Below are 236,272 nucleotides of genomic sequence, written 5' to 3'. Positions count from 1 at the left end.
GATTCAGATTAAGGTCTCTCTCAATTTAAATATTTTCCTCAGTCTGTGAAAAAGGCATCCCTTCAGGTGAAATTCAGAGTGAATTAGTGAAGGCATAGCAAATTACCTATATTAACCACCCCACCAAGATTTTCAAGTGATCATTGTTTCTGGACTTACCTTGATTAGTGGACTTAAAAAATAGGTATGTTCAGAGGACTTGACTGGAGAATCAAGAGCTATTAACATCTCATCTATTTTAATACACACTGGCTTGTGCTGTCTTTTTAAAGTATGTCAAATGACAAAGTAGGAGAGGGAAATCTGAATCCTGTTGAAAAGCCTCACTTTCAGTGAAAGTAGTACAGAAGATTAAGTTCAAATTGTATGAACTTTACTTGGAGATAACATATATATCGGTTGGTGTCTGGATCATGGTTTGTTTGTAATTTACCAAGGGTGGGGGGAGACCCTTCCTGCTGGCTGTGAGCAGCCTTGGGCAATCTGCTAATCATCCAGGCAGCATCTGAATCTCTCCTGGGCCACTGGACAAGCATACAACTTACAGGAAACACTGCAATACAGTTGTTGAATGGGAAGGGCTGAGGGTTAATTTTGACTATATCATTCACTATATGATCTGATAACTCTTTTCCACACAGTATGTTAGAGACATGCGCCCTGAATTTTTACTTTTACTTACTCACAGTTGGTAAAACAAAGCACAACTTCAACACTGCAGTAGTTGGTAAAATAAGCCTTTCACCTATTGCACTGCATGGGGTATGTGTATTGAGAACTAACTTTTTTTAAATTTAGATTTGACTTAGTGGAATCACCACAAGAGGGTGCCATTTACCTGAATTTAGTGTTGACATCAACCAGGGTCTAGATTGGAACAATACCTTCAACTTTGTGTGTGTGTTGGGTTGCATTTTGGCCCCCATTTAAATGTGATGCACTGAACCATAATCTTACAACTGAGGTCCACTTCTAATTTGTTTCTCTTATAAGAAACAAGGAGGATGTCCAAAATAATCTGAAAATCTTTTTTAGTTCAGTATTTTCAAACCATTTGTATACAGGTTTTGGATTAAATAGGTTTGTGTGCATTTTATACAAGAGTAATACAGAAATGGATCAGTCTTTTGCACTCTGACTTATCATTCATTTTTCATGGAAAATACTCACCAGATAGCTATCAGTTTTTTATTTGTCTGGTATAGTGGAGTTTCACTGCTGTCCCCAGTTCTCATTCATAGCACTGTATCAAGGAGGCACAGTGGTGGGATTTCTTGGTGTACCACCAGGGCAAGTCTTAATTTCTATTGGAAGAAGCTATAAACACTTTTAAAACTGGTAACCCAGCTAATGGTTTGATTAATTTTTCTTAAGATGCCTTTGAACACAACCATCCTTTCTTCAAAAGAAGTGACTGAGTTGCATTAATCAAGATGGTAAGTTTGGGATAAGAGTACTCATGGGGGTAATATATACATTGCAATATCTCAGAAAGGTTCTTCACAATATTACTTCTCTTGTAGAGCATCTCATAAAAAGTATATCCTGTGATCACTCACAAAGTTAAAACTCAGCAAGATAACAGGTTTCAAGTAATATGTGAAGTCCATATTTTGATACCTATATTGTAGCCCCAAAAATCAAACACTTCCATATTCTTTAAATTCTGTGAATTGTGACTTTATGCAAATATTTCCAATTATGGAATTAATGTGAGACATATTTAAAATATATCTTGTAATGAGGGGGTTTCTTCTGTTTAATAGACTGGCCCCAAATACATTCAATTGAGAGTAATGACTATGTAGCTCTCCTGTGCCCTTTCTCCCACAAGCACATTCATGAGAATAGTTTTGTCCACATCCATGAGTAGTCCTTTGTCTTTGCTAAGAATACTTAAGGCTGTAGTTTTAACTTTAATAAACACTTTAACATCTATAAAGCATTACAAATTAAAGTAAACATGTTTTTAAGAAGTTACATCTGAATTTTAAATACTCTTAATTGGAAATGCAGCCTTTACTGTGTACATTTTTAAATGACTAGAACAACCTTAATTCATGGGCTCAGTTTGGGAGGGACGCTGAAGATAATATGCTGATTTGCTTGTGTGTATCTGAAATCCAAAGACTGTGTCTGTAGAGAGCAAGGTGCAAGCCACTTACCTGATGGAGGCTTCTCCCCTATTAGAGGACTTTTTCCCCTCACACCTGCTCTGAGTTCTTAAGGCAAAAAGTTATGATTTGGAATTCAGTTTGGTAGGGATGTAATCAACTAATTGACTATCCAATAAGCTTATCCGACAGTCAACACACTAGTTTACTAGTCACTTCCCCCTTGCTGCCTCTATCAGAAAGAGGCAACAAGAGGCAGGAGAAGATGAAGGGGTGCTGGGGGGGGGGGGAACTGGTTTAAAAGCCAGTTCCCTCCCACCTCCAGCTCTGGGAGAGGACAGGGACGCAGTGGCCACCTTCCACTTTTGAAATGTACAAGAGTTCCTGCTGGGGCTCTTGTACATTTCTGAGCGGAAGCGCTGCATTAAGTGTGGCTCTAGGGCCCATGCTGCCTTTCAATCTTTGAAATGCACAAGAACCCCTAATGGGGCTTTTGTACATTTCAAAGGCAGAAATGTCCCAACAGCCCAGTGGGCTCTTCCTACATTTCAAAGCGGAAGCACCCTTATCAACTAATCAAATAGTCTACGGAAATTCCATCAACGATTTGATTAGTTGATTAATTTTAACATCCCTAGCCAGAAAAGTCATATTAAACAGCTATCTGCCAGTCAACCTGAAGGGAAAGATCACCCATAAGTTCTAAACTGATGAACCCAGTGGTACATAAAACTTACTTTACTGGCTGAAGCAGTCTCACTCCGATTTCATCAGTGTGTAGATTTTGCATATGAAAGACTAAATCACAGTCAACACAATGCTACTTAGTTTATTTTTCAAGATTTTGATAGAATAACATTTTGCAGTTACATAGCCCTCTCTTTTCCATGGGAGCTCACAGTGTTTGTCAGAATCAATGACGTCTCTCAACTCCCATGTGAGGCAGGCAAGTATTTTCCTAGATGAGGACACAGAAGTTATAACTTATCCCAGGTCAGGCCTGGAGTTCATAGTGGCGTTAGGTCCTGAACTCCACAGACTAAGATCCTGTCCCTCTGAACTGTTAGAGAATTTTGACTCCTCTTAAAAGGATGTCCAGTTTCAAGTGTCCATTCAACATTTAAATGTCAGGTAGTTACAACTGGAGCAACTCCTGTGTTTAGACAGGAAAAAAAGTGAATGCTAAATTTGTTGAGATTTTCATGTTCTGTCTAACCCCCCACTGTGGGATTGTCAGAAGCACATGGTGTTGACCTATCCCGGTTTCTATTAAAGTCAATGGGAGTTTCATCTGTGAGTTAAATAGAAGAAGAGTTAGGCAAACGCCATGCACTTTTGAAAATTGTTTCTTCAAGTTTTAACAGGTCTTAATAAAAGTATCAGTAATAATTGTTCTGGCCCCTTTAAAGTGTGTCAAGACTGTGAAGTTAATGCTGCAAATAGTGCTGATTAACTTGAAAAAACAAAAATGCTGTTCCACAAAGATGACATGGTGAAAAGAATTAATGTGTATCTAATTCAGAAATTGCTCAAGAAAAGCATTACTCTAACTGAAGAGAGTTCTCAATTTCAGACACTATTTCAGAAACAGATTTTTCCAGACTCACAGTGATAAAGTTTTCTGGTGCTGACGGAGGCTCCAATGTCTCAAACTGAGACTGAAGTAGTTCACGTGCCATAAAATGTCCTCTCCGCTTCTCTAGGCGGCTGGCGATGAGTTCCATAGGTCCATCCAAATAGATGAAAAGGACTTTCCCAGTGGCAGAGTCTCCTTGTTCCTCTAGATGATCACTCTGAGAATTCACAGCATCCCTTCCACTTACTAATATGCGTCTATACATTTTCTTCAGAGCTGAACACGCTAGAATCACACTTTGTCCAGCTAATTCTTCTCTATCAAGAGGAGAAATTTTCAATAGCAATAATTTAATATCATGCCTATATTTGGTGTATTCATCTTACATTGTCTGTTCTCAATAGATGGTAAGTTGAGCAATCAAACAGCTTCACAAAGAAGAGGTGCAAAGATTTTTTTCCTCATTTTAATGGGACTCTGAAGTCAAATCACTAACACAGGCAAGGGTGTTTGCTTTTTAAAAATGTGGTTTCATACAATGTCCCTTTACCAGCTCCATCTTTTGGAACCTTCATAACGGCCAATATCTTCCCAAATGTGGAAGCATAATTGGATTTCAATGAGAGAGCCATCAGCTGAGAAGGGTGGTTGTTGGACAGCATGAATGAAGCACTCTCCTACCCCCCTTACAAACTGACTCAAGGGCTTGTTTCAATTATGCTGGGGATCGGTGCTGCAGGGATCGATCCACCAGCTGTTGATTTATCACATCTGCTTAGATGCAATTAATCTCTGAGCACTCTTCCATTGACACAGGTACTCTACTATGATGAGAAAAGTAGTCAGCAGAGAGCAGCCTGCACTGACCTTCCGGTGCACAAGACGCCGCGGTAAGTATATCGAGTTCAGCTTTGCAAATTGCATAGCTGAAGTGACTTAGATTAGATTGATGGCATAGTACAGACATGGCCAAAGGGTCTGTCTAGAGCAGTGGTTCTCCCAACTTTTTGGCCCGTAGCCCACCTGGCTCAATACAAACCTTTCTGCGGATCACCAGTTGCTAATGGTAACTCAGTTAATTACATAATTACACCTGAGCCATTTTGCAAGTGCTGCTAAGAAGAATGGTTTAATTTAAACTATTAAACAGATGAAGCGTTTTAACTTTCTCATGTTAGTTTATCAAACTTCATTTTAAATAAAGTATATTAATTTATGTCCAACACAAAATGTTTCAATGTTTTATTAATTGCAGGGATGGGGAAACTTTTTTGGGTCTGGGGCCACTGACCCGCAGAAAAACCAGTTGGGGACCACACAAGTGAGAAGAAAAAACTCCAAAATCCACCAACCTTCACTGATGTGGCCCCCAACTGATACATCTCACCCCTCTGGTGCTCCAGCCCCACAGAACAAGGGGAAGAGACAAGGAGGACCGAGATTCAGGGCTTCCCATAGGCCAGATTTACTCTTCTGGGGTTCCAGGGTTAGTGGATTTTGTGGAACCCCCCAGGCTTTGGAGTTGGAACAAAAATGGAGGGTTCAACGTGTAGAACAGGGCTGCCAGTGAGAAGAATGGGTATGTAGGATCTGGGTGGGAGGTAGGGTGCAGGAGGAGGTAAGGGTGCGAGGTCTGGATGGGAGGTAAGGGGCAGGAGCAGGCTAGAAGTAGGGTGTCTGGCCAGGGAGAAGGGGCAAGAGCAAAGGAAGGGGCAGTGTATGGCCAGGAGGGAGGGTGCTGGAGCGGTCTGGAGAGAGGGTATCTGGGGGGAGGGTACAGGAGTGGGCTGTCCAAACGGGGAGGGTGCAGGAGCGGAGGAAGGTGTAGGAGCAGGCTAGGGGAAGGGTGTCTGGCCGGGGGAAGGGTGCAGAAGCAGGCTGGAGGTTCGGGCTCTCAGCTGGGAGTGGGGGTGGCTGGGCACGAGGGGGTGGGGTAGCACTTACTTGCCTTGGCTCCCCGTGCCGCTCCTAGGCAAGGCCTCCCGTTGCTTCCATCGGCCAGATTCTAGCCAATGTGAGCAATAGAGAGAGCCTCCAGGCAGCTCGCCCATGCGCTGCTGTTCCCCAGCCGGGGAAGGGGGAGTGCACAGTGAGGCTCAAGGCTTTCTCTCCCCACCCCCAGTGGGAAGCTGACGCTGGTGCTCTAAGCTCGTGGTGGTGGAGGGAGAGTGAGGCTGGAGAGCCAGTACAGACTAGGGATGTTAAATATCGATTGACTAGTCGAATAACCTCATGAATTATTATTGATTAGTCAACTATTTTATAGTCCCCGGGGGTGGGCCAGCAGCCAGTGTGCCTGGACTCCACTCTAGAGTAGCCCCCTGCCACTCCATGCTGCTGCCTGTGTATCAGGCAGGAGCTGGTCCTCAAGGGGAGCCAGTTTAAAAACCAGCTCCCCTCATGGATCAGCTGCCTGTAGCCCCATGCTGCTGCCTCTGATAAAGAGGCAGCAACGCAGAATGGCAGCAGCCCCTATCTAGGAGGGGTCTGAGTTCCCCGACTCGGAATAAGCCAGAACTGAGCCAGGCTGCCCACCCACTCAGCTCCTAGTACACTTTGAATGCAGAGCTGCAATGGGGATAGCTCCCAGATACAGCATGAGCCAGGACTAAGACAGGCTACCTGCCTGCCCGGCTTTAAATACAGAGCCACAGGTGAGGAGGTCCTGGACACATCGCAAGACAGGACTGTGCTGTGCTGCTAGCCAGCCCACTAAAAAATGTACTGCTGGGGAAGGGGAGGGAAATGCGTGTATCAGTTAATCGACTGATGGTTGGTTAATCGACTATACAATTACATCCCTAGTGCAGACTCCCTGCTGTGGGGGAGAAGGCGGCTGAGCTCAAGCCATGGACCACCTGGAGGGCAGCCGTGGACCACTAGCAGTGGTTCACGGATCACACGTTGAGAAACACTGGTCTAGAGTTGTGAACAATACATTCCAGTTTCAATTTTTGAAAACCATAATTATTACTATTAACATTAATGGAAACTCTGCATTTGTGTCCTTATTCTTTTAATAGTTGTTCTGGATGGTTAGGTTTAGTGAGATTAACATAATTACATTTGTGTAACTCTCAAAGATTTAAAACTTCAGGAAACCAGGCAACAATGGTACCTGTTACACTGGAAATCCCATACCCTGCCTTCCAGTTAGTTTTGGCATTAAATACTGCAAGTGAACATATAAGTTTGACTGAGATGTGCAAAAGTTTAGGGGAAAAAAGCTCATATTCTGCAGTCAAACACATTATACAAAGTAATAAGCTAATTAGGGATGTAAAGGACTAGTTGACTAGTCAAATGCTTATCAAATAATTGAATAGTCGCTCCCCCCCTCCACCTCTATCAGTTAGAGGCAGCAAGGGGGGGAAGGAAGGGGTACTTAAAAGCAGCAGTGCTGCACAGAGCCCAGAGTTAGCTGCTCTGTGCAGCGCTGCTGCTTTGAATGCTGTGGGGAACCTGGCACCAGGCCCCTTGTGGCATTTCAAAGCAGCAGCGCCGCTTGGAGCATGGGATCAGCTCGTGCTGCGCTGCCCCTTTGAAATGCAGGTGGAGCCTGGGATCAGCTGGGGCTCTTGTGCATTTCAAAGCGGAAGTGCCCGCGTGGAGCCCGAAGTCAGTGAGACTTCCCACTGGCCCTGGGCTCCACGTGGCATTCCAACTTTGAATGCACAATGGGGCTCTTGTACATTTCTAAGATGGAACGCGCAAGTGCTTATCGACTAGTTGAGTAGTTGATGGAAATTCCATCGACTACTCGACTAGCAAATTAATCACTACTTAACATCCCTAAAACTAATGTCACTGCCCTCTATTAAGTCATTTTCTATTACTTAAATTCCACAGGTAAACAGACAATTTGGACTATGCTAGTTGCAAGGTGCTTTAAGAGTCATTGAATCTTCATTTAGGTAGGGCTAACCCTTTCAAAGTTCATTGTTTTTGAATTCCATAATACTCCCTGACCTTTCTTGCTTAGTCTAGGGAACTCAACAGCCTCCTGATATTCTGAGAAGCCTCACATAGGTGGAATGTCAAAGCTTCTCTTTCCCATATCCGTTACATCCAGGTACTTAAATGAATCACCAGGATGGAGAATATATTGAATTCAGAATTGACGAACAAAGAAGAGTAAATTACTGCAAAACCCAAATCCAGATTTTGAACACAGCAGAGCTCTTGAGAGTTTGTTTCTGACAATTTTTACTGATAAAGATCATCCACTTGTTGCTGTAATATATGTAAGTGAGGCCTGTCATTGACCGGGCAGTCATTTTGCACACATTACACCTATAGGAAAGTTCAAGAAATTAAATACATGTAATAGAATTTTTAATTAAGGGAACTAAAAAAAGTTTTACATTTGTAGGATTTCAATTTCAAAGATTATGCATTTCCCTGAATAATTACCATACATAGTAAATTTGAATCAAAAACTCATAAAATCAAAAGCTTCCATTACTCTTTCCATAACTAATCTGAATTATTTTGTGATTTGTAACAGTAAAAATTTTCTCTGCACTAAAATGATAGGTGAATAAATGATAGGTGAATAGGCGACTTGTCTTTAATTTTGTTAGCAAATATTTTTTTATGAACTCTAATCAATAATAATAATGACATTTTCCCAATGAAAAACAAAAATAATTATTTAAACCAGTGTTGCTCAAATGGTCTGCGGACCCACTCAGAGACCTACTACTGGGCCACTCTGGTTTGTTTACTTACCAGCTCTGCAGGCATGGACCCTCACGGCTCCCATTAGCTGCAATTTGCTCATTGTGAAACACTGATTTAAACCTTGCACTCAGCATATTCCGGTGTAAAAAGTAATGCATTCAGCTAATTTAAGTGGCAGGATTATTTATGCAAAATCTGGTATCTGTAGGTAATAGCTAAGTATGACTTTATTTTGCACGAACAACCTTTTCAAAATATATAGTAGACTGTCTGTGGGGGATGATTGCCATTGTGAATAAACACATGCAAATTTAAAATGCAGAAATTTAAAGTTCCAGGTTTGACTTTTCTTTCCTCCGTGTCCCATGAAATTATTTTTGCATTATTTTCCCTTTATAAAAAAAACTAACAGATCTAAATATTTGAGATAGGAAGTCCACATCCAGCAGTGTTCAATGGCAATTGGTCAATTAGGGTAAGTGACTAAGGATAAAACTTTCTTAAACATGTGACTTAGGAGACTACATCATATGTTCAAAAGTGACGTAGATACTTAAGAGCCTAAATCTCATCAAAAGTCAAAGGAACACAGGCTCCGACGTCACTTGGAGCAAAATTTTCTAATATGCCTTGAATTCATGCAGCATACCCTCTAGAGCTGTTGTCAAACTTATTACTGAGCTGGATTCTTGAAATGTAAATATGTTCACATAGACAATGGAGAAAGTACTCTGAACTCCAAACAATTCTATCAAGTAGAAGTATTTAGGTCAGGGCTACTCAACTTTGGAAGCCACAATGATACTCATAGCACATGCAGAGGGCCACAACTTAAGCGTGGCTCTATATACATGCAAATATATATGCAAATAGCTTCTTTCACACTGACAGGCATGAATACAAAGCACTTCCCACAATGCCTTGGCACTCCCAGCACCTCCTTTCTGGGGGCTAGAAACGCTGACACCCTGTACCCATTTGTTCTAGCCAGCACGTCCACTTGCGTCTTTCAATGCTCACACTGTCAATGCCTACCGATGTGGAGCTTGTTCCCAGTGGAGGCCATGTTCACAGCATCCTACCTGCGAGTTGCATGTTGTGTCCCACGTAAACCCAAACTGCCCCACAGGCCGCAAACAAACGGGCCACGTGCTGCGTGTTGAGTAGCCCTGATTTAGGTGTTTCCTTACTGTTATTATAAGTACTAAAGCATTTCACAGACTAATAAATGCAAAATGGTTTTACTGACTGCAGAATATTTTTACAATATGACATTACTTACTCCCACTAATGCAACTGAACAAACCTTTTGCTTTAGTATTTAGCCAATAAACATTATAGATGCAATCACTCTGAACATCAGAGGTTCTCTTACCTCATTAATATATTATGTAATTTCCAAAGCCATGGAATCCTGTCCTAGAAACAAAACAAGTTAGCTGAAGGGACATATTACGGAGTTTCACTTTAAATTGCCTTACATCTATGTAGCAGTTAACTTGCAATATAAAAATAGGTGAATCTCTTTCAATCTTTCTTTGGCGTGGTAAGGAGGCAAATAGACCAGTCCCCCCAGCACACACACAGTCACATTAGCAAACTGATCAATAGTTGTTTCTACATTCAAGGCTGACATAAAACTTTGCATTTAAATTTACAAAAACAAAAGCATATCTAAATTGCACAAACCCATTACTTGAAAAAAATGAAGGACCAGAGCACAACAGAATAAAACACTAACACAATAAATTAATATGAATTCTTAACATTTTTTTCCATTAACTGAAAACTGAATAAATTAAAAATTCATTCTACGCTATTCTGCTATAGATCCATGCCTTTATACTTGTCAATATGTACATATACTATATTTTACATACAAAAAACCTATGTGCATAGGTTGAAAAGTCGAGCAACTGAAAGTTAAGAAACACCAGAGAGATAGTTTGTGTAAACTGAATGCTTATACTTGTGCCTATGCATTATGATCCCTTCTCTAATGATACGATCAATGATCACATATAGGGATGTGAACAACTAGTTGACTATCCGATAAGCAAATGCTTATCAGACAGTCAACAGGCTAGTTGACTAGTTGCTTCCTCCCGCCTTGCTGCCTTTATCAGAAAGAGGCAGAAAGCGGGGAGGAAGGGGGAGAGGAAGGAGTGCTTCAAAGCTGCAGCACCGTGTGTAGCCTGGGGCCATACCCCAGGCTCCATATGGTACTGCCACTTTTAAACACTGTGTGCTGGAGTCCCCAGCTGACCCTGGGCTCCACGCAGTGTCGCCACTTTGAAGCACCCTGTTCTCTTCCCCCCCTTGCTGCCTCTTTCTGATGGAGGCAGCAAGGGTGGGGAGCGACTAGTTGTTCACTTCCCTATATGTGATCATATTATTAGAGAAGGGATTATAATGGATAGACGCATGAGTAAGAATTAAGTTTGCACAAAGACCACTCTGGTGTTTCTTAACTGAGACTCCCCAGCTGACCCTAGGCTCCATGTGGCTCTGCCACTTTGAAATGCCGTGGGAAGCAAGTTTAGGGCAAGTTTAGAACTGCTTGTGTCCCGCACTGGCCCTGTGCTACCTGCAACACTTTCGCTTTTGAAGTGTCGCAATAGCCCTGGGGCTGTTGCTACACTTCAAAGGCAGAGGCGCCCTTATCAGCTAATTGCATCGACTATTCGATTAGCCAAATAATCAACATTTTACATCCCTAAGCACATATCTTCTAGAAGACCCCTCCTTTCTTTAGTACATAGTTTATAAATAATGTAATGCTGCACCAAGCAAACAGATTTTCAACTTCTGCCTTCTTCCTTTCTAAACCAGAACTTCTACCACTGCATGGAGGATGGGGAAGGGAAGGATTTTATCTACACTGAAAACTGGAAGTGCTTTGAATCTTTTAATACATGATGGAAAAGGAGAATCAATGGAAATTGTAAATAGTAGTAATGTATGGTTTAGGTTTGATATAGCATATTATGAACCTTCTGAAAAACCAAAACTAGCTCTTGTTTTATTTGACAAGGTAAACATCAAATCTATTCTCTCAATGCTTTTCATATCTAAAATAGATGGAATTGTGATCCCCCCTCCTTTTCCTCTCCTAACAGCATAATATATGTGTAATGTTTTGAATCAGATACATGTACACATAAGGCTCTCAGGAACTATCCCAAAGAGTCTAAAACAAACCTGAATTAAGTTATCACAGATAAGTTAATTATATCCTATTTATGTCTATGACAATCACAAGCAAACTCTCTCATAACTACATTTTCGCAACTCCTTTGCTCACTTAAGGAATGCCCTCTGACTACACTTGGCTCAAAGGAACTTGGCAAATACAATAAAAATGACTGATCTGCTTTCTTAATGTAATCCAGTTTAAGATTTTAGATTCCTGCAGCTTCTACCATGACTGCTCAGTATTAAATGAATGCTCAGGTGTCACCTTTCCATCCAATACATGTTGGACAAGTTTAATAAATGAGAGCGTGGGAACAAAGAAGGAGCTAGTTCGTCCATTGCAAAACACTTTTCTGCCAGTGTGCTTTCAATAGGCCTCTCCACAATTTCTTGGTATACTGCAGGACAATTACAAACCACCTGCATGGCACTGTAAATCAGTGCAGTATGTTGTAGTAATCTGTCTAGTGAATTTATAGACCTGTATATAGGCCTTTCAGCTGGAAAACTCCAAAAGAAAACTCAATTTTTTTAAAAAGGTGTCTAGAAACAATTTTTAGTCCCCATGCTTCCTTTCAAGAACATCACAATTCTGCCTTGTGCAAAAATAATGGCAACAGTTTTTGGCTGTTCCTTGGAAATAGCCATGAAGAGATCTGCCTGCAGCAGTTTCAAAAGAGGTATAAATTTCCTTGAAGAGCTGAGCCGAGTTGTAATTTCCTAAACTCCCACTCTTATCTGTTTCATACGTACTAATCCTCATACCAAAGATCTTATATTTGATTTTTCTGCTGCTGAAATGTTTTGTGTCTTGGCTTGTCTTTGTTCAACCGTGTAATAAGACACACCAGAACACAAATAAGCACACCTTTAGTTATGGAGTGAGGTGAAACCATTAAGATAAGAGTACGTGATGTATATAAATGTACATTCTAGAAAGCTGTTCAGTGCACTGTCAAAAGGAGAGAGTTTGTAGTGCCAATAATGGACTATTATGAAGTAGTTTCATTGTTTTATTATCCAAGTAGCTTATTTCCAAGATTCTATCATCATGAAAACAACAGTATTGTTATTTGCTTATCCCTTGACCCCTATGTAATACAAAATAAATTGGAAAAGAAATACATTCAGAGTTATTGGTATATTTAAATAATATATATACAAAGTGAATTATTATCATGTAATACTTGTGATGACACAGTTAAGTTCATTATATGATCACAGTACTATACTAGGGATTTCTGTGTATTACTTAGTGGATTTGAGTTTTAAAATATGGTAAGGTGTGTGTAAAGTAAGGTACATGGTAGAATGCCAATAATATTAGATGTTGAAACTGCAGTCAAATTAAGCTAATTAAGTATTATCAAATTAAGCTTGATGATCTATTTGTGGTATATGGACAGATTAGAGCAAGGAAACACAGTTTTAAGGAGGAAGATGTGTAATAAGAGTTTATAAAGCAGTTGTTTTAGCAGATGGTGGATAATGGACTTCCAACTCACAAGAGAGCCAATGTGGGTGAGGTAATATTTTTTTATTGAACCAACTTCTGTCCCTGAGAGAAACAAGCTCTTGAGCCACACAGAGCTCTTTTTCCCACAGAGGAAGCTTGAAAGCTTGTATCTTTGTCAGCAACACACGTTGGTCCAATAAAAGTTATTCCCTTATAGGCTCATTGGTTAACCTTCACAGGTACACACAGGCACTCCTCCCTCGCCTCCGCACTGCTGCCTCTATACCAGAGACAACAGCATGGGGGGGGGGGCTGGTACACGGGGGGATATGGCTTGCCTCCCCCTACTGCTGCCTCTGTATCAGAGGCAGCAGCATGGGAGGAAGGGGAGGCAGGAATTAGTGCTCACAGGGGGGCTGGCTTGTAAGCTGGCTCCCCATGAACACCAGCTCCCGGGGAGCTGCTTCACTCCCATGCCCCATGCTGTTGTCTCTCATATAGAGGTGGCAGCACAGCCTCCCGCGACATGTAAACGTGTAACTGCTGAATTTTTCAACGATTACGCATTTACCTAAATAAACATATTTTAACATCCCTACTCCCTCACCCCCTTGTCTCTCCAATATCCTGGGACTGACCCAGCTATACCTACACAACTTCCAATTGAGAAGTCTATTAGTATTAGGGAAGGAATGTAGGAAAAACCATTTGACTTCATAGGCTATACACTATGGCCTGGATCCACAAAGTGAAATAAGCATTGCACTGCTGACTATTGTGGTGACTAGAAAATCACAGGAATAAACTGCAATCCACAAAGCCTGAATCAGGCACCTAGATTCCCAGTGGGGAGAGAGAAGTGCTTTTACAATGTGATCCACAAAAGCCAGCATACTAGATGGGGAGCTACCTCAGTGAACCAATCAGACCAGTGTATGCTAAGCCTCACCCCACCTGAGACTGATAAGGATGGCCCTGAATGTCCCCTCCCACCTTGAATGCAACAAGTTACAGTGCTGTGAAGCACCAGAGTAAACCAGGCTACAGAGCTGGGAACCAGCACTCCCAGCACAGTTAGTTACTCCCCTTGTGGAGGTGGTTTACCCAGGACACTGGGAGAGTGCACTGTAGACAAAGCCTTATGTCATCTAAATCTGGAGTTTACTACTCTTTCATGGCCTACAAGCTGATCCATATCGACAGATTTTTAATGAACTCTGTAGAAATCTTCACAGATGCTGGTATCCATACACATGGCTCAACTTGCAGAATGGAGCTCAAAAGTCTGTGTATGCATAGTTTATGAGTGTGAGTAAGTAACTAATACTTTGTTTGCGTGTGTAGGCAGGGTGAATTTTTGCTGATACTGCTTTTCCCTCAGATACCTCCCACTGGGTTGTGTGTCTTGTTTGCATGTATGAGTATTTATCTTTCCCTGTGACAAACGCTATAAAATTCCAAAGGGCAAAAAAGCAGGGGGGGAGGGGGAATGACCCAAACCAATTAAACTACCACCAACACTGAGCTTTTTAAACTGGAGTTAACTCAGGTTGTAAATGTTTATCATGTAGGACAGGAATGGGGGAAATATTTAGGAACACTACCTTTCCCAGAAAATACAAATGTCTTTACATAGCAAAATCAGCCAGGTAATCTTAATTCTGCATTAACTACTGCCAGCCTTCCAGCTGGTACACCTTACACCCTCATGGGAAAGATGTGGCTATATTGATAAAGGAGGCTTTGATACGGAATCTAGGAGTTCAACAAACTGGCTATATTCATCTTAAACTCCCTTTAACTAGCTCAACTATGGAGCAACCACCAGCCCTTTGCTTTGCTTATGATGAATTATTGACCTTCTTGTCTCCTCTCACATGTTTCCAGGCCTCCTTTCACATTGCTTTTTTGCCTGGAGTGCCTGCCTCCAAATTATTATCCAAGCCATGTCTTCTGTCCTGTTCAAGTCTCTCCTACAAGCTCCTGCCATCTCATCTGAGAGGGAAAGGATAATGTAAAGGTAGACTGAATTAAATACTGTGATGGGAGAAACATTTCTCTCACCCTGAACCAACAACAGCCATTAAGAAATGTGCCTCCCCTTATTCAGTAATTGAGCTTATTGTCACTCTTGTTTTTCCTCTTCCTTGCTCCTTTTTTGTCTGATTATGACCCTCATTTGTCATGTCAAATACCACTGTTCTCATATTCCAGTCATCTGAAGAAGTGAGTTGTGCCCACAAAAGCTCATGATACCATCTACATGTTTTGTTAATCTTTAAAGTGCTACTAGGCTATTGGTTGTTTTTTAAATACCATTTATGTACACTTTTATGATCAAACACCAATTATGCACACACTTATGATTTTGTGGCCTTTAAATGAAGCAGGTCCCAGTCCCAGTGCTCCCCATCTACTGGAGCAGCAACAGAGCTATAAAGAGTTGGGCTTTCAATAAGGAAGGGGGATCAGCACAGTAGGAGGAAGAGAGAGGAATTTGTCTTCCCTTCTTCCCTAGTGAAGCAGTGCAAATGGGATGAGGCAAGCCTTCAAGGAGAAAGCCCAGGAGGGTGTGGTGGTCAGCATAAAAGGTAAGGACGAAATCAGCAGTAGGCCCTGAAGCAGGAGGGACTGACACATCTTGTGTTTTTCCCCCCTACATTTTGGAAATAAAACTGCCTAAAAAAAGGTAAACAACTTTTTTACCATTAGGATTACATACAGTATAGCTACCTGGTCATTTAGTGGTATTCCTTGTGCCATTTTCTGTATGTTCTCTGTAGGATGATAGTCATCAGCATCATAGAATTTCCATCCCAGCTAAGAAAAAAATTATGTATAATTTAGCATAAACAAATTAGCTCAAAGTAACTCACTAGTTTATCAAGAACACTTTGGCAAGTACAGTTGTGGAAGACCTGTAAGACTTCTGCAACGCAGTATGAATCTCACTCTCTATATAATGATAATTCCCAGAAATACAAGGTATAATCAAAAGGAAGAAAATAGCAAGTCAATATACCATGTATGCTTGTAAGTCAAATTCACACATGCATTATATGACTATATTCATCCATGCCAGACTCTGCCAAGACAGATTAAACTATTCACAAATGAGTAATATTTACATACTACGGGGCTGTGCCCCATGCTTGCTACACTCACCAACCCCCCCTTTCTCTGGCCACTTTTACGGCCAGAGAACCTGATGATGCCATTCTGTCGCGTGGCAGGAAAAACTTTTTTATATATATAGAGAGAGATGATAAATTTATAATTTAACTAACAATGACTTGCTAAAAGTGAAGAAAATTCTATGTAAATTTACAATAAACCGAAATAGTTAGAAAGTACCTTAGTTGCCAGATGTGACCCAACAGTGGATCTGTAAGAGAACACAGTGAAAGCCTTATGTCATCACTGTAACTTCCTCTTTTATATAAAGTGTTGTTTTGTCTTTCTGCTTTGGGATGGAACTGGTCATAGGAATGTAGTAACTGCCATAATACCTCAAACAAATGGTTTGTCTAGTCCCTCATCCTGTCTTTAGCTCTATCAAGAATCAAATGTTTCAGATCAAAGTATATGTCTCCTCTTTCCCCAGTAATCCTGATGTTTTCAAATCATAAGTGATCACATATAATAATCTCAGAAAAGACTGGATGTTCACATGCACTCCGTTACCACTTCAACATATAAAAATAAGTATAATCTGCAAAAGGGATAAATCCTTAAATATATGTAGTGAACCCAGAAATCCTTTCAGGACTGTAAATTGAAGAGGCGAAATTTTTTTCTTCCTCTTCCCCAAAATGTATGGTTGGCAGCTGCACCCATGGGGGAAAAAAACTTTGAACTAAAAAATTCCCCTCCTCCCCCCCAAAAAAAAAACAATAAAACCATGGTCACTGTGTGAGGAACAGAAAGGAAATGGGAGGAGAAATTCAAATGTAATTAGTATTAATTGATAAGATTCTGGCCTGGAAACATTTAAAAGGATAAAGCTATGCAAACATGGCATCTAACATTGTCTGGGTTCTGGATTTTCAAATACTTTATCAAACTGAAAATAATCTTTAGTGAATAAATTAGCCTGGCCTTAGTTACATCTGAATTTTAATGAAGGTATAGTAAATAAGCAAGCAATAACAACATATAGTTAAGCATTCTGGGGATGGCAACCAAACTGATGAGTGCAACTCATCACGCAAACACAGCTAGTTTTAAAATTGATTTTTTTCAAGAATTGTATGTGTAGTGAATATATACCTCTAAGATGGGGGGACAATATTAAAAGAACAGGAGGCAAAAATAAGTACACGGGGGAGCTGTAGGGGCAGAAAGAGTTTTCTTTTGGAGTTATTTTACAAATTGTGAGGAATGAAATTAGGTTGGGGGGCGGGGGGATAAACTAGCAGGGCCAGCAAAGTTTCCTGAATCATTCTGTCATTGTAAGATCAATAGATAAGGTGCACAGTGGCAACATATTCAGCAGCTTTTCTGTTTATTATTTTTATTGCCACAGCATGTAGAAGCCCCAATCATGAACCAGACCCCATTGTACTAGAGTACTGCAGAAACCGAACAAATGACATCATCCAGAAACAAGAAAATACCCTCTATTTAGTACAATACTTGATTTTGGTCATTGCAGTGGGTGCAAACATGCCTGCCAGTGTCCCCTTGGGGCTGAAAAGTGCTATTGATGGCATCAGTCATGTACCAGACCTAGCACAAAATAGAACACTTATCTATTTTGTGGAGTACCAATTCTTTGTCTTTCTTAACTAAGAAAAATAATGAAGTTTAGGTAGGGCTTACACAAAATAAGCTAGGTAGGTCTGAAATAAACTTGACTTTTCCTAGTATAGATCCAACATAACATCTTTTAGCTCAATTTTAGCTGGTCATGTTGTAGCCTAAGCTAATAATATTTTTTCTTTACATTCAGAAAATAATAATATGACATGTTTTGCTCTTTAGGGCACAAGCTTTAGTTTGTACAGCATCTAGCACATTGTGGGCACTACTGGAAATGTTATCTGAAACATTTAAATTTAAAACAACACAGCTATAATCATTCAAGTTATTACAAAATTTGAAAATAATTTGACTCATTATTGCAAGTTCTTAAAAGTTATTCTAAATTAAGATTTTAGAAACTACAGGGCTCCTGGTAAAACTTTGAAAGTTGTAGTCACACTTATTTTATATGAAAAGCCGATAATTGTTGGTTTTGGTTACATCATTTTGATGGTGACTTCCAGCCGTGTTTCACCCACGAGTAGACTTTTATCAACAAAAGCTGCAGCATGTAAAGACGTGATTATTTTTTTATTGAGATCATGCACTAAGGGCCTCATTCTAAATGACTGGGTGATTGTATCCATGACAGAATTGGATTATGGATGAGCTAAATGCTAACCATGTTGTGAAATACATGCATCCATATTAAATATGAGAAATAAATCAAGAATATATAATTAGAAGTAGTAGGATGAAACCCAGTATTAAGAAATTTATCATGGGAACTGGGAAACACTGATGTGTAGCGAAACAGCTGGAAACAGAGACAACTTTAGCCTTAACTCCTCACTTGTTATTCCTGAGTTAGGTTTCTTTTGTTTACATTGCTATAAAACAAAAAAAACTGGATAGTGTTCAAAGTACAGAAATAAAAATAAAGCCACTCTTCCATCAGTGACAACTCTTCCCTAAATTCAACAAAATCTACTAATAGTGTATGCATAGTGTCCCACAACCTAAAACAGGACCAATGTGAAAATGACCCAATGCTAGTCTGGTTTGAAGGTTCAATGGAGTAATACTAGGAAGTGTTATCTTTTGACAGTAGCTGGGTACCGAAGGCTCTTCAGTGTGCCAGGAGGGGGGGTTCCTCCTCTGAAGATTAATTAAAACCCACCAACCACTGAAAAGTCTCCTTGCAGGAGATGCGCCACATCCCAGGCAGTTACTGTGAAACACGGAGCAGCCTTTGGCTTAAGTTTTCCGCTGCTGTCCCAAAGCCCCTGCACCAGGAGAGGTTTCAGAAGTTTCCTTTCCAGACGGGCGGAAATGTCCTTCTCCCTTTGAGAGACGTGGTGCAAAGGAGCCCGTCTCCCGGCCCCCGACACACTTCAGCCTGGAGAGGCGGCATGGGCCGAGGCCCAGTAGAGCTGTTTCCCCCGCAGCCCTCGCTCCTGGTCCCGCAGACCCTGCACCTGGAGCCGCGCCCTCCGCGTGAGGGAGAGCCGAGCCGAGCCCGCCCCCCGTCCGGCAGGGAGGGACACGGAAGGAGCCGGGCGAGTGGCTGCCACGACAAAGGGCTTGTCCGCGCGCCCGCCCGCCCCGGGGAAAGCACCTACTTCCCCGAGCCGCTCACGCCCATCACCGCCAGCAGCACCATGGCGAGCCCCGCCGCGCGCCTGCTCCTCCGCTGCGCCCGGCCGCAGCCCTCCCGCCTCCTCCCCGTTCCCGGCCCCTCCTCCCGGCGCCGCCTCCGAAAAGGCACCGCGGCCCCTTTCATGCCCAGGGAGGCGGGTGCTGCTGCTCCGCGCGAGCCCAGGCCAGGCTGTTTGCAGACTTCACACGCCTCCCTGGCTCCCGCAGCGAGCTCTGTTCATTCTCCACCCAGAGGGATTTCTGTTTGGGCGCCTGCCAAGCACCATTCCGCTCACCCTGTGCTAATAGCCCCAGCCTGCTGGTGTTTGACTCCGCTAGCCCCGTCGATCCGACCTCTGCTGCTACTCCCAAGGGATGTAGATGTGATGACCAAGGACCATGGGCACCTCCTTCGTCCCAGCCTTCAGGACCTCTACCTGATAGCATGGATGCTCCCTAGTGACATCCTGGGATGTTTGTTTTAAGGTAGTGCAGGAAGTGCTGCAGGAGGCCTTCAAGTAGATCGAATTACCTTTACTAAATGGAAGAGATGCTCCATTTGATCCATTTTGCGGTATCTTTTGTTTTTGAAACAATAAGCGTTAGCTCTTAATTCCACTAGAGTCTATTTGGCAGCTGTCCACCCTCCTATATGTAACCCGCTGACCCCAGGCTCCATATCCTCCTCCTGTAAAACCAGCTGGATCTTGACTTGGGGTTTGTCCAGCCTCCTGTATATAACCAATTAACTTTTTTCCAGCCCTATGCCTATCACATTTGTAAGGAGCTTGCTCAGATTTATACCCATAGTTTCAGGGCCTGTTGCCACAGTGGTGTTTCAACTTTATTCTAGCAAAGTTGATGGGTAGCTCCTTTGAGCTACTAGTGTCTTGTTCTCTGTAACACCTGTCAATGACCGTGTCTTTCATGGTTTCCAGTTACCTTAGCCAGAAAAATAGGTGAGCTGTGAGCTTTAATATCAGCCTCCCTGTAATTTTTTTTTAAGGACAGTTTTCCTTTGACCTCACACAAGAAGTCTAAAGTGGCTGAATTTCACATTAATCAAATAAAATTTATTTACCAATGTTCTTTTCAAAGCCTCTGTGATGGATAGGAGTGCTGGCCAGCACCTGGTCACTAAAGGGTTGAACTCAGGTAGTTAGCAAGGGTGTTGGCAGGGGGCCAGCAGAACCAATGGGGATACAGTGCTGAAATTTGATTTGGATATAGATACCTGGTCTGCTCTCCCTTTGTGTGAATTCTAAGTTAAGGGCTGGAGGGAGCAGATGCAGTACTCAGAATTACCATGCCTATAAGAAATATAGGACATGGGAGTGAACTGGGCCTCAAAGTACCGATCAGCACGGATTGGGAGTAGAAGGCAAAGGTGTATTTAGTCACAATCAGGGTATATTTCTTTGTTTTGGTTGTTTGGTTAAACATCTCTGTGTGAATTTATGCCTTCCCTCCCCCATTCACTATCTAAGAGCGTGCCCAGAGATGTTTTTAATTTGTTTTATTCAGTTGCTCTTTAACACCTAGCAACCAAGTAAGCTTTATCAAGTACAGCAAACTTCCGATAATCTGGCACCTTTAGGACCCAGAGGGTGCCAGATTATCAAATATGCCGGACTATCAGAAGGGGGGACTATGAGGGGTCTGGGGTGGGGTGGGGGGATACCACCCCAGACCCATCATAGCTCCCCCTTCCGATAGTCCGGCTCTGCCCCAGGTGTCCCCGATTCAGCCGCTGCTGGTAGAGCCACCCCTCGGTGCTGCAAGACCAACCCGGCAGCACCCCAGCTGCTCTTGGGGACGCCTGGGGCAGAGCAGCTGGAGTGCTGCCGGGTTGGTCCCGCAGCCCCGAGGGGCAGCGCTACGGGACCAACCCGGCAGTACCCCAACTGCTCTGCCCCCAGCTTCCCCGATTCAGCTGCTGGTCAGTTTCAGCAGCAGCTGAATCGGGGAAGCTGGGCGCAGAGCAGCTCCAATTGTCTGGCTGCCCGGAGCACTTCCGGGTTCCCGATGGTGCCGGACCATCAGGAGTGTCGGAGCATTGGATGCCGGACCAATGGAGTTTTACTGTATATCTTTTTGTTTTGTTAATAAAATCTCCTTTTTTAAGGCAATGATTTGATTCTTATGTCCTCGAAAGAAACAGGAGGTCTGTCAGGGTGTATGTATGCATGCCTAAGAATAAGAGGTCAGCTGCCAGAGACTGCAGTTTGTTTTCTCTTTGTTTTCAAGCTCTCTTGTGGTAAAGGAGCTTGGGGGTACCCCTCTGGAAGAAGTCCAACTGCTTTCTTCCTGGGTTCAAGAACAAAGGGATTTTCTTTTGTTTCACTTTGTGGTGGCAGCTACCCCCCCCCCCCCAAAAGGGTCCATGAATCTGTGACTCTGGGGCTTTTTTGTAAGCAGAGGCTATGGAGGCAAGGTATTTATGGTCTCTTGTGGGCGCCCATCATCTGCACTCAGACTACCAGAGTGAGGAATAGCCCTGACAGCCTCATTTGAATAAAAAGGGAAGAAAAGCTCCATATTCTAGATATTAGTAGAGATTTGGCTTTTTACCTGGAATAGGCTAGTCTTCAAGTTTTCATTTAATCTCTTTATTGTAGTTTCAGACAGAATAAAGGCCAACTCAGCATCCACTCTGAGGACTCTTCCTGAATTTCTGCCTGTTTTCATTTATGCTGATTGTCTTATATTGCAACTCACAGGCAATTTCTGCATGTACTCAGTCTGCAAAGTGGTAAGGCAGCCACTTGGTCATTACTACATATATTCGTATCTCAGCGAATCTAGAGACAATGCTAGATTTGGATGGATTATTCTACAATCCCTATTCAAGTAGTAGACCCTGAGTCCATCTACATTCCACTAGCTTGTGAGGCACCTATGTGAAATGAACATATGCAATCGCTCATACCTACCTTTTGGTAACTTGTTCTTTAAGATTTTGCATATATGTCTAGTCTGTGACCAACCCCCCTTCCAGAAAGACCCCAATAGGAAGAAATGGGGGTGGAAATCAGAAGTAGAATGGCCCTTGATTCCTGCATGCAGAGATCAGGGATGTTAAATTTACATTAATTGGCTAATCGAATAGTCGATGCAATTTGAATCGACTATTCAATTAGTCGATAAGGGTGCCTCAGTCTTTGAAGTGGGCTGTTGTTACATTTCAAAGATGAAAGCGCTGCAGGAAGCATGAAAGCTCCTGCTGGCCCCGTGCTCCCCACAGTGTTTAGTCCCCAACTGACCCTGGGCTCCACGCAGCACTGCCGCTTTGAAGCATCCTCTTCTCTTCCCCTGCCTTGCTGCCTCTTTCTGATAGAGGCAGCAAGGGTGGGAGGGGAGAGCTACTAATCGACTAGTGTGTCGACTATCTGATAAAGCATTTGCTTAGCAGATAGTCAACTGGTTGTTCACACAATCATGTGCCGAAAGTGTCCATCTACTATGTACATTGGACAAACGTCTCAGACACTTCGCCAAAGGATCAATGCCCACAAAACAAATATCAGACAGGATCACAAAGAAAAACCAGTTTCTTGCCATTTCAACCAGAAAGGACATTGTCTCAATGACTTGATTACCTGCATCCTGCTTCAAAGACCTTTTAAGACTTCACTTCAAAGAGAATCCTCTGAACTGTCATTCATGCTTAAATTTGACACTTTACACTCAAATTTGAATAAAGGTGCTAATTATCTTACCCTTTACAAAGATAGCTTCCCCAATTATCACCTCTAATATCATTAGCTCACAGACATTTACCTCCCCCCTCCTCCATCCCCCTTCTGTTCTGAAATTTGATTTGTCCTTTTTATATGTGTTCTTTTTTTTTAATTGTATCCTTTGGTATATATGGTTGTGACAATTTTCTTCCACTATTTGATCTGAGGAAGTGGGTCTGGCCCATGAAAGCTCATCACCTATTAAACCATCTTGTTAATCTTTAAAGTGCTACATAGTCCTGTTTTTTGTTTCAGCTGCATCAGACTAACAGGGCTACATTTCTACCACTATCCCTAGCAGTCACTTGAGTCACTAGAGGGTGCTCATGCTACTCCAATGGGGGGCAGCTGAGGGAAAAATCTGAGAACTCTGTGCCAGGAGTGCACATATGTATAGTGGAAGGGACGTTTACAATGTAAGTAACCATTTTATCTGAAATACCTTAGTAAGTAAATGCATAAAGGAAGAGCAGACGGTTTTCAACAAGGATCTCTACTCATTAATCAGGCTTATTTTCCCAGGATCTTACCCTGCAGCTGTTCCATGTGTAAAACTCCTGTTAGTGGGTGTAATTCTACAGTCCTTACAAAGATAAACTCTGTGAATTTTTGGAGACAAAGGGCCTGATTCTCAGATCAGCCCCCAGAGCATTTGGTGAACCAGGGATGGGAGCTCCAATGGTTTCTTTTATACCCTCTCTGACTCTGGGACTGGTTCTGACTCTGGGAATGGCATAGTAATCAGCATCATTAAAGTAGCCCCAGGGTTTTCCTTGGTCATGCCAACAATGGGGGGGCCCAGCAAGCAGTGTAGGAGCCTTTGTGGCATCTCTAACCACTGGAAGATTTCCCTATGCACAGGGGAAACCCTACCCCACAGCCCTGCTGGGCCTGCTAAGCTGAGGGCAGCCTTGTACCAGTAGACCAAATGTAAAGTTGCTTGAATAGATGTGAGATTCAGATTTTATTTTACCGTATCCAATTCTTCTTAGTGTAGTATATTCCTCCAGGGCACATTGTATGCATAAATCCAAACAAAAACTGAAACATGAGCTATGAGCCACCTGTCTTAGGTTTTTCTTTTCCTGCCCATTAGTCACAAAACAGGAATGGTAATATTACATAAAGCATCATCTCAGTCTGACTTTGAAGTTTGAGAACTGAAAATAAGTTATATAACTGAATCTCACTAATGGTAAAAAGAGCACAAATCAGAGGATACTCCAAAGCGATCTATAGCTAACTTGACTAGCATATATGCGTGTGTATAAGGTTATATTATTCTATTTATACAGATGAATAAAATCAATTCTAAATATAAAAGTCACTTCATTTTAAATATATCCATAACAGTAAAGGAAGATACTGTACTGTGCAAACACACAACTATTTGATGAGGTATTGAGAGAGTGAAGATACATCCAGAATATTAGCTTTTCCGGACACTAAAAACATGTTCTAAGCTTTATGGACCAAATTCTGCTATATTGCATCAATGTAAATCCAGAGTAACTGTAAGGATGCTAACATAGTTATCCAGATTTACGTCAATGTAACTAATAACAGAATCTGTCCAAAGTGGTTAACACAAATCAAAATTAGGGCGTCCCCACTATAGGTCATCCAAGTATACATCCGTTCTGCACTAAAGTCATTGACGCTTGTAGGAACTGATGCATTATAAGTCCTCCCATTCTTGCAAAAAAAAAAAAAAAACCCCCAAAAACCCTAAAACAATATTTTGTGCAAATGGAAGTCAGCTATGGGAAAAAATTCCCTGCTTTAAGTTGTTCCGCTATAAGTGGAAGTTTTTTGGAACATATTTAGGACTTACAGTGAGGACCACCTATATCAGCCAAGGAAAATTCCTCCATGTGTCTGACCAAAGTAAATGCATTTGTATAAGAATAATCGTAAGTGATTTGCACCAGTACTTGTGCAACATAAAAATCATTATCAGAGCTCCTGATAATGTAACATAATTTCCTAGAACTCACTGTGCTGGGATAAAAAGACAATACTGCTTTTAACAGAGCAAATGAAATATGAGAACAATATCTGAATAGTGACAAAGGGCATGATTTTGATCTTTGCTGAATCAGCAAATTATAAGTGACTCTGAAGTCAGTGGTTTCAGACTCAAGCCTTTCTCTGATCTCTTTTGTGCTCTTGTATCGGGCAAAGAGGCTAGTGAGCATCTAGCTCAGTCTACTTTGGGATTTCCCCTGGTATGGCCAGTGTCATCTGCAGCTGCCAGTATAAGGGCTCCATGGGAATGGGGAGACATGTCTAATACGTGCTGCATTCTGACAACTTGGGGTGGCCCTTTCTGGGTGCCACAGCCAGCTGGGCAATTTAAAGCAACATCTCGGAGGCTCTAAAAATACATCAGGGACTAAAGCAAATCCTAAGCTCAGGAAGCTGCAAACTAATGTGATGCTTCAGCTGCATTCAGCAAATAAAGGGTGCAGCTGAGGGTGAGGCCAATGGGCTTATACTGGTGTAAAACCAATATATGTGAGACCAGCCTCAAAGATTTTAGTTTTTAATTTTAAAAGTCTTTTGCCTCCAACGATAATACAGGTTCTGCAACAGTTATTTAATCTTCTCATCTTTTGTTTTCCTCCTAACAGCCATGCCCTAGAACTTATGCAATGGGGTGTTTCAGCATTACTTAGTATAATAGTTTGTATGTTAATATAGCACCACTAATTTTGAATAAATAAAAAAACCCTCTGCATCTCATGGATTGCAAACAAATCCTGTATCTACTATAATTATCTCCAATTATCATAATAAAGCAATTGGAAAACAGAGAGTATTCATATTTCACTTTACTCTGTATAAGCATGGTGCCTAGAATTGGACACAATACTCCAGCTGAGGCCTCACCAGGCTGAGTAGAGCAGAACAGTTACCTTCCATGTCTGACATACAAATGTATTGTACACTTCTGAATGTTAGCCTTTTTCACAACTACATCATGTGATTTACTTATATTCAATTTGAGATCTACTGTAACACTTAGATCCTTTTAGCAGTACAACCAACTAATGATGAATTCCTCGTGGTGTAGATGTGCGTTTAACTTTTCCTTCCCAAGCGAAGTACTTTGCATGTTGTCTCTACTGAATTTTATTTTTTTAAATTTCAGATCAATTCTCTCATTTAAGTTATTTTTTATTTTAATCCTGTCATCAAAGATCCTTGCAACCCCTCCCAGCTTTGTCATCCACGAATTTTAGAAACATACTCTCCACTCCATTATCCAATCATTAATGAAAATATTGGTTAGAACCTAAGAACTGACCCCTGTAGGGCCCCCACTAGATACACCCTGCCAATTTGGCAATGAAATATTGATAACTACTCTTTTGAGTATGGCCTTCAAACAATATACCTTATAATAATTTAATCTAGATCACACTTCCTTAGTTGATTTATGAGAATGTGTTGTGGGACTGTGTTAAAAGCCTTATTAAGACCTCTATACCAGAGTTTCTCAATATTTTTTTTATAAAGAACCCCCTTTTAAAAAAATTATAAGTACCCCCAGTACCTACAGTTTTCAGACAGAAATATTTTTTTTCTACCATTGCAACACATTTGTTTAAACAACTTAATCATAGCCAGGTAGGTGATGACATTTTTGGGTGTAAAAACTACAAAAATAATAAAACACTGTAAAACTTAAAACAAAAATTTAGTTTTCTCCAAATTTAAGTTGTCTTGCCCAGATTTCAAATTTCAGTTGTACCCCCCGTAATTCTCTCAAGTACCCCTAAGGGTACTAGTACCCCTGGTTGAGAAACACTGCTCTATACCAGTAGTTCTCAACAATGGATATGTACCCGTCGGGGTATGCCACGGCTTTCCAGGGATGCCTCAACTCCTCTTCGTGTTTGATGGTCTTACAACAGGGTATGTAAAAAGCGCTAAAATTCATACAGACTTGCTTATACTGCTCTGTATACTGAAATGGAAGTACAACATAAATATCCCAATTGATTTTATACGGTTAAAATTATAAAGTAATAGTGTAATGATTTTATATTTTTATCTGATTTTGTAAGCAGGTACCTTTAAATAAGGTGAAATTTGGGACATACAAGACTAATCAGACTCCTGGATGGGGTACAAAACCTGGAAAGATAGAGCACTGCTTCTGTCTACCATGCCTGTTTTAGTGCTCATACTACATGTCATGCAGGCTGTGTAGCTCTCTTGCACACTGAGTTGTACCTTACTGTGGAAGTAGCATCCAAGACAACAGCTTCAAATGATCTGATTTTTTATTTTTTTCCTCTCATAGAATCATAGAAAGGTAGGAACCAGCTAATGGGATCAGAACATATTGCGAACAATGGATTAGTTATTTCTGGAGTAACATAGTTCCAAGGTGCACATTCTTAAATAGGATAGTGATATCAAGTTGTAATTATAGCATTGTATATCTTTTCGTCTTCTTACGCCATCTGTATCCACAACCAATGGCTGTTTTTGTTTTTAGCTGGGCCCAACTCCAGTAAACACAAAATTGAGTTATTCAGGTGCAGGAAAGATTCAAGCGAGGCATTAAACTATAAACTCTTTGGGCCAAATAACTTGTTTATTTGTCCTATGCCATACCAAAATAAACAGACCATTTGCACCCTTAAAAAGCACATTCATAATTGTCCTGGCAAAGGTGAAAAAATGCTGCCTTCTCCAAATTTGCAGCAAGTCCCCTCCCCCCTTCTCCTGGGGGTTCTGGGACACCAGGCCTCAACCTGCCCGCCTTCATTTAATCCCACCTGTGCCCCAGCAGAAACTGAGTGCAGCGGAGTGAGAAAAATCAATGGAGAAAATGAGGCAGGCAAGAGAGCAAGAGAGGAAATAGAAGAGAAAATGCGGAAGCGGGGGCGAGAACAGGAGAGGGGCAAGGAGAGGGGCAGAGTGGGAGACGAGAGAAGAGGTGAGCCCGCGAAAGAGGCGGGGAGGAGCGGTGGGGAGGAGCCAGGCCGGGCTGAGAGGCAGCAGGGAGGGGTGGAGGATGCTGAGGCTGGGCTGGAGAGAGGCGAGCAGAGCCTGACGCAGCAGCAGCGGTCCCAGCCCCTGGCGCAGACCGCGGGCTCTTCACACGCCACTTCGGCTTGTGGGGCTGGCCGCGGGGAAGGGCGCGGGTAGCGGCAGCAGCATGGTGTCCGCCCCGCGGCAGGAGCCGCCGCCGCCGCCTCGGGGCTGAGCGGCCACCGAGCTCCGCTCCAGCTGCACTGCGTGGCCCGGGGTGGGCGGCTCCAGGTGCCCGGGCGGCTGGGCTCGCTCCCCACGGGGGCTGTGGTGCATGTTCGCCCCCTGCGAGTGCATGAGGAGAGGCGGCAGGAGGACCATGAAAATGATCCGGTTCCGGAGCTCGAGCATCAGGTCCCTGAGCCAGGAGATGAAATGCACCATCCGGCTGCTGGACGACTCCGAGATCTCCTGCCATATCCAGGTGCCTGCCAGGGTGGGGAAGGGGAGCGGGACTGGGGCGGGGAGCCTGGCTTGGGCCGAAGGTGGGTGAGTCGTGGGAGGGCTTTCCCTGTTCTACAGCACAGGCAGCCCCAAACACACTACTCCAATCCTCTGGCTTCTCCACCATGCTAGGGGACATGTACAGGTCTGCCCCCCTTATATCCTCCCTCTCCTGGTCACCTGTCCCCTCTTTCCTTTTAGTCCGTGTGCACTGAAGCACATAACTGTGCCTTGGCATTTACACCGTGCCTGTGTTGCTCTGTCCAGTTGTATTTAGGGTGACCAGACAGCAAGCGTGAAAAATGGGGGCAGGGAAGGTAATAAGGCACTTGCGTAAGACAAAGCCCCAAACAGCAGGACTGTCCATATAAAATCAAGATATCTGGCCACCTTAGTTCTTTTCCTTTCTCTGTCACACTGTGGTGCGGTCATTACGGGTGTATTGAGAAGTTGTGTGCGGGGAGTGAGTGCATCTAGAGAAACAGGCAGGGGAAAGCAAAGGCCAAATAAAAACTGGCCGGGAGAGAGAGAGAGAGTGATTGGGGAAAAGTGCCAGAAAGAAAATTGTTAGAGAAGTTCTGTGCAAATGAATGAACTTCACTGGAATATCAGAGGGACTGGAACAATTTGCATAGTGGGGGTGCTGAGAGACATTGAACCAAATTGTACACCTCATGTATGATGGAAACGGCTTCAAGCCAGAGGACATGGGAGCACCCACAGCACTCTTAGTTCCAGGATCTAGGAACTGACTGCAACTGAGATGCTGGCAGTAGTAGTAGTTGTGTTGTAACTCCATTGACTTAGCAGGAATGGATGCCAGGGACAAATCTAGTTCATTATGTCCAAATCTCTTTCTCTCTGTGCATAATGTTTGTGTCTCCATGACACACTGGAAGATATTTCTTTCCCTGTAAAACATTGTAATGGAAAAAAGAAACCAAGTATAACAAGGTTTACAGTTGTAACTGCAGTGCTATATCTGTCTAAGAGCAATTAGCTATTGATTATGATGGTAAATTGCATTTCTGTTTTCTGGTAGTAGTGGATTCTGGAATTTTTCCTTTTGTTCCGTCTCCTTTCTCACATTGAAAGATTTTTAGTTTTTTTTTTTTTTTTTTTGTGACAAAATCCATTGTGCTGGATCTGTGCATGCTGGCTGTTGTGTTGTGTGTTGCAGGCTTTTGCAGCAGCAAACCTCACCCTGCTGTTGGACTGAGCTGCTGCCCTGTTGCATAGGAAAGAAGTGCTTTCTGGTGCTCTGATTTGTGTAGATAGTTCAGGCACAGCCAGCCCCTTTCAGCTACAAAGAGGCTACTTACTGTTAGGTTCTACACCATTTATTAATGTCAAAGAGTTAGGCAGTGTCTGTGGGGTGCCCTTTCTACCTATCTTTTTATTTTTCCTCTCTAGACTAGAGGAAAAGCACTGTCTACGTGAATTAGCAAATACAGCGCCCTCTAGCAGTCCTGCTGCTTCTCCTGCTGTATACTATGAATGAAATATGTTCAGATTGTGTTTAACAATCTGCAAGAGCAGTTAGGCTTTGGACTGACACTCTACTGTTTTTTTTAAAATTCCACTCAGGCCTGGCAAAGTGACCAGTAACCATGTGAGAATTTGTAAATGCTCACCCATTTATTTTGAAGTGCCTGGAATCTGGGTCTCTTCAATATTCTCATAAAGTAATCTCGATTTCCTATTATATGAGTGTTTATAAGAGAAGCTTCATGTGTTGTTGCATCTATCGGATAAAAAATATTATTTATATATTGCAAAGGTGGAAAACATTCCTAGTACCTGAAGTTTCCTGTTATAAATGAAGCTCCAGTTCATCAGCAGGCATTAATGAAGTGTTTGACCTTTTCCACCTTGTGATGGATGGACCTCATTACCAATGTTAGTAAAATGTTATTTTGAAAGCAGTATCCAAAAGTGTTTGTGCTTCATCAATACTGAGCACTGAGAGAGTTCATAGCATTCAAAGTGAACTGTGTCTGAAGAAATGAGTTGAACTTCTTGATATTTGCCCACGAATAGGGATAGAAAATAGTTCTTCATGTGAGAATTTTTAATTTGACTTAACACAGTTGAATAGTTACAATCATGATGATTTTATTGTACTCGCCTTTCCTTACTTTTATCAGACTTGGGGGGGAAAAAAAAAAGACCCGCTTGACGCAACCACACAATGTAAAGAAGCCTGTGAAACTTCTAATGGAACAGAGATAGAAATGTAGCCGTGTTAGTCTGGGGTAGCTGAAGCAAAATGCAGGACAATGTAGCACTTTAAAGACTAACAAGATGGTTTATTAGATGATGAGATTTCGTGGGCCAGACCCACTTCCTCAGATCAAAACCACTTCCTCAGGTTTTGATCTGAGGAAGTGGGTCTGGCCCATGAAAGCTCATCATCTAATAAAACATCTTGTTAGTCTTTAAAGTGCTACATTGTCCTGCATTTTGCTAATGGAACAGAGTTTGTGTTGTTGAAGCATGATTATATTTTTGATACAGGTTTGGCAGTAAGGGAAAAATTCCTAATTAACATAACCAGAACTCAGATGTGTTGTGGATGTGAGGAATGCAGATAATTCTGTGAGCATTTGAGGCCAAATGCTTCCCTGTGTAATCTTACTGACTTCCCTAAAGTTATAGTAGGGACTAATTTGGCCCTTCCTTTCCTCTGCAAAGCCATTGATCACCACAGGCCTGATTTCCAGACATACTGAGCACCACAACTTGAATTGTAGTCATTGGGATTTGTGAGCGCACAACACTTCTGAAAATATGGATCCATGAATTTTGCAACTTTTTTTGCTTGAGCCAAATTCTATTCCGATTTACTTCCTGGGCAGCTAAATTCACGGGATCATAATGGAATTGTTCAGGATATAAATCAGTGTAGACCTTTTTGTCTTGGTCTTGTACAATGCCTAGAAGTAGCAGGGAATTACTGCGATCATGTACATGCACTGAATACCGTATATAATTTTTTGGCAACTTTCACTGCTGAGCAGTTTGGCTTAGGGATGTTAGATATTGTGTAAAATTGAGTGGTCATGTAACCGCATGAAATCCTAGTGGTTACACAACTATTCGATAGTCCTCGGGGGCTGGGCTAGCAGCCAGTGTGCTCTAGCCCCACGTTCGGGGAGCGCCCTGCTGCCTCTATCAGAGGCAGCCGCACACAGTGAAAGGCGGGAGCTGGTCTCCAAGGGGAGCCAGTTTAAAAACCAGCTCCCTGGGCAGACTGTCTGCCTGTTGCCCTGTGCTGCTGCCTTGATACAGAGGGAGCAGCATGAGGTGGAAGCAACTCCTGTCTGCCCGGGTCTGAGCTCCCCATGGACAGAGGCTGGTCTGCAGCAGCAGCCTCTATCTCCGGGGTATCCAAGCTCGGACCCCCTCCCCGGGTAGGTGCTGCTGCTGCGGACTAGCCTCTGTCTGCAGCAGGCCCAGGTTTGCCATGGATAGAGACTGTTCTGTAGGTTGTGGAGCAGCCCCTGTCTGCAGGGGAGCTCGGACCTCCCACAGAAGGAGCTGCTTCCACGGACCAGCCTCTGTCCTTGGTGAGCCCAGGCTGACATGGACAGAGTCTGCTTTGTGGAAGCCTCCCTCACTTCCCTTCTCCCTTGCTGCTGCTGATAGAAGCAGCAGTGCTTGGGGGTGAGAGGGGCAGGCAGTACCGTGGAGCTGGTGCTGCAGGAACCGGCATTTAAGCCAGCTTCCCCCAGCCCTGGCTCCTGCCTGCCCCCTCCCTTTGCCACCTCTGTAGGAGGCAGTGGAGGGTGGGGCAGGTGGGTCCACTCCTGGGGAGCCTGCTTGAAAACTGGCTTCTTACCCCGGTCACCTTCTGTGCTGCTGTCTCTCTATCAGAGGCAGCAGCACAGGGGGAGGGGAGGAGGTATGGGCGCAGGCGGATCTGGAGCTCATGGGTAGCCTGCTTAAAGCCAGCTCTCACAGCCACCAGCTCCTGCTGTCCCTCCACCCTCCGCTTTGCTGCCTCTGTAACAGAGGCAGCAAGGTTTGGGGAGTGCATGTAGTCAAGAAGATTAACTGATAAGACCAGGCTCATCGGTTAATCGTGTAGTCAACTACATGTTGACATCCCTACTTTGCCTGGACTTTTCTGCTAATGTACATGTTTCACAATCCGAAACAATCTTCCATTCTTTCCCATCTGCCAAAAGCTCAAACTCCTCCTGCTTAGCTGGTGAAGCTTCCACCTTCCTCCCAATAACATATATAGTGCAGTTACACTTTGTCAATGCAAAAATGTTTAGGTTATCAAAAACTGAATATGCAGGTACAATGTAAAATTTGGATTATAGTTACTGTACTGATTGTATTTTAATATTTAAATTTTAAATTATCTCTTGTTAATATTTTAAATTAATCTGCCTCACAATTTCCAATTTGTCAAAAATTCAGGGACTTGACCATGGATCGTACAGGGCCTTGCTTGAAACACATTTCCTTTGGTAGGCCTTTCTGGTGGTGTTATTGAACATATTGAAATGAAAATCACATTCTTTCATTCAAATGAACCAAATCCAAGCCTCACCACAAGCGGTGTCTGCCTTCAGCCTCTATATCATCTGTGTAGACTTAATTGACTGGATAAAATTCTTCAGGGACCTACGTGATATTCTAAGTTCATCTTTGCATGCAAAATGAACAGAAAATAGGTATAGAAAGCAAAGAAAGCTGACTTGTTTGGACAGGGCATTCAGCAGATATGCAGAGTGAGTGCAATGTGACTTGCTTGCAGTGGGCCAAAAGATGTTTGTAACAAGAGAATGGTGTGTAATTTGCCAAAAACAGGGCTTGTGAAAAGGAAAATCCAATTCAACCTACAAGTCAGTGGTGCTCATGCACATAAGCAGGAGCATTCACACACACACGCTTTAAACTTTCCTTGCACCCTACTAGACATCCTCACAATTTCATACACCTTCCCAGAATCATAAAAGAAATGTTTGTTTGGACAAAAAAGGTTGAATGTTAGTTATGTTATCCAAATGCTGCATACTGATAAGGGAGATGGCTGCCCATGTTATGTGCTGTGAGGATAATCACAGTACTGCCAGAGTTGTGACAGATGGAAAACCCTGGATAGTGATGTTTTGATCATTTAACAGTAGACCCTAACTCAAAAGTCTGACACTGCCAAATCATATTTGAATATATACGCTAGACCACAGCTATGTTACAGATGTGGAGTTTTTAGAGCTCACAATAGGCATTTCAACATAAAACTAATTTGCATATCTGAAGCTTCATTGCAGAATTTGTCCCAACAAAAGATGCAGCTAGAGTTGTGCATTCTTCAGCTAAACCACATATAAAAAGAACACCCAGGATTAACCAGTTGAAAAAGTATGGTTTGATTTTCTTTGTGTAAATGTAATGAGATTCAAGGAAAAATAAGACCAACATTTCATTTTAGCATTAATGTTCTTTTAAGTGGCTTATTGGTCACTTCAGGCTGATTAGTGCCTAGTGCTGGAAATGATTTTTTCTTCGTGAAATATCAAATTATGGGGTGGGTTGGGGAGATCATATAAATCCTGCATTTGCAGATTCTGGCCAACTGGTTACTGAGTTATAGAACTGTTGTGTAGGTCATCAAGTAGCTCAGGGCTAGGTTTGTAACTCAAAGGTCAAAACGCTGCCTTTAGCTGTGAAACTTCATGACTGCAAATTAAAGTGATAAGTGACATAGGAAATGGTTAGGGATTGAGGCTTAACTAATTCTTACAATGAAATTTGTTTCCCACTTTTTTTATTTATAGGTTAAGCCTTTCTGGGAACTAAAATTTGGCAGTATTAGAGTGGCACTAGGATAAAACTGTAGTTGCATAGCTAAAAGGTAGACCTCATGGAAAATAACCTAAAGGTACCGTGGTCACTGTCTGTTTCCATTTGCAAGACAGTTGACCTGCCTGACTGAGCACGATACTAAAGTGATTTCGGTAAAGGTTTAAAGGAGGCTAATGGCAGAAATAGGGTTTAAAAACCAGAGAAGAGTTGTGAAAAGCAAACAGGAATTCTGTTCTTGGTTTTGCCAATATTATGTTAAAATATCAAAGTATCCTGGTTAAACTTTGCCAACATAACTTTAATACCTTAATCATGAGTAGTTGATAGGATGCTTTTCAATATATATTGTTATGGTTGTTTATATTGTAGTAGTGCCCAAAAGTCTCACTGTGCTAGATGTTGTACAAACTAACAGGCAGAAGTCATTGACTTCAATGGGACTAACTAACTCACATGCTTAAAATTAGGTGTAGATTTATGTATACCTTGTTGAATTGGAGCCTTAATTATTCCAGTATACCTTTAATCTTGGTACACCTGCTAACTCTAGTATCTGATCTTTCTTGAGTAGAGGGCATTGTTTATGATGGACTATCAAATTGTATAGGGTGGCAGGTTTTTTGTGTGAGCAAATGTCTATCATGAACCATTATGAAACCATTAAATCAATTTCAATGGAATGACCTAGGGCAGAATTTTAACCCTTAACATCAGAAAGGCTGGTAAATGTAACATGTTTTTTAATTTAAATTACACTGCAATCTGAAAGCCGTAAACAGTTTATGGTACTTCAGCCTCCAGCTACACTGACTCTGAGGGTGTGTCTAGGCTACAGGGTTTTCTGAAAAAAAGTAGCCTTTTTTTTTTTTTAAAACTTCACCTGCATCTAGACTGCAGCCGTGTTCTTTCAAAAGTAAATCGAAAGAATGTGGAAGCTTTTTCGATTGCGGTAAACCTAATTTTACAAGGAATAATGCCTTTTTTCAAAAGTACTCTTTTGAAAAAAGGCACTATTGAATGCAAACTGCATTTTCGAAAGAGCATCTGGACTCTCTCTTGAAAAAGGGGCTAGCTTTTTCGAAAAATCTTCTTGTAGTCTAGATGCTCTCTTTCGATAGAGGCTTATAGTCTAGACCAGGCATGTCCAAAGTCCGGCCCGCGGGCCAAATGCGGCCCGTGGTCGGATTTAATACGGCCCCCCGCTTCTCCCGGCTCCCCGGTGCTTTTTTTAACCGGCGCGCTCAGCGCGCCGCTTCGGGTCGCCGCCGCCGCTGCGGTCCCAAACCCTGCCCCTGCACTCCGCTTTGGGGCTGAGAGTGCAGGGACAGCCCCCGCTTCCTCCCCCTCTCCTGGCTCCCCGGCGCTCCTCTGACTGGCGCCGCTTCCGGCCGTGCCGCCGCCGTCCATGGTGGCCGCTGCGGTCCTAAAGTCCACCATGTAGGGCACGTCCGCAGCCCCGCTCCCCCGCTTGGCTACGGGTTCGCCCTGCCCCCGGGCAGCCGTCAGGCCAGCGTGCCCTGCGCTCTCCGCCCGCCTCTGACCCTGCAAGCCCTCTACCTTGGGGCTGAGAGTGCAGGGACGGACTCCGCAGCTGCTGAGATCAGGGACGGACTCCGCAGCTGCTGAGATCAGGGACTGCCTTTGAACCAGACCTAGCCTATGTGCTGCAGTCCAGATCTCAGTTTCACCCTTCACATTAGTGTAGGCAAGTTTTTTTTTTCAATTGAGATGAATACATTGTAAAATCTCAGTTAATGTCAGTTGGTCTAAATCAGTTATAAATATATTTGGACACAACGGCTACGTCTACACTGGCCCCTTTTCCGGAAGGGGCATGTAAATTTCACCTTTCGTAGTAGGGAAATCCGCGGGGGATATTTAAAGTAGGAATAAGAGCCTCCGGAAAAGGGCGCTTTTTCCGGAGGATCGGGGCCAGTGTAGACGCTCTTTTCCGGCTTTTTTAAAAGCCGGAAAAAAGCAGCGGACATTTTTATTTAAATGCCGCGGGGGATATTTAAATCCCCCGCGGATTTCCCTACTACGATAGGTGAAATTTACATGCCCCTTCCGGAAAAGGGGCCAGTGTAGACGAGCCCAACATGTATAGTTGGTGTTATGTCGTTTGCCGTTTGCAATAAACTTTGCATAAAATAGTTAATTTGCATTTAATTTTAATGGTTCAAAGAATGTCAGGCAAAATGGTCGGCCCTCACGCATGTTCACTTCATCAAATCTGGCCCTCTTTGAAAAAAGTTTGGACACCCCTGGTCTAGACGTACCCTGAGAGAGCCTGTAAAGTTGGTGTGAAAGAGCTCCCCACCTCTAAATGGTAGTTTATTATTGAGACATTGAAGTTCACTGGCAGTTTCATTCTTTCTTTGTGACTAGTAAAAACATTTAATGACCTGGGTCAAATTACTTGATCTTATGCTTCAGTCAGCAGACCTGTAAAAGTCCAATAACGGGAATCTCTCTCAACAAAAGAGAGCAGCTGAATTGAGATTTCCTGGGCAGAATTATTTTTATATAAAAAAACTTTTATTTCTCTCTCTCTCTCTCTCTCTCTCTCTCTCTCTCTGCTTATAGTTTCATTACATTACCATAGCTTAATTTCTTGGTGAGTCCAGCTGTCAAATTAAGGGAGGAGGGAAAAGATTATGGGGGGGGGGGAACCTCTCTTGAGTTGAAAAAGGAAAATAAACTTTCTTCTGCTTTTGGTTATGATCTGCTGATATGTATTACAACTCTTAGTTCATGACTAAAGAAAGAATGAGGAAGACCAAGTCTCTGAGTGTTTGTTCCAATCTGTTGTGAATCCTCTATCAATTTTACATGGATCTTTATATAAAAACTTCCTATAGCCCTTTGAAGAAAATATTTCTGACCTATTTTAGATTGTGATACTGATAATTTATTTATAAATAGCGTTTCTTTTATCTTTTCTCTTGAGCTCACATTTCACTGCTGTCATTTAAGGAATTGATTCACATGTTGGTGTTTTATTCTTTGCTTTAATGTGACACGAACAGTCTCCTATATTTTTTTTCCACTGATAATTGTGGACCTGCCTTTTTGAATAAACTTAATATATTCTGTCCTTGCATCTCACAGAAATATACCAATTTACCAAAAAATTTTTGTAATCAAAAGGCTCTCTTTAAAATTCCCATCCCTCAGTGAAGCGTGAAGAACAATAGAGTATGTTGAAGCAAGCTTTTGCAATGAAGGACCAATGTCTATTGGGAGATGAACCCCACTGTGAAGACATGTGAGATGTTGACAACTTGAAAAATAAATGGGAAGGCGAGGCCAACAATGGAAATGAGAGAGCAAAGAAGCCAGGGATGAAGATGATGAAATGAACCTTAGCTGTGGAAAGGGAAAGGTTAAGGGATTATGTAGACAGCAGGCAAGAGATTTAGTGAATTTATATTTATCCTGTAAGTGATGTCAGAGTTATAACCAGCAAATGCCTTGAGCTGCTTGAATGTGCTATAACAATTCAGCTATTAGGAAATGGAGCTAGAAGATGTAGGTAGGGGATGCAAATTAGGTTGAGTTTAATGTTACATTTAAAAATGTGATACTATGGCCTGTATTTTCAACTACATGTGTGGGTTGGTTGCTGTGTAATTAGTAGTAGCGCACCTGACAAGAGTGGCATGTCAAAAGCCCCATTGATCAGTTTGAGACTCTGCCTGTATTAGGGATGTAAAATGCCATTTACGCAGTTAACCAGTTAAACATTATGTTTAACCAGTTAACTGCTTAAATGCCCCCGCCCATGGTGCCAGGTGATGCTTGCCAGTTAACTGATGACATCCCTAGCCTGTAGGTATTGAACTAGGTTTCTGTTGTCCTTTCAAACAGTTGCACAGGCCTATAATGGTGTATTCTTGTATATGAAACTCTTGTACATGTATGGTTTGCTCTTTTAAGAACTGAATCCCATTATAAAAAAACAAAGACAGCATCTGTGATTAGCAGGGATGTGAATGGTGAACTGATAAGCCTCACCCTCATCCCCACCCACCCCCATTTAATTGGTTAAACAAAGTTTAACTGTTTAATTAAATGGGATTTTATATCTCTAGATATTAGCTAGGAGTACATAAACTAAAAACCTATATTAGCAGTTTCTCATTGTTAAAAATCTTGAATCTATCTTCATGAGTTTTGAAGATCTTTATTAATATCACTAAATTGTATTGCTTATTCAATACCAGTCTCTCTGAGGTGAAATTTAGAAGTAAAAGTACCTGCATGACTCAAGTGATTTTTTTTTCTCATGATGTTATGCTCATATAATAACCTCTTAGATCTTTTTCCCCTGATTTGCTGGTCACATTGAAATCAACTTATGTACTAATTTTTAAAAATTATCTTTGTTATGAATAATGTGAAGCCGAAAAGAGATAAAAATGCACTTCTCAATACACAAAATTAGCCAGCTAATAATTACTAGTTTGAGAGGAAGTTGGGAGAAGCTGATACTAATTTAAAATAATTATACATATGATATACTAATGTTTTTATTTCTACCCAACCTACATTTGTTGCTTATCTTACAAGAACATAAACTTTTCGAGATGCAGACTTGGTCATCCTATATATTTGGACAAAGCCTAGGAAGATACTATTATAATATGAATATTATTTAAAAAAAAAACCTCAAAGCCTGTGGAGAACCCCCCCCCCCAAAATATATAAGATACAGTCCAGTATAAATGAAATTTCCACAGATAATGGGTGTGATCCTGTAGGATGCTTAGTGCTTCCTGTGAGGTGTAGAAGCAGCTTCCATTCCTAATGACTTAATGGAGTCTGTTGTCTTGCAAGAGAACTAAATGTACTTTGTACCTCACAAGATTGGTGTTTTTTGACATTTTGAGATGCTCGTTTGTTTAGAGATGATTAGCCACTTGATGTAACGGCGGCTACGTCTATACTTCAGGCTTCTTGCGCAAGAAGCTTTTTGCGGAAGAGATCTTCCGCAAAAACGTCTTGCGCAAGAACGAGTCCACGCTACAAAAGCACATCACAAAAGCGGTGCGCTTTTGCACAAGGGAGGTTCAGACTGCATGGACATGCTCTCGAAAGAAAGCTCTGATTGCTATTCATAGAATAGCCACCAGAGCACCAGTGCTTTTTTGATTTGCTCTTTTTGCGCATAAAACCCCGTTGCCCATCCATACACACCTTTTTGCGCAAGAACTCTTGCATAAATAGGAGTTACTCCTCGTAGAAAGAGGAATACCTACACCGCAAAAAACCCTCTGTTCTTTTGATTTACTGTAAATTTACTTGTGTAAAAATGCGCTTGAGGTGTGGCTGCTCTGCGGGTTTTGTGCAAAAGCAGCCATTTTTGTGCAAAAACCCTGTAGTGTAGATGTAGCCTGAGAAATCATTTAACAGAAATGATGTGCTCACGGTTAGGGCCAAAACAAATCAGCATTGTGAGAACATTCTATTTAGGATTTTTTGTTTCATTTATCTGAAGCTAAACTTGATATTGCTCTGAAACAACGTTTCCATAATTGAGTTGGCCTCAAGAAAATTACCTTTCAAAAAAACAAACAAAAAAGATGTGTCCTTCCTGAGAAGAGGAAATAAGATCTCTGAATTTTCTCCCTATAGATTTGGATTGTCACCATATGACAGTCTGTGCATAGCTGACAGTCTGTGCATAGCCATTCAGGCCAGATAATAAGCAAAGTTGATATCTGATATAAGATGATCCCTGCTGATATAGAAATATACTTACATGTTGGTAGCACTGCTATCTCTTGAGTGCTCAGGTTTATCAAATTAAACATAATGTAGATACGTTTTATTGCCTTATCTTTCCTTCTAAGCCCTTTCGTCTCTTGGTGTAGATGATTATTGCCATCCTTGGTTCCTATGTTCATAACCTCAAGGTCTTCTGGGATGCCTTTCTCACTTTTTTCCTGTCACATTGAAGCTGTCATCAAATGAACCCTGCTGCCCGTTTCTCTACCACATAGTGAAAATAAATCACTTCCTACGAGTACCCTAAGCTAACACTGTATATCTGTTCTTGAGTTAGATTTTAGTATTTATGACATCAGCTATTTCTTTCTGGCTTCCTCATTTTCCCTTGCTTCTCCAGTTCATCCAGAATGGAGCCAATAAAGTCATTTTCATTGCCCACATCTCAGGCCACATTCTGCTCTATTCTAACCCCATGCCTATTAAATCAAGTTTAATAATCTGTCCTTTCTTTCAAGTCTTTACATTAGCTATCTCTCCTACATTCCTACCTTTTTTTGTACCCAGTCTTGTTCCATTTAGTTTGCCCATGCAAGTCTTTCTGTTCCCTTAGTTTCCTTTTTTTGGTGGGGGTTTATACTTTATTTTCATTTTCTGTAAACATCAACTGATAACAATCTTAGTGGTTGTATGTATTGTTAAACAGCTGTTGCAGTCAAACTCCAGAGGTAGCTGTATTTCAGTAGTGGATGAAATGGTCCTTGCAAATATGTATAGTCATTACTGACCCTATAGGATATCGTGCATTTTACTTAAGCAACATTGAGAAATGAAAGGCACTAAAAGTAAGAAGTATTATTTTATTGTTATAAGGGAATCCATATTTTGGTAAAATTTACTTTAGAGGACAAGGAAAGTAACTGAAAATTTGAAGCAGCACACTTTTTAAACTCTGTCTTGGAAACTGTGCAATATGACCATAAGACAAAAAATGAGTAATTTCTATAAAAGAGATAATGATCATTTCCTTTAAAAATATATATCTTCTTTTCTCCTTGTGCTTGTCTGTGCATAGATTTCAGTGCTGAAAATCTGTTGGTGTTCCTCTACAAGAGACTTAAACTCTTGCAGAAAGGGTAGTAAAATAAATTAATTCTAGCACTGTGCAGTTTATTCAAAATAATCTTCTTAACCAGTAAGAAATTAATCCTTTTACATAATACAGCTGTCAACATAATAGAAATACTGTGTGTGTATGTTATATTGGAGTCTCTTAACCTATCAAAATGTAAGATTAGGAGCAGCATGGTCTCATGTTTAAAGCCCTGCACGAGCAATCTGTGTTTTGACTCCTGTTGTCCACTGTGCACTGACTTGCTATGTGGCTTGGGGCAAATTGCTTAATCTCACTTCATCTTAGTTTCTCTTTCTGTAAATAGGGGCAAATAAATTTCCACAATTGATGAAAATTCTTTGAGAGCTTAGAATTGAAAGTGTTACATGCACACCAAGTATTAATTATCTTTTTACGTCTTCAGATTTCCTACACTATGCAAGAGTAGGGCTTGAGGCACTGGGGCTTGAACATCGTTCGCTGAACTATTACATTCTGACCTCAGTCTTTAATGACTAGTGAAGTTGAATTACTGGGGTGCTTAGTAGTCTGCACTATTGGTAATAAGAAATTCTGTCTTTTTTGCTTGTAAACAAAGTATATTTGATGTGGAAGTTGCATTGCAGGGATAAATCTGGAACCCCTAATATCTTTTAGTGTTGTGTATGTGATGATGGAACTGGCAGAAGGGAATGTTTTCACTTTTGCTTTTTGAAGCACACCTTTAAGTACAGGAACATGTGTCAAGTGACTGCTGTTTTGAGCTTCACTGAAGATGAAGAATGCTAAAATGACTCAATGTATCTTTTTGTTTCAGAGACTTATAATTATTGTGTATTAATTTCCTTAATTAAAACTAGAAGCAACCTAGTTGGAGAAGTTCATGTTTGGCTCTCTGTACATTTCAAAGCATAGCACCCAACAATGCCATTTTCCCACAGCTAGACTACGTCTACGCTACAGGCTTCTTTCGGAAGAAGCTTTTTTTGGAAGAGATCTTCTGAAAAAATTTCTTCTGAAAGAGAGCATCCATACTGCAAAAGTGCATCGAAAAAGCGATCTGCTTTTTGGAAGAGAGCATCCAGACCGAATGGATACTCTCTCGCATGTAAGTTGTGATTGCTATGGAGGGAATGGCCACCAGGGCACCTGTGCTTTTTCCTCCTCTTCTGAAAGAACTCCCTCTTCCCCGTCCCCACACACCTTTTTGTGAAAGCTCTTTCGCAAAAAGGCTTCTTCCTCATAGAATGAGGATTACCAGCTCCTTTTCTTTGACAAATTTGGTACCTAGTTTTACTATCTGTATGCATGTTTGTTTGCGTGGGACTTCCATACACCTGTCTGTGTGGGGGGAGGGGAGGGGAGAGAAATACAAAAACAACAAAAAGCAGCCAACCAACTTAACACCTCCTCTCACATCTCCACTAAGGATGTAAAGAGGCAGGTAATTGGGTAATCGGGTAGTCGATACAATTTTTATCGACTACATGATTAGTCGATAAGGGAACGTGTTCAGAAGGAGTGATTTCCCACTGCGGCTTTGCAGTTTAAACTACAGAGTCTCAGCATCAGTAGTGCCTGGAGCTGGGACCCGTTGTAGACAGGGGATGCTGTGAATCAGCCTCTATTCGCAGTCAGCCTGGGCCGCTATGGACAGGGGCTGCTGGACCCAGCTGCTCTGGACAGGGGCTGCTGCCAGAGTGGCCTCCCCTATCTGCTCTTAACAGATGGGTGGTGGGGAGGGCAAGTGACACTGTGGAGATGGTGCTGGGGGAAACTGGCTTTTTTAAGCCTGCTCTCCCTAGCACTGGCTCTTGCTCTCCCCCTCCCCCATTGCTGCATCTGATATAGAGGCAGCAAGGGGGAGGGAAATGCGAGTAGTTGAATAATCAACTACTATTTTACATCCCTAATCTCTACAACAACACAGTAAGATTGTAAAACAAAAATGAGCAGGAGAAACTAAAGGTGAAATGTGGTAATGTTTGAAATGTAGTAACGTTGGAACCACTCTAGTCCGGCAACATCTGTGATCTGGCATGATTTTAGTTAGCTGGAGGTCCACTTTTCACCTGTGTGGCCAAGTTTCCTGCACTCTCATAAAGTTTGTTTACAGTCACCAGTCCTCACTTTCAATGTTCTGTTTTGGTTATTTAGCTCTAATTTACTCCTAAATGTCTTCTAAGAGTCCAATAAGCAGTGGAAATGTTGGTAATGCTACTATATTCTATTGACCTCTTGTAGTCTGGCAAATTCCCTGGTGTGGCACTGAGTAGGTCCTGATGGTGCTGGACTAGAGAGGTTCAACCTGTACTTCCAATTTAGTCAGGGTGTGTGTGTGTGTGTGTGTGTGTGTGTGTGTGTGTTTAAATAATTGAAAGTTTCAAACTGATGGCAACTCGTTATGAAAACTAGTACATATGATATAAACTGGGTTTAGAGAATGTTTATATGTATAAAGAGGCAATCCTAATAGAGACTCATGTCATACATGTGAGGTATTCCAAAATTAAAGAAGTGTAAAATGATGAAAGCTGTATGTGCATAACAATACTGTTATCCTTATCAATGGAAAATTTAAGAATGTGGGTAATAGTGTAAACCATTGCTGCTGGTTTGAACTAGTGGAATTACAGACTTCTTCGTTGGAAATCCTTATATCCATAGGGTGTTTATAAAATACAGGCCTACATTTACACATAGACCTGGTTATTCAAATGGAAAAGGATGTACAGACCCCAGTGATATTATGGAGCCATGCTTACTTGAGTGGGATCAGTTTATAGTAGGAGTGGGGAACCTGACTAAGTCCTGGGGGTCGGATGTGGCCCCCTGCTTGCCCAGATATGTCCTCCAAAGCTCAGGGATCCTCCCCTTTGAGTGCATGCTGGTGGAGTCCATGCTGGTGTTCCAGCCACCTCACTGCCCCACCACAGAGCTGGAGTATGCAAAATTTACTAGCTTGGGTCCCCCTGGCCTCTGGTGTGCAAGGGGGATGTGGGGAGTTTCTTTCTCCTCAGTCAGGGGCCATGTCAGTGAGGGTTTGTTTCCCCCCCCCCCCCATGGATCAGTGGCTCCCATCCCAAAATAGGTTCCCCACCCCTGGTTTACAGGAACACAACTGTAGAGTTTTTCTTTGACACCATGTGTCTTGCTTTAGCAAAACACGTGTTATCTATCCTTCACTTGTTACTAGGGATGTTAATTTCAGTTAATTGAATAGTTGAGTAACCTCATGAATTCTTATCGGTTAATCGGCTATTCTGTTGTCCTCAGGGACGGGCCCAACAGCCAGTCGTTCCAGCCTTACTCCTGAGGAGCTTCTGCCACTTTGTGCTGCTGCCTCTGTATCAGAGGCAGTAGCATGGGGTGGCAGGTGGGACCTGGTCCACTAGGGGAGCTAGTTTAAAAACCAGCTCCCCTCAGGGACTGGCTGCCTGTTTCCCTGTGCTCCTACCTCTGATAAAGAGACAGCAACCCCTTTCTAATGTGGGTGGGTGGGGGGCAGGGAGTCTCAGTTCTCTGACCCAGTGTGAGCTGGAACTGGGCTGAGCTGCCTGCCCGCCCAGGTCCTAATACACTTTAAATGCAGGGCTGCAGCGAGAGTAGGTCCTGGACCCAACGTGAGCCAAGACTGAGCAGGGCTGCTGGCCAGCCTACTAAAAAAGTTACTTGTGGGGGGCGATGGAATGCACATAGGCTATAGCATTAACCCATAAGCTTTTGCTTGTTGATTAATCGACTACACTATTACATCCCTACTTGTTACCTTAGTTTGCTGAAAATCCAAATCACAAGCAGGGCACTTGCAGTGTTTCTCATGAGATCAGTTCTATACCCTGTCCACCTGTAACTGAAGATGCTTAGTTTACCTCACAGTAGAACTGAAATACCTTGTACCCATATGTTTTTAGAGAGACCATGAGATAACTAATGTTCATTAGATATTTCACCATAAAAACCCCCACATCTGTCAGTGAAGACATAGCCTTAGATTAAACACACATCTCATCTGGAATCTTGTCAACATTTTCTTTCACAGAGCTAAATACACATTTAGCAAATAATTCTAATTGGTGCAGCACATCCATGGAAATGTGAGACTCTAGTGGTGTCAACTTAAGCTTCTCTGTGTAAATTAATTTAATTGACAATTGTGCCTCCTTGTTTAATGAAGTAAATGGCAGCTTTAAAAGTTGCTTTTGTACATAGAGAAATGAGTAGCACTTTTGCTTTTTGGCATGCTCCAAACTCAAACCCTTGTCTGACTCAGATTCTCATCTTGTATGGCAGAGAGAGACACATAATACATTGGCTGCTTTTCATGTGTAGCTTTCAAAGCAATTTATAAGGAGCAATCATCAGTTGTAATTTGCTGAAGTTTGCCATAATATCTTGGATTCAGGGTGGCCTGTGCATATAGGCCGACTCAGCCGTTGCCTAGGGCGCCGCCTTCAACGGGGCACCCAATGATGCCAAAAGTGTAGGTGAAGTGAAGCATGTTTTAGCCAGTGTGAAGCAGCTTGTAGCAGTGGAGGCTCAACAGATGTTTGCATCAAAGAATCTTACCCTCCCCCTGGTTCTTTAGAACCTGGAATGAGTTAGTGAATCAGAGCCGTGGATGAGATCTTAAATTCGATAGTAACATTCTGAACATGGCACACCTCAGGGATTTAAGACGGAAAATGTAGTGAGCCAGTATGTGGTATGATATCAGATATACTGAGGCAGTTTCTTGTGCACACTTTGTGTGACTTTTCTTTAGTGCCATCCTAGAAAATGAATAGAAATAAGAGAGGCTATTACAGATAGTGCTTCATGTGAGTGATTGTGAAGGTTCGTTGTTAACATAAAGCTAATGAAATAACCAATTTCAGTCAGTCACTAGAGAAATCCTGTTTTGTTTTGACTGGAAAATTGACTCACATTGCTAGGATCCTGGAATTCATTTTCCTACATTGTCTGGCAGTTTGTACCTCAAACATCTGTGGGAAGTTTAAAGGATACATGGGTTTAAAGCAGTGTTTCCCAAACTATGGGTTGCGGCCCGGTACCGGTCCATGAGGAAAAAATACCGGGCCTCACCGTGGCTGCCGGGTGTTCCAGGCTCCCGCAGTGCCCGTGTGGCGCCGGGTCCCCCAAGCCCTGGGCCGGGCTGGGCGGAGGATGCAGCTGGATGTTCTAGACTCCTGGCAGAGTGAGGGGAGGAGCCAGGCTGGGCTGTGGGGGTGCGGGGCGCTGGGCTCACCTGGGCTGCAGGAGGAGGGAAGTGCCGGGAACCCAGGGCTAGACTCAAGGGGAGGGAGAGGCAGGGAATCAGCGCTGGGCTCAGCATGTCTGCCCGGTTTGGGGGAAGGTGCAGGGAAACGGAGCTCAGCTGGGCTGCGAGTGTGAAGAGGTGCGGGGTGCTGGATTGGGCTGGGTTGCGGGGGGTGGGAGGGAAGGTGCACGCTCAGTTTGGCTGCAGAAGGAGGTAGGTGCTAGGAACCCAGGGCTAGGCTCAAGGTGAGGGAGGGAGAGGCAGGAAATCAGAGCTGGGCTCAGCAGTTCTGTGGGGTTTGGGGGGAGGTGCAGGGAAATGGGGTTCAGCTGTGCTGTGGGAGAGGCCTGCAGGGAACCCGTGTGGGGCTCAACTGGGCTGAGGTGGATGGGGGAAGGCATAGGGAACAGATGGGCAGCTCAGCTGGGCTGTGAGGGGCTGCAGGGAACTGGTGCTGTACTCCCTTGGATTGTGGGGGATGGTTTTGGGGGAAGGGCAGGGAACAGCTCAGTTGAGTTGAAGGGGAGGGAGGTACAAAGAAGCTTAGTGTGGAGGAGGGAACCAGGAGCCCTGAAATGACCTCCCCGGTCCAAAAAATCCCTCATCTGGGACCAGTCAGGTCCAGAGGGTGCCAGACCAGGAGGTCCAACTCCTACCCAAGTCCCCTTCTTGCACCCTCCCTCCTAGCCAGATACCCTACCCCAATCTGCTCCTGCTCCCACCTCCCGCAGTGCCTGTGCAACGCCAGGTCCCCCAAGCCCTGGCCCGGGCTGGGCGGAGGATGCAGCCGGGTGAAACAGTGAAAATTTATTCATTTTTCATTCTTTTTTTTTTTTTAAATATGCATTTCTATTTTTGGGCTGCAAAAAACAGTACTAGAAAAAAACCAGGTTCCAACTAAAGTAAAAAGTTTGGGAAACCCTGGTCTAGCCAGCTTTCTATCCATCTTACAGTCCATTTATCCAATCCATATTCCCTTAACTTGCTGGCAAGAATATTGTGCGTGACTGTATCAAAAGCTTTGCTAAAGCTGGCACTGGGAGCTTTGGGAGGACCAGAAACAACTTATTTGCATATTCATAATTTGCTTAATGAATATACAAATATGTAAATGAATGTTACTAGTCCTCCAAAAGCTCATGAATGGATTTACTGGTCCCTGTGTGAAAACGTTTGGGAACCCCTGGTTTAAGGGGTAGACGCAGGTAGACAGAGTCCCTGCCCAGAAGAGTTTATGGTCTAATTTGAAACAAGACACAAGGAAATGTGGTAGGAAGGAGGACTAGGAAATTAAGATTCTATGATTTTTACAGGTTAACTGCACGCACAATTCTGTGACACAACGTAATCTAATTAACCATAGCTAGGCTGAGCAACAGATATTTTAAATGTTCCCTGTAGGTGTTGCAGTAAAATGGTCTTTTTTTGCATGTTTGTTTCATTTACAGTTTAAGCCCATGTAAATAGGATAACTCCAAGTGTCAGGCTTTGGTATAAATAGCTGGTTTACATCTTGCGTATAAAGGGGAATATGGACAAAGCAGGCTTGAGGTGGTAGAACCTGGAGGGAAATAGCCTTCTGGGTTAGTTTGGGATAGATTTTCTGTGTGTAAGGGCAATGTAACAATAACATGAAGATGATTATGGGAGAAACAGACAAAGGAAAGGGTTAAAACTGGCAGAGCAGGGTAGAGATGTGAATGACTAGTAGACACGCTAGTCAGCTATCAGAAAGAGGCAGCAGGGGTGGGGAAGAAAAGAGAGGGTGCTTCAAAATGGCAGCACCACATGGAGCCCAGGGTCTGCTGCTTTGAAATACTGCTGGTCCTGGGCTGCACGTGGCATTTCAAAGCCCGGGGTCAGTCCTCAGCTGTCCCTGGGCTTCATGTGGTGCTGACACTTTGAAATGCCATGGGGAGCACGGGAGCCAGCACCTGCTGACCCTGTGCTCCCTGCAGTGCTTTTGCCTCTGAAGTGTAGCATAAGCCCTGGGGCTGTTGCTACACTTCAAAGGTAGAAGTGAGCTTATTGACTAGTTGAAATTTTACATCCTTAGAGCAGGGCCATGATGTGATAGAGAAGTAGTTGAGTAAGGAGGGGCACAGTTGTGAAAAGTCCCTGAAGGTGAGGACAGGAATGTTAAACTTGATGCAGTGGAAGTGGGAAGAATAAGTGGATTCCAAGGTGAGAGAGACTGGGATTGGCAGTGGGGGTTGGAGGGGACATACAGTGAGCGATGGACAAGAAAGATCTTAGCAGCTGCATTTTGTAAAGACCAAAGAGGATCCATATGGGTATGAAAAGGCAAGAGTGGAGGGGGTTACTGTAACAGACAAACTAAGGCTTTGGAAAAGAGTATTCCAGCTGAGTGGGAAGAGAAAAAAATAAAGATTGTTGAGAAAGAAGAGGTAAGAGTTGGTGGCAGGCTGTGTGACAATGGGAGAGAGAAGGAGGTGTCAGTGAAGTTTCCAAGCTTGCAGGCCATCTCTTCATTATACCTACTGTGGCCATGTTTTCTGAACCAAAATTAGGGACACATTAGCCACACACCCCAGCCACAAAAAGTCTCACCCCTGGAGGTAGTATTCCCAGGGTCAAGATGGACACATGACCACAAGTAAAGGGTGTCATGTGACCCCTCTAAGAACTCCTCCCACTGTCCTCCTACCAATAGGCATGGGTTTGGTTCCAACAACCCCCCCTCCCCCATGCAACTATCCTGCAATTGTATTAACCAAATTTGTATTGCAATAATTCAGGGAGAGAGGCTGGTGGCAATGTTCCCTCTAAGATTTTCCTCCCATAAGTGGAGTGAATTTTGTCTTGTGCACCAGTATTGACTTCATGGGACTTGTTCGGATGTGCCACTGTGGCACCCAAGTTATTAATAAATATATTATAAACCTCTCCCTTTTCCCTCGGCTGCCATGTCTCCCACCCTCCCCTCGCCCCATCTGCTCCCCTAGTGCCTACTGCTGCCCCCCCACTCCTCAGTATCCTCTGCTGTCCTGGCTCCTACCCTTCTCACTCCCCTCAGCCCTTTGGGGATCTGCCCCCTCCGTTGCACAGCCCTTCTTTTCCCCCTGTGTCCACTCCTCCTCTAGCCCCACTCTGATCATCTGTAGTTACCCTTCTCCATCCCCTCTCCTAACACCTCTTTCTACCCACCTGCCCTGCCTCTCTCCTCTGTCTTCTGGTGCCTTCTCCTCCCCTCCATGTGTCTGCCCTTCTGCTTCAACCCCATAATCCCCTGCGTCTTTACTTTCCTAGTGCCTTCCGCTTCCCTCACTGCCCCTGCCCTCCTTGCCCTTTTTCTCCCTGGTGCCCATCCCCTCACCACCCTTTGCCCCAGTTCTCCTCATGCCCCTCTGTGCCCTCACACATGATTTGCTCCATCTGCTGCCTTTCTTATGCCAGCTTCTCCTTTCCAACCCCTTTTCTCTCGGCACCCACTCCTCTCCTCTCTTCCTCTCTTTTGCTCCCATCACCCCTCCCTTCTCCTCTCCCAGCATCACCCTGTCCCACCCCCACTGACACCTTCCCTCCCCTCCCTCCTCCTGCCCTTTTCTTCATGGTCTTCTCTTGGCCCCCTGGCATTTATCTCTCATCTACCCTGCCCCTTGGCGCTTTCCCCTTTCTTCTCCTGCCCTCGCCCCCCTCCCCTCAACACAAGCCCTTTCCTCTTCTCACCTCCATCTCCCCTTTAGTTCTCCCCCTGCCCTTTCCCTCACATTCTGCCTTCCAGGAGGAAAGTAGTTTGTGGGGCTGGAGCTGGGCTGTGATGCTATTTTTATTACCACGGTCCCAGCCCCAGCTGCTCCTGGTGCAGAACCATGTGCCAGGACTGCAGCAGAGGCTGCCTTCAGTGCTATTTTTAGTATCGTGTTCACAGTCCCCTCTGCTGCCTGGCTCCAGCTGTAGTCAAGCGGCAGCCACTTGAGACTTGTTCCTGCGAGGCTGCCTTGGCTGGAATGTGCCTCGTGCAGCTGTCGCTTGACTTCAGCTGGAGCCAGGGCCACCTGTGGGGACTGGGATCTCAGTACTAAAAATAGCATCATGGGCAGCCTCTGCTGCACTCCTGGCACCTCCTGAGCCTGAGCGCGCCCCAGATGGGCTGTCCACAGCTCCTACCAGGGTTCCAAGGTGGCCTGGAGGAGGAGGAGATAGTGCCAGGGGACCAGGACCCTGCACGGCAGAGGTAGTCCCACAGGGGGAGGGGGAGAGGGAGGGGCTGCATGTCACTAGAAGCTGGCCTAGCTGCCCTAAGCACCCTGCTATGGAGGAGGGAGAGGGGGCTGCTGCGCTGTGCTGGTTCCCCATCAAGTAGCAAAATGTCCAGCGGTGCTTTCTGGGACACTTCATTACTTGATGGGGCACAAGGACAGAGTATTTAAATTAGGGACAGTCCCAGAAAAATCGGGACCTATGGTCAGCATAATTATACCCTTCAAATATCTGTAGATGGTTATCTTGTCCTTCATGTTTGCTACTGTTTCAAATTATAGTTCTAAAATTTCCTTGTCACATCAGCTACATAGCAAGATATACTACTGTAACCTGCATTCCTTCCACTTTGCTGTTCTCTTTTTGGTTTTGAGTTATCAAAAAATTTAACTCAGGGTTTTAGGTAGTATCTTGTCTGTGCTGCATATAGAGGGTCTCTTATTTTCCTAGACCATGGCATGATGATCCTGAATTGCAGATACACTTGCTTTGCTTTTTACTATTGCTTTTACGTCTCCAGTAGCATTGCTTGTTTCCATATAGTAGATGATGATGTTAATACCAGGCCTCACACAGATGCGTACAACATCCCATGAGACTGTTTTCAGATTCAATGCATTGCTGTTTCTTATTATCCTTTGTCTTCTGACCTTCAGCCAGTTTTCAGTCCTTGGGACAATATTTGTGCACAAACCCGTTCTGAAATGTTCAAGAATTATGTTGGCAAGAGACTGTTATGCTTTTATAAAAATCTACAAATATTACATGTGTTTTATTCCCTTGGTTCACTAGTATTGTACTTAAATAAAAAACCAGTGATGGATGTCTCTCTCTTTTAATAAACCTATGCTAATCATGATGTTTTTGCTATTTTCTATATGATGGTAGTTTAAAAAAACTTCTAAGGCTAAGTTACAATAAAACTTTTAGCATGCTTCATCATGTATTAGTTACTCAGGCTATGGATAATACTCAAAGCACCTTGCTAAAGACTCAATATGGCTGGCTGGCTGGCTGAACATTCCAGGAAGGGTGAAAAAATTTCTACAGACTTAATGTATTTTTGGTGCTTCTCTTGTGGTTGTGAAAGCTTTTTCATTACAATGATCAACTGTATATTTGAGAGAGTTTGTCTGTTCAAGAACTCCTCAATGGTAAGAGCTAGGACCACCAAATTCAGTACATAGCTTCCTCTTCTCATAACTTAAAGCTGTGGTCCCCAACACGGTGCCCGAGGGCACCATGGCGCCTGCAGGGGCATTTATGTGCACCCGCCAAACAATTTGGGCCGGCCCCGCCCCGGGTGCGTGGCACACACACGGTGCTGGCCCTGGGCGCATGGCGCAAGGGTGGCCCCTGCACCGGGCGTGCGGCACATGCGCGGTGCCGGCCCCGGGTGCAAGCTGGGGTATCAGGCCCTGTACGAACCAGAAAGCTCTCTAAACCGACATTTACAAACTTCATAGAAAGTGCAGTTTATAGTTGGGTTTACATGGGGCTGGCAAGCTCCCTATCTGGCTCTGCATGACTCCCTGGAAACAGTGACGCATCCATGCTCCTCTTAGGTGGAGGAACAGCCACAAGGGGCTTCGAGTGCAGGAAGAGGTATATGGCTGGGGTTTGGGCTAAGAGGAGGGGATGCATGGCCCTGGGTCTGTGAGGGACTTTGGGTGCATGAGGGGGTTGGGATATGGGAGGGGCTCCAGGGTGCTGGGTCCCAATTTGGGCAGCTTCCTGCAAGTAGCAACCTCCTCCTGCTGCTCCTACGTGGAGGGTAGGCAGCTTTGTGCACTGCTTCCACCTGCAGGCACTGCCTCTACAGCTCCCACTGGCCGTAGTTCCTGACAAATGTGAGTTGCAGAGCCCACACATGGGTGAGGGGCAGTGCACAGAGCCACCTAGCCATGCTTTTACCTGGGAACAACAGAGACCGGTTGATACATGCAGGGAGCTGGCCAAGGTGAGCTCCCTGCAGACCTCGCACCTTGAAACCTTTCCCATGCCCCAGTCCCCAGCTCCATACTTTCTCCCTCTTAGTTAATTGGAATTTTTCATTTACCAGCATTCCCCATTTCTCCCGTATTTTTTACTGTAGAAACCCTCTCTCTTAAAATGTTTGTTCTGTTCCCTCATGAAATATTGAACACGCACATAGTGTATATTAACCTTTTTTGGAAGTGTTGTACCACATTTTGGGACACCCGTTTCTCCCCTCCTCCTCCCCACCACCTTCCCCCTAGTCCTCTGGTGGTTCCCTGGGTTTTGCAAGTTATCTGTGGATCTCTTAATTTATATGTGTTCCTTTGGTGGCATATTATCTGGATATGCTAATATGTATATATTTAGTTTTCCAAATATTCTTTCCTGCATTCTAGGAATAGGTAAATTATAAAACTTTCATTATTTCCTACTTGTCTTTACCTCTCTCCACCCCTTATTTTATGTTTAACTGCTTTTTAAAATCATGATTGTTTTCTTGTCTCTCTTAGAATAATATTTTATTTAATTACCCTGTTAATAACAGTTCTCTCTCTCTCGTATATCTTTTCATCAGTGCATATGGAAAAACTCTTATTTTCCTGGCCTACTTAGATATTATCCCTTATTAACTCATTGTGCATTTCTTTAGCATCTTTTTCCCCCAAAACCCTAAACAGAGTTTAAATATTTTTAATTGGTGCCCTCAACATTCCACGGTTTCTGGTTCAGAGTTTTATTATTTAAATTTGCATTATTACATTAAAATTGAATGATATGTTAAATGCTGGGGAAGGGATCAAAGATATTGGAGAAGTTTGTGACCTCCAAAAACTTTAGAATTTTTTGAAGTGACCTCGATGGGTTTTTTCATTTAACAATTATATTTTAAAAAATATTTGTTTTCAGTGAAATTTACTCTTGAATTTGTTCCAGCTTTTTCCCCCTTGTTTTAGACTTATGTTCTTTGTGCATGTTAGATTTTCCATTCTTTGCTTATATTCTGAGATTTGTTCATACATGTTAGCTTGTTCATAGGAAGTTTATGTATTTCATTTATGCCTTCACTTATGAACTCCCAGTCATTAAAAGTTGATTTCTAACCAGTGTTCATTTGACAAATTGTGGTATGCCAAAAAAAAAAAGCTATTAAAAGTTTTTATGCCTTTATTCTTTGATTAGATTTTTCTTTTTCAAATGGACACCCAAAAGAATAGTCAGGAAACTGGATTTCCTTTCTTCCCCCCCCTCCCCGACCTCCCTCCCAATTAACTAGCATGTTGAGGATTGTAGGGTTATGCTGCATGTGACGTCTTTTCAGCTGACCGCTCTTGAAAGCATTTGAGATGTAGAATAATATTGTTGGAGGACATCCTCCTTCTGTATAACTATAGAAATAACTGTCATCTGTTGTAGGATTATTTTCTCCCCCTCTGCTCCAATCAAATCTAATATTGGCAATTAAGTTGACTCCCTTGCTAGAGGTAAATAAAATATCTTGCTTCCGTTCACTGGATCTGAAGTTTATTTTCTCTTCCCTAGTCTGTTTTCTTAGTGTGATCATCAGGCACGGCAGCGAGTAAACAATAATTTAAGCTACTAATTTGATGACTTGACACTGCCTATGGACGGCAAAAAGAACCTAGATCATCACAAACCTGCAGAGCTGGTTTGTGCCTTTACTGATGTTTTTGGCATCTTTCCGTGTGAGGTACAGAAGGAATTGCATTTGCTAACTCCTTCTGCTTGTTCTCTTTTTTGAGGGATCATTACTCATGCAGAACATAAAATATTTGTGAGGAGAAGATTCTCAGAGTGCTTTATCCCTTCAGGTTATATGATGGTGTGAGATTTTTGAATCAAGGAAAGAGGAGAATCTCACGAGTTCTCTTTTCATGTTTTCAAACAGATTGTATGTTGCTTTGTAATGAAAATTCAATCGGCCTTACAAAATACCCTTTCCCTTAATTTGGAACAGTAGAGCCCCATCACCTCCCCCTCTCCCTTTCGTGATCCCAAAGTAAAATAGCTAAAAAATTATTAAAAAAGAACTTAGATTTAAAGATCTTGTGCATCCAGATACCTGTGTTGATACCCGAGGATTTCTGTGCAAAAATATCTCAGAAAAAAATGTGACCTGCCCAAAGTGAAAGATTTCTATCTTACAAACCAATGAATTGTTAAATTGCTGTAACAGACACCTGCAAAATATTTTAGGCAGTTGCTAGAATATATAACACATGAGGGTTGCCTCCGAAGCCTAGTCAATGGAAATTTCACACATCTTTCAGTTAATCAGAAACCAAAACCAAATGTTAGCACTGAAGGCATCTTGGATTTGTTACACTCTGGAGGAAAGTGAGTCCATGAAGCATTAATGATTTCTCTTCAATGGATCTGCTGTAATATTGATAATGATCTTAATTTAATCACCCAACATAATTCAGCACATTAACATACGTTAGTTATACCCTTTATGTAGGAAGAGCTCATGGATAGAAATTGATTATAAAAACGTGATGGTGTAGATTTTAACTTATAACATCTTTCTCAGTTAACAGAAATATATGTTACAATCAAGTTTGCCCATTAGAGTGTTCTACAACTAAGTCTGGAATGTGGCAAGCCAGATTCTGAAATGCCTTTCCCACAAAGAGGCAAGTCACACAGTGTTACAACATCTACTGATAAGATGCATTATTTTGCTGAGCAGTCTGCAGTTTGTGATGGTAGCTGTTCCAAAGAAATTATGAGAAATGTGGGTGGCAAACATCAGACATTCTGAGAATTGGCTAAACAGATTGGATCTGAAGTTTCACCCAAAGATTTTATTTGTCACAATGTCCAGTATTATTGTGGCCAGTTCTTTATATATGGTAAAGAGTGACTTAGAATCATATCCCATTTTGTCTAAATAGAATTAAACGGAAGATCAAAACATTGCTATAGTGATTCAGTGTTGGACTTAAGTATACAGTGACCACCAGATTTGAAAGAAGTAGGGTATAGAAAACCCAGTCAGTCAGAATCACGTACAAAAGAGTGGAGCTGGCTGATGTGACTTGGACGTCAGAATCTTTCCAGGGAATAGTTCATGTAAACAGAACACTACCTCTGCCCTCATATGTTTCATGGACATTTTTCCTGTGCTTAACTGTTGATATTTACAACTCTATTTCCATTGCTTCCTACAGGCTTTCCTGTCTCTGGCAGAGAGGGGGTTAAAAGATACATTGTGACAGGGCAGGCATTGAAGAAAGATGCTGCATGGTTCAAAACTTTGAAGCTCTGTTAGCCAGTAAAAAATTGGCAATAGCATCTGTAAATTCCACCATTTGGAACTACAGTGAAACCTTTGTTATTCTGCACTCTGTTAATCAGAAAACTTTAACCAACATTACCTCCAGCCACAATACTGTCACATCTTCAGGTGCACGGGCCTGGCTTGGTTTACCATGATTGGCTTAACAATTTTTTATTTAAGTTGTACTAATCATCTTTAACTCAAAATAGAAATGTGAGACCAACTTCCTCACACTACAAAACTACCAATATTAAAAACTTGAGTTTTACTATTATTGTCCATTGATTTTTTTCCTAGGTTGATGGGACCCTTAGATAACTGGAATGCCATACTCCCCCAGCGTGGTTTTACTGGTATTTGGTCTGATAAAGCAATGTTAAGTTCCATTCACCTGTGGATGTCCATAAAAGAACTTCTTCTCTGAGAACCTTAGGAAATGTGCATCTGTGTGGTCATCCTTGTTCATAGTATAGAGAAGTCAGTCATGGCTTTGCTATGATCCATGTATATCGGATAGTGCATGGCTGTGCCCAGGAAACAGACTGTGACTCTGAGTTGCAATCTGCTTCTGATATGGATAGGAGTGCACGGGTGCCAGCCAGATACGTGGCATGCTGTAAGTCCAGGGTAACTGTGCTGCCCACTGCAAAGGGGGGATGCACTGTCAAGGACCCACCTAGCTAGGCAGGAGAGTGGCAGGTCTGCAGGTTTTCTTTTGCCCTGCATGTGGGTTGCTGGCAAAGAGGAGAAAGTATCCTTACCACTCAGCACAGACTAAGCCCTAATCTGTTCCTAAATATGTAAGAACCCTCAGTACTTTCATATGTTTCAAGGTCGTCAGGAGCTGAGGCAAGAGCTTATGACAGACAGCCTTTCTTCCCTTAGCCTAGGGCAGCGGTTCTCAAACTTATTGGGTTCTGGAGCCCTTTACATGCGTAAAAATTTATGCGGAGCCCCAGCAGTCCACTGATTGTATGTGTTGTACTTATCAATGTTTCCAGTTTGTCAGCCTCGCAGAGCCCCTGGAGATATCTCATGGAGCCCTGGGGCTCGGCAGAGCACAGTTTGAGAAACACTGGCCTAGGGTATTCCTACCAGTGCATAGCAATGTTTTTGACTGTGCTTGCAATTTAAGCATGTGCATGTGCATTGAATCCCTTCTGAACGGTGCACTTTGGTTTTGGTTTGCTCAACAGAATCTGCTTCAGATATTTAGTACATGACTTTTAAAAGGTCATAATTGAGTCAAATCTACATCTGTTTTCTCTGGGTCACTCAAAGCCATTGCTCCTCAATGGCCTAAGCTATACTAACATTTCTCTTCACGTTGACTTCCCAAGTTGTCTAGATCTGCTTAGAGAGAATTTGCTATTAAACATTATGCAGTGCTACTAGTTTCCTTTGTCTTACTATTTTTTATTTTAATTGATAGACTATATTTCTGAGGTTTGAAGACTTTTTTTTCTATTGTACATAATTTAATTTCTATGTTAAATATCTCAGTTGCTCCAATCATTTAGACATATTAAATTAACATAACCAGCTTAGGGCAAAATGTAAATTGAAGCTACATAGAGAACTGAACATACAGATTTACTTATTTCCATAGATATATTAATGTCTTGGTACTTTCTAACACTTTTTTTGTTTACATGATGAAGAGGCAGTGTAAAAGCTGTTGGTTTTTAAAACCATATCCTTTTTTCACGTGGTACAATATATCACATTATTCAATCATTGCTGGCTCAGCTTTCTTGAGTTCCACCTAAAGTGTGGAGAAGTGGAAAGGAGCTTTATTGCCATAGATGTCCTAAAATATTCACAATGGTAGGAAACTCTGCTACTATATGCCCATTGCCTAGGGACCATAACAAGGGAATCTATCTATCATGGAAAACCTAAAGTCATCAGGAGAGAAACTCCCATCTTGTACACTTTGGGAGATGGATTGATGGGAAAGCTACCCACTTTGTACAGCCTCTAAGCACAATGGATAGTCACCTTTTGTTTCTCTCAAAAGTGCTGGCATCTCAAAAATTTTATATTCTGTAGTTTGGGGGAGTATAATATTACATGTAGGACATGTCTACACTGCAGTAGTAGGTGTGGTTACAGCACAGGCTGACATAAGTGCTAGTTTTAATCTAGCTATTATAGCAAAATCCAGTAGTGAAGACATAGTGACAGGCTTCAGTGAGGGCTAAAATTGTGACTAGGTACATAGGTGTGTCGTGTTTGTACGTAACACACTGCATTGAAGCTCCTGCTGTCACGGTTCTCAATGCTAATTTTCAGCAACTCTAACTAAATTAAATCTAGGACCACCAGCCCATGCTGCAGTCATACCTTCAATTGCAGTGTAGACAAACTCTTTGACGTGTGATAATTTTTTTATATCAGTCATTTTATGAGGGTTAAAAGTAATGAAAACAGCTTTTTAAAACAAAAATATCCAGTCTATTTACATTTTTCTTCTTTAGATCCAAATGTGCCTGAAGTTAGAAATGTTTAAAATTATTTTTAGCTTAGAGGAATCTGATCAAGTTGGATCCTATCTATAAAACTTAATCAAGGACCCATTTTTAGTTCTTTTGAACTCCTAAAGGGATTTACTTGTAACTTTCCAGAAAATAGTTTGTAGCCTGTGAGTGTGTGATATAACTTTTCATGCTTAACAAAGGGATTTTGAAGCTTGCTTTAATTGAAAAATATAACTCTAACTATACTGTACTCCGTAAATAATTTTAACTATAGAAACCCAGCTTATGCCTTCATTACAAATTTGATTGAAGAAAGAGGGAAGGCTCAAATATCTCATGTAAAGGTCATCACGTGATTCTTAAAGTAAGGTTGGACAATATACATGTTTTTATGGATGCCTTCAGCAAGAATATTGTTGTGCATGGTTGCTTCTGGGGGAATAATGCACTTGTTTGGCTTAGTGGTTTGGTTTTAACTAGGCTGTAGGGAACACTGCAGCAGGATGTCAGTGCTAATAAGTGTTGCTGTTGAACAGAGTGTACAGATGAAAAGAGCAGTGTGTGTGCGTGTGTGTATATGCACTCACATATGCAGGCAGGGGGAAATAAGAAAAATCAAATTGTAGGCGGACTTTTATTTTACGACCCCCTCCGCCCCACAAAAAACAAAAACCAAAACCTGCTATTTTGCACCAGGGACTTCAAAAATTAGACCAGGTAACAAGTTATTGTAGCGAGGAAACCAATGACAGTTTGTGATCTACAAGAGAAACGAATACTTCTGATATAATTTGGAACATGTCTGTTGTTAGGAACTTAACGAGCTTGAAGAGCTTAAATACTTTTTAATGAATTTTGCACAGTTGGTTTTAAAGGTTTTTTATTAGTGTGATTAAGGAATATGGGAAGGAGGAGAATGCTACTAGACTGAAAGGATTCTGAATTAGTGGAAACCAAAAATGTAAAAGAATTGGTTGTAAGCTTGTTCTGTTATTCATAAATTATTTTGTGATAGTCAGAAATGAATGTAAAGTGTACATATGTATTCTTTTTAGTGCTATCCCTGAGAACCAGGGGTGGAAAATGTAAAAAGAACATTTATTACATTTTATTTTTAAAACTGTCATAGTTTCATGTGTGTCTGTAGGTCATATGAGATATGGTGCATAAAATAAAATAATTCCCCACTGAAATACAGTGATCTTGATTCTCAGAGCTACTGTTTTAAAATTAGTGAAAACAATTCCCTAAAGAATAATCCCTGATTGGTGTAGAACTGGAGAAATGGCTCCATACTGGTTCTGCTCCGCAAAGGGCACTATTCTAAAGCTCAAGTCTGCTTCCTAGAGGTAAGAAGGTGAGGTAACGTTTTATGGGACCCAATTCTGTTTTCTCCCCTCACTTGCTTTGTCACTCTATCTTATTAGCAATGGCATTTGGGATTCCTTAACACTAATCTGTAATACAAAACACATTTTGATCATAAGTAATCTTTCTTTAATTCTTAAATTTTACTTAAATTCATATCATTCAGATGCTGCAACAAACCCCACTCCTCAAAAAAATAAAATAAAATAAAATCCAGATGTGTGCTTATTTTGTTTTCCATTGCAATACGTCAATGTGAAACTAAAACAATGATCTGTTCCTGTAAGAACTACTGTAATTTTCTTTTTAAAATACTCTACAGATATCTTCAAAGCATTTGCGGCTTAGTTAACAAACACAAGTAAATTTTGGAAGCATGGAATAATCTGTCTAGTCCTGTTACTGTAGAAATCCTTGTCCTGATAGTGTTTTAGAACTTAGGCAAGAGTTGGTATTCCAATTTAAAACAACTGCTGTCGCTGCCCACATAGTTTTCTTAAGAGACTGAGGATGCCTTGCTTCATGATGCAGAAATCCCTTGAGCAGACCTTATCTTTGTAACATGAGGTAAGGAAGTAGGGAATTTTTTATGAATTGTATGTGTGCCTCAGTTTCCCCATACTTAGGATTGCCAGCTAGTGGGGGGAAGTTTGCTTTCCAAGCAGACAGTGTGCATGCGTGTGTGTGCACTGCCTGTCTGAGTGGACTGAATGGATCACTTAAGCCTGGCGGAGGCTGACATGTATCAGTAGTTCCAGGGGGTAGCCTGTTAGTATGTACAGATAAACTTAAACAAAAACTGGTCTGGTAGCACTTTATAGACTAACAAAACATGTAGATGGCATCATGAACTTTCGTGGGCACAGCCCACTTCTTCAGATGACCAGAGTTTTGAGCAAATCAAGAAGCTAATGGGGTGTCCTGATCATCAGGATATTAGCACCTAGCAAATAGTGACCTGGAAGGAAGAGGATTTCTCTACCTCTCAGTAGGGAACATGAACAGAGAATGCCATCTCAAGGACAAAAGCCAGGTGTGGGAGGTTAAATGTGGGCTCTGAAAGAAGCTTGCAGCTCTCACTTTGGACTAACTCAAGGGCATGTCTACACTACAAAATTAAGACAACATATAGCCACCACAGTAATTATTGCATTTTTTCATGTCCACATCATTCTCTTGTCAGCAGAGCATGTTTGAACAATTTAAGAGGGGCAGCGGGGGGGAGACCTGAAAGCACAGATTGTCAGCACCATTCTCCCAGCTGGGAGGCTGCCCAGGATCCCTCCTGCTGCCTGGGCTCTCAGCTCCTGACTTGGGCAGCCACCCAGCTGGGAACATGAAGCCAGGAGCCTAGGCAGCTGCCTGTTTGAAGCAGGGAGCCCCTCACCTTCTCCAGGGTGACTGTCTGAGTTGTGAGCTGGGCACAGAGTTTGCAGCAGGAAGCTTACCAACCTTTCACAGAGAGCTGTGAGATTGACAAGAATGTCCGCAACAGCCTATGTAGGTAAGGTAGTGTCTATATGGATGTTGTCACCTTAACTACAGAGATGTAGACCCTATACTTTTTGTGGAGCTGGAGCAAGGTTGGTGCAGTAGGGTACTTACATCAACAGGAGCAAGGCTGTAGTGTAGATACTGACATAATTAGGGAAATGTAAGTTGTCTTATGTCATTCTAACTCCATATTGTAGACCAGGTTTCAGGCTTTGTGTACACTAGGACTTAAACACTGGTGTAACTACATTGCTTGGGGGTGGGGTGGAAATTCCACACTCCTGAGCTACACACTTATATCAGCCTAAACCTCAATAGAGATAGTACTATGCTAGTAGGAGGACTTTCCTGCTGAAACAGATTACCTACACCTGTGGGAGAAGCTCTCTTGCTGGCATACGTAGTGTCTTCACAGAAGCATTACATTGGTGCAGCTGCTCCAATAAGTATAGACCTGCCCTAAGGAGGTCAGAGAGAGATGGAGGCTGAAAATGGAGTTCACTACAGCTTGGAGGATGATTGGCTCTGGCTTGACTGGAACAGAGTATGCTTTTAACCTTTATTTCTCTATTATGTTAACCTAAGGACTTCCAATGCTGTGCTCCTGTTGACTAATGAATCCTACCTATGTCATTGCAAATATTTGTTGAAGTGTATAAGTTTCTGAATGGTGTACAATTTTCTACCAGGAGTGTATTTCAACTGAACTTCCTGGGCATATCTCAGTGTGTGAACCAGGAGTGCTAAAACTCAGATTCTCCAGTCTTAGCGGTGGTGAGGCTCCAGGGCCTTTCCTGAAGGAAGAATGGCACTTCTTTGGGGTCTGCAATACTGAAGGAATTCTTCCAAAAGACTGCTTAAAAGCTGAGGCATAGTACAGATTCTGTGGTGCTGACACACTGCATATTTATCCAAAGGTAGTATTTTCTTCAAGCGCTCTGTCAGGAAACTGCAACTCTCTTCTTTGTGGGCTACAGATTGAACTATCTTTATACCTGTTCCACACAAATAATGATCACAAGAAATTGTAGCTGATGCCTTTCCGTTTTGGCTCTGACTTCTGAGATTTTGTAAAGCAAAAGGGGAGACTAATATGCAGGGTTGCCAGGTGGGCTGGTTGCCAGGTATTCTACCGGACAGTCCAGTTTTTGGGCTCTCTGTCTGGTTTAAAAAAAAATCCAGAAAATACCAGACATGTGCAGTGTCCTGTATTTCCTGGATTTCTAGCTAGGCGCCAGACAGAAGCCTGATGGGGGCGAGGGGAGTGGCTGGGAGGCGGGGCGCAATCGCGCTGGGAGCCTCTGGCTGCGTCTGATGCCTTGGGGAGGAGGAGAAGCCCTTCTCCTGAGGGAGTGGTGGAGCTGCAGCCGAACTCACTCGCGCTTCTCCGGACCATGTGCGGGACTGACAGCGCCTTAGGATCTGCACATGCCAGGGTCAGTCCTGCCCCCCCCCCCCCTTCTCCCACCCTTCCCGACCAGCTCCGCTGCCCCCGATCCCCTCCCAGCCACCCCTGCTTCCTGCCGGCCATTTCTCTTCCTCCCGATCTCCCCAGGCAAGCCGCACTACCCCTGACCCTCCTCCCATCTCCCCGGGCCAGCTGCACTCCCCCCCCCCTCCCCTCCCCCCGGCCAGCCCTGCCCTGCTCCCGTCCGGTGTGTGTCTCCCCCCCCCCCCCCCCCCCCCCCCCCCCCCCCCCCCCCCCCCATATCAAGTGTGTCCGGTATTTTTTCTAAACCTACCTGGTAACCCTAGACGCATCACAAGCTGAGAGGCCATATTTTGCATTGTTTTCTGGGCCCAGTATTTGCTTATTTATTCATTCACTTACGTTGTCTGGGACAGGCACTCTTGTATATTTGTTGGTGAATAAGTAGGTGTGCCAAAAACAAACTTCTCTTAGGATACGTCTACACTAGCCCCCTAGTTCAAACTAGGGAGGTTAATGAGGGTGACCGAAATTACTCCTTGTGGCATGAGGTTTAACAGCTAATTCGAGTTAGGGGTTTACTTCAAACTCCCATTTCACTGCTGCGTGTAGACGTGGGCAGTTATTCTGGGCTAGTCAGTTTCCAAAAATGGCGACCGCCCGGGAACATGCTAATCAAGCATGGGATATTTAAATCCTGGGCTTCATTTGCAATTTCGGTCGCCCTCCTTAGCCTCCCCAGTTCGAACTAGGGGGCTAGTGTAGATGTACCCTTACACTCTTTCACCATTTAAGTTATTTTTGTGCAAATTTGTGAAAATGTCTGTCATTGAAATATTGTAATTCAGGCCTTACTTTGGCACAGCAGTATTAGTGCTATAGTGAGTTGAAAAATGCCAGTTTGTTTTATGTAAAACTGTTTTAAATAAAATGTTTAATTTCCTCTAAAAAAAATCTTTAAAAACAGCCCCCTCCAAACTGACAACTGCTCGGTTTTAAAAAATGGTGAAAATGTTTGGGTTTCAGTTACAGTTTTTGGCTTAAAGAAAAACCAAGCTTTGACAGCTTTTTCTGAAAATCAAACCCAAAACAAGTTGTTTTTTACTGTTTTTTTTATTTGCCAGTTTTTCACTGAAAAATTAGAATATTTTGACCCAAATTAAAATGTTTATTACTGTTGGAAAAAATGCTGTTTTCCTTCACAAACTTCAGAAAAATTTGATAGATTTATTTTTTATTAATTTTCTTGCGTGTACATACACACATAGGCAATAATGAACTTTGAAAGTGTTCTGAAGGGCAAAACTGGTATTACGCAGTTTTTCCTTGGGCACTATTCTATGAAAGCAGATCAAAAAACCAGAATTGTAGCAGGTTAGAGTCTTGCCCATGTTGATGGCCAGGACTCGCCAAGTGGCGGCGAGCCCTGCTCACCAGCTGCGCGGTTTGGCACGCTGCGCATGCGCAAACTGCGCTGCATATGTGCCTACCGCGCTGCGCGGCTGGCTAGTAGATTGCACTAATTGTCGAGCCCTGTTGATGGCTAGAAGAAAAGTATCAAACTTGCTATTGAAATCTGTTGTAGTTACTCTAAGGGTATGTCTAGACTACATGGCTCCGTCAACGGAACCATGTAAATTAGTTTACCCGGCATAGGCAAAGAAGCGGGGATTTAAATAATCCCCGCTTCATTAAAATAAACATGGCCGCTGTGCTATGCCGACGATCAGCTGATCCGGCACAGAGCAGCAGTCTAGACACAGATCTGTCGGTTGGGGAAGCCTTTGCAAACAAATCCCTTACGCATCGTGAAGGAAATGTCAGCTTGTTCTTCCCTCCCTGTCCTTGTCAGGGAGTGAGAACAAAGTGCACAGCAGTCTGCCCCTTGTGTTTTCCTGCCTCTTTCTCTGGAGGGCTGAGCAAAATATTTCCATAAACTAGGGATGTAAAATCCCATTTAATTGGTTAACCAGTTTTTGTGTAGGCCTGCTCAGGTGGTAGAGTAACACTCCAGTTGTGTAAGGCTTGTGTAGTTGGCCTTACACTGCAGAGAATGTGCATGATGGAGTTAGGAAGACGCACTGCATTGTTGAGATCCTTGGCCAGCAGAATAGTTTCCAGGGGACCATTTTGGCTATGGCTGTTAGAGCAGCCATAGCCAAAATAGTCCCCTGGAAACTATTCTGCTGGCCAAGGATCTCAGCAATACAGTGCATCCTCCCAACTCCATCAGAGTCAGCTTGGTGTTATGGAAAAATAGAAATGTATGTTAGGGCCAATTTTGCTTTCTCACCCTGAATGTCTGTGTTTATTTCTCTGCCCAACAACACCAGAATAAGCAGTTTATTGAAAGTTGTTTCTGCAGGCGAGGTGGAGACACAATCTTAAGCAGTTGCCTTGAATGTAAAATATTTGGACCTTTCATTTCTTTCCTCCTGAACTACTCCCACAGAAATCAGTGGGTCTTACTTCTGGAAGAGGAGAATCTGAATCACTTCCTTCAAGACTGTTCTGCTGGTATCTTGGAATTCAATATAGTTCATGAAGATCTTTAGGGATTATAGATAACCCAAGTGTTGATGGAGATAGGTGTGTGTAAATGTCTAGATTGGAGGGGGGTCATTCAGCTTCCAGTATTTTTCACTGATTCTGCCTGTGCTTTCACAAGCTGGTGATACTGCAGTTGGTCTTTTATTTCCTACTAATATGCATATGATAAGACATTAACCTTCTGTATGATACAAAGACCTCATGCTGACTTTCACAGAATACAATTTCCCGGAGATGGAGAGAACAGACTGTAGCAATAAATGCACACCCCAGGATAAGCTTGATTTCTTTTTAATTAGGATATTTTGATTTCTAAGTGCAAAAGATTATGTTGCAAAGCTTCAAATAATAACTTCTTCTAATACTACTGACCTATTTAGAAAGGTCCAGATGAAATGGTTTACATATTTCCTTTGTTTTTATCATATGTTGAAGACAAATGAAATTGCAGGCAAGAAGATTATTGGGCTATTCAGGGATGGTGAGATAAATATGTGCCAAGCTGAATTTACATGTTGGCTGTTTATAAGTAAGGTATCCTGGGAGAGTCTCCACCAGGTATGTCAACTCCATACTCCGTATTTCACTCAAATATGTGTGGGTTTGTTTTTTGAAAAGGTTAGCAGACTATAAATCCTCAAAATAATTTTATAAAAGTGAAAGGTGAAAGAATTATCACTTGTCTAGTAGTTTAAACTAAAAACTTTCAGTTCTCTTGCCTTCTATTCCTGAGGAAGTCTGTTTTTGGTGGAACAGCTTCAGAAACTGTTCTGGGGTTTGCAGGGTATTGCATTCATCCTTTTATAAGGTGTTAGGATATTTAGGGTTGGTGAAAGAAATATCTGTCAAAACTAATTTAGGCATCTGTTTATAAGTACCTTACACAACTAATTTTTTTGCTTTTATAATCAATGGCATTGATACAATACCTAGTAAGAAAAATGAGTGGAGTTTTCATAAACATCTTTCATGAACAGAAGAAGTGCTCACCAGCACCCGGTGACTAAGGGGTTAACTCGGGTACCTAGCAAAGATGTCGGCCACGGGTCTGGGAGAGTCCATTGAGATAGAAGGTTGAAATTTGAATTGGGTATAGGTTCCCCACCTGCTTTCTCTGTGTGGGAGAGTTAAACAAGGAGTTGAGAGACACAGAATGATTTAAACGCAGGCAGGACTACCTTCCCTCCCTCCCTCCCTCCCTGGAATTCAGGACATGGGAGCGGACTGAACAAAGAGAAAATTAGAAGTGAGTAACAGGGAAATGTGAGTCCAGTTGAGTTCAGGGTAATTTTTCTTTGTTTTGTGGTTTGGTTTGAACTGCTCTGTGTGAATCTATGCCTTCCCTCCCCGTTTACTACCATCTAAGCATTGTGCTGAGACTTTTCCCTGTTTCTTCAATTTGTTTTCCTTAGTTGTTCTGTAACATCTAGCAACCAAGTATGCTTTATCAAGTTTATCTTTTGTTTTGTAATAAAAATCACTTATTTTAAGGTGGTGATTTGATTCTTGTATTCTGGAAGGTCTGTCTGTGTGTATCTGCATGCCTCTGACTGAGGGGTCAGCAACCAGAGACTCCAGCTTGTTTTTCTCTTATCTTTTTCAAGCTCTTTTGGAGCAAAGGAAGCTGGGGTACCCCTGGGAGGGATTTCAAGTGTTCACCCCTATTCTTTTGAGCGTGGGGTTAGGGATCAAAGCACTTGATGGTGGCAAAAAATTCCCAAAATCTGTGCATTAGGATTCTGGGGGGAAGTTTTTGTAACCAGAGCCTGTAGAGCAGGACTACTCAACTTTGGAAGCCCCGGGGGCCACAGTGATTCAGCACATGCTGAGGGCCGCAACTTAAGTGTGGTTGCATATATATGCAAATAGTTTCTTTCACACTGATGGGCATGAATACTAAGATTAAGGCAAGACTACACAACTCAGGTCCCATTTAAGTTATGCTGATATTCAAGGCTCGACAAATCACTGAATCTACTTGCCCTTGGCGAGAAGATTTCAGCCAGGCACCCATTCAGCAGCAGCGCGGGTCTTGCGCATGCGCAGTGTTTCGCCGCTGTTTGTCAAGCCCTGCTGATATTAATAAAATGCAGTATTTACCTGATTTCCACCCATAGACAGCACTTTTAATGAGCAATGATAGTCCAGGAATTTAACTACTAAAACATATATATCAACAGAAGACCATTATATTGACTACTTTTTTATTTTGGCTCCCACCCACGGGCCACGTGTTGAGCCCTGCATAAACCCAAACTGTACCATAGGCCATAAACAGATGGGCCCTATGTAGGGTTGCCAGGTGTCCAGTATTGACCTGGATAGTCTGGTATTTTCGCCTCCTGTTTGGTTAAAAAAAAAAATTCAGAAAATACCAGACACCTAAAATGTCCAGTATTTTCTGATATTTTTTTTTCCCGGCCAAGGACGCGAAAATACCAGACACCTGGCAACCCTATGACACTCGGCAACTGGGCCCAGCCCCAGGCCTTCCCCCTCCTTCCCCCCACCCCCCAGGGTTCCAACATCCCCAGCCCCCCACCCCGGACCCCCTCCTTACCTGGTTCCTCAAGGAAGCTGAATTCTGGCTTGACCAAGAAAACAAAATGGCCGCTAGCAAAAAAGCATAAAGACCAAGGGGAAGCAATGCCTTTCCTGGGTCTTAGTGCTCAACTACTCCCCTTTACCTATCCCTATTCTGACTCTGCATGCACTCTGAAAGGGGCCATGCTGTTTTATTTATTTATTTATTTATTTATTTTTGCCTCAATAACTTTGGTCTCTCCCCCTTCCCTCCCTTTTTTCCCCCTCAACAGAATTTTTTCCCCGGTAGTTTTTTTTTTGGGGGGGGCGGGGTTCGGTATATTTGGTTAAACCATTTGGCATCTCTAGCTGTATGTGGCCTGCAAGCCACATGTTGAGTAGTCCTACAATACAGGCAAGGTTTTGAAGCTCTCTTGATGGCCCCCACCTTGTGCATTTGGAGTGCCAGAGTGGGGAACAGCCTGGGCAACATCATTGTCATAGATGAAGGGATTGACTCTTGAAGTCTTCACCAGTGATTGAATTGTCTTCTATTGATATTGGAATCTTTAGTGCACATTATTCTCAGGGTAAATAACTATCAAGTCACTTCTTAACAAGGAGATGGAGATGGATCTTAATGTGTTTATGGAGATGGATCTAAACTCGAGGAATGTTTAAGACCTGAATCCAGACCTTAGCTGGACTCTATACACATAAGATGCCTTTGCAGGATCAGGATGTAATGTAGGCAAATGAACGAGTTGTTGTACTGTTGGTAATACAGTAATGTATCTGAATTCCTTCTCTCATGTTTGAGTTTAAAAGCATGTTTGGTTACTTTAGCTATGGTATATAATATTAGGGCTCTTTTTAAGATTTTTTTTTTTAGTTAATGATTACTTTATTTTGGAGCTGTGCTATTTCTGACTATAATGAATAACAGTTTGTAATGAGGTGTTTTTTTTTTTAACGCTTTTAAATATTTCATTACATTTTATAATTCAGTGGTAGTTCAAAACAATGTTTTAAATGTTATCGTGTTCCCTCTCTCCTGCACTGATTTGGAGAGAAACATGCAGGACTTTTACTCCTAATAATAATTTTATTCATAATGTAACTCCATGTGAACACATGGGCAAACTGGTAGTTAATCTTTGCCTGGGTCTGATTTAATTCAGATGATGGTTGTTTATTCCCAGACAGATTTTCCACTAGCAGGTATAATTCCTCAACCACATTACAATATTTTCCTGTGGCATTTGTTACTAAAAATGTGCTCATAGAAATTTCTCAGGAACACTGTGCAGTGTGAGCAAATATATTCCATGTGTGTGCAAGTATACCCAATACAAGTCACAACATATGTTATAACCTTGTCATTTTCATGCTAACATTGTTTTTCACAGTGGTACAGTGGTACACTGGTCCTTCCAGATTTTTTTTTCTCCTCATGATATGTTTTCAAGGAAAATGCGTATATTCCAGACTGACCAAAAGTGTGGATCTGTTAAAACAGGAGCAATTTTTTGTAAAACGGGGCTAGATCACACAGTCACTGATCCCAGTGAAGCTCTGTTTTGTTCCCTTGGTTTACATTTTATGTATGCTAGGCTTAGATTGCCCTGTACTGCTGGATCTAGCTGAAATGTAAACATATTTAGTTAATAATAGTATGTAGACTTGCCTACCAGGAATTGCTTACATTCAGCTGTGTCACTGTTCCCAGCAAAGCCTCTCATTTTCACTGTCAATAAATCCTTCAATATCCTGCACTGCTTTGTTCCTCCCCACACATGGTGTGAAATGGTTCCTGTGGTGACAATGTCTTGCCTTACTCTGATAGAAATGTCACCGTGTTAGTCTGGGGTAGCTGAAGCAAAATGCAGGACAATTTAGCACTTTAAAGACTAACAAGATGGTTTATTAGATGATGAGCTTTCGTGGGCCAGACCCACTTCCTCAGATCAAATAGTGGAAGAAAACAGTCACAACCATATATACCAAAGGATACAATTAAAAAAAATGAACACATCTGAAAAGGACAAATCACATTTCAGAACAGGAGGGGGATGCGGGGCGGGCGGGGAAGGAAGGAAGGTAAGTGTCTGTGAATTGATGATATTAGAGGTGGGGAGAGTGGGACGTCTGTAAGCTAATGGTATTAGCTTCCCCAATTATCACCTCTAATACCATTAGCTCACAGATGTCCCACTCTCCCCACCTCTAATATCATCAATTCACAGACACTTACCTTCCTTCCCCCCCCCCCCCCCCTTTTGCATCCCTCTCCTGTTCTGAAATGTGATTTGTCCTTTTCATATTTTTTTTTAATTGTATCCTTTGGTATATATGGTTGTGACTGTTTTCTTCCACTATTTGATCTGAGGAAGTGGGTCTGGCCCACGAAAGCTCATCATCTAATAAACCATCTCGTTAGTCTTTAAAGTGCTACATTGTCCTGCATTTTGCCTTACTCTGTCTCTTAGCACACTTCACTCCACACTACCTACTTTTAAATGAAATTGCATGAGGGGTTGCTGTGTCTGGCTCAATTTCAGAATCCATCAAGAGACCTGGCTCAATTTCAGAACTTGTTCTGAACCTAGCCAGACAATTCTGATTTTTTTTTTTTTTTTGCAAATGCAAATACGTCTTTCAGATTTTTTTGTAAATTATGAATACTTGCTTATTTAGTCTGCTGTGTCAGTTCTCTTTTAATGGAGCTACTCACTGTAAAATCAATCACAAGACAGTTTTCATTTGTCATTAAGTAATTTCTGCTGCTGTGTAGTTTTCTATGTACATAAAGCTAAGTTGTACTCTTATAATAATAGTCATCTGATAACTTTTTGTCTTCTGTAGTTAGTCATCATTTGATATCACCTACTAGTATCCATACTCAGTTTTTGGAGAGTATGTAAAAGTCCCTTTCACATTGATCAGATGCAGCATCTGCTTTTTTGACTGTGAATATTAAACACATGATGCTCAAACATGAGATTTTTATTAAGAGTACAGTCATTCCCAGACCCTTTAATCAAAATGGTTCAGTATGTCCTCTTTTTGAACTGGAGCTGCTCTGTAAATTATGAATACTGTATGTTAAACTGGGTGGATGTTTACTGTACATATTTATTGGTTTAACTTAACAGAGGGACTGTAAGGAAAAGCAAGCCAGAAGGAAAACAGAATGGCTCAAGATAAGCCACTTCTAAGCAAATGCTTGCCAGTTGTTGAGAAACACTGTCGTTATAGGACAAGATCTATGTACATTATAGATTAAAAGGCCTAAGCTGTTTAAAAAGGATCTCCAGCTCAAGAAAAGAATGAGTTCTCAAGGAGGTTGCTTGAGGCAACCAAGGTGAAATGCAGGCACTTACAGGGGATGTCTGAAAAAATTAGACCTGTGTAGGTTAACAGCAGAGGATGGTAAGAGCTAGGAAAGGTAGACATGTATAGACTCTGTTGTTTTAAGATTTTTTTTTTTCTTTAAATGCTTTGTTCATGTTAAAATAAATAATACTTTGGCTCAAGAAGACTGAAGAGCCACTGAGTACCACTGGTCACAGGCTCCTGAAGGGGAAAACTGCAGATATCCAAACTCAGTGAGACCTGAAGGTTAAGCATGGTTGCTGTACAAGATCCTATAGTCCACGGCCTGCTCTGAAAGAGGGAAAATTGTGGAATGCCACTCCAGAAGAGATAAGTCATGCAGTGTGACACCAGAAGGGGTGTATTCAGAGACCAGAAAGGAGGCAGAGGTACAACTAGACCCGTGGCTGTGGTAATGTTGTCTGTTTTTATGCAGCAATGTCTTTTAAATCTCCTAGGCCTGTCCCTATAATACTTCAGCTTGGCAGAGTTATGTAGGGTTTATATAAGAAGACTGGCAGCACAAAATCCCTGGATTCTCTTTCAAGCTTCTTCATTGGCTTACCTTGTAACCTTGGAAATCAGTTATAAAGCCATGTTTTTGTTTTCCAGGCCAAAAATAAACAAACCAAAACAAATAATAAAACAAAACCTCCAAACAAGCCCCAATTTAACTGGAACAACAAAAAAAGATACACTTTATTTGATCTAATAAAACACTAAACCAAAAAAAAAAAAAAAAAAAAACCCAGAATCCCCAAATACTAAAATAATGTTATGACTCTATTTAGTCCTGTAGTGTGTACAAATACTGGAACTTGGCTTTCATAGTGAATGTCCTAATGTCCTTGTTGTTGTTTGTGGTGTGTGTTTGCTTTTGTTTTGTTTTTTGTTTTGTTTTGAATTAGCTTCAGTCACAGCCTTTAGATTGGAGGTCTTTTTCTTAGTTCACAATGCATATGCAATTTTGTGCTGCTAATGGACTTCTTGAGAGAGGAGCTCATTAGTGAAAACTCTTGCATTTATTTTGACAAAGTTTAGGTACTTTGCAAGGGAATTATGTAGTAAAGATGTTAAGTATCGGGTAATTGACTAATCAAATAGTAGATGCATTTTTGAGTGACACCTCCACCTTTGAAGTATAGCAACAGCCCTAGTGCTATTGCTACATTTCAAAGACGAAAGTGCCAAAGCCTGGGGTCAGCTGTGGATTCCCCAGCTGATCTTGGGCTCTGCATAGCGCTGCCGCTTTGAAATGCTGCAGGGAGCCGGGTGCCGGGCTCCCTGTGGCCTTCAATGTGGCAGCGCTGCATGGAGCAGCTGACCCTGGGATCCATACAGTGCTGCTGCTTTGAATTACCCTCCTTTCCTCCCTCTCCTTGCTACCTCTATCTGACAGAAGCAGCGGGAGGGGGGGAGGGATGGAGTGGGGGGAAGCGACTAGTCGACTAACCTGTTGACTATCCAATAAGCATTTACTTATCGGATAATTGACTAGTCCTTCACAACCCTAGTATGTAGCTCTTCTTGTGTGTTCTTTCACATCCCTTTTTCCTGCAGGACTGCCCCTCACCCCTCTGCTCAGCGATAACTGCTGCAGTCTGGGGGGTGGGGAGCCTGCTCCCCTCCCGGAAACTCTGTGGCGGCGCAGGGCTGAGCGCAGCCGAAATGGGACAAGTTCGGGGACTTAGCTCTCGCCCCGTCTCCTCCACTGCCGTTTGCAGGCCGGTGGCTGGGTTTCCCCTGCTGGCCTGTCGCAGGCGGCTGTGCTGGGCTTCCCCTGCCTTCTTGCAAAATGGTGGAGGGTTCACCCCTCGCTGTGCCGTTCCCTGCGCACCCCCCACCGGCAGACCCATCACAGTCCCCCGCCAGAGCACCTCCCAATACTCCGGCATATCTGATAATCCAGCACCACCTAGGTCCCAAAGGTGCCGGATTATCAGAAGTCTACTGTATTATTATATATTCCCTGCTGATGTAATATTTTCAAAGGGGAATGTGGTCACTGAGTTTTGATGCAAAGGAACTGAACACTTTGTTCTCTTGTCCCTGTCCGAGGGATCTTACTGAACACACATAGTCATTGCTGGTCAGGAATTTTGAAATGTATTACTCAGACTATAATAAAATGCAACATATGGAGAACCAGAAATGGGACTAGCTTAATTCTGTCCAAGTAACATGTTAGCCAATGACAGCATCTGTTGTATAATTATTTCCTAAAGAAGGTACTAATCTCACTGAACCTTTATTCCTCTTGAGGCCTTTTTGAGTCTTCTCCTTACAGGCAGTCTCCGGGTTACGCAGATCCAATTTATGTCGGATTTGCACTTACAAATGGGGCTTTTCTCGCCCTGGAGGACGCGGGCGGCAGAACCGCCCAGACGTGCCCCGGTCCCGCCACCCGCGTCCTCCGGGGCGAGAAAAGCTGCTCCGCGTCTCCTGGTCTGCTGGGGGGGAGGGTTTTCCCAGCAGACCAGGGAGACGCGGAGCAAAGCCGCGGAGGACCTGGGCGGCGGGACCGCGGCGCGTCTCGGTCCCGCCGCCCACGTCTCCCTGGTCTGCTGGGGGGGGGGGGGTGCAGCTAGTGTGCGCCCCCCCCCCAGGAAACCAGGCGTTTCTCGGGACGCCTGTGGTAGAGCAGCTGGGGCGCTGCCGGTTGGTCCCGCAGCGCCGCTCTCGGCACTACTGGACCAACCCGACAGCACCCCAGCTGCTCTGCCCCAGGCGTCCCAAGTCAGCCGCTGCTGAAACTGACAGCGGCTGACTACAGGAAGCCCGAGGCAGAGTTGCTCTGCCCTGGGCTACCTGGAATCGCTGATCAGTTTCAGCAGCAGCTGACTTGGGGATGCCTGGGGTTCTTAAGTTGAATCTGTATGTAAGTCGGAACTGGCGTCCAGATTCAGCCGCTGTTGAAACTGACCAGCAGCTGATTCCAGGAAGCCCGGGGCAGAGCAACTCTGCCTCGGGCTTCCTGTAGTCAGCGCTGGTCAGTTTCAGCAGTGGCTGAATCTGGACGCCAGTTCCGACTTACATACAGATTCAACTTAAGAACAAACCTACAGCCCCTATCTTGTACGTAACCCGGGGACTGCCTGTATTTGCGTATAGGCAGTTAATAGTGGCTGCTAGACAGTATGTATGTTGTTGTGGTTGAACTTCAGACCATTGGGTGAGGACTGTTTGTATACATGGGGGTGATGGCACAGCGGAGATAATTATTACACTCTTCTGAATCTGTGTACTTAAGAGGTTGGAACACTGCAGTGACAAACAGTAGGGAAGCACTCGAGCTGTCTGACTGCATGATGAATAAATAATATGCATTTCGTGAGAGAAGTCAGAAAAAAGCCATATGTTGGCCATACAAATAAATGTACGTGTAAACGTACATTGTATATATGAATGAAAATGACTAGATGAGGGACACAGGGCTATGATAAGGAGTCAAAGGCTAATATTAATCTATAAATGGTACCTATATACCACAGTTATAGATGCATTAGAAATTTATAGATGCATAAATCAAAAATATATTTGTACTACATTAATAAATGCATTTGCTTGAATCTTCTTTGGTAGATGGACAGCATTTTTCAAATTGAGTGAAGCAGCAATGAAAACATGAATCTGATCAGAACAGCCCTCCTGTTTGTTGCCTCTGTGTAACTGTGTCTCTCAACCAGCTCTAAAAGACTGTTTCAGTCCCATGTTCTGCTAACCTCATAAGCACTTCTCGTTCCCAAGGAGCTACAACTGCCTAGAAAATGTCAGTGGAGAGAATATCCAGCTTTATTTTTTCCCCTACCCCTCATCCTAGTTCCAGTATTTTCTCCATTTAATTCCCCTGGGCAGTTGTGTTTTAAGGCACTCAAGCATAAGTTAGTTTAATTTGGCATTTTGAAGCCACGCAGCTCATCCTTTTAAAGCACATTATGTGTCTGCCCCACGAGTCAAATGGAATAAAGGGGCCTGTCTTTTAAGAAATTGCCCTTATAAAAAGGCACTGCCTCAAATTCTGAGAGCAGTTGCTATCACGGCACATTGAAATGAACAATTGACTTGCAAAATACAGACATTTTTGCATGAGGAATTATGTACAGAGAACTCTGTAAAATCAGATCTAAGTTTATAATGACATGACTAAGTGTCTAGGAGTGGAGTTCATCCTTTGCAGATATCCTTCCCATTGGAGCTTGAAACTGAAAATCTTCTTTTGTTTATATCTAACCTGGCAGAAAATGCTTTAAGGGACCAAATTAACATTTTTTTATTCTAAGACTATTCTGACCTTCTTTGGGAACTGGAAAACATACATTATCTCCATGTTCCTGATGATGATGATGATGATGTAATATGGTGCTGAAGAGCCAAATGGAGATTCTTTTTTCTGATTTATCATGCAAGTTCAGAGGTAAAATCTGGGTGGAAAGGATCATATTAGGGAGTCTCTACCTATGACATAGTAGCTAGATGGGTCTACAGATTGGACCTCCCTGGTCCGGCACCCTCAGGACCTGACTGTTCCCGGATGAGGGATTTTTCCAGATTAGGGGAGCTCATTTCAGGCCCCCTGCTGCCATCTCTCCTGTGCCCTCCGGGTTTCCTGGTTTCCCTCAGCTGAGCGGTGTGCCAGCTCCCAGCCCCTCCCCAGCCCAGCAGAGCCACATGCCAGCTCCCCTTCCACCCTGTCCCCCAGCCCCATCTGAGCTGCATGCTGGCTCCTGGACCCCCAGTCTCCTGCAGCATGCCAGTACTCTCTAGTCCTGGAAAATGTATGGTCATGCCAGATAACGGGTGTTACCGGACCAGAGAATCCCAGATTTTAGAGGTGCAACCTGTACTTTATGATCAGATGCAAAATAGTTAATGTTGATATTCGTAACATTTTGAAAATGTGATGGTTCGTGACTTTGTGCTAACGTGTGACTTCATTTACAAGTCTAACTGCCATACATACACCATTAGTGCACTTGCACACGCCAATGCCTTGTTAGACATCGAGGCCCTTTAATATCATTGCTAGATGTGTTAGTACTGTTGTTACAAAGACACATGCAAATGAAGGGGCATATCTGCACAGACATATTGTGAATGGACCTCAGTCCTCCCTTCTAGAATAATTGCGTGTTTGTTTGCGTTTAATCTTCAGTGGTGAGATAGCTGACATGAGTGAACCCATGAGGCCTGTCAGAGTTTGTTTGCAGTCTTAGGAAGTGCCAATACCAGATCCTGTTCTGAAAGAAAACTTGACAAGGATAAAGGCTAGAAACTTTTTAGATTAAAGCTCAAATGCTGCAGTATTTAATGGGGTACCCAGAGAAGTGCTATGAGAGTGAACTGGACAGCGCAAACTCAGTCTAATTCGTGATGTATATAATTGATCTATCCATCATCATCTCCACTGCAGCAGAATTTCAAGCTTATGTGAAGAGCAAACTCCTCATAGGGATTGATTTTGAAAGTAATTTATAGTTTTAAATGAGCCAGTGGGTTCTGATTTGCTTGCAGGGTTCTCATTAGTGAAATCAAATTGTGGTTCATCTGTGTTCTAGGAAGAGCAGTAACTTATTTAACTAAATAGAAGTGTCATTAGTTTGTTCTCTGATATTGCCACTAGTCTTTTAGGCATGTTCTCTTGTGTGATCTGTAGCTTTTCTGGTCTCAAGTAGTTCTGTGGTTATGATGATATTCACAATGACCCATTTCCCCAAGTCTAGTTTGTAGTAGTGACTTAGTCTACTCTACATTAGAGTTTTGGCCAGCATAGCTATGGTGCACATCCACTAATGTGATCTATGCCAGCAATGCCCCAGTGCCATGTATGTTGGCCAAACTGGATAGTCTGTATGGGAAAGAATTAATGGACACAAATCAGATATCCATAAACTGTAAAGGCAACACATAGAAACCTGTTGGAGAAAACTTTGACCTGTCTGGGCACTCATTAGTGGATCTCCAAGTCACAGTGGTGTTTCAGGCCAATTCCACAAACCAAATACACAAGGAAGGCTTGGAACTTATTTTCAAGTTTGATTCCTATCAGGGAGGAATGAATAAAGATATCAGCTGGCTCGCACACTACCTTCCATATTCTAATGACTTAACCAACCAACCAAACAATGGGTACTTATAAAGGTGCAAATTGTTCTTATTAGCCTCTTGTACTCTTGAACAATCCAATTCACTATTTTTTTCTCCTTCCTCCTCCTCCCCCTTTTTCTCCCCCGCCTTCCCTTATTTATTCTTGGATCTGGACTTTCAATACTCAAGAAGTGGGTTGTACCCATGAAAAATTATGATACCATCTACATGTTTTGTTAGTCTTTAAGGTGCAACTAGACTATTGGTTGTTTTTAAAGTTTTTCCATAGCTATGATGGTTAGGTGTGGGGATAAAGTCACTCTTTCCACCTCCCAGGCTTTTACATTTGTTTTTTGAGGATATGATTCTTTCCTCCAGAAGAATCCTTTTGTTGGTATAATCTGCTTCTCCATTAGAGAGCTTTACTAGTATATAGGTATGCCAGCAAAGCATTTGAAGGGTAGACAAGCCCTTTTTATCAGAAACAATGCAAGAGCAAGAAGCAGAATGATAATTCTGTTTCATGGTCAATTTCTTTATTGAGAATCCCCAATGATAAAGGGTGATTTCTCTCCAACTTAAGATACTGTACGCCTAAGTTTTTCATGGAGAGCAATGTCGTTGTTGCTTCTTCCTAGGTAAACCTTATCCAGTCTTCTGGAAGTTGTTGTATTTTTCATGTTACAGAATGTGTGTTAAAGTCATTCATACTCCTGCTTCTCTATGAGTCTGTTAAATGTGCACATCAGAGGAAGTCTGAAATTATACGTCTCAGAGGTTTTGTTTATGCCTTAGGGCTTATATACATATAGGCTTCATGTTCATGTTCACAAGAAATAAATATTCATTACCTTCATTCTTACACAGGGCTCTTTACATTATACTCATTTTGAACACTCTCTGAGCATATGAATGAAAACAAGAAGCTGCCCCTTTGATCTAATTACATTTTGAGCTTCTGTTTTGATGTATTTTTAATCTCATTGGTTGATCTGGAATTCTAGTTTTGACACTCACCTTATATTTCTTCAAAGATATTTCCACAGATCAACCCAGCGAAGTTTGATAGCTTGTTTACAGTGGATTTCTCCCTGACCAAGGATAGATTCAAACGCATATTACACAACGGTGATATAATGAAGCCATAGAGATCAGACAGGCACATTCAAACAATTGTAAAACATATTTTTTCCTTCAAAAAACCAGTAACAGGATTTAATTATTTTTGTTTAATAGAGTTGTTTGGAAAACCTGGTAAAGAAACCTGCTCTTGTGGATTCTGCTACTGTTTTCTGGTCAAAGATCTGCTGGAAAAACAAATACTGTAAATCAAACATTAAATTGAGGGCAATAGCTTCTTAGCGCATTAGTGGTAGTTGGCTTCAGATTGGTTAACACAGTTGTGCTTAGTGCAGAGGATTTCCTGGCAGTGAGGCTGCAGTCTGTGTAGGATGGAAACCTTTTTAATTTTAATGTAATAATTTTAATGTACCTGTATTAAAAATAGTCTCTCATTTATGTTTATGTTCCCTTGTATCTTTAAAGACTTGTTACATTGTTTTTCTCAATCAGCTGGTGTTTTGAATGTCACAAGTTTTATTTACTCATTTGAAACTTATGACAGTGTTGAGATGTTGATCATAAATTTTTGTGTCCCATTCATTCTATTTTAAGGGTTTGTGAATTTTGCATGGCCAGAAGAGCGATTTGGACTGGGCTTATGTAACATGGCAGCAGATTTGCAGCTGCATTCACCCTCCATTCAGAAGTGTATTTCAGGACAGCAGTGGTCCCAGTAAGCAATACTCCATTGTAATCGGAGCAGATAGAACTAGTGTGTCTCTAAATATGAGACAACAATAAATTCATTCTATTGATGTTCTGTGTACAGAGAGCAAGCTGGATAAAATTGACATAAATATGAACTTTAAACTTTAATTTAATAGATTGAGCCATTTGAAGTTAATTGCCTTTAACCTAATTGTAAACCCAGTTGAGACTTGTGATGTTGCTAGTAGATGACAAATTTAGTCTTATAACTGGAGGCACGTAACAATAACTTCTGTGTGTGTGTGTATTTTTCTTTTTCAATTGATAGTCTTGTTGAGGGACAGTGTTTTAATCCTTTAAGCTTTAAACTCATTATACTGTGTATAATGTTAATATGGCATGCTTAATTATACATGGGCGTTTTATTGGTTGAGGGTGGCTCCAGTCATATTTTTTGCTACTGTTTTATATTATCTGTACTGAAGTCAAATGCATTTCTGTTTTAGGCATGAATCTAAGGATCGGACCTGCTAGAGATACTGCAGGAATGGCCATTGTCATTTGGCACAATTTTGTGATGAACAATTTCTTCTACTTCTGTTGGAGAAGAAGAAATGTTGTCCCATGAGTCTTATAGATAGAATAGATGTAAGGATCGAGCTTATAAATGATTTATTAAGGAATACTTCTGTATGAATTTAGAAAAAGAATAATGTGCATTAGTTTTTATGGAAGCTACATTGAAATTAGACATCCTATCAATTTATTTCTCAGAGTCTGTAATCCTTCCTTCAAAAAGATGGAACAATAAGAAAATGCAGGTTAACCTTCTTTAATCAATATTTATTAAAGTGTTTGAATGTAATGGACCTTGTGACGGGGTGTACTCATCCTGCATTGGCCAAGGGGAAGCTATTCAGACCTGCTGGGCTGAGAAGGCCCCGCCCCCGCAGCCCTGCTGGGCACGCACCGCCTGCAGGCCTAGTATAAAGGCCGAAGGAGTAGCTCAGTTGGGGCTGACCTTTGGAGGGGAAGGAGCTCCTGCCGGAGCATGGGAGCAGCTGCCCTTGCTGCCGGAGCACGGGAGCAGCTGCCCTTGCTGCCGGAGCTCCAGCCACCGCACCAGCTGGAATGACAGCCGCCAACAGCAGATGCTACGCCAACTGCGGCCTGCTGCACCAGCGGCCACCGCCGCTGCACCAGACCGCATGCCTTAGCGGTATTCATCCACACAGGTGGGGACTATGCCAGCCAGGGGAGTGGGGTAGGAAGCAGCCTAGGATGGGGAACGGTGCATTTCGGGGGGAACTCCGTGCTGAGCCAGTGGTGAAAACCACCAACCACTGATGGGGCCCTGGGCTGGGGCCTGATGGACAGAGAGGGCCTAGACCCCCCCCCCCTCACCCCTCCACACCCTTAGAGGCTTCTGGGCCATATTGACCCCCAGACCGGGGGGAGCTAGAGACTTAGCCACGGGGCCTGCAACCCAGTGGGCACCATATTGACTCCCCCCAGAGGGCATGGGACAGGTGACCCCAGGACAGACCTCATAAAGGAACTCTTTACCAAATCCTGTTTTATCAAGGATGAATTAAAAATGCGTGTTGTTAAAAAGATGATGGGCCAACATTCTTGAGTTATTACTGATCTATTCTCCCAGCATTAGTGAACAAAGGCCACATACCAGTTATGTTAGCTTGAATATTAGGCAGGAAATGAATCTTTTTCTATCAGCAAATATTCCTTGGTGTATTTTGCAGTACGGACTGACTGTCTGCCTTGGAGTAAAACTGCCACTGATCCCCAATTAGTGAATGCATTTCATGGATTCCTACACTGTAGGGGCAGAAGGGACCAATACGATCATCAGGCCTGATCTCCCACAACACTGGCCAAAAAAACCTCACTCACCAATATCTGTACCGAACCCTAACATCTAGTTCAGCTAGAGCATACTTTTGAAAAAAGTATTGGTTCTTGATTGAAGAATTTCAGTTGATAAAAGAAGCGCAGTGTCTTTAAGAATATTGTCCCAATAGTTGATCACTTTCACTATTAAAATATGCACCTTTGTTTTCAGTTTGCATCAGTCTAACTTTAGCTTGTAACCATTCGATCTGATTCAGCTCTTTTTTGCTAGATTAAAGAGGTGTCTGAGAGAGAGCTTTCCTATTTAGGTATGTGTAGACTGTTCCAGTTCTCAACCTTTTCTTGTATTCACCTTAAAATAAGATCTTGTTCCCAACTAACCACCTTTTTAGCTATTGATGTGGTTTAAATGCATTTCCATCCTCGCCATGCCGTTGAATTGCTCAGAGAGGCAAGATGTAGCAATCAGAATGCAGGCCTGGGAATTAGAAGTCAGATGTGTAATTAATTCTAGCTTTGCAACTGATTTCTAGATATATTGCCAGGTGTCTCATTTGCTCTCCCATCTTTCATTCGGTAAGTAGGGAGAGCAAATGACTTTGTGGCCACCTAAGGCTTGAAGTTTTCAAAGAAGTCTAGAAATAGGTATCCAATGAGGTTTGGCAGCTAACTCCTTTCAGTTCCTTTGAGAGTGAACATGCAAGTAGTATGTATTATAAGAGAATCATGCTAATCTACAGACACACAAACAGCTACCTTGCTCTTCTCTGTAATGATTTTACAGCATAGGCAGCAGTTGGACAAGATTTCTCAGTACCAATACCGCATGCACCTCTTAAACCAAACATGTTATATAGAACGTTCACTAGGACATTACAGTTTTGCTGAAGAAGCTCTTCAGGAGAGGGAATGTTTTAATTCACTGATTTATGGAGCAATCCGCACGGAACAGGCAACTATTTCTGGCTTAGTGAACAGGGCACTGAATTGAGAGTCTGGATACCAGAATACCCACCTGTGCCATAATTATATGATGCTGCGCAAGCAGGGCTGGCTCGAGCCATTCCTGCGTCCCGGGCAGCAGGCGCGCTTCGCATGCGCGGCTCTGCCCCCAGGCGCACGGCGCATGCGCGACCCCAGCACGTGGCACCCCTTACAGCTGCCCCCCATAGGTTGGCGCCCCCCCTTAATCTGGCCCTATGTGCAAGTCACTTTCCCTTTGTCACACAGTCTCCCTCTAGATTGAAAGCTCCACAGGGCAATGACTATCTCTCAGCATGTGTATGCACAAAGTAGAAACGAAATGTCCTGCTTGAGTGTGTGATGCTCTTCAGTAATGCAGTTTCCCACTTGATGAACAAACTCATACATTTCCTGGTCAGTTACAGTTCTTTAAAGGCAGAATATGTACATAATGTTGCTCGTCAGGGCTGTTGTCCCAAATTCTTGCACTCTGTATTTCTCTGCTGGGGTCCAACTCAACAAAGGCTTTTTTATTCTCTCAAGTTTGCTTTCTTCATTAATGCTGCTCAGCTGGAAGCAGTTAGGTTTCATGTTTAATCTTTTCTTTGACAGGGTTGCATTCAGATTTGAAAAATAACGAACATGCACATTTAATTGTTTAATTAAAATTGGTTGCTCATGTCCCTTTATCTTTCTGAGAGAGAAAAATACAGTTCTGAGGAGTTTGTACAAGATCACCCAAAAGATTTCAGTCTTGAGAGAGCCGTCTGCTTTGTGTAGCTATTAAGAATTCCTAGGCACCTTTTAGCAAGAACAAGAGCTTACTCTGGAGTAGGGATGTAAGAGAGAGGCAGCAAAGTGGCGGAGGGAGGGGAACAGAAGCCGGGGGGAGAGGGGGCCAAGGGAGGTAGATGCACAGCCAGAAGCAGCATGAGTGGGGACTGAAGCAGTCTCCGCTTGCACCGCTGCTTCTGTGATTCTGTACATTTCGAAAGCAGAAGCCTGTGACAGGGCATATCTGCTGTCATGGCTCCTTCCCCACTCTGGCATGATAAATGCAGAAGTGGGGGCCAGCAAGTGCACCCCAAAGCCTTATCTACCAGGCTTTGGTCTAAAACTTCCCCCAAGATCTTAAAAACCTAGATCTTGGGAATAAAACTTCCGCTGCCACCACCCAAATGTTGATAAAGAAATCAGGGGAAAGATCATTTGGGAAATCTTACCCCTAAAATAAAAATCAAGGCACACAATTAACCACTGCCAGGTTAATAAAAAGAAAAGAAAGAACTTTTATTATTACAACAATATTCCTGTTGCAAACATAATGACTAGATAGGGAGGTAACAAAATATACTCATGGAGAAACTCCATGGGCCTAGAACTTAGTTACAAAGAAAAGCCAAAACATCTTTTAAGCACTGCCAGATCTCAGATCCCATACCCAATCCATAAAACAATAAAACCTAACGAAACTACCTAAACTTTACCCTACTTACAGAAAATGAAGAATGGTGTCTTGGAGAGAGAGAGAGACATGCTTGTCCCTCTCTGTAGCTGCAGAGAACTCTGAGAGACAAAAGGGAGGAAAAAAAAAACCAAATTCCTTTGTTCCAGTTTGAAAAGTCCCACCTACATTCCTATTGGTCACTCCACCTGGCTAGGTGTAGTTAGCCCCTTAATCCCCAGGCTGCTGGCTAACCCTCATAATCATGACATCTGCCCCATACTGAAGGGCAGAGAGTAGCCCGGGCCCAGCTGGCTGAAAAGGTCCCGCTCATTCAGCCCTGCTGGACGTGCTCCCAGTGGAGCCAGGGTATAAGAGCTCAGGGAACCCTGCAGTTGGGGCAGACCGCCAGAGGCAAAGGAGCTCAGGCCCCAGCTCCAGAAGCGTTCCAGCAGCTGTAGCCGCAGCTGCCCCAGGAGTAGCACCCACAGCTACAGTTGCCCCAGGAGCAGCAGCCGCAGACACAGACGCCCCAGGAGGAGGAGGAGCAGCAGCAGCAGCATCCGCAGCCGCCCCAGGAGCAACGCCAGCAGCTGCAGACACTCAGGGAGCAGCAGCTGCAGCCACAGCGAGAACCTCCACCAAAGACTGTACCCAGTAGGCAAGCAGACTACGTGGAGGCCAGAGATTGGTAGGATGCAGCCCAGGGCAGGGGATTAGCTTCCAGGGCGCGGTGCGTATTGGCAGGAATCCCCACCGAGCAGGCAGTAGCTATTGTCTCTGCCTACATGGCCCTGGGCTGGGACCCGGTGGAGTGGGGGGGGGGCCCAGGTCCCCCTACCATCCCTTTCTGCACCCTGGTCAAACCGCTCCCTAGCCAGGAGAGGCTTCCCTTTGACTAGGCTGCAAGTCCCCTGGTAGAGGGGCATACTCTTTTGAATGTGGCCAGAAGGCCGTAATTACCTTCATAGAGGGGCCTGGGTTGCTGACTAGGCCTCAGGGCTGTAACTCCCCTCGTAGAGGGGCAGATACTTTTGGATGTGGCTGGAGGGCCGTAATCACCCCCAAGAAAGGGGCTTGGTTTAGGGGACTAGGACTCACGGTTGTAATTCCCTGATAGAGGGACCAGTACTTATGAACGTAGCCAGAAGGCCGTAAATACCCTACAAAAGGGGCAGATACGCGGGGCCATTAGCTTCAGAGTCGTTTATATCGCTGAGGGGTACGCGCCCCTTGACAAAGCCCCCACAGGGCTCATGTACATTTCAAAGGCTGAGGCACTGTGCGGAGCGTTGAGCCAATGGAGGAGTGCGGTGCTTCCTTTGGAAAGGTACAAGAGTCCCACTGGGGCTCTTGTACATTTCAAAGACTCAGATGCCGCAAGGAACATGGGGCTAGTCCTGCACTGACCCTGAACTCCCTGCGGGGCTTCTGCTTTTGAACTGTAGGAAGAGCCTGTCAGGGCTCTTGCTACAATTCAAAGTCAGAGGTGCCCTTATAGACTAATCCAATAGTCAATGGAAATCCCATCGACTGTTCAATTAGTTAATTTATCTAAATGTAGCATCTCTACTCTGGAAACCTAGTGAAAATTTGCCTTGTTGCCTTCCCTTCCTGTAATGTGGCTTGCTATGTGCCTGCTCCTCCATGATACTCTATAAAGAAAGTAGCTTTCAAAGAATGTGGAGTATTTGAGATTCAAAGGGAGGATACATATTATTTTTAATACATGATTTACAGGACAGGAGGCCTTAATCCTGTCCCTTATTCAGAGTAAAATGTATTAATCCAGTGAAGTTTTTTTATAAATAATGGGCCAGATCCTCAGATTTGATCAACTCTATTGACTTCAGTGGGGCTGTGCTGTGGGTGTTTTTTAAACCAGTTAAGCGTCTGGTCCGGTGTAAGTTTTGTCCAAGTAAATTTTGTCCCAATTTTTGTATTTTCCACATGATTAGAAAATCCCCCTCTGATTATTCATGGAGTTGAGAATAGGGAGGAAGGACATATCTTACCAGAAGTATTTTCAGTAAACAATTATAGGGTTTCTATTCAGCTTTGTACCTTGTTCATTATTTCAACAATTGCATAGTCCCTTTACAATATTTTATTCCCTCTTGTTCTTGCAAATACTCCTTAATGAGTAAAAATACTGTATTGTGTTTTCTTCCTTCTTTCTCCAGGAAAATACTTCCTCTAGTCAGTCCTCTACTTCAGTGTGCTTAGTAGTAATAATTTAGCAGACATTTTTAGAGTGTACTACTGTCACATTAAGCCTCCTACAAAAGTCTGCATATAGCTGCTGAACAGCCAATGTGTGGGAGGTCTGACTTGGCTTTGGGAATAAACAAAAATGACACATCTTTTCAGCAGAGATTTCCTGAGACGCTACGTTACAAAGCTGTGGGGATGAGGGAGATTGAGCTGATTCTGTAGAATGTCCTGTGTTTTTTACCTTCACCAAACACACACCTTTATCTCTCTTGGTTCCTATGTATAAAAGGCCTTTCTAGGAAAAGGGTAATTCTGTTTCCACTTCTGTTGAGCCCTGGGCTTCTGAGTTGAAGCTGCCAGTAAGGATGCCAATGGTGTTGCTGATTCTAGAGGTTTTCCGCATGTTCAAAGGGAATTGGACTGAAATGGCCAAAGGCAATTAAACAGCTTCACCATGGGATTGGACCTGAGTTGCTGTTAGCTTGAGCTGGATTTAAATTTAGTGAGTCTCTGCTTAACTAAAAATGGGATATAATTTTTTTTTCTCTGAAGTCATTCAGCTTTAAAAAGCTTTTAAAGATAAACATCAGTTGAATTTTTCACTCGGGTGCACCTGTCTGTGCTGGATCTTTTCTTAAATGCTATTGCATGTATGTGAAGACCTTGTCCAAAAGCCAGTGTTTTTCAGCTGATGACAGTGGGGTTTCCACCAGGTCCTGATAGAAAGTAGAATGTGGATGTCAAACTGCTTTTTCTGATTTAAAAAAAAAAAGCCTATCTGGTGCTTTGCCATATGTTTGGTAACACGGAGAACTACATTTTTCAGTGTGTATTTTTTGTAGCATCATTCTGATGGGTTCAGTTAAAGTGACACTAACCAATCAAATAAAATCTTACAACACCTACTATTTATAAAAGCTTTTGCAAAAAATTGTTAGATGGTGGCAACACCTGCTTGTTGGCAATGTAATAGTGAAGCTCTATTACAGGCAATTTTTGTTTTCGCAGTTCTGGAGAGCTGCTTTGTTGTGTTTGTACTTGAGAACATAAAAATTCCTCAAGGAACAGGAGTATTTGGATTTTTACAAAAATTGTTGATGGAATTTGTTCTCTGTTAAAACTCATCTGGCTTCAGCGAGACATAACATGGATTGCTTTTGTGTGCGCTTTCCCAACATACCTCTGTGCATCTTAATCTCAGTAGGTACCTTCACACAGTTCCTGTGCTGGTGATCTCCTTTTACAAGTGTGTTTTCATGGGCTAATGCTGATGCTCTGCCTTTCAAGAATTCCTAATGCATATTCTTTATAAAATCTTGAAAATCATGGGTGTAAGGCGAGAAAGATTATCTATACTTTTTTGGCACAGGTTTTTTCCTCGTTTCCCTTTTGACTATGCTTCTATGTAGATACTACTAAAGTTACCAGATTTGGGATGCATTGTGCCACCTGTACTCATGTAAACTAGTACCTTCCTTTCTGAATGGGCTTATTGAAGTCACCAGGACTATTTACTGAGTCAGATGATATTCAACATGAATAACATTGGTAGAACTGACCTTAGTGATGTGGACATGTGATCCAGTAGACACATTTTTTTGGCTATAGGAGGGCAGAAGGGTTGGATACAGGAGGGCATTGTGACCTGGAGTCGTGGGTTCTGGTGCAGGAAGCATACCAGGTGCAGGCTGTAACTGGGAGACTCTTATCATAGGTGGTTCTGGTTCAGGGATGGGGGCCACTCCAAGAATTTAAGTAGTGAAAATAATGGCAGGGTTGCGGGGTTTGGGATGGCATTGAGTTACAGGAGGGAGTTTTGGGAAGGGGACTGGGGTGCAGGAGATAGTGCAGGGTTTGGGTTCAGAAAGGGGTTCTGAGCTGGGGCTGGTTGGGGTTGGGAAAAGAGTTTGGGTGCTAGAGGAGCAAAGGTGCAGGAGGATGTTGTGAACTGGAACAAGGGGTTGGGTTATGGGATGGGGTGCCAAGTACAGGATCTGGCTGGGAGATGCTTACCATAGGTGGCTCCCAACCAGCGGCCCAGTGGAATCCTCAGGCAGGCTTCCTGGTTGCGGCCATCACGCACGCAGCTCTAAGTGGTTGGTTGCTTGGGCCAGCAGGTATGTCTATGTGGCACATACTGCTTAAGAAGTGTGGGGGTGTCTCTGCACCCTGTTCCTGCCCCAGCACCATTCTTAGAGCCTTCCATTGGCCAAAAGCCTCCCATTTCCCTCTAGAGCATTAAGTGAGTCAGACTTTCTGTACTTTCAGATTATTTAATGAAAAATGTAGGCTGCAGTTATTTTCTAATTATTTTACTATCTAATTGTATTTAAAGCAAATTCTCTTTGTACTGTGGTGCTTAGTGCATTAAGTATAACATTAAAATATAGTCATGAAATAACTCATGATTACAAAGACAAATTAAAAAGCTGAACAGAAAATGACCTTTAAAGATGCTTTGGGAAGGATTTGTTTTGGTTTTTTTGCACTGGATGGCTTCATTGCACAGCAAAGGCTGCAGGGTTAACTTGTGATCCACACACATTTGGTATGTAAGTGGGATGTTGAGTAGACTGTGAGGCCCCACAGATGTTTGGCAGAACTTGTAGGAGGGTGTGGGGACACATTCCGTTCTTGTCACTGTACAAGGCCATTATGCTCATGTTGCATATCCATACGTCTTAACCTCTGCCATATTTTTACCAGGCAGTGTGCTCTTTGTTCATGCAAGCTCATGAGGAAAAATGACACACAGCTGAATCAATTACAGCTGACCCTGCATCAGCCCTGTAGGCAGTTAAATAGTTGCCAGACAAACCAGCTGTGAATCCAGAGAATTTATCAACTGGGGAAAAAAGCTGTCATCCACTGCCTTTTCTGGGGAATGTTACTTCTGTGCTAGCCAGATATGGGCCTTACAAGGTCCTAAATTTTGCAGAAGGCTGATGAAAAGTATTGCAGTGTCCAGACAGTAAATATAATGTTATAGTACCAAGTGTGAAAAGTCTGCACGTGCATGTACTAGCTCCCTTGCAAGTTGCTTGTGTAATTCTGTTGGTCTTCATCTGTGGTGGTAGTCGTGAAGGGCAGGACATAATGATTCAGAGTAAAGAGAGAAACCTGACTAATGAAGCAAATCTAAACTGAACACAGGAAAAGTACACTCAAACACATTTTAGCCCTGGTTCTTAAAACTGCAGGCCCAGAGGTCAAGATTAAAATAAATGAATTTGAGAATCTGGATCTTCTTCATATGATTGCCACAGTTTTATGTGACCTGGGATCAATCACTTAATGTTTCTCTATCTCAATTGCGCATTTGTAAAATGGGTGTAACAGTGCTAATTTACATCAAGGATGCTGCAAGGATACATTCATAGACCTTATGCATTACAGACTAGACCACGAGTGGGCAATAATTCTCTAGGGGGCCGCTGCATGAATGTTGGTATGTGGTCAAGGGCTGGGGGGGGGGGGGGGGGGTGTGTGTGTGTGTGTGTGTGTGTGTGTGTGTGTGTGTGTGTGTGTGTGTGTGTGTGTGTGTGTGTGTGTGTGTGTGTGTGTGTGTGTGTGTGAATGTGAGAGCGTGAGAGCACTGAAATCTTAGAAACAGTGCACTCCCTCTTAACACAGACATGCCTCTGAGTCACTTACCATCCATGCTTCAGATTGGAGCAACTTTGGAGTACAGGGCCAGGGGGACACCCTGCCTTCTGCACTGCCCTCTCTCCTCCCGTCTCCCCACTCTTTGCTCTGCACAGCTAGCTGGAGAATCCTGGGAGCTGAAGGAGGAACAAGATGGGAGGAAAGGCAGCTGAACACACACTAGCAGAGCATCTTTACATCTGTTAATCAGCTGAGTGGACCAGAGAGGAATGCTTTTCAGGCTGGATTCTGCCCACCCTTGGACTAAATGATCATGATGGTCCTTTCTGACCTTAAAATCTAACTCCTTGAAGTGCTGTGTTGGGGTCCTGTATTAGTGTCTGTACAGACAGACACAAGATTGCAACCCTATTTTTCTGCAAACATTTTGCAATGACAGTGTAGATGGTGCATGCAGACACCTAACTAGGCACCTAAATTACCAGTTTGTGTATGCAAACATGTTGACTGTACTTACTAAAATTTAGGCATTCAGTGACACATTGTGTGGCTCTTTGAACATCTCTAAGGAAGGAGGCAAAGAAATACAAAAAGGGTTATTAAACCTCTTCTACTTCCCTTGACTCTCAGTAGCATTGAGTGCAGGAAGTGAGGTGATATAAAGCACATTAGCTTCGAACAAATGCAGTAGTGAGGGACATAAAAACTTCTGAAAACTTCTATTTTGTCTCAATTTAACGTTCTGTTTCTGTTTACTTTTAACTTCCTCTTTTTTTTTTATTCCAGAGCTAAGATCTTTGAAGACTTGGGAATTCCCTTTATTTTCCAGAGCCACTTTCCTCTGCAGCTCATTAGTATAAGATAACTAGAGCTGTCACTGCACAGCTACACAAGGGATGCTGTACTTTGTAAGACTAAAGCACTCCTTCTGGAGTCTTTCAGCCCCTCAGCAAAATACTCCCTCTATGGCAGACCACTCCTTGGGTCTGATCCTGAGAAGCACTTAGCATATTGTGCATTAGCTCCCAGATTTAGTGTGCTTAGGGTACTGAGCACTTCCCAGGTGGGGCTCTGCATTTCAGTGTCATGTCCTTCACAAGCAAATTTCTCCTCCTGTTGTCTTTGTTTTGCATCTGAGACTTTTTTTAACCTCATTACTGTTCTTCCTTTGAGATCCTAAACATGTCTGCATACAATGTTTAAGATACTAATCTTCCCCATCTGCAACCTCTGAGACATTTCCTTTATAATTGCATCAGGGTTTGCATGGTCCGTATCTCTGCATGTTCCTATAGCATCCATATTGGACTGGAATACTGTCCTTACTATTTACCATCTTTTTAGTTGTTGCCGTTCACACACTAGCTAACGTAACTAGTAGTTACAGTAGTTCACAATAGCTATATTTCAAATAAGTGTATAGAAGTGGTGCTGCTCCATCACCACTGGCTTGCTGGGACTCTACTTCTCAGCCTTCTTTTAGGGTGCTTCCCAGAGAGAATACCTGTCTACCTTCCCTCCTCTCATCAGTTCTTCAGGGAAAAAATCCTGCTCTCTCCAAGGCTTTGATCTCTAGATCACTATTAACCCTTTCCCATTGTGGGTGGGGTGAACACCCCATCACACAGTGACTTAATAAAACTTGTCAGTTTGCATTCAAAAAACAAACTTACAAGCATCTGCACAAAAGAAGATCTACTTGGAAACAACATTTCTGCTTTTTAAAATTTGCTCTTTAGCTATTGTAGAAGTGGTCTTAAAATAGTTGAACACCTCACTTTTTACGACCAATTTTGAGAGCTATTTTTAATTCATGAGTATATTCCTGGATTTATAACTGCCATGCCATACTTTAGAGCATAATAAAAGGGCTTTTAAAAGGGATTAAAAGCTTTAATAATTGGAAGTGCTCCATTTAGGGCCAGATCCTGCTGCTGTTATTCAGGAAAACCCTTCAGTGGGAGTTGGCCTCAATAAAGGCTGTACATTGGAGCCTTATCAAGTTTTCTTCAGATGTTCTCATGATCATCAACTTATACTGAAAACATATCCACTCCATTATTCGTTGCTGGTGAAGCAATCTCTTCTTTCCATACTCAGACCTAGTACAATAGTTATTTTTAATGTTCGTAACTCTAAATCACTACGCATTCATAATTATCTAGCTTTCCTATTTAAGAGTTTATTTCTATAAATTCCATTCCCCTTTGTTTTTCCTTTGGATCTAGCCATTGGCTGAGTGAACCATCATTACTGCCAATATTATCTGTTTTCATTCACTTGTACCCCCTCCAGCTGTACAGCAGAGCTTTGGTGACCTTATTTACAGTAGTGTCTAGCTAGGCAATCAATGGTTGATTTGCAGGAAATAATGTGCATTCTCATTGTTGGCGATAAAACATTTAATTAATTGAATCTTGAGACGTAAAAAGGTGGGGGCTGGCATTTTCTAGTACAAAACCTTTAAAATGCCATGTGCCTACCTTTAGCAAGCCAGCTTGGAACATTGTCCCCGCCTCTCCCATCTCCATTCATCTTGTTCCATTAAGAGAGTAGTCACAGAAGGTTTTTCCCTTTCAGTTGTATAGCTTCAAGTTTTTGTTCTATTCCCATGACCACTGTAACTTTATTGAGCATTTGCCCAGAGTGTGGGGAACCAGGCCAGTATTTCCTTCATATTCAGTACCACAGTATTCCCATTGATTCATCCCTATTATGAGGCTGAAAAGTCTGATGTAGAGACTAATTGAGTGAAGAAGAATTATGTCTGTTCCCAAGAGGCAGTTTTTTAATGAGTAGACTAAAAACACAAACACAACATGCAGTCCTATTTTCCCCTATTGTTGGGTCTGATGTAAAAAGTAGTTTCAAAATATAACTGTGTAACTGCTAAAAATAATTTATATATATATATATAAAATAAAGCGCTTTACACTGCAGCATCTGCAGTGAAGCGAATAATGAAATTATTATACTGAGATTAATGAAAAATGGCTTACAGGAGTATTAGCAGCCTAGGTCACAACTTTTTATCTATGTATAATTAATTTATATTAAGAACCTGGTTTGCCTTGAAGATGTGGTATTCCTCTTGTTCTGCTGGTCCAGATCATCAGTTTAGTAACACTGTGATGTAATTTCTCACGAGTGAACTGACTCATCATGGGAGGACAAGTCCATTTCTAGTATTCTCAAGGGACTCTGTATACTCAAGTGTTACTGTTCTGATGGAATACTAGAAATGGACTTGTCCTCCCATGATGAGTCAGTTCACTCGTGAGAAGTAAGATTGCCTAGATCCTGCCCCCAGCTTGCATGGATCCAGCCCCTGAGGCTTGGACCTCATCCAGCATTGGGAGGGGACCATGCTGGTGCTCCAGCCTCCTATCCAGCCATCTCCCTGCAGGGCTGGAGCACACAAAATCTACTAGCCTGGCCCCCAAGGCTCTGGTGTGCGAGGGGAATGTGGGAAGTGTCTTTATCCTCCTCAGTCAGGGGCCATGTCAGTGAGGGATTTTTGTTTGAGGTGTGTGTGGGGGGAGTGAGGGGATTTGGTTTCTCACTTGTGTGCACCCCCTGACTGATTTTTTTTTCCCCTGTGGCTCAACGGCCCCTGACTCAAAAGGTTCCCCACCCCTGAGCTTAAGGAATTATTCCCTTGGCTAACTGCAGTAGTAGGCTGTTATCCTTCTTGTGGGCTAGCTACTGATGGGGGTAGAACACACTGAGCCTGGGGTACTACACCTCCCCCTCAGGAAGTAATGGAACATCTCCATGATTTCTAGCCTCTTAAAATACTTTGGCTGGTTACTGAGTGGGAAAACTGTTTCTATGAGAGTAGCAAGAGCTCCAACAAGAAGAAACTGGCAGTCTAAAAATTTGGGCCGCCAGAATATCTTGAAGTTGTGAATAGTTCTAAAACTAATTCTTTAAATTACTATGTTGATGATCAACATGAGAAATTTAGTATGTATGTTGATACAGAGAGATTGTTTGGCTTGAGGGAAAATGATTATTTCATGAAGTATAGTGCTGAACTGCTCCTAGCTCTCTTGGGACCTCTATACAATAAAGATGAAGCTATTTTTTCAGAATTATTATATGAATACTTATACTCAAGGCCTTTCATTTGCCATGAACCAAAATAGCTCCCCAAATGGGTGTTATTAAATGTGGCAGCATGTATTAAAAACACTAACAACTTTTGAATGTTGTCAGATAAATTATTGTCCTTCATCAAACCCATTTGATAGCAGGAGTTAGTTCTGGATGGTTCACTCTTTTGAGGACAAAAATCTCAGAAGTTTGTATCTTCTTATGATGCTCAGTGAATGCTGTGCTGCCAGTTAACATCATAGATTTTCCAGGCTCTTATTTTTATTTAAAAAATGTACTAACCTAATGTAGGAGAGCAGTTTACCAAGGGAAGAGATGGATTCTTCATTTCTTGAAGTTTTCACACCAAGAATTAATGCCTTTTTGGACTATGCTTGAATCAAATACAAGTTACTGTGGTCAATACAGAAGTAACTAAATGCAATTTTAAGCTTGTGTTATAAAGGAGGTCAGACTAGATGATCTAATGGTCCCTTCTGGTCTTTAAATGAATGACTGTGTTAATTCTTTCTTTCCATAACATGCAACCACATGTGTAATGAATAGATACATAAAAACAAGCAAAAATGCATAAAGAAGTGATGCAAAAATCCATCCTAATAAGCCAGGCATGCAAATGTATTTCATCAGTTGTAAGAGGAACCTTTAAAAATAGATGTATTGATTAGCCTTACACATAATTTTTGGTATATTATACTAGCAGACCTAGAGATCAAATTTTCAAAAATAAATATCTGCCCAACCTCCCAATTCATATGTAGGGATGCACTTCCCCACTGATCCCAGGCTCCATGTGGCGCTGCCGCTTTGAAACACCATGGGGGAGCCTGGTGTTTGGCTCCTGGCAGCATTCCAAAGTGTCAGCACTGCGTGGAGCCTGGGATCAGCAGGGGACTCCCCCACTGACCCCGGGCTCTGTGCGGTGCTGCCACTTTGAAATGCCACATGCAGCCTGGGGACATCCCAGCTGGCTCCGGGCTGCATGCAGCATTTCAAAGCGGCAGCGGCAGCGCCACATGGAGCCTGGGGCCCAGGCTCCATGCAGCACTGCCGCTTTGAAGTATCCTCTTCTCTCCTCCCGTCTTACTGCCTCCATCAGAAAGAGGCAGCAAGGGTGGGGGAGCGACTATTTGCTTATCAGATAGTCGACTAGTCAACTAGTCCTTCACATCCTTACTGTGTACATGTCAGAATCAACTAGATGTTCTAGCAATCCCGCACCTCTTAAACTTTCCTAATCCGTGCAATAAAATAGCCACTCTGATTTTGTCTGCAAAGTATTCGCAACCATTGGTACTACCTTCATTTGAGGAGAATGAATTTCAGTTGCTGAGCAACAGCAGAGAGTTCTGGCCCATGTCTGAATAGCATGCTGCTGTCCCAGAGCTGCTGCCATTTCCTTACATGTCAGCACTGTAGCATAGATGGCGGCCATGGCATCTGCAATAGGTGCTGTGCAGTTGCTGTGCGCGTGTGTGTGTGTTATTGCAAGCTACTGATTGAGGTCAGCCCAAAATGGAGCGTGTGCAATCTTGCTGTCATTGTAGGACATCAATAGTTTGTAAGCTTATGACATCAGCAGAATCTTAGATGTTTGTAAATGACAAAAGTTTATTTTCTCAAGTACTTTTTGATAGTCTATTCCATGCTCTAGGTTTATCAAATGCTGCACACTGTGTAAGAGATTGTTTACCCAGGGAGAATAAATGACTTTTCGTTTCCATAGATCAGTGATATTTCCTACGATGCTGGATTATCTGCAGACTTAGTCCCATGTATATGCCCAGCAACTCTCTGTTAGCAGTGAAAACTTCAGAGTTTGTCCCATTACTGAGTCCTGGTATAAGTAGATACAACTCCAGCTGATATGTATCTTGAGACATAATATGTGATTTTTTTGATAGTATGTACCCAAGAAGCATTTAATCAGGGGTGGCGACTGGTGGCTCTTCTCCCCGAAAAGTGCAGCTCACGAAGCCGCTCCTGCGCCTCCCCCCCCCCCCCCCCAACGGCTCCTGTCTCTCCTGTGCTCACCCGGGCAGTGATTCAAAATGGTGCACAAGATGGTGGCTGTCCATGGGAGTGTGATATGGCCAAAAAGCCTAAGCTTATTTCTTAAAAGGGCAGCTGTTGTTTTTGTTTTTGTTTTTTTGCTTGACAATTCTGGTGTGCAGCTCTTCACGCTTTTTCCGCCGCTGTTTCAGCTCTTTGTTAAATGGATTGGCCACCCCTGCACTTAATGATTTACCAGTCCCAAAGTACGGATAACCTTTCCCTCTGATTATAGGCTTGATATCTCAGCATTGCCAGATTTTGCAATTAAATTGTAAGTCAGGTAATACATCTTATTTTTCATAAGACTCGGCTTCTGGAGTCACCTAATTACATATTAATGACAACTTCCTTTTTTTTTTTTATACATTTAAGTTTCTAAACCAGTGGTCGGCAACTTGAAGAGTCCAGCAAGGAAATCTGATTTCATGTCATGAAATAATTACCGTCAGCAAAATATCCTCCGGCATCACCCCTCCCCCCCAAGCTCCCAGTGGCCTCAGTTCTCTGTTTGCTGCCAATGGGAGCTGTGGGAAGTAGTGAACAGCATGTCCCTGCAGTCTCTTTGCCTGTAGGAGCTGCCCCTACAGCTCCCGTGAACAGAGATTGTCATCAGTGCTGAAGAGGATTATAGGTAGAGGAGCTACCTTTGCCATCTTCCATGCTATGTAGCAACTTACAGATTTCAGTCATTCTGAGTACACAGTAGGGAAGGCATTCTCGATCACGTACATGAGGGTATGTCTACACTACCACCCTAGTTCGAACTAGGGTGGTAATGTAGGCAACCGAAGTTGCAAATGAAGCCCGGGATTTGAATTTCCCGGGCTTCATTTGCATAAAGCCGGGCGCGCCATTTTTAAATGTCTGCTAGTGCGGACTCCGTGCAACGCGGCTACACGCAGCACGGACTAGGTAGTTTCACTAGGTAGTTTCACGAGGAGTAACGGTAGTTTGGACTAGGAAGCCTAGTCTGAACTACCTAGTCCGTGCCGCGTGTAGCCGCGCGGCACAGAGTCCGCACTAGCAGACATTTAAAAATGGTGGCGCCCAGCTTTATGCAAATGAAGCCCGGGAAATTCAAATCCTGGGCTTCATTTGCAACTCCGGTTGCCTACATTACCACCCTAGTTCGAACTAACAAACATCTGTTGGTGAGACGAGCTTTGGAGCTATACAGTCACTTGCCACCTTGCTAAGAGTTTATCTGGCTCCTTCACTTGGTCAGTATATTTTGTTATACTCTTAGCCAAGTTACTGGGGGCGTTGACCTCACTGCCACAGCTGAATCTTTCTCCAGTTTACAGCACACAGAGATATTCTGTTTCAAACTTGCTATTACCAACATGTTGATTACAAGGTTGAGTTCCTGCTTCTGAATCAAGCCCACACAACCCTCAGTGATGAATCTCACTGTGTGTCATTTGAAAATGATAGTGTATTATTTACTGCTGATGGTTGTCTACTCTGCTACATATGCTAAATTTCTTAGACATAATTGCATTTTACTCCAGTGGAGATGTAAGGAAAACAAAAAGCACATCTGAGTTTCTGCTTTTGGAGTTATTTGTGGAATGCATGGGTTGAGGAGGTAGATTGTTAAATATTTTATTAGCTGATGGGTTTTGCATGTTCTGCAGCTAATTAATTAATGATGTATTCAGACACAAGATTGGCTGTTCATCCATTCTTTTCTCTAGCACTTGCAAGAATCCTGTTCCAAAGAGCAAAGAGTATAGCCTAACATATGGTGTGCTGAGTGCTGCATATATGTCTGTTCTTCCACTGGTTTTGGAACTTTCCAATTAAAAAAAAATGTAGAGTTTATTAACACTATTCTTGGGAAAAGAAGGGGGATGAGGCGCACAATATGAAAATATCAGAATCAGGGATGGATATTGTTTTCATTTCAAGATAAGAGAATACAAATATTAGTTTCCCATAAGCCTCCCTTCTTTCAAAAAACTATTTGAAATATTGGACCCCGGAAAGCTTTGTAAGCAAGACTGCTTTCCCCTTAAAGGAGGATCTATTGTGTGAACAGTCTCTTAAGTCATCACTCTGTCCAGTTTTTGGTACCCTTAGAGTACTCTGTTTACCAAGAGGTCTATTCAAGGACAGCAAAAATAACAGGCTGAAAATTGACGTTTCTATATGCAAAAACATTATCATTGGTTCCAGGCTGACTCTTAGTCATCTTGGGCCTTGGGAAGTGTTAATTTGCAAAGGAAATTCCACGCAAGCTGGGAGAAGGAAGAAACATTTCTGGTATGCCAAATTGAAAAATAAAATGTTGGCTCTTGGAAGTTGCTCTTGGAGTTGGAATGTTCGAATAAGTCCTTGTGGATAGATTTTCTCTATCTGTATGAGTCTCATCCCAACTTAAGAAGAGTGTAGGCAGGTTGTTCAACTGTTCATGATAAATGTATTCTATAAATACAATTTCTCTGTGTGTAATGTATATAGACATACATTTGATTTTTGGACATGTTAACTATATATAATTTGCTAGCAATATACTTATAGGTAGCATGATAATGAGTATACTTAGTTCTAGACTTCTTGTTTTCATCCCTGTTAAAATAGAAATCCTGGTGCAACCTCACCTATGTTGTATTATAATCACTATTCCTTTTAGTTATATAGTTTTATTATACGCGGTCTCTCAAATGCAAACTAACTTTTAAAGATTCAACTGAAGTATCATTTTCTTAATTTCTCATAATTTAACTTCATAATTAGAGTACAAATATGGCAGAATGCCCTCTATCTTGCATGTAAAATTTGCTTCACTGAACAATTATGCTAAAATACAAATGTACAGTTTGGTATCTCAGTTTGTGGGTATGTCTGAGTCTATACCCTTGCCCTCACATCCATGTGTCATTTTCAATTAATGTCGTCTTCACCTCTTATGTCTGTTTTGGTGTGTTGGTCTGTATTGTGGTGCTATGCACTTGCAGTTTTCTGCAAATTAGATTGAACTCAGAATATGCAATGGAGGAGCAGGGAGGGATTATTTATTTTGGATATATTTGCAGAGTGAAGTTGAAAATTGAAGAAAATGGCCTGAAGTTTTGCTGGCGGAAGCACTCTGTTCCTTTTTAAGAAAATCAATTGTGCTTTCAGATAACATCATGAATACTGCACTAATGGAAGCAACTGGCAGAACCAAGCAATTAGAGCTGGAGGGCATTCTGTAAGGCTAGCACTTCAGGGCCATTGAAACCTATATATGGTCAAGTATTGCCCATACTGAGAGAAGCATGATTTGATGGTAATGGTAATGAACCTCCAGCTGAGCATTCAGTGTGCAGTTGATTTGGCTGTTCTGTGCCTTGATGAGGACTTTGAATGCCTCAGTATGTAAAAGAAATATTTGTAATTTACTCTCAGGTCATGCTGATTTACTGCCTGGATAGAAGTTAGGTCAATAGCTAATCAATAGAAAGCAAATTATCTGGGCGAGTCTCTTAACCCATTACTTAATCTACTTACCCTATCCTTTTTTGTTGCACAGTCAATAATGTACAACCCCCACTTCCTGTCTATTTGTGGATTGATAATGGTTTTGCAAAGATAGTGTGGGTTGGTAATATGGCATATTGTTTGTTTTATTTTTACTGAGTAATTGTATCCTTTAGTTTCTCTTTCATAATCTGTTATTTGACCAATATTGCCCTATAATTATCCTTCTTTGTCAGAGGATGAAAATAGCTCATTAAATTTTGTTATTTGGACAGTGTTATCAGCTGTTTGCAAACTCAGAATCGGGAAGTAAGGAAAAATAGGTAACTCCAATTTACCGTTCTCATATCACACAGATGAAATTGAACTTCAAAAATATTTATTTCTAAGCTCACTTGAGTATATACTTTCTACAGACTAACTTTTCAGTTCACTGGCATTTAGGTACTCAATTCCATCTAAACATACATATACAACTCTGAAATTTTATTCCTTTTAAGATACATGTTTTAAAGTTTTTCTTTTGCATCCATTTTGTCTTTGTTTTATGATGTCTTCTGTTTTTTAGTCATTTGTTTCTGTACAGTCCAAGGGGAATAGAGAGAGAGGATTTTATTCCACTTCAGTAATTATTAATTAACACTAGGGGCTTGAGTAATAATTAAGGGCTCAGAAACCTGGCCTTGGAGATAGCAATGTCGTTCTAAAAGTGTTTTCAGATCCCATTTCAAATCCATCAATCAGGTTTCCAAACAACAGTATAGTACCTCTGTCCGTGTGTGAGGGGTATTTGTCCAATTCTGGCCCTTCTGCAGAAATAAGTCCATCAGCTAATAAATCTTGTTGTGTAAGAAAACTGCTCTCTGACATATCTTTATAGTCTTTCATACAGCTTTTGAATTAGTCTCTTGAGTTATAGCTTGTTGGAGACTGCAGTGTGTTTGCTTCTTTTAAGATAATTTCCATTGCCTGTTGAGGGAAATAAGACTTTATCACACAAGCCCAGGTAAGAGGTAGGCATTGACAGAGGCAGTTCAGATGCTTTTGAAGTTTGATATTTACTGTTGTTTTTTTCAGGAGAGGAAAATTAAAGGGGGTTTGGAAATACAGGCAGTCCCCGGGTTACGTACAAGATAGGGACTGTAGGTTTGTTTTTTAGTTGAATCTGTATGTAAGTCGGAACTGGCGTCAGCCGCTGCTGAAACTGATCAGTTTCAACTGCGGCTGAATCTGGATGCCAGTTCTGACTTACATACAGATTCAACTTAAGAAACCCAGGTGTCCCCAAACTGATCAGCGGCTGATTCCAGGAAGCCTGGGGCAGAGCAACTCTGCCTCGGGCTTCCTGTAGTCAGCCGCTGGTCAGTTTCAGAAGCGGCTGACTTGGGGATGCCTGGGGCAGACAAGCTGGGGTGCTGCTGGGTTGCTCCAGTAGCGCGGCTCCTTGGCGCTACTGGAGCAACCTAGCAGCACCCCAGCTGCTCTGCCCCAGGCGTCCTGATTCAGCCGCTGCTGAAACTTACCAGCAGCAGCTGAATCAGGACGCCTGGGGCGGAGCAGCTGGGGTGCTGCCGGGTTGGTCCGGAGCGGCGCTGCGGGACCAACCCGGCAGCCCCCAGCTGCTCTACCCCAGGGGTAGGTAAGAAAAGCCTGGTCTGCTGGGGGAGGGGCACTAGCTGCACCTCCCCCTCCCCCAGCAGACCAGGAAGACTGGGCTGGCGGGACCGCCCAAGTCCTCCACGGCTTTGCTCCGTCTCCCTGGTCTGCTGACCTGGGAGACGCGGAGCAAAGCCGCAGAGCACGCGAGCAGCGGGACAGTCCAAGTGCGCCGCGTCTGTCCCACTGCTGGCGTGCTCCCAGGCTTTGCTCCCCATCTCCCTGGTTTGCTGGTCTGCAGGGAGATGGGGAGCAAAACCTTGGAGCACGCCCGCAGCGGGACAGCCCAGGCGCTCCCGGGCTGTCCCGCTGCGGACGTGCTCCAAGGCTTTGCTCCTGTCCCCCTGGTCTGCTGGGGGGGGGGGTCCAGCAAAACCGCTGGACCCCCCCCAGCAGACCAGGGACACCCGAGCAAACTAATGGGCAATAAGCAAGAAGTCATGACCTGTGACCCGTGTCCATGATTTGTATTAAAAATACCCCTAAGTAAATCTTAGCTGCTGCTGAGATTCAGGAGCACCCCCTCACAGAATAAGCGCCTGTAAAGCTGTACGCTTTTGGGGCTGCTCAGGAGAGATTTGAATCTTGCCCAGCAGATGAGCAGCGTGCCCACAGCTAGGTTTTTTCATTTCTACTGGTGGTGCACATTTGCACACACCTCAATGTATATAACAAAAATGATTCTGCACAAGGATGGAAAAGATTGCTCCTGAGGACGCTTCTGCTATTGAAGGGAAGTTCTCCAGGGCCATGCCAATGATGCTGGGGGCATGCTGAGGTCCTTCTGATACTGCTGTTCTGGGATGGGGGGAGGGGAAGAGAAGGGTTGAGGCAACCTCTTCCTCCCCAAAACCCCACCAATACTGGTGCTCCAGGAGACGGGCGGTGCCCTAGAGTCCCACCCCTGGAAAGCCTGGGACAAGGTGCCGGTGATCAACCTGAGCAGCAGTTGGTGTGGCTAGCCCTGGGGCAGCCCAAGCAGTGGCTGTTATCCAGTTACTTGAGCAGACCTGGGGTTAGCCACTTGAGAAGCCACAAAAGTCACAGATTTCCATGATCTCATAAAAGACTCTCAGTCTTATTCATTATACTTCTACATAAAAACATTGTACAGGCAATCCCCGACTTACGCAGATCCGACTTACGTCGGATCCGCACTTACGAACGGGGCTTTTCTCGCCCCGGAGCTCATAGTTCCATATACTCTTTGTAAGCCAAAAGTGCTTGTTTTATATAGTTCAAAGACACATACTGGTACAAAATGTGATTGTATTTTTGTATTCACAAGCACCACTAGAGTCTGCCACACTCCTTGTTAAGCTGGTTTATGTCCTTGTAGCTCAGCTGTGCTTTGTTTTGTCCACATATCCGTTCTCCAAAAGCTTCTCCCACTTTAAATTAGTTTAAATCTAAGATAATATATCAATAAGGAAATAAAGCTTTACTTTTGATGATTAAATGCTTAAGTTTTGGGTCTCTCATTGAGAGTACCCTATGACTTACTCACTCTTCACCCCTTCACTGAAACATTGAGGGAAGCCCTTCATTGAAGTTTGTGTAGTGTGAGGAGGGAATTAAGCATATAATTGAATTGCATGTTCTTAGGAACCTTATTGTAAATAAGACACTGTCTTCTAAGAGTTTTATTTGCTGTGTGTGTGTAGTTTACAAGTAGGTACTTTTTCTAAATAATTTATATTGTTCTGGGTTAGATTGTCACTTCCCATCCTTTGACAGTACTTTTCTATATTCATGAGACTTTGTTTCCCCTCACTTAACTAAAAAAAAAAACCCAAACCCTCTAGCTCCCCCCCCACCCTTACTGATGTGTCCCCTGACTGAGAAGGACACTCCTCCCTCATACACCATAGCCTAAAGGCGCCCAACCCCATGGTAGGATGGTGAGGGGTGGGGGTGGAGTGCCAGCATGGGCTCCCCAGTGTTGGGGGGGGGGGGGAAGAGCCCTGAGCCTCAGGGGATGAATCCAGGCAAGCCAGGGGCCACATCCCCCCCCCCCTCCCCCCCCGAGGCCTGAGATCCCTGCCCCTTCTCAAGACCGATCAGTTAGTTGACTTTCTGATGCTATATAACTTTACTTTTTGGTTTGCAGGTGTGTGGTGATGCTGTCTGAGGTTGTTTCCAACCTTGTAGAGGGCTGTTTTAAAAATCAAATTTTATTTTTTTTCTTAAATAGACAGACATATATTTATTATTTTGTTAGGTGTGGCTACATACAGTGAAGGAATTGCTATGAAAACACAGACAAATGGGGTTTGGAAAATACACAGTTTCTACAAAATCTAAATTTAGAGCTGTATAATGAGTAAGCTTTATTTGTTACAAAATGCTTTAATAACCATTGGTATGAAAAAAACCCCTTCAATCTACATGTTTTAATGTTGGAAATGGTTATGTAAAACATACTTAGATGTTTGAATATACAGAGTAAAGCACAATATGTTCAAGACCTGATTCATGCAAAGGGGAGAGGCTTTTTCTAATTGACCAGCTGGTAAATGTGCTTGTTGCAAATTTGCTTTTGAACTGTTCTAGAAAGGTTGGCATTGATGTTTTTTCTGACTTGTGATAGTCAAGTCACTGTGTGAATTTGTCCATCACAAAGAAAAAATTGTCATAAATATTTTGTTCCTGGCATAAAATGTTCCAGTTCCAAGCTGCGTTTTAATCAGCTCCAAATGAGTCTTTTAGGTTGTTTTTTGTTTGTTATACTTGAAAATAACATTTGGGTCTTTATGGTATTTCAAAGATTTTGCAACTTAGAAGTGAATAATAGCAACTTGTTAGTCACAGCATATTGAAGGGAGCTAGTTGTGTGAGGGGAAAGGCAAATGTCTTCGGCGGGTCACGATTCTTATACTGGACTTTGTGTTTTCAGCTCTCTGTTAATCAAAACATTTAATTCTCACAAAACTCCTATGATGTAGGTGGTTATTACTATCTTCATTTTATACAGTATTGGAGCTAGGCTTAAGCATTGCTGGAGTCCCAAGCAGCTTATGGGGCCCTAATTTAGTGTTACTCCCAAAATACTATTCATTTGATCTCACATTAACTTTTTAACAAATGTGTTGGGGTGTGTGTGGTGTTGGTATATTTTTTTGATGTGTGGATATAGTGTAGTTAGTATTTTTAAAGGTTCAGAGCTTTCCCCTGACCCCAAGAATTCCCTGCGTAGGATACTCAACAAGCTAGTACTATGCTTCCACTCTCCTTTTCTTTTATACATGGGAGAAATGGAACTGCAAAGGTGAGGGCCACTTTAGTCACATTTATTACCAGTTACTCTCATGAGTAATCCCACTGACCTCATTGAATCATAAAACACTTGGCCAGAGCCTCACACCGGGTGGAATTCCGCTACGACATGAGCTCAGTCTGGTACCTCTTGATGCACCCAGTTACTGGCATCCTATCACTGCTGCATCTTGCTTGCTAGTGTAGGAATTGAACTTTGAGAACTCAGTTTTTAAAAGCTTTTTCTTACTGGAAAATTCAGGGACACTACTGCTAAAGCAGCACAAGAAGTCTTTACATGTTGTTTTAAAATGTGTCCAATTCTGACAGGGCATGGCCCTATCTGGCAGTGCTGCTCTGTGAGCCTTATTGCTACACTAGTGTGAATGAAAACAAACATGATGTTGACTGTTCCAAAACACAAATGAAGAGAGGATTATTCTCCAATGTCCTTTTAAAGCTACATTTCTGAGTAGAAGTACAAATCCTCCGTATTTTGCTGCAGAGTAAGTATCAACAGCGTGAACTTTCTATTCCTGCTCAAATGAAATCACAAGATATTAATTATACAAAGACATAGCAGAAACCATTTCTTTCTACTTGAAGGATATAGGATTGGGGAATGAAAGAGGTAATGGTCAGAGAGTATACCCAGGAGAGCTTTGTAAATAACTTTTTTTTTTTTTTATTTTGCTAGCTTAACCAAAAAGGTTAAAAAATATACTGTCAGTTTAAACTAAATGTTTTGTTTGACCCAAAATAAAATATTTTATTTTCTAACTTACCATTAATTAAAAAAAAATTGAGGAAAAATATGATTTTTTTTAATATAAAAATGTTTTTGACTTAATATGTTGGATTATTTAACAGAGTTTGGTGACGTTTACATGAATTCATGAGATGTTTTGATTGACCCAAATCTTCATTTAAAAAACAAAACAACTGTGCAAAATGGTGTCCTCTAATCCTAGGCATCTGGACAATTTTGAATTAACTTTTTTTCTTAGTCTGATAGATTATTCTGCAAGTTATTTGCGAACACACATGAATAACTTTACATTCACAGTTACAGCTATTGAGAATTCTCACATATGTAAAAATGTTTGCAGGATTGTGGCAAATGCATCTGCTTGTGCTGATGCCTTATATCTGTGACAGCATTCAAATAAACAGGCTTGGATCACTTAGTTGATCCTCACATGTAACTATTAAATGAATGCACATAGGCTGGACATTTTATTTAGTATAAAATTAGGGACTCAATCAAGTGCATGTTGTAGGCTTGATTCCCCTCTCACATAAGTCTAAAGGAGGTCCAACTCTCGTCAGTGTAAAACTGCTCTATGTGGACAGAAAATCAGACTCACTGTCTCTGAATGTGGGAGAGAGACAGTTTTTTCTCTCTCGTAAACAGAGAAACTAGGCAAATCAAATGCCAAGAAGGGGGCGTGGGGTGGGGAAACTATATTACTGCACCTTTTATGTTATGAGATTTTAAATGCACAATAGCCAACATGTCCTAAGGTACAACCGGATTCACTCCAATCCCACAAACACCTACAGGGTCTCTATCAAGCATTCTTAAAACTTAAATACCCACTCAGGAAAGTGAAAAACAGATTGACAGAGCCAGGCTAGTACCCAGGCATCAGCTCTTCAAGACCGGCCCAACAAACAAAATAACAGAACACCACTAGTCATCGCCTATAGCCCCCACCTTAAACCTCTCCAGCGCATCATTAACAATCTATAATCCCTCACAGGCCTTAGGAGACAACCTATTCCTCTCTACAGCAACCCCCTAACCTGAAACACATTCTCTCAAGCAACCGCACATCACGCCTCAATCATACTCCCAAAGGAACATATCCCTGCAATAAACTCTGATGCCAACTCTGTCCATAAATCTACACAAGCAACATCATCACAGGACCTAACCACATAAGTCACCACATCAGAGGCTCATACAGCTGCACATCCACTAATGTGAAATATGCCATCAAGTGCCAGCAGTGCCCCTCTGCCATGTATATTGGCCACACTGGATCGTCTCTACAACAAAGGATTAATGGACGCAAGTCAGATATTCAAAATGGTAACACACAGAAACCTGTTGGGGAACATTTTAACATGCCTGGACACTTGCTAATGGATCTAAAAGTGGCTATCCTCTTACAAAGTAATTTCAGGAACCATTAGAGCAGTGGTTTCCACCCTGGTCCGCGGACCAGTGCTGGGCCATGAACTGCTGGCTGCTAGGCTGTGGCAGGTGTCATGCTAGGACCCAGCAGCAGCATGGGGCTGGGTAGGGGCTGCAGCAGGGCGGGTGTTGTGCTAGGACCCAACAATAGGAGATGGGGGAAGTGATCGCTGACACAGACCCAGCAGCAGGAAGCGACTTGCAGCCACTGCTCACGGGGACTCTGTGACCAAGCTCTGAGCTGGATCCTTGAGCCCCAGCAGCCGGGAAGGGGAAATCGCCAGCAGGTCCAGTCCTGCTGCTCCCCAGGAGCCTCTCCCAGGGTAGCATTCCTAGCCTGGCCGGGGTCCTGCCCAAGAGGGTCCCCCCGTGCTCCAGAGCTGCAGAGGGAGGGTTTGACCTCAGGCAGCTCTCAGCAGAGCTGGCTGTGATCCCTGCCTGGGCCCAGGGAAGCTGCCACCAGCTCCCAGTGTGTGTGGGGAGAGTTGGGAGGAGGTTAAAGGAGTGAGAGGGTACAGAGATGTGAGGGGCAAGTGGACATGCAGGAGGTGCTGAAGGGAGGTTGGGGGATTCATGGGAAACGGATGGGTGCAAAGGAGGGAAACTCTAAGGTGGATCACAGGGAGGGAAATGGGGATGTGAGGAGGGAAGGCTGGGGGGAGACTTTGGGAGCAAGAGCAGCCTGGCTGGGGAAGGGAGAGACAAGGCAGGGGTTGTACAGAAGGAGATGGGGGAGATACAATGGCAGCTCCCCCACCCAATGGGGCCGGAGGAAGTGGTGGCAGTTGGGGGCACCAGCTCCTATACCCCTGACAAAATTTCAGTTGCTAAATAGGGTGCCCCACGTGCCCCCTGCCCCTGTGGGTACCCTTTCCTGTGCCCCTCCCTCTGTGGGCACCAGTCACACCTGGGGTAGAGACATTTTCTGTGAATTTTTTTTAGTGTTGTAGATATCTGCAAACTCTGATGCATTATGACATGTATTGTGTGCATGCAGATGCGATGTAAAATAACATGTGACCTCTTAAAATTAATTGCTGTAATGGTTATGCAAATATGCAACTAAAATGTTACCGGTCCTTCAGAAGTATGTGAATGGGTTTGCCGGTCCACAGTATAAAAAGGTTGGGAACCAATGAGCTAGAGAGAGAGTCTGTGGAACTTGCCTTCATATGCAAATTTGACACTTCATCCAAGGATTGAACAAAGACATATCTTGGATGGGTTGTTATATTCAACACTCAAATGACATCAAAAGCTAAGTATTGGGCACTTAGAGTCCAGTCTTAGCCTCATTTAGCACGGATACCTTAATTCACAGGGTTTTTTCCCCCTCCCCTCTTTTTCTGCTATATATTTGCACCACTGCACCCCTTGCTCCATATTTGGCATCTGAAGAAGTGAATTGTGCCCATGAAAGCTCATGATACTATCTGTATTTTTGGTTTAGTCTCTAAGGTGCCCACAGGACCATTCATTGTTTAAGTTTTAGTAGTCAACATGATCTTTTTATTGTGTAAGTGCCTGCCTTGAAGGATATGGCCCAATAAGTGTAGCAGTGCAGCTGTAAATATGACACGTTGCAGGTACGTGAAACCTCCCTATAATGGCATTCAGTGGCTTGTACTAAAAGTGTTGTGTTACAGCTAATTGTGAAAACCACCACCACCACCAAGGGGGGAAAAAAGGGCCTGATCCTGAAAGTTGCTGAGTGCTTTTTGCAAGGGATTGGAATATTTTACCAAATCGGGCCCTGGTTTTGTGAGGTGTCCATTGTTTTTGCTTTTACTTTCTTTTATTTGTTGCTGTTCTTACCTACTTGATGCATACTTTGAAGCTTCAACAGTGAATAGAAAACACATTTTTGGTTCTATTTAGTGTTCTCTGTAAACTGAGTGCTTGGGCAGCTTCCCAGGAGGAATTTGGATTCCTTCCAGCTGATCAGCAGACTGCCCACAGCTGATCAGCATGTGATTCTACTAGTGGTGCCCATCCGCACATGTCTCGGTGCACGTAACAAAATGTATTCTGAACAATGGCAGGAAAAAAATTAGAGGAAGCATCAGTCCTTTGGGTAAAGTGGATTTTAGCAAAAAAGGCAGACCTTCTTTATAGTAGGAATCCTGTCAGTTTGCAAGATTTAACATTTATCTGTTTTTTTTTAAAAGCATGAAAGCGTTTAAATCTGGAGTCGTAATAGGGCCAAATACTTAAACACAGTCTTCTGTACATACCTTTTGTATATTAATTGATTTACTCAGACAAGTCATACAGCATTGCCAATTACTATTCAACTTATAAAGCGCAAATGCTTGTCTTTATGCAGAGGTGACTGTTTAGTCTGCAGAAGAGACGAGTGAGGGGGGATTTGATTAGCAGCCTTCAACTTCCTGTAGAGAGGTTCCAAAGAGGATGAAGAGACACTGTTAATAGTAGTGACGGATGGCAGAACAAGGAGCAATGGTCTCAAGTTAAAGTGGGGGAAGTCTAGGTTGGATATTAGGAAAAACTATTTCACTAGCAGAGTGTGTCTAGACTACAGGGCTTTTGCGAAAAAAAGTGGCCTTCTTCGAAAAAACTTCCCCTGCATCTAGACTGCTGCTGCATTCTTTCGAAAGTAAATCGAAAGAATGCAGCAGTTTTTTTGACCACAGAAAATCTTGTTTAATGAGGAATGATGTCTTTTTTTGAAAGTGCTCTTTCCAAAAAAGGCACTATGTATTGCAAACTGTCCTTTTTCGAAAGAGAGCATCCAGACTGCCTGGGTGCTCTCTTTCGAAAAAGCGGCTGGCTTTTTCAAAAGTACTGGTTGTAGTCTAGACGCTCTTTTTCAAAAGAGGCTTTTTCGAAAGCATCTTTGCAATGGGTTACCTAGGGAGGTGGTGGAATCTCCATCCCTAGAGGTTTTTAAGTCTCGGCTTGACAAAGCCCTGGCTGGGTTGATTTAGTTGGGATTGGCCCTGCCTTGGGCAAGGGGCTGGACTTGATGACCTCCTGAGGTCTCTTCCATTTCTGTGATTCTATGATTGCTTGTGCTGTTTTTGGATTGAAGGCCATTTTGAAAATGTGTTACTCAGTATATGGATGAAATTTCTTTTGAGATACTCCAATTATATTTAATGGAGTTCATATGTTGGATTTGGATTACTTAGTACTGCTTTTTCTAAAAAAATAAATAAATAAAAAGCTTAAGTGGTTTGTTTGCCGTTCCAAACTTTAAGAACACTTTGTTGACTTACAAAATGGAAGAGCTGAAATATATGTATGCTTTTGTGACTTCTGCTCTGTTACTTTCCAGCTGTCTTGCATCATCTTCTTGAAAATATTTGACATCGCTCTTTGAGATTTCTCACTGGAAGGTTTTAGAAATCTGGTGTGAGTGTTGCCCTCATGCCCCTGCAGTTCTAGTTTCTGTACTGACAAACCCAGCCTGGCTTTGATTCCTCCTCCTCCTCCTCCTGAATTTCAAGTAATGTACTTTAGTAATGTCTTTTAGTCATCATCTTTCAAGATGGTTGCATTTCAACATGTACGTTATTTTGAGGCCTTGCCATTCTTTTTCGTATGAGCCTGCCTGAACGTCATTGTCCTGGGCAGGGGATCCAAAGTTGAAATCCAAAGGTCAGATCTAGACAAGGGGTCCTGTAACCTGAGCCCTGCCACCCAGAGCTGGAGGTGGGCCTGGATGCTAAGTGGGAGGGCTGCAGCCTGGTTAGGCCCATATGTGGCTATGCCCGTTTCAAACTCACTTTGTTAACTTAGGCTAGATTTCAAACTAATGGTGTCCCATTAGTATTATAAACTTTCTTTGCTACAATATTATACTGAATACACCTTGTTTGTTTTCATTCGGCTGGTCTTTCCTCTACACAAGCAATTTCAATTGAAATATGTTTTAAAATAGGATTAAAAGTTTGCAGCTATAGGGCCTAATCTCTCAAATATTTAAGCAATGCATGTAACTGTGTATATGTAATTAGCCCCACAGAAGTCAAAGGGACTCCTCATACAAGTAGAACTATGCCACTTACATCCATAAGTTACAGAGCACATACTTTAGTGATTTTAAGAACCACCCACCTGCTTGTAACACTGAAACAGTCTGTCATGAAAGATTAAGGACTGCTCATCCCCTAATGCCTTATCAATTATGGACAGACCAGTATGTCTTTGCAGAATCAGACTAGAGGCTGCTTTTAAAATAGCAAATCAGCCTAATTACCTTCTCTAAATCTAGGGTTGCCAACTTTTTAATTGCACCTGCCCTTTTCCCGAGGCCCCACCATTCTCTCCATCCCAATTCCCTCTATCACTCGCTCTTCCACCCCCCCCACTCACTTTACTCCCTTACTCACTTTCACTGGGCTGGGGCAGGCTTCAACTGGGGTTGCAGGCTACAGGATGAGGAAGGGGTGAGGGCTCTGGCTGAGGGTGCAGACTCTGGTGTGAGGCTGGGGGTGAGGGGTTTGGGATACACGACGGGGCTCTGGGGTGGAGCTGACAGTTTCCGAGTATGGGTATGGGCTCAGGCTGTGGGAGAATGTATTAAATCTTTGCCAGGATCAAGTCCTAGGGTTGTGTATGAGCTATGGTTGAGTGTATAAGAACTGTTGTATTCACCTACATGGTTCATCTTTTCATTTTCCCCTGTAAAGAGTTTAAAGATACCTGGTATATGAAAATCACTATATAAAACAAAAGTCCATTCTGTTCAATTCAGTTTTTAGCTTGGTTTTGGAACCACCATTTCACAATGCAATAGGGTTAGTACGGCAATTGATTTTTAGAAAGAGAGCTTTGTTTCTTGAAAAAACTGGGTGATTGTTCCAGCCTTTGATCACAGGCTAATGAGCTCAAATTCTGTTGTGGTGTGCTTTGAGTGATGCAAGGGACTCATTAAAATGAATGGTTTAGAAAGTAAATCTGTAAAAGTTAGTGCATTCAGTGACTGTTGTTCCTGCCTCTGTATAACTTTGTCAGATGAAAATATCATTTTACGTCTGTTTTTCTTTTTAAACTGTTGGTTTAAAAATGGCATTCCTTTATGTATTTTTATTAGTAATATCCATGTCTTGTTGCATCCTTTTGAATTGAATTTATTCACCAAAACGGCATTTATTCCTAAAATCTAGACAGTTGTATTTGATTACTGTGTGTTTATTTTATAAATAAGTACATCTTGGATTTCAATTATTGTGTTGAGACTTTTTTTGAGTGCCTGTGTGCTAAGGCATCCCTGACAAATCTCAAAGGGGTAGCTATGTGTGTTTGTATCTGCAAAAGGTGTCCTGTTAGTCTTTATAAGAGATTTATTTGGGCATAAGCTTTCATGGGTAAAAACCACTTTGTGAATGTATCTAAGTGGTTTTTAACCACAAAAGCTTAGTCTTTAAGGTGCCACAGGACCCCTCATTAAGGCACCACTGCTCATTCTTGCTTTAATCTCTTTGCTTATCTTTCTGTAGAATATTTACAAACGCAAAATGCATATGTAGCAGTGACCTCTAAAATTTGCAGCAGAGATGTTTCTTTTAGATTATACTGTCACAAATGTAGATCTGATGAGTACACCTTCTCAAAGAGTTGTCCCACAGAGATCTTCCACTTTCACATTTGTGATTTTTTTTTTCAGTGTAGATCCCTTCCTTTGGCTTCATTAGTGTGTCCCAGTTAAACAAGCCACAGTGGAAACCATTCCAATAACAAGTAAATAATTCTGTAAATGCCTTGAGGCTGTACAGAGACAATTATAGAAGCAGACATTTTGAAGCACTCTTAGTGGGAGACGTGTGGAGAGACAGAGTCAGGGAATGAACATACAGAAAGAGACAAAAGACAAACGGGGTTAACATCATTTGGAAAGTTATTAATGACAGGAAACACAGGGCAGATCAATGGAGGCAATAGTATCCCCCAGGCATGCGGAAGCAGGGTTTTGATTGGCAGAATAGAGGGCGTACAATTAAGAGTAAATACATAGGAAATGGGAGGTAGGGAAGAATAAGAATGGAGAACACAATAGAAGTAGCCTGCGGGCAGAAATGCCAGATGATCCCACATTGAGAAAAAACAAATTAGAGATGAATTAACAACAGAAAGGTCTGAATAACTAGTGTATGGGCTGAGAGGATGAGAGAAAATTCAGTGTATCATTGCAATGCAGACTGGAGGGTAGGGTTGCCAGATGGTTTTTATCAAAAATACTGAATCCCCCTCCCGCCCCCCCAAAAAAACCACTGGGGGAAAAATTCTGTTGGGGGGGGGAGGGGAAGACAAAAGTTGTTGAGCAAAAAAAAAAGATAAAACTGCATGGCCTCTTTAAGTGGGGAGAGGTTGAACACTAAGACCCAGGGAAGGCATTACTTCCCCTTGCTTCAGGTCTTTTTGCTGGTGGCCATCTTGTTTTCTCGATGAGCTCCCCCCTCAGGTAAGCAGAGGGGCCAGGGTCTGGGCCCAGTTGCTGAGTGTGTCTTAGGGTTGCAGGGTATCTGGTATTTTTGTCTCCTGTCGGGGAAAAAAACAGAAAATACCAGACATTTTAAGTGTCCGGTATTTTCTGAATTTTTTTTACCAGACAGGAGGCGAAAATACCAGACTGTCTGGGTCAATACCGGATACCTGGCAACCCTACTGGAGAGAGAAAGCAGTCCTGGAAAGTGCTGGATAATCACACTGCCATGTAAAAACTGTTCAGCACTACCCTGGTTTGGGTCTGAAGAGAGAATCTGGAAAGTTTAAAAAAAGAAAACCCCAAAAAACCAAGGACGAGAATGTGGGGGAAAAGTAACTGTATTCACACCAAAACTGTATGCACATACTAAAACTTGCCTTAAAAATTGTAATTATACAAATAACTAAACCATTCAATACTATTGCTTACATAGTTATACATATTGTGTAATACTTGGCATAATCGGGATGGACAAAATTTTTACCTATGGAAAGCGGTCAGGTGCAGTGGACTATTGCTGGCCTCTGCAGTGACCTACTGTATAACTTTGGGCAAGTCACTCTATCTTCATTTGCCTTAGCTACCTCTTGTGTAAAATGATGATGGTAATACTCACCCCAGTTTGTAAAGCACTATGAGGCCTATATACAGCAAGCCTGGTGGGAGAGTGAGTGATTAGTTTTTGCCTGCCCAAAGAGCTTGTAATATAACCATCCTTTTAAACATTGAAATATAAAATGTTTGTCAGTTCTGAGGGAATGAACTAGGAGGAAAAGTTGAGTGATTTAAATACGTGTGTGGTGGAGAAACAGAAGATGCAAAGGGATGCGAGGACTACTAGTGTGTGTGTGTGAGGGGTTTAAAGTCAGAGATTGTGAGAGAGAGAGATGCTCAAAAAGAGGGAAAATGATAAAGGATGGTGGAAAGGAGAGAGGGGGAGAGATGTTAGTCTAGGAAGAGTGGGTGGTGATACAATATTGAAGGCTGCACTGAGGTGAAGAGCAGCAGGAAGAAGGAAGTAAGTTCATAGATTTGTAAGATCCAAGGCTAGAAGGGAACATTGTGGTCATCTAGGCCAATGGTGATCAACATTTTTGTACTGCGACTCCTTTCATATAGGAATCCTCTACACGGGTTTGGGCTGTTGGCTGGAGCCCCCACCAGACAAGGGGCTGACAACCTATGACCTCCACGTAATAACCTCGTGTTCCTCTGGGTCACAATCCTCAGATTGAGAATCTATGTTCCAATGGTTAAATCACTCTGGCCATGTCTATGCAGCAGCATTATTTCGTAGTGTGAGTCTACACAGCAAGCCCATTATTTTTAAATAAATTCTTACTCCGACTCCTGTAACCTTCATTATCTGAGGAGTAAGGGAAGTCGGGGGAAGAGTGCTTTATTTTGAAATCACTGCTATGTAGACAGCTTCAGAAGTTGAAATGAGCTACATAATTAGCATAGCTCAAGTTGTATAGCTTACTTTGAGTTCAGCCCTGCTGTGTAGGCGTGTCCTCTGTGCCCACCTTAATTCCCCTCTGAATTTGTGTAACTTTAACTCCCAGTTATTGGATCTTGTTGGTAACTACAGCACATATAACGCAGTTTAATTAAAGTCTCTTGAGGGGGGTGTCATCTGAGGGGTGAAAGGGAGTTATTCTCATCTACTTTAATGTCTGTCTAACCCCAATCTATATGATTTATTATTTGTTTATACTTGGGTTGCAGTAGTGCCTAGGTGTACTGGTCAAGAATTAGAGCCCTATTGTGGTGAGGACTGTGCAGGCATACAGGAAAAAGTCCCTGTCCCAGTGAGCGCTCTCACTAGGTACTGACAAGATGCAGAGGATAAGACATATCTGGTGGCACAGTATCTGGATATGCAGTATTGAGAATACAAAACTTGGAATAAGTAATTTTAAATCTCAGTATATTTTCATATGTGACTAGGCGGATATCCACGGATTTGTGGATCAGTAACCAACTCCAGTTATGCATTTCAAAGATGGCCCGCCACGTGCAGCCTGGGGCCAGCAGGAAGTCATTTTTGAACTGTGCAGGTGTGCATTTCAAAGCGGAAGTACCCACACAGAGCCTGGGATCAGCTGGGGACTCCCCAGCTAACTCCAGGTTCTGTGGAAATGCTCCATGCAGCGCTGCTGTTTTGAAACGCTGCAGTGGTGTTTCAAAGGGGCAACGCCATACAGCTGATCCTGAACTGTGTGTGGCCTTGCCCCTTTAAACTTCTGCCATGGCGTTTCAAAGTGGCAGTGCCGCACGGAGCCCATACCCAGGCTCTGTGCGATGCTGCTGCTTTGAAGTACCGTCTTTCCCCCCCTTTGCTGCCTCTATCTAATAGGGGAAGCAACTCGTCGACTTTAATAATTTTTGTTGCTCTTCTGTGAACCCTCTCCAATTTCTCCAGATCTTTCTTGAAATATGGTGCCCAGAACTGGACACAATACTCCAATTGAGGCCTAATCAGCGCAGAGTGGAGCGGAAGAATTGCGTCTCATGTCTTGTTCGTTACAACACTCGTGTTAATGCAGCCCAGAATCATGATTGCTTTTTTTTGCAACAGTGTCGCGCTGTTGACTCCTATTTAGCTTGTGGTCCGCTATGGCCCCCTAGATCCCTTTCTGCAGTACTCCTTCTTAGACATTAGCTTCCCATTCTGTATGTGTGAAATGAATTGTTCCTTCATAAGTAGAGTACTTTGCATTTGTTATTAAACTTCATCCTGTTTACCTCAAAACGTTTCTCCAGTTCATATCATTTTTAATTATGACCCTATCCTCCAAAGCACCTAAAACCCTTTCCAGCTTAGTATCATCTCTAAACTTAATAAATGATAAAGATATTGATCAGAGCCAGTCCCAAAACTGACCCCCTGTGGAACCCCACTTGTTATGCCCTTCCAGCATGACTGTGAACCGTTAATAGATACTTTTTTAGAATGAATTTTAAAACCAACAAATAGTCTGTTAGCACTTTAAAGACTAACAAAACATATGGATGATATCATGAGCTTTTGTGAGCACAGCCCACTTCTTCAGATGACCGGAGTGTTGACACTCTGTTTTAGCAGTGATTGCCATATAAGCTCTTATTCCTGCCCTCTTTATTTCTAAGAGTTAATAAATAATGGGTTTAGAATATGTGCAGAATGTATTTAGAGTAATACAATACAAGGTGACTATTTTTTTCTTTTCCAGAAGGAGACCAAGGGGCAGTTTCTCATAGATCATATCTGCAACTATTACAGCTTACTGGAAAAAGACTATTTTGGAATTCGATATGTCGACCCTGAGAAGCAACGGGTATGTAGATGAACACTGGCACTATTATAAATGTTAAAATCGAAACTTCCCACATAATTTGACAAACACTATTCAACTCCATCTTTAAGATATTTCATCACCTTACTGGTGCTGCCCATGATTATAGACTTGACCTCTACTGCCTGGTCGAGGGCTGCAGAGGTAGGTGTTTGGCATGGTCCACGGTGTTTCCCTATCTGTGTGTACTTCAGACGGCCAGCCCCGATATATTTTTGGGCATTGGCCATCAACTCCTCGATCTTTGCCTGCAGGGCCAGTAAACCCTCCTCTAGGTACTTACTTCCGCCATGCCGCTCAGGATCTCATGTTAGGTTACTTATCACTGCCAAAGTGCGATAGAGCCACACTCCATCAACTCATCTAGTTCCCTTTATTTCCATTTATGTGATTCAGCTTCTCGAGGTTAGTTATTTGTGCTTATAAAAAGTGGGCTCCCAGCATATGAGTTGTATTGTGAGATACGGAGATGCAAAGAGGTTGTGGAAAGCATGCAGTCACAGTTGGCCCACAGCACAGTGGGTAGCACCAGTGGTATCAGGAGAAGCATTGCTCAGAAACAGCCATCTGCAAGCATCCGTAACGTGTAAAAGAGGCTACCCAAGGGTCACTCTGTTTTCACAGCCTCTGCAAGAAAGAAGAAAGCCCTTACTTTTCATAATAACCTGCTGACCGATTCATTTGATGTGTCCTATAAAAAACAAAGAAGAATTAATTAAAACAAAGTCTATAAACAGGGTTCATCCAGGTCCATTTTGTAAATTTAAGATTGTGTTCTTGTATTATTAGAATAAGATTTTCTTTTTTCTACAGCTGTGTAGTATAGTAGTTTGTCTAAACTCTTTTCAGAATGTTATTTATGAGAAACCACTGCAGTTTATAAATTATTTAGCACCATATGCTTGACAAGATGCTTCAGCACCTCAGGAAAGTGAGGAAATTTTAGACAATAAATGAAGACTAACTTGCACAATTAATAGCAAACCCTTACCATTTGCATTTGTTTACCCTTAACATTGCATTTTACTTGTTTTAGCTTTGCTACTAAAGCACAGATCCCATATGAAAATAGTGTTCTTGAGATGAGTAGCAAATAACGTGCAAAACATTTGTGAATATTTAGTAGTCAAATCTGATACCTAAAAAATAAAGTTCTTGCTGCTTCAAAATTGTTTTTCTGGAGTTGTGAATTCTGCTGCTAGAATTTCACATATACCCAACTGCAAGGTTATTCTCTGTAAATGTGACAGTTGTTTCAATCTGGATCTGATACAGAATATCCAAGAAAAAATTATTGATTTAATATATAGTCTTCCTCAAATCTGGGGCTATGCATATTTAAGATTACAGGTAGGTTCTTTTTTATAGTTGTCAGCTTCTGACCGAGTTGAACCCAGTTACAGGTCTAGTATGTATATTAATACATACAGGCAGTCCCCGACTTACGCGAATCCGACTTATGTCGGATCCGCACTTACGAACAGGGCTTTTCTCACTTTTTTTTAGGCGGCGGCTTTGCTCGGGTGTCCCTGGTCTGCTGGGGGTGTCCAGCAGCTTTTCTGGACCCCCCCCAGCAGACCAGAGGGACAGGAGCAAAGCCGCCCAGGCGGCGGGGGACCCGCTGCCTGGGCGGCTTTGCTCCCGGGCAAACGAGCAAAGCCACCCAGGCGGCGGCTTTGCTCGGGTGTCCCTGGTCTGCTGGGGGGGTCCAGCGGCTTTGCTGGACCCCCCCCAGCAGACCAGGGAGACAGGAGCAAAGCCGCACAGGCGGCATCCTGCCACCTGTGCAGCTTTGCTCGGGGGCAAAGGAGCAAAGCCACGTGGGCGGCGGGGTCCCTCCGCATGTGCGGCTTTGCTCGGGTCTCCCTGGTCTGCTGGGGGGGACTCCCCCCAGCACCCCAGGGAGACAGGAGCAAAGCCGCAGGGGCAGCGGGGTCCCTCCGCCTGTGCGGCTTTGCTCGGGTCTCCCTGGTCTGCTGGGGGGGGACTCCCCCCAGCACCCTAGGGAGATAGGAGCAAAGCTGCACGGGCAGCAGGGTCCCTCCGCTTGTGCGGCTTTGCTCGGGTCTCCCTGGTCTGCTGGAGGGGGCGCAGCTAGTGCGCCTCCTCCCCCCCCCCAGCAGACCAAGCTTTTGTTGCGGGACGCCTCGGGTAGAGCAGCTGGGGTGCTGCCGGGTTGGTCCTGTGGAACCTACTGGGCAGCACCCCAGCTGTTCTGTCCCAGGCTCCAGATTCAGCAGCTGTTGAAACTGATCAGGCTGATTCCAGGAAGCTGGGGGCAGAGCAACTCTGCCTCCGACTTCCTGTAGTCAGCCCCTGGTCAGTTTCAGTGGCAGCAAATGAATCTGGAGCCAGTTCCGACTTACTTACACATTCAACTTAAGAACAAACCTATAGTTCCTATCTTGTACGTAACCCGGGGACTGCCTGTATTGGTATTTTAAGAGATGTGTAGGGTTCCCCTAAAAATCCTTTCAAAACCCTTTAATGATGAGCATCTGAGCCGGTCCCTAGCCTGCCGGTGCTACTTGCTTCTCATTCAGTTTTGCATAGTTTGTCCCACAGGGGATCTTGGGTTGCTGCAAAATCCTGACTTACAGCCATAAAATTGTTTTTTCAATTGAATATGGGTACAAATGAGTAAGGGACAGTGGATTTCTGCAGGTTCCGCCAAGGTTTCAATCCAGTTAACTGTTAGGGACATTTGTAAGAAGATGGAAACCAATGTCCTATCACAGTGTAGGCAAGGGAAAAGGAGTGAAAGGAGAGTCTGCAGACTCTCAAGTTAGTAGTGATGCAGTGTCTAACGTCCCTTCTAAACAGGGTTTGGATATGTTCCTCAAACTCTCGATAAGAAGTGTGAAAACCAGCAGTCATCCCAAACAGAATTCAAAAGAGAAGTGCCCAGGGTCGCTGACATTCAGAAGGCATCCACCACTTCCATAGGAGAACACTTCTGCTTAGGTTTTTACATTGCAGTCATTATTGTAGTATCTGATTAGTATTTATTGTGAGGAATATCTTGTGTTGGTAGGGTTTTTTTTAATATAAATGTTGCTATGTGTATATATACATTAGAGATGGCACAGACTAAGACATGCACCTTGCTGTTAGAGTGGAATGTGGTGAAGTTTGCTATGGTTCTTAATTTTGGGGGCAGTTCATGGCACAGATACAGACTGGCCCCTTGCAAAGTTTAGAGGACAGATGTGTTTTCATCATAGTTTATGTGGCTAAAGAGATTTGTGGTAGCACTGGCATTTCCTGGGCTTCATGCCCAGGTATATTACATTGCTGTAAAATGATGCAAGTGTGAATAACTGAAGCCAGGTCATTATTCTTCAAGATAGGGTGGATTCTCCTGGCCAGCTGGAGATGATGGAAGGCATTACTTGTGGATGTTGCTTTTGATAATTTAGCGCAGTGATGGGCAACCTAGACTAGTGAGAGAGCCACGTGAGTGACCCTCTTTCATCTCAGTGGGCCACAAGACTCTGTTTAACAATTAACTGCAGATTAAGCATAGCACACTATCCTTTGCTGAAGACAGACTGTTTGCCAACTTAGTTGGCATTTCCTTAGCATCGACTTCAAGGTACGGTTAAAACGCTCCACCAGCCCATCTGTTTGGGGGTGATAGACCGAGGTCTGGAGCTTTTTCACCCCCAACAATTTGCACAGCTCAGCCATTACCCGTCTGGACACGTTTGTCCCTTGGTCCGTCAGGATCTCTTGAGGCATCCCCACCCTTGCAAAGACCTTCACCGTCTCTGTTGCCAGGATGGGCACCTTAGTATTATGGGGGGGTACCACCTATGGATAGTGTGTGGCATAGTCTATAAGGACTAAAATGTATTGGTTGCCCCTTTTTGACCTCTCCAGGGGTTCAACCAGGTCCAGGGCTACCCTCTCGAAGGGCATATCCACCACCGGAAGGAGGACCAGGGGTGCTTTGGGCACTCTCCCTGCTCCCGCCCGCTGACAGTCTGGGCAGGACTCACAAAAGTCTTTGACCTCCTTGTACACCCTGGGCCAATATAAGCGCTGTAAGACTCTTTGCAGGGTCTTTTCCATCCGTAGATGGCCTGCCCAGGGGCTGGTGTGGGCCAGGTCCAGTACTTGCCACCGGAATCGCGCCAGCACCAACAACTGGTGCGTCTCTCCCATTTTCCCCGTGTGGTGAGGACCCAATACAACCGGTTGGTTCTTACATCGAACCGTGGGCCCTCTGGTCACATTGACTCTGCGCCGAGGTCCTCGCCAGCTTGCTTTCACGCGTGCTTGAGTGAGGCGTCCTCTCTCTGCTCTCTGAGGAAGTCCGCCACTTCTCTCCTGTGCTCCGGTCTGGGCTTGGTTTCCACGGCCTGGGCCTCCGTGGCCCTTGCTCAGTCTCCTGCTGTCGGGGCGTTTCGGTAGCCGCTACCCCTTGATTTTGTCCCCATCATGTCACCAGCCACCGAAACCCCGGCCAGTCCCGCCCTAGTATCACCGGGTATACCAATTTTGGGGCCACTGCCACCCGGCACCGGGCTCATAGGTGCCTCTTGCATATGTGCACCCATTGCGTGGGATAGTGTCTCACTTCCCCGTGGATACACTATTGCTACTGGCTGGCCTCTGGCACCCCCCTGCGGCACCAGCTCATCTCTAACTAGGGTTTGGTTGCAGCCAGAGTCCACCAGCGCCCAGGCCGGCTGCCTGTCCAAGCTTACCTGGACTGTGATCCGGAGAGGGTCTCGTCTCTGCGGCATTCGTGGTGTTGTCTGTGCCCATCCATATTAGCAGTCCATAAAGGGACAGTCTCAGCTGAAATGGCCCTCCTGTCCGCATTCGAAGCAGGTTCCTCACTTCATGGGTTCGGGTGGTCGGGAGGCCTCCTCCCCTGCCGGTCCGGTGTTGGTGTCGTCAGAGCTTGTCAGGTTCAGTGGGCAGGTACTGGGTGGTGCTGGTGGCCTGTCATACACAGGAGGTGACACTAAATGGTCTAGCGATCTATTCTGGCCTTAAACTCTATAATAGTGATAGAAGTGCAGCCGTGTTAGTCTGGTCTAGCTGAAACAAAAGACAGGACTATGCAGGCAACTCTATAACTGAATTGCCTTGGACCTCACTAACCCAGACATCAGCATTGGTTGAATGAGGCTGGATGGCCTCCTCAGTGTAAATCTGAAATCAGTGTTCAGCAGAGCGCGCATCTCAGTCCTTGCCCATTATACCCGAATCCGAGAAACACTGGACCTCTGTCCATTCATCGATGGTGCCGCTACTGGCACTGCCAGGCTGTCATTTCTACTGAGGGACACGAATATAGCCAAGGTCACAGCTGCTCCTCTCTTGCTGTGGTCTTATGTAAGGTAATACCAACAACACCTCTAATTGTAGCACCCGGGAGGAGGGGGGGGGGGTCAGGATTCGTTATTATAGATGTTGATCATACTCATTGGAAGAGAGACAGTCCATTGCCCAATGAGCTTAGCTTAATTTAACACATGGCAGCCAGGGCGGATTTGCCAAATTACAGGAGGGCCTGCAGGAGGAAGGGAGGGAAGTAGGAATAAGAGTGCATGATTCCATAGGTTAAATATTGCTCTGCATGATGCCTGTGGATCATTCAACTTTTTTCCTCCAGAAGAAAAATACCAGTAGGCTGCAATCTGAGGGATAGGAGTGCCAGCAGTGTTCAAACTGGATAACATGGAGGTGTGGGAGAGGGGAAGAGGGATTGTGTCTCAGTGTTGCTTTCCTTAGGAAGTAAGTTAGCATATGTGCTGGCACAGGGAAATAGACAGCAGGGAACTAGGCTGGGGCTGCACAAGTGGCTGGTTTTGCTGCACTGGGGGGTGGTTGGCATGAAATACCGAGGAGTATGTGGTCTGGGAGATTATTCAGCTGCAGAGACTGTGGGTTTTTCCCATGTTACGTTAATGTATGTACATACAGCTTGTGTGAGCTTCACTGCATGAAGAAAAATGTCAGGCCGCACTACTGGTTTTCAGTCCGCGACAATACAGCTTTGAAGGCCACGAGCATGACCGGATGGTCTGGTTCTTGTAGCTATATCTGGAACAGATTCATCTCTGTGCTGATGAAGAACCCAGTGCAGGGGCTGAAAAGATATTGGCTTGTGCCTCTGCTATTCTGGGGCTGCTGGTGATGCCCTAATGAGTGTTCCTGGTGGATGTCCCCATGGGCTGTGTTAGGGCACTCCCCTCTGCCTACAGCATGTTCCTGGCCTGCTGTGAAAAGCCCATGAGATGCTTCCTATAAGGGAAGCTCCTGCTGGGGATGCAGAGCTAGTGGCCAGGCTGGATAGCCTTATGGCTATTGCCTGAGGGACACTTTGGACTGGTGTTGATGACTCTGTATCAGCTATGCCAGCCTAAAGTGGGCACCCATGAATTCCCACTGTCTGTGCCTGGGTGTCCAGTAGTAGCTTTAGCTGCTGTTATTGTTGTTTGTCCCTCACTGTGTCTGTTCTTGGTAAAGATCTGACGAAAGGAACTGCATTATGGCTAAGCTGGGTGTGTCTGTTTTGAAAAAACAAAGAAATGGTACCGCATGGTATGTATCTGAAAGTTTAGGATTGGATTGAGTTTGCATAAAAAACTCTAATTTTGTTCACTCTTCAGGAATGTTTCATAAATTTTGCAGTTGTATCTTTTTATGTTCCCTTCTGCTCTTTACATCTGCTTGTCCTTTTTTAAATGGATAAACTTGGTTTGTTGGGCACAAAACAAGATGATACAAATGTACAGTGTATAGTATCCTCTGTTTAGGGATGTTAATGGGATAACGGTTAACTGATACCAGGGAGCAGCCTGCCACCCGCAGCCCACCACAAGCAGAGGGATGCTTCAGCCACACTGGAACTCTGTGCAGGGCTGGGAACCAGCAGACCCCCACAAGGCCAGAAGCAGCTGGGTTGGAGCCTAGCCCCACCGCAGAGGGTGGTGGATGGGCTCCCTTTACCCTTTTAATCAGTTAACTTGAAAAGTCCAGGAAACTGCTTCCATATAGTGTACAAAATTATAGTAAAATGACTGTTGCCTGAGTGGACATCTTTAGCGCTAAAGTCAGATTGATTGGAATACACTTATGAAATCTGATGTTCTCCTTGTAATCATATTCAGCCAGATACACTCCTGAGTATGTGATTGAACATTACCTGAGTCTGACCAATATTCATGCTATTTAGCAAATTCCTTCACCCATGAAATCCGTGCAAAACAGGGGCCTGATCAAAGTACACTGAAGCCAATTGAAGGCTTCCCATTGGTATCAGCTGGTTTTGGGTCAGGCCGCAGGTTTCCATTGTTGGTACAGGTTGGACCTCTCTGGTCTAGCACCCTCAGGACCAGACTGGTCCCAAACGAGGGGATTTGCTGGACGAGGTGAGGTCCCCTGCTACTGGCTCCCCAGTCTGCCTCCCCTCCCCAGTGCCAGTCCTAGCCGCCTTCCCCCCCCCACACTGGGCTGCTGCGGCCCCGGCAGCCTGGACTGCTGCTTCCTCGGCCCCATCTCCGCTACCCAAGCTGCCGCATCCCCGACTCCATCTCTGCTGCGGCTGCCATGTCCCTGGCTCTGCCTCTGCCTCTGCTACCAGGGCTGTCATGTCCTGCTGCCACAGCCCCAGTGATGCTCTCACCCAGCGCTAGGGCTCCTCGCCACTAGCCCTCTTGCCACTGGCGCTCCCAGCTAGGATTCCCTGGTCCAGGAACATTGCCAAACGAAGGAGTCCCAGTTTTTGGAGATCCAACCTGTACATGGTTTATTCATCAGTAACTCTTAAGGGTTTATTTTAGCTTTTTAAGATACATCCTTGTTTTGGACAGAGCGGGACATTTCTGGGGGTTGCTGGGAATAACAAGTTACCAGGACCAGATGGCATTCACCCAAGAGTTCTAAAAGAATTCAAATGGGAAATTGCTGAACTATTAACTGTGGTTTGTAACCTATCCTTTAAATCAGCTTTCGTACCGAATGACTGGAAGATAGCTAATGTGACGCCAGTATTTAAAAGAGGCTCTAGAGGTGATTCCGGCAATTACAGTCCGGTAAGTCTAACGTCAGTACTGGGAAATTAGTTGAAACCATAGTAAAGAAGGATGAGTAGGAATGGTGTTCCTAGACTCTGTTTGTCAGAGGCTGGAAATGGATGACAGGAGAGGGATCACGTGAGGATTACCTATTGTGTCCCCTCCCTCTGTGGCATCTGGTATTGGCCACCATTGGCAGACAGGATTCTGGGCTTGATAGACCATTGGTCTGACCCAGTATGGCTGTTCTTATGGGGACAGTAGCAGTATTGGAGTCTGTTTTTTTCCCTAGTATGTGGGCTGCTGTGGAGTGTTATGGGTCCCTGGCATGGGAAAAGTGTGAGGTTGTGGTGGGAGCTACAGGCATTGTAAGTACATCTGCACTTTCCTTACCCATTGTCCTGTCTCCCAGATGCATAAAAAGTGCTTTGCACAATCTGGTCCCATACGTCATTTAATTACTTTAAATGAAATAATCTTCTTGTTTAATATACGAATGTGGAAAAGATCTAGTGCTTTCTGGCTTAAATAATGTGCATTTTAAAATGATTCTTTTAGCCCTGTGGTGTCCTTTCTAACTGGAAGATTTTTGCTATGGAAGCATGCATAATGTTAGTATTGTGGATAAACAAGAGGACACCCGGCCTTGTAAAGAGCTACTCACTGAGATTTATCTGCTGATCAGAAGGGATACTTATAGGCTTCATCTATACTAGCAATTTTTGTTGGTATAACTGCATTACTCAGATGTTCCACACCCCTGAATGACGCACTTCTACTGACCTTACTCCTGGTGTAGTTAGATTTCCTGTCAAAAAAGCTACTGTCTCTCTAGAAGGTGAATTACCTATGCCAAGAGGAGAAGCTGTCCCGCTGGTGCACGTCATATCTTCATAGAAGCGCTCTAGTAGTACAGCTGCACTGGTGCTTCTTGTAACCTTTGAAGTATCGATAAGTCTGCCTACAGGCTTTGAGGGGGCAGCTTGGGGGACTAGGCCTCAGGGGAAACGACAGGGTTGAGCGATAGCCTCCCCCAGCCCGCCTTTCAGAATCCCGTGGGGCTTACCACCTGGTGATTTGGGGGCAGTATAAAAGGGCCCAGGGCTCTGATCACTGCTATGCTGCTATCATGGCATCAGCAGCAGGGAGTCCTTTCAAATCAATGAGCCTGGGACATATGTCCCTTTTGCTGCTCCTGCCTCCCTCCTCCCCTTTACTCCGCCCACCCACTGTCTGCAGGCCTGAGTGTAGCATCTAATGAGGAGTTCAGTTACAGGTGCATCTTATGGGGAGGGAAATTTCTTTAATGTTCAGAGATTTTATGCTTATTAAATTGTTCAGTTCTTATACTTGCCTGACTAGAGTGAATGAAAGGAGTTGATCAGAATAAGATTAGGAATCTGAGGGGTAGCAATGTTAATCTGTAACTTTAAAAACAAGTAGCCCCATAACACTAACAAAAAAAAATAAAATATATATATATATATATATATATATATATATATATATATATATATATATAGTATCATGAGCTTTCATGGGCAAAACCCACTTAAGCAGAGATGTGAATAAGGTTAGATGTTTCACATCGTGCCAGAGGACAATGTAAAATAGTGTCCTTGTTTGGTCAGTTTTGTGGAACAGATCTGGAGTCTCTGGAGTCTAATTGATAGAGTCACATTAACATAAATGGCCGTTGGATCAGGTACCTCAATGATAACTTAATGTGGCATGTAGGGCAAATGTAGAAAAGTGTTACGTTCTTATATCTCTGAAGATTCTGCTTCTGTGTGTGTTTGACTCCTGTCATAGACTCGTTACTTCGCTTTTTATTTGGTTTTAGAGAGGCATTTAGTTTTCTCAGTCTCCTTTTATTGTTTGCCTGTCATTTTTAATTGTATTGGTAGAAATTAATGCAGCTATGTAATGGAGGACATAAGTGGAAATCTGAAAAGCCAAAATATATTAAGTTAGGCTCCTAAACACATATACAGGCATCTCAGTAGCCAGATTTTCAGTAGTGCTGAATGCTCGGGACGTGAGCCACTAACTGGTTAACCAGCTAACAAGTAAGCATCACCTTAAATGTTGTAATGCTTATAGGTTCTAGTTAATCATAGGTGCTGAAGGAGCTCCCAGCCCACAGGGCCCACCACAGGCAGGGGATGCTCTGGCTGATTAACAGATGTAACTCCTGTCAATGGCAGGCTGGGCCTCCATGCTTCAGGTTACATGCTGGCTCCCCAGGAAAAGGACTGGCTGGATGTGCCAGCCCAGCTCCCAGGAGCTGGCTGCAGAGTCCACCACAAAGTCTCCCTGGGAGCGGGGCAGGCAATCCCTGCCAGCTCTGCTCCCGGGAAGACACCTTTGTTGTGGCAGTGAAGCCTCCTCTGCAGAGGCCAGCGACTCTTGCCAGCTCCACTCCCGGGAAAGCCTCCTTCTCAAGAGTGGAGCTGGCAGCTCCCGCCGGCTTCTCTGTGGCAGGCAAGCTTCCTCCCTGGGAGTGGAGCTGGTAGCCCTTGCTGGCTTCTCTGCTGCAGGGAAGCCACCTTCCCAGGAGATGGGCGAGCAGGGGCCAGCAGCCCTGTTCCTGGAGAGACTTTGCTGCAAGCTATGCTATGTAAAGCTTTATTCTGCAGAGCCTGCACCATGTATAACCATGTAACTTCTAAGATTTTCAGCGGTTACACGGTTACTTTTTAAATCAACTTTTTACATCCCTACTGAGCACCCACTAATCTCAATGAAGCCAGTGGGAATAATGGGTTCTTAGCACTTCTGAAAATCAGGCTAAACTTACACTATATATTAATTTGATGGATTTGAAAGCCAGAAAGGACCATTGTGATTATCTCATCTGACTTCCTGTGTAAAACAAGCCATAGAATACCCTAAAAATAAGGTTTTAAATATTTAAAAAATTGACAGTGACAGAGAATCCACCTTGGCAAATTGTTCCAATGGCTAATTACCCCTCACTGTTAAAAATAGTCACCTTATTTCCAGTCACCTTATATGTCAAATTGTAGCTGAAATTGTCTAGCTTCAACTTCCAGCCATTGGTTCTTGTTATAACTTTAATTGAAGAGTCTTTTATTGAATATTTGTTTCCTATGTAGATACTAACACTGTGATCAGACCTTACTTTTTTTTTAGTTAAGCTAACTAAATTGAGCTAATTGAGTCTATCAATATAAGGCATGTTTTCTTGTTCTTTAATTATTTTAATGGTCCTCCTTTAGACTCTCTCCAATTTAGCAATATCTTTTTTTGAACTGTGGATACCAGAACTAGATATAGTATTCTGGAAGGTGTTGTACCAGTGCTGTTCCAGATGGTCTAGATGGCGTTTGGCTTTGCCATCGGTACAGGGGACTTCACCTGATGACCTCTTGACGTTCCTTCCAGTTCTATGATTCTGTGTAAAGTGTTTTTCAGTCCTGGAACAGTGTATGGTTAGAAATAGAAGTTATACTTACTTCGGCTTGGTCTTTTGAAAAGAAAACGTAAAACAAACTAACTTGCTTCAGTCTGGGAAAAGAAACCTTTCTTAAAATATCCTGCCAAATTAGCAGGGTAGTCACAGTCCAAGTGTCTCCGTCTTGCCTGAATCTGAGCCTTGGAGCTTCGTCACTCTGGCAGAGTGGAGATGGGAGAGATACAAGTGCCTTCCTTATACCTCTGTTCTAATGATCTCGTTAATCCCTTCCTCATTATCTTAGCATGGGTCAGGTACTAGAAACTCTCAAGGAATACATCCTGCTACAAACTCTTTAGAATAATATATATCTTTAATTACCCCATTAATCATCCACTTCTAACCAAGAATTTCTCTAACATGCATTATTCCAGTGGAAGATGAACAACATTTTATTCTGTGTAATCCAAGCTGTTTTGCAAAGGGGGGTATGGGATAAATGCTAGCACATTTTCAGTTAGGGATGGGTACGCTTTTTACACACTATAGTTAAAAACTGCATTTCTGATCTTTTTTTAAAATTTTATTCCGGACTTAATTTTTTCCCTGCCCTAGGTTGAAATGTGGCATGAGGGAGATGTCAAGGTGGAAGAATGAGTTTCTTTTTGAGTCAATTGGGGATGAACTTCAAAATCAGTCTAACATGGCTATGGAACAGTGCCTGCCACTCATAATACTGCCATTGGCAGTGATGCTTAACAGCCCTAAATTCTGAGTTGCACACATTGAGACATGGGTTTTTAGCGGCATTTGTGTTTCATTAGCAGTTGTACATGCCACCAATAATTACAGCTGAATTTAGCTGCTTCTTCAGGAAATTTCCAGCTTTTCTTTTTAAATTAAATTACTACACCACTCCATTAGTAAATGCTGCAAATTACCATAAGCTTGTTCTGCATGTGGGTACCATTACAATGGCTATGATAGTCAATACTACAGATATTGTAGGCATTAGAAAACACTCTTTTGGTATTTTGTTTGCTTTGCTTAGTGTCCCCATCCAATCCATAAAGGCTAATTTTTTGCTAGCATGGAATAAGTTAAAAATTAACCCTGTGGTGTAAGGCCTCCTCATGCTGATTATGCTTAATAAGGCTGCCTAGCACACTTGCTGGCCAGTGACTGCAGCAGCACAAATCTCAGTTTAATGTGGAGATTTTTCATGTGCAGGAAAAATCTCCATGGAAAGGCTGATGACCTTTGTCAAAAGTGACAATTGAATATCAACCCATCTGTACATCAGCTGTCTCAGTGGCTCAGCTCTATGCTATTGCAATTGCTAGTAAAGTGCCCTAGTTCTTCTGCTGAGGTTTGAGTGCAAGATATTTGTATAGGTAGGAGTCCATCTTGCAAAACTGAAAATCTCTTCCCATCTTCCCAACCTCATACTGTACATTGTTCCAAAACAGAGAAACATGTACTAATTTTAGCCATTATCATTCCTTCCCCCACAGGCTGCGAAGAGACCAAAACATGTCCATAATTATTCATTGTGTGCTGTACGATCTTCTTAGCTATACCATTTAATTTAAAACACATTTTATCCTTTAACATTTTTGCTTTTGATCAAGTTTCCAGTTCTTGCTCGGAAAGGGTTATAATAACTTTTATGCTGATATGGGCTAAGAGTGTATGATTTAGTACATGCAGCAGCTGTACTAAATATCCAGTTCATGACTCCAGCAAATATCGGGTTTAGATTCTGAATGTTCTCTGTCCTTATTTCGCAAGCATGAACATCTCCTTTGAAATAGAGAAGAATAAGGTGTAAGTCACTGCTGGGGACTCTGATCAGGGGAGCTACTCTGCTTTGAATGGATCTCTTTGGAATCTTGTTTTATAAATAGCAATTCTTAACTCTATTATTACATCATTTATGTATAGAGTTGTGACATACACTATAGCTAGAGTATATATAGAAAGAATAACACACAGGGTTGTTTTTGGTACCTTTGAGATGCCTCCTATACACTGGCTTATATTGGGAAATGAAAATATTATGTGTCAGTTTATCACAGCCTCTTAATTTTAAGTATGTGCTGTACTGTACAACATGTTAACTGCTGATCTCTGCCCTTTCTTTTCAGCACTGGCTTGAGCCCAACAAGTCTATCTCCAAGCAAATGAAATGTGAGTGTTAACAGTCCACTTCATAACTTGAGACACTGTTTTGAAATGCCCATGAGTTGTGTTGTTTCTCTGCAGTCATTTATAGTGTGTTTTGTTTGTTTCCCGGTGCAAGAGTGTTCTTTGTATCCTTGCTGAAGCCTGGAGAATTCTATACCATCCTCATTACTTTTGATACTGTGCTTGTCAAAAAGGCCCTTCATTATGACTACATTCTTTCTGGGCTAAGACTAAAACCAGAGACATGCCGACATCTCTGGAGTGATTCAGTGCATCTTTCCTTTGTGGAAAATAACTGAGTACTCTGGCTCTGTTGGGCATCCTGTTCTTTTCGGACAGTAGAAACAAGACAGAGAAAGTGGCAGTGAAACTGGAGTCTTCTGCCTGTGGCAATGCAGAGTACGAAGGCTGGTCCACACTGAAAAGTTACTTAAGCACAACTATGAAAAATCCCCTCCCCTCCACTACCTAACATAGTTAAAATCAAATTGACCCCTTGTGTATATATCGTACTAGGTCAGCATAAGGAATCTTCCATTGACCTAGATACCATCTCTCAGAGAGGTGTATTATTTACAGTGTTGGGAGCTCTCCCTCTCATTGCTGTAGTAAGCATCTACACTGAAACATTACAGCGGTTTAGCTGATTGCTCCATCTATACCTTGTTAATATTCTATGGGAAGACACAGCCTTATACCATCCGTTTAGTCTAGTAATCTCATATGCTGTGACATAGACGTGTAGGATTGGACAGGACCTTAAGAGATTGTCTAGTCCAGTGCCCTGCGCTCATGGCAGGACTAGGTATTATCTAGCACAGGGTTTTTCAAACTTCATTGCATTACGACCCCCTTCTGACAAAAAACATTGTTACTTGATTCCAAGAGGGAGACCTCCACACCCAGGGCGGGGGAAAGAGATGAGGGGGAGAAGCTGGAGCCGAAGGGCTTCAGTACCAGGCAAAGTAGAGCAGAATCACTCTTGTGTCCAGCTTACGACAATCCTGAAACACAGCTCAGAATGATATTGGGGGTAAGGATGTTAAAGAGCAGTTATCTGGCTAATCGTGTAGTCGATACAATTTGTATTGACTACGCGATTAGTCAATAAGGGGGCTGCTGTGCAGAGCTGCAGTGCAGGTGGCTTCCAGAGCCGGTGCGAGCTGGACCTGCAGTCCTGGCTCGTGCCAGCTCCAGGAACACTGTGCCTCTACATTCTAAATTTAGTGAGAGCCGGGCTGCTGCAAACAGGGGCTGCTTGGTGGCAGCAGCCCATGTCCGTGTGGGAGGTGGTGGGGGGAGACCCTTCTGGGAGCCCCGCTGACAGTCTGCTGCTGGAACAGCCTCCCCTATCCCCACCTTGCTGCCTCTGATCGAGGCAGCAGGAAGGAGGGGTGGGGGGTAGGGCAAGTGGCACCATGGAGACAGTGCTGGTGGGGGGGGGGACTGCCTTTTAAGTTGCTCCTCCTGGCAAAAGCTCCTGTTTCCCTCCCCCCTTGCTGCCTTGCGGGGAGGGAAACAAGTAGTTGAGTACTTGACTGTACAATAAGCTTATGCTTATTGGGTAGTCGACTACTTGCTTACAAACTTAATGGGGGGGGAAGGTTCAACAGTGATGTGATGTTCACTCATATTTGGCTTGATGTTTTGGTTTTCATTCACTAAGAATTAAAGATTTCTAAAAAGTTAAACTAAATTTTTTCATCTTTGTCTGAGGTTCCTATTTTCCAAAACGTTTGCCCGCTCTGTAGTTGTCAGGTCAGCCACGTTGCTTTGGAAATGTTATGGCCTGTAGTATTTTTTCTTAAATAAACAGATGACAAAGTCTTGAATAAGCAAAACTGCTTCAGTTGTCAGTGATTTGCCAGTCCTTGGAGGCTTGAATTCAGTCATTGGGATCTACTGCTTGTTTTACTAAAGAGTGGTGTCAGTTTTATTTATAACAGAAGGGTGGAGTGACTAAAGAGGTGAGATTTAATATTTTCCTTTATCGGGTCATTTGTAAGCAACTATATTGATAGGAAAAGAGAGCGTCCTTCAAGAACATTGAGCTGCCTGAAGTTGGGGTTGGATGACAGGGAATGTATCAAAATGATTCTGTTCTCACAGCAGGGGCCTGCAATTTTATTTGGATAAAGCAGAGGTTGGCAACCTTTCCAAAGTGGTGTGCCAAGGTTTAACCCTCCTGCCCTCGGCTGCGCCACTCTGCCAGGATGAGGGAGGGGCTCTCTCCACTGTGTGCCCCGCTTGGTCTCCTGCCCTGGGTTCCACTCTGGGGAGAGGAGGAGCAGCGTGTGCATGCTTCCCTGCACTTGGGTGGCTGTCTGGGCAGGGAGGAAGGGGCAATAGCAGGGAGGGGGTGCAGGGTCTCGGCATGGAGGAGGAGTGGGGGGTGCAGGGTCTGGGTGGCACTTACAATAAATAAACCCTGTTACAGGCATTGGGGGAAAAAATAACAGTCACTCCCACGTGGCAGCCAGATACCTCTCCACGCACGGAATGAGTTAGAGGCCTATGGGCCGAGTGTGGAATGGAGGCAGTGCCTTGTCAGGAGCACAGGGAATCTGGCTGTCGGGTCCAGGCGAGCTGGGCAGGATCCAGCCTACGGGTGCCTGGATGATAGACTCCAGCAGCCCCATGGTGCTCTCTGGCAGGTGTGAGTGCACGGCATATGGGAGGTGAGAGGTGGGAGCAGAGCAGCACGTGGAGCAGTGGGGACACGGCCATGGCAGAAGTGGGTCCTTCATGGGCAAGATGGCGGCCAGGTCTGCTTTTGCCCCCTGCGCTGCTCTCGGCTTTCTATCCCAGCTGTAACCCTTCTGCCAGATAGGGCCGGCAGCAACCAGGGCCGGGTTCAATATCTAGGGGTCCATCTCACACAGAACTGGCTCAAGCCCCACCCAGTAGCCTGGGAAATTCACACACCCCTGGGCGCCTCTCAGAGGTAACGCTTCCCCACTCGCAAGCACAGAGTCTGAGTGTAGAAAAGAAACTTTTAATGAAAGAGAGAGGAGTGACATGGCATTAACTTGGGAAAATACCATGAACAGAGTTCATAACTCCCCGCGAGTACCTGTCCCAGCTCAAATGGATTGAGCAATATCCTTTGCCTCTCAGGTTCATTCGTCCAACAAAGTAAGGGTTCCATTCACTTACCCCAACTTTCCCTGTACCCCACTTCAAATGCCCCACTTACAGCTCAGTCCAGTCAGTGCAGACCAAGACACATCACCCTGACGACTTCCTTCATAGAGCTTGATGTGACGCCACCTGTGTGCTGCCACTGCTACCTGCCGGTTGTTCCCACCAACTGCTCCGCTGGTCACCCACTGCCGCTCCTACCGGCCACCCATTCCCGCCAGCTGCTCCACTGGCCGCTTGCTACCTCTCCTACTAGCCGCCCGCCTGTCGATCCCGCCAGCTGCTCCACTGGCCACTTGCCGCCTCTCCTTCCAGCCGCCTGCCAGTCAATCCCACCAGCCGCTCCACTGGCAGCAATGGGTCTGGCTCCAGGCCAAACCAGTGACTTCAGCTCTTAGTGATTTAAACTCTTTAGCCACCACCTAGGCTGGCAAAAGATTCCAGCTTCCACTGGACTAGCAAAAAAAACTCCTCATGGAATCTGCTTTAGGTCTGTCCTTAAAACAAGGGGGAAAAGGGGAGGTTGATCCAGTCTTACAGCTCAGACCTGGCAGGCATGAAGCAGGCTGACTCAAGCCCTTTCCCCCTCCAACTCAGTTCACTCAACTCTGGAAGGAGGGAAACTTGTTCCTCGGAGACCTCTTACAATGATGGTGTCTCTCCTGCAAGCGCTGGTGTCCTATTTTACAGTTCCCATATTTAGGGGTTGCATGATTTATGACCCCCACAACAGCCCCAAATTAATTACAATACATCACATTCCATTCCAACACTGATCCTCCATCAGCCCTGGCTGAATTGGATTTACATAGTCACACCTTGGGATTCCTTTCCCCTCCTGGCATGAGCTGTATTTACATATCAACAGTTAACAGTTAATTGTCTTGCAGGGCTAAACAATTGGAGCCAGCACACCAACCCCCAGGGCAGCTCTCTCCTTTTAGCTGGCTGATAGCAAGCAGTAATTCAGCCCCTGCTTACACAGCCATGGCTTCCTGCTGCTCCATTGGCTGGATTCTAGCCAATGGCGCAGCAGGAAAAATCTGCTTCGTTCCTCCAGCTAAGGGGGTGGGAGGGCAGGTGTGTGTGCATGTGCAGAGCCATTCATGGCTCTGGCTTTTTCCCCAATCGCACAGTGAGGCTTGCAGCTTTCTTCACTCCCTCACCCCGAGTGCCACTGAAAATCATCTTGCATGACACTTACGGCATGCATGCTGGATGTTGCTGACCCCTGGTCTAAAGCTGTACACACCCTAAGTCATTGTATGGCTGATAAGTAATAAGCACTTAAAAATATCCCGAAATAATGTGCGTTTTAGCCAGCAAAAAGCATTTTTGTTCTTGTGTAAATCAACACAATCTTATGCATCTTAGGGTATGTCTACACTATAGCGCTAATTCGAACTAACTTAGTTCGAATTAGTTAATTAGAACTAAGCTAATTCGAACTAACGCATCCAGACTAAAAAACTAGTTTGAATTAGCGTTTTGCTAATTCGAACTAGCTTGTCCATACAGAGTGGACCCTGAACCAGGGTTAAGGATGGCCGGAAGCAGTGCCGGCAGGGCATCAGATGAGGACTTAGAGCGTGGAGCTGCTGCCTCAGGCTAGCCGAGGGCTGTGCTTAAAGGGACCCGACCCCCACCCCGGACAGACAATTCTCAGATGTGCCCTGCTTGCAAAGCAGTCCTGGCGTGGAGTGCCCTGAGTGCCCACACTGGGCACATCACAGCACTCGGCCATCAGACCGGCTGCACTTGCCGCAGGCTGCCATCTGGGGAGAGAGGGCAATTGGGGGGCTGCAGGAGAGCTTCCACCCCCAGAAGCCCGCAGAGCCAGCCCAGTCCTCCCCATAGGGGGCTTGTACCCCATTCCTCCCTCACCTCCTTCCACTTACCCTTCCCTAGCCCCCCTTCCTGATGTACAAAATAAAGAAAATGTGTGGTCAAAAATAGAATCTCTCTTTATTGAACAAAACTCGGGGAGACTGGGAAAAGGAGGTGGGAGAGGGGAAGAGAGAGGGTGGGAGACGGGAGGGCAACTAAAATGATCAGAGGTTTGGAACAGGTCCCATATGAAGAGAGGCTTAAGAGACTGGGATTTTTCAGTTTAGAAAAGAGGAAACTGAGGGGGGATAGGATAGAGGTCTATAAAAGCATGAGTGGGATGGAGAGGGTGCATAAAGAAAAGTTCTTCGTTCCCATAATAGAAGGACTAGAGGACACCAAAGGAAAGGAATGGGTAGCAGGCTTCAAACTAGTAACAGAAAGTTGTTCTTCACAAAGCAAAGAGTCAACCTGTGGAACTCCTTGCTGCAGGAGGCTGTGAAGGCTACAACTAGAACAGAGTTTAAAGAGAAGTGAGATAAAGTCATGGAGGTTGGGTCCATGGAGTGGTATTAGCCAGGGGGTAGGAGTGGTGTCCCTGCCCAAAGTTTGTGGAAGGCTGGAGAGGGGTGGCACGAGACAAATGGCTTGGTCACTGTCTTCGGTCCATCCCCTCCAGGGTCCCTAGGGTTGGCCGCTGTCGGCAGACAGGCTACTGGGCTAGATGGACCTTTGGTCTGACCTAGTACGGCCACTGTAAGCTCAGGGCTCAGGGTCGGGGGTCTCAGTGGACCACCTTGATTTTCATGCACACCTGCTCCTGGGTGGCCAGGCTGGCAGCTCTCCTGCCCTAGACGGCCACTTTCCTGTGCCTAGTGTGGAGATCGTGGACGAGGTCCACGATGTCCGCACTAGACCAGGCGGATGCCCGCCTCTTGCAGTCCCGGGCAAGCTCCCGGGAGCCGCCAGCCTGGTCCCGGGAAGAGGGGGAGGCCTGGGGGGCATCGGGTGGCTGGCTAGCTGGGTGCTGGCAGGCTTGCACCTGGTACGGGCACCGTAGCCAGCCCGTGCCCCTTTAAGGGGTCCGGGGCCGGGAGGGGGGCAATAGAGTTTCCCTGGTGTTGGCCAGAGTGGCCACCAGGGAAAGCTGGGGAGGGCTAGCCTCCCACTAGTTCGAATTAAGGGGCTACACACCCCTTAATTAGAACTAGTAAGTTCGAACTAGGCTTAGTCCTCGTAAAATGAGGTTTACCTAGTTCGAACTAAGCGCTCCGCTAGTCCGAATTAAGTTCGAACTAGCGGAGCGCTAGTGTAGCGCCTATCAAAGTTAATTCGAACTAACGTCCGTTAGTTCGAATTAACTTTGTAGTGTAGACATACCCTTAGAGAAGTTCAGATTCAAAATCTGGTTTTATAAATTAAGGATATTTTTTAAAAACTAAAAACTAAATGAAATCCTGATTGCATATGGCCCAAAAGCAAAACTGAGATCAGTAGAAGATGAGGAGTGTGAAAACACAAGCAAGGAAGTGATTGGTAAACAGATCATATAATATGGCTTTCAATTAAAAACTTCTGTGGAAAGAAGGGGAATGGCAGGGAGAGAAGTACCGTATATTCCGGCGTATAAGACGACTTTTTATGCTAAAAAACATCCCCCAAAAATCGGGGGTCGTCTTATACGCCGGGTATGCAGGCAGTCCCCGACTTGCAGGTACGAATGGTGCTTTTCTCGCCCCGGAGGACACAGACTGTGGAACCTCGCGGTCCCGCCGCCCCTGTACTCCGGGGCGAGGAAAGCAGACCAGGAAGATGCGGAGCAAAGCCTCGGGGGACGCCGGCAGCCTCAGAGGCTTTGCTCCCGGTGTCCCTGGTCTGCTGGAGACGGTCCCCAGCAGACCAGAGGCACCGGGAGCAAAGCCGAAGCGGCGGCGGGGTGCCGCGCTTCTGAGGCTTTGCTCTGGCACTACAAAGCTGGGGAGGCGGAGGGGCGCTGGGGCGCTGTCGGTTGGCCTCTTAAGGGGGGGTAGTCTTATACGGCAAGTATAAGACGAAAACCTATCTTTTAACTAATAAATTAGGGGGTCGTCTTATACGCCCAGTCACCTTATACGCCGGAAATACGGTATTTTACATGGAATATATTAGGTAGGGACTTTATATAGAAATAATAGTAAGCATAATAAAGAGAAGTTGAAAAGCTGTGATACTGTGATGATGGACATCTGTTCCCTTATGATGCAAAACTAGGTTGTACTTTCTAGTAATAATTTAAAATGTTCTAAATTTAATTAACCACTGAGATTTAGATAAGATTATGAAGATCTTGATTAGCTAGAGCAAAAAATAGAGAAGAGCAAGGTAAAAAGCCATTTTTATCTGTACCCTGACCGTCTACTTGATCTCAGATGACATATGTAGGGACTTAATTTTCCTTCAGCACAGTACCTGGCTTTCTCTCTATTGTATTCACTGAGAGTACAGCATTACTGAGCAGACAGGAATGGATGGGAGTAGTTTTCTTATGCATATTTTATCAAGGACTAGATTTCTTGGTGTTGAATAATACATAAAAATGATGCAAATATTATCCCTATATTCAGTCATGTTACATAGCTATCATATTTCAGCAGCCAGACATCCAATGATTACAATAATTTTTGTAAGAAAGTCATAAGGTACACTGCGTAAGTTGTATTGATGTACATGATGCTCTTCAATTTCCTTTTCTTTAACTATGGTAAAAATTTACTTTGTATCTAGTAATATCTGGAAGTGGGGAGGAATCTCTGCAGCTACTCCATTTTGACATGTAAGAATACATTAGCCTGCTTTGGGACAACACACTATGAGTGCTGCCACAGCATCCAGTCTTTTTCCTAGCTCTTTACTTTTAATTTTTCACCTTCATTAGTAAGCTGAGTGCATCAGAACATATGGTGCACAAGTTCTAAGTATACCCCTTGCCATTTTTACTGACCTTAATTCCGCCTGTGAAAGGAAACCTGCTGTATTAGTCTCTCAAGGGTCTCCAATTTCTTGAACTACTGCCAGTTTCATTTTGTACTAGTCAGAAGTCTGTCCGGGGCTAATCAGCAGATTTGTGCTGCATACTTCAGACTTCTTCCTAGTGGGATCAACTTACGTTAACTTGGGTAACTGAGAATTTTCCCATTTAGTAAGACATGTCTTGGTAGAATTAGAAATGATTTTTTTCCTTCTGTACACACCTGTCCTGCTGTTCAGGAGTCATAAAGACAAAGCAGCAGTCCCTTCACTCTGCTCTCAAAATGTTGATCTATAAAGTTTTCTTCTCCCTCCACCATCCTGCCAAGATGCACGAGATAAATTCTGCCTGGCTTATGCCAGGCTTCTACTGCCTAAATAGCAGTAATGAGAATATTCAAGGGGGCCATTTGCCCACCATTTTTTGTTTTTTAAAGTAAATTGTGGATGTAATATGTACTGTAGCCGTTCTGTAAGATTGGCTCATTTGGGAGAAACATCCACTCCCATGGGGTCTTGTTCCCAAATGGCCTTAATAGATAACATATTGCATGAAATCAGAGTTCAGGGTAGGCTTCAGCAGCCTTGATCCCAGGATGAGCTGGGATGATATTCTTGCAGGGGACAGCCATTGCAATGTGTTAACTGCTCACCACCTTCACTCCTAATTATATTGCAGTCTGGGAGTAATTAGCTATGCCAGCCTTAAAGGGTTCAAACTGAAGTTCTGACAGATCATTTGTGCTTGATGGTCCCAAGAAGAGATATTAGGTAATCGAGGATCAGCGGCAGATATAGGGCAGGGCGAGCAGAGGGGCTACCCTGGGCCGCGTGCTTAAGTAGGCCCCACACACGCGCTACTACCTGTTGGCTGTGGCTGTGGCGCATGCGTGAAATTGTGCTGCCCTAGGCCCCGCAAAACTCTCATCCATCCCTGGAGAGGATATTAGGTAATCCAGAGAACGCAGAAATTGGAGCTGTTTAGAACTTCATAACAAAATCTTAAGCAAAGCTCGCCTGATCCATTGTTTCAGTGAAACCTCTAAACCATAGCCAGGTTTGTCTAAGGGATTACACTGCAGTTAAAAACCTACAGCAGGCCTGTACTAGCTGATTTGCGCTTGGGCTGTAAGGGGCTTTTTAATTGTGGTGTAGACATTTGGGCACAGGCTATAGGACCCTGTAGAGGTGTGCGTGTGTGAAGGGGAGGGGTTCATGAGCTCGAGTTGCATCCTGAGCTCAGACATATATATCACAATTAAACAACCCCTTACCCTGAGGTCTTTGAACCCAAGTCAGCTGGCATGGGCCAGTTATAGGTGTCTGATTGCAATATGGACAGAGACCCTAAATGCTCTGTTTTAAACCTGTCTGAAACTTTACTTTGGTTGAGTCTTGCTCTGTCTTTTCTGCATCCTGTTAGAAGCAGACACTGAAAGAACAATTTAGTGGATGTGATTTCATGAAAAGTGAAAGGGTTTGTCTGAATCCCTGTTTAAAAAAAAAATAAAACTACTTAAAATCTGTATTCCTTTCAAACAAAGACTTGTTAAAATACTTGTAATCATTAGCACAGCCTGCTGAGAAGCTTATATTCCTACCTGTGTTGTACAGTAATTGAGGAAGAACCTATGATTTGGAATTCATGGTGCACAGGGTATTCCCTCTCCTCTGACTTCCCTGGAATGAAAACCAAAAAAACACACCATATACAGACTAGCATCCTCTCAGGCTAATGTGTTCAGCAAGTGAATCACATAAACAATTGATTTACTTGCCAAGAGGGGAAGCAGAACAATGACTTATGTTCAGTATTTTCCAGAAATTCTTCTGCAGAGTTGATGAACACTAAATAATATTTGGACACTATTTTTTTTTAAACTCTTAGCTTCTGAGAGGGTAGCACTTCCCAGACAACATGGAACATCACTGAGATATGCATCACTGAGGTATGCATGCCATACTAGCATTCTCAGGAAGACAGAAATAATTTAAACATCTGCTTTTGGACTTCAGTGACTGTCTCTCTTCCGTGTTATCGATTGAAAGCAATGGTGTTTTTATGGTCTATGTGTCCATGCAAAGACATATTGTTTAAGAAATCCTTCCAGCTGGCATGCTTCCTTGCTTGCCCTCAATCCACATTAACTTTCTGGATTATTTTTTAAACTTGCTGTTCACTAGTTTTTGTTTTAAGAGGATTTTTCTTGTATAAATAACAGTTCTCCAGAACAGACTTGCTTTTGATGATGATCACTCTGAACAAAATGACAGGAGTGAGTGTATAGTTTTTCACAGGCATATCATTCTCCCGAAACTGTCTAGTCAATTCTCTGCCTTGTATTTGAAGATCAGAGCTGTTCAGATGGGTTTACTTTGAAATGTGTATGAGATAGATACACTCGGGCCAGTGTGGCTGTCTACACAGCAGTGTAGTGCGCATCTGCACAGCAAGCGCGTTATTTTGAAATAAATTTGAAATAATGGGCTTCTTACTCCAACTCCTGTAACTCTTGTTGTATGAAGAGTACAGGAAGTTGGGGGAAGAATGCTTTCTTTTGAAATAACTGCTGTGTAGATAGCACCAAAAGTCAAAATAAACTATTTCGACTTAAACTACGCAATTAGTGTAGTTCACTTTGCTTAGCTTATTTCAAGTTTAGCCCTACTGTGCCCTGTGTCTGCTGAAATGACACAAGGCACTCATTAATCTTGAAAACAAGGTTGATGCTTAGATTCAAAAGAACATCTTACAGTTAAGTGTTGCTTTAAATAGCACACGGGATAGTCTGCAATTGGGTATAAATATAAACATTACAATGAATGTCCTGGAAACATGCCATGTGATGTGTAAAGTTCCTTCACGTGGGATTTATATCTTGATTTACTGCGAATGACTGTCTGAGTGTGTGGTAGTGTTTTGAGTGGGTTTTATTCCATTTAGTGTTTGAGTTCTGGAAGTATATAAACTGGTGATTTCATACACTCTTTGTGAAGAAGTTTCACTCTATGCTAAAATCCTTGAAATTATTGTAATTATGAATATATTTAAGCAATATTGTAAAGCCTCAGGAGGAAATCATGACCTTGCGATAATTTTCTATACACCAGCTGGTCCTTATCTGACTGATAAAGGACTGCTATGAAAGAAAAGCCTTCTAGCTATTATAAACACAATTCTATTATTAGTGTTTTGATGGAGATATTTTCTTCTGAAAATGAAGTTGTTTTATTTGTTGTCGCTATTTCTATTTAAAAAACATATATTCCAGTGATTGGTTGAATGTTATTCTGTTTTAGGAAGGTAACTGGCAAGCTTGTTAATCATGTTTCCTCTGAACTAGGAATGTTTTTGTTACTCTTGTAGGTCCTGCCCTTTGTCATGAAATGTATAGGAATGTGTGAGTGATGAGATTACTTTTTGCTGTCAACTTGAATGTTGTAATAAGCACAAAATGAGGACTCTATTAGCTGGTTGTTTACAGTAAAGTGGTTGTTTCTTAGGATTCCATTCGGTTTATTATTATTTTGAAAGAAAAAGGGGACAACAGAATTTTTAGGCGTCCCCACTTCTAAAAATGTGTATTGATTCTGCTTCAAGGAGCTGGAGGGGGGAGGTACCTAGTATCCTTTATTTCTTTGAGTTGAAGGTTATCTTGTTGTCCCTTTCCTGGGATTGGATAGATAGGGCCACCACATTTGTTCTGAACAGTAGTGTAACTAGGACTACAGGAGAGAACTTGTTAGTCGTGCCATCATCTTTCTCTTCAAAATGTCCATGAACTGTCAGATGCTAAGGGGGGAGAGAAATATTGAAGATTTTGGGCTAGTTCCATGTCTGACTATGAGCTACTCTGTAGCCCCAAATAGCCACAACACAAAGCACTAAAACTGATTTCCATCCAAGACCCGTTGCCAGCCTATGCTATTCTTATTCCTGGGAAATTCTTTGTGGGGTTGTAATGGCTCCTTTATGTTAGGGATATAAAATCTTGGTTAACAGATTAAGCGGGATTCTTCTCCCCCACCTCTCCCTGTGCTGAGCTGCTGGACCCTGTGGATGGGGGGCTGTGCTTGGGTACCAGTTAGGGTGATGCTTACCAGTTAATCGGTTACCCATTCACATCCCTACACGTCCACCACACATTGTTGGAACTGGGGCCAGAATTTGACCTTTTAAAAAAATTCTCTATACTGTATGTGGTTTTCCCTGAATCAAAGTTCTCCCTGAAGTGGTCTTTGGTTCAGATCCTCTACGCACTGGGCCCTGCATTAGTCTACAGCATGTGCTACTAGCTCTTGTGATTTCATACGTGGCAAGCTCTGTATCTGACAACAACTCTTTTAACTTCTTGTTAATAAAAAGTTGGCTTTTCAATCAGAGAGAGCTTGTGAGCAGTAGCAACTTTTCTGAAACTGTGGGGCTTCCACTTTGCTGTAGCATATTCAAAAGGCTGCAAGCAGAGCTAGAGTCGATCCTGTTTAAATGACACTATCATTTTTGTTATTTCTGCTTTTCTTTCACAGTATGCATTCTAGTCAGTACATTTTGGGGGCTTTATTTTACTTCTTGGGAGGTCGAAGTCACTTGACCTCCTACTTTGTCCCTCACAGTGCACCTGTATTAATAAACCTGCAGAATTTCACTCCCTTCTCTTTTTTACTGTTGGATTGCAGTTGTGTTAGGGAAATGTTGGCCCTAGTATTTGGCAATAAGGAGCTAGGTCCACAGAAGGCAAAGCCAATGTGAGTCTAAAGACAGACTTCAGCTGGCTTTGGATCAGGCCTTCAAGGAATTAGCTTTAGTATTCAAACACTCACCATGACACTGTCACTGTATTGTATATCTCAGAGCAATAGAAACATAGAGAGAAAAAATAGAAAACTGGACCTTTGTTGTTACCTGTCTGTCGAACAGAATCAGGAAGGTCAAAGATGTCTAAAGACACTTCCCAGAGAGTTATTAGATAACCCGACTCATCCGCTTAGGGATGGTGTTTCAGGTTGGGACCCCTATTCCGTATCTGATCACCTGCAGAGTGTCAGCGCTTAGACTGAGATGGTGCGTGAAATAAAAACTTAAGACTTGGGTTTTCAGTGATAACCACAAGACTATATTAAGTGAATTAAATTTAACAAACAGTAAAAATTTGTAAAAGATGGTATACCTCTAATTAACAAATAAGGGGGCAGTCCCCTGTTAGATTACATGGACAAGAAGGTTGTGAGTAGAACCAAGCTCATTGTTTTGTCCCCATATATTTATTTTTTCTTTTTCTCCACCCTTCTACTTGTCTCCTTTTCCTTTCTTCATCTTTTATTTCCTGTTCTTCATATTTGGGAGGCACGGTTTATTCTCCTCGCAATGTTAATTTTGACTATTAAAATGTACAATATACAGTTTTGTACTGAAGTTAGACATATTATAAAAGCATACAATATTGAATCATATAATATACACTCTTCCTTAAAACAAGCACCACCATCACCAACAACAAAATCCCCCAAAACCTAAAAATCCAAATATAACAAAGAAGGAAACAAATGTTTGTTTTCTGTCATTTCTATATTCTATATGAAAGTGACTTCACAATTATGGGATAAATTCTCACAGTCATTATGACTAGCACGTAAGTTGTTAAATCTGAGAAGCTTCTATGAAGTGTATCCAGATATTTAATAAGTCATTTATGCGATCATAGTCACTCAAATATCTCTACATCCACCTTTCTTTTTTTTTTCCCCCTCTTCAGTAATTTTTTCTTTGCCTCTGTGTCTGTCTGGTTTTTTGTTTTATTTTAAACTCATTTCTTCTCCAGGCTGATTATGCATTCAGGAAAGCTATGACCCCAGCTTTAGAGAAGTTAGGGTTGATATGTGCCAGCATGAATATTCATTAAAATTAAAGGCTTGTTTAATTTAATATTGTATATATGCATTTTATTATGCTGAAATTTCCTTGAGCTCTTCTAATACTACCCTTTTTAGAGTAATTATTGAAAATCTGAATTCAGGATAAAACAATAAGGTGTTGTAGATATTAGTCTAAAAATCTGTACAGATGAGTAGTAAGATGTATATCCTTAATATAAAATTCCATGGGCTCAGTAATTTGGGGTAGAGTTGCCAGATGGTTTCAACAAAAATACCAGACACACTTGACATTACATCACAATCTACATTACATCTTATTTAGAAAATACCGGACATTTATATTTTCTCATTTCTATTTTCTCAATTTGTTTCCTGAACAGAAAGCTCAAATACTGGACTGTCCGGTTCAAAACTGGACACCTGGCAACCCCTACTTCGGGGGAGGAAGTTATCATTCTCTCTTAAATTCCACAGGATTTTTCCATAAGGAATTTCAGCTATCAAGCTGCTTATTTCATGCTTACTCATGGTTTCCTCTAATCTCCTTTTTGTGTTGTACCTGCTTACTGGCAGCAATGAAAAAAATGAAAGGTGTTTGTATTGGTAAGTGTACAAAGAATTGAGTTGTTGGAAGGACAGTGCAGTCTCTGTGCTCATTCCATCACTGGTGTCTTCTGGCAAGGCTGCCAATTGCAGTCATGTTTTATATAATATCAACATTGTCCGCAACTGTTTGTTTGCTTTCCTAATAAACAGTATTTTCTTAGAAAATAAGGTTAATGTTTATTTTAATCTAAAAAACTGAAAACAATATATCTGTGGAGATTCCTCCTGACTGACTAGATCATAGTTTTTATTTTTTTAATTATTTTTAAATTAAAACGGCTCTGCTTTGCTCCTGTGGTTTTCTCATCCTAGCATGGTGATAAGAAGATACTTATTAGGTAACAAGTGCAACTACAGCCCAGGGAGACTTAAGTAGTCAGTGGAAACTACATTATTGGAATAGCATATCCCTGCTGCCGTGTTAAGGCATGAAACAATGAAGTTAAAGCTGTGTTCATTAATATAGTACTGGCAAACACTAGAATGACAGCTGAAATATATCAATGAAATAGATATGGATTATGTTACTGTAATTTTACTGGAGTAATTAGGCACTGCACATCTAATCTTTGGAGAGGATAAAATGTTGAACTTAATCAAGCCCCACTGCTGCTAACACTTCTTCAGTTTGAGATCTGATTATCTCCTAGTGATGATGCATTCTAATTACAAAACAGTTGGTGCAGATACAGGTAAGTTGTTTGCAGACACTGTTAAAATTTGCAAATGAAATTCAGTGAATGGTGTGTTCCATTTTGTAATCTAGGCATTTACAGGAAAAGCAGTTATACATGACATCTTTGCACTTCATGGCAACAAGATAGGAGTTTATTATTTCTGATTTACTGTATTAGTTAACATGAAAAACAATTACATTTTATTCAACTGCATAGATTGAGCAACAAATACTGTGAGGTGCAAAACCCTTTATAAACTGATTGGCATAATTTGGCTAGATTCTGCATATGCTTAAGGCTTTCCTGTCATAGCTTTTGTTGATTTTATTTATTTATTTATTGATTGGTTGGTTGGTTTTGTTTGGTGCACTTCCTGATGTTGCAGAGCTAATCATCTCATAGGCTATTCTGTAAGAGTCTTGAAAGCCTCTCCTGGAGTGTGACTGAGGTGATGTTCTTAGCTGCTGTTCTCATGCTTTTTTTTTTTTTTTTTTTTTTATATATAATGTTTCAGCTCATCCACCATATACCATGTGCTTTAGAGTGAAATTCTACCCACACGAACCCTTGAAGATTAAAGAAGAGCTCACCAGGTATTTTTTCTGTCTCTGCACTTAATTTAAATCTTTACCAAGTCAAGAAATCATGCATTTACTCACAGGATAAGTCTCCTTTGGTTCACTGCAAACTAATATCACATATGCTGTGCTAAACATGTATGCTGTTGCTAACATTTATTTAACATATATATATATATTTTTCTTCCACTTTCCCAATACTCTTTGAGAGATTAACTGATGCACATAAATGAGTGGAAACAGAGTGTGGGTTTCAACATAATGCACCATAGACTGAGGCAGTGGTTAGAAGAGAGGACCTGGAATTAAGATTTATTTTTGGCTCTGCCTCTGTCTAGCAGTGTGGCCTTGGGTAAGTTTGCTCTATGCCTCAGATTCCTCATCTTAAAATAAGGAAGAGAATATTACCGTGTTAGTGAAGCCTAATTCTGTTATGACCCTCAGGCTTCAAATATGAACATGAGTAGTCTCACTGAATTGACTTGTGAACCTTTGCAAGATGTAAAGAACTTGGGGTATGTCTACAATTGCACCCTCGTTTGAACTAGGGATGCAAATGTAGTCATTCGAAATTGCTAATGAAGTGAAAAAATGAGGAGTAACGTTAGTTCTAACCAAGGGATTTGGTTCGAACTAACGCGTCCCGGCATGCACTTCCTGGTTCGAATCAGCTGTGATTCGAACTATCGCGCCGGTGAGATCATGCTAATGAAGCGCGGGATATTTAAATCCCGCGCTTTGTTAGCTATTTTGATTGTCTGCATTCGTTTGAACGAGGGTGCAAGTGTAGACATACCCTTGGAGACCTTCTTCAGGAAGGTGCTATAGAATTGCTACATACTTCTATTATTACTCATTTGATTGCCCTTTGAGTTGTGAAGCATGCACTCTTGCAGACCACAGCTGGTGCAGAGGTTGAGGGCTGTTATGGGTCTGAATGGCAGCTGAACAGTCATGTTCGATGGATGGGAGTAGGGGTGGGGATGCTACCTATTGTTTTTTAGTAGTCCTCACTCATTTAACATGTACGTTCTGTTGCTATGGATATTTTCCAAGAATGTATAGGGAAAATATGAGGCTGGTAATGGCCCTCTGGACCACTGCACCAGTCTTCTTTTCAGGAATGCATGTATGCCTCATAACTGGGAGTGCAACAAAATAAGTCATATGTTGTGGAAAATATTAAAGCACTTGAATAAAAATTGTCCCCAATCCTGCAGATTGCTAAATGCTATGTTTTGTAGATATGTATATGTTTAGAGACCTGACCAACAATGGTGTTCAGATTACAGTTGTTTTCCTTGGGTAAAATATTAGAACAAAGTAGTTTACTGGATAGGGGACAGGCGTGTGTTGGATTATTTAGAATAATCATTAGTATCTATTCTTGGACAAATCTCTTTGTATAAATTTGGTGTAACTCTGGGCCATCCAACAAATTGGCTTCGTTAACTAATCTTTGTAAGATATTCTAAGGCTTTAGGATGAAAGTTTTTGTACAAATACAATGTCCATATACATTATATATTGCATTTCCTTAACATGTATTTGTAGTTATAAATCCATGGTGTCCAACAAGTTCTGAAGCAACTAGTTCTATAGCGAACTAACCACACTCAACTGGCCAAATAGTCACATGTGGCTGGTGGCTAGCGTGTTGGACACTGTGGGTATAAAGCATCTATGGTATGTAGGTAATGCTACTTGATTTATTTTACTACTTATAAAATATTTGAATTGACCCAAGCATACCTCTTGTCTTGATGTTGCTTTCTTTTAAGAACTATGCACTGTACAGGGCCTAGAGAGGCAATCAAAATATCATGCTTGTGGGCTTTTTGGGTGGGATTTTGGATTAATTTAAACATAAATCATTTAAAAATCCTTTTACTGTTTGTTATGTTTAGCTACTCTTTTTATAAGTATCAATTAGTATAATTATAAATTTAAAGATACTAAAGGCAAAACGCTCTTGATTTTAGCCAAAATGAAACAATAATCAAGGAAACGAAGAAACAATAATCAAGGAAAAATAATCACTTTTCATTTTGTTTAACTTTTTTTCATTTGATAGCATTTTATGAATAGTCAGTTTTACTTGTTTCCCCCATATCGTGAGTTAGGCAGTTGTTCTTTTGTTTGTGTGTCTTTCACATAAAACTAGGGAATAGGAAACATTTCCAAAAACAGGAAAATGTAACAGTATAACCACATTTACTCCTTGGGGGATTCTGTGTCTAAAAATTAAAAATGTTATGCTCAATATTTTAAATTTTCGCTAATTTTATTTGACAAAATACCACTACATAATCATGCCAGTTTGTTATTTTGGTAATTTATTTCAAAATAACTGTCAGCAAGTATGTCTGTAATAATTTGCCTGGGAGTAGAGCATTAAAGAAACTCCAGTACAACCCCATCTCTGTTTCTCTGCCTCCTGTCTTCCCCCAGAGCCTAACGGGGGGGGAGGCAGACACCAACAGGCCCTCCCCACTAGAACCCACCTGTAGGGTCCCCCCTCAGCCCAGATACTCTCACCCCCAGAGCACAGCTACAAGTCCTCCTTGCCCAGACACTCTTCCTCCTTCCTTCTCGTCCTCTCCCAGAGCCCTGTGATCCAGAGGGAAAAACAGTCTGGTGTTCAGAGCTAGGCTTGTACAGAATTTCCCACATTCTGCCCTCTTCTTTCCTAAAGGCCTGCTGGGAACTGAAGCTGCCAGGAACCCTCTGGCTCCCTCTCCCTTCCCCCAGCAGTGTCTTCTATGTGCAAGCTGGGCTTTGCCAAGTTCAGTGGCTGCTAGTGGCAGAAAGCAGTACTGTAGCCCATGTTTGTGGCAGGAAAGGAAATTCTGTGTGCACAACATAAATTTCTGCACTGTGCAGTGGCGCAGAATTCCCCCACAAGTAACATTTGCTATAGCAGCTAAAACAGTAGGCAGTGTGTAAAATTAAAAAGAAGAGCTAACAACCCCCTGTATAGCTAAGCTAAATGAAGTGAATTTATTTTCTTATATCAAAATGACCATGTATTAAAAAGATATAAAATGTGCCAGTGTTTAGCCTAGTGCAAGCAGTTGTTTCTTTTTGAGCCTGGCTCTCATTTTAAGTAGGAACCCTCCACCCCCTTCATTCCTTTCCTTGTGGATGAGTTACTTTTCTTGCTGTGGATGTTTTCAGATACTTTACTGGACAATAAATTAAGGACACTCTGTCACTTTGACCTCTGCGCCAGCTGTGCTCCACAGGAGTGTGCCACTCTCCTGAAAAGTGGTGGAGTCAGCTGAATTATAATGATAGAAGGCTGCATTCCTGATAGCACCTGGTGCCTTGGTAGAGATCAAAGCGCTTTACCAAAGTTATTCTCACACCTATCCAGGCAAGGTAAATTTATCTTGTTTTTATTTCTCACACACACACAAGCTTGACCTCACAGTTTAAAGATGGAAATGGAGACAAAGCAAGGTGAAGTGGCTTACTCAGGAATAAAATCTGGTCTCCCAATTACCTGTTCTAGTTGCTAGGCCTGAAAGCAAGGCTGCTCATATGCACAGACATAGCTATGTGACAAGGAAAAATGGGAAATGTCCTGTTATGCAGAGGCAGTTGAGGAGGTTGTTGGGCCCTGGGCCAGAGGGGACATATTCCCACTGTTTTGATCAGCAGTCCCTCCTCCCCAAGGGCTCTTGACTTTCTTTCCCAGGCAGGAGTGTTAGGTGGTTGGAGCAACCCCTTGTGCCCATGGCCCCATGCCCAGACAGAAGATCTGGAAAACAGAGTGGATTGGGGCATGGGGCCACCCATTTTTCTGGGGGCCTCCAATTGGCTAGGGTCCCTAGGCCTAGGTCCCAGTGGTTAATCTGCCGCTGCTGTAGTGCACAAGTAATGAATCCTAGCTGCACTACTCTTTGAACATTGGTCTTTGAGTTAGCTTTGTACTGCCTATGCTGTATATACAATGGTATTTACTGTACCACATCTCTTGCACTGTTGCACTGTTTGATATACAAGGCTAAATCTGACACATGCAGCATCTCTCTAAATCTACAGTATGAACTTCTGTACGTGGTAGTCTCTTCAGAGCTTTATAGACATAATTGTTAATAGTATACAGTCATCAAAGAGAGGTGGATAGACAGATGGAGAGGGGAAGATCTTTCTCAAGAGAGGTGGTCTGATTTCCCTTGCTTTTCAGTGACAAGATTTAAAAAAACTCTCATCATAGTGCTGACTTTTTTTGCTTATTAAAAAGAATGGGAGAAGTGATAACGGGTGTAGAATTTAAATAGGAGTTAAAAGGCCTGATGAGTGCCACCAACAGCGAAGGTAATGGGCCTCTTATTAGATGTCTGAGTAAATGGTGGCCAGACATGTTGAAATGAGAGAGGGTCTGTGTGTAAATTTAACTGTAAAGCTGCAGGTAGTTTTAAATGTGCAAAGTGTTTCAAACGGCTAAGGCAGTGGCCCTCAACCTTTCAGTATTATCCCCCTTTCAGTTTGATTTGTCATGCGTACCCCAAGTTTCACCTCACTTCAAAAAGTACTTGCTTATAAAATCAGATGTACAGATATAAAAGTGTCACAGCACGGCATTCCTGAAAAATTGCTTACTTTCTCATCTTTACCAAATAATTATGAAATAAATCAACTGGAACATAAATACTGTACTTACATTTCAGTGTATAGGATGTAGAGCAATATAAACAAATCATTAATTTTAGTTTGTACAGACTTTGCTAATGCTTTTTATGTAGCCTGTTGTATAACTATGCAAATATCTAGGTGAGTTGATGTGCCCCATAAAAGACCTCTGAGGCCCTAGTTGAGAAACACTGTGTTAAAGGACCAGTAAATTAGCATAGCAATGGGAAGGGGAAACTGGGTTGTCAGACCCTATATCAGGGGTCAGCAACATCTGGCATGCATAACATATATGTCAAGCAAGATGATTTTCAATTTCATGCACAATGAACAGGCTCCTCTTAGCTCCCCCCACGCACACCGGGGAGCCCTCCAATATAGTAACACGGACGTTGATAACAGCTCTGGGAGGGTCAGTTACAGGGATTTGTCAGCATTCCAGTAGCACAGTCGCAATGGGATCAAGCCCCCAAATAAATCAGTCTTACTCGGTATAAAAGTTTTACACTGAGAGAGCTCATGAAGTTTGTCCCCTTTATAAATGAACGAGAGAGATGCACGGTTGTTGTCCCCCCTTCCTGCAGCCAGATTTCTGAATAGAGACTCTAACAGACTGTGTTAGAGAGTCTGAACATGCACATGTTTTCAGGGTTGTTCCAAGTTTCCTTCTGAAACCACATGGCCTTATTTTGGCACATTTCAGCTGATGAATTCTCCACAAACCTGTGTCACATAAGCATTGCAGACTTGATGGGGTTGGGGCGGGGGGGGGAGGGGGTTGGTGTGTGTGTGAGAGAAACAAATGAAGCTTCCAGATTGATCTCTAGTAATGCCTGTTTTACAGATTTAGTACAACATGCATTGCTTTTAGAGTGTAACAACCCCGTCAGCATGGATAGAATTCAGTATCCTCTGCTCTTAAGCGTAGCTTTTTAACACTGGAACTAAAGGTGCAACTGTTTTGTTATTAATACAAGTAGGCTCTTCTCCTCCTCATAGGCCATACACTAGAAAGGGAAATGATGCATTTAGCCAGAATGTTACAGAAACATGTAACCTAATCCACTTTGGGGACAGTAATATCCACTTTAATGAGCTATGCTGGGGGTGGTTCATTTTATTTAGTTAGTTTGAAATTTAGGGATCCTGGGGAGGGGGGAAGAAGGGTTGGCAAGATGTGTATGATGGAGGTGAAACAAAGGGCCCCAGAGCAGCCTGTAGAGAAGCTCCAAATGGGCTGTTTGCCATGGAGATGAGGTGGGCATCGGTGTGCTCCATGGAAGTATAGAGGGTTGTGCATTGGAAGGATGGGTCTGTGACGGGAGCAAGACAAATGGGTCCATAGGTTGCTCAGATCTATTTTGGCATAAACTTTTATTTTTGTAAATGTCAGTTCTTTTCATTAATTCTTGGTTAGGTTTTTAAAAAAAGCAGCATTATTCACTTTTGTGTAAAAGTCTCAGAATGGTAGCCATGTTAGTCTGCAACTTGAAAAATGAGTGGTCCTGTAGTACCTTAGGGTATGTCTACACTAGCTTGTTAGTTCGAGCTAGGTGGGCAACCTGAGTTGCAAATGAAGCCTGGGATTTAAATATCCCGGGCTTCATTTGCATGTTCCTGGGTGCCACCGTTTCTAAATCCCCCTTAGTCCGAACTAACTGCCCGTGGCTAGACGCGGCAGTTAAATGGTAATTCGAACTAACTCCTTAGTTCGAATGAACTGTTACTCCTCATTCCACGAGTAGTAATAGTTCATTCGAACTAAGAAGTTAGTTCGAATTAATGTTTAACTGCCGCGTCTAGCCGCGGGCAGTTAGTTCGGACTAAGGGGGATTTAAAAATGGCGGCGCCTGGGAACATGCAAATGAAGCCCGGGATATTTAAAATGTTGAAGCTTAACAGATAATGTCGAATCAATCATAATCCATAATTATATGCAGTTGAAACCAATTTTAAGGGTGGATTATTTCAGCAAACTTTCATCCTGTTATTTTCTAAATCATGTTCTAGGAATAGATCTCGAATCATTTGGCTGCCATAAAACAATGCAGTAGAAAATATTTCTATGCAAAGTACATAAAATAAAATCATTAACATTTTGTTTTATGAATATATATGTGCCAAGATTTAGTCGTCTGATTTTTCAAACATGTTGAGTAGTCAGCTGGTCAGTATTAGCTGGTAAATCACTTGGTTTGGTACATAAATCTGGACTTAAGAGCCTATCTTTGGACTCTCAGGTTTGAAAAATCATGGCCAACATAAATAGTAGTTGCTAGATATTCAGTCATTTTTCCTCCTTTGCCTTCCAATTTGCAATACAAAACTGAGACAAATCATGCCTTTGGAAGGAAAAGTTTGGATAAGGAAAACTTTGGGGGTTTCTGTGAGGTCATTCAGTGATGGATAGAGGGTGTATGAGAAATAATTGCTGCATATGCATTAAAGAGCACCTCCCTGATCACATAGGTGAGTTTTGCCCTTAGGTGAAATGTTCCTATGGTGGTGATATTATTATCTAACACCTAAAATAAGTTAATTCCTAACTGGGCCCTATTGTGCTAGGTAGTTAAGCAACTAAATGATGTGGTTATATCATATGATAACACTTTCCATTCTACTGGTACCTCAGGATGCAAAACAGCAGATATTAAAGTTGTTCATCGATTTTTGAGTCAGTAGCTCTGAATAACTTGCATACAAGAGTTTTGAAAGAGCTGGCTGAGGAGCCTAGTGGACCATTAATGTTGATTTTTCAATAAGTCTTGGAAAACTGGAGAAGTTCAAGAGACAGGAAGAAAGCTAATGTCGTGTCAACATGTAAACATTTAAAAAGGGTAAACAGGATGACCTGGGTATAGGCTGGCCAGTCTGACATTGATCCCAGGCAAGAAAATGAAGTGGCTGATATGGGGCATGATTAATAAAGAATTATGGGAGGATAGTATAGTTAATGGTAATCAACACAGGTTTATGGAAAAATAGATCATGTCAAAGAAACCTGACATCTTTTTTCATGAGACTAGATATTTGGTCGATAAAGGTAATAGTATTGATGTAACATGGGGCTGCATAGCTTTTTTTGATTTAAAAACTAGAAAAGTAAAATTAACATGTTAAATATTAAATGGATTGAAAATGGGAAGAGCTAAAATACAATTGTGAACAGAGAATCATCATCAAACAGGTGTGTTTTTGGTCCTATGCTCTTTAACATATATATTAATGAGCTGGAAGAAAACATGAAATCATTCCTGTTAAAGTTTGAACATGACACAAAAACTTTCAAGCTATGTCTATACTGCGCTCGTTTTGTGCAAGAAATATGCAAATGAGGCTAAGCGTGGAATATTGCCGAGCCTCATTTGCATAATTAATGAGCGCCCGCTTTTTGCGCATGAGGCTTTTGCACAAAAAGGAGCCATCTACATGAATTGGTTTTGTTGCTAAAAAGTGAACACACTTTTCCATGTTTGTTTCCAGAGTTGTCATTCCAAAAGCCGTGCAAACTGATTTACATACTGGAGAAGATGATTAAAAGATACAGGTTTTGAAACAGCTAATTTGCTCCAATGTAGTTTCTACAACAATCTCTTTTAGCAGGTTGTCATTGCAGATTAAGGATTTTTTGTGTCACCAAAGCCTTTAGTTCACTAAGATGGAACACATTTTTTCTCATGGGAACCACCTGTGCTCCAGTATTGTCAAGTTTAAAACGGATTAGTGAGCTGTGACTGGATGAAGATTATCTCAGAGAGAAAGACAAAAATAAATAGAAGAGAGCAGTGCCAGAGTAACTGAAGCCTCTCAGGGACAAGACTCCTGTGGAAACTTCCAGCATTGTAACACACTGAAGGGACTTGAAGCAAGTAAAAAAGTCACTTTTTAGGAAGAGGGTTATAATATTTTGTTTAATATTTAGCAATAGTTTGTGTTCTGGGGAAAGGAGGCGACAAGACTGGTGGAAGACTTAATATTTTTGTGTTACACTTGACTTCAGAGTTCATTACACATTTACAGGCCAGAGTGCCTTGTACAAAGATGTACAGGGTAAATATATAGCCAGATAATATAGAGCTGTAAACAGAGACTCCTGCCAGCATGTTGTTGACAATGTTGTTTTGGGGCTCAGGAAGTCTATTTCCATAGGTTGCCCAGGCAGGCGAAGGTGGGAGTGGATTGAGTGTGGGTCAGTGCAAGTCCTGAAGGATTGAAGTATGTCAGATTCCTTTTGAAATTTGCCTCAGGAGGGTTAGGAAGCCAAACTTTGAGTCAATTGAGGTAGTGGTTGTAGAGCTATAAGCCCTGGAAAAAAAGCCATTTTTCAAAAAGTTTCTAGATGGGGATTTTTTGTGTAGAGCTAGAGATCAAATTATTGCTGGTATATGGGTCAAAATGTTTTCAATCTGTCAAGCTTTACCCAAGGTGTAGTGCTTGGAATTCACTAAATCTTTGGGGGAACCAAAACTGAGATGCGTATTTAAGAATATGTTCACTTCTTCACTTGCATTGATGTATAGTGTGGAAGGGTTGCAACTACGTTTGCACCAATAAAAAAACAATAAAAAAACAAAAACAAACGAGAAGCTTTTTAGACAGTTGCTTTTTGGTTACATGGATGGTTTTGAGGACTTGTGCCAAAGCCATTTTCCTTTTGTGAACACCCTGTCACTGATGTTTCTAGTTGGAACCTTTGTAACTGTGCAATAAAGATCTTGCTACAAGTTGTCTGTTATAATGGTAGAATTTACGTTATGAGAAGGTTTATTGTGAACACAATAGAATACTCAGCAGGTGGTTTAACCAGAATTTTTGTTACCTTGAATGGAGAGGAGCTGGAGACAGACCTTGTGTGAGGTGGGAGGACAGAGTGGGGAGAGGAGCAGGGAAAGGAGTTCTGGAAGGGGTGGGAAATGAGGATGGGCAGTATACAAACATTGAATTGGTTGTTTGAGGAAATCTGTATTTAGTAGTACAGTACACTTCCAATAATCTGGCATCTTTATGACTCAGGGAGTGCTGGATTATCAGATATGCCGGACTATCAGACGGGGGGGCTATGAGGGGTCTAGGGTGGGGTGGGAGGAATGGGCGGGCGTCTCTGCAGGACCAACCTGGCACCACCCCAGCTGCTCTGCCCCAGGCGTCCCCAAGACAGCCACTGCTGAAAATGACCAGCGGCTGACTCCGGGAACCCCGGGGCAGAGCAGCTGGGCTTCTCTGCCCTGAGCTTCCCGGAGTCAGCTGCTGGTCAGTTTCAGCAGCGGCTGACTTGGGAAAGTCTGGGGCAGAGCAGCGGGGGTGCTGCCGGGTTGGTCCCGCAGCACCGAGGGGTGGCACTATGGGACCAATCCGGCACCCCAGCTGCTCTGCCCCGGGCACCCCAAGTCAGCCGCTGCTGAAATTGACCAGCGGCTCACTCGGGGAAGCCCGGGGCAAAGCAGCTCCAACTGTCTGGCTTCCTGGAGCACTTCCAGGTTCCAGGCGGTGCCGGACTAGCAGGAGTGCTGGACCACTGGATGCCGAACAACTGGAGTTTTACTGTAGTATCTTAGGGGAGTAGACTCAAATGTCTGCTCCCTGATCTCAGTGCAGATTAATGTGCTGTTTCCAAAGATGCACAGTGTGAAGATTTGAAATGTTCAGTGCAGTACCTTAAGCACTGATAGAAAATGAATGTGTGCAACCAGGGCAAGGCTGTAACAAGGGTGGGGCAAGTGAGGTGCTCGCCCCAGGGGCATCATAACCAGGGCCCAAAGGCGCAATAAGTAAAAGCAATAAACTGAAAAAGTAAAGAGCATGACTTGTGCTAACCTAAGGAGGGGTATGTGTGCATAATTAATATTTTGCCCCAGGCACAAAATTAGGGATGTTAAATATCGGTTAATTGGATAGTCGAGTAACCTCATGAATTCTTATTGGTTAGTCGACTATTCTATAGTTCCAAGGATGGGGCCGGCACCCACTGTATCAGAGGCAGCAGAGCAGGGTGTCAGGTGGGAGCTGGTCCGTGAGGGGAGCCAGTTTAAAAAACAGCTACCCTTGTAGACCAGCTGCCTGTTGCCCAGTGCTGCTGCTTCTGATAAAGAAGCAGCAACTTGGGGTGGCAGCAACCCCTGACTGGGGGGGGGGGGGCGACTGAGCTCCTGGACCCAACACGAGCCAGAATTGAGGTGGCCTGCCTGCCCACCTGTCTCCTAATACACTTTAAATGCAGAGCCGCAGCAGGGTTAGGTTCTGGACCCAGCGCGAGCCAGAACTGAGCGAGGTTTCTGGCCAGCCTAATAAAAAATTACTGGTGGGGGGAGGAGGGGCGAGGGGTAGTCTATAGCATTAACCTACTAGCTTTTGCTTATCTGATAATCGGCTATGCTATTACATCCCTAACAAAAAATAGCTAGTTACAGCCCTGAACCAGGGTTACTAGTGTGTGGAGATTACAATAGTTTGCGGGAGAGCAATGAGTAAACCAGGACATGGGGATTGCTGACTGCAGTCTGATTTGGCTAGAAAGAGCTGGCTTGAATTGGCATACTATTTTGCCCACTTGTCACTTAAAAGTGGGCAAACCACTGCATTCTAGTGAAGGTGGCATGGGTAATGTCTCTCCCCTTCTGTCTGCATGGTCCTTTAAATGGTGTTAGCTAGGATTTGGTAGGTGAAAGTGAATGGCTTGTAAAAGGAGGTAAAGTGCTTGCACATTTCAGTAAGTGTGTGTTTGCCAGAATAAAGATATTTTTATGAATTGGGCATATTGGGGCATTGCTTGAAGAGGGCAGCATTATGGTTATATGGGCAATCTTTATACTGCATTTCTTGGATTTCAGTTTAAGTTTTGCTCAGATGAAAATTCTGAAAGGGGCTGACATACCAGCAAGTACCCTTATTTCTGAGCTAACATAGCTTTTTTTACATCAGATTTACTATAGGGTTCACCTTATGTTGTGCTCTTCATCATTCTCTCTGTAAAGTACTGTCACTCTTGTCTTCCCAGTTATGTTTTTCCAGAGAGAAATCAACAGCTCTCCTCTTGTTAGTAGTCTAATTCTTTAGAGGTCTAACTTCCCTTCCTATTCCTCTTCACTGCTTTTCATGCAGTAAGCGAAAGACCCAGAATAGTTGACCAATATGATAATATGGCCTTAGTGATAAAATAAATACAACACGAAAAGTTCTCACAACGCAGTCACCTCCCTCTTACTCTAAAGTGCCTTTTTAAATATATTGCAGATATCTTTTGTATCTACAAATAAAAAGAGACATTTTCCATGGCCGTTTGCTGTGCTCTTTTTCTGATGCTGCATACCTGGGTGCCTGTATTGTCCAAGGTAAGTGCAATCCAAAGCACATTGTGAATTATTTCAGCACCTTGAGAGTGATATTCAATATAAACAGCAAAGGGTTTTGAAATATATTTCTGAATTCAGTTTTAAAAATAATGAGCCACTTGTCCTTATGCCATTCTCTCTAAACTTTAACCTAAAAAATAGAGAGGGTTCAAGTAGTTCAGAAGTGTAAGAAACCTGCAACAAATTAGGGTGTTATTTTAAAAAACAAAAACAAATAAATGCTGTTAATTTAAAAATGAGAATACACAGAATTTTGTGAGTGGCACTCAGCTCTTAATTATAAAAGAAATCAAGATTCTATTCCTTTACATTTCTAAATATAAATGTATTCAATTCCATATGAACTTAACAAAAGTTAATTTAATTTAATTGGTTCAGTGGCAGTGCTTCAGATTGCATGTTTTCTAGCTTGAAACAGAGAAGAAATGAATGATAGTGGGACCCCAAGGCAGAGAGAGACCAGTACATTACCATGGTGATTGTCTCAGTCTCTAGGTGATAGGAATACCATTCTCATTTCCTTTTTTCCCTGGTAGCCAATCAAAGGCTGGTAGGTCAGTTATAGAAAAGCTAACAAGCACTATAAGATGTATGTAGTCCATTAACTGAGGAATGGGCATGAGGGAATCAGAGTATGACAATGAGATGCCAGAAACATTTCTGACACCAACTTACAAATGCTGAAATAGGCTCTCCCTGCTGTTGTGTACTGACCTGACTTTTAGGGCCAAATTTTGAGAAAAGAGATGCATATGCTAAACTTCAATAAGTAACTGGATCCTTGTATTTGGATCTTACCAAATTCATGGCCATGAAGAATGTGTCATGGACCATGAAATCCGGTCTTGCCCTGTGAAATCTGGTCTTTTGTGTGTCTTTTACTCTATACTATATAGATTTTTACAGGGGATACCAGTATTTCTCAAATTGGGGGTCCTGAGCCAAACAAGAGTTGAAGTGGGAGTCGTAAGGTTATTTTAGAAGGGTTGTGGTATTGCCAGTCTTACTTCTGTGCTGCTGCCTTCAGGACTGTGTAGATGGACATTGGCGGCTGCAGACTGAGAGCAGAGCTCTGCAGAAAGCAACACAGACATGAGGATGGCAGTATTATACTATGCCATCCTTACTGCTGCTGGCTGTGGCTCTGCCTTCAGATTTGGGCTCTCAACCAGCAGCCACCGTTCTCCTGTTGCCCGGCTCTGAAGGAAGTCCCACCAGCTACGCAGAAGTAAAGGTAGCAGTACTGCAGCTCCCCCTACAATAACATTGTGACCCTCCAAATCTTTTTTAGGTCAGGATCCTTACAGTTACAACAACTGTGAAATAACAGAAATAATGAAATTTATAGTTTTTAAAATCCTATGTCTGTGAAATTGACCAAAACAGACCATGAATTTGGCAGGGCCCTAATTATATCGGTGCAGGCGATTATAAGATTGCACACAGAAATTGCTAGTTAGATGTCTATCTGGAAATTTGTCTGCCCAGAAACCCAGTGTGTAGGCATACATTGTGCTATAGTAATTTGGAAGCAATGATGTATTGGAAGCACACTTTGAATTTTTACCATCAGATTGGGGGATTCTGTTAATTACATTTGCTCTAGTTACAGTTGCTCTAGTGCCTGTTGCATTTGCTAAGAAGTGGCCAAAGACCAGAAAAGGGATTAGCTTGTATGGGAAAAGGGTAGTACTCTGATGAAAATGCCAATTTGTACCTACATGAATGAGTATCAAAAGAAAAAAATGGCTCAATTGATTTATTTTTTGAAATATTCTTTTTTAAACCTCTGTAATGTTTTTAGAAGGGACACTGCTTTCTCTGATCACTTGTGATATTCTCAATAAATACCTCAATTTGTTTGCTGTTTTGTTTATTACTTGCCTTAGGATTTTTAATTATGTCCTTGACAATGATTTCTGAGTGATTACCATGATCAGTAGGAATGTATAAAGGTTTGGAAACCAGAGTGTATTTTGCCTGCAGATTTGTGCATGAAGATTTTGCTGCATTAGAAAGCAGTATCCCTCATGTACAAAGCCAGAATAAGCCCCAGAGCTTGATAGCAAAGGCCAGCAATTTTAAAAATATGTGCCTAATGCCAGGGCCGTCCTAAGAATTTAGGGGGCCCAATGCAGTATTGTTAAACTGTTGTTCATATCCTCCACTGACGTTGGTCCCGTCAGTACCATTGACCCCTGTGTGTCAAGGGGGCACAGCTGCCACCTCTGTCAACAGACTCCCGCTGCACTCCTTATCGCTGACACACACAACTCTGTCTTTGTGTCTGGACTCCCCTGCTGCCCTCCTCTTTCCCGCCTGCCCCCTGAACTCCCTGCAGGGTTTCCTTTTGAAATGTACATGAGTAACTCATTCTGTTGCTTTGTTTTGTGTTTTAACCTGTCCAGCTGAGCTTGGTGATTATGATCCTGATGAACACCCAGAGAATTACATCAGCAACTTCAAGATTTTTCCGAAGCAATCACAGAAGCTGGAAAGGAAAATTGCGGAAGTACATCAAAATGAATTCAGGTAATTTGGAGTTCTGCTTGTGAAAGAGGCAGTTGTAAATTATTGTGTGTCTGTCTGTCTAGGTTTGAGGGACCTACATGTCACTTACGGTTTGGGGCCTGTTCTAATCTTCTATTGCTAACCAAGCCCAACTTGAAGCCAACTTTCTCCTGCTTTTAATAGGAATTGACATGATTTGGGGGTAGCTCCTAACCAAAGAAAATTGTTTCTGGTTATTTCTTTTTAAATTCTGAAGGATTTATCAATATTGAAAACTTTAATATAGGTGTAAAGTACAGGGAATTAATTTCACAGTTGTCTAAATGAGTATTCTGTTTAATATTGGGGATAGGAGGACAGAACATTAATAACAAATAGAGAACAGTAAAAGTTTAGTGTGTGTGTGTGTGTGTGTGTGTGTGTGTGTGTGTGTGTGTGTGTGTGTGTGTGTGCGCGCGCATGACTAGTCCCCACTGCAAAAATAAAACTTTAAAATTAAAACATTTTACTGTTGATGACTTGTGCCATCTTCAGTGTGTGAATTCTAAAAGTCTGAGGACACAGGCTTGCAGCAGTTTTTTTCAGTGTGTCTCGAAGCTCTTCAACTCCACCCTAATTCACTCTTCCCATCTTTGGAACAGGAGGGGGTTCTGGGGTTCCTCTCCAGATGGTGACAAATCTGTGGACCTAGCTGCTGTTCACAGTGACTTTTGCGGGGCTGGAGGATACACACGAGAGGCATGCCTGGTACTCATGGTGGCAGCAGGTTTTGGTGGAGGCTGCACCTGGTTCTCATGGGGGGGCACCCAGCGGGAGGCATGGTGTGTTCACTGTGGTGTGACTGAGGTGTGGTGGGTGAGTAAAAGGGTGCTGGTCGGGGTAAGGCCTGGGGCCAGGATGTGGCTAGTACTTACAGGGAACAGCCTTCCTCTCCTGCAGCCTGTCACTGCAGTGTTTGGGGGCCTCAGCAGTCTCCCTTCCTGGTTTGCTCCTCCACTGGACAGCTGTAGCAGCAGCCACCAACCAGCATTTACCCTCCCCGGCACAGGTCTGGTGAGGAGACCAGCAGGGAATCTAAGAATGGCCACAGCACCAGGTCCGGGAAGTTCAAGCAGGTACAAAATCTGGGTAGAAATTAGGAAAATCTGAATATTGGGTTTTTTAAAACCTGGTTGTTTTTCAGAGGTTTTCTGTAAAAATGACGGGCTCTAAATATGTATTAGGGTATATGTTCTCTCCCATATTTACCACATGCATTCTGTTTATGCATGCTGTGTCAGCTTAAAAATATTAACAGGAATGCAAAAGCCACTATAAATCACAACTGATTGCTGCATGTGTGCTGCCAACTGGCACCATGGTATGTGGCTTGCATGTAATGCATAGCTCTGATAAGTGGACATGGCTTACACTCTGATGGTTGCTGCTGCTGATTTACAGAGTCATATTTCACACAAATTTGATTTTTGAATGGAAACTTGGTAGCCATGCAGAACTTTTTACATTGAGGCTTATGAAACTTACTCACTTTTATTGTGCGTTAAATCACACACAGTGTCCTCTTTTTTATATATATGTGTCTGGAACTGTTAACTTGTTGCAGTGCTACAATTGTTTTGCATGTGTGTGCACACAGAGCAATAACCAGGATGGTGATTTTGGTATAAATGTATTGAAATAACCTTTTTGGGAAGCTGAGGGGAATTAGATTCAGAGCCCTTCACTCACTTCTTTTCTGATCTTTAAATATGGGACCACAGTAGAAAAAAATTAAAATACTTCTCTTAAACTAATAAAATCTAAATATGATCTTGAGATGAAGCATCTTGTTTCCTTGGAGAACAAGCACTGCTTTTGCAAGTATTACCCTCTCAGTACTTCCTCAGAATGAAGAGAGACAGGGTGGATGAGGTAATATATTTTATTGGGTCAACTTCTGTTGGTGAGAGAGACAAGCTTTTGAGCTGACATCAATTAGCTCTACTCATTTTCGTAGTGTATTTTTAATATTAAATAATTACTGTATTTACCTAGGTAGATAGATGGTCTCTTTCTATGCAAAAATATCACTTTTACTATAAAGTGGTTAGGGAATGGAAAACACACAAAAATATGAACAACTTTGAAACGGAAAGTTTCCAGATTTTATCATGAAAGCTTTAAATATTGTCTGTGTGATAAATGGTGTAAGCATATCAAGTGTTTTGTTGCACCTTGAATATCACATCTGTGAAAAATCACAGCAATAGCTGGCATGTTCAGAGCATCTAGTAAAAATGTTTTATACAATAAAAGCTGTGTTATCCAGCACTTTATCACCTGGAAAGCTCAGTTAACTGGCATTTCTGATATCTCCCAACCCAAATCTTTAATCTAGTAACCAGGACTAGTCTACTGCTCAGGAGGTGATGCTGTTACAGATTCTGCACTCTACTTCTAGGCAAAAGAGGCAGAAGACAAGTAAGCCAGCTGATGTCTGAGATTAATTCAGAAAAGCAACTTCCAGTGTGTGCTATAGGGTGATTACAGATTCAGCCCAGTATTCTACACTCTCTACATCTACAATGATCATTAATGTTGATAATGATGACTCTGAGGTACTTCAAGGTTCTGAAATACCTTCTGGATCTTAAAACAAAGATTAAATTATGTTCAGTATAAGTTTTGTGTGAGAAATGTGGGTGAATGCCATCCTCTGCCCATAGTGATATGTAGTGTCAGAAGGAAACCTACTGTATAGAACATTTTACCTGCATATACTTAAGAGCTTCACTGGATTGGTGAGTACCTGTATGCTATTTTGTACTTTATTCATTGTATTGTATTTTGTATTTTATTCATTTTATTCTAATTTTTTGAAAATTGGTATAACATTGGTAAGTATAATTCTTAGTTAACTGGCATTTTTGACTAATTGGCATGCTAAAACGCAGTACAGGCAGTCCCCGGGTTACGTACAAGATAGAGACTGTAGGTTTGTTCTTAAGTTGAATTTGTGTGTAAGTCGGAGCTGGTACATATTGTAGGGGAAACTCTAGCCAAACATTTCTCCAGAGCTCAGTTTTATTCTCCCACACCTCACTTCCCTCAGTCCTTCATTCTCAAGCTGAGGTGTCTGCTGAGAAAAGCCGCTCCACGTCTCCCTGGTCTGCTGGGTGGGGGGGGGGGGGAGCGCTAGCTTCGCGTCTCCCTGGTCTGCTGGGGTGAAGCAGCTAGTGCGGGGTTGCCTCACCCCGTTTGTAAGTAGGGATCTGATGTAAGTCGGATCCATGTAACCCGGGGTCTGCCTGTATAACAAAGCTATTACTGTACCTATGTGCACACAACCCTATCAGCGTTATCATGTTTCTCTGCTTTTTCCCCCTTCCCAAGACCTATATATTTTAGTTTTGTATCTCCTTTTTTTGAGACCATACCTTAAATGGCATAGAGATAATCGCTCTTGAGTGAAGCATTCTCCAGCCACTTTGAACTAAAACAATTTCCAAAAACAAGTATCACGTTATTGGTTCCCTCCCAGACAGAGAACATTTACAATACAAGAACAGAGCCCATATTCATAATTTCACATTCAAACATCACAGAAGCACGAGTATCATGCATATAATCAATAGAGCATACGCTTTTGTTTGACACCTCACATGGCCCACTTTGTACAGAATTTGGGGCATTCCCCTACCATGGGCGCAGCAGTGTTCTGTCTGCTGTCTTTAAAATCCAATAATGTGACAACAAGCAAAAAAACACTCTCTATTTTCAATAAATATCTATGTGATTTTAAAACTGCTATTCCAAAGGAAGCCTTTTGGATTCCCAAAGGCTCGGGACTTTCATTGATTTCAGTGACAAAATGTGTGTGTTGTAGAGAGAAGAATTTGGTCAAAACTCTTCTGCAAGACTAAACTACTCCCCTTAAACAGATTGCAGAAAAATAACAAGGGAAGGAGGATTGATTTATTCAGTGCATCTTGTACTCAAGCGTTCTTTTATGAACTTGTTTCCCAGAAATTTTTGCATTTGTTTTAGGCCCCTGACTTCACTGGGACCTCAGCTTGGCCTCCATTTATACATGGACAATCATGTGTAGGTGTACACATTGCATGCATTTTCTCAGCACTAAAGCCTATGTAACCACCAACAGGTGAAACAGAACCTGGAACCTCGGGAGCTTAGTGTAGGAACCTATACAGTTTGAACTACAAACCCAGCTGGCTCTCAGTTTAGTCTGTAGAGCTCACTCATTCTAATCTCTCACTGGAAGTGGTCTAAGTGCTACTACATGGGATAGTGAACCACACCCACTAGGTGAGTGGTTCACACCTGCACACAAAGGTGATAGATTCCATTGGTGTGCACACAAATAGAATGTGTGTGCTCAAAACACACCATTTGCGTGTTTGTCTGTCTGATCTAATCTATCCATTCATGTTCCATGCTGGAAAAATACATGCAAAGGAGAGTGTGTGTGCACAAGTGGAGACTAGGGTCAAGATAACAAGTCCTTACTTGTGTTGCATGTAGTGGACATAGTTTTATAATAGACTATGTTGAAACTTCAAAGTAAATTGGGAAAGAGCAACATTCTTTTTGTGTGATGTCATCTCATTCTTGATAATGGCAGAATGAAAACTTATATTCTGTGAACAACAGAAAAGCCATTAAACTTGCAGGTTGCATCTCCCTAAACCAGTACTCTCTCATCTGGCAACATCCGTGGTCCTGCAGGATCGCAGATGTTGCTGAATAGGAGAGCTCCGGGACAGGACTCCCAGCAGCTGAGAGCCCCGCCAAAGATGAGGCTGGTGGTAGTGGGGCTAGGCGCTCAGCAAAACCACCACGGTAGCGGGACCATGGTAGCGAGCTCCTTCAGCCCCGCTGCTGGCCGGGTAACAAGGCTGACCTGGCCATGCTGCCAGAGCTGCTACCCCAGCCACCTTGCCAGCACAGCATCCTGTAGCCCTGGCTCTACTGCCATGGCACCAGCCCTGCTGCTGGGAGGCATGTGGCTCTGATTGGGCTGCCAGCCTACCATGGCCGCAGCTCCTGATGGATTTTCCCTGTTGGGCTGCCACGGCCTGGCCTTTTTGCCAGACAGGATGCCGTAGCTCTACCCCCACTGCTGGACCAGGACGCAGCCCCAATCGGGCTGCCGTGGCACAGCCCTACTGCCGGACCTACAAATGGGCTGCCTCTGTCCCACTACTTATGGCCCTGCTACCACCAGCCTCACCATACAGCGGGGTTCCCTTCTGCCCCAGGGCTGTCTCATTCAGGGACATCCATGGTCCTACTGGAGCATGGATGTTGCTGGATGAGAGACTCTCAGTTTTGGGAGATGCATCCTGAATAAGATTTGTTTTCACTGATTTTTAACCCACGTTGTTCTGTTGACTTCAGAGGAGCATGTTTGATTTCCACTGGTGAATCAGCCTCTGTATCAGGGGTGGGAAACCCATAGAAAAATGAGTCGAAGGCAGCACACAAGTGAGACGCATAGTAATAATAATACAAAACAAACCCTCACTAATGTGGCCCCTAACTGAGAAGGAGAGAGGCACTCCTCATATTGCCCTTGCACACCAGAGCCTAGGGGGAACCCAGGCTAGTAGATTTTATGTGCTCAATCCCTATGATACGGTGGCAGGTAGGAGGGGCAGGAGAATCAGCGAGGGCTCCCTAATGCTGGAGGAGGGGAGCCCTGAGCTTTGGGGGCTGGATCCGGCCTCTGGGCCTGAGGTTCCCCAGCCCTATTCTATATTTTTCAATGCAAGTCTTAATGAATTAATACACATCAGGGCTTCCCACTTTTGCAGAATGTTGTTGCGTCATCTTAGTCCCCCCCATAGCTGGGAATAATCTGCTTCCTCACTGAATCCCATCTCGTTATTCTTGGCCTGTTAACAGGGCACATCTTTTCTTCTATCCTGGTGCTTGACAGAAGTATTTGTCTCCTGATGGAATGGTGAAAACAGCGAAGGAAATGCCTGGAAAGTAGCTGATAGTGCACAGAGACAGCTACAAATGACTTGGTGGCTCATTGAGACGGCTTGTTCTAATTAATCAGAACAGATGTATGATGTGCTGATTCTGTCTGTCTGTCTGTCTGTCTCTCTTTATGTGGTAGTGAAAACACTGTCAGGTTTTTATCAAAATACAACCTTTTATGTGACCAGTTTTTGAACCTGACTGCACAAATTGAATCAGATACAGAGCAGAGGTTGTGACAGGCAGAGACACGTGACAGCTTTATAGAGTTGTGACTAATTGTCTTGTGAATTTTGATTAATAGCTGTGCACCTCAGTGAAGTAGGGGAGGGGTACTGTAACAATGTAATCAAACTTTACCAGGGGCTAAATAAAGGCCTCATAACATGAAAACCAGAATATCTGTTATCACAAATAATTATTAAAAAAAACCCCAGAAAACCTATGAGAAGGAGCACGTTTTGTAACTGAATACCAGAAACAGTGTAGATATTGGAAGATTTAAGATGCATTAGCAGGACTTAGTGAATGGTTCTTAAAATAAATCAAAGCTGTTTGATCTCTAGTTGTCTGACCTGATTATGGAGCCCTCTCATATTTCTGAGTATACACCTTACATGGCAGAAGAGAAGCAAACAGGGGTGACCCTTATGAGCCTTGTTATGTAAAGGACTTAATACCTTGCATGGGTGCTCAGAATCCCTCTTAGTTTTTCATCCTGTAGGATTCTGAGCACCCATGCAAGGTATTAAGTATCCTCAACTCCTTTTAAAGTATATGGGAATTGAGGGCTCTCAGCTTCTTGGAGGACTGAGCCCTAACATGAAATTTCCCCCTGACTGGCAGAGGGATGGGGAGCAGAAATACCAGTATATGTGACCTCTGGTTCTCCTGAACTTGTACTCATCAGGCTTTTGTGAGCACGGAGACATGCTCCAGAGCATACTTTATTGCTTGAAAAAGACTCTGAAGAGAGTGAACGTTTTGCATAGAAAAAAACCCACATCTTTCTGTCCCTCTTAACATTGGAGCTCCTTCTATTAATGTCAGGCTAACAGTTGCACTTAGCTTTAAAAAGATGGACCTCCTACTTCCTTTTTTTTTTTTTTTTTTTTGTTCCAAAGCCCTGTGGATTTCTGGCTTCTCCATTCCCAGAGTTTGTTCTTGCCTGTACGCTGCACTTTGCTATGATGACTGATAAATGACAACATGAATATTTTATACCAGTAACAATTAAAAAATAACCTCATTCCTGTGCATGAGTAAAATTTTGTAAGATGGTACATGACATATTCCAGTAGAGTCTTTTTATTATATATTCACAAAGGCTGTGTCTACATTGGCCCCTATTCCATAATAGGGGGAAATCCGCGGGGGATTTGTTTCAAGTAGGAATAAGAGATCCTCCGGAAAAGAGCTTATTTTCCGGAGGATCGCGTCCAGACTGGCGCTTTTCTCCGGCTTATCTACAAGCCGGAAAAAAGCGGCAGCCATGTTAATGCAAATGCCGCGGGGGATATTTAAATCCCCCGCGGATTTGCCTATTCCAAAGTGCTACATTTGCATCCCTATTACGGAATAGGGGTCAGTGTAGACACAGCCAACAGGTGTAGATTTAAGGTTGGAGAGAGAAGCAGCCAAGAAATTATTGCCTATTCTTGTGCAACTAAAATCTGAACCTGAAGTTTATATCAACATAGTTTTTTTTGTACTTAATGTTGCCATGCCATTAGGGTTTGGAATCGCTGCAATCAAATTTGACCAGAGATCAGCCCCAGCTATTTATTATTTATATAGCACTGTAGAGATACACACCCTTTCCAGTAACAGAAATACACAAATCATCAATTGAAAGATAAGGCATCTGCCTTTAGAAGCATTTTACGGCCGATAAATCAATAAAGCAAAATGATAACTTGTGGGGCTGGCTGCACTGCAGAGAGAGGATATCTAGAGTAGAAGGAACATTGCCAATAAATGCATATAGACATTTCTGATTGAGGAAAATACTTACGTTTGCATAAGTCCACCCCCTGTCCAGTATAGCATGCAAGGAAATGCTTAACTTTGAGCATGTTTAAGAGCTGACCTGAATCATGGCCTGAAAAAAGAAATTTTATCATGTTTTATAAATCAAACAATATTTCAGTGAAACATAATTGCAGTAATCTGTTTTCAACCTGTGATCTCTTTATTTTTAACATAGTTGAGTAATTTACTGTATCTTTGTAAAGTCCAATTGTATATGCAGTTGAAATGGAATAAAAATAGCCATGGACATTTTTTTTAATTAATTTCTGTACTTGTACAATGGGATAAAATTATCTCCAAGATTTGATTCTTCAAATCCTTTCTCAAGCAAGCAAGCAAACATTGCTTATACTTGAAGTAAGGGCTACTCATGAGCAACATATCCATGTGTATCTTTTTCCATCCATGTGTGGAATAAATTTTCTATGTGCACTGAGCTTAAAAGCTGGCTCCCCATGAGCACCAGCTACTACCAACCTCCCTCCGCCGTACATGTAAACATGTAACCGCTGTAAAAATCCTGCAGTTATGCTTTTTACATGAATACACGTAATTAACGTCCCTATTTCTTTCAGCTCAGAGATAGTATGTAGAGAACAGTTAAACTTCACAAATTACATATTATGACTCATACCAGAGTGTCTTTAATAATTATTTTAATTACTTTCATTATTTTTATGTACAAATAATAAAATAGTTTATAATTCCAATACTGCCTTTAACAAGCAGCCCGAAGATCAAACAGTACACTATGCCAGATGCATTTCCTTTCTGAAACCTAAGGCATCCATGACTTAGTTAATATATATATCTTATAGGCAGGCCTTATAGCACTGTTGCTAGACAATTCCTATTATAAAATCCTGTTTTCACTTGCTCCGTATTTGCCAAAGTTTAAGCATTTGGGCTCAAATTTTGCATGCTGAGTGTCTGCCTAAGACTGAATTTATTTTGGAGAACCTGAGCCAAACTGGCCCAGCCATTTGAAAGAATAAGGCGAGGGGAAAAACTCTGTCCATGTTAAAACATGTTGGTAAACTTTTAATTGAAAAGTTCTGTCATCCCTATAGTTTGGAGCAGGGACTTGACATTTGGCAGCAGATCGACCTTTGTATTAAGTATTTGCCTTTTGCTGACAGTGTAAAAATCTGCCTAAATTTAGTTATGTACAAACCCTTGAAAAGCCACAGTTTGCATTTGCCCAGTACTTTCTTCTTAGATTTTAGCAATTAGGTTCCCCAAAGATTCTGTCCACATTGAGTTTGTTCCAACTCAGGGCTGCAGGGTAGCTGAGCAACTTTCACTAATGAGGAGCCACAGTGTGAGATGGAAACTGGGAACGACTGGGAGTTACAGGGAGAACCTGGGATGTGTAGTCAGATGTGGGAGACTACGACTGTCTGGTCAAGGAGACTGAGACTGGGAACCAGTGGGACAGAGAAAGAGAAGAGACAGAGCCAATGAGCAGCTGGACTGGGATAGACCCTTAGGAGTGGAGACTGGGACAGTTTAGGTGAGGGGAAAGGGATTGAGAGACAGAGAAGAGACAGAACAAGAACTGGATCATGATAAAGAGGACAGATGGAAGGGGTCATGCTTTGGAGAAACAGGCAGAGAAGTTTTTGCCCACTAGAACTTGCTTGTCTCGAGCCTGCAATGGAGCGCAAGATTTTGGGGTCTCGGCATTCCTCTGCTATCAGCAAATATCTGTGCAACCCATTGGCAAAGGATCTGAACGGTCTGTTGCACCAAGAAGATTACAGCTGCTACTGCTATCTTTTATCTCCACAATGCAGATCTCTGCCACTTGAGCTAAAAGTGCTGATGACAGTGGATGTCAGTGTAATGCTACATGATGGAATTTCTTTTTTTTCTTTTTTTAAAAAAAAAAGCCTACAAAATTACATTCAGAATAACTTATATGAAAACAACATTATTAAGGTTGAAAAGTCTAGCACCGAAAAGATAGGAAATGCTAGAAGTAATGTTGCTTTGTGTATATTATGATACAATCTCTAATTACATGATCACATTCTTCTCCCCCCCCCCCCCCCCCCCCCCCCCCCCCCCAGTTCCCTGCCTCATTCACTGCACAGGCTGGACCTCCTCTGGGGATGAATCTGGGATATGTTCCGAAGGAGACAATTGCCTATAGAACCCCTGCCCTCATTTGTTGCGTAAGTTAGAAGGGATATAGCGAGGGACATCAGTGATTGCAGGAAGAGAAGGGATGTTCTCATGTTTAAGGCAGTTAAATGCTGCCTTGGGGAACTGGATTCTGTTTCTGCCTCTGCTGCAGTTTCTCTGTGATATTAGACAAGTCGTGCAGCAGACTTTTCACAGGTGATCACTAATTGTGTGCAGAGCCGTCCCATCCATAGGACAATTGAGGGCAACGGCCCCAGGCCCCACTCTTTAGAGGGTGACACAGTGTCCAGGTGGATGCAGGGTCCAAGGTGATTTGGGGAGTTAGCAGGGGGCAAGCAACCTGGCCCCAGTTGGCCCGCTCCTGGTATTGCTTGGGGGGATGGGCAGAAGCTGGAAAGAGCAGGAAACTGGAGGAAGTGGGTTGAATGGGTTGGGGTGGGTTGGAGTATGTGTGGGGGGGGGGGGAAGAGGCAGAACAGGGTGGGGAAAGATGGGGGCATTAGCAGGGGTGGGACAAGGTGGGATAGGAGGGAGGCCTGGGGTGGAGGAGGAGGGGTTGTCCAGAGTTTAGTCCCCCACACCCTCCTAGAGATGACCCTGATTGTATGTTCCTCATTTTCTGACTGCTCAAAGTGAAACACTAGGCAACCAAAGTGATTGGGAGCTTAGTTTTGAACATACTCATTGCTGTATAATTCTATATGCTCTGAAAAATCAGTCCTTGATGCCTTGGATTGCACAGACAGAAGCCCCACCGGATGGAACTCCCTCACCTTGAGCCTCCTCACTCTCACACTCTCCACACCTTAGCCCTCTGCTCTGCCCCCAACCCTGAGGGCCGTGCAGCACCAAGGGAGCCGGCACCGACACCAGTGGCACCCACTACGCACACTGCTGGCATTGAGCCACACACTTTGTCACCGAATACTCCTCCGTGCCGAAGTCGTTCCTGATCTCTGGTATTCTCACCGGCACTGTCGCCTTCCCCGTCGGGACTGCGCTCCCCAGGACCTTATCACAGTCAATGCCACCGATCACCATACTCGCCTCATGATCAGTTAGCATCTCCCTTCCTAGCATCATACAGGGACCACCGGCATCACCACTACCATCATTCTTCTGCATCTCCAGCTTCCTCTAGAGCCTCCTACACCCGCTCCCGTTCTCCCCACTCACCTCACATTCATCATTGGGAACATGTACGACCTACCTACTCGCATAGGCCTTCACCACTGGATAGACTTTACCACTGTGATGATCATTACCACCATGATTCACATAATAGGTACTCATACCAATATAGGTCTAGATCGCATATTGTGACTGCGCATCTTCTAGACACTCAACGACTCCAGCTCCTCCTACTCCAACGGGGCAACTGACATCTCCATCTCAACTTCCATCAGAGCCTGATGACATCCACCTTTCCACTGAGGAACACCCACCAAAGGTGTCCCCTACCGACTACTCTTCTTCCCCAGATGAAGCTGTCATTTCTGGGGAGGTTTCCCCGCTGGACGACCTACGGAAGTTCCAAGAACTCTTTAAACGAGTGGCTGTTAGCCAAGAGATACCGCTGGATGAAATAAAAGACAAACAGCATCGCCTTCTTAAAAATCTCCAGCCACAGCATAGATCAAGGCTTGCTATCCCCCTAGACCCATCGTCACCAACCAGTCAATCGCGATCAAATGGTTGATTGAGGCCTCGACCAGTCGATCACAAGGCATTCTGGGCCCCCCCAGTCCCAAGAATACCTACCTCGAGCAACAATGGAGGTAGTGGCAACTTCCCACTGGGTAGACGGAAGTCCTACAGCTGCGCTTCGCTTCCGGGGGTTCTGGAAATGCGCTAGCTCCTTCCTTGCCCCAGCTTCCTGGCGTTCTGGGAACTTACCGGGTAAGTCCCCAGAGGCGTGCGCTGGGACTTCCCTTCTCTGCGGGAGAGGGGAGTCAGACTCGGAGCGCACAATGGAAGCTTTCCTGCTCAATGGGTCACATGGTTGCCACTACTTACGTGGTACGCTACGCCAGACTACATTTCCGCAGCCTCCAGTATTGGCTAGCACTAGTATACAATCACATGAAATGCAACCTTTACAGGCCAGTGATCCTTCCGCAGTCTGGAACTACGAATGTTGTGGTGGATTTTCTCAGCAGATTCACTCCGCTGGTGGACAAATCCCACAAACCTTCTTACTGGTGTACCCTTTCACCAACAGCAACGCTCGCACCACATCACCACCGACGCCTCCCTCCTAGGATGGGGCGCACATATGGGCACCATGTCCGTACAGGGCCGTTGGTCACTGTTAGAGACACGACTCCACGTAAACCTTCTGGAGCTCCAGGCGATTTTCAACGCCTGCAGATACTTTCACGAACACATCCTCACAGACAATGTTGCGGCAATGTATTATGTAAACTGTCAGGGCGGAGCTTGATCCTGCTCCCTTTGTGTGGAGGCAATCTGGTTTTGGAACTTGTGCATTCACCATGGAATAACACCTGTGGCATCCTACTTACCTGGAACTACGAACGTCGTGGTGGATTTTCTCAGCAGGCACTTCGCCCCAGATCATGAGTGGGAACTACACGATGGGGTCCTCCATATTCTCTTCCAACGATGGGGCACTCCCCTAATAGACCTCTTTGCCACTCGTCGCAACAAAAAAGTCAGAAGTACTGCTCCAGAGTAGGACTCAGTCTGGGCTCCCCAAAGTTCTGCAGAAGGTGAGAACGGACAGGGCCATGGTCATACTGATAGCCCCAGCATGGGCACGTCAGCACTGGTTCCCCTTCGTCTTCTGCATGTCACCACGCAGACCGTTTCTACTTCCAGCCCTCCCAAACCTCTTCACATAGAACCAAGGCTCATTAGGACACCCACAGATTCACATGCTGAATCTCACCGCATGGTTCCTAACTGCCTGAATCCTTCTGAATCCCTTTGTTCCATACAAGTCAAACACATTCTTATCCACAGTAAATGACAAAAAACCAGAACCAGAACTTTCAAAATGGTGCAGGTTTGTCTCCTGGTGTGCCACACAGCAAGAGCTTCCTGAGTCGACTCCACTTCACTTATCCTCAATTACTTGCTTCACCTAAATACACAGGATTGTCGTTAGCCTCTCTCAGGGTCCATCTAGCAGCCATTTCAGCATGCAGACAACCTATTGCGGGCACCTCCCTCTTTGCCCACCCAACCACGAAAAGATTTATGAAGGGCCTTACAAACTTAAGCCCTCCCCGTAAGCCCGTTCCTCCAGTGTGGAATTTAGATGTTATACTTGAAGCTTTAACTACTCCACCATTTGAACCGCCCACTATCACACTGCTTCAGACATTAACCATGAAGGTAGTTTTTCTTCTTGCCATTACATCAGCATGTAGAGTTGGCGAGTTATCAGCTCTGATGGCAACACCCCCGTACGCCATCTTCAATAAGGATAGCATAGTCCTGAGACTTCACCCAACATTTATCCCGAAGGTATCGTCAAGCTTTCATGTGAATGAACCAATTGTCCTCCCATCTCTTCACCTGAAACCCCACACTTCCCCACGTGAAGCGGCCCTCCATACACTTGACATTCAAAGAGCTCTCACCTTTTAAATAGAACGCACGAGACCTTTCAGAAGAACTGACCGACTGATTGCGTCTCTGGCCGAGAGATTGAAAGGACACCCAATATCATCCCAGCGCATCTCAAAACTCATAACTACCTGTTTAACTGAGGCCTATGCCTCCAAACATATTCCGCTTCTGACACATCCTTGAGCCCATTCCACTAGAGCAATGGCAGCTTAACGGCCTGCCTCAAGTGCGTTCCGCTTAAGGACATATGCAGAGCGGCCACGTGCTCCTCACATGACACCTTTATAAAACATTACACTATACATCAGAGGAGGCATTCAGATAGTGTGGAGGCATCAGCAGTGCTCTCTTCAGCAGATAAATAGGGACTCCGTTTTCCCCTCCTTCCTCCTCAGCAGAGTACTGCTGCTCAGTCACCTACAGTGGAGCACCTGTGAGGACATCACTCGAAGAAGAAAGCGAAGTTACTCACCTCAGTGCAGTAACTGTCATTCTTCGAGATGTGTGTCCCCGTCGGTGCTCCACTACCTGCCCTCCTCCCCGCTTCGGAGTCCTTCTCCTTTATGTCTTCCAGATTCCGAGGCAGCCTCAAGGAACTGGTGGGGGCCGGCCCATGCACTCACACAAAAGAGCGTGAATGCCGCAAGACGCCACTGTGCATGCGCGGTCCAGCCGGGTACTGCTATAAGAAAAGTTTCCGTTTCTGCGGTGCCGGGGCAAGCCCAGCACCTACAGTGGAGCATCCACAGGGACACACATCTTGAAGAACCACGGTTACTGCACCGAGGTGAGTAACTTCGCTTTATCAGGCACTCTGTTAACCAGAAAACTTTAACCGGCATTGCCCCCAGCCACAGTACTGTCACATCTTCAGGTGCACAGGCCTGGTTTGGTTTACCATGATTGGCTTAACAGTTTTTTATTTAAGAAGTACTAATTATGTTTAACTCAAAATAGAAATGTGAGGCTAGCTGATTCTCACTACAAAACTACCAGTATTAAAAACTTGAGTTTTACTGTTATTGTCCATTGGTTTTTCCTAGGTTGATGGGACCCTTAGATAACCAGAATGCCCTAATCCCTGAGTGTGCCAGATAACACAGGTTTTACTATAGAAGACTTTTTGCTTTTCCATGAATGAAATAGCTGGGTGAAATTCTGATATCCCTCAATTTTATGGACTTTGTGTTTCTTTGTGTTACCAATGTATTGAACCTGTGTTCTGATCCTTTTTTAAGCTTTTAAAATTTATTTTCATATTTTCTTGTTTTCCAGTGGTTAACTGCCCTCTGTTCTTGCCCTCTGAGTGTGCCTTTTTTAGTTCCAAGTATCCAGTACCCTGAAGCTGTGAAAAGTTGGTTCTGACCCAACATCCCCTTTATCAGATAACTCAATAGTTAATTCCCTTTTTTTCTCCATTACTCTAGTTCCTTCTGTAGTCCTTTAACCAGATTGTATGTTTTATATTACATAACTGACTCTGCTTCCTTGGGCTGAAGCCATAGTAGTTACTGGTCCAGCTAGAGATGTAGCTCACTGATTTGATGCAACTCCTTTTACAGAGGAAAGAAAATATGCCTTTTCCAAATGGGTTTTCTATTGCTGATATAATACCAAAGGACAGAACAACAATACTGAACATCACATATGTTTTTACTGAAATCAAAATGATTGCTCTCTGGTCAATGACACACATTCCTTGTAAACCATACAGTACATCATATGACTTTATAATGGTGGATTTGCCATTTTGATAAGAGTCCAATAGCTGAGCAAAGTCAGGATTCCTTCCAATGAGACCTGAGAAGACAGCTAGGGTTTTGATAATCAAACTTCCTTTTCAAGACCATAGAGATCAGGCATGTTTTTGTGAGGTTGATTGGATAGTACATTAGCATGACTGGCAACTGCAAATGAAATCTCTCTTACGTGAGGTGGTGATTAATAATCCAGTTTTTTATATTACCATAGCATCCACGTGAAAATCTGTTATATTACCATAGCATCCACTCACCGACCATTGTGCTATGTGCTACGTAAACCCAGAACAAAATGAGCGCTCATACCCCCAGACGCTTACAGTATTAAGTGTAAGACAAGAAACAATAGATGGATACAGATGTGAATCTAACTCCGTTCCAGTCTACTGTACTAGCTTTTACACCAGGGCTGGGCAATAACATAGCAGCAGTTCACCAGGGTTAGGCCCTGGCAGGTCTCTGCTGCTATATTTACCTGCATGACTGCAGATACTGGTGGTCACACCTCCTGTTGGCCATGGGTCGCCATTCCCGGCCAATGGGAAGTGCAGGAAGTGGTGTCCTACCCTGCACCACTTCCCACACCTCCTATTGGCCGGGAACAGTGATCCATAGTCAACAGGATCTGTGATTGTCAACACCTGCAGCTGTGCAGGTAACTAAAGCAGTGGGGGCCTGCCAATAGCTAACCCTGGTGGACCGGATCCAGCTCATGGGCCAGTATTTGCCTGCCCTTGTTCTACACCTTACCTTTTAGTTTTTCAGGTTGTAGATTGAATAGGCCATTTCATTTTATGGTTAAAGCAAATAATTAATGGACCCATTTGTTCTGGTTTTACTTTTTTTGTTATTGTTTAGGGGAGCTAGGTAATAAGATGATTTATTCTAGTTCCAAAAGATCTTTTTCAATCTGGTTGATAAAAATAATAAATTAGTCATGGTTGTAGGTTATCTTCGTTTTGAGAAGAATGACTTCAAGGCAGTAAATGAATATGGAAAATGTTTAAATATATTCATATGTATTTTGATTATTTTCATAATATATCTTAGGGTATGTCTACACTATCCTCCTAATTCGAACTAGGAGGGTAATGTAGGCATACCGCACTTGCAAATGAAGCCCGGGATTTGAATTTCCCGGGCTTCATTTGCATGAAGCCGGCCGGCGCCATTTTTAAATGCCGGCAGTTCTAACCCCGTGCCGCGCGGCTACACGCGGCATGGAGTAGGAAGTTCGGATTAGGCTTACTAATCCGAACTAGCTGTACTCATGAGGGGTTCGAACTGCCGGCATTTAAAAATGGCGCCGGCCGGCTTCATGCAAATGAAGCCCGGGAAATTCAAATCCCGGGCTTCATTTGCAAGTGCGGTATGCCTACATTACCCTCCTAGTTCGAATTAGGAGGGTAGCGTAGACATACCCTCAGAAAAATATATTACAGATTGAACCTCTCATAACCCGGACTCTCTGGTCTGGCAACATCAGTAGTCTGGCACAGATGTTCTTTGAGAGCCCTGGTGGCCGGCAGTAGCCCTTCTAAGCCGGCAGCAGTGGGGCCAGTAACTTGGAACCCTGTCCAGGGCCAAGAGCTGGGCTAGTAGCATGGGGACCAGCAGCGATCTCTCCTGGTCCAGTTTACTCCTTCATTTGGGACCAGTCAGATACCACGGTTGCTGGACCAGGGAGGTTCAACCTGTAATTACCAAAATTGTATTTTGCCGGACTTACTCCTGCAGTTTCAACTGGCTGTCACTTCAGTAATAAATATTACTGTGTACTTTCAACCTGATCTAGCAGGGCAGATATCCCTAACTCCCATAGTGTCAGACATTTCTGTGCTTAATGTTGGTATGTCTTATAAAAACAGCTGTTTGTATAGTAGTTTGTTTTTGTTTTGTTTTTTGTGTTACTTGGATGCACTAAATTAAATCTGGAAGCTGTTGAAACAAGTGGTTCATGCTTAGAGATGGCTGAATTTCCGTGGTGAACAAAGTGACCTTCACATTTAATTTATAATTTTTTATAAAGCATGCTTGTCTAATTGGGAATGAAAAGTACTATATCAATGTAAATATCTTTCCCTTTAACATTGGAAATTCTTTCTACTGTTAGTATTCGAGGTAGCCAAGCTGTATAGCTACTGCCCAGCCTACGTTGCCATAGCAATACCAGACAGTTATCAGAAATGCCTGATAGAGAATGAATTTACATTCTTATTATCATTGTACTCAGCATGCCCATTCTGATATAAACTATGTATGGGGGGAACAAGCATTAAACACAACTCACTTCACGCTTTTCAGAGGTCAGTAAAACCCTTATATCTTTGGCATGTATTTAAATGATTACTGTAAATCTATGGAATGTTTTCAAAAAATGTAACAACCAGTCTGGATTAATAGGCTCCCATTTCAGTCTTGACTGACACAGACAGATTGTTTGCAGTGATGTGGTAGCTGTGTTGGTCTCAATACATAGGCAGATGAGTCTACTTGAAATGAGGGATTTTTCTATCAAGAGGTTGTGTCCACATTCTTTCAGCAGATGAACCTCATTCTAAGAGCTTTGTCTTGTCCAATTTAAAAGGAGGCTGTCATTTATCCAGTAACACTGCCTTTTTTCTCTGCCTTCTTTGAATGCATTCTCTAGTCTACAGCTAAGGAGCCAATGTAGGTTAACATCAGAGGAGAGACACTGTGGGGTGGGTCTAGAGACTAGACATAATAAGGACCTAGTTCAGCACAAGATATCTGTGCCCTTTCAAGCTTTGTAAACCCTGTGATTAGAGTTGATCATAAAATGTAAAATATGTTGACAAAAAGGAACAAATATATAAATTGTTATATTTTCTGCAACATTTTTATTGAAAACCAGAAAATGAATAATTTTCAGCAACAAAAGTTGAAAACATTCACCCATTTTGGTTTTACTGAAAAAAAATCCCAAAACGTTGAAATTTGGCAGTATTTTGATTGCCAAAAAATGAAAGAAGAACTTTGGTTTTCGTTTTTAAACTCCCCTCCCACCTCCCACCCCCCAAAAAATCGAAAATGGAAACTTCCATGGGGGGAAAAAGCTAGTTTTTCATAGGAAGAAACATTTCAAAGACACTTATAAAAATCAGTTCAATTTATAATTGTGTGTTGATAATGGAGGGTGGAGAGAGTGAATCAGACCAGAACCAACATTTACACAGCTAGCATGGAGAGAATTTCTGGAAGCACTGAATTAAGGCGCAGTCTGCATATGAAGATGTTATGTTTTAGAAACTAGAGCAGCAGTGAAACTTCTGGAGAAATCCTCTGTTTAAAAATAATGAATTTCTTATTGTGAATAACAAGGAACAAAATTTTGATTGGTTTGCATGATTTTACTAGGAATTCTTCTGAGTCAGGAGCACATGCTGTTCTGTAGTAGGAATAGCTTGCTAAAGTGGAAAAATATGGTCACCTTATTTGACATTGGTTAGAGCTTCCAGAGAATGCTGCTTTCCTTCCCAGCAAAAAATTTTTTCTAGAAAAGGTACAGTAAAACTCCAGTGGTCCAGCATCCAATGGTCCAGCACTCCTGATGGTCCGGCACCATCTGGAACCCAGAAGTGCTCCGGGCAGCCGGACAATTGGAGCTGCTCTGCACCTGGCTTCCCCGATTCAGCCGCTGCTGAAACTGACCAGCAACTGACTCGGTGAAGCCGGGGGCAGAGCATCTGGGGTGCTGCCGGGTTAGTCCCAAGGGGGGGCTATGAGGGATCTGGGGTGGAGTGGGGACGGATGCGCCCCTCGGCGCTGCGGGACCAACCCGGCAGCACCCCAGCTGCTCTGCCCCAGACTTCCCCGAGTCAGCTGCTGCTGAAACTGACCAGCGGCTGACTCCAGGAAGCCTGGGGCAGAGCAGCTGGGGTGCTGCTGGGTTGGTCCCGCAGCGCCGAGGGGCGCATCTGCCCCCACTCCACCCCAGATCCCTCATAGCCCCCCCTTCCGATGGTCCGGCATATTTGATAATCTGGCACCCCCTGGGTCCTAAAGGTGCCGGATTATCGGAAGTTTACTGTAGTTGGAATCATGCATATAGACTACGTTTTTTTGTTGTCCCCATGTTGTTGCCTCCTCCTTTAGAGGATAGAGACTTTTGGGATTGAGTTCTGCTTTTCACCACAAAGCTGAATAAATACAGACGCCTCTCTGCATTCTTCCTAAGGGTTTCTCAATTGCAGGTTTTTGAGGTGGCCAGATTTTCCTTCTTTTTCACATTAGGAACTATATCCTAGGAAGTAGGTTTACTATGGCTAGCTATTTTGTTAGTCCAGTTTTACTGCTGTCTGTCTAGGATAAGCACCTAGAGCCCAAAGTTGTATTATTCATTGCAGTAAGTTATGATGGAGTGTCATTATGTCTAAAAGGTGGTTTGCTAACCACTGATGTTTGAGATATTGTGTGACTTTAGGAATCTTTTTGATTAAGTGCTTTGAAACCATTGGATATAAGGAAGTAAAGTTTAAAGTATTATTACTGTTGTGGCATTAAATCACACTGTTAGTATTTGTTTTAAATCACTGATATTTGAAATTTTATGATGAATGGGAAATTCACATAAAGAACAAAAAGGATTCTTTTATCTGAATATGTATTTGTTTTTCCCGACTTTAAAATTTTCCAGTAGGATTTCAGCAATTAGGCTGTCAACTAGTTAGTAATGTTTCTTCCGTTTACATACAGAATAATTTAAAGCTTTTGCTCTGTTGTGATACTGGTTGCCATGGGAATTCCAAGAGCAGCAGTGCCATTGCTTAGATAAATTGCAAAGTTTTCCCTTGCTATTTTTAATGTAAAAGACTCAATGACAAACTATGCAACAGGGCTGGAAAGTAGTTTAGAGGGTTTTTCATTCTGCACTTCTCTATAAAGTTACCTACATGGTAATTTCATCATAACTACTACAAAGCATTCAAAATCTGTATACCGAATTTAGCCCAGAAGAAAAAAAGGAACTGTTGGTAACATTAATATATTTGTATTTAAACGGTGCCTCATTTTCATAGTTTTTTAGGTGCTTAATCCTCATTAGTGTCAAAAACTAAAACCTAATGCTAGGTCTTGAAGTCTTTACTCGTGTTTTTATGTAGTCTGCAGTCACTTAAAACTGTTTTTCAACACATAGGCAGTTTTTTCTGAATAGGGGCAAACTAAAAAGACTATATAAGGACTTCTGCATGCAGGACACATGGCTTCATAGATTCTAGTTTTTTTAACTAGAATTCATAAAAAAGATTGAAATACCAACAACCCCACGCAATCTGGCAGCTGCCCCGATATAAGAAATAAATCACCCACATACACATTAAAGAAAATTAAAATGTCTTTGGTTTGCTAAAAGATACCACACATGATCTAGCATATAATGAGCTCAAGAACATTTCAGAGATGGAGGGCCTTCATATAAAGTCCCTGTGTGTGATCTTGTTGAGATTACAGGATGATCAACATCAACAACTCTGAGTAAAAGGGAATCTCAAAAGGGATTCATCCTATGTGGTTTAAAGCTGTGTGGCCGTAGAGCAGTGGAAGGCTTGCGGCTTCCATTGGCTTCAGTGGACACTGAGGATGCTAGTACTTATTACTTGCATGCTTTGTATGTCTTTTGAATCACGTTTAACCTATCCACAGTTTAGCTCTTAAATGTTGAGCAGTGACTACTGCAAGTAGCACACTATGTAAGTGTTCAGCAGCAGGTGTCTCCAAGTGACAGAAATTATTACAGAACCTGAATAATAACTCTTAAATAATGCTTTGCACTGGTAGATCTCAAAGCATTTTTGAAATGAGATAAGTGTCATTATCCCCTTTTCACAGATGAGGAAACTGAAGTACAGAGAGCAGAAGTGACTTGCCCAACATCATTCAGCAGGTCAGTGGCAGGAAATAAATCAGACCTAAGTTTTTTTTTTTTTTTTTTTTTTTTTTGACTCACTGTTTCATGGTTCCCCAAAAACAAAAACATCATAAAACTATTTCAAGAAATAGGAGACCAAAATTCTGTGAAGTGCCCCTTCATTTCTGACTGGGGCAAAGGATGAACTCTATTTCTTAACAGGCCCCAAATGATAGGGGGATAAAGGAGAAAATAATTTTAGAAGGGAATTGGTGTTTGTGTGCGTGTGTGTGTGTGTGTGTGTGTGGGAAGGAAGTAGTGTCAGTACCATTGCCTTTAATTTTCTACTGTATGCTTCTCGTTAGCTTAAAAGAAAATAGCAGAAAACGTTGTGAGCTGCTCAGTTCTTCAGTTGGAGTATTTTTCTTCAAAGTTTTAGCTGGAGCTTTGAAATGGATAGATTCCTATGGGATAGTCGCAGAGTACACACAGGATGAGTCATTCACTCATAGCTTATTCCACGGTAGAATTCTGAATTCAAATCAGAAATGCATTTTCTCATACTGTACTGCATGTTATCAAGCTTTTCTACACAGAATAATATCTGTCTTTTTCCTGAGTGCACAGTTCTGGGTTTTCTTATCTGGAAATTGATTGAGGTAAAATGATTTAAATTTCTGCAGGTGTAATATATTTAGGATTCTCTTTAATGCTGAATAAATTATGTATGTGTGCACATGTGAGACCTACTGGAAATTAAATAATTGCATACCTAGCTTTCCTGATTGAAGTGAAATGTAAACTACAGAGATACTTGTTTATGTTCCCTATTTTACAGGTTAAGGGCATTCATCTGGGGTAAATCCTCCAATTAAAGGTCTTTCTCTCTTTGGCTACGTCTAGACTACATGCCTCTGGCGACAGAGGCATGTAGATGAGGCTACCAGGCATAGGAAAATGAAGCGGCGATTTAAATAATCGCCGCTTCATTTATATTTACATGGCTGCCGCGCTGAGCCGATCAGCTGTTTGTCGGCTCAGAGCGGTAGTCTGGACGCACGGGTGTCGACATCAAAGGCATTTGTCGACCACCCAGGTATGCCTCATCCCAGGAGGCATACCTGGGTGGTTGACAAATGCCTTTGATGTCAACACGCGCGCATCCAGACTACCGCGCTGAGCCGACAAACAGCTGATCGGCTCAGCGCAGCAGCCATGTAAATATAAATGAAGCGGCGATTATTTAAATCGCCGCTTCATTTTCCTATGCCTGGTAGCCTCATCTACATGCCTCTGTCGACAGAGGCATGTAGTCTAGACGTAGCCTTTGTGAAACAGTCGTAAGCAAAAACTTTAAAGGCTCCTGACACTGATGAAAGAAAATTGGGGGGCGGGTGTTTTGTAGCTGACAGAAACATTCACTCCAGCTTTCCATGCACTCCTCTTCTGTATTGGCTAGCTCACCAGAACTGGAGTAGACGATATTTAAGTGAATAACCTCTTTCAGTGAGGATATGCAAGTGTTTGTTTAAAGAGGCAACATGGTTTCTGGCAGAGGTTTCCTTGACTGCAATGGCTTTGGCTTCCATATAAGCTTTGTGGTCAGTATGTATTCCTTTATTGTGAGTGAAATTTATTTATGATATGTGACTATATTACTTTCAAATTAGCCTTACAATGCTGTTCAGTGGTGGTGAAGATATTAATGGATATCCAGGTGTTCTTGGGTCTCTCTTTGTGACCAATGAGGGTCATTGAATCATTATTCATTTGAGATCTGAAGTTTATCTAGAAGGATTGTGCATCAGTAGACTCAATCCTGTTCAGGATTTCAGCTGCATTTTGGTCTCCAGTGCTATGATTAGTAGGTTAGATCATTTGAATTTTGGTGACCCAGTCATCCCTTTGCTTGGGCTTTATGGCGGAAACTAATTCATGATTGCGTTACAAAGGTTGTCAGACCAGTGTATTCTGCAATTATTGATAGATAAATTCCAACTTTGACAGATTTATAATGTAATTGGTTGTATTCAGTGTCTGACCATTAATACTTAACCAGATAAACCGGTGACTACGCTTCCTCAGAAATCACGTGATCATAATGACAAGCTCATGAGAAAAACACGGCTGTAAAAGGTATCCATCATTGTCATTTAAGGGACACAGAATAACAGGTCCAATAGCATTCTTCCATGCTCCACTTGAATCCCTGGAAGCAGTGGCCTGTCTTTGCTGCTCCTAATCAGAGACACAGTGATAGGGACTCTGTGTGCTACTTTCCTGCCACACCCCAGTTGCTGGCTCTGCAGCTTCCGTTGGCCAGGAACTGCAGACAGTGGCAGCTGTGGAGCAGCAAGAACATGTCTGCACTTGAAGGGAGCTGCCTAAGGTGAGACTGCCCAGATCCTGCATCCCCCCCCCAAATGCTTCCTCTGTCCATGTGCAGATTTTTTTCATCCCTGTGTAGAATATTTTTTTGTGTGCAACAAGGCATGTTTGAATGTGCACCACCATTAGAAACAAACACACAAAAAAGCTGTGGGCGCTCTGCTAATCTGCTAGGAGTATTTGTCTTTCTCCTGAGTGGTCACCCAGGCACTCAGCTTACAGGGAATACTACCCCACGCTCTTCCCACACCCGCACCCCGGAGCCTTCTCCTGCAGCCAAACCCCCCACCTCACACACCTAGGCAGATCCCTCTCTCTCCCACATTCATTCCAGTTAACTGTTAGTTAACTGGAATATTTGACTAACAGCACCCCCCCCCCCCATTTGATCCAATGCTTGTCAAACAGGCCACCAACATAGATAATTGACAACTGGAATATCAGAGGGAGGAGGAAAAGTATTCTTACCCTGCTAATAGGATACTGCATAGAGCTTTATATCTTGCATCACCACCCAATACATCTATTTGAAAATAGCGGCATTCCTCTGCATCTTTCACAAATCATCTTGCAATGGTTTATAATGAAAGCTGGCAATGAGGGAGTTGAAAAAAAAACCAACTAGAAGAGCTTGCTTCAGGGTTGAGACTTTCCAGTCCCTGTTTTGGGCTTTAGTTAATACTGGTGACTGATTTTGAACTTCCTCCTACAAATAAAGGCATATAATGAAAATGCTGGCAGATACTACACTATGGTGGTGGTAGGTTCTCCTATAATTAGGAATGTCTTGGTAGTTTGTTGATTTATGATTGCTTTGTCGATATCCTGAGTGGGAAAGAATACCTTAATCTGGACAATCCTCTTAAATGAGTTAGGGAAGGTGCGTGTGAAAAGAACAGATGCTGAGGTTTATTTCATGGTAAGACTGAACTTGAGCATACATCAGAACATAACAAATATTTGATGGATACTTGATAACCCTGATTAACTGCACAGATCACTTGAGACCTGGCGGTATGCAGAAAGCATCAAAACTTAATGAGAAATGATTAGGCATTAAGACAGCACCAGCAGAAATCACATGAAAGATCTCCTTGTTCCTTCTTTCTAAATACTATATGGTTGAAATGGTGCATGAGTTAGTAGGTCTTTTCTTTCTTTCTTTGATTTTGATGACTGTACTCTTATACCTTTTATTTGTGTTTTTGTTAAACTGCTACATTTGTCTTGTGTAATTTCAGAGGGCAGAGCCCAGCTGTTGCTGAATTTAATTTACTACTGAAAGCACATTCTTTGGAAACCTATGGTGTTGATCCCCATCCTTGCAAGGTAATCGTTCAGGGTTTTCAAATAAATTACTATTTTACAAGTTAATAAGACCATCAGATTCAGTGAAGTAGTCCCATATTTATCCAGCCATGTGTAGGAAAACATTTCTGAAAGAGCCTCCCAAGAAAATGCAAGAGAGATGTTGTGCAGCTTTGTAAAATGTTGATTGACAAACACCCATGTGCCTTGCATAGGCAGTATTTCACAGTATGACACTCTAGCATGCTGTGTCAGTGTGAGGACTTTTTCTTTGGGGTCCTGGCAGGTCATACGTATTGTAATTCTATCCCAACACTGTGAACAACTTGTAGTGCCGTGCTGTCCTCTTACAACACAGTTATTGCTCACAACTGTTTCTAGTCAACAAAAAATAACAGCTTACATAAACATACTAGGTAGAATATATTTTGTTAAAGGTACTAAGGCAAAATTTTGATAACTGATCATTTCATGGCTGTTCAAAACTCTCCCATAATGCAATATCATGAGGGATTTACTGGGTTTCCACATGTAATTCCTGACAAACTATAGTTAAACAAATAATCTGAAGTATTCCTCATCTAGAGTTTCTAAGAATTTCAGTAACAATATGTTACTGTTAGCCAGAAGCCACAACCAGTTGTTAGGATTTCTAGGCTGACATTTAAAAAACAAGTGTTTCAGTTGCAGCAGCAAAATATACAAATCATAGTCTTCATACTTTGCTTTTAAGGTTACCCATTTTGATGCTACTCTAATTGATAATTTGCATTCTTATATTTCAACAATACTGTATTCTAGCATTTTTAGGAAGTGAATTAAGTGACCTGTTGATCCCATTTAAACAGTCATCTCTTATCCAAGATTGTATCTCCATAATTACAGTTATTTCTATAAAATTAGATATGGGACCTAATCCAGAGCACACTGATGTTCATAAAAAGACTTCCCTTTATTTCAGTGAGCTTTGGATGAGAACCATACTGCATTATTTCAGGTGTCATTGTATGATAATTATAGACTTTTTAATAGTAACTACAGTAGGGTACTTACATTTGAAACTATTCCCCTTTGTTTTTGCTTTTATCTTCCACAGGAACCTTAAAAAATTCTTATATTTATCCTTTTATTTATTTATATAATGTTTTGAAATAAAGCTTATAGAATAGCAAGGCAGATTATTCCAGACAAGTGAAAGTTTTGAAATAGGCATAGGAAAGCTGGTTACTGTAAAACATGAATGGACATAAACTTTTGCTCAAAAAACTTGAATCCAACTTTTTTTCTTTGTGGAATTCAAAAAAGTTTGGTTTACTGATTTAAAAAAAACACCCTTTATCTTTGCACTTCTGATTTCCACCAAAATTGGAAATACCTAAATACAGCAAGAAAGGCTGTTTTGTGGGAATATTTCCAGCACAGATGATATTGTGAAGTATTGGAAACGACATGAGAGAATTGATTCCTATGTATTTTGAGGCTGAAAGACATTAGATGGGAATACCACATATAGTCAAAATGAAGAATCCCATGCTTATATTGGTGAGCATTTTGATATGAAACGGGACTATTTCTGTATGTATTCATAAAAATGAATAAACCTTTAAGTGCTACCATGTGCCAAAATCTATATATGGAGAAAAAAAAAGCATAAGACAGTTTTATCTTGTGAAATAGTAAGAAACAAGACTTCTTATTGCTAAAGATTGAACTTAGATGTTGAGAACAGTTTAGTTGACACACAAGATGTAGCCCTAAGAAAAACAGATACCAAATTTTTACTATTATGGGCTAAGAATTTATATTACATCAATAATGAATGTTATGTATAATGTGGTGGTGGTGGGAGGGGGGTAATCTAAACAAATAGCTTTAATCTGTGTTTTTCTCTCTTATTTTAAGGATTCAACTGGTACCACTACTTTTTTAGGATTCACAGCAACAGGCTTTGTAGTTTTCCAGGGTAATAAAAGAATTCATTTGTTAAAATGGTAAGCATATCAACTGTCATTAGATTATTATATACAATTATTGATTGATTTGGGATTGGTCCTGCTTTGGGCAGGGGGCTGGACTCGATGACCTCCTGAAGTCTCTTCCAGCCCTATGATTCTATGATTATTTTAATTGTGTTTTCCCTTCTAATTCTTTTAAGGAACCGATAGGTGGAATATTGAAGATTCACTTCTTTTGCCCTTTATTATTTATTTTTCAAGAATTTTTAGATGACACATGAAAAAGAAACTGGTGGTTTCATTCTTCTTCTTACTGGAAATTAGTCCACATGACAAACTTGGTCAAGTCAAACTAATTGACAGAGATGTTCAAAAATTGAATAGCTGTGACGTTGGAGGTCACCCATGTGGTTTCATGGGAAGCTTTCACAGTTCCTACCACATTGTGTTTGAGTCTTGAATGTGCCATCACTTCCTCATTCAAATACGAAAAGGAAAAATTGGATGTTTTTTAAAAGTACTTAAAGCGGGAGAGGAGGTGGGATTTTATGTTTATAAATTATCATTCCTTTGCAGATCTACTATAAACAAGTTGGACCTCCCTGGTCCGGCGCTGTCAGGACCCGACCAGTCCAGGATGAGGGATTTGTCAGACCACGGGAGGTCATATCTGCCTCCCCTGCTACCAGCTCCCCTAGCCCTGGACCAGCCGCTGTCCTCCTGGCTGACTCTCCCTTGCCACCAGCCTAACTGCCCTGCTGGTCTCCCCACCTCCCTCTCTGCTATGCTGGGAAGCCCAGCTCCAGCCAAGCTCCTTCCATGCTGGGCTCCTGGCCCCATCAGGCATCCCCGCTGCAATGCGCTAAGCTCCTGGCTCTGCCGGGCAGACTGCTGGATTGTGCCTGGCTGCCCAGATGCAACATGCCGGGGAGTGCAGCCGCCAGCCCTCCACTGGGACACTCTGGTCCTGGAACATCCATGGTCCTGCTGGACAACAGATGTTGCTGGACCAAGGAGTCCCGGATTACAGAGGTTCATCCTGTGTCTGTCTGTCTGAGTCTGTTTGTTCAAGAACTCCTAAATAGTAAGAGCTAGAACCATCACACTTGATATATAGCTTCCTCTTATCATAACTTAAAGCGAGGTAAGGGTCAGGTTGTACCAGGACAATGGGATGTGCCTGAGATGCAATTGTTTCTCATAAAACGGAAAGGGAGGGCCCTGCTAGCAGGGACAGTTGTATTGTATAATGACAACAGGGGGGCAGCAAGGGACCAGAGAGAACTCCATTGGGGCAATATGGAACAGTGGTAGAGAAAGGGATAGGTATATACTATGTATTTGAGAGAGTTTGTCTGTGTGTCTGTCTATGCCTGGAATGGGATTGCTTCTCTTAAAACTACACAGAAAAGAGAATCACCAGAAAGGTGAAAGGGGCTGGTTGGGAGTACCCCTGCTCTAGCCCTCGGTGTCCCATCCTCAGGCACCCTTTTGGGAGGCCAGCTAGGGCTGAAGCTTCTTCCCCCAGAGTCACACAGGAAGGCTGTGTCTGCATTGGCACCCTTTTCCGGAAAAGGGATGCTAATGAGACACTTCAGAATTGCAAATGCTGCGGGGGATTTAAATATCCCCCGCAGCATCTGCATGAACATGGCTGCCGCTTTTTTCCGGCTCGGGGTTTTGCCGGAGAGAAGCGCCAGTCTAGACGGGATCTTGCGGAAAATAAAGCCTTTCCCGCAAGATCCCTTATTCCTACTTGAAAGGTGTCTCATTAGCATCCCTTTTCCGGAAAAGGGTGCCAGTGTAGACACAGCCGAATATTACAAGCTGTTCCGCTTCGTCAGGGAGCAAGGGGAAACTGCACTGTTGGCTGCATTCCTCACTCTGACTAGGGAGTTTAGGCAGCGGGCAGATGAACCTGGACCTGCCCCAGCCGGGGGACATGAACCCCTCCCCCAGCTGCGTGTGCTGGAGCTGCGGCGGCCATGGAGAGGGGCTTCTCACCTGGCTCCAAGTTGCTGCACTGAGAGAGGGCTGGAATAATCCTCCCTCCTCGGAGGAAGCCTGCATACTGAATCCTCAGCCCCACCCCAGAGCAAGGATTTATATGAATCATGTACATTTTCAACTTTTTAAAAACAAAGAAAAAGTAATTAAAGACTCAAGCAACGCTGGGTAAATGTTCTAGTATCTACGTTAGGGATGTAAGCGACTAGTTGACTACCCGATAAGCCTAGGCTTATTGGGTAGTCGAGTCACTACTCGAATAGTCGCTTCTCCTCTGCCTTGCTGCCTCCTATATCAGAGGCAGCAAGGAGGGGTGGAGCAGGAGCCAGTCCTGGGGGAGCCAGTTTAAGAGCCAGTTCCCCCCCAGCACTGTCTCTGCAGGGGGGCAGGGGAGACAGAGTCACAGCAGGGGAAATGGCACGAGTGGGGACTGAAGCAGTCCCGCTCCTGCTGGGTCCTGACTCCTGCGCCTCTGCCTTTAAAAGGGACCCAGGGTGAGTAGGGATTCGAGCAGTCCCCACTCACGCCAGATCCCGACTGCTGCACCTCTGCCTTTTAAATGTAGTAAGAGCTGTGGGCAACTCTTACTACATTTAAAAGGCAGAGATGCAGCTGGGATAGAGAGTGCTCCACCACCCCCTCCTTGCCTTATCGAGTCGTTGATAGAAATTTTGTGGACTACTTGATTTGCTGATTCATTGAAATTCAATTAAATTTGGACCTTGTGCTTTTTTATTCTTAAGGCAACTTGCTCCATATCTCAAGTATTTCACTGTTGTAGGATACATCTGAAGCTATAACATTAGTGAAGGGACACTGGACTTCCTTTACCAGCATTTCCAGTCTTCTTTTTAATGAAATCTCCCATTTTTTAGTAGCTGATGTTATAACGTAGAAATTACACTGTGCTCCACTTATTTGCATTTTAAATAGCTCTGATGTGAAAAATGGATTATACAGAAGGTCTGCAGTCAAATTTCACTGTAGGCCATTGCTTCTATTAGAATTATTGGTGGTTATCATAATTGTATTTGGTGTGGTACAGAGCTAGGTCTCTGGCTCAGGCTTATTTCCTTTTACATCATGCATTGGTGCAAAGGAATTAATGCTGCCCCAAAGGAGCACATGGGGGATTCTCTTGTCGTAGCCAGACCTACCAATGTTCTTGGACCAAACCCTAGTCATTTCAAGTGTTCATAAATTTGAATAGCTACATACCCAGGACTAAGAGAAAGGAGGATAGAAAAAGGGAGAGATGAAAAAGTTTTTAACATTTCATATTCTTCACCATTTGTCTCCTGGAAAAATGCTTTATTCATTTGTCTCATCTTATTATCAACATTTAACTCCAGCTCCCTAATCATCTACATTACAAAATAGAAATGTTCCTAAATCAGTTTAATTGCTTAATAAAAGCAAATCCACTCAAAATAACTGGCTTCATTCCAAGATAAAAACAAACCAAATGCCACCCCAAAACCCAATACACCATACCAATTCAATTGTAAAACATTCCTACCCCACATATACTGAAAATATTGGGGGAGGGGAGAACATGGGGGGAGTTTTCATTTACACCTCAGCCATCCCCTGCTCTTGAACTCCAGGGCTGCATCTAGACTGGCAAGCTTTTCCGCAAAAGCAGCTGCTTTTGTGGAAAAACTTGCCAGCTGTCTACACTGGCTGCTTGAATTTCCGCAAGAACTCTGACGATCTCATGTAAGATTGTCAGTGTTCTTGCGGAAATACTACGCTGCTCCCGTTCGGGCAAAAGCCCTCTTGCGCAAATGCTTTTGCGCCAGAGGGCCAGTGTAGACATCGCGGTATTGTTTTGCACTCACACGGGTAGGGCCAGATGAGATGGTGTGATGAGAGAACCACTGGGGTGGAGGGCTGGGACATGCTGCAGCCGCGTGGTGCAGAGGCGGGGAGAAGGCCTGCTCTGGTGGCTATGGCTGCCATAAGGTAAAGGGCACTAGGGCCTGTTCTGGCGGCTGGGACCGGGAACATGATCTGCCGCATGGAGTGTGTGTATTCTCTGGTGGCTATGAATGGGACCTGCAGCATGGGGAGCGGGGCCAGGGTCTGCTCCAGCGGTTGGGAATGGGACACACTGCATAGCAGGTGGAAGGTGCTGCTCCACTTGCTGGCAGTGTGTGTGTGTGTGTTAGTAAATTGGGTGCCACAGTGGCACACATACAAACTAGCGCACATGACCTCAATATTGGTTCACGAGTCAAAACTCACTCCGCTCCTGGCTGGAAAATCTTAAGAGGGAATACTGGAACAGAACCATCTAAAAAGCCTAAGAAGTTGGCCAGTCTGGAATCCCTTGCTTGCCAAAAATCAGAGTGGCCACCTCTGTTTCTCCCTAAACTGAAGTCAAATGAAAACATTCTTGGATGTGTAGCTAGCGCACACGTTGCTTGAGTGATCTTGAACCTTCAGGCATCTTCCTTTATGTCCAAACCTTTCATTGTGAAGTAGCAAAACATGCTCATCTCAGATAAACTGAACAGCCAAAAAAAAAAAAAGGCAAAATATTAGTCCTTTCACTGATATGATATATTTATGATTAAAATGCAATACCTGTCAAAGGATTGTGTTTGTTTATTTTTTCTTGTAGCACATTCCTCTTTGGATCTAAATCTCTTCAGTGCTAATCATTTGCTTGCTAAAGTCCTTGGTCCAACTCTTTAAAGGCTTGCAAAAATGTGGAAAGCAGAACACTCCAAGTCTGTATTCTTTACTCTGAAGAAAATTAGTGCATTATTTGCTTTTGCAGTATGGATTTTACACTATTTACCAACAGTACACAATTGATGAAATAATAGCATTTTGTTCCATGACAGCCTGCTCTACATTTGTGAATCAATTAAATTTGCATGAAAATGCACATCACTTGTGTTCACTGCAATTTTTTTCCTGTACTTAAAGATTTTTTTTCTTCTTAGGGCTGATGTCTGCAAATTGAAATATGAAGGGAAGACGTTTTATGTGCTTGGAGCTCAGAAAGAGGTTGGATATTATTCTTCATACTAAATTAGTATGGATGATTTAGATTTAATTTTTAAAAGTTAAAGTATTTTTAATTTTAAAACAGGTCTTTTTCACTAGCTGGTTTGACAAATTGCATTTAATATAGTGTAGATACGTGTAAAATAAAAATGTGTCTTTTTACTGATTTAGATAAAAAGGTATCTGTGAGACAGGGCGCTTGCCCTGCACTGGCCCTTTAAGGGCAAAACCCCAGCCCGGAGCAGCGGCTAGGAGCAAAGCCCCAGCTGAGGCAGGTCTAACTGATGAGGGCCCAGCTGGGAGCTATATAAGGGGGAAGAGCTTATATAGCTGACAGCTGCTCCAGGGAAGAGAGCAGTGAGGGCCTGACTGCAGGAAGCTGGAGGCTCCCCGGAGCCAGAGCAGTGCTGGGGAGGCAGGGCAGGGCAGGGCTAGGGGAGCTCTGGCCAGGTAAGGGCTCCGTCTTTAGTGCCTAAGGAGGAGCTCAGGGTGCTCTGAGAAATAGAGGACGTTGGGATGTGAGCAGAGGGAACCATCACCACCCCCGGAAGGGGGGCTCAGACACAGGTGTGGGCACTGCCAGAGGGCGGTGTCTGGAAGAGGATGCCGTGACACGAGGACAAACATGGGGCAACACCACCTAGAGAGGCATCCAATGAGAGGCATCCATGAAGAGCTAATTCCCAGGACAGCCAGCTGGTGGCACCGTGGCAGGGAGTCAGCCCCTCACAATCTGTAATAAACTTTGTCAAGTGGTCTGTTATGGGGTAGACTGGGATTTTTAACAGAGTACTGGTTCATGCCACTTGTGCCTCATTAAGAGCCTCACTATGGGGCCTGACAGAAGGCAGCTGGTCTCTAGAAAGAGTGGGGAACAGGAAATATGGAGAGGATGTTGTGGTAGTGCCTGCAGAAGATCTGCATTGGCCAGAAGGTTCTTGGAGTGACTGAGAAACCTGGGGAGCAGCAGAGGGGTTTGCCTGCTGATGTCTACACTCGAATAAAAGACCCATGACCTGGCCATGGCTGGCCCGGAGTCCGCTGACTCAGGCTCACCAGGGGTCCGACTGTGGGGCTGGAGCTCAGGCTCAGGGATCTTACCCCCTCATCAGGTCCCAGAACTTAGGCTCCCACTTGAACCCAAATATCTGCTCAGAAAATTTACAGCCTCACAACCTAAGCCCTGTGAGCCTGAGTCAGCTGACTGGGCCAGATGTGGGTATTTCATTGCTGTGTATCCTCAGAACCAGAGAGAGCTGGACAAAGCAGATACAGATCAATGTAAGACTGAAGTTAGGAGGAGTCGTGGTGTGGCTGCTTGAATTATATTGGGATTTTGAGGGCAGTTTGAATTATTTTGACTTTTATGTTAATAAATCAGACCCCAGGAAAGGCTGCTGCTCTTTGACTTGTGAAAGCCTTTTGGGAGTTGCTGAGTCCAAAAATGGAAATTGAAATAGGGTGCTATAGCGTAACACGAGACATAAGAAGCACTCGGGAGGCAGCTAGTCCTGCTGCATTGGCTTTAACCCGAACCTGAATTTTAAATTCTCTTGATTTATTTGGAAGCCTTCTGATTTGCAGCTCCTTGGGAGTACTGCAGATTTGAGGGAGAAGCTCACTATCTAGTGTCTTGATAGTAAGTATCATCTAGTAGTTATTCTTTCTCCAGCATTCTAACTACAGAGGCCCTGCCTGAAGCGTACTTATTAACCTGCTCATGACCTTCAGGATGAAGGTGATACAGGATAAAGTGATACAGATCACGGTGATGTTGGACATTGCTGTCTCCAAGTCTGTGGCCATGGTGAGGGCCACAGTGTAGAGGTATGGGAGTGGGGGAATCAGTTCAGGGAAATAGGGAAATATATGTGAGAGCTGGTGGGATGAAAAGCTTGAAGTACTGGATAAAAAGAATAAAAAATAAGGCTGGACATGATAGTGAGGAAGAGAGCTAGTTGACAGGAAGAAAGGGGTAGCCAAAGAGATGGAAGTCGCACAAGCTGGGCTCTGTGGAGAATAAAAGTAGAGGAGAACATAGTGGAAAGTCAAGAGGAGGAAGCTAGGTCAGACTGGATGGGGAAATTCAAGAAGGAAGTGATGACTTTGGCAGAGAGAATGTAGTGTCCTTACATGCAGAAGAAACAAAAAAATTCAATGATTTGACACTGACAAGGGAGTTGAACTAATGCATATTCAATACATATAAAAAGTAGGATGTTGCTTCATTTGCATAACATTCCACTCTCCTTTACTTACAACTACAACAGGTATGACCTTGAGTCCATTTCTTGTTAACAAATCACTCTACCATCTCCTTTTTCCCTGCAAAATTCATCTTCACAGACAGAGAGAAAATCAAGTGCAAATGGGTTGCAATGAAGTATGGATTGATGTCACTTTGGAAAATGTGGTCCTAAATGTTTCTAGTGGATGAAATTTTCTGTCAGTTTCCTGGAAGAATATTTCAGTCTTAAAAATCCAGTTTTTCTTATTTCTTTTTTCTACACTTAGAAAAAGGCTGTGTTGTCATTTCATACCTCAACACCAGCAGCCTGCAAGCATCTTTGGAAGTGTGGGGTGGAGAACCAGGCTTTTTATAAGTAAGTAAATCAAATCAGTTCATCATTGATACTGTGCAGATAAATCATCAAAGATAGTCATTAATTTTTGTGCTTTCCCCAGTTAAAGATCCCAGATCTTTTGCCATGCAAACTAACATTTTCCTTTAAACATATTTCTTTTATTCCTGCTAAGTTGAGTTTCTTGACAGCATCTGGCATACTTGCTGCTTGGAAAGTAGCCAACGCTGGGGGGGGAGTGACTTATGACTGGATAGACAGAATTTGTATTTTAACAAGAATGTTAATTATCTGTTTTATGTTGGAGCAGTTTCCTTCCTTTAGTTTAACATGGATGCAACAGTGTGTTGAATGAAAGGCATAAAATATAGACCTGTTAAAACAAAACCATTAATTTATTTTTCATTTGAACACTCTGTTTGAAGCTGTAATCCAGAAGGTCTACTTAACAGTATTCTACACCTTGGAAGATTGGGTAGGGAAACAATTTGTTCATGCATGTTTGATTTTAAATATTTGAATTTGATTGCAATAATTTTTAGTGATATAAAACAGAATGGGCACAACACTCACTCTCCCAACTATAGTCAAAGGAGAGGAGTCAAAACCTTTTGCCTTTCAGAGAGCAGCAGCTGTCAAAGAATGACATTCCAGTGTGGACTGGTATAAAATATTTTCTCTGATATTTTGCTGACCTAATGGCAATATTCGTAATTTCGGTCTGAGGCATCATTGTGCCATCTACTCTTTTCCTTGCTGCTACACATACAATCCCTTGAGATTTTCTTCGAGATTTTAAAAGTATACTCACTCATTTCATTCCAGTCTATACACAGAATGGAAGTATGTTATTAATTTAGTAGACTAAGGATTGGATGCAGCACTCCGTGGATGGGTGCACAGTGGTAGATTTGGAAATAGTTAGTTATTGCTGTAAATTAAGAGTCTGCAGAGGTAAAGTGAAATGAAGATAGGATGCACAGCATTGCAAATCATCTCCACCAGTAGTGGACAATCTGTGGACCACAGGCCACATGTGGCCCAACAGGGTTCTATGCGTGGCCCACGAGACATTTTGTTTGCTGTTGCCCACATAGAATTATCAGACTCTGCTGGTTTCCATCTGCATTTTTTCCCTATGGTATTAATAATGTGACATGCACATAAAACAAGGGCATGCAAAGTGAAATGTGTGCTGATTGCACACAACCATTGACTATAAGTGCTGTGCACTCCCTCCGCATCCAATCAGTGCTGCTACCATTCAATCCACACACATTCTAGGTTTGGAAGCGCAGTTCGCAAAAGTACCCTATTCCAGGAGACAGTCTTATTTACAACAATCATGCAGCCAACTGAGATGGAGGGCCACTCATGCAGCGCACTCACTAACTTAGGTATCCTGTTGCGGATCAACACTCAAAACCTACTAATGTGCTACAAGAAAGAAGGAACTACATCCTTAGCCTATTATTGTACAGCAGTGGTTCTCAAAAACATCTTGGGCCCGCAGCCCACCCCACTTAATGCAGATCTTTCCATGGACCACCAGCCAGCCACCCATGATGACAAAATAGGTGCGGGGTGTGGATGGGAGATAGGGTGCAGGAGTGGGCTGAGGTATGGGATCCGGGGCAAGGTAAGGTGCAGGAGTGGGCTGAAGTTGGGAGGGTGGTCTGGGTGGGAGGTAGGGTGTAGAAGCTGGCTGAGGATAGAGGGTGGTTGGAGTGGGAAGTAGGGTGCAGGAGTGAGCTGAGGGTATGAGGGTCTGGGGGTGGAAGGAAGGGTGGAGGAACAGGCCGATGGTAGGGCAGTCTGGGTAGGAAGTTGGATGCAGGAGGAGGGGTGAGAGTATAGGGTCTGGGCATGAGGGAGATTGGGGGGGAGAGGTGCTTACCCGGCTCCATGCCCAGTATAGAACCAGCAAAGATGGAATTCAGAGAAATCTCTCAGCTTTTCACCCAAAATTGTGGAATGTTTAAAAATTTCTGGTGTTTCTAAACATAAAGTTCATTTTGCAATAGACTGAGCCAATTAAATAACAGAACAGCATAATAACTGTGCAGACCTGATAAAGGTATAGCCAAGTTAAATACAGTAAAACTGGATTCTTGACTTTTTCTACTTCAGAATGTTGCTATAGTAAAAATCCAATAGGCTGACTACAAAAAATCACTTTGTTTGCTACCTATAAAATATTTTAATTAAAAAAACCAAGCAGAGTTGCATGCAGTTCCTGCTAATGGAACATTCCATCAGTTAAATTTGAATCATGATTTCAAACTTTTCTTTTCAGCCATAGGAGGTAGAAACATAACTTTAAAAAACATGAAAGCTGAGATTCAGACATCCTCGTGTGATTCTACGAGCTATGGACCTAGGACACACTTACGCCTTAATCCTATTTTGTACTGAAGTATTTGTGGGATTATTTGCACACAGCTATATAGAAGAGTTCCTTCAAGCATGGGGAAGAAATATGAAATCCACTTGACTTCTCAAAACTAGAGACTAGCAGAGAGGTGGCAAATCTGGAGCCAATTGTTCAGAAACAAGAACCCCTCCCACCTTCCTCCACGCTCTGATTAATGTGACAAAAGTTGTTGCATGCTGATTCAAAGTGACTGGATTGGGATAGACATTATATTGACTGTGTGGAGACACTGGAAATATGGCTGTTCTCTGAGTGTGGAACTCCTGTTCTTTTGATTCATGTACCTTTCAGTGATACCTGTATGCTCACTGCAGCACCTGTGTAGTGAATCCTTGTGTGACTTGCTGGAGAAAAAAGGGTCACTTTAAGGGTCCCCCCCCCCCCCCCCCCCCCCCCCCCCGCATAATGAGTAGTAGAAGGGGATGGGAGAAAGTTCACCAGCATGGAACAAATAAGGGGAGAGGAGCAGGAAGCAACTGTGACAGGTCAGGGGAAGGCAGTGACCTTCCTGCTGACTGAAAGAGTGAGGGCTAGATATTAATATTCCAGGCAGTCCTGAAGAAACCTTTTCTTACCTAGAACAGGTTGAGGATTATAAGGAAATGATTAAGCAACTATGATAACTTGCACTATATACAGTAATTTATCACCAGGTGCTTCCAGATTTTTAGGTAAACAAAGTAAGGCCTCTTCAGATGCATTAATTTGTAAAGGGGCTAGGTGATCTCATGACTCACTTATCTTTGGGAGCTGGGAAAGAGTTTTTCCTTCTACACCAGATGGCCAAGATTGGGTAGGGTACTTTGTCTTCTCCAGAGCAGGCCTGGTGGGATAGGGGTGTCTGTGTGGTGGGGTTAGGTTGTTAGTCATCGTTTAGTGCATAAAACTCATGGCAGATGTACAGTGCAGTTATCAGATAAAAAGGGCTAGAAAAAAGATTTGATGAGGAGTTGAGAGGGAGGAGGGGTTTCAAGGCTATTGAGCCTTCTCTTCATTTTATTAGCCCCTGTTCTCTTCAGACAGGGGAAGAATGGCAGGATCTCAGTAATGGTCTGCCTGGGAGCAGTGGAGGATTATAAGAAAACGATTAAGCAAATTATGATGACTTGAACTATATAATTTATCATCAGGTGCTTCCAGTTTTTTAGGTAAATAAAGAGGTGGCCTAATTTAAACCACATCCATTTTGCCTCCTGTCCTCCTCCTGATATGGCTGTACAGTGTAAAGGTAACTACACCTCTGTCCTAATCTTCCCACATTCAGTTTATTGCTAATAAGAACTGTTGTAGGGGCTGCTGGATTCTATGGTGCTTGTTTCACATGGTATATATAAATTTCAACATGCCCTGGAGGACCATATTTTGCTGTTATCCAGATAATCACTCATTGGTTTGCAGTCTTTCCAGACAGTCTAAAATTTGAGGGACCTCTGCTATGTTTTGTATGCAGTTTTTATTGAAATTATTACACCTACTAATACAAATGTTTTAAACTGTCAATGATAGATGATTATGCTATAGTAGAAGATTAACAGAATTTCTCTTGCTCTTTCTGTATATTTTTACACTTTGAAAATGTCACATCCATGTACTCTTCTTTTTCTGGAAGGTATGCAAAATCAAGTCAGATCAAGACAATGTCCAGCAGCAAAATATTTTTTAAGGGCAGTAGATTTCGATATAGGTAAGTACTTTCTGGTCACTCTGGCGCCTTTTTTTTTTATTAAGATTAACCATTCTGGGGGTGGAGAAGAGATCTTGGAAAATTAGTAATGTGAAATTAAGCCTTTAGGTCTAGGGACTCCCAGTTAGTAGGGATTCAAAGCCATTGCAATCTGATTATGAAAATCAGTTGGTGGTTTCATTTAGATTGGGGTGGCCAATATTTTTTGATGGGGGGGCACTCCAAGAATTTGGAACGTGGTTGGTTGAGGGCTGCACTCTTCCATGACATTAATGGAGGAGGTGCAGAGTCTGGGATGGAGGTTAGGTGCAGAAGTGAGCTTGAGGTAAGAGAGGGTGTTTGGGTAACGAAGGCAGTTGTGACCTGGGGCACTGGACTGGTGTGCAGGGGGTTGGATTGTGACCTAGGGCCAGGAATTGGGGTACAGGAGGGGGTGCAGGGAATTGGGTTGTGAGCCAAGGCATGAGGGGACTGTGAATCTGGGGCAGCAGATGAGGGTGCTGGATCTGGGAGGGGGGTATGGGTGCAGGAGAGGGCAAAGGATTTGGATATGTGGAGTGGGGGACAGAAGTTTGGGGAAGGGGGGGAATGGGGTGCCAGAGGTAGGCTCTGGCCAGGAGATTTACCTCCAGATGCCTCTAGAATCAGGTACAACATATATTGGTGAGATAGCAGGGTGAAACTGACACAGCTCTTCTGCAATTGTTTTGTAGACAATCTCCAGGATTTTTGGTGGGAGCACTCCACTAATTTCTTACACATTAGAAAATAATGTACTCTGATATTCTATCTTCCCAAAAACTGTCACTTTTTTGTTGCCATTTTAATAGTTGGTGTGACAACTACATATCAGTATTAACATACATTTTAAAAAAATCCCTCAAAAGTTGTTTGACTTCTCTAAATCATGTTTTGTTACAGTGGAAAGGTTGCCAAAGAGGTGGTTGAAGCAAGTTCTAAAATCCAGAGAGAGCCTCCTGAAGTGCACAGGTATGTTTTGATACATTAAATTTATGGAATAAAGAAGAGTCTGCTTTACACAGAAAATGTCATTTTGGTTAATATGGTACTATACATCATCATTTTGAGTAGCTATTTGAGACCGTTCTAGTGAAAGATGTTAAGAGTTAGTATAACACTATTTTCTCCATATCACTTTATCTGCTAGATAAGGGAATTGAATCATCCTGTTTTTAATTTTTTTTAGGAGCAGGGATTCATGTAGCAATTTATCCACTGACTTAAACCGTTTAAAGTTAAAGGAGAATGGTTCTTCTTACCTTATTTGGAGAAAAGTTCTCTGGTTTACTTTTTCTAAAGCTATACTGTTGAACATTTGAAAATAATCAGGTGTCTTCCTGAGACATGTCATTTGAACAGCCAGCAGGAGTTGATCAGATCCTGATCAAAACTAATGGAAATGGAAAACTTCAACTAACTCCATTTTTAGAGACTAAGCAGGAGAAAGAAATGGAGGAAGGAGGAAAAGGAACAGTACCTTAGAAAGCTTCAAAAACATATACCTGTCAATGACAGCAATGATTGCTTAGTTCCTTGAATATTTGCAGCCAAATTCATGCTACTGTTGTAAATTTTTTTTTTTTTTTACTTTTGTGTATGGAGTATGTCAAGCTTCCCCCTTCCCCCCCACTAGTGTCCTGAAATACCAACTAGACTTTTGATAAATGTGGAGGGTTGCTCTAAGTTAGGCTTTTTATAATGTCTGAAAGATAATATTAATAAAGATAAAGTTGTGTTGCACACTCTAAGGTGGGCATACATGGTCTCTGAATAACATGAACAGGTGACATTTAAATAAAGCACCAAACTGAGGGTCTAAAAATTATAAGTTGTCCAAAATAAGAGTACAAGTATAAGTGGGTATGTCATCCATTGAGATTGAATACACTATTTAAATATGCAAATGAACATTAATTATAGGAGAACCATTTGTGTGTCCAAATTGTCTTGAATTATTCTTTCAATTTTCTACCAGTCCATTCTGAGGGTGTATTAGTTTATTAAATTTTTTTGTATTTGGCTTTTCTGTAATTTTACAGCCTTACAAAAATAATATTGGTGAACTATGACAGAAAACATACTGTTGCCTATTCGAAGGGTTTATTCTAAATAACACAACTGCTGCATGAACTTTGCAGCCTTTTTTTTTTATTACAGGCAGTCCCCGGGTTACGTACAAGATAGGGACTGTAGGTTTGTTCTTAAGTTGAATCTGTATGTAAGTCGGAACTGGCGTCCAGATTCAGCCGCTGCTGAAACTGACCGCCAGTTCTGACTTACATACAGATTCAACTTAAGAACCCCAAGTCAGCAGCTGCTGAAACTGATCAGCGGCTGATTCCAGGAAGCCCGGGGCAGAGCAGCTGGGGTGCTGCCGTGTTGGTCCAGTAGTGCCCAGAGGGGTGCTGCGGGACCAACCGGCAGCGCCCCAGCTGCTCTGCCCCAGGGTCCACAACAAAAGCCTGGTCTGCTGGGGGGGGGAGGGGGGGAAGCACACTAGCTGCGCCCCCCCCCCCAGCAGACCAGGGACACGGGGAGCAAAGCCGTAGCGGCAGCGGGGTGCCGCGCCTCTGAGGCTTTGCAGTCGGGGACTGCCTGTACTATTTAAGTAGTGTGTAATTTTGTGATCCTCTAAAATGAAGGAGAATATTGCATTAGTAGAACGTGAGTAGGTGCTCTTCTTGGCCTAGACTGAAACAAAATCCACACACTGGGTGTGTCTTGACTACGTGGCTTCATCGACGGAGCCATGTAGATTAGGCAGGACGGCAAAGGGAAATGAAGCTGCAATTTAAATAATCACCGCTTAATTTAAATCTAAATGGCCGCCACGCTGTGCCGATCAGCTGATTGTCGGCACAGCGCGGCAGTCTAGACAGGGATCTGCCGACCCCAGAACCCTTCATCGGCAGATCCTTTATGCCTCGTGAAACAGAGCCATGTAGTTTAGACGTACCCACTGTGTGGAATCAGACACTTGCTCTCATTCCAGGGCATGGCTCTTTTAATAAAAACATCTACAACAACCTACTACTGGGATTCCTGCCTACAATCTGCTGTATTAATTTTAATAGAATAGATAGCCCAAAGGTGTTGGCATGATTGTCCAACATTAAACAGTCTTAAAAGAGGTTCAGGTTTTGGTATACAGAGTCTTGAGTCTCCCTAGCACCATGGCAAACACACTATTTATAAAAGTTCTTTTAACCTTTTATTAAAGATGAAGGAAAGAAGGAAAAACAGTTGAAACATTTGACATGAAATTGAGAACTTCATTTTAACAACATCCCTTTCCATTTCCTTTTAGCTAGAATGAGTTTTTAGAAGGAAAACTTCCCTTATTTGACAGTCTCTTAGATAGCATAAAGAGGGAAATAACTGGCTTTTGAGGAAAAGAAAAGTTAATTGAGACAGCCTGGAACTGCTTTTGTTGTTAAGGTCTGATCCTATTCTATCCCAGTTAGTGTTTGGGATTCAGCTGGAAACATTTGAGGTAGTCATATCATCTGGGTTCCTCTCTCTCTCTCTGGCCCAGTTGGGTCAGCATATTTCTCAGGATTAGAAGAAAGAAGGTTTGGAGTCTCGTGAGAGAGTAGGCATAGCAGCCAAGGTAGTTGAAACCTCCTCCACTAGCCCATTTTTCCCCTAAAAATACTTTTTTAAAGGACCCACAAAAGGAGTGAGCACTGGAAGAGCCTCAATATTTTGTCTACCAGAAGACCTAGATTTTGACACTTCAATTTTGATTAGCTGATTTCTGGTTCCACACTTTTCTTGTTACGAAGCATGATATGAACACGGTCTGATTTATACCAGTAAGCCTTTTGATTTGGACTAATTTAGCACGTCTGACGACTCCCTTTCGTAGCTTTTCACATCCACACTTGTAAGTTTCCGTGACATCTTATGACCTTTCAGTGGCTTCTCACAGGAAACTCATAAGTAAAGCAAATATATGGGCCCAATTATCACAACAACCCAATATATCCTCTTGAAAGAACCACTCCAGTCTTCTTAACAAATGACAAAGATAGCCAAGTGGCTGAGTGAGTCAACAGAACATCTAAATCTTCCCTAATAAGATCAACACTTGCTAACAGGGCAGGCTGTACCAAAGAGCTAATAATAATAAACTAATAAAAACAGCTTGAGGGCCTGAGGGGATGTTGTAGAGGCAGAGTCTAAAGTGAGAGCTGTTATTCATCACAATAGGGACAAAAACACTCATAGTTCTTGGGTCTATGCTGCCCAAACTACAGAAGATCATTTTTCCAGTCCCTGAGACAGTGGAGCACGATTGCTCATCAAAATGATTAGCATCCTCTCTATGTTCTTGTCATTGCGGTGCTGTGTGAAGTGGAGCAATAAAGCTGAAATGCAGCATAAAATGAGAACATGCGAGTCTAAATGAAGCAGGAAGCCAGCCTATTGCAGAACCTCTTATCAGCCACTCTGCAGCACTAACAGATAGGGAAGGAGTCAAATGACATGTGTATGTGGGCATGTTCTTCTTGGCAGACCATTGTAACTTGTCCACAATTATTTTGAAGAAAGTGATGTTGCAGTTGTGTTTATTTGTAATGATTTCTTGTGAACAACATGATGCGGTTTATCTTTGCTTTTAGAACCAACATTCCTCAGAGCCGTAGCTCTCATTCCTTGAATAAACAACTCATAATCAATATGGAACCACTGCAGCCTCTTCTCCCTTCTCCAAGTGAGGAGGAAGAGGTTCCTTTAGATGAAGGTGAGTCACTTATCTGACTTGTTCATACTCAGAAATTGTAACTGTTGTTATTAAAAACCATTCCTGTGCACATGGAACAATTACTTTAAAGATGCAATATCAACTTAGTATGGAAATAGCTGGACAGTTACCATTCTGAATTACATCATTAACTCTCTGGACATTGTACTGAAAAATTATTACTAATTCTGAGAGCTGTGTGGTATGAAAGCTGCATGCCAGTAGCAAGGATGTCTCTCAATGCTTTACTGTTGTAGCTACCAGCCTGGGATGCTTACAAACCAGCCTGCAAGCAATCAGGTCACACTCTGAAGTGTCTGTGGGTGTGAAGCTCTGGCTTAGTGGCTGTGACCTCAGCAGACTGCTTACAGCTCTGCTTTGGATTACATCAGCCTGGGTTACATCCAGCAAGGTGATCCCACCATGCTCCCAGTCCCAAAACCATATGCTGTGTGATGATCAGCCCTCTCATGGACCATTCAGAGAAATAATAAGGTTAATTTGTTTCTCTAAAAACCCAAAAGTATGTGTCAACTTATTAATTGAGGCAAATTCTCTTCCTTCTAAAACCACACTGAATTAGTTTATACTTAAAGCAAATGTATTAAAACTAGGACCTAGATGAAGTGAGACTCATAAAAGGAATAAAGTTAGAAAGGGTTACAAGTAATAAAAGTGAAAACATGCATCCAAAAGTATAAACCTTCGTCTAGCGAGGTGCAAACTGTTCAAGGGTATGTCTACACTACAAAGTTAATTCGAACTAAAGGACATTAGTTTGAATTAACTTTGATAGGCGCTACATTAGCACTCCGCTAGTTCGAACTTAATTCGAACTAGCGGAGCGCTTAGTTCGAACTAGGTAATCCTCATTCTACGAGGACTAAGCCTAGTTCGGACTTACTAGTTCGAATTAAGGGGTGTGTAGCCCCTTAATTCGAACTAGTGGGAGGCTAGCCCTCCCCAGCTTTCCCTGGTGGCCACTTTGGCCAACACCAGGGAAACTCTACTGCCCCCCTCCCGGCCCCGGAGCCCTTAAAGGGGCACGGGCTGGCTACGATGTTTGTGCCAGGTGCAAGCCTGCCAGCACCCAGCTAGCAGACCCTGCACCTGGCACGGCTCGAGCCAGCCACCCAATGCCCTCCAGCCCTCCCCTTCTTCCTGGGACCAGGCTGGCGGCTCCCGGGAGCTTGCCCGGGACCGCAAGAGGCGGGCACCCGCCTGGTCTAGTGTGGACATCGTGGACCTTGTCCACGACCTCCGCACTAGGCAGAGGAAAGTGGCCGTCTAGGGCAGGAGAGCTGCCAGCCTGGCCACCTAGGAGCAGGTGTGCATGAAAATCAAGGTGGTCCACTGAGACCCGACCCTGAGCCCTGAGCTTACAATGGCCTTACTGGGTCAGACCAAAGGTCCATCTAGCCCAGTAGCCTGTCTGCCGACAGCGACCAACCCTAGGGACCCTGGAGGGGATGGACCGAAGACAGTGACCAAGCCATTTGTCTCGTGCCTTCCCTCTCCAACCTTCCACAAACTTTGGGCAGGGACACCACTCCTACCCCCTGGCTAATACCACTCCATGGACCCAACCTCCATGACTTTCATCTCACTTCTCTTTCAACTCTGTTCTAGTTCTAGCCTTCACAGCCTCCTGCAGCAAGGAGTTCCACAGGTTGACTCTTTGCTTTGTGAAGAACAACTTTCTGTTACTAGTTTGAAGCCTGCTACCCATTCCTTTCCTTTAGTGTCCTCTAGTCCTTCTATTATGGGAACTAATGAAGAACTTTTCTTGATGCACCCTCTCCATCCCACTCATGCTTTTATAGACCTCTATCCTATCCCCCCTCAGTCTCCTCTTTTCTAAACTGAAAAGTCCCAGTCTCTTTAGCCTCTCTTCATATGGGACCTCTTCCAAACCTCTGATCATTTTAGTTGCCCTCCCCTCTCCCACCCTTTCTCTTCCCCTCTCCCACCTCCTTTTCTCAGTCTCCTCGAGTTTTGCTCAATAAAGAGATTCTATTTTTGACCACACATTTTCTTTATTTTGTACATCAGGAAGGGGGGCTAGGGAAGGGTAAGTGGAAGGAGGTGAGGGAGGAATGGGGTATGAGCCCCCGATGGGGAGGACTAGGCTGGCTCTGCGGGCTTCTGGGGGTGGAAGCTCTCCTGCAGCCCCCCAATTACCCCCTCTCCCCAGATGGTAGCCTGCGGCAAGTACAGCCGGTCTGATGGCCAAGTGCTGTGATGTGCCCAGTGTGGGCACTCAGGGCACTCCAAGCCAGGACTGCTTTGCAAGCGGGGCACCCCTGAGAACTGTCTGTCCGGGGTGGGGGTCGGGTTCCTTTAAGCACAGCCCTCGGCTAGCCTGAGGCAGCAGCTCCGCGCTCTAAGTCCTCATCTGATGCCCTGCCGGCACTGCTTCCGGCCATCCTTAACCCCGGTTCAGGGTCCACTTAATGTGGACATGCTAGTTCGAATTAGCTTAGTTCAAATTAACTAATTCGAACTAAGATAGTTCGAATTAGCGCTGTAGTGTAGACATACCCCAAGATAGTTGCTCTCACTAATCTTCCATCTTCCCGCCCTTGGCTGACTTTTCCTCGAAGTACAAGGTGCTGTTTTCCCTTGTCTTCTGAGGTGAAAGATCTTTTCCAAAGCAGGTTTCTCTCCTATATTCAGTTTTCAGACTTCTGATCCTCTCCTCCACATATTGAAGGACTCATCTTTGTCAGCTTGTAGGAACTCTGCTCCTTTTGTTCTGTCTGGTGATGAATACCAAGAACATAAGAATGTCCATACTGGGTCAGGCCAAAGGTCCATCTAGTCCAGTATCCTGTCTGTCAATAGTGGCCAATACTAGATGCCCCAGAGGGAGGGAACACAACAGGTAATCCTCATGTGATCCCTCTCCTGTCACACATTTCCAGACAAACAGAGGCTAGGGACACCATTCCTACCCATCCTAGTTAATAGCCATTGATGAGTCTAACCTCCATGAATCTATCAAGCTCTTTTTTGAACTGTGTTAAAGTCCTAGTCTTGACCACATCCTCTGGCAAGGAGTTCCACATGTGTGCACTGAGTAAAGAAAAACTTCCTTTCATTTGTTTTAAACCTGCTGCCTATTAATTTCATTTGGTGACTTGGCAAAAGGTGATTTCTGTCTTTTCTTGTATCTTCCAAAGTCAATGACTTTGTTTCAAGATGCAGGATGACTACATGCTTTTATTTCCTTTCTGAAAAGGTTCAGAAAAGGGCAACAAAAACGATTAGGGGTTTGGAACAGGTCCCGTATGAAGAGAGATTAAAAAAGACTCGGACTTTTCAGTTTAGAAAAAAAGGAGATTAAGGGGGGATATGACAGAGGTCTATAACATCACAACTGGTGTGGAAAAAAATGAATAAGGAAAAGTTATTTACTTATTCCCACAATATAAGAACTAGGGGGTCACCAAGTGAAATTAATAAGCAGCAGGTTTAAAACAAAGAAAAGGAATTTTTTTTTCACTCGGGGTACAGCTAAACTGTGGGGGGTTTTCGGGATACTAGAGGTATCCTGAAAAAACTCCGCCGCGTCCAGGGAACGTGTTTGCTCTTCCACTTTTTGCAGAAGAGCAAACGCACTCTTTTGGAAGCCCGTGTATTCCTCATTCCACAAGGAGGAAGGGGGCTTTTGAAGGAGTTTTTTTTTTTCTCCAAAACTTGGCCCAGTCTAGATGTGCCAAATTTCGGAAAAGCCTCTTCTGACAAAAGTATTGGAAAAAGATACGCAAAACACAGCATGCATATTGCGTATTTTTTTCTGATAGATCCTTGCAGTCTAGCCATACCTTCAGTGTATAGTCAACCTCTAGAATGCCTTGCCAAGACTAGGACTTTAATAGGGTTCAAAAAAGAACTAGATGGATTCATGGAGGTTAGGTCCATCAATGGCTATTAGTCAGGATAGGTAGGAATGGTGTCCCTAGCCTCTGTTTGTCTGGAAATGTGACAGAAGAGGGATGACATGAGGATTACTGATTGTGTTCCCTTCCTCAGGGGTATCTGGTATTGGCCGCTGGCAGCAGACCAAATACTGGGCTGGATGGACAGTTGGATGGACAGTATGACTGGTCTTCTGTTCTTTCTGTGAACTTTACAGTCCCTTGCTGATGTCTGTGTAAATGGGGCTTCTATTGTTTTAATGATAATTTAGTTGGGAGCTGTCCTGCTTTGGGGTTTGGATTAGATGACCTCCTGAGGTCTCTTCCAACCCTAATCTTCTATGTTTCTCTGACTGTGCCATGCTTAACTTAGGTAGGTACCTATCGCCTATGTGTCTTCTCTCCTATCTGGAAGAGATCCTGTTTATTAGGAATGGCAACATACAAAAACCTGTAGGGGAACACTTCAATCTTCCTGGACACACAATTGCAGATCTAAAAGTAGCCATCCTGCAGCAAAAAAACTTCAGGACCAGACTTCAAAGAGAAACTGCTGAGCTACAGTTCATCTTTAAGTTTGACACAATCAACTCTGGATTAAACAAAGACTGTGAATGGCTTGCTAACTACAAAAGCAGCTTCTATTCTCTTGGAATTCACACCTCCAGATCAGCTGCTAGAAGTGGGCCTCATCCTCCTTGATTGGATCCACCTGGTCATCTCCAGCCTGATCCTGGCCTGCATATTTATTCCTGCCTCTGGAAATTTCCACTACATGCATCTGACGAAGTGGGTCTTTGCCCACGAAAGCTTATGCTCCTACACTTCAGTTAGTCTATAAGGTGCCACAGGACTCTTCGTTGTTTATCTCTGTTTGTCCACATACTTTAATAAATAGTATAATTTATTTCCTCACTAAGTATTAATACAGATACTTCACAATGATGTTAATCAACAAGGTGCCATCTGCATTCAGAAAAGACCCCCAGTACATTTTTATAATACAATGATAGTATATATAATCAATTGAGTTGATATTATGTATATATTCAGTTCAATCCACTTTAGAATCAGCCAGTTATAGACCAATAAATCTTTGGAATGGATTCTTCTGAGAGTTAGCCTTAAAGTAAATTTCATTCAAGCAGTGAGGAGGGCAACCTCAGGAGGAGAGATGAATAAGATTGGGAGTTTTCAGCTTGGAAAAGAGATGACTAAGTGGGGATATGATAACGGTCTACAAAATCAAGATGGGTGTGGAGAAAGCAAATAAGGAAATGTTGTTTACTCCTCCTCATAATACAAGAACTGGAGGCCACCGAATAAAACTAATAGGCAGCAAGTTTAAAACAAAAGGAAGTATTTCTTCATACAATGTGTAGTCAACCTATAGAACTCTTTGCTGGAGGATGTTGTAAAGGCCAAGACTACAATAGGGTTAAAAAGAACTATATCAGTTCATGGAGACTAGGTCTATGGCTGTTAGCCAAGATAGGCGGTTAGTGGCCCTTTGTTTGCCAGAATACAAGAATAGGTGACTGGAGATGGATCAGTTGATGATTTATCTGTTATGTTCACTGCCCCTGGGATACCTGGCAGCGGCAGGATACTGGGATAGATATACCTTTGGTCTAAACTAATATGGCTATTCTTAAATTCTCAACATGAATTCTGATGGAGAAGGAAACTCCATGCTCTTTCTTCTTCCACTGGTGAGCATAATACCTTTGTTTGCTTAATATGTAAAAATGGATCTTCATTGTCTGTACCTGAAGACTGAGATGGCTAGAGAACCAAATACACAATTTTGTCTAAGGCAGCTCTATTTACCAACTCCCCCAAGTGCCTACTTTAAACACACTATAGGTCATAATTTTAGCATATATTCATAACTCTTAATACACACTCTGTGCTTATATCATGCAAAATATTAAATATCTGTGAGTTATTAGTTTTCAAGTATCTCACAAGGTATATTCTGTACAAAGATTATTACAGTAGTGTGTAGGCTGTGACTACAGAGGTGCTTGTGTCAGTCTTATAGACATGGGTAAGGATTAATAGTGTCTTTACATACATTGGGAAATGAGTCCCAGGTCAGTTAAATGACTTGTCTGAGGTTACATGGTTAACTGGTGGCAGACCTAGCAGTAGAAACCACATTTAGGATACATCTAGACAACGTCTAGGCTTTTGTTGACAGAGGCTTTGTCGGACAGATACTATCGACAAAGCTTCTGTCGACAAAGAGCATCTAGACTACATCCAGTTCTGTCAACAAAGCAAGCCACTTTGTTGACATGAAAGTGTAGACGCAAAGGACAGTGTAGATGCAATAACGCCTTCTGTGGACAGAGCTCTGTCGATAAGGCATTATTCCTCGTAGAATGAGGTTTACAAAATGAGGTTTTGCCGACAAAAGTCCACTTTTGTTGACAAAACCCTGTAGTCTAGACACACCCTTATTGATTCCCAGACGAATATCAGCACTATCAATATTTTACCTTTTAGCCTAGTGCCTCTTGCATGTCCCTGAATTTCAATCAAACTTACATGCATTAAATGAATTGAATGAGTTGTCCAATATGCAGTGGCTTGGTGGTTTCCTGTACTCCTTGAAAATGTCCCTTTGCTTCGTATAATTGCCTGTGAGATTAATTCCCAAATTGTCCAGGTGGAGAGAGATGAAACTAAATTACTTGACAAAAACTGCCAAGTGGCAAGGAAGATTTCATGCCACTTATTTGAAAGTTGCTAGGTAACAACAGAATGAACTCCAACTGCATAGTTCCTGTCTGTAGGGAATTTGGAACAACTTCAGACCTGTCTGTGCTTAGCAGAATTGTTTCAGAAGGGAAAACAAACAGAATGTAGGAACTAAAAATAAATTGCAGTCATTCTAACATATCCGATGAAATTCCTAAATATCTAAGCACATTGTGTAGACTTGCCTGTAAAATGAAATTCTCTTCCACGAAGGCATAAGTTTTCCAGTTGTGCTGTGCAGTATTGCTAGTTTTCTCTAAGCCAAAGCATGAATTAATACAGAAGGAAGCATGTTCTGACTATACAAGACATCATGGCAGTTCATTGCAGTGTGGGTAAAGCCATAGATTTTGGTGATGGCATAAAAAATTACTGTTGTCAGAGAAGTTTTAAAAGCGAATTTATAAAAAAAGCATATCTGTTTAGAACAGTAACCAAGCAGATCCAAATTTTCTAAGTTCTATGCCCAGTTCTTCATGTGGACACTTAAATTTGCAAGTTATTACTCAAATATCAGATTATGATTACTGGTTGCTAGTTTGAAAACTCAGAGGCAGAACTGGTTGCTTTAACTTCAGCCCGAGTTTCAAAATTATATTCTTGTAGATGGATTACCAAACCAGTAAGAGCTAAAAGTATAAGGATAATAATGTTCTTTTTTTAGTGGCATTGACTAGAATGACTTCAGGGAACATGACACAACTCTGCCTCTGAGCAACTTCGTTTAATGTTTTACGTTGGCAGGGACCCCGTTAACCCTCCGTGTGCAAGCTGTTACAGACTTTGCACTCCAATGAGACTTGAACATTCAAAAGATCATTCTCAATCGATACTTTGCAACAGTGAGTGAGAGAACACCACTGGACAGAGCAGTGCTTAACATAGACACAGTCCAAGTGGTCAACAAGTCTAATTAAAAGCAGTGATTCTGGAAGGAGGAAGAGTGTGAAACACGCTTTTCTGAAGCGCCATATCTTTGTCTTCATACTATTAAAATATCAACTAATAGGTCAATTTCACGGTTCAGGGAGGGCAGCTTTAAAATCTGGCCTGGACTTCACAGTAGCACTGCTTTGAGAGGCATGTCAAAATCTCTCCCACTCAATCTATCCCAATATATCCTGGGCAGACTACAGTCACATTTCAATATTAAAGATCTCCTATCTCCCCAACAAGTTTTAAAAATTACAGTACTCCTGCGTTTTTCAACCTAGTATCTGGTGTCTATTCTTTTATATGGCTGAGCAACTTGGATAGTCTTGTCAGACTTCTAAAGAGAGAAAGGGATGTACAAAACCCTAGAGGAATGAGTGGATTTCTTTAAGAAATGTGCTGGGAGATAGCATTAATTATCAAGACAATTTCTCTGGCAATATGATAGAAATGAAGGTTAATATCTTTCTATTTGCAGTTAATAGAAAATACTTTTCTGTAAAGATATTGTCCTCTCAGGATTCTCACTGTTGCGTCACTAGCTTCCACTGCAAGACAGGGCAGAATTCCCTTAACTCTCAAGTTTTTATCCATGCGGCCATGGTGGTTAAACGTGAGACAATTGAACCTTTCACACACTCCCGGACTCTCTCCAACTTCTGCCTCAGTTTCTGGAACTTTCTAGCAAGTTCTCTTTCAGCCATAGTTAGGGAAGAGCTCTTTGTAAGTCCTTATCTGACAGCATCTCAGGTATCTTTGCTTGAATCATTTTCAGTTTTTGCTGGTCTGTCTGTTCTTCTGCACCATTGGCTTAGCAGTCACACAGGTAGCACAGCCTTTTTGAAATCCATGACCTCTTACCGCCTCTGTGCTGATCTGGTCTGCTTCATTGGTGTCCCCAGAGCACTTTTTTTAATGTCTTAGCATTGTAGCCTTAATGATTTGAGTCTTTGTCCTAAATTATATTATACTTCGGTGAATTTCTTAGGCCCTCACAGCAGCAGAGCTGTACCACTACAGCTACACTCTGGTAATGTCACCTATGTAAGCCATTCTTTTGTCAGTGAAACTTATGTTGGTTAAGGGGAATTTTTTCACACCCTGACTGACAGCTTTACCAACAAAAGTGGTGCTGTACACAAAGTTTAGTGATCTATGATCTCAAGATCCCAGTGTGTTAGGATTTTTTTTTCTTCAAAATATCAGTCCTAGTGCTGAGTATTTTACTGAATAAAAATACTCAGTACTTGACAGGTTCTAGGCTTTCCAGATCAATCAGTCTTCTGACAACTCTTGTCTTCAGCATCTTTATATTTGTACAGATCTTAATATGGATTTAGTCTTGTTTTGCTGTATATTTCATTTTTAGAAAGCTGTTCTCCCTGGCTGTGACCCAGAAGGAGGAAGGAAGCACAGTAATTCCAAAAAGCATGAATATAGGTGCAAAATGTCCCTTACAGATGAGTGTGACTGCTCTGTGGAGATAAACATTACGGCTGTGTCTAGACTAGCAAGTTTTTCTGCAAAATCATCTGCTTTTGTGGAAAAATTTGCCAGCTGTCTACACTGGCCACTTGAATTTCCGCAAGAACACTGACGATCTCATGTAAGATTGTCAGTGTTCTTGCGGAAATACTGTGCTGCTCCCGTTCGAGCAAAAGCCCTCTTGCACAAATCATTTGCGCAAGAGGGCCAGTGTAGACAGCACAGTGCTGTTTTGCGCAAAAAAGCCCAGATGGCTAAAATAGCGATCGGGGCTTTTTTGAGCAAAAGTGCATCTAGATTGGCTTTTGCGGAAAAGCGTCCTGCCAAGCTAGATGCTCTTTTCCGAAAATGCTTTTAACGGAAAAGTTTTCCGTTAAAAGCATTTCCGGAAAATCATGCCAGTGTAGACGTAGCTTACAAGTGTGAGTGTCAGATATGCTTGGAGATGTCATCAAGTCATCAGACTCTGAGAGGAGTACTCAAGGACATTTCTAGAGGTACTCCTCAGAAATTCCTATTCCAACAATAATCTGATTTGGAGTACTTCAAAGGATTCATCCTTAAAGCAGAAGCCTGAGTTGTGCACCAGGAACAATGTCGTGTAATGGGCACATGTGGCTCTCTTTAGATGCCTGTAATGGAGTTTTCAGATGAACTCTGACGCTAAAGGAAGTGGGGGGCACTAGTAGGCCAAGAAGACCCTGCCCATTAGCAGCAGCAGCAGAGCAGGTTCCAAATGGATGACTGGCTTGAAAGAAGACTCTGAGACAGTCTAGCTGCCTTCCTGCAGACAGTAGTTTCTGGAACAGAAGAATCTATAGAGGAAGGATCTGGACTATGGATAAGACCCAACTGAGAGGCCAAGGTTCTGGGTCCCATTTCTACCTCTGTTCTTCCTGACAAAGAATAACAACTGGACAGTGACCTGGTGGAAGGTCTGTTTGAATTACTGAAGCTGGGAGGGAAAACAAATGCTGGGATTTCCCCCCAAAATGAAGAGAGAATTGGGGAGGTAAGAAGTGGCCAGGTGAGGCTGGTCTTTTGTACCAACAATAGAGGACTGAGACTTTCCTCATCTTTCCCCATTTGGCCCTGAGTTGAGACTAGTGGAAAGGATCAGTTGGAAAGGTAGTTGGGACTCATTTCCTCATATCCTCCCCTGACTAACTGGAGGAACCCAGGAAGCACCAGGGGATGGTGGACTCCAACTCGGCTACCAGTCCCTCAAATTGCCTGGTAGGGTCTCTTAACCCAATAAGGGTATTCAACAGGGAGCTTACTGAAATTAACCACCAGTCCCTACCCTACAGATTCACACTCCCTCCCAGATCTGTCACTGGGATGATGTTCATAGGAAAGATACTGAGTTGGCAAGATATATACAACAAATCAAATGTATTAAACAGGACAGCCAAATAAATAACCATTCAACTAAAAGGTAACACAAAGCACGTGGTTGTTAATCTCACACATTGGCCTGAAGCCAAGGACCTCAGAGAATGTAAGATAAGTATACAGATAAATCATGTAAGTCAGTACATCACTGAATCAAAGGCTGTCACTGAAAGGGAACACACCCAGATTCAGGAACATGGCAGAATCTCTGACAAACCAGAAGATGAAGACACAGAACAACACAGCATAAGGGATCAGGAGCAGAGATACTCCGGGTCAAATGAGAGGCAGATTCTTTCCTCTTGTTGACAAGTACTCTCGGCTAGGACACCATCAACTATGGACTGCCACGAGGATGGACAGCGCCTGGTGCTTTGCACACATCCTTCCAGTGGCTGAGTAAATTACACAGGTCACATGATGCCATGTTCTTTCCTGTTTTAACCAAAAACCAAACCACAACATGAACAAAATGGTGATTTTGAGAGAGTCTCTCTACAAACCATCCCAATATTATGAAAGACTGTTGAGATGTGTGTGTTCTTCAGGCTTGCTGGGGCCAAGTGAATCCCATCACAGTTCCCCCCACAAATCTGCTGCAGGAGTTGTTCTCTGTGTCTGTAATAAAGTGTAATTCTCTTTCTGTTTATTCAGCTGTTATATTGCCTATCAGGAACTTGTAAAACTAGACCAGTATCTTTGGATCCTTTAGTCACCAGGTTCAAGCAGGGCTTGTCACATTTACAATCCTCTATTAAAAAGCCCCCTGAGTCATGGGATATGAATGTGATTCTGACAAACTGATGAAAGTGCCATTTAAGCCACTTGATACATGTGAGGTCAAATTTCTTATAGAGAAGGTTATTCTGCCGGTAGCAGTGACTTTAGTTCACTGAGTGAGCAACCTTGAGGCTTATAGTGACTTTCTATCTTATGTCAAGTTTTACAAAGAAAAGAGTGGTGCTCTAGTCTCACCCTAAATTCCTTCGAAAGTTGATAATGGATGTCCACTTCAGTCTGTCACTTTTGAACATTTTCTTACTCATATGCACATCCCCTTGAAGTCCTTTCCCACAAGCTCAACATCCTTCATACTTTATTTAGAGCAGTCCAAGACTTAAAACTTTTTGTTTTAATTGACACTAATTCAGTAGTCCCTGTTTAAAAAATCCATGTCTAAATGACTGTGGGGCTATTTTAAGACACTGCATTAATTACTGCTGTGACCTATGAGGGACTATGGATCATATGTCAAACAACAGTCTGAAGGGGAGTAGCTTTAATTGTTAGCTCCAGGTCTTTTTCAATTGAAGATTTATGCATTAATCTCTCAACACACTTGTACTTGTTGCTAAGCAAAGAACACTGCAAGTGCAAAGAACCAAAAGGGCTCTTTCCTGGAGCCTTATGTTGAGATTAGCTCTTCCTCCACACTGAGTTCAGCTCCTAACAACCTCTATTCTATTTGAAATGTCCATATTTTGGACGTATTTTTTTCTACAGATGTATCGTCTGAGATGCTGTGTTTGTGTATGTTTGTGCCTGGAGATGCAGATTGAACCGTTCTAGTCCAGAACTCTGGTCCAGAATTATTTTAGTTAGCCATATGTCTTCTCTTCATGGATGTGGCCAATTTCCACATCCCATAAAATGTGTTTACAGCCACCAGTCCTAGCTCTCAGTTTTCTGTGCTGTTATTTAGCCCTAATTTACCCCTAAATATCCTTTAACAGCAGAATAAGCAGTGGAAGTCACTGCTAGACAATATTGACCTCGTGTCGTCTGGAAAATTCTCTGGTTTAGAACCAGTCCAGTCCAGGGTGCTTGGACTAGAGAGATTCAACCTGCATTTTATCATCCTCTACAGGTACATTTTACCTGTCTAATGAAAAGATAGATACATAATGGGTATAGAATTGGATATACATTTATACTTAGTAACACTGAGCATTGGTCTAAATTTGTGCATTGTCTTTTGCAGTGTTACTGCTTTTTTTGACAGCTTCCTCAAGCAGCTCAGTATTTGGATATGAAACCTGTACAGATGGTATGCAATACCTGTAATTCATTCTTTGTTGATGTTTCACTTGAACCTTGCACTTGCACACCAATATATGTAGCTGCATATACCACTCAGCTTTTACATTTGCCAATCCAAATTTGTATGTCAAAGTATGAGCTTCATGTATGCAGAAGGTACACATGGAAATCTTACGCATGCAACTTAGTCATACAACTTTACATATTTGGCCATTTTTGCAGAACAATCTTGATGTTTTAAACACACATTCTTAAAACTTAAATACCCACCTGCAGAAGTAAAGAAACAGATTGTTAGAGTCAGATGAGTACAGGAATCTGCTTCTTCAAGACAGGCCCAACAAGGAAAATAACACAACACCACTAGTCATCACCTCAAGCCTAAACTCCTCTAGTGCATCATTGACAATCTACAACCTATCCTGGAAAACAATCCCTCACTCTTACAGACCTTGGGAGATAGGATAGTCCTTGCCTACAGACAACCCCCTAACCTGAAGTAAACTATTTCCAGCTGCTACATATCACACCTCAGACACACTCACCCAGGAACCTACCCCTACAATAAACCCCGTTGCCAGCTCTGTCCACACATCTATACAAGCAACACGACCACAAGACCTAACCACATAAGCCACAACATCAGGGACTCATACAACTGCACATCATCTAATATGATATATGCTAGAAATGCCCCTCTGCCATGTATAATGGCCAAATGGGACAGTTTCTACAACAAAAGATAAATGGACACAAGTCAGATATCAGGAATGGTAACACACACAAACCTGTAAGGGAATATTTTAACCTGCCTGGGCACTCATTAATGGATTTAAAAGTAACCATTCTTCTACAAAGGAATCTCACAAGCCAATTATAGAGAGGGCAAGTGGAAATGACCATATGCAATTTTAACACTGTTTCCATGGGCTTGAACAAAGACATTAACTGGATGTTGCATTATAAAGCCATCCTTTCAATGCAAAATGAGATGTTAAATGCATCAAAAGCTAAGTCTGGGACACTTCCAGCCCACTCAGTTAGCCTCATTGGCACCAGTACGACTATTGACAGGTAACTTTTTTTTTCTTTCCCCATCTTTTTCTGTTATAAATTCTGAGTTCCTGTTATTTCCAATCCAGCTCATCTGAAGAAGTGGATTTTGCCTATGAAAGCTCATGATACCATATATACAGTAAAACTCCACTGGTCTGGCATCTGATGATCCGGCACTCCTGATGGTCCGGCACCATCAGGAACCCGGAAGTGCTCCGGGCAGCTAGACCATTGGAGCTGCTCTGTCCCCAGCTTCCCCGATTCAGCAGCTGCCCCTCGGCGCTACGGGACCAACCCGGCAGCACCCCAGCTGTCCCCGATTCAGGAGCAATGCTACTGGACCAACCCGGTAGCACCCCAGCTGCTCTGCCCCCAGGCGTCCCCAATTCAATCGCTGCTGAAACTGACCAACAGCTGACTCCGGGAAGCCCGGGGCAGAGAACAGGCTCTACTTGATTTTGTAAATCTATAAATAGTACAGCTGCTGTACTACTTGATAGCCAGGATTTGCATTTTATGTCCTAGTAAGTGTGATGATGGTGGAATTTAATAGAATCATGTAGCAATACCACTTCTAAAGAGGTAGCAAAATGGGGCAAAACAGAGAAGAGCCCAGTTAGTCCATTCTTTTCCCCATAAGGAATTTACTCGTGAAAAGGAAAATGGGTGCAGTCAAAGCATCAGTGGCAGTCTGTTCCACATAGTTACTTTGGAGAGCAGTAAAAGGAATCTTGGGGCACGGGGCAAATTCTCACTTATATGAAGCCCAAAATGTATTGTTTATATATAACAATGTTTAGCCAAAATGCAGTTGCAGGAATATCTGGCTGAGTTAAAATAGATGTCTTATATGAAACAAAGTAGGGGGATGAATTGACAATATGTTGGTATGCTTCATTCTCCTATATGGCGCAGGGAGAGCAAGAGCTTCTGCTGTGGAGGCTCTGATAGCACCGTAAGTCTTTGAACATCTTATATGAGTATTACAGGGGTGTGAGACACACTGTTCCTTCCCCAGATGGCTTCATTGGCACCAGCAAGATTTGCCAGTACCACCGTCAGGATGACATTATATATGCTATTTTATTAAATTTTTCTAGTTGCAATTAGATATGTACTGTAGATACATATATGGATTAAGTCTATTTGGTGACCCAGCATATCCTTGGCTAACTAGTGAATGCAATGTGCTTTCTGGGGCAACACCTCTTTCTGGTGGAGGTGAACATTCTCCGGTTTTGTCCATCATTGAGAACTGGTGCACATCTCTAGAGGGAGAAACACTTGTTCACTTGCACTTTTCTGTTCGTCTTCCACTTATTCCAAGGCATAGAACTTTAGTTGAGGAATCTTAATTAGCACAACTTGAAATGAAGAATACTTTTATAACCTTCTTCCTCTGCAGGAGGAATACTCAGATTCCTAGTGAGAGTAACTTTGAGTCCCATGCAGAGACTAAAGCTCTAGCCCTAGATGATGACAGATGCATCCACAGATTACACTGATTGCAACTCTGAAAAGGGGTCATAGTGTCACTTTGCACAGATACTTTGTGTCTCTTTTGTGGTCTGTGGTTTCATCTTACTATGTTTTAGTGCATTACATATTTTTATTTTTGTGTTTAATTCAGCTGTTTTATTAACAACTGCTAAGTGTGAAAGCTGCAATTGAAGATATTCCATTGTATGTTACAAGACAGTTGGAAATGTTTAAAAATAGCCTCCCCTTCTGATCCCTAATGGGTTATTTTTATTGGTCATGTTAGAAGCCTGTCATTTGATTCATTCAGAGTGACAGCCTTAGTCCTTTAAAACACCGTGGAAACTTAGTGAAAGGTCAAAGCCAGTATGGGTGGTAGTTTTACAAGGCTGTAATAGAAAATATAATAGTCAGTATGGTGAAATGTCTGGTAAAAATCCAAACCAGGAAAAGTATTCATTTGCGTATGGTTAACCACTGTAGCAAAGATGTGTGTATTCGCTTGCTGAGACATGGGTCAAGGATCACAGCTAAAAGTGCTGGTAAGTTTCATTCATATATATTTAGCTACTTTTAGGACACCTCAGAAGTCTGGTTTCCAGATTTTCTTTGTAGCTTGTCATACTAAACATAGATCATTTTGAGAGAAGCAAAATGTATTGTTAATGCCAGAATGCTACTTTTAATGGGGCAGAAAGACGGAAGAACTACTTAAAGCTGAAAAAGGAAAAGATCAAAAGATTAATGCAATTCACTGGATAAATTATTTAATAAGTTATATATTTTAAGTGTGAATTGCTAGCAAAAATGAGTAAGTGGAGTTTTTTTATTCCTGTAGCCTTTCAAGAAAGAAAAAAAAGATATAAACCAATGATAAGTTTAGAAACAATAAAATGGTCCTGAAATGAGCAGTTAGGAACCTCTTGAATGATAGCTGTAAGTACAGCAATGACTATTCTTAGCTTATTGCTGATATTTCACTAATTATGATTGACCAAGTTTGATTTCCTTTTCATGTCATTTTTCTTGTAATTGAATCCAATATATTTTGGGTTTATTTTTCTGTAATTGAAGGTTTTATTCAATGTATTAATGGGGTACCATTGATTAATGGGCTGCATTTTAATGTACCTCAAGACTAACTTCATGGAAATAACAAATTTTAAATGTGAAAGAGAGATGCGGTCAGAATCAAGTCCAATTTTATATAATACCACTTTTTGTGATACTGTTTACTTATTGCACTTCAGACAGCAAGATCTATGTAAATTGACTGGTCATTTTCACTTTCTCTTCAGTCAGTTTAATTTTTTGGTTTTCAGTTGCTTAGAACAATGTATTTTTGTTTGATTATCTTTTAAGCTATATTTCTATTAATATGAATTGTTAAAAGCTTTCTTCATCCCACCAAAACCTAAATTTTCAAAAGAATTACTTGAATCACACCCATGCCTTGGTGCTGCTGTAGTAAGTATATGGAGGTTATAGAGAGACCATAAGACCCCCAGTCCAGCAGGCTTTTGTGGGATTCCCCACCTCCACTTTTCCCAACAGGATGCCCTAATACAAGAAACATTCCAAGGTGGATGGCAAGGGGAGTGAATGGCCTGGGTCATTGTACATTCAAAAAAAAGCAGTGGTTTAGCAGCCTGAGTGTGTGCAAATCACCTCTCTTGCTGAACTTGTGGCCAGTGCAGTCATTAAGCTGGAACATGTGGTATATAAACTAGTTTCTGACCATGTAGATTTAAAACAGTACAGCTTGTATGGCATTCATCCTTACTGGTAAAGTTCCACAAAATCCCTGTATCAATTAAATATAGAAGTGGGAACTAGGGATGTGAAAGGTTAACCAGTAAGCATCACCCTTAGTGGGTGATGCTTACCAGTTCCAGTTAATCGGTAGGGCTGAATCAGAGCCTGCCATGGGTAGGGGGCTGCTTGACCCCCATGGGGCCCATGTGAACAGCAGCACTCCATCCTGTCCAGAGTAGACCCTGTCTGCAGCAGCGTGGGTGTGTTGCAGGAAGGAGCTGCTCCAGACAGCCAGAGTGGCCCCTGGTTGCAGTAGGTAGGGCGGTGTTGCAGCCTGCCCCCCCTTTAGTCGGTTAACCAGTTAAACATCACATTTAACTGGTTAACCAATTAAACTGGATTTTACATCCTTAGCGGGAACGGGTAGATATGTCTGCCTGATGCAATGAATGCACTATACTAAACTACTGAGGGCACCAACCACTCATTGCAGTGCTGGGGCAGACAGTGCTGGTAGCATAATGTTGACTGGGTACAGAGAGACTCGGAAGGCTGGTGACTGAACCAGCCAAGCACTCACCTTACAGTGGTGGCCCCTGTCTTACCGTGCTGGGCCTGGCTCTTCACTTGGCCATTGCAGCCTGGCGTACAGGGTCACAGCCCCGCTCACGTTTGACCTGGCTGCTCTTCTGTCGTGACAGGAGATGCTGCTGGGCCAAATGTGAATGTGTGGTGTTTGGACTGACTGCTCCTTGAGGTTTAAGGGCTGGGCCTAAACTGAGTGGTGCTGTGACTTCATGTGGCAGCTTGCAACATCTGTAGCAGTGTTTCTCAACCTTTTTTATAAAGTACCCCCTTTTTTAAAAAAAAAATTATAAGTACCCCCAGTACCTACAGCTTTCAGACACACACACATTTTCTTCTACCATTGCAACACATTTGTTTAAACAACTTAATTGTAGCTGGGCAGGCAATGAAATTTTGGGGTGTAAAAAGTACAAAAATAATAGTGCTGTCAAACTTAAAACAAAAAAATCAGTTTTCTAAAAATTTCAGTTGTCTTGACGTCCCCCCAGACTTCTCTCAAGTACCCCGAGGGTACTCGTACCACTGGTGGAGAAACACTGATCTGGAGTGATGGGCTGGGCTCACCCCAGAAGGGAAGGAGCTGCTGTGGACTTCCATACCAGGCCAGGAGAAATGTACATTTGTCTGTTTTTGCGCCCTTATTTTCATGATTTCTGTGGATGCAGAAATGCAGACCTACCTGAAATTTGTCCTTGTTAGGTGAACCTACTGATATTCAGGGAAAGTATTGCAACCTCACAAAAATCACGAGAGAGATCCCCCAAAATACTTCAATTGACTTAAAACTCGCTCTTATTCCTTTTACTTTTGATGGTGTCCCACCTGCCGCTTTCCCCATGCACTGATCTCTGCTCTCACATCTGTGCCCTTCTCTTTGCTGCCTCCTGTCTTCTCTTGCTACTTCTGCAAGACACTGCTCCTGTCCAGCTTCTACTGCCGGAGACAGCCCCCTGCTCCAGTCAGCCTGACTCCGCCAAGTGCATGCTCTATTCTATGCTATGTACCTCCTCCTAGGATACTTCCTCTATCTCACCTGCATCACTGTCTCCAGCCTATGCCCACTTCTGGGACAGGGCAGCTGAGTGAGAGCTGGGTCCCTAGAGGCTGGAGGGAGGGGAGAAACATATTCCTGGGCTATGTCTATACTACAATCCTCTTCCACTAGAGGAAATGCAAATGGAGTGCTCATTTGCATATGTCGTACTCTCATTTGCATTTCCTCCTCGGATCCCTTTTGTGCAAGAGGTTTTTGAGCAAAAAAGCGCGGTGTAGACAGTTCCTTTTTGCGCAAAACCCCCCTTTTTGCGAAAGAGCTGTTCTTCCTCAAAAAATGGATGAGGGATTTGGGGCATGATAGGGGGCTCTGGGCTGGTGTAAGAGGGTTTGGATGTGGGAGGGATGGGCTCTGGGTGTAGGGATGGGCTCTGAGTGGGGCCAGAAATTAGGGGTTCAAGATATGGGACAGGGCTCCAGGCTGGGGCATTGGTGTGGAGGTGAGGGCTCTGGCTGGGGCCTGTGGGCAGGGATGAGGGGTCATGGGTTACAGGAGAGAGGTCAGGGTTGATGTGTGAAGACATAGAATTATTGGATTGGAAGAGACCTCAAGAATGAGAGAGAACGGCTCTTGTGCAAAAGGGATCCGAGGAGAAAATGCAAATGAGAGCGCGACATATGCAAATGAGCACTCCATTTGCATTTCCTCTTGCAGAAGAGCATTGTAGTATAGATTTAGCTCTGGAGTCCTGGGCTCCCTTTTTTACAGTATGGTCTGCTTTGCTTCCCTCACTCCACTTAATGCTGAACAGAGGGAGAGGACAGGTGAGAGCTGCCTCTGCTGATGCAGACAAAACTCCCTGTTCCTTTGATTGCCTCATAGTCTCAGGCAGCACTATCAGTGGAGCAAAGTGATCTCTCTGCAGGGCATAGAAAACAGAGCACCAGGCATGGCACTTGCAGTCCAAAGCCTGCAGCAGCCTTCAGTGGCTGCAAAGAGAACTGCAGCATCAGTTACAGTTCAGGCAGAAATTTTGGCCTGCCTGTGCTTCTTGTGAGAAGCTTCTTTGCACAATTTCAGCACTCACCAAAATATGAGGAGAGTTGGTCACTGCAGTGGTATTTAGCTTTCAGTACAACCAAAACAAAAACCCTGGAATTACCCAACAGGAAAACAGGCAGCTAGCTAATTATGTGCGGTAGATATGAAAGACTGACCAAAATGTATGCAGGCTTGAGATGAAATCGACTCACTTTCAACCCTGAGACCACAACACAGGGGCAGTAGTGGAGTTCTCATGTAGCTGCCATTCTACTTGAGCCAACTGTAAAGGAAGTTTGTGTTAAGTAACCGTGCATTCTTGTTGCCCAGGTCACCCATACTTTCACCCTTAGCAAGGTCATAATTCTGTTCACTAGCACAGCACTGCATCAAGGTTAAAGTGCTATTGTGAGCTTGTACAAGTGGTCTAGGTGCACAGTGTTCTACTGCTGTTGTGTTTGCTTGCCTCTTAGTCAACTGTTCACTGGAGTACAATCGGTATTTGGTCAGTGAGTTCATTGGAGCAGGACTGAGCCCTGATATTAATGCTGGTGGTTTGAGATAGTATACGTTTCTTGCAGTTCTTCAGCAATTTCTTTAGTTGGTTTAAGAACAATCAAACAACTGACTGCTTTTGGCCTCTGTGCAAAATACTGGCTCCATGAAAATCAGTGGGACTTTCAGTTGGGTCAGGATTTCACTCCCATTATTTTGGTTGCTTCACATAGCTTCAGTAATTTTCAACCTGATCATCTAGTAGAAGGAAGGCTTGTTTTGTTTTACTTTACTACTGTTTTGAGTAATCCAGAAAGTGATTCTACAGAAATGACACTGAGGGTTCTATACAGGCAGTCCCCGCGTTACATGGATCCGACTTACATCGGATCCCTACTTACAAACGGGGTGAGGTAACCCCGCACTAGCTGCTTCCCCGCAGCAGACCAGGGAGACACGAAGGTTAAAGTGCTATTGTTAGCTTGTACAAGTGGTCTAGGTGCACAGTGTACTACTGCTGTTGTGTTTGCTTGCCTCTTAGTCAACTGTTCGTGTTTTAATCTGCAATTGTGGAAATTAGGTTTAAAGCCACCTCAAATTGTTTCTGAGTATAAAATAAATAGCTGCAGGGAGGAATTGGGTCCAGGCTGGTACAATAAGATTTTATTCTATAAAGCTAGTACAGTTGGCCCAAAATGTTGCAAATCTTTGTGTTATATGCATAATATAGCAAATAAAAGTGATATCATTTTGATGCCAGTAACATGTATGAAAGGATCTTTATCTATAGCAAATAAGTAGAGCCCTGCAAATCCATGGGCATCCACTTTATATCTGTGGGTATCACATCTGCAGATGTGGATATGGATAACCACAGTTCATTTTTGCAAATATTGATGTGGATACATATTTCGTATCTAGAACCCTGCAAATTTGAAGATATCCACTTTATATCTGCGGGTATCCACATCTGCGCCTGTCAATGCAGGTATCTGTGGCTCATTTTTGTAGATGCAAATGTGGATACAAATTTTATATCTGCACAGGACTCTAAATATAAGAGTCTTTAAAGTAGACAAAGCATAAACAAAAGAAGCAGCACTCTCAGGATGTAATATAATAACCTAGAGGGTTTTTTTTTTAATCCAAATACTAATAGTTTAAAAAAAAACTATTAGTATTGAAAAAGCAGTGGACTGTAAAACCTCCCCGAAAACTTTAATATAATTATTTAATAATATATTGTCCCTGGCTGAATACAATTGAAGATAAAATAGGGTTCAGATATGAGGAAGTGCAAAAAATTCCCTGGTGTGACTGAGACTAAATTACATAAAATTGGCTCCAAGATTACTTTTGGTTTTTTTTCCATCTCTTTCACCAGAATCTCAAAGTTTGTTAGGGATTTTCTCTTAACAGGACTTATCGATTTAGTTAACCTTCCATTCAGATCCAGTGTATTCAAACACTAGCAAAGGGGCCAACTTCTAAGATGATGTAAAATCTGCTGGAAATCTTGTTGTGGCATAATGTCATAATGTTTGCATTTCTATATCTTGACAGTGTGTTCTCATACCATTTGATAAAAAACTCAAAATTTTAAATCATGTTCTGCCATAATGACATGACTGTCAAACTGTAATGAGCCCCCAATGCAGGGCTAGTATTCTTTAATAGGATTGGAATTTTAACTTGAAGTAAGTGGACAATGCAAGTTTCCAGAATGGTTGAGTCCACAAATGAGTAAGTGCTGTCCCAAGCAGCTATAAAACACTACCATTCCGATTTGATAGGTTTTTACACTATAAGGAGAACATGATATGCAAATAAATGGAAAATATAACCCCCTTTTCACTTATAACCTCAGGATATCAGAACTATTCTTTGAAGACCATTTTAGGAACTCATATAAAACTAGAGAACTACTAAATATGGTATGTAACTGATCATGTAAATCAGCATATGTACCAGATGACTAGAGGATAGCTAAAATAGTGCCTATTTTATTTTTTTAAAAGGCTTCAGATGCAGTCCTGGCAATTATAGCTTGATAAGTCTAATTTCAGTGCCAGGCAAATTTGCTGAAACTATACTGTGGAAGTGTATTTATTTTATTGTTAGCCGATATACCCGGTGTTGCTTGGGTCCTTAGTTACAATTATGGGGGGGAGGGTTAATTGAAAATGATGGGTCTCAGGGCACATGGTTGGGTGGGGCTGCAAGAGTCGGAAGGGGACTGAAAGATGTGGAGGGGCTAAGTGCAAGAGGTGAGGTGCAGGAGAGGGGGTTCAGAGTACAGGGTTTGGGGTGGGTGGAGGGGCTCAGAAAAGACCAAGACTTTAACAGAGTTCAAGAAAGAACTAGATACATGTATGGAGGTTAGGTTCATCAATACTACTTAGCCAAAATGGGTAGGAATGGTATCCCTAGCTTCTGTCAGGGGCTGGAAATGGATGACAGGAGATGGTTATCTGTTCTGTGTGCTCCCTCTGGGCATCTGGCATTGGCCACCATCAAAAGATAAGGTACTGGACTAGATGGACCTTTCCTCCGATCCAGTATAGTCATTCTTATGTTCTAAAAGGGCGTGAGATGCAGGAGTCAGGGCAGGATAGAGAAGATGGATGAGTATCTTAGGGGGGGTACAGGCTCTGGGCTGCCCCCCCCCCCCCCTCCTGTAGGGTTGGGCAGGTTGTGGGAGTTTCCCCTTTGCAGCAGTTCCCTCCCTCACAAACACAGCCTGCAGGCTGGGCCATAGTTCCTAGCTTCTGTTGAGGGGGAGGAACACTCCTGGGTAGGGCCATGGGATGGCCACTGTTTTGGGGCAGGAGGCACTTACCTGCTCAGTTGCAGAGCCTTGTGTACATCTGGCCAGTTTCTTGCTGGTATGGCTGCCCCTAATAGTCCCTCTGCTGTATTGTTCTCCCCTGTGGGCTCACTGCTCCCATTGGACACTCTCAGTATTGTGCCTCCTCTTTGCCCTTCCCTTTTCAAATTCTAGAAAAGGGTCCCATTCTAGGCATTTCCCGTTTTCCTGGCACAACTAAATGCTGACCTTGCTTTAAGTTTGGAGCAAGAGGAAACTGCATACCAAATTTGTCTGTGAGTCTGTTCAAAAACTCCTCCTAGATGGTAAGAGCAAGGACCACCAGACACACTCTAACATATCCAAGGCTCGACAAACCGCGGCAAGAGCTATTCACCAGCCCCGCACTGCGCGAGTGTCCCAAACCGGTGCTGCGCATGCGCGCCACGCCAGTGTGAAAATATATATATATATATATATATATATATATATATATATATATATATATATATATAAAAATATAAAAATTGACAAACCGCTGATTCTACTTGCCCATGGCAAGTAGATTTCAGCCGGTCGCTTCGTGTGCCCCATTCACTGGTGCGGCGTGCATGTGCCGCACCGGTCTGGCGCATGTGTGGTGTGGGGCTAGCGAGTAGCTCTCGCCGTGGTTTGTCGAGCCGTGTGTGTGTGTGTGTGTGTGTGTGTGTGTGTGTGTGTGTGTGTGTGTGTGTGTGTGTGTGTATATATATATATATATATATATATATATATAGCTTGATTACCACACATTCTTGTGTATCATAGTTCGTGGGTTGTTCTATTAGTAGCAGTTAATGTCATCCATCTGTAAAAGAGCAGTTAGAACAAATTTATGTTCAAATTTATTTCCAAGTTCAAATGTATTTCTGTGTTTATCACATCTCTATTGACTCCTTCAGGATTCCCACTTGCTGTTTGATTCCCCTTCTTTCCACTGCTCACCTCCTCCGTTCTGCTACTAATAGTAGATTGAAGTGATCGAAAACACTGGAATTTTTGAAGCTCTCATGTAATAATTAGGACTCAGAGCACTTATGAAATTGGGATTCTTAAATTACTTTCACTTTGCTGCTGTCAGTGCCAACTCAATATAGTGTCGTTATAGGAGGAAACAGAGGGTTGTGGGGGGAGAGACTTCAGAGGATTGGGGAGATGGAAAACTCAAGAAAGGAAGAAAAAGGGAGAGAGTGGTAAGAATAAGAGACTGAGAGGGAGGAGGGATGGAAAAGAGAGAAGCCTCAAGGAAAGAGGGATAAGACAAGAACTAAGAGTGAACAGAGGTGAGTGAGGGATGAGGAAGGAAGCAGACAGACATCTGAGATAATTATTTCCATGAAGACACAGGGTATCCATCCATTTTTATCCATAATCTCCTAGGCTACATCTAGACTGCAGAGTTAAATCGGAAAAAGTTACGTTCTTTCGAAAGAGGCTTTTCTGAAATTTGGCGCTTTGACACATCCCTTATACTTTGTAGAACGAGGTTTACAGGGATTGCAAAAGAGATCGTCTGCTTTTCAGCTTTTTTGGAAAAGGGGACACGTTCTTTGGACACAGCATTGCTGTGTATCTGTCTCAGCCCTCTTCCCCTTCTATGATGTTTCGTTTACAAGATGTTGTTGTTATAATAACCTGTCTTGATGCTACGACATTTGTAGTTGAATTATAGTGATTGCATTTCCCAACTTCTAGGTGTTGCCCTATTTCTTTCTTGTCTCTCTTCAAACAAAGGGTGGAGCTACATTTTCCTAAATGCATCCCAGTAACACCTGTTTATATGGATTACTAGAAGTCTGCCTTCTGACAGAAAAGAAATTACTTCCTTCTGATTTCTATGTGCTGGAGTTAATCACAACTATTAATGGTCTTAATTTATATATGCTAAAATCAAAAGGACTCAAATTTCAGAGGATTAAGTTCCTGTGAAAGATGCTCCTCTTCTGCTAAACTTGACTAAAACTTTACTGATTTCAGTCAAATTATAAGCAGATGATTGTGGAATCTTCTTTCCACTGCTGTGTTCTGAAAGTGCGTTTAATTTGTACAATCTCTTATACAAGATCCTACTGAAAGGATGAATTTGTCTTTTACATTGGAAGTTGAGTCTTTTTTTTTTTTTTAATCTCCATTCTTTAGGTATCCAGCTGCCTAAGGAAGATGAAATCTCAGTACCCATGATATCTGATTCCCCATCTAAGGATGCCGGAGAGAATGAGGATCTCGCCATCGAAGAGGAAGAGAAGATCAAAGAGGAACCTTTAACTATCTCAGAACTGGTGTACAACCCAAGTGCCAGCTTGCTGCCCACTCCAGTTGATGATAATGAGATAGACATGCTCTTTGACACCCCGTTAAGAGCAGAGAATGAGAGAGAAGATACAGATTCATTTGAGGAACTGGAAGTGGATGAAAATGCATTCTTGGTTGCTGAGGAAGAGGAACTGAAAGAAGCCCGTAGAGCACTTAGGTGTAGTTATGAATTTCTAATGAGCAACATACAGGTAAACGCCTTTGTGAAGAGTTTCTCCAGGCTTCTTTTTGTAGGCCTTGGACTATTGTTGTTTGTGTTCCCACTCCTCCTTGTCCTCCTGGAGTCGGACCTTGATATCTCCTTTCTTCATGAAATCCGTCAGACGCCAGAGTTCCAGCAGTTTCACATTGAATATTACTGTCCTCTTAGGCAGTGGGTGGCTTGCAAAATAAACTTCATTCGTGACATGCTGGGAAGTTCTTAAACGTTAAAGAAATATGATACAACTAAGGGCTATATTCAAAATTTCAGTTAGCACGAGCTTCTCAATGCCCATGGGGCCATCAGCAGGTAGCAACCTTCAATTTCAAACCATTATAGACTGTTCAAGATTTAACATTTGTTTTTCATACTTAAATAGTTGCTTTAGTTACAGGCTTATCTGGTGGCCTTTAAATAACCACAAAGAGGTCTTATTTTTATTGCATTGTTGACTTCCTGCTCATCTATTGTATCAGACAAGACTGGGTGGTACTAGGGTTTATTTGTAACATTACAAGCCATGATATTCTGAATCTTAGTGATAGCAGAGCCGAGAAGAAATGTTTTTGAATATACTCCTTAGTGGTGTAACAGTTTTTTCTAACCAATGCCTATATCAGCAATGTTTATGCTGGGTTTTTTGTTTGTTTTTTGTTTTTATATTTTGTGTTTAAAATATTTTGGTAAATTTTTAGCAAAATATGACTTCTGACATTATTTAAATGTACAGATTGGTAAAATTAATGCACAAGGGCACGTAGGGGATTTTTTAAAGTTTTACCAATCATTTTTTAAAAATATTTTGGCTGGACAATTGAGTTTATTATAACTATATAAAAGATGGCCTACAGTTTGGAAAAAATACAGGACGTTTATTTAAGTGTTGTGGGGCGATGCTGGTGAGGGGAGATGAAATGACACAGAATCCTAAAGTTTTTAATGGTGCAGTTCTAAAGCTAAAGGGGGTGAACTTTTTAAAGAAAATAATCCACTTTCATCTGTGTCCTGTCATCTTACATTTCAATCAGTGCTAAGTATTCAAGATAGTGTAAGTAAGTTTTGCCAGACAGTGGTGGACCTTCGAGTAAATATGAATTATTGTACATAACATGGAAAGATGAAGAGATGGTTGAATCAGAAATATCTAGCTATATTGGTAGATAAGTAACCTACTTTTTAAAAATGGCTAGAGCATAAAATATACAATACTTTAAAAATCAAGGCATTAGATTGTATAGTTGACATGCAGATAGTCTACTGAATCATAATGAAAGGAAAAATATTTTAAGAGAAATATCTTGGTTCTTCATTCCTTTTGTCATTATTCCGTGAAACACATCTCAGAGGATCAGCATTTAATATCTTTGCTTCCTGTATTGCTGACTGTCTTACCATGTATGTGTGGCATTGTACTCATACTATTTCCCTATTGATAGGACTCCAGTCATTGGGGTCAATTGTAATTTTAATGTGCTGAGGATTTGCTCCCAATATTATTCAGAGAATATACACAAAACATTAGCATTTAGAAAAATCAGCAGGAGCCCCCATACCAATCCTAATGTTATAGCAAAGAAGTAGTATTTTGTAAACTGGTGCACCATCATATAGGATTGTTTTGTGGGGGGTTTTAAGTCAAAAGCATTAGGCTTGATCCTTCAGCCTTAACATAGCTAAAACTCATATTAAAGCCAATGGAAGTTTGGCTGTGTACTGACTGCAACTTCACCTCATAATGTTTGCGTGCTTTATAAAGATATATTTAAAATTAGAGATCTATTTGAGTCTTTCATATTGTACATACATATTGTAACTAATTCATACACTTCAGAATCATTTATGCTTGACAGAGGGGATTCCCACGGGAGAATTTGTTTCCTCTTTTTCTTTTACAACATCTTTCAAGGATAAAACAATCATAGCTCCTAGTAATTGCTCTTCTCCATTGTGACCATTTGGGTTATTTCCCCATTTCCCAAAGAACAGAGACTACATAGAACCATTTAGTCTTCTCTCCTCTATCTTTTGTCACTAGCTTGGTTCCAATGACAATCACTATTGTATGTATGTCATCTTGCATAATGTCCAGCTAAGCAATCCATTCCCCTTAAACATGAATCATCCAGCCTAATAGAATTTTTGACAATGAGCTAAAGTAGACATTTTCCCTTAACAGGACCTGATTCATACAAATGGTTTCCTAAAACAAATGTGTCAGCTGAGGGGTTCTAGGTGGTGATGGTTATGAAGGTTGGCAGCTTGCTAGAATACAGGGACAGGGTTCCATTCTGGAGCCTATTTATTAAGTCCTTTAATTATAAAAAGTTAGGTGCTGTGTTTTAAAGTGTAGTTTTGTCTATGTAAAGTCATTGAGCTCCAGAAAAAGGAGCATTTGTTTTGTTTGATTTAATTCTATCAGAAAATGGTAAAGTTGCATGGGGAAAAGATTACCTCAGAGAATTGATAGTGCAATAAGGAGATATGTAGGAGTAAATGCAGGGGAGAAAGAGAATGTGTGTTTTACTGTATATGTATACAGCCTTGGCCTTTTAAAGTCTCTACCACCATACAGGAGATTTTTTTTGATCTATAAGATGAATTCCACCAAGAAACATGGAGTTCCCATAACATACTTTTTTACAATATTGGGAGTTTATGGGGCTGGAACTTTGTGTAATACACACACTATTTGTGTATATTATACAAACATACATTGTATGACATATACATACCCACACATGTAGAAACAATCTTGTAGTTAGTGCTGAAGGAGGAGAGTTGGAATATGAAGAATGTATAGGTACAGTATTGTGTACTTGTTTGTGCTTGGATATATTGTAAAATGTTATGTACTTGAAATCTATTTTGTGGTTTGTCTAATATTTATAAACACTACTCTGGGAAGAATTAAAAATGGGTTTATTTAATTGACGAACAAAAAACCTGGGCGGAAGTGTACCTGTAACTCAAGCCTTATCTTTGTACAGTGAATTTCACATTTCTCTGTCAACATCCTGATTGTTTTGTATATTGATATGATGGCAGGAATACCTAATAAAAATACACCGGAAAAAAGCACTTTGCAGTGATGCCACTTTTTATGATAAAGGAGTATTACTTAATGTTTGATGTTAACCTAATGTCCTATTAATCCTGTACAAACAAATATGGTTTTCACAATATGCTTTTTTTGGGGGGACTGTGTTGTCCTATTAAATGGTAAAGTTTATGGGACTGCTGCAAGTGGATGTTTTCTATATATGTTTTAACTGTTGGATACAGTAAGTGTGTCAGTCTTAAAAATAGGGTTTTTTTCATAAAAAAAATCTTGTTTGAACTCTTTGGTGTATTTCAGAGTGTCATGAAGTCACACAACTTAAGGGGACAGCAGCTCATCTAGTTTCAGTTCCTCTAGATCACAGGCCAACAATACCCAGCATCCGCACTCTAAAATCAATGATGTTTGGTTAATTTATACCGTATTTGTCTAAATGTATGTTTGTATTCTATACAAAAAGCCACTGCATACTCAGTTAGGAAGATACTAATTGTAACTCCATAGCTAAGGTAGTGTTGAGTTATTCTCTTAAAAGCAGGAACTTAACTTTCTTGTAATATATGAAGTAGAGATGTGAATGACTAGGTGACTATCCCCAGCTGGTCCTGGGCTGCATGCAGCGTTTCAAAGTGGCAGCACCATGTAGAAGCGGTGATGAGCTGGAGACACCCCAGGTGACCCCGGGTTCCATGTGGCGCTGCTGCTTTGAAATGCCACAGGGAGCACAGGGCCAACGGGGGACTACTTGAGTCTCCCGCTGGCCCCGTGCTCCCTGCATATCTTTTGCCTTTTGAAGTATAGCAACACCTCTAAGGCTGTTGCTACGCTTCAGAGGCGGAGGTGCCCTTATCGAATAGTCAATGCAAATTGCATTACCCCCCGAGTATGAATACTCCTCAAAATTACTGATTTCATTGTCAATACTGAATTAATTTTTCTGGAAGCTAATTAAGAAATATTTCTTAGTTACATTTAAAAATAAGTTTGCAGAAAGTCAAACAATTGTTCTGAGTTGTGCATTGCCCCAGTCCTTGTAATAGGTACTAATTCAGGTGACAATGAAGGTACAGTACTTTATTTCAGAATTGTTTACTACTCATCAAAGCAATAAAGGGATAAAATATTATGAAGTTCTGCACTACTGTCTTCCAAAATGAATGTGTGCGAAAGACTAACTGAGGGAGGATAGCACCAAATACGTATAAACTAAGAAGTCTACACCTTAAGAGACATGGTAGGATTGGTATTATTTTTTCTAAAACGAGCCTTTAATTTCAAAAGTACAAGAAACTGCTGTAGGGTTTGAAGGGTCTCATCAGCTGTGAGAGACTCCAGGAAAACCTGTCCTATTTGCAGCAACATATTTCTGATGTTTTCATATCAGCTTTCAAGAAAGGTTGGCGTGATCTGTGTGTATACCTCAGGCCAGCGGGGTTGACAGCCACAATGGACCCAGGGACAAAGTGTGTGTGTGTGGGGGGGGGGTGGTGGCAAACTCCGTGCCCACCCAGAAGAGGTGGGGCCAAGGGCAGTCAGCCCTTAATACCACCAGGAGCACAGTGCTGGACATCCCCCTCCCCAGCCCTAGACTGGTGCTCCCATGGCATTTCAAAGGGGCTCAGAGTAGGGATGTTAAATCGCAGGTAATCAGCTCAACAAATGGTTGATGAAATATCCATTGACTACTCAATTAGTTGATATGGGTGGAAACTGCAGAGCCACTGCAGGTCAGGAGCTAACCCCACTGTGGCTCTGACTTTTAAATGAATTAAGAGCCATCAGGCTCTTAATACGGTTAAAGGCAGAGGCATAACACTGCGGGGGGAGGGAGGGAGAGACAGGGTATTAGCCAGGAATCAGCTGAACCAGCCTAGCAGCTCTTAATACATGTAAAAAGCAGATGTGCAGCTGGTGGGGTGGGACCAGGAACTAGTGGGCAAACAGTTGTTCCCACTTGCTCATGGTCCCCCCCGCAATGCATCTGCTTTTTAAATGTATTAAGAGGCTGATGACTCTTAAAAAGCTGAGGTACAGTGATGGGGACTGGGAGAGAGCCAGGAATCCCATATGCCTTTGCCTCAGATAGAGGCAGCAAGGGGTGGGGGAGCAACTAGTCACTACTCAACTACCTGATGAGCATATATTTATTGGGTAGTCAATTAGTCGCTTACATCCCTGGCCCAGAGCTCCTGGGTGCACTACTGCAACAGCAGCTGGGAGCTCCAAGACCCTTTGAAATGCTTGGCCCCATGCAATTGTCTCCTTTGCCTCCTCCCTTCTCCCCCATCAATGGGCCTATCTCAGTCCTTGCAGCTGTTAAAGGCCTTCTTGAGAGCAGGGACGATGGTCCACCTTATGTTTAGCAGTTTTTCATTCCTTAGCTATATAATGGCCAGTGACTGATCTAGTTATTCCTCAGTAAAAACGAACCCTCCTCTTGCAGATCCTTATAGGAACCCCTTCTGAATTGCTGAAGTAGGCTCCTTTGTGTTAGATTTTTTTTTTCCAAGATCGCTTACTGGCAATCAATTTGGCCAGATGAAGTCAGTGGGATTATTCCATTAGACACCATTATAAGGGGTCACACTCTGTCCTAAATGCTGCATGCTCACTCCAGGAAAATTAAGCTGTTTTCTATCTTGACTCCTGTCAAATGATGCTTAGAGATCTAGAATGATCTGAATTTAAAACTGTGGTGTAATATTTAACGAGAGTTTTTTTTTAAATAAACACAAGTTTGTCATAATCGTGGTGTCAATAACAACGGTGTCAAAATGGGGAATAAGGGATCTCTGCTTTCATGCAGAAGGGGGGAGAGAGGTTGAAAATACTATCCATAATTTGAGTTAATTAAAATAATCCAAAATAAAATCTGAATAAGACATGCTTCTTCTTTGTGGCATTCTGATCTCTCTGAATTCATTTTGTATGTACAGAGAATTCCTTTGTCTGCTGTACAGGGATAACAGATAAAACAATGCAGAAAGGAAGTAAACTGTGACCCATGAAAATACTGATAATGTATCCCATTGGATAGAGACAGTGATCTTGATTTTCAGTCTTACTTTTTATGTTCTGGTGGTTTTAATTAGAGCAATGTTTGAAGTAAGATGAAATTAATTTCTTATTTTGGAAAATAATTAACTATTGATTATGCTCCATAATTATACATGCCTGGAGGTAGCTATCAATAAAAGACATTGAAAAGCCCCAATTTCACTGTCCTGTGCCCCATTTAGAATCTTTAATTAATAAGAATTAGCATAGCATATGAAATGTATTGAAAATGGACTTTTTAATCACTTAAAATATTTTCCTATTTTTACTATAATGGCAACCACAATAGCTTATGTAGAAAATGTGATCAATGAAAAGCGGTTGATGCATTTTTGACTCTTAGTTCAATTTAGCAACTTGGAATAAGGGGGAAAAAGTCAGCACCATGAAGCTAGAGGTACTCTGTAGCTTACCACCACGTGATCTATTCATCACAGTTTGAGAATCTTTGTATTATTATTATAGCTTGCTGGAGGCCACAAATTGTATCAGAACAGCCTCTGATATAGTCAGTTTATTTTGGGTCTGACCACAATGTTTTTGCTAATTATTAAATCTTGATTTTGCACACACCAGAATATTGAAAAGTTCAAAATTCCTTAAAGCAAATGTCATGCCAAAATTATTCAACACTTATGTACTGAGGTAATTATGGTTTTGGCATCTTCCTAGAAATTCACACAAAAGGAAAACATGGTTTTTCCTTGGTTCTGAAAAATGTGTAAAATCTACCCGTGTTCAATATTGTAGCAGAGTTCAATAGTTATTAAAGTATTGCTTCCAAATGATATGATTAAAAACCCTTATCACAAGTTATAACTATGCATCTATAAAGCTGTCTAGTAAATTTCTCGGTGATCTGTTGGAAATTCATAGATTTTTAAAGCCAGAAAGGACAGTTATGATGATCTTATCTGATTTCCTGCCTAAACAAGCCATACAGTTTCACCAGACATTTCTATATTGGGGGAAAAAGGTATTGTGCTCTACTATTAAAATTAACACTATTCAGTCCAATAACTTGTGGATGAAGTAGTGAATATATTCTGTGCTTATACTGCATTTAGTGCACGGGAGGGGAAGGAGGCTCCCAGGCACTACAATAACTCTGACCTCTGCCACTTGAACTAATGAGATAATTGGTAACGGTTGTAGGCTGTTATCCTCTGTGTGGACCAAACACCAGAAAAGAATGACTGACACACACACATACTTTCTTAATAGTTTGCTGATGTCAGAGGAACCATAAGACTTGAAATTGTGTTTGATATCAGGAGTGTTCATTAATGGTTATAGACTCTTCTTGCCCAATGTGCTCATCTCCCTCTGCTCCTATCCACTCCTCCACTCCTAATTTCCCACCACTCTGCTCCTATCTACTTTTCCAACTATTGTTCCCCTCATCTTCCCTCTTCACTTCTATTCAACACCTCAGCCATTGCTGAGTGAGGAGGGAGAATTAGTAACCGGAAATTTGGAAATGGCAGAAGTGCTTAATAACGTCTTTGTTTCAGTCTTCACCGTCTGATGATGAAGGAATGCCTAACATAGTGAATGCTAGTGGGAATGAGGTAGGTTTAGAAGATAAAATTGAAAAAAGAACAAGTTCAAAATCACTTAGAAAAGTTAGAGATGTCTGGAAGTCATCAGGGCCTGAAGAAATGCATCCTAGAATACTCAAGGAGCTGCTAGA

General features: G+C 42.7%; 2 protein-coding genes across 5 annotated transcripts; one reads left to right on the top strand and one right to left on the bottom strand.

The window, feature by feature from the left end:
* Nucleotides 1-2,928: 2,928 nt before the first annotated feature.
* IDNK (IDNK gluconokinase) lies at nt 2,929-19,515 on the bottom strand. 3 transcript variants are annotated; one of them, XM_006135860.3, is made up of 5 exons: nt 19,390-19,515; nt 16,379-16,409; nt 15,758-15,844; nt 9,749-9,792; nt 2,929-4,007 (listed from the first exon to the last, which is right to left on the bottom strand). In XM_006135860.3, exons 1-5 carry the CDS (start codon nt 19,428-19,430, stop codon nt 3,656-3,658), a joined length of 555 nt encoding a protein of 184 aa, XP_006135922.1. In that variant the 5' UTR covers nt 19,431-19,515; the 3' UTR covers nt 2,929-3,655. The 3 variants fall into 3 exon arrangements, with proteins under 3 accessions (XP_006135922.1, XP_025033626.1, XP_006135923.1); XM_025177841.2 differs by lacking the exon at nt 19,390-19,515 and adding an exon at nt 18,948-19,201; XM_006135861.4 differs by lacking the exon at nt 19,390-19,515 and adding an exon at nt 18,952-19,201.
* Nucleotides 19,516-28,118: 8,603 nt separating this feature from the next.
* On the top strand, nt 28,119-230,793 carry LOC102459043 (FERM domain-containing protein 3). Of its 2 annotated transcripts, XM_075931758.1 has the most exons (14): nt 28,119-28,618; nt 115,653-115,757; nt 129,377-129,419; nt 145,062-145,140; nt 156,994-157,091; nt 159,521-159,644; nt 184,643-184,730; nt 186,612-186,700; nt 191,626-191,689; nt 194,204-194,292; nt 198,315-198,389; nt 199,311-199,379; nt 203,036-203,157; nt 228,089-230,793. In XM_075931758.1, exons 1-14 carry the CDS (start codon nt 28,469-28,471, stop codon nt 228,685-228,687), a joined length of 1,794 nt encoding a protein of 597 aa, XP_075787873.1. In that variant the 5' UTR covers nt 28,119-28,468; the 3' UTR covers nt 228,688-230,793. The 2 variants fall into 2 exon arrangements, with proteins under 2 accessions (XP_075787873.1, XP_075787874.1); XM_075931759.1 differs by lacking the exons at nt 28,119-28,618; nt 115,653-115,757 and adding an exon at nt 180,995-181,049.
* The last annotated feature ends 5,479 nt before the right edge of the window (nt 230,794-236,272 follow it).

The sequence above is a fragment of the Pelodiscus sinensis genome, chromosome 6, assembly GCF_049634645.1.
Source record: "Pelodiscus sinensis isolate JC-2024 chromosome 6, ASM4963464v1, whole genome shotgun sequence".
In the NCBI taxonomy this organism is placed as follows: Eukaryota; Metazoa; Chordata; order Testudines; family Trionychidae; genus Pelodiscus; species Pelodiscus sinensis.
Note: the sequence above shows the minus strand (reverse complement) of the source record. Positions and strands in the feature narration are given on the sequence as shown.

What these genes read in the sequence shown, in the direction of transcription:
- IDNK (XM_006135860.3), bottom strand. Translation starts at nt 19,430, where the DNA reads ATGGTGCTGCTGGCGGTGATGGGCGTGAGCGGCTCGGGGAA. An exon ending in GGTCACATCTGGCAACTAAG is followed by an intron (nt 15,845 to 16,378) that starts GTACTTTCTAAC and finishes TTTTTTTCTTAG; the next exon opens with CTGGGATGGAAATTCTATGA. An exon ending in TTACATAATATATTAATGAG is followed by an intron (nt 4,008 to 9,748) that starts GTAAGAGAACCT and finishes TCCTCTTGATAG; the next exon opens with AGAAGAATTAGCTGGACAAA.
- LOC102459043 (XM_075931758.1), top strand. Translation starts at nt 28,469, where the DNA reads ATGTTCGCCCCCTGCGAGTGCATGAGGAGAGGCGGCAGGAGGACCATG. An exon ending in TCGACCCTGAGAAGCAACGG is followed by an intron (nt 115,758 to 129,376) that starts GTATGTAGATGA and finishes CTTTCTTTTCAG; the next exon opens with CACTGGCTTGAGCCCAACAA. An exon ending in GTACATCAAAATGAATTCAG is followed by an intron (nt 159,645 to 184,642) that starts GTAATTTGGAGT and finishes GTGTAATTTCAG; the next exon opens with AGGGCAGAGCCCAGCTGTTG.